The 283,245-nt window shown below is 40.6% G+C and overlaps 3 protein-coding genes and 1 non-coding gene across 13 annotated transcripts; 2 read left to right on the top strand and 2 right to left on the bottom strand.

The window, feature by feature from the left end:
- Positions 1-69,411: 69,411 nt before the first annotated feature.
- On the bottom strand, positions 69,412-82,788 carry LOC131983351 (uncharacterized). Its single transcript, XM_059348074.1, has 13 exons — positions 82,726-82,788; positions 82,544-82,574; positions 82,278-82,381; positions 81,898-82,170; positions 81,666-81,759; positions 81,431-81,498; positions 81,080-81,298; positions 80,924-80,953; positions 80,686-80,820; positions 80,490-80,552; positions 80,155-80,289; positions 79,674-79,741; positions 69,412-69,672 (listed from the first exon to the last, which is right to left on the bottom strand). Exons 1-13 carry the CDS (start codon positions 82,786-82,788, stop codon positions 69,654-69,656), a joined length of 1,302 nt encoding a protein of 433 aa, XP_059204057.1. The 3' UTR covers positions 69,412-69,653.
- Positions 71,205-78,781, bottom strand: LOC131982826 (uncharacterized). Of its 2 annotated transcripts, none has more exons than XM_059347455.1 (2): positions 72,530-78,781; positions 71,205-72,339 (listed from the first exon to the last, which is right to left on the bottom strand). In XM_059347455.1, the coding sequence occupies exon 1, from the start codon at positions 78,740-78,742 to the stop codon at positions 72,728-72,730; it is 6,015 nt and encodes a 2,004-aa protein (XP_059203438.1). In that variant the 5' UTR covers positions 78,743-78,781; the 3' UTR covers positions 71,205-72,339; positions 72,530-72,727. The 2 variants fall into 2 exon arrangements, with proteins under 2 accessions (XP_059203438.1, XP_059203439.1); XM_059347456.1 differs by having other exon boundaries at positions 71,205-78,503; positions 78,558-78,781.
- A 26,905-nt stretch (positions 82,789-109,693) lies between the features above and the next one.
- Positions 109,694-255,636, top strand: cacna1aa (calcium channel, voltage-dependent, P/Q type, alpha 1A subunit, a). 9 transcript variants are annotated; one of them, XM_059347446.1, is made up of 48 exons: positions 109,694-110,025; positions 144,615-144,720; positions 145,004-145,143; positions 157,649-157,740; positions 159,853-160,005; positions 161,992-162,179; positions 167,273-167,376; positions 168,309-168,424; positions 170,693-170,737; positions 170,854-170,937; positions 172,563-172,769; positions 175,788-175,900; positions 179,253-179,365; positions 179,479-179,610; positions 181,809-181,881; positions 182,225-182,342; positions 184,184-184,251; positions 184,470-184,576; positions 189,740-189,790; positions 191,668-191,833; positions 192,028-192,662; positions 193,659-194,005; positions 194,122-194,257; positions 195,759-195,888; positions 196,712-196,771; positions 196,936-197,042; positions 205,735-205,834; positions 206,039-206,199; positions 207,071-207,211; positions 207,303-207,504; positions 207,682-207,846; positions 208,799-208,909; positions 211,693-211,776; positions 215,146-215,262; positions 215,934-215,999; positions 216,265-216,362; positions 216,514-216,664; positions 217,715-217,842; positions 221,696-221,792; positions 226,619-226,733; positions 227,283-227,390; positions 230,194-230,294; positions 235,042-235,157; positions 235,900-236,032; positions 239,159-239,272; positions 245,521-245,734; positions 248,732-249,015; positions 250,691-255,636. In XM_059347446.1, the coding sequence occupies exons 1-48, from the start codon at positions 109,694-109,696 to the stop codon at positions 251,507-251,509; spliced, it is 7,548 nt and encodes a 2,515-aa protein (XP_059203429.1). In that variant the 3' UTR covers positions 251,510-255,636. The 9 variants fall into 9 exon arrangements, with proteins under 9 accessions (XP_059203429.1, XP_059203432.1, XP_059203434.1 ...); XM_059347449.1 differs by lacking the exon at positions 221,696-221,792 and adding an exon at positions 220,663-220,759 and having other exon boundaries at positions 226,619-226,724; XM_059347451.1 differs by lacking the exon at positions 221,696-221,792 and adding an exon at positions 220,663-220,759 and having other exon boundaries at positions 230,197-230,294; positions 235,066-235,157.
- Positions 255,637-267,519: 11,883 nt separating this feature from the next.
- Positions 267,520-267,706, top strand: LOC131984196 (U2 spliceosomal RNA). The gene has a single exon (XR_009395541.1). It is a non-coding gene; the product is annotated as a U2 spliceosomal RNA (small nuclear RNA).
- The last annotated feature ends 15,539 nt before the right edge of the window (positions 267,707-283,245 follow it).

The following is a 283,245-nucleotide window of genomic DNA, read 5'->3' as shown; positions in this document are numbered from 1 at the left end:
TGTTCAGTGAGCGGGGGTCGCGGGCAACATGCATGTTAAATTGGGGGTCGCGACTCAAAAAGGTTGAGAACTACTGGGTTAGGAGGTTATAACAGTTTTTCATTAGTTCTAGTTTTAATTTCGTTGTGATTTTTTGTTTTCAAATTCAGTTAGTTTTAATTTGTTTTAGAGTGATTTGCTAGTTTTTGGAAAATGCTTAGTTTTAGTTTGGTTTTTATTAGTTTTAGTGTTAGTTTTAGTTTTTTTGTAGTGGGGTATTTGTTGGGTGCGAGCTTCAATAAGGTCACAATAAATGTTTCCTTTATTTCCTTTGTCTGACCCATCTCAGCCCCAATACGTTTGTTAAGTCATAAAAACAGATGAATTAAATAGATTTCATAACATTTGAACAAAGGACATTTTCACAATAATTGTAGTTAGTTTTAGTTAGTTTTGTAACCACAAAATACAGTTTCAGTTAGTTATCTTTTTTTAGAAACTCTTGTTTTTATTTTTATTTCAGTTAACGAAAATTTATTTTTTTCAATTCTAGCTTTCTTTATTTTCGTTAACTATAATAACCTTGATTTATACATTATATATATATATATATATATATATATAATATATATATATTTTTAATTAAAACATATTTTTTTATATTGTCACATAAATTATGGTTTGTGAGTCTTAAACATTCATTTATTTTTTACATTGAGAATATATATTTATTTTTTATATTCTGTTATTCTTTTATATAGTACTAGTATAAGTATTTTGCTAGCATGACTTGCATGATTTATTTTTGTATGAAATATCTTGTACACACTTGTTAACTTTGAGAAGAAATAGAAACACTAGACTTACTCATTGTCTTACATTGTTAATATAATGCTAATCCTGTCAAGGTCAGAGAAGCAGACAACAATTTTAGTGATGCTAAATGTTAATTTCCCACAATAACTCTTAGTGATATTATTACCCAACAGCTTGAATCTGTATATAATTTTGCTTTGTAAATAATCTTCATATGTGCGCATGTAATGATCAGTCTAAAAGAAGTTTACTAAATGCAAGCCTTCTTTTTGCTCTCTTGCTCTTCTAGCTTTGGGATGAGATCATAAAGGGAAGAGTGGAGCCACACAGAGCCAGGAGTGACTGCAGATGTTGCAGTTCTTGGCTGTGACCACTGGAGGCCAATGAAGACTCATGAATGTAAATGCACTCAGGTCAGTTGCCCATTCTACCTGTGCCAACATCTGGTGAAACCTTCAAAAGAAATAACTCTAACACCAAGTGTGTGAGTGCTGTTGAGCAAAGGTTTTTAGCTCAAGGCTTTATTGGAATGGGGTATGTTTGATTAGATGCAGTGGGATTTTGCTCAGATTATTTGAATTAACCCATAACAACCCAGGCCCAGTAACCCTTAAAGGAAGATTATGGGGGATATACCACAGACTAAGTGGACCACATAGAACACATTTATGATGTTTAAAAAAAAATCTACCCCTAAATGTCAAAGATCTGTGATGTGACATAAACGTTACATTGGGCGTTTATTGTATTTAGGTTTATGATATTTCTTATTTTAAAATAAAAAACTAGACACATTTTCTGCTTACAGAAACTCAAATTTGTCCTTTTTTTTCATCTCCACAAAATTGTGACATTAATAGTGCTGTTTAACAATACATTATTTTTCAGATTTGTTTTTAAGTAACAAAATAAGAATACATCAATAATAAATAAAAACAAATAACTATTTGCCTTTTTGTTTTCATCTCCATAACATATATCAGAATTGTGACTTGAATTTGTTCAGTTCCCTATTAACGGATTAGAATTGTTAAATGGGTTTAAACTTAGCCTCGTAACAAAAAATAAGGATTTTTTTTAAATTAGCTACTTTTTTAGATTTCTGTTTCCAGTAACAGCAACATTTTAGAGAAGTCACTTCCTGTCACAGTCACATGACCACCACACCAGGGTGTTGAGTATACGTCTCTTAGGGATTTAATGAGTTAAGGTTAAGCATAAAGCTGAATATGGGAGATTCTAGAAGATTTTGTGTTTGTTACAGGGTGTCACCATGGGTTCTTATGGGTTAAAACGATATCTTCACTATGTATATCATACTTGAGTGACTGTACCCATCATAATCAGACAAGAAAGCAATACACAAACAAATAATAGTGGGATTAAATGAGAAAAAAATATTTGGAACATAATATGCAGTCATAATAAAGAAATACAAATTAGAAAACAGAACTAGAAACCAAAATAATAATAATAATAATAATAATAATAATAATAATAATCTTTTTCTTAAAAATCTGTGTCCCTGGGAAATGGGAAAGCCATTTGAAGGTTTGAAAAAGAAAAGAAGTATGTAAAAAGAGAGAGAAGAGAGCAGATAAAGTGGTGACTACATCCTCACAAGAGATTCCCCCAGAAAAAATACTGGCCTATTTACTGCAAAGTACAGGTTACTGCTCTCTCTCTCTCTCTCTCTCTCTCTGTCTGTCTGTCTGTCTGTCTGTCTGTCTGTCTCTGTCTCTGTCTGTCTGTCTGTCTGTCTCTCTCTTTTCTTTCTCTCTGTTTCTCTCTCCCTCTCTGTCTCTCTCTCAGTCTGTCTGTCTGTCTCTCTCTTTTCTTTCTCTCTGTTTCTCTCTCCCTCTCTGTCTCTCTCTCAGTCTGTCTGTCTGTCTCTCTCTCTGTTTCTCTCTCCCTCTCTCTCTATCTCTGTCTCTCTCTCTGTTTCAATTCAATTCAATTTAACTGGCTTTATTGGCATGATGTAACACTGTAAATATTGCCAAAGCAAGTGTCAAAAAAAAGAGATAACAGTAAGGAAAGCAATGTTTACAATAAATGAATTATAATTCTATCATTCATTTTAAAGGAATTAAGGAAAGAAAAACTAATAACAATAAAAGAAAGCAATATTTACAATAATTGAATTACAATCAATCTATCATTCATACAATCTAACCGTCTCCCTCTCTCTCTCTGTCTCTCTCTCAGTCTGTCTGTCTGTCTCTCTCTCCCTCTCTCTCGCTCGCTCTCCCTCTCTGTCTCTGTCTCAGTCTGTCCCTGTCTCTATCTCTCTTCTTCCTCCTCTGCTTCTTTCCAGGTAAACTCTTTGTTAAAATATGGGTAAAACAGAAAAGTGAGACATGTGCTTTCCCCTCACACCCTGATGTTTAAATTCTGTCCCACAGATCAGATCTAAGGACTGTCAGGAAGCCAACAGAAGAAGGAGAAACAGATGGAGAAAGAAGAGTATACTTGTGCAGGACCAGCTGCTTTAACCTACTTATGAGTAGGTTAATAATTCTAGATGTTTAAAAATGCATTAAGCTTATTTCAGCAGGCTGAAAACTTCTTATCCGAGTGTGTTGCACTTTGGTCAGTACTCACACACACATGGAGAAGATTTGGCTTTGGTTTGCTGCTTACATGGAAGCATGAACCTACACATCCAAACCCAGCCACTGCATGTATCCAACGATTATTAGTGCTCCCTGTGTGAGCCTGCTGTTGGTCTCGGTCAGTGAGCATCCACAATAAAACTAGCTCACACACCCCCCTCCTCCAACACACACGCACACATACAACTGATGTGATGCCCATTTCATTGTTGGATGCCATGTTGCTGCCCCCAGCATTACATTCATCCAGCCATGATGAGTGTTTTGGATTCATATTCTCATTCCCAGTTGGTGCGCTCATTTAAAGCTTCTACGAGTCACTGCGTTATCATCGGTCAGCTTGTCCTGGAGGCATCATTATGTCTTCTGTTGAATCATGCAATTAAACTGAAAACCACCAGAAAAAGACTTGGCAGTGGTCAGTGTGGAAGACTGGTGTGTGTGAGACCTGTCTGCTGTTATTGCACAGTGATAAGCATCAAGAGGTCAGAATGTCATGGGATAATCTAAAGGTTTTTATGCATCATAAGATCATGAAAAAATAATGAAGGAGGACTGAGTGGTTGTTATTGTAGCACTTTGGTAGGAATACCTCAACACTGGTGGGGCACAGAGGCAATATTTTTGTTTTTTAACATGAAGAATTCAAATTTGGTAAGGATTGGAGGAAAAGGAAGGAAACTCCACCAATTTTACACATCAAAGTCTGTTTACAGGGGAATTATAGTGCATGTGTGGGGGAAAAAGTTGTATAAAGTCTTTTTGGCTACAGAAATCTGGTAAATTGCCTCAAGTGATGTCACTTATTTTAACTATCAATCATAAGTCCAGCAATGTCATGGGAGTGAAATGCCTAGTCAGTAGATTACTCTTTTTTTTTTTTTTTTACTTGAATTTTATTTCAATTTTTGCAGTTTATACAGACATATATATTCAAATTCACATTTAGTCTGCTGTTTTTCATTTGTGGTCTGCTTAACCCTAGGGAGTCTAAGCCAATTTTTCCTGTTTATTTCTGTCTGTTTTTTTTTTTTTTTGTTAAACGCATGTATTTCTTCAACCCTTTGATGCAGAATAAAGTAATATACTCCATTTTTTCAGGACTTCCAGTGCTACCAGAATAAATGGTGTCCGTGGTCTCATAGGAATCCGTGAAATAGCCACGGATTTGCTTAACTCAAAATCCGTGGAATAGCCACGGAATCACTCAAATTTCCGTGAAACTGACACAGCAACAATGCAAGTTAATGACAGTCACATCCCGTGGCTATTCCAACATACAAAGTGATTATGTACATTCACTGAGTGAATATTTAGAAAATAAAACATATATTTCTTACTAGAAATGTGATCAAAATCCATTTTTATGCAGAAACTAAGTCAAAATATTGATTTTTTCACAAAAAATGAGAGAACTGTCTGCCATGTTTTTTGTTCTGACCGCCGGAACCTTAAAAGTCATGTGACTTGGAACAAACCAATAGGAAAAACTAGAAAATTTCTAAAGAAATTTTGATTGTGTGCTTGCCTCTGGCCCTTGATTCACCCAGAGACAAGAGCTTAACGAGGAAGCATCACGCCGGAAGTGACAGTACCTGTGTTGGAGAAAAGTTTGGAGAGAGTTTGTGTGTTTTGTTGCTCGGTTTTGGACTATTTCTGTGTTATTGGCTACTGATTTTGGATTACGGACATCGGACTATCTGCGGACACCCTTGGCTTGAAAACTGACTGGCTTTAACGACACGGATTTACGGAACACGGACGGAGAGAACTGAGCTAGGCGGCTAGTGGACAAACTAGCTAGCGGGCGGCTAGGGTAACAGCAGACGCTACCTCGCGTTACCTAGCAACATGGGTCCGAAGAAGGCTCTGACAGCCGAAGAGGGAGAGGACATTAAGAAGTCTTTGGACTTCTTGTCTGGGGAGATTTCTATTGTGAAACAGCAACAGAAATCCATCCTGGACCTGGTGGAGGAAGTGAAGACTCTCCGGATCCAGAACGCCGAGAAAGACCGGCGTCTGGTGCACCTGGAGAGCCGAGTGGCGGAGCTGGAGCAGTACACCAGGGTCAACGATGTGATTGTGACCGGGCTCCGTATCAAACCCTGGTCATACGCCCGGGCGGTGACCGCTGACAACGGGGGGGAGCCCGGTGAGCAGGATGCCAGCTCCGTAGAGCAACAAGTGGCTACCTTCCTAAAATCTAAAGGGATTGAAGTGGACTGGAACAGCGTTGAGGCTTGCCACCCTCTGCCCCGGAGAGATGACAGCGACAAACGAGCCGTGATCATGAGGTTTGTAAACAGAAAACACAAAACCGCATTGTTAAAACAAGGAAGGAAACTGAAAGGATCAAACGTATTTATCAATGAGCACCTGACCAAAAGAAACGCCGATATCGCCAGAAAAGCACGCCTCATGAAAAAACAGGGAAAAATTCAACACACATGGACAACAAACTGTAAAATATTCATTAAACTAAACGGGACACCAGAGCAAGCCAAAGTGCTGGTCATCAGGAACATCGAGGAAATGGACAAACACGAATAAATATCACAATCCGGACTAAGAAACGAACTATAATGGCCAATCACAATCCTATTATGGAAACGGATTTTCTGCCTCCATATGAAGGACTAGATGACGATGAATTTAGAGCAGAAGACGAGTTTGAAAACACGGGATTGCAAAGTGTGGATTATAATCATGTGGCAATGAACTATGAAGAGCTGAACCTGAAAACATTCACCTTCTCAGAACACAAACACTATGAACCCGAGAGCAACATTGATCCAGAGAACAACTTCTTCAACAGTACCAACAGCTATTGTGAGTATTTTACAGATGAACAGTTCAAAAGTAATGTAACAATGAATGGTAAGCTTTCCCTGATTCATTTCAATGCCAGAAGCCTGCACAGGAACTTTGAAAAAATCAAGGAGTATTTGAAACAGTTTAACAGGTTCAGTGTCATTGCAATATCTGAATCATGGCTGACGTGTGAGAAGGAGGCCGATGTCGAGCTAGATGACTATGAATTATTCACTACCAATAGAATAAACAAAAATGGTGGCGGGGTTGCGTTGTATGTGAATAATGCTCTAAAATGTAAAAAAGTTGAATCTATGTCAACAAGTCTAGAAAATATTATGGAAATAGTTACAGTAGAAATTAACATTGAGAGAAATAAGAGTATAATTATAAGTTGTGCATATAGAACACCAGGGTCCTGCCTAAACACATTCAATGATAAAATGGGAGATATATATGACAAGAATGTAGAAAAAAAGAAGATATTTGTTTGTGGAGACTTTAACATAGATCTCCTGAATATAAATGAGCACAGAAAGACCAGAGACTTTTTGGATTCTATGTACTGCTTAGGTTTATTTCCTACCATCCTTAAACCTACAAGAATAACCACACACAGTGCCACATTGATAGATAATATCTTTACCAACGACATCGGTAGCAAAGTTGTAAGTGGGATACTTGTGAATGACATCACGGATCATCTTCCTGTTTTTTCAATTGTACAAAATACTAACTGGACTAAAATACAAACTGGAAGCACCAAATGGATTCGAAATAGATCTCCCGAAACCTTGGGGGCCCTCAAAAGGGATTTATCTAATCAAAATTGGAACCTGGTGTATTCACATCATGATCCTAACAAGGCATATGCTGAATTTATCTCGATTTTCTTGCTATTATATGATAAACATTGTCCTCTGCAACGACAGAAAAACTTTAAATATGAAGAGAAGCCGTGGATTACAAAAGGCTTAGACAATGCCTGTAAAAAGAAAAATGTACTGTATAAACAATTTTTAAAAAGTAGAACTAAGGAAGCAGAAATTAAATATAAAAAATACAAAAATAAATTAACGACAATTATGAGATCCAATAAGAAAGATTATTATAATAAACAGCTGGAATTACATAAAAGCAATACGCAAGGGACATGGAAAGTATTAAACAACATAATTAATAAAAGAAAAAATAAGTCTGATTGTCCAAATTACTTTGTTGATAAAAATAATCAACAAAATATAAGTACATCCAAGGACATTGCTAATGGATTCAACGATTATTTCATAAATGTTGGCCATAACTTGGCCAAACATATTGCTGACCCGGTAAATAAAGATGGTGTCAGTGAAAATATTATTGATATCAACCAAAATACCATATTTTTAAACAAAGTGGAAGAAAATGAACTAATTGATATAGTAAATAAATTTAAGAATAAAAAGTCAACTGACTTCAATGATATTGATATGAGTTTGATAAAAAGTACTATTTTATTTATAGCCAAACCACTAACTCATATCTGCAACCAATCACTACAAACAGGCATATTTCCCAATAAAATGAAAACGGCTAAGGTTATTCCCATCTTCAAAACTGGTAATAAGCACGACTTCAGCAATTACCGTCCAATTTCACTGCTTCCTCAGTTCTCCAAAATACTCGAAACACTCTTTTCATGCAGACTGGAAGATTTCATAGAAAAACAACACATTCTGAATGACCAACAATATGGCTTTAGATCTAACCGGTCTACTACAATGGCAGTTATGGAACTTATTGACAAAATTTCCACAAACACTGATAATAAAGAATATACAGTTGGATTATTTATTGATCTAAAGAAAGCTTTTGATACCCTCGATCACACATTATTACTGAACAAGCTTGAAAGATATGGTATTAGAGGGGTAGCAAAAACATGGATTAAAAACTACTTGGACAATCGATATCAATATGTCCAGATTGATAACGAAAGGTCTGAGTTGAGGAGAGTCACCTGCGGGGTCCCTCAAGGCTCCGTACTGGGCCCTAAGCTCTTTATACTGTATATAAATGATATCTGTAATGTTTCTTGTAAATTTAAATGTGTTTTATTTGCGGACGACACTAATTTATTTTGTTCCGGCAAACACTTAGAACATCTTCTGAATACAGTGGAAACTGAACTTAAAAAAATGAAAAGATGGTTTGATGTGAACAAGTTATCTCTGAACATAAGCAAAACTAAATTTATTATTTTTGGAAATCGTTCAATTAATCAAAGAGTGCAAATCACCATTGATAATGTGGAAGTGGAAAGAGTTTATGATAATAAGTTCCTTGGAGTGGTTATTGACCATAAACTGTGCTGGAAGCCACATATCAACCTCTTAAAGAATAAAATATCAAAAACTATGGCAATTCTATATAAATGTAAAAATATCTTAACAACAAACTCATTAAAAATTTTGTATCAATCCCTAATAAAACCATATATAACCTATTGTATAGAAGTGTGGGGACACACATTTAAGTCAATCACCAAACCAATTTTTCTACTTCAAAAAAAAGCAATGAGACTTATAAACAAAGTCAATTATAAGCATCCAACCAATCAATTATTTATTAATTTAAATGAACTCAAATTCAATGAACTGGTGGATTTCAAAACAGCACAGTTTATGTTCAAAATTAACAACAATATGCTGCCCGACTGTATTCAGAAAATGTTCAATCTAAGACAAAGCCATTACAATTTCAGAGGGGAGTGTATATTTAAAAAGTTAAAAACCAGAACCAACACCAAATCACGATGCACCACGGTAACAGCTGTTAATTTATGGAACAAATTGGAGAAAGACTTGAAAACTTGCAATACCATTAACTTATTCAAAAAATTACTTAAAAATAGGATGATTAATTTATATAAGTTAGAGTAATGAGTAATAAGCTTCTTTCTTTTCTCTCTTTTGTGACTGCTTATTTCTTTTGTTGATAAATAACAGATTGTACATTTCTAAATTTTAAATTTACTTGAGTTGTAACAGGGTAGGCGTAATAAGCTATGCTTCAGCCTACGCCTTTTCGGTCCAAATGTCTATTATCAATTTTCTCTCTCTGTTTACATGTTGTTTACTTTGATCAATGTTTTGTTTTTGTTTTTTCTGGTTTGTTTTGATGACATGTATTGACCGAAATAAACAGATACGAAACGAAATTCTCATTGATTAAATCAGCAGTTAAACAGGGACTCTGTCCTGAGTTCACAGACACCTCATACAAGTTTCTAGGACAAACGGTTCATTAGTTAGTAAAAGGGGCGTGGCTAATAAAAAGGGGCGGGGTCATCAACCACCTATTAAACAGGAACTCTATGCCGAGTAATCTGACACCTTATACAAGTTTCTAGGACAAACAGTTTATTAGTTATGAAAGGGGCGTGGCTAAACAAAAAGGGCGGGAATTTATTAAATATTGTTGTGTAGAACTGGTCAGTGATGAACCATCATCATGCATGACAAGTTTGAGGCAGATTGAACAATGTATGGTCAAGTTATAAGGTATCATGCTTTATGAAAAAACGCCATGTCCTTTAAATTAGAATGTCTGTCTTGGAGGAGGGAGGGGGGGTAAGGGGGAGGCTTTGGTAGCTAAGCAACCAGGTGGAGTTGACCAATCACAGCAGAGCAATCAACTGAAATGAACTGCTGATGGAGACAGTTCCGCCACAGTGAGCAGGCAGAGGTGGACTATAGCGTCATATTTGAGTCATTGTTTGATCTTCGCGCACATATTCAGCAACTGAGTGAAGCAGACTCTCCCCCGTGCTCGCTCGGGGTGGGGCTCTGCTCCCGCGGAGCGAGGACTCTTTACACATTGGGGGCGGGGCCAAGGCTGACCCCAGGCCTCTTATGGTGTCCATGGAGGTGGTGTCCAGCAAACAACGTGGGCTTCGTTAATCATTGGCAAACTTTCTGGAGGAGACCTGGTCTTATTAGGAGAGATGGTGTTCATCCCACTTTGGATGGAGCCGCTCTCATATCTAGCAACCTGACCAAGTTTATTAGCGGTCCAAACCCGTGACAAGTCAGAGTTGAGACCAGGAGGCAGAGTCGCAGTGTAAAACACTTCTCTGCCTTTCCCTTTGAGCAGTCATCCACCCAAAATCCCATAGAGACTGTGTCTGTCCCCCGTCCTCCCAAAGTTAAGTTATTTAAACCAGGTTCTAACAGAAGAGGAGTTACCCAAAATAACCTAATAAAAATTGAAACTTCAACTGCAAATAAACAAAAACCCAAAATAATTAAATGTGGACTCTTAAACATTAGATCCTTATCATCTAAAGCTTTATTAGTAAATGAGTTAATATCAGACTGCAATATTGACTTACTTTGTCTAACTGAAACCTGGCTGCGTGATGAAGAATATGTTAGCCTAAATGAATCTACTCCTCCTAGTCATATTAATACTCATATCCCTCGTGGCACAGGCCGAGGAGGAGGAGTTGCAGCGATATATGAGTCAAACCTTCTAATTACCCCAAAACCTAAACTAAACTATAACTCATTTGAAAGCCTTGTTCTCAGTCTTTCACACCCAACCTGGAAAAACCAACAGCCAATCCTATTTGTCATAGTTTACCGGCCTCCCGGTCCATATTCAGAATTTTTATCACAATTCTCTGAGTTTTTATCAAGCCTAGTACTAATTACAGATAAGGTAATTATTGTAGGTGATTTTAATATTCATGTTGATGTTGATAATTATAGCCTTAGTACTGCTTTTATCTCCTTACTAGAATCGATTGGCTTTAATCAGAAAGTTCATGAAGCCACTCACTCTTTTAACCACACCCTCGACCTTGTGTTGACGTATGGGATTGAAATTGAACATTTAATAGTTTTCCCACAAAATCCTGTGTTATCAGACCATTATTTAATAACTTTCGAAGTCCTGCTATTGGACTACTCGCTAATAAGCAAGAGTTTCTACACTAGATGTCTATCTGATAGTGCTGTAGCTAAGTTCAAGGAAGTGATTCCACCTGTCTTTAACTCTTTGTCATGCTCCAACATAATAGAGGACTATGTTAACTTCAGTCCCTCCCTAATTGATAACTTTGTCGACAGTACTGCAGATTCACTGCGAACAACGCTAGATTTTATTGCCCCACTAAAAAAGAAAATAATAAAACAGAAAAAGTTAACTCCATGGTACAATTCTCAAACCCGTGAACTGAAGCAAATTTCACGAAAGCTCGAAAGGAAATGGCGTTCAACTAAGCTGGATGAATTTCTTTTAACCTGGCAGGACAGTCTTAAAACATATAAGAAAATCCTCCGTAAAGCCAGATCAGCCTATTATTCCTCATTAATTGAGAAAAATAAGAACAACCCAAGATTCCTTTTCAGCACTGTAGCCAGGCTGACAGAGAGTCACAGCTCTATTGAACCATGTATTCCTATTGCACTCACTAGTAATGATTTTATGAGCTTTTTCAATGAGAAAATTATAACTATTAGAAATAAAATTCACTACCTCCTGCCATTAACTGGTACTGAGGCATCCTTAAACCCTGGAGCCTTAGAAACGGGTACAAACCCTGACAAATATTTAGATCGCTTCGCTCCCATCACTTTCCAACAACTAACCTCAATGATTTCCTCATCTAAACCGTCAACCTGTCTCCTAGACCCCATACCAACAAGGCTGCTTAAAGAGGTTCTACCTTTAACGGGTACTTCTTTCTTAGATGCAATCAACTTGTCATTATTAACAGGCTACGTGCCACAATCATTTAAAGTAGCTGTAATTAAACCTCTTCTGAAAAAGGTTAATTTAGATCCTGGCGTTTTAGCAAACTATAGACCAATATCTAACCTCCCCTTCATCTCTAAGATCCTGGAGAAAGCAGTCGCAAATCAACTTTGTGATTTTCTTCAACACAATAGTCTATATGAGGACTTCCAGTCAGGATTTAGAACTCATCATAGCACAGAAACAGCATTGGTAAAAATTACAAATGACCTTTTAATTTCTTCTGATAATGGACTTGTCTCAGTCCTTGTCTTACTAGATCTGAGTGCTGCATTTGATACAATTGACCATCGTATCCTATTACAGAGACTGGAACATGTAATTGGCATTAGAGGAACGGCACTGGGCTGGTTTAAATCGTACTTATTAGACCGTTTCCAGTTTGTTCATGTGAACAATGAATCCTCCGTGCGCACTGATGTTAACCACGGTGTTCCACAGGGTTCTGTGCTTGGACCAATTTTATTCACCCTTTATATGCTCCCTCTAGGTAATATAATTAGAAAACATTCAATTAACTTTCATTGTTATGCTGATGACACTCAGTTATATATATCAATCAAGCCAGGTGAAACTGATCAGCTAGCCAAACTAAATGCATGCCTTAAAGACATAAAAACCTGGATGGTCCACAACTTCCTAATGTTAAACTCGGAAAAAACAGAAGTGATTGTACTGGGACCCGAACACCTCCGAAACTCATTATCTAAAGACTTAATTAGCATCGATGGCATTACCCTGGCCTCCAATACCACCATAAGGAATCTCGGAGTTATCTTTGATCAGGATCTGTCATTTAACTCCCATATAAAACAAACTTCAAGGACTGCATTTTTTCACCTACGTAATATTACAAAAATTAGACACATCCTGTCTCAAAAGGATGCAGAAAAATTAGTTCATGCTTTTGTTACTTCAAGGTTAGATTACTGTAATTCCTTACTGTCAGGCTGCTCCAATAAATCCCTTAAAACTCTTCAGTTAGTCCAAAATGCTGCGGCTCGTGTACTAACAAGAACCAAGAAAAGAGATCATATTTCTCCTGTTCTAGCTTCGCTGCACTGGCTCCCTGTAAAATCCAGAATTGAGTTCAAAATCCTTCTTCTTACTTACAAAGCTCTAAATGGTCAGGCACCATCATATCTTAAAGACCTCATAATGCCATATTACCCTTCTAGAGCATTACGCTCCCAAAATTCTATGTTACTTGTGGTTCCTAAAGTCCTTAAAACTAGATTGGGAGCCAGAGCCTTCAGTTATCAAGCTCCTCTCTTGTGGAATCATCTCCCAGTCTCAGTTCGGGAGGCAGACACCCTCTCTTTATTCAAGAGTAAACTTAAAACTTTCCTCTTTGACAAAGCCTATAGTTAGGGCTGGCCGAGGCCTGCCTTGGACCAGCCCCTAGTTATGCCGCTATAGGCCCAATGTGTCGGGGGACACGATACACCGGGGCCCTCTTTCTCTCTGTCCCAATAATACATGACACAAGCTTTTATTTTCCCAGAATACTCGCACTTTTCTCTGCTCTCTCTTCACAGGGTGTGGAGCTGTGGTCCTGCTCCATCACTCCTGCTGGTCTCACTGCTGTGGATCTGGTCCGGCCCCAGATGGGAATGTTCCTCTCCTGGTCCACTCACCATCACTACTGGCCAATGGTGGCGCATCATCACCTGCTGCTGTGCCCCCCCAACCCCCCCCCCCCAAGAACTCCTGCTCCTCTCTCTCTCTCTCTCTCTCTCTCCCTCTCTCTCTATTGCCCCCCCCCCCCAACCTCTATCTACTCTACTCTGTTGACCTGCCCTGTACAACGACATCTATTGCACGTCTGTCCGTCCTGGGAGATGGATCCCTCCTCTGTCGCTCTCCCTGAGGTTTCTTCTTCTTTTTTCCCCTGCTAAAAGGGTTTTTTAAAGGAGTTTTTCCCTGGCCGATGTGAGGGTCTAAGGACAGAGGGTGTCGTACCATGTACAGTCTGTGAAGCCCTTTGAGGCAAATCTGTGATTTGTGATTTTGGGCTATATAAATAAAATTGATTTGATTTGATTTGATTTGATTTATGATTGGTCATTTTCCAGCCCTCCACGTGGGTGCCTTTTCAGTTTACTGCTGACAGCTGGTAGCGGCGGCATCATCTAAAGAACAACAACGGATGTTTCATGACGTTCACGACCACAACTCTACGCTTCATCACTGATAATGAAAAGGTTAAAAAAAATGCTGTTTCTTGTTCCTAAATGATCATACAGTAGTTAAAGCACTGGCGTAGCCAGAAAAAAGACATTGGGTGTGCACCAGCAATACTGGGTGTGCCAAATTTATTACACCTCCACAAACATTCAAAAGAAAGTGTCTCTGGAATACAACATTATTAACACAACAACAACAACATATCCACACATTCTCTTCAGTAATAGTCAACAGTTAGTTCACAGCAGGTCTAAACATTCACTTGTGACGTGCTCTCAAATAAATCGATAATGCTACCTATACACCAGAATACTTTGAAAAGATTTGGAAAAGACTCCTGGAAGACTATCAGCTCACACCTGCTCACATCCAAAGACACGTGTTTAGAGTTTTTAGTCCCAGCCTAGTCTCACACTGAGATTCTACAAAGACTGTCAATCTTTCAGGGTCACTATGTTCAAGACTACAACTAGATTCTTTTAGCATTTTTTACCTACCATGCATTTTTTTCCCTCATCATGCTCTAAGTAAAAAATGACTAAATGGAGGAGAAGCAGCTTTTGGCTCCAGCTGCTCTAGTGTGTGCAGTGGTTTGTGTTGAAAAAAAACAAAAACAATAAAAAGATGAATAGACGCCACCAAATGCCCCTCACAAAGCTGAAAAAGGGTTTCTGTTTTTCTGACATGAAAAGTTGACTATTTTACAGTAAACAAAATAGATATAAGGAAGAATAAAGGAAAGGAAAATGTATAAATGAATTCATGATATACATGTATGCCCTATTTAATTATGTGTTTAATTGAATATTTATATTTATCAGCTCTTTCAACTCTCATTTAGTTAATCATACATTAATTATCGATTATTTATTACTTATTTATGTATAGGCCTACATTTATTTATACATTTTTACATTTTTAAACTCCTAGATTTACTAAAGACTTTCAGTTTTTAGTCCGGGACTGGGGAAATCGTTTGGTGTAAGCCCAACAAAATAATAGAAAAGCACACCGCAAAAACACAACACACACAGACATTGCATGCCCAATGAGATGAACATAGTGAAATATAACATTCATGCATTTACTCATGCACGGAGCCATAACGTATCCACATTACGTGTGATCAAAAACACTATTTAACCATCTGAACACATTGGGCTTAGCAGCAGAGTAAAGGACACAACGGTGCTGCGCTCACCTGTGCGCACTCTGGCACACCCGTGGCTACGCCACTGAGTTAAAGTGTTAGATCCATGGGTTTGCGGTGACACCGAGCAGAGACCTGCAGTCCAGCGGTGCAGGCTGTCTCTCTGAAGCAGAGGATGGCGGTCGTCTTAATTTATGTCAGTCTTCTCAGACAGCCCACAAACATTGGAAGACTTTCTGATCAGAGACTGGAGCAGCGGTGGTCCGGAGAGAGGAGGATGTGGAGCTGGAGCTCGTCTGGGGGGCGGAGCTCGGCAGCACCTGGTGTTGTTGTGTCCTAACGCCTGGATTCCACTGGATGCGTAACGGCTGCAGATCCGTCGTCGGAGCCGTTACGCACCCATTATAATCAATGTGTGAGATTCCACCGACTGCAGATCCGCTGCGTAATGAGTCCGACAACGCAGGGCCATCCGACAGCCCTCGCAACACTTGCGCAGAGCTTCTATTTTTGTCGGACGACGGAGCACTACGCATAAATTCAGCACAGAGCAGATCGTTCGGGACAGGAAGTCTTGCACAGACACAAAATAAAACACCGGTATATTTTCAAAATAAAATACCTCGGGTTCGCTAACGAGGTCGGCCGGCTCGTTAACAAGCCGGCCGACCTCGTTAGCGCTCGTTAAGACGGAGTCGCTGGATTTGTCTCCAGTCATTAACGAGGAGATGTTGATTATCTTCCAGTTATATCAATTGATTAGGCGTGAATTCGCGAGATCTCGTGCGTCCTCGGGACTCTGCTGTCCGCAACAGCTCCGACACAGACGGATCCGGTGGGTGTTGACGGACTGCGTAGATACGCAGCCATTGCGGACAGACCCCTGTCGGAGTCGTTACGCATCCAGTGGAATCCAGGCATGAGTCTGAATCTGCTGTCAGGAGGCTGACCTGGACCATACCATGCGTGGTGAAGCATGTGTAACAAAAGTTCGCACATTTGGAGTACTGTGCCGGGAAGAGGACGTGCTGTCCCTGAAGGATGTTCGAGCTGAAGGATGTCCGAGCTGAAGGATGTCCGAGCGGAGACACCGGAGCGTCCTGTCAACAGCAGGTAACTAGCTCAAGCTAACTAACGTCAGTAATCGCCGGTGGTTTAACGTAAAATATAATAAATAAACGTTAAACGTGAGACAGGAATATGATGGAGAAGATGCGAACAATGTTTCCATTTTCAATAGTTATCAGACGAAAACGTTTTAGTTTATGTCGCTCCATGCTAACGGTAATAGCTAATTACTAGCTAACATTAGCGTTAGCTAACAATGACATCAAATGGCCGGCTAGGTTGAAAGAACACGTTTTCTTGTGGACGAAAGAGTGTGATGCAAAACATGTCTGAGAAGTCTGGGTGACAACATGATTTTTTTTTTAGCTAGCTACTGTCAATACTTCTGTTGAGCAGAAGCTGCTTTTTTTATTTTAAAAATCTGCCACTACACATGGAGACGCATTTGAATTAGTTAGGCCAAGTAAAGGAATAGCGCATGCTAAACTGCACGCAAGATGTGGTGAGGGAGGTCGCGGAATTTAGGATAACCCGACTGACTGACGTGGAGAACGTGGAGTCACGGTAAGAAATAATAAGTAAAAATAATAATTTCTTTAGAGGTTTGCATCAGCTGTGATGAGCTCCTCTGGCCAAGGAATTAAATGATGTTGTAGTTGACTTAGGTAGGACACTGGTTGGGCTGTAGGTAAAGTATATATGGGTGTCTGCCTGGTGTGTCAGCCAAAACACACAGTAGCCCTCCGTTGAGTCAAAAGATTTATTGTTAGAAAGGGTTTACACAGCACAGCTTAGCCAGCCAGAGTACACAGTTTACTTACAGGAGGGTTTGAGTGTGGTCTAAAAAGTAAGAAAACAATGGAACAACATTAGAATAAATTATATAGAAATATTTAAAGAAGGCACATTTATTACAACTACTTAAACATCAAGGCTTATATTACTTTAGCATAAATGATCTACTAGCACGACCTAGTGGTTGAACAAATAACAGCATGGATTATAAAAGACACACGTGGCTGCCGCTAACATAGGAGCCGTTGCGGCCGTCACACCGTGACTAATGTCCCCAAACATATCCAAAAGTAGCGGCAAATGCCATTCACAACCAAAGGAAAAAGGTAACATAACAGGGATAATTTTAAACAAGCTATAATGTACTCGGCGGCAACAGTTACCTCGCCAGAGCAAACACAAACTACCATGGAAATAATCACGGACATTATAAATGCCGCGACTGCACTCTCAATCATGCCATATTACACCACTCAAAACAACAGGGAACATTACCATTAATAAGAACAACTTACGTTTTAACAATGACGCACACATAAAGCTCTGCACTCCTCCGGTCCACTCTGCTCCCGACTGATTACCACGAGGCACACCGTGTGTATTACCGTGGCGCACCGTGCGTATTACGAAGGCGCACCGAGAGGGGACCATGTGAGCGGTGCATGCGCACAGGAGCGGCCTTTTAACAGATGTTGATGTGGAATTATTTGGGTTTTAAGACAGGTGTTTTTTTTTTATATTATTGTGGTTACTTTTTCATTTTTGACAGTCATTTCAGACCAATCCTGAGCTGCAGATATGTTCATGTTTAGGCTCAGAGTGGTGAGGGTATTTATGAGGGCTGCTGTTTGAGGTGAAAGGTGTGTTTAATAAGAGGCTCACAGAGGGACAGAGTCGGACAGCTGCGTTTCAATTATTGTGTTTGTGTATACGGTTTGTTTTGTAGTATGGACATAGTTGATGACTTAATACCTGCTGACTTCACTTGACCTGTCTCACTGCCTGTCTGTCACTGCGGTGGATTGATGCCGCAGTACTGTACTGAGTGTTGTGCTCTCAGTAGAGCTCCGGTTATAACGGCGGTGAAATTAAAAACACTCCAGCGTCTGTAGTTAGCATTTTCTGGAGGAAGATTTCACAGAGCAGAGTCCCTGGATTTGTCTCCAGTCATTAATGAGATGTTGATTCTCTTCCGGTTATATCACTTGATTACGCGTGAATTCGCGAGATTCACTGATACACTGCACTCTGTTGGAAGAGCATTTAATTGTTCTGCCTCTCACTTCACGCTGCTCACTTAGAGATTGGATAATCTTCCACGGCACACCTGATGATTTCTTACGGCACACTTGTGTGCCGCGGAACAGCTGTTGGGAATCACAGGATTGGAGCATAGTTATGGGGCGAATCTGATTGGCTTCTTGTGTTTTTGGCTTCGGATTTACATCAAAGCTGGCGGGACTCGGCCTCTCTGGCTTTTCGTCTGAGGTAAGAAGACATACTACTAGCATACTACCGTTACAATTGTGCCTTATAATGTTAGCATTTTCATATTTGAACTTTTAAACTACTGTCGAAATTTTTGTGAAATGTAGTTGCAAGTTATTTGAGTTTCATTTGGACGATGTTTGTCATTTTATTTTGCTAATTTATTCGCGGCTACTGGTCTTAGGTCTGAGCTAGCGCTCTTTAGCGAGCTAGCTTTAGCATCATGTCGAAGCAATTTATAAATGGTCCGTCGAGGCAGAATATCTTTACAGTTACTCCATGTTACAGTTACCATGATGCTAACAGTAGATGTGTCTGGTGTTAGCAAATACTATTGATTCTAAGAGTGCATTGCATGGTTTGACTGATTTGATGCTACTGACAGACAGCCTATAATGCATTGTGAGTTGATAATCTAGGCCACAACAGTTTATGATTGCTGTGTTTTGTCTTGTGTCTATCTGGGAAGGTGTCATTATGCTAATAATAATATAATAATGCTAAAAAATAGCCAGCTTATGCTATTTTCCTTGATTAATGTTGTCTAAATGCCATTTTTAATGTAGGGTTTGTGTACAATGTTGGCCTGACTAATATTTTTTAAAAACTGTGATATGTAGCTAATTGTATGTGGATTTTGATGGTAGCTTCTTGATAATAGTCCTGTTTTTTGTGAGGATGTTTTGGTATTCTTATGTAATAAGGTGTAATAGTAATACCAATGTCATACTCATCAATGGCTAAATTTGAACATTCAGTGTATTTGGATAATATTAAACTGAAACTCATGTCACTTGGTAATGAGAGGTTAAAAAGAAAAGATAATCATGGGGATATACATTTAACCATGGAGTCAGGGCTGTAGAAATTTACTGTAATGATGAACTGGTAGTTTACTTCACCATTTAAGATTTGCATTGTGTCAATGTCAATGTTACTCACTACTGTTAGCAGACTATTACCCAAACTATTACCATTTCTTTTTTCCAATTTGTCATGTCAACTGGTACCTGAAGTATGTGCTCCTGTGACTAATATTAATGTACTGTGTGTGTATGTGTGTGTGTGTGTGTGTGTGTGTGTGTGTGTGTGTGAGAGAGAGAGAGAGAGAGAGAGAGAGATTGATTGGCAGTTGAAAATGTAGGCTTAAACAGTTTTGGATTAATTCATGTGTGTGTGTGTGTGTGTGTGTGTGTGTGTGTCCTCAAGTGGTGCTGTGAAGCATTTTCATTGTAGGCTTTAATCCTGTTTTCTTCTGATATTAATACTGCAATACTATTTTGATAATAGACGTTATTATGTAATAAGGTGTATTTGTAATACCAGAGTCATAGCCATTAATGGCTTAAATTAGGCCTCATTTCAAGAGAGAAAAAAGTTTTAAAAAACCCTGAATACTTTTTTCAATAGTAATGGAAAAAAATAATTCTTGATGGGAATGCACAGAGTAGGTCATGTCAACTTTTAGTGAAACTTATGTTTTGATATTTGTATATTTGAATAAAATTGACCAATATTAATGAAAAAAATATGAAATTAAATATAAAATTTTTTTGGTCATGAGTTACCTTAAAAGGTGAAAAAAAAGTTGGTAAAAATTTTTTCTACATTTCCTAAAACCAGTCTAATGTCATTAGGTCCTTTTTGACCCCTGAGGACAATGGGTGCTATAAAAATGTATAAAACACGTAAAAATGTATGAAGAAAGTTAAAATTTATATTATCTATAAAGGATGCAGAGGGGCACATATGCTGAAAATTTTGCTGTGTTTCTAGAGGTGCTATGTGTGTATTTAATTCAAATGATTACATTCAGCTTCATACTGATTTTTATGAATAAGTGATGCATTAATTCAGTTATTTAAAACATTAATTACACATTATTATTACATTGCTGCAATGCTCACGGTTGTCATCCTGTTCTAGTGTGATGGCCCTTGGGCTGCTGCTGTTGCTTGCCCTGCCTGTGTTCTCTCTTGCAGATGCTGCTGGCCAGCTCCTACCACCTCGTTTGGGGGATCTACTTCACCTGCTGCTCACCTATATAGGCTTGGTGGATCCAAGATGGCTCTCTCTCTCCCTCTGGGATGGCTGGTGCTCCCAGGGGTGGCTTTGTTTGGTTTTGGGTTATATTTGCTTGGTTCTTTTGGTTCCTTTAGGTTTTTCATCATTGTTGTACATTTAAAAGTTGGTTGTTTTTCCTTAAATAAATGTGTGAATTACTTTACCTGACAGCTGCGTGGTCCTCCCTTTTGTTTGGTTGTGCCCTCTAATGTGCTGGGCATAACAAATGGGGGCTCGTCCTATGTTGCATCTGGGGTTTTTGGTTAGTTGTTTGTGTGAAACTGAGTTTGTGGGAGGCCTATGGTAGCTGGTTGTTTCTGTGTTTGGTTGCTGTGGTCTCTGGTTCTTGGGCCCGGTGAGTTGTGGTAGTGCATGGGGCATGTGGTTACACAGAGTGTGGCTGCAGGGAGGGTTGTTGACAGTCAGTTCTATTCTGGCTGGGGCATCTGCTAGTTCCTCCACATAGGCTGTAGCAGCTTTTCCTGGTTAGAGGGGATTGCTGGGTTTGTTATTTTCCAGGGCTCTTTGTTATTTTTGTGTGTTGTCCGTGTGGTTAGTAGCAATTGTCTCGGGGGCACCATCCGTAGCTTTGGCTGAAGGCTGTTTGTCTTCCCCAAATGCAAGCGGGCTCTAGGTGTATAAATTCCCGCCACCAGTACAACACATGAAGACTAGGGTTCAGTTATTTAGCTTATGGTTAGGCAGTTAGGGAGGAGGCTCATTTTCATGTAAACCCTCTCTGTGGTGGTGCTTTGGGTGACTACTGCACTGTGGTTCGTTTCTCGGGTTGTGCTGTGGGCACGGGGTCTCGACTGGTTGAATTGTTTGGTTGTCTGCATCATGTCAAAGGAGCATAGGAATCCGTTGGTTGCTGAGTTTTTGAAGCGGCCAGGACGCGGTACGTTGTCTCAGTTTGCTAAGATGGATTTAGTTGACTTAGCGGTGCATTTTGGTTGGGAGAAGCCGGAGCATGTGCCTAAAAAAGCTGATCTGAGGGTCATTGTTGAGGAGCTGCTAGTGTCAGGGGGGGGTTTAGAGCTTGAGCAGAGTAAACCTACTCCTGGTGGGAAGCTTCCAGAGGTTCTTGAGAAGCTGTCGTTTGACCAATATATGCAGCTGGAGAAGGAGAAGGCAGAGATGGAAAAGGAAAGGTTGCGGTTTCAGTTGGAGCATGAAAGGCTGCAGGCAGAGTGGACACAGAAGGCAAGGGAGGCAGATGTGCAAGTAGCCTTGGAAAGGGAGAGATTAAAAGTTGAACAAATGAAACTGGAGTTGATAAGAGAGGGGAAGGCTAGTGCGTCTCTCTTAGGGGCTGGTGTGCCAGGCCAAGCTGGTAGTTTTTCTGGTTTTGATGTTGCTGGTAATTTGCGTCTGTTGCCCAAATTCAATGAAAGGGACCCGGACACGTTCTTTTCTTTGTTTGAGCGTGTGGCTGATGCCAGGGAGTGGCCTGACATTGATAGAACTTTGAGGCTGCAGTGTGTGTTCACGGGTAAGGCTCAGGAAGCATATTCTGCCCTTAGTCCTGTGGATGGCAAAATTTACTCAAAAGTGAAGGCTGCGGTGCTAAAAGCTTATGAACTGGTCCCGGAGGCTTATAGGCAGAGATTTCGGGGCTGGAAGAGGGGTGAAAGACAAACTCATGTTGAGTTTGTTCGTGACATTTCAGGCCATTTTGCACGTTGGTGTTCAGCCTCTGATGTGGATAGTTTTGATGGTCTTTGTGATCTCATAGTGTTAGAACAATTGAAAAACTCTGTTCCTCATCACATTGCCGTATACATTAATGAGTGCAGGGTTAAGTCAGCTTCGGAAGCTGCCGTTTTGGCAGATGACTATGTGCTGATACATGCTGGTAGCTCAGAGTGGCGTAGGTTTGGGGCTAATGGCGTGCAGGAAGAAAGTGGGAGGTCGGGTCCGGGCAAGTTTGTGGGGACTCAGCAGGTCTCTCAGGCCAGTGTCAGAAGTGTCCCTGGCACAGATGGGAAATTTGATCCTAATAAGATCTGTCATTTGTGCAGGAACAAGGGTCACTGGAAGGGAGAGTGTCCACTGTCCAAGCCAGAACAAAGGTCAAATGGGTCTGTTGGTTCTGTGTATGCGAAATCTGTTGGTTTTGTTGCCTCAGCGTCATCATTTGGGGATGTGAAGGAAATTTGTTTCCTGCATGGTGGGACAGTTCCCACATGGTGTGAAGTAGGCGGCGACCTACTTGGTATTCAAGACACAAGGCATTGTGGGAACTGACTCTGTGAACTTAACAATTGTAACACCATGACTGAGGGGAACGTGTTGACCATTGGGCTCTGTCCTGATGTGATGTTAAGGGCAGGAAGATAGGGCCACATTGAGGCTTACTAAAGAATCAATGCTGGGAACTGCAACAGTCATAAGTCGAGCAGTGTACGGGACTTTGTTGTATTGTGAAAGAGTCATTCGGGATTTTGCGGTGTATGGAATACGAATGTACTAATAAATTGTGCTGAACAGAGTATTGAGTGCTTTGTTCTTGGCCAGCTCACCCACTAACTTGACATGAACATTGACCAGAATTGCCACGACAGTTTGGGGGCTCGTCCGGGATCACCACTTGGGTCGAACCAGGATTAATCTGCAGGTGAGGAACGGATCCTGGAAACTCATTTACCTCCCCCCGGGGAAAAGCTTTTGGACGCCGAAGGGGGCGAGACGCGTGAGCGCCTGCTGGATGATAGGGGCTACTCAATGCGTGATCGGACCAAAGGGTGAGCCAATACTCTATTCAACTAAAGTAAATTAGCATATGTATAGTTGGGAATTATGCATAGGAGAAACTGTTGTTCCTATCAAGCCACCACAAATGACTCATAGAATATTGTATTGGTACTGACTTAGTGCACGGGAACAACCCCAGGGTGTTTGGTTGTGTGTTTTGTTATTGTTCATCTGGCTTTCATAGGTTATTTATTTATTTTTCATTAATCATGATTAAGTTAACTACTTGTGACTCAACCATTGCCACCTTTACAGTAGAACAAAGTGAAGCTAATTAGAAGAGAGGTGTCAACAGTTCACATTTGTTCTCAATCTTAGGTGTGAAACCTGTTGCTGTGCTCCCTCCATTCCCTTTATTAGTGACTCTTTGTTATTTCCTTTCCTTTAAGTTAACATTTGGTTTTGTTGTTTTTTAGTGAGGTCTTAACTTAATATTTTATAAACATGGGTTGTGCATTGGCAAAAAAGACAACCCCAGCACTTCCCCTCACAGGACCAATAATGATTATGACTTAAAAAAATGGTGTACGGTCCTGTCAACAGCTTCACCTGTGGGAATATTTGGGATTTCCTGCTGAAGGTAGTTTCAGTATCAATCAGTTGGCAATCCTAAAAACCCGACTACAAAAATATGAAATTAAACATAAAAAAGCTAGAATTGACTGGGAGGCTTTTGAGATGTGGGAAAATGAAGCAGAGACAAGGGATAGACAGAAAAAGGTAGGGAGAACATCTAATGTTGTCCAAGCTGTTACAGCTGTTCCAGCGACGACACGCCTGGAGCCGGACCTGGACCGTCTCCCGTGCAGTCATACAGCCGTGACCCCTGACCCAGAACGTCCGCCACCATACAACAACCAGGCTGGCCAGAAGGATGCGACCTCACCAAAATCTGTCCTGCTGCATGACCTTAACACACCTCCACCGACTGCACCAGCCCACAGCACCCGCAGCCACACACAAAAGGATTTTTCTTCGCAACTTCCCCCACATCTACTCTCTGCCGTGAACCACTGCTGCCACAGGCACAAAACACACCCCTTGATGAATACACTTCATGCGAGCAGCCTAATGACGACATGGGAATTGCATTACAAGCACCCATGATACAGGTGCTGAATCATGAAGGCCAACCGGCATATGTGTTCAGACCCTGGAGTCCGGAAGAACGGCATGCAATTATTGCAGACCTGCCTGATCCAACCAGAGAGGGGGGGCAGAAGTTTTCAAAAGCCCTGCTCCAACTGGTTGAACAATACCGACCCAATACCCAAGAATTGGAAACTATAATTCGAGGGAAATTGCACCTGAAATGGGGGATGATCAGGGGTGACTGGAGAGGTAACAGAGTGGAACACAACTGGACTGTTGGTCACCCTTACAGGATTGCCATCACTGAGCTGACAGATCGCATCTCTACCCATTTCCAAAAGAAAATGGATTGGGGAATAATCCACAGTACACGACAGCAACCAGATGAGAGTGTCAATGATTTTTCCATGAGGATGACTGAAATCTTCAGAGACCATAGTGGCCAAGAGGAACCAGATAACCAGAACGACTCTCCATACTGGCAACAGTTAAAAAATGCAATAGTGCAAGGACTAAGACCTGATGTAAAAACCAGAGTAAAAACACTCTGCATTTCTCTGGCCACAAACACTTTACAGGACATGATGACATATGCCAGACATGCTGAGAAATTGGCATGTGAGGACCAAGAGAATGAACGAAATAAAAACAAAAGTTTCAGGAGCGTTTACAGATGGCTCAGCTACAAGCTTATTCAAGGAATAATTTCCATGGGAGGACAACAAACAAGGATAAAAGAAAAGTTTTTCGAAGAGACAGAGGTCAGACTTCTCACAGCAGAGGACATACTATGGACACATGCTTTATCTGTGGACAACAAGGCCACTGGGCGAGAGACTGTCGTGATCCTGTTGGTGGCTGCCACACTTGTGAAACACCTGACCACTGGGCAGTCGACTGCCCAAATGAACTGCAAAATGGACAATGGCAGGCCAGTTCTGGAGTCACTGTCAGGAACCCAAGAGGGAGGGTCGAGGGATCACAACAGCCTAATCGGTTATGACTAGCAGAGGAGACGGGAAGGGCAGCCGGACCAGGTAAGAACACCCATACACCAACACATGCCCATGATGAAATAGCATTGCAGATGTTTCAAAAGACCATAGGCCCAGAACAAATGCCACTTCTAACTCTCCTTGTACAAGGTAAACCAATTGATTTTCTTGTAGACTCAGGGGCCACACATTCAGTTCTGAGAGCAGCTGAATGGGACCCTCCCCCTAAAATGAGTGGGAGGAAGGTCAACACAATTGGGGCAGGAGGGGTTAAAATGACAGAACAATATACTGTCCCCCTAAGAGTTAAAGATAATGAGGGTGAAATAATGAGTCTGAAACACTCATTTATCCTATCTCAAACTTGCCCAGCAAATTTACTTGCACGAGATTTAATGTGCCAACTGGGGATAATTGTAACGTGCTCCCCCAACGGGCTCCAAATTGAAAGAGCCCCCTCCCCACAATTCCAAGGTGTCAAAATGGCCTGCGATCCACCTCTCTATTGCTATTCATGGGATTTAGGTGCTGCTACAAACACCCCTAGACACATTGCAACACACCTTACTGAAATAGCAAAACACAAGTTGTCAGAGGAATGTGATTTCATGCCACAGGATGACCTACACACAGCAATTAAAATTTCACATGAGTCAGATGAACATTTCGAACAAAGCTGGTTCAAACAAAAACCTGAATGTGACATCAGTGGGTCCCAGACAGACTTACTGACAGGAGATTGCCTTTTGTGGAGTGAAAAGCTGGGATATTGTGCATTATCTGTGTCAAGGTCAGACATTGTTAACAAATACCATGATATACAGTATAGTGATCCTCATGTATCATTAGCCAAACCCAAAAACTGTGGTTGGCAATCAGTGGCCCGGTGGGTAAAACAGTGCAATGATGCAACTGACTGGGTACAAAAGGAGGGAGAAGGAGTACAGTACTCACCCTCCTGCCAAACATACACTCAACCTACACAAATTGTATTTGCAGCAAAACGCTCTGTTCATTTAATTCCAAATTGCAGACATGACATTGAACAGACCCTTCAGGGAGCTCAGCTCACAGCTGACTCCCCACAACTGTCCGACATTCCACCAACTCTGTGGGCACAGGGAAAATATGATGTAGGGTTAATGAGGTCAGCTCAACCTGTTGAGGTTGTGCCAAAATCTACCTTCCGGCCATGTAAAGCACAATATCCTCTAAAACAGGAAGCTGTTGACGGAGTCACTCCTGTTTTCAATGCTCTGTTGGAAGCAGGTGTGATTGTCCCATGCCCCAATGCACCGTGCAGAACACCCATTTTCCCAGTTAAAAAAGCATGCAAACAAGGTGAAGTACAACGATGGCGATTTGTGCAGGACCTGAAAGCTGTCAACTCAGCCACTGTAGCACAAGCTTCAGTAGTTCCTGATCCTTATGTGATTCTTTCACAGGTACCCCCAAGTAGCACCTATTTTTCTGTGGTAGATTTAGCTAATGCTTACTTCAGCATACCTGTTCTTAAAGAATCCCAGCCTTGGTTTGCATTTGAATTCAACAGTAAAATGTATACTTGGACGAGAATGGTCCAAGGCTGGCACAACAGTCCTGCTATTTTTTCTGCTGCAATGAAGGATGACCTGGCAAATTTAACTCTACCGGCTGGTAGCACAATTCTGTCTTATGTAGACAACATCCTGTTATGCTCACCCACAAAAGAGGCATGTGAATTGGATACTAAAATTCTTCTAACACATCTTGCACATGGGGGTCACAAAGTCAGTTTATCAAAGCTACAATTTGTACAGAAAGATGTGATATTTTTGGGCCATAACATTTCAGCAACAGGGAAAACCTTATGCAAAGACAGGATTCAAGCAATACTGAAAATACCCAAACCTCAAACAAAAAAACAAATGCTCTCTTTCCTGGGTACCACAGGTTATTGCAGACAGTGGATAGCTGACTATGCAGAGATCGTGCAACCACTACAGAGCATAACACATGACCGAGAACTAACATATAATGACACACTAACATGGACTGACGCAGCACACAACAGCTTTGAAAAGCTAAAGACGGCACTGACGGCTACTCCGACCCTAGGCCTTCCAAATCCCAAACTCCCTTTCACACAGACAGTGTGTGAAAAGGAGGGATTCATGTCCTCAGTCCTCCTCCAACCACACGGAGGCAGACTGCGACCTGTAGCTTACTTTTCTAGCAGATTAGACTCTGTAGCTGCAGGCCTCCCACTGTGCCTGAGAGCAGTAGTGGCCGCTGCTATGGCAGTGATGGCTTCTCGCCCTCTAGTCAGTTTCCAACCGTTGACTCTTTTGGTCCCTTATGCTGTCTCAACCATATTACTTGAATCCAAAACAGCACATTTGACACCAGCTAGGATGATGTCGTAACATAACATTCTGTTGTCTCTCCCAAACTTAACCATTGAAAGATGTACAGTACTCAATCCTGCAACTCTTTTGCCTACAGAGGATGACGGAGAACCACATGATTGTCTAGCTGCCATTGAAGAAGTGTGTAGTCCCAGACCTGATTTAACAACCACACCATTAACTAACGCTGACATGATTGTATTTGTTGATGGTTCCAGTAGCAAGGATCCAGATACTGGTGACAACCAAGTTGGCTACGCGGTTGTAACAGAGCATGCAATCCTGGAACAAGGTAGACTGCCAGGACAGCTGTCTGCACAGGCTGAGCTATTTGCATTAACAAGAGCATGCATCCTGGCACAGGGACAGTCAGTAACCATTTACACTGACAGCAGGTATGCTTTTGGAGTTGTACATGATTTTGGCACGAATTGGAAGAAAAGAGGTTTTCTCACATCCACAGGGAAGCCTATTTCGCATTCCATATTGGTGGCAAACCTCTTAGAAGCAATACTTTTGCCTAAATCTGTAGCAATTTGTAAATGTGAGGCACACACAGGGAGAGAAGACCCTGTGTCAAAAGGCAACGCCCAAGCTGATATGGCAGCAAAAGCAGCATCAAGAGCACCTCACCACACAACCCTTCAAATGGCACACATACACACATCTAACCCTAATCATACAGTCTCTTTCTCAGAACTCATTGAAGCCCAGCAAAGAGCAACGCCACAAGAACGAAAACGCTGGAAACAGGACAACTGTTCATATAAAGGGGGGGATTGGTATGGCCCAAATGGTAATCCATGTCTACCAAAATGTTTGTTCTTTTACTATGCTAAGTTAGCACATGGTAAAGACCATGTGTCTAAAGGAGGGATGGTAAGTATGCTTCACAAACATTGGCACACAACAGGATTTGCAGCTTACTCAAAAACATTTTGTGAGAAGTGCATAGTCTGTGCACAACATAATGTGGGCAGGGGACAGCAGACTCCACAGTCCTGTCATCCCACACCACAAGAACCCTTTGAACACCTCATGATGGACTTCATAGAATTGACCCCCTGTGAAGGTAAAAAATACTGTTTGGTAATAATTGACATGTTTTCAAAATGGATTGAGTGTTTCCCCACGTCCAAGGCAGATGCCTCAGCGGTGGCAAAGGTGCTCATCAAAGAAATAATCCCTCGGCACGGTATTCCAAAACGACTATCAAGTGACAACGGCACACATTTTGTAAATACAGCCATTTTTATTTATTTTTTTTATTAACCTTTATTTAACCAGGTTTTGTCCCATTGAGATCCAAGATCTCTTTTTCAAGGGAGACCTGGCCAAGAACGGCAGCACATAGAACGTTTCAACACATAGTCACAAACATTGGTCAACAATACAAATACATACAAAAACAATTGAATTGAAAAAAATGATTAAAAGAGTTTGCACTCAAATAAAACATCTACACTCCTGAAGTCTGGATGTGATGGAATTTAACATGGATTTGAAAACATTTAGTGATATCAGGCTTTGGAGTTTGAGCTCTTGTTGCAATAAGTTCCAAGTATTCGGAGCTGAAAATCTAAAAGCTTTCTTCCCTAACTCTGTTCTGACATTAGGAACCTTAAGATGATAAAAGTCCTGGGAGCGGAGACTGTAGGCCCTATTGTTCACGGTTAAAAGGGAAGATAAATAAGATGGAGTCATCTGAAGAATAGCCCTATAAATTAACTGGTACCAATGGCTGAGCCGGCGCACATATAGAGATGGCCAATTCACTTTACTGTATAAGACACAGTGATGAGTTTGAGCTCCACAGTTTGTAATAAACCTCAAAGCACCGTGATACACACTATCGAGCATGTGGAGGCATTGTGCAGAGGCATTCATATATAACACATCACCGTAATCAATAATTGGAAGAAAGGTTGACTCCACTAGCCTCTGTTTCACCCTAAAAGAAAAGCAAGACTTATTCCTAAAATAAAATCCAAGTAAAACCTTCAGCTTCTTTATAGTATATTGAATATGTGCCTTAAAAGACAAGTGGTCATCAATCAGGAACCCCAGGTATTTGAAAGTAGTTACAAGTTCAATTTGTTGACCATTGCTGGTGACAATGACAGACTGACTTGGTCTTGCTGATTTAGAATTAGTAAAGAACATAAGTTTTGTTTTATCAGCATTTAGAACAAGTTGCAGTTGGCAGAGTTGTTCTTGCACTTTATTAAATGCATTCTGCAGATATGAAAACACTTCTGCAGGTGTGGGTGCAAAGCAGTATATGACTGTGTCATCAGCATAAAAATGAAAGGCTGCATTTGGGATATTCATTCCAATATTATTTATATACAAAGTAAATAACAAAGGGCCTAACACTGAACCTTGGGGCACCCCCTTGTGGACAAACTCAACCTCAGAAGAGACACCTTCTAATTGGACAGCCTGGCTTCTGTCTTTAAGATAGTTTGCAAACCATCCAACTGCATGCACAGAAAACCCAACTGCTGCAAGACGTTCAATCAAAATGTCATGGTCCACGGTGTCAAAGGCCTTAGAAAAGTCTATAAAAAGAGAAAGACAACACTGTTTATTATCTAAGGCTTCAGTTATGTCATTTATAACCTTCAAGGCTGCAGTGGTAGTACTATGTTTTTTACGAAATCCTGACTGAGAAATCGATAGGATAAAATTAGTGGCCAGGTATTCTTTTACTTGTTCACTAACAAGGAATTCAAGTACCTTAGCCAGAACAGGCAGTTTAGAAATAGGCCTATAATTGTTTAAAATAGTTGGATCTCCTCCTTTCAAAAGGGGGATAACAAATGCAGATTTCCAGACTTTTGGAATTACATTGGTCGATAAACTAAGATTAAAAATATAACACAATGGAACAGCTACAATATCAGATGCCAGTTTTAAAAACAGAGGCTCCAATTTATCTGGTCCCGGTGATTTTTTAGGATCAAGGTCTTTAAGAGCTTTAGCAACCTCTGCTGTAGAGAAAGGTGTGAAATTAAAAGCCTGAATGTTACCAGGGGTCCTATCACCCGGTGGAGGGTCATTGGAGGCCTGTTCACTAGGTGTGGGTTGTTTAGAGGGGTTTTTAGAGTTAAACAAGAACCCGGAGGAAATAAAATGCTTGTTAAAACAACTTAATATGTCTGTTCTGTCAGTTACTCTGCTTCCATCAATCAGCATACTGGAAGGGAGATTAACTAAGTTAGAGGTAGACGATAAAGACTTAATTGCTTTCCAAAATTTCTTTGGATTTTTCAGACTTTCAGTAGTCATGGACAAGTAAAACTCAGCCTTTGTATGTCGGAGAAGAGAGGTAAATTTATTTCTCAATTGTCTAAAATAAAGCCAGTCAGTTTCCAAGCCTGATTTGCGTTTCTGGCTCTGCCATACAACACCTCACGTCATACTTTGGCATAGATTTTAAAAATCACTGTGCTTACAGACCCCAGAGTGGTGGAGCCGTCGAGAGAGCAAATGGCGTGCTGAAAAACAAACTTGCAAAGACATGTGCAGAAACGGGACTAACATGGGTGCAAGCCCTTCCTATAGTGTTGATGCACATGAGAAGCAGGACACATACCACCATAGGCATGGCTCCTTATGAAGTATTAACGGGGCGACCCATGCAAACAGGAATGTCCGCTCCCAAAAAGAACATCACCCTGTCCACAGAGGAGGTAACAGACGAAATGTTAAACTACTGTGTTAACTTGTTCAAAACATTGTCATCTATCCATACCCAGGTGAAAGCAGCGCTTCCAGTTCCACTAGAGGGACCACTACACACGCCGAAACCACGAGACTGGGTCGTGGTGAAGGACTGCAAAAGGAAGAGCTGGAGAACTCCAAGGTGGACGGGGCCGTTCCAAGTCCAACTAACCACCAACTCAGCCGTGAAAGTCGCAGAGAGGTCCACGTGGATTCACGCCCATCACTGCAAGAAGGCACCATCCCTGGGACCAGCAGAGGAACCTTAACAACATCACAGGAGGCAGAGCTGCAAGGTGTCAAGCAAGTCATCTGGAGCCACACACCACATTGCAGCCAGCATGCTGATGAGATCAACAACTACCTGGATTTACCTTCTAATTGTATGTGAAGTGGCAACAGACACCAACAAGGGTGCACAGAAACGCACCAGAAGATATGTTGATGGGCACCTCAACAATTTGTATATCAAAATGAGCCAAGCTGTTGCACGAATGGCTAACCGCACTGACTGTTATGTGTGTGGATTGGTGCCCCATTCCACATCTGATGGGTTGCCATTAATGGCACTGCCACTGACAGAATGCCACACAGCCCGCTTGAGCATGACTACAGCCACAGCGACACAGGCAATAAGGCCCAATAACAATAACTTTGCAACTGATTATGGACCCCTAAAGGTGTCTATTTCACCTGTAAATTTCACTGGGTGCATAATGGGAAAGGGCTCCGGCCCCACAGTAGGAGTTCTGAACAATTGTGGCAACTCAATCATCTCTAGGCACGAAACACCGATGCCAGCCCCGCCTGGCACCTACTGGATCTGTGGCTCAAAAGCATACCACGCCCTTCCTGCAGGGTGGAGTGGCACGTGTGCTCTTGGGTACCTAGTGCCTGCCATGAGGGTTACAAAAACCCTACCATCGGGAGAAAAGGCACGATTGAAACGCAACACTAACCTGTTCCATACACATGAACGAAACTGCAAAACATGTGATTTCTTCAGAGCCCTTATTCCCAATTATGGGGTGATGTCTGCTCTTGACCAAATCGGGGACTTATCCAATTTAATAGAAGAGTTGGCAAATAGCACGGCTGATGGACTGACACTCACAAACTCTGAACTGGCCTCCGTCAGGGTGATGGCATTGCAAAACAGGGCTGCACTTGATTTCCTGCTAGCCAGCTCTGGTGGAACCTGCAAAGTAATCCATCAAGAATGTTGTGTGTGTATACCTGACTATGACAATTACATGATCCCACAAATCATTGAACATATGCGCAACATTTCGAAAGAAGCTCATACACCTAAGGAACAGACTTTTCTTGAGTGGTTGACGGATAAGGTTGGCATGATGGGATCACTCGTGATGCAATACACTGGCTACGTAGCCTTATGCCTGACAGGAGTGATATTAGTAACCTGCTGCATCAAATACCTCATTCGGTGTGTCATTGCCAGACACTGCTCAACACCCATTTCAACCATAATGGTGGCCCAAATTGAGGATGAACCACCCCATCCTCTAGCGCCATATTTCGACCCTCTGGCTCTGTATGAACTTTCCTAATATTAAAAAAAAAACACTGTACACATTATATTCAGTAACCCCATGCCTTATTGGTAACCTGGTGTAATTTCATTGTGTCACTTAGAAGTGTTTCTCTTTGTTCTTCTTTAATGCCTTTTTGAGTTTTTCTAATGCCTTTTTGAGTTTTCTTATTTACACTGTTTTTTGAATTTTGTATTCTATGTTTTTGAACATTCTAATGCCATTTTGAGTTTCTCTTATGTATACTGTTTTTTGAATTTTATATTCTATGTTTTTGAACATTCTAATGCCTTTTTGAGTTTTTCTTATGTATACTGTTTTTTGAATTTTATATTCTATGTTTTTGAAAATGTAACATTGTCGCACAGTTTCCACTCAGTCATGTTGTAACCAAGTTAACAATCAGTGATATAGTTCTCCCTTGGCCTGCAACCAAATTTTTAGTTTTTGAAATTGACTATGTTAGTCAAAAGGAGGGAAGTGTGAAGGAAATTTGTTTCCTGCATGGTGGGACAGTTCCCACATGGTGTGAAGTAGGCGGCGACCTACTTGGTATTCAAGACACAAGGCATTGTGGGAACTGACTCTGTGAACTTAACAATTGTGACACCATGACTGAGGGGAACGTGTTGACCAGTGGGCTCTCTCCTGATGTGATGTTTAGGGCAGGAAGATAGGGCCACATTGAGGCTTACTAAAGAATCAATGCTGGGAACTGCAACAGTCATAAGTCGAGCGGTGTACGGGACTTTGTTGTATTGTGAAAGAGTCATTCGGGATTTTGCGGTGTATGGAATACGAATGTACTAATAAATTGTGCTGAACAGAGTATTGAGTGCTTTGTTCTTGGCCAGCTCACCCACTAACTTAGTGCAATTGACCAGAATTGCCACGACAGGGACCAAAGGAGGCCCTGTAGACAGGCTATGGGGGGGCCCCAGGAAGTTGATGACTCTTATGCTCCTTTTATGAGGGATGGGATGTGTCTATGGGTAAGGGGGAGAGGAAACCAGTTAGGATTTTGCGAGACACAGGAGCGAGCCAGAGCTTTGTCCTGGAGGGGGTGTTGCCGTTTTCATCGGGGTCAGACACCGGTGATACAACTCCGGTGCTTGGTATTAGTTTAGTTCCTGTGTCGGTGCCGTTGCACCGCCTGAACTTATTTTCTGACCTGGTTGAAGGTGAAGTGGTCATGGGGGTGCGTAGCTTTTTACCTATGGATGGGGTGGATGTTATCCTGGGCAACGATTTGGCTGGCGCACGAGTGTGGGGAGATGTTGCACCATCGCTGGTGGTTACAGAATCGCTGGGGTGCTCTGGGTCTCTGGATGAGTGTGCAAGGCAGCACCCCAACATTTTCCCTGCGTGTGTTGTCACTCGGGCAATGAGCAGAGTGAACTCACGAGAGGAGGTTGGGCCTGCTCAGTCTGATTCCTCACAGGGGTGTTCTCAGGGGGATGTTCCTGGAGAGGTTGGGGTTCAGGCTCTGCTTTGCCCTGGGCCTTTATCGTCTATCAGCAAGGAGGAGTTGGGTTCAGAACAGGCAGGAGATCCTACATTTGCACCTTTGTTTGATATGGTTGGTCCTGAGGGTGAGGGGCAGGTATTGGATAATGGTTATTTTTTGCAAGATGGAGTGCTGCTGAGGAAATGGAAGCGTGTGGTAGATGGTGTGCAGTTGGACCAGGTAACACAGGTGGTGGTGCCATCTAAGTTTAGAAACCTTGTGTTACATGTTGCACATGATGGCATTGCTGGTCATTATGGGGTTAAGAAAACTTACAACCGTGTGCTTCGACATTTCTTCTGGCCTTTGTTGAAACGAGATGTGTCGGTGTACTGTAAAACATGTCATACATGCCAGCTGACTGGAAAGCCCAAAGTTAAGCCTGTCCTGAGCGCTCTAACTACATTTATATCCACATTTGGTATTACGAAGGTGATACAGTCAGATCAAGGAAGCAACTTTACCTGGAAAAAGAGAAAAAAAAAAGGCTGTGTTTGTGTGGTCTCCTCAATGTCAGGCTGCTTTTGAGACTGTGAAAAATCTCCTCTGCTCCTCTCCTGTTCTCACTGCTCCAGATTTTGAGAACCCTTTTGCCATCCAGGTAGATGCCAGCGGTGTGGGTGCTAGAGCAGTCCTGTTGCAGGAAGGGGAGGGAGGTATTGACCACCCAATATGCTTCTTCTCACGTAAGTTTAAGCGTTGCTGTTTTTGCAACCCTTCAATTTGCATATTTGTCATATTAAAGGCCGGGACAACATAATGGCCGATGCTCTGTCCCGAGCTTTTGTGTAACTGATTACGTAGACCCTAGTGGGTCTCCGTTTTTTAATGGGGGGGGGGTGTTATGGCCCTTGGGCTGCTGCTGTTGCTTGCCCTGCCTGTGTTCTCTCTTGCAGATGCTGCTGGCCAGCTCCTCCCACCTCGTTTGGGGGATCTACTTCACCTGCTGCTCACCTATATAGGCTTGGTGGATCCAAGATGGCTCTCTCTCTCCCTCTGGGATGGCTGGTGCTCCCAGGGGTGGCTTTGTTTGGTTTTGGGTTATATTTGCTTGGTTCTTTTGGTTCCTTTAGGTTTTTCATCATTGTTGTACATTTAAAAGTTGGTTGTTTTTCCTTAAATAAATGTGTGAATTACTTTACCTGGCAGCTGCGTGGTCCTCCCTTTTGTTTGGTTGTGCCCTATAATGTGCTGGGCATAACACTAGATAAACACTACTTCACCTAAGAGACTTGAGTATCCAGTTCTTCGTTGACCTTCAGCATTCAGTTGTTTGTCTTCACCTTTTCAGGTAAGCAATTAAAAAAAATGCTTTTGTAATGTTGAGAAACACTGAAATTATTATTCATAAAGAACTTTCAACCACTGTTCTGTGATGTCATGTATAGTGATATACAAATATATCTGAAGGAAAGGTGTATTTGGGATAATCAATATTATTAGTATTATTCATGTATTTATTCATTTTTAAATCAGAGAATGGGGGAAAATAGATTATTAGTACAAAAACTAGTAACTAGTAAAAAAAATTGGTAACAATAATGTTCATTCATTAATTGATGCTTGGTCAAACTCTCATCTAATTAAGTGTTGCTGTCTCATTAATGTATTAATGTATTTATTTATTTTGTAGGCTAAAACCTGAGAAGCCATCACCATGTTGTTCTTTCACATCAGAATAAGTATTTCACATGATGCAGATTTTTTAGCATGTGGTCCTCAATATATAGTATAGAAGTCACTGTATTTTCTGACTTTTCCAGGTTTCCTGTGTCCAGCATCTTCAAGACAGACTAAGCTAACTTTTCATATTTTTTGCACATTTATATTTAGGTTAGGTTAGGAGTAGGTTAGGTTTATAGTAGAGTATTTAGTTTGTATAGTTTAGCTTTTTATGCTGGTCTTAAGTTAGCAAATTAATTTAGTTCAGATCACTTACAGTTATATATATACAGTTATATATACATATTATTGTTACAATTGTGTTATTTTCTGAGTTATTGTTGTACAGGCTATTGTATATTGCAGGACCAAGTGAGACGAGGAAGACCACTGCTTCCAAGATGCCGCGCTCAGAAAGTGCGTTGGACAAGTCTCGACCTTGCAGATCCTGCCTCACTTAGCCCAACCACTTCCGACCATGGGGTACCTCAAAGACCTCCGTCAACCAGCCGGCTGTGGATGATGGATAACACACCCACAACTCCTTCTCAAGTCTACAAGGTATAGGTTTGTTTTTTTCCCCATCACAGTGGACACAGACATGGCCTGATTAGGGATGGGTACCGTTCACATTTGAACCGATACGGTACCGATACCCGGTACCTGGGAATCGGTATCGGTACTCAACGGTACCAATTTTCGGTACTTTTGAGTTTGAAAAGATAAACTTTAAAAAATATATCAAAACAATATAAAATCCAGGATGAGCAGTGCTTTATTGTTGAGTGAACGTGCATTTTGTAACATGAAGGTTGCAGTGTTATCAAAGAATGCAGAGGAGCGCTCTCAGGTGCACGGAGGAGAAAGAAAAAAAAAAAGGTTGCAAGTGCACGTGTGATTTGTTGTGATGACGTCGTAGCTGTGCGGCGCAGCACCGGTCAGACAGTATTGTGGGCATAGCATGGTTGGAATAAACAAAGTTGAGTCGGGCTGCTCTGTGAACATATCGAGGATGACGCAGGAGTCTGACGGATTTAATTTCAGCGAGGCAGTTTGGAAAAAAGTGGCAGGTAATATTCCTGAGTTGAAGATCGGAGTTTTAGCGGAGGACCAGAGATGCAGCAGCCAGCTGCTAGCTGTTAATGACAGGTCTACAGAAGAATGGAGAAAGCAAACGGAGTAAGGAAGGTCCAATCTGGAGGCAGACTAAGGCCAAGCCCGGGTAGAGACATTGGAGAGATAGCAGCTGGCGGTGAGCAGGTCTAGAGCCGGGCTGTTCGTCTCTGTGCCGGGTTTGAAGAGGGCAGCAGCTAGTGGCTAGTGGCCGCGGTGAGCAGACAGGACCAGACGAGGAGGTAAATAAAAAAATAGTGCGATCGTCAGCACGCTTGTTAATCAAGACGTCAAATGAAAACAGGTTGAAATCAATGATCAGTTTAAAGGTAACGCCGCTTAGGTACCGAAACATGGTACCGTTTGATTTTACTTGAATCGGTACTCGGTAGTACCGAGGGAATTCGGTCGGTACCTATAAAAGTACTGTATTCGGTACCCATCCCTAGGCCTGATAATACAATCTGCTGTCTTAACTACTTCCTTTGAATAATAAAATATTAATTCACAATTGAGTATTTATAATGTATGAATAAATTTGGTATTGTGTGTCATCAGGTTCTGAAAATACAGACACCCCCACAGTCCAAGAACAGCTGGAGGACCTCTGGACCCACTTGCCCCCATTCACCAGTTGAAAAGATAGGCTTTTAAAAAAATTCTTCAATTGTTAATTCTGCACAAAGTGATACACAAAACATTGTATGTCTTCCATTTCAACAAACACAAACATGTAATGTATATTTAAATACATAACTTAATGCAAATCAATCATACAAAAAACACACGTCTTTTTTTTTAAACCAACCATTGCACGCACTTCGATCCAAGGAGAGGTTACATCTTGATGGTAACTTTTTAGATTAACAAAACTTTTGTGAGATTTGTAATTGTTGTTTCTGGGGAAGGGGCGGAGAGGGTAAGTCTAAACATTGCATGCAAGAGACCAACACCGGTGTCTCAGGCGAAAGCTATCTGTATACACAAGTATCAATTTACTTGGTTGCTTCAAAATTTTACGATAGTTTTGCAATTCCTGACCCAGAGAGAAGCACATCAAACAAACAAAAAAAGCAATGGTAGATTTTCAGGGCCTTTCAATGACATAAACATTATTTTCAATGACATTCGTTATGCAATTAACATTAGTTTTATCTTCTAAAACATAACTATAATGACATTCAAATGTAGATTACCACAAACACAATAATAAACTTCAAGTCTCATTGGATAAAATAAAAAATTATTGACAGTGCTGAAATGATGGGTTAAACATCCTTAAAAAGCCTACATTAATAATATATTAATTTCAGGTGAAATATTTATTTTTTACTTTAAATTCAAATCTCATTTAAAGAAATTGATACATAGTATTTTTCATATGAAATTATGTAAAAACAAAGAGAAAAGAAAAGATAAGTCTAAAACTAAAAAGTGGTCTTCCTCGTCTCGCATGGTCTCAGTAGCAGTCGCAGGTTCGCATGGTCTCAGTAGCAGTTGCAGGTTCGCATGGTCTCAGTGGCAGTTGCCGGTTTGCATGGTCTCAGTGGCAGTCGGCGGTTCGCATGGTCTCAGCAGCAGAGTTACTGGTTCGCATGGTCTCAGAGGCAGAGTTAGTGGTTCACAGGGTCTCAGCGACAAAGTTACTGGTTCACATGGTCTCAGCGGCAGAGTTACTGGTTCACATGGTCTCAGCGACAGAGTCACCGGTTCACATGATCTCTCAGCGACAGAGTCGCCGGTTGGCATGGTCTCGGTGGCAGTCGCCGGTTGGCATGGTCTCAGTAGCAGTCGCAGGTTCGCATGGTTTCAGCGGCAGAGTTACTGGTTCGCATGGTCTCAGAGGCAGAGTTAGTGGTTCACAGGATCTCAGCGACAAAGTTACTGCTTCACATGGTCTCAGCGGCAGAGTTACTGGTTCACATGGTCTCAGCGACAGAGTCACCGGTTCACATGATCTCTCAGCGACAGAGTCGCCGGTTCGCATGGTCTCGGTGGCAGTCGCCGGTTCGCATGGTCTCAGTAGCAGTCGCAGGTTCGCATGGTCTCAGTGGCAGTCGCCTGTTTGCATGGTCTCAGTGGCAGTTGGCGGTTCGCATGGTCTCAGCGACAGAGTTACTGGTTCGCATGGTCTCAGAGGCAGAGTTAGTGGTTCACAGGGTCTCAGCGACAAAGTTATTGGATCACATGGTCTCAGCGGCAGAGTTACTGGTTCACATGGTCTCAGCGACAGAGTCACCGGTTCACATGGTCTCGGTGGAAGTCGCCTGTTCGCATGGTCTCAGTAGCAGTCGCAGGTTAGCATGGTCTCAGTGGCAGTCACCGGTTTGCATGGTCTCAGTGGCAGTCGCAGGTTTGCATGGTCTCAGTGGCAGTCGGCGGTTCGCATGGTCTCAGCAGCAGAGGTACTGGTTCGCATGGTCTCAGAGGCAGAGTTAGTGGTTCACAGGGTCTCAGCAACAAAGTTACTGGTTCACATGGTCTCAGCGGCAGAGTTACTGGTTCACATGGTCTCAGCGACAGAGTCACCGGTTCACATGGTCTCTCAGCGACAGAGTCGCCGGTTCGCATGGCCTCGGTGGCAGTCGCCGGTTCGCATGGTCTCAGTAGCAGTCGCAGGTTCGCATGGTCTCAGTGGCAGTCGCCGGTTTGCATGGTCTCGGTGGCAGTCGCCGGTCTGCATGGTCTCAGTAGCAGTTGCAGGTTCGCATGGTCTCAGCGGCAGAGTTACTGGTTCACATGGTCTCAGTGACAGAGTCACCGGTTCACATGGTCTCTCAGTGAAAGAGTCGCCGGTTGGCATGGTCTCGGTGGCAGTCGCCGGTTGGCATGGTCTCAGTAGCAGTCGCAGGTTCGCATGGTTTCAGCGGCAGAGTTACTGGTTCGCATGGTCTCAGAGGCAGAGTTAGTGGTTCACAGGGTCTCAGCGACAAAGTTACTGGTTCACATGGTCTCAGCGGCAGAGTTACTGGTTCACATGGTCTCAGCGACAGAGTCACCGGTTCGCATGGTCTCTCATCGACAGAGTCGCCGGTTCGCATGGTCTCGGTGGCAGTCGCCGGTTCGCATGGTCTCGGTGGCAGTCGCAGGTTCGCATGGTCTCAGTGGCAGTCGCCGGTTCGCATGGTCTCAGCGGCAGAGTTACTGGTTCGCATGGTCTCAGAGGCAGAGTTAGTGGTTCACAGGGTCTCAGCAACAAAGTTACTGGTTCACATGGTCTCAGCGGCAGAGTTACTGGTTCACATGGTCTCAGCGACAGAGTCACCGGTTCACATGGTCTCTCAGCGACAGAGTCGCCGGTTCGCATGGCCTCGGTGGCAGTCACCGGTTCGCATGGTGTCAGTAGCAGTCGCAGGTTCGCATGGTCTCAGTGGCAGTCGCCGGTTCGCATGGTCTCGGTGGCAGTCGCCGGTTTGCATGGTCTCAGTAGCAGTTGCAGGTTCGCATGGTCTCAGTGGCAGTCGCCGGTTTGCATGGTCTCAGCGGCAGAGTTACTGGTTCACATGGTCTCAGAGGCAGAGTAACTGGTTCACAGGGTCTCAGCGACAAAGTTACTGGTTCACATGGTCCCAGCGACAGAGTCACCGGTTCACATGGTCTCTCAGCGACAGAGTCGCCGGTTCGCATGGTCTCAGTAGCAGTCGCAGGTTCGCATGGTCTCAGAGGCAGAGTTAGTGGTTCACAGGGTCTCAGAGGCAGAGTTAGTGGTTCACAGGGTCTCAGCGACAAAGTTACTGGATCACATGGTCTCAGCGGCAGAGTTACTGGTTCACATGGTCTCAGCAACAGTCACCGGTTCACATGGTCTCTCAGCGACAGAGTCGCCGGTTCGCATGGTCTCGGTGGCAGTCGCCGGTTCGCATGGTCTCAGTAGCAGTCGCAGGTTCGCATTGGTCTCAGTGGCAGTCACCGGTTTGCATGGTCTCAGTGGCAGTCTGCGGTTCGCATGGTCTCAGCGGCAGAGTTACCGGTTCGCATGGTCTCAGAGGCAGAGTTAGTGGTTCACAGGGTCTCAGCGACAGAGTCACCGGTTCACATGGTCTCTCAGCGACAGAGTCGCCGGTTTGCATGGTCTCGGTGGCAGTCGCCGGTTCGCATTGTCTCAGCAGCAGTCGCAGGTTCGCATGGTCTCAGTGGCAGTCTGCGGTTCGCATGGTCTCAGCGGCAGAGTTACTGGTTCGCATGGTCTCAGAGGCAGAGTTACTGGTTCACAGGGTCTCAGCGACAAAGTTACTGGTTCACATGGTCTCAGCGACAGAGTCACCGGTTCACATGGTCTCTCAGCGACAGAGTCGCCGGTTCGCATGGTCTCGGTGGCAGTCGCCGGTTCGCATGGTCTCAGTAGCAGCCGCAGGTTCGCATGGTCTCAGTGGCAGTCGCCGGTTCGCATGGTCTCAGCGGCAGAGTTACTGGTTTGCATGGTCTCAGAGGCAGAGTTAGTCGTTCACAGGGTCTCAGCGACAAAGTTACTGGTTCACATGGTCTCAGCGGCAGAGTTACCGGTTCACATGGTCTCTCAGCGACAGAGTCGCCGGTTCTCATGGTCTCGGTGGCAGTCGCCGGTTCGCATTGTCTCAGCAGCAGTCGCAGGTTCGCATGGTCTCAGTGGCAGTCTGCGGTTCACATGGTCTCAGCGGCAGAGTTACTGGTTCGCATGGTCTCAGAGGCAGAGTTACTGGTTCACAGGGTCTCAGCGACAAAGTTACTGGTTCACATGGTCTCAGTGACAGAGTCGCCGGTTTGCATGGTCTCGGTGGCAGTCGCCGGTTCGCATGGTCTCAGTAGCAGTCGCAGGTTCGCATGAACTCAATGGCAGTCGCCGGTTCGCATGGTCTCAGCGGCAGAGTTACTGGTTCGCATGGTCTCAGAGGCAGAGTTAGTGGTTCACAGGGTCTCAGCAACAAAGTTACTGGTTCACATGGTCTCAGCGGCAGAGTTGCTGGTTCACATGGTCTCAGCGACAGAGTCACCGGTTCACATGGTCTCTCAGCGACAGAGTCGCCGGTTCGCATGGTCTCGGTGGCAGTCGCCGGTTCGCATGGTCTCGGTGGCAGTCGCCGGTTCGCATGGTCTCAGTAGCAGTCGCAGGTTCGCATGGTCTCAGTGGCAGTCGTCGGTTTGCATGGTCTCAGTAGCAGTCGCAGGTTCGCATGGTCTCAGTGGCAGTCTGCGGTTTGCATGGTCACAGCGGCAGAGTTACTGGTTCACATCGTCTCAGCGGCAGAGTTACTGGTTCACATGGTCTCAGCGACAGAGTCACCGGTTCACATGGTCTCTCAGCGACAGAGTCGCCCGTTTGCATGGTCTCAGTGGCAGTCGGCGGTTCGCATGGTCTCAGCGGCAGAGTTACTGGTTCACATGGTCTCAGCGACAGAGTCACCGGTTCACATGGTCTCTCAGCGACAGAGTCGCCGGTTTGCATGGTCTCGGTGGCAGTCGCCGGTTTGCATGGTCTCAGGGGCAGTCGGCGGTTCACATGGTCTCAGCGGCAGAGTTACTGGTTCACAGGGTCTCAGCGACAAAGTTACTGGTTCACATGGTCTCAGCGGCAGAGTTACTGGTTCACATGGTCTCAGCGGCAGTCGGCGGTTCGCATGGTCTCAGCGGCAGAGTTACTGGTTCACAAGGTCTCAGCTCTGTGCTGAATTGATGCGCCGTGCTCCATCGTCCGTGAAAAATAGAAGCTCTGCGCAAGTTTTGCTCAACCGAATGGGTGTAATAGTCCATAAATACAACAGAGTACACATAACCTCTGGAACTCTATGGGAAAGAGCCCATGAAATCCCAGGGCCTTTCTGAAGCTGCAATTTCCCCGCTTTTCTTAATTTGTATTATTAGCAGAGCTGAGCCCAATCAACACCTATATACCAAAGCACTGTATTATAGGTCTTGTATTTTTCGAAGATATCCTGATATTGAATTCTCATTCCAGGAAGGAGTTCTCAGAGACATCCTGGTATGTAGACTTGCTAGATGATTTCATCTGAAGGAGTTCCAAGATCCAGAAACATGGATCACCTCGTTCCACGACACTGGACTGCACTATGAGAGGGCACGAATATCAAGCCTTTGTGGGATCACTATGAACGCCCAAGGCGAAAAGCTGGGACAGATCTTTCCGGCAATATAGCGGGACATTTGCAGGACGGCACTATGAAAGAGGCTTGTAGAACCTGATAATGTAATAAATTCCCGTTAATGTAATAACCCCGTTAATGTAATAAAAATCTGCACTTGAGTCCAGTGAAAATGTAATAAAACCTGATAATGTAATAACTTCCCAATAATGTAATAAAGTGCATTTCCCAATAATGTAATACACTTTTAACCAATAATGTAATAAAGTATTACATTAATGGGAGGTTATTACATTATCAGGTTAGCCTTCATTTCGCAAGTCCTGATAATGTAATAACTTCCCGATAATGTAATAAAGTGCAGCAGACCACCCATTACTTGAGTTCAAGTGGTGATACTGTGTAGGCAACTCTAGCTCAAGAGCTCTAGCGCCACCAACAGGTCAAAGTTGAATGTTTATTAACTTTTGACCCGTTCATCCGTTTTTCACAAATGAGGTATCCAATACACACAAATGCATTCAACAGCTTCTTGAAATCTAAAGGTGCTTGGCTGTGACAACCAATCACACTTAATGGCTAAGTCGCCAAACAGGAAGTTAGCCTATTTATCAGCAACCCTTTGACATATCTTCACCAAACTTGGTATATAGAGTCATGACGTCATCCTGGGAACACCTAAACAATTTGGTGACCTTTGACATCTAGGGGACGGTGCAATATCGTAAATGTGTTTTAACTCCTATATCTTCACATAAGTGGATTGCAAACTTATTTTTCAATGTCTGGTGATATTGCCAGACCTCTCCAAATAGCTCCAAAACTATTTTGCACATCAGAATTTGGCTGCCCTTGTGATCTTTGAGCATCCTGGTGTTAAACTTTAACTCTTATTGACATTAAACAGGCTTAGAACCTAGGAAAAAAACCTGGTCTCAACCAGCCTTGGTGCCATCCACTATATATGCCCCTTCATCATTGCTTGCAGCTTTTATACGTTTTTGGAATGGATTATTTTGTATTTCAAACTATATGTAACTACTTGTGCCTAGTGCTTTCAGGACATTTTCACATAATCAACAGCAATATTAGGCTACAAAGCACTGCTCAAACAGTGCAGTAACACTTGACTTTTTACTAAGTACATAGGTTGGATACATTGTATTAGGGACCCTGTAAAATAAAGTGTTACCAACTGTGTTCTGAGCTCATTAAATATCACTGGCAAATTGCAGTGGACTCCAAATGCAACAATTTTGTATTTGTTTATTTATTTAATTTCAACACACAACAAAAGTAACCTATATCCAGAAAAGCCAGTAATATATAGTGTTACCAACAGTGCTCTGAACTTTTTAATTATCACTGGCAAATGGCAGTGGACTCCAAATGCAACAATTTTGTATTTGTTCAGTTAATTTCAACACACAACAAAAGCAACATATCCAGAAAAGCAACCTCATTTTAGAGCCACCATTTTAGAACTTCTTTGTGGTTGATGTCTTCATCATGGCTATTTTGAACATGGATTTGAACTTTCTTTCGGCATCCATATACTGAACTGGTGTATAATCCATAAACCAATAGCAAATAGACAATGTATTATCATTATTGAATGTGAATATTATATGAAATAACTTCACTAACCAAAGCCTCATTTGCCCTCCATGTTTTAGTAGATAGACTAATTGAAGTAAATATAGAATATAAAATACATTTATAATAATAAAAGGGACTTTATACACTGGACAGCTATCGATGAGCCTTTGGTACCAGCATGTAGTTAGAAAAACTATGTAGGTAATGCAATACTTGTAATGTAATACTATATTTTTGATTATTCGTATTAGTAGTAATAATATATTACTGGAGATGATTAAAGACAATAATAGTAGTAATAATAATAACAACTAGAAACAACTAGAGTGGATGCAATATACTGGCTAAAATGTTGCTATGTTGCTGAGCTCACTGACCTAGCTGCTTAATTTGAAACACGTGCATCAAGGACATATAAGGAGAGACCTTTGACCTTCATCATCAAATCAATTAATCTTTAAGTCCCTACAAACACTCATACCAAATTTGAAGCACTTGCACCAATGCATTCTAGAGATACTGTACTCAAGATTATCATGGCTGTCAGAGAGCCAAATGGTTTTGATTTTGAAAAAGCTGTTTGACACATTTGTTCAACTTGGTCTGAAGATCATATGCCAAGTTTCATGAAGATTGGACAGAATATGTGTCCCCCCAGAGGTCAAAGGTCACCAGATGTTTTGGGTCATATGATGATGTCATGATGTCATATGTACCAAGTTTGGTTAAGATATGCTAAAGGGTTACTGAGAAATGGGCTTACTTCCTGTTTGGCAACCTCACCATCAAGTTTGATTGGCTGTCACAGCCAAGTGCCTTTGAATTTCAGGAACATGTTGAATGCATTTGTGTGTCATGGTCGGAAGATAATCTGGGCCAAGATTAGAGAAGATTAGACAAAATTTGTGATAAGAGAGGCCTTTTAAAGGTTTTTGATCAAATCAAAGATGGCGGAAAATCCAATATGGCCGAAAAACCCCATTGAGGATGCATTGAGCTCGAATTGGACAAGGGTTCCAGTGATACATCCTTTGAGAAAAACGGATGAACGGGTCAAAAGTTAATAAACATTCAACTTTGACCTGTTGGTGGCGCTAGAGCTCTTGAGCTAGAGTTGCCTACACAGTATCACCACTTGAACCCAAGTAATGGGTGGTCTGCTGCACTTTATTACATTACCGGGAAGTTATTACATGATCAGGACTTGCGAAATGAAGGCTAACTTGATAATGTAATAACCTCCCATTAATGTAATACTTTATTACATTATTGGGAAATGCACTTTATTACATTAACGGGAAGTTATTACATTATCAGGTTTTATTACATTTTCACTGGACTCAAGTGCAGATTTTTATTACATTAACAGGGTTATTACATTAACGAGAATTTATTACATTATCAGGTTCTACAAGGCTTCTTTGCCTTCTGTGATATCTGACTTCCAGCGCCGACAAAGTGACCGATATCTGTAAGTAAATACCCCAATCCTCGCGTCTTTGCACTGGCTCCCTGTTCATTTTCGTTTTGATCTTAAGATTTTGTTGTTTGTTTTTAAAGCTTTGAATGGACTGACCCCATAGTACATCAAGGACCTCATCCAAATCTATACTCCAGCGCTCAAATTGAGGTCCGAGGGCCAGCTCCAGCCCGTGGTGCCTTGAGCGAGATTTAAAACCAGGGGGGACAGGGCTTTCTCTGTGGTGGGCCCAAGACTTTGGAATGCCCTCCCCCTCCATGTCCCAACAGCCCCCACGGTGGAGTGCGTTAAGTCTCATCTTAAGACCCATTTTTATTTCCTGGCTTTTTAACTTTGCTTGAGTTTTGTGGTCCTCTGTGTCTTTTATTTCTTTTACTACTTCAAACTACGTCTTTTATTTCTTTTACTATCTGTTTGATTTTATTGTTTTATTTATAGCATAATTTTAGAGTAATACACTTTTTATTTATTGTTGATTGTTATATGGAAATGTTTGTTTTATTGTTGATTCTATGTACAGCACTTTGGAGACGTTTTTGTTGTTTAAATGTGCTATACAAATAAAGTGGATTGGATTGAAGTAAAATCATGTAGAGTGGTTGTATTACTGCAGTAACTTCCTCATAGACACTGTATAGCTTAAGGCTACAAGAAGTGATTTCTTCCTGCAGCCGGCGGATTATCTCAACCATGGGGGACAGAACCCAATGTATATCTTTAAGAGTTTTGAGTGATGCTGTTGTAGCCATTTCATAGTGTCTCTGAGCTTATCTCTAAGGTACTCTGTATTTTGGACTAAAAACTCCTTTGTATTCCGGTATCCATGTTCCTGACTTTCATTAATGTCATGTCTGATTTCCATCAGAGGTTGATTTAACTATGGTATATGTCCCTTTTCAATTTTCATGTCCCACACCATTACTTCTACTTTGTGAACTGAATGTTGCAATTCTTCCAAGGGACAGGAGGTTACAACTGTGCAGTTAGAGAGTCACCATCACATAAATAAATATCAATCAGAGCCATTGTGTTTGAGCGAACCTCTCATTCCCGGGGTCTGAAGAATTCAATATGTTCTTGTGGCTACCACCACGGGGAGCCTGTTGTCCAGGGCAGCTATTCTCAAACTTGGGGTCCCGACCCCAATTGGGGTCGCGAGATGATTTCTGTGGGTCATTTTGGAAGACAGCTCTGTCTCCACTGTGTTAAAGTGTTCATGTGTTTTAGTCTTTTTGGTCATTTTGTGTTTTTTTTTTCATTTTGTGTCTTTTTTTTTGGTAATTTTGTGTCTTTTTTGGTAATTTTGTGTCTTTTTTTGGGTAATTTTGTCTTTTTAAGGTAATTTTGTGTCTTTTCTGGTCATTTTGTAATTTTATGTAATTTTTTGGTAATTTTATGTCTTTTTTTTTATAATTTTGTGTCATTTTGAGGTCAATTTGATTCTTTTTTGGGTAATTTTGTGACAAATTCCAAAGTAGCAAGTTATTACTTTCCAAGGAGTCTCTGGCTTGAAGCTGACTGTTACACACTCAGGAGGTCAGAATGGACCTTTAAACTTATAGCAAAGGACTTAGATTAAAACTAGCAATAAAATATAAAAAAAATATATAAATGCACAGAGAGATGTTTTAGTTGTTCTCTGCTTCATTATTTGTCCAGAATTTGTTGCATCAACTGAGTTTGTATGATCTGAACTGTGAGATACTGTTCAGTGACGGGGGGGTCACAGACAACATGCATGTTAAATTTGGGGTCGCGACTCAAAAAGGTTGAGAACTACTGGTCCAGAGTATGGTTAATTACACAGCTATCTTTTTTTGCTGAGTATTTAAAGAAGAAAGTCAATGAATGCCAGATTCCTATTGGCTTAACAAGGGAGAGTTGACTGGGGTGTGGATTTTGAACATTAAAATACAGACTCAAATAAAGCAGACAATTTTTATGGCAGATTGCCACACAACATGGGCTACTACAACAAGGGGCGTGGCTACTTTTTTGCTTATATGTATCTGTTTTTGTTTTGTTTTGTACAGTATGCAGCACAGATCAGATGGAATCAAATTTTTTTTCAAATCAGAACCGGGTCTCTTTGTGATCCTAAATCGGATATAGATCTGATATTTTCCAATGCGACCTCAGGCTGAACAGTCATGTCGCATTTCACAATGGTCACAATTCAGGACTGTAAGTTCACACGCAGTCTGATATGAACCACATTTATAAAACAATGTGAACACGGCTGTGAACGGCTGGCAGCTCAATCTTAAACAGTACAAGTTAACACTGGCGTGAGACAACAGAAAGTCTGAAGGCCGGTGTTGTGTCCTTACTGGTTTCCACACTAACTGGTTGCCATAGGCAATGATCTGCGCATTTTCTGTTATGCATGAGCTGTCCGTGGTACTGAAACCACTTGCTGTTAATGTGAGAATTCTGTCTGATGCAGGTGTTATGCTGTTATGCTGTGCGTTGACACCTTATCTACCGTTTAATACTGTAAGAAATAAAGCACGAAAATCATAAAAATCAAAGTGCAATCAGCACTTGTAGGAAGGTGGGTGGCACTGCATTTCTGTGTCATGTGCTATAGTTGAGCAGCAAATATAACGACCACCCATGTCCGACTGGTCCCTCCTCCGCCCTACATCATCATAAACAACACAACGCAGAGTTCCAGGGTGTGGAGAGGCTCATCCCACATGGGCTGGGTTACAAATACAATTATACATTTATTTCCTTTCTTACATACATGTTTATATTTTTTTGTAACAAAATATGTTTTATCATACTTGTCTGGGTGGGCCAGTGAGTAAAATGGGCGGGCCCTTTGCTGGCTACGTGTCTGGACTACAGATCTCCAGAAAATGATCTCGTTATCTCGAGAAAACAAATGAAATTAACTCGTTATCATGAGAAAAAAAATGTATGAATGCATGGCTGTTCACCTAATAAGGTAAGATATCTATCTACCCACCCTAGAAGAAGCAGCAAAAACTATGTAAGACAACCTGTTATTGTCGAGGGCAGGGATTCCCAAAGTGTGGTGCATGCACCCCTGGGGGTGCGCGAGATGAAAAATGTAATGGCGGTCTGATAATAACACAATTACATTTTTTCCCCCCACACAATAAAGAAGTGTAAATTAACATTTCCTTTGTAAAATGTAAAATCAAAAACTGTAATATTAATTAATAAATAAATGCAGGCTATTCAAAATGCACTTCATCTTCAAATGAAGCGTAGAAGAAGTTATCTTCTTCCATTTTTCCAACCTGTGTTATGATTGATGATTATGATGATGATACGATTATGACTGGTTGTTCAGCTCCATGCTCATTTAAAGTTGCTGCAATTTTTGTTCAACGCGGCTCAAAATATTATAACATTTTCCCCAACTTATGTGCTTTCTGCCTCTGATCCTGAGCCTGTCATCATCCTCTTTGCTCTTAATATTGAAACTGTGTTCAGGTTAATTAAAATGCGAGACCGCATTGTTGTGATGGTGATTATTTTATTATATATGTTCTCATTTAAGCATGATTAAACATGCCGCCTTTAATACGGCTATAAAAAAGCTTTTTGCATTTATTTTTTTTTTGAAGGTGTGGGGGATTGGGGGTGCGTCAACATGGTTGGGACATAGAAGGGGGTGCGCGGCTAAAAAACAGTTTTTTGGGAACCGCTGAGTTAGAGTAAACTGTTTTCAGTTAAGATGTCTGTGTTGGAGGAGGGGGGGGGGGGGGGCTTTGGTAGTTAAGCAACCAGGTGGCCAGGTGGAGTCAACCAATCAGAGCAGAGCAATCAACTGAAATCAACTGACGGTGGAGACAGTTCAGCCACGCTGAGCAGCCAGAGGTCGACAAAGTGGAAATTCTGGCCTTGAACAGAAAGCCTTTTTGGCAAAACCATAATACCTATCATTGATCCGACTTCACTTTGAGCGTCCTGAGTTCTTCCTCAACGTCTACATATGTTGTTGTTTTTTAAGAAAAATAAAAAAATGGCTTTGTCAGAGCGATCTAAAAAAACTGTTAGATCTCCCTTTTTCAGAAATCTTCATGCGTTTTTAATATGGGAGCGAATGAGGCAGTTTGTGCGTGTTGTTGGTGCATCTGTGCATCCTACGCCTGAACTATAACTCTGACAGCTTTACCAGATTGTGAGTCAGAGGACAAATTTCCCTACGTTTCTATGTATAAATTATTTCTGTAGAGTGAAATCTGCGGCCTGGAGCGCAGTTTTCAAATATATTTTTTGACAATTCGTTCTCTCCCACTCTGCTTGAGGACATCACCACTCTAGACTCTCCATAGGGTTACATTGGGGGGATGTTTTGACGTGTTTTTGCCCATTCATTTGAAAACCGTTTGTCGAAACCCTTAGAAAAGTCATAGCACACTTGTCATGGGCGAGCCGGTCGATTTGATACCTTTTTTGTGTATGTGTGGCAAAAACTCTGGGAGGAGTAGTCGACCGAAAAATGACACGGAAGAAACGGAAGAATAAAAATAGACTAGAAACAAAATTCCAGGGAAATTTTGGAGTGCCACGGGACTACTGCCGGATGATTCTCGTGGCTTAAATCAGCAGTTAAACAGGGACTCTGTCCTGAGTTCACAGACACCTCATACAAGTCTGTAGGACAAACGGTTCACTAGTTAGTAAAAAGGGGCGTGGCTAATAAAAGGGGCGTGGCTACTCAAAAGGGGCGGGGTAATCAACCACCAGTTAAACAGGGACTCTGTCCTGAGTACACAGACACCTCATACAAGTCTGTAGGACAAACGGTTCACTAGTTAGTAAAAAGGGGCGTGGCTACTCAAAGAGGGCGTGGCTTCAATCACCAGTCAAACAGGTACTCTGTCCTGAGTTCACAGACACCTCATACAAGTCTGTAGCACAAACGGTTCACTAGTTAGTAAAAAGGGGCGTGGCTACTCAAAGGGGGCGTGGCTTCAATCACCAGTAAAACAGGGGCTCTGTCCTGAGTTAGCAGACACCTCATACAAGTTTCTAGGACAAACGGTTCTTTAGTTAGTAAAAGGGGCGTGGCTAAAAGTGGCTAATCAAAAGGGGCGGGGTTATCAATCAACAGTTAGACAGGGACGCTATGCTGAGTAATCTGACACCTCATACAAGTTTCTAGGACAAACGGTTCATTAGTTAAGAAAGGGGGCGTGGCTAATCAAAAAGGGCGGGAATTTATGAAATATTGTTATGTACAACTGGTCAGTGATGAGCCATCATCATGCATGACAAGTTTGAAGCAGATTGGACAATGTTTGGTCAAGTTATAAGGTCTCGTGTTTAATGAAAGAACGCCATATCTGTTCAGTGAGAATGTCTGTGTTGGAGGAGGGGGGGGGGGGGGGGGGGAGTAGGAGGTTGGGGGAGGCATTGGTAGCTAAGCAACCACGTGGCCAGGTGGAGTCGACCAATCAGAGCAGAGCAATCAACTGAAATTAACTGAAGGTGGAGACAGTTCTGCCACACTGAGCAGCCAGAGGTGGACAAACTGAAAATTCTGGCCTCGAACAGAAAGCATTTTCGGCAAAACCATAATACCTATCATTGATCCGACTTCACTTTGAGCGTCCTGAGTTCTTCCTGAACATCTACATATGTTTTTTTTTAAGAAATATGAAAAAATAGCTTTGTTAGAGCGATTTTAAAAAACTGTTAAATTTTTTTTTTGAGAAATCTTCCTTCATTTTTAATATGGGAGCCGATGCGGCAGTTGGTGCATTTTGTTTGAGCATCTGTGCGTCCTGCGCCCAAACTATAACTCTGACAGCTTTACCAGAGGATTGTGAGTGAGAGGACAAATTTTCCTACGTTTCTATGTATAAATTATTTCTGTAGAGTGAAATTTGCGGCCTGGAGCGCAGTTTTCAAATTTATTTTTTGACAATTCGTTCTCTCCCTCTACACTCTGTTTGATGACATCACCACTCTAGACTCTCCATAGGGTTACATTGGGGGGATTTTTTGACGTGTTTTTGCCCAATAATTTGAAAACCGTTTGTCGAAAACCTTAGAAAAGTCATAGCACACTTGTCATGGCCGAGCCGGTCGATTTGATACCTTTTTTGTGTATGTGCGGCAAAAACTCTGGGAGGAGTAGTCGACCGAAAAATGACACGGAAGAAACGGAAGAATAACTAGAAAATTCCTAAAGAAATTTTGATTGTGTGCTTGCCTCTGGACCGTGACTCTCGTGGCTTATCAAAAGGGGCAGGGATTAAACAGGGACTTTCTGCTGAGTACACTCACACCTCATACAAGTCTCTAGGACAAACGGTTCACTAGTTAGTAAAATGGGCGTGGCTTATCAAAAGGGGCGGGGTTATCAATCACCAGTTAAACAGGGACTCTATGCTGAGTAATCTGACATCTTATACAAGTTTCTAGGACAAACGGTTCATGAGTTAGTAAAAGGGGGCGTGGTTAATAAAAAGGGCGGGAATTTATGAATTATTGTTATGTAGAACTGAAAAGTGATCAACCATCATCATGCATGACAAGTTTGAGGCAGATTGGACAATGTATGGTCAAGTTATAAGGTCTCGTGTTTTATGAAGAAAGCCATGTCTGTTTACTTAGAGTAAACTGACAGTTATCAGTTAGAATGTCTGTGTTGGAGGAGGGGGGGCTTTGGTAGCTAAGCAACCATGTGGCCAGGTGGAGTCGACCAATCAGAGCAGAGCAATCAACTGAAATTAACTGACGATGGAGACAGTTCCATCAAAGTGAGCAGACAGAGGTCGACAAACTTGAAATTCTGGCCTCGAACAGAAAGCATTTTCGGCAAAACCATAATACCTATCATTGATCCGACTTCACTTTGAGCGTCCTGAGTTCTTCCTGAACATCTACATATGTTTTTTTTTAAGAAATATGAAAAAATAGCTTTGTTAGAGCGATTTTAAAAAACTGTTAAATTTTTTTTTTGAGAAATCTTCCTTCATTTTTAATATGGGAGCCGATGCGGCAGTTGGTGCATTTTGTTTGAGCATCTGTGCGTCCTGCGCCCAAACTATAACTCTGACAGCTTTACCAGAGGATTGTGAGTGAGAGGACAAATTTTCCTACGTTTCTATGTATAAATTATTTCTGTAGAGTGAAATTTGCGGCCTGGAGCGCAGTTTTCAAATTTATTTTTTGACAATTCTTTCTCTCCCTCTACACTCTGTTTGATGACTTCTCCACTCTAGACTCTCCATAGGGTTACATTGGGGGGATTTTTTGACGTGTTTTTGCCCAATAATTTGTAAACCGTTTGTCGAAACCCTTAGAAAAGTCATAGCACACTTGTCATGGGCGAGCCGGTCGGTTTGATACCTTTTTTGTGTATGTGCGACCAAAACTCTGGGAGGAGTAGTCGACCGAAAAATGACACGGAAGAAACGTAAGAATAAGAATAAGCCCACGGAATAACAATTAGTGTGCTTTTGCAAGCAAGCACACAAAACTAGAAAATTTCTAAAGAAATTTTGATTGTGTGCTTGCCTCTGGACCGTGACTCTCATGGCTTATCAAAAGGGGCAGGGATTAAACAGGGACTTTCTGCTGAGTACACTGACACCTCATACAAGTCTCTAGGACAAACGGTTCACTAGTTAGTAAAAGGGGGCGTGGCTAGTAAAAAGGGGCGGGGTTATGAATCACCAGTTAAACAGGGACTCTATGCCGAGTAATCTGACACCTTATACAAGTTTCTAGGACAAACGGTTCATTAGTTAGTAAAAGGGGGCGTGGCTAATCAAAAAGGGCGGGAATTTATGAATAATTTTTATGTAGAACTGATAAGTGATGAACCATTATCATGCATGACAAGTTTGAGGCAGATTGGACAATGTATGGTCAAGTTATAAAGTCTCATGTTTTATGGAAGAAACACCATGTCTGTTCACTTAGAGTAAACTGACAGTTATCAGTTAGAATGTCTGTGTGGGAGGGGTGGCGGGCTTTGGTAGCTAAGCAACCAGGTGGCCAGGTGGAGTCGACCAATCAGAGCAGAGCAATCAACTGAAATTAACTGATAGTTCTGCCACACTGAGCAGCCAGGGGTCGACAAACTGAAAATTCTGGCCTCGAACAGAAAGCATTTTTGGCAAAACCATAATACCTATCATTGATCCGACTTCACTTTGAGCGTCCTGAGTTCTTCCTCAACGTCTACATATATTTTTTTTTAAGAAAAATGAAAAAATAGCTTTGTTAGAGCGATTTAAAAAAACACTTACATCTACTTTTTTATGAAATTTTCCTGCGTTTTTAATATGGGAGCCAATGAGGCAGTTGCTGCGTTTTGTTTGTGCATCTGTGCGTCCTGCGCCAAAACTATAACTCTGACAGCTTTACCAGAGGATTGTGAGTGAGAGGACAAATTTTCCTACGTTTCTATGTATAAATTATTTCTGTAGAGTGAAATTTGCGGCCTGGAGCGCAGTTTTCAAATTTATTTTTTGACAATTCGTTCTCTCCCTCTCCACTCTGTTTGATTACATCACCACTCTAGAGTCTCCATAGGGTTACATTGGGGGGATTTTTTGACGTGTTTTTGCCCAATAATTTGAAAACCGTTTGTCGAAACCCTTATAAAAGTCATAGCACACTTGTCATGGGCGAGCCGGTCGATTTGATACCTTTTTTGTATATGTGTGACCAAAACTCTGGGAGGAGTAGTCGACCGAAAAAACACCACGGAAGAAACGGAAGAATAATAATAACTAGAAAATTTCTAAAGAAATTTTGATTGTGTGCTTGCCTCTGGACCATCATTCTCGTGGCTCAAATCAACAGTCAAACAGTGACTCTGTCCTGAGTTCACAGATACCTCATACAAGTCTGTAGGACAAACGGTTCACAAGTTAGTAAAAGGGGGCGTGGTCACTCAAAGGGGGCGTGGCTTGAATCAGCAGTTAAACAGGGACTCTGTCCTGAGTTCACAGACACCTCATACAAGTCTCTAGGACAAACGGTTCATTAGTTATGAAAGGGGGCGTGGCTAGTCAAAAGGGGCGGAGTTATCAATCACCAGTTAAACAGGGACTTCATGCCGAGTAATCTGACACTTTATACAAGTTTCTAGGACAAACGGTTCATTAGTTATGAAAGGGGGCGTGGCTAATCAAAAAGGGCAGGAATTTATGAAACATTATTATGTATAAGTGGTCAGTGATGAACCATCATCATGCTTGGCAAGTTTGAGGAAGATTGGACAATGTATGGTCAAGTTATAAGGTCTCATGTTTTATGAAGTCTGTTCACTTAGAGTAAACTGACAGTTATCAGTTAGAATGTCTGTGTTGGAGGGGGGGAGGGGGGAGGGGGGAGGCTTTTGTAGCTAAGCAACCAGGTGGCCAGGTGGAGTCGACCAATAAGAGCAGAGCAATCAACTGAAATTAACTGACAGTTCCTTCACAGTGAGCAGACAGAGGTCGACAAACTGAAAATTCTGGCCTCGAACAGAAAGCATTTTTGGCAAAACCATAATAGCTATCATTGATCCGACTTCACTTTGAGTGTCCTGAGTTCTTCCTCAACGTCTACATATATTTTTTTTAAAGAAAGATGAAAAAATAGCTTTGTTAGAGCGATTTTAAAAAACTGTAAAAAAAATTTTGGGGAGAAATCTTCCTGCATTTTTAATATGGGAGCCAATGAGGCAGTTGATGTGTTTTGTTTGTGCATCTGTGCGTCCTGCGCCAAAACTATAACTCTGACAGCTTTACCAGAGGATTGTGAGTGAGAGGACAAATTTTCCTACGTTTCTATGTATAAATTATTTCTGTAGAGTGAAATTTGCGGCCTGGAGCGCAGTTTTCAAATTTATTTTTTGACAATTCGTTCTCTCCCTCTACACTCTGTTTGATTACATCCCCACTCTAGACTCTCCATAGGGTTACATTGGGGGGATTTTTTGACGTGTTTTTTCCCAATAATTTGAAAACCGTTTGTCGAAACCCTTATAAAAGTCATAGCACACTTGTCATGGGCGAGCTGGTCGGTTTGATACCTTTTTTGTGTATGTGCGAGCAAAACTCTGGGAGGAGTAGTCGACCGAAAAAACACCACGGAAGAAACGGAAGAATAATAATAAGACATAAGCCCGGTGAATAGTAGTTAGTGTGCTTTTGCAAGCAAGCACACAAAACTAGAAACAAAATTCCAGGGAAATTTTGGAGTGCCACGGGACTACTGCCGGATGATTCTCGTGGTTTAAATCAGCAGTTAAACAGGGACTCTGTCCTGAGTTAGCAGACACCTCATACAAGGCTGTAGGACAAACGGTTCACTAGTTAGTAAAAAGGGGCGTGGCTACTCAAAGGGGGCGTGGCTTCAATCACCAGTAAAACAGGGGCTCTGTCCTGAGTTAGCAGACACCTCATACAAGTTTCTAGGACAAACGGTTCATTAGTTAGTAAAAGGGGCGTGGCTAATCAAAAGGGGCGGGGTTATCAATCAACAGTTAGACAGGGACGCTATGCTGAGTAATCTGACACCTCATACAAGTTTCTAGGACAAACGGTTCATTAGTTAAGAAAGGGGGCGTGGCTAATCAAAAAGGGCGGGAATTTATGAAATATTGTTATGTACAACTGGTCAGTGATGAGCCATCATCATGCATGACAAGTTTGAAGCAGATTGGACAACGTATGGTCAAGTTATAAGGTCTCGTGTTTAATGAAAGAACGCCATATCTGTTCAGTGAGAATGTCTGTGTTGGAGGAGGGGGGGGGGGGGGGGGGGGGGGGGGAGGGGGAGTAGGAGGTTGGGGGAGGCTTTGGTAGCTAAGCAACCACGTGGCCAGGTGGAGTCGACCAATCAGAGCAGAGCAATCAACTGAAATTAACTGAAGGTGGAGATAGTTCTGCCACACTGAGCAGCCAGAGGTGGACAAACTGAAAATTCTGGCCTCGAACAGAAAGCATTTTCGGCAAAACCATAATACCTATCATTGATCCGACTTCACTTTGAGCGTCCTGAGTTCTTCCTGAACGTCTACATATATTTTTTTTTAAGAAAAATGAAAAAATAGCTTTGTTAGAGCGATCTAAAAAAAACGGTAAAATCTGATTATTTCAAAAATCCTCCTGTGTTTTTAATATGGGACTCAATGGGGCAGTTGTTGCGTTTTGGTGGCACTTCTCTGTGTCCTGCGCCCAAACTAAAACTCTGACAGCTTTACCAGAGGATTGTGAGTGAGACCACAAATTTTCCTACGTTTCTATGTATAAATTATTACTGTAGAGTGAAATTTGCGGCCTGGAGCGCAGTTTTCAAATTTATTTTGTGACAACTCCTTCTCTCCCTCTCCACTCTGCTTGATGACATCACCAGTCTAGAGTCTGAACATTCCGCGCAATACACACACATGGGAAAATCGCCCTCCCCATTAGTTTGGGAAAATGGAAATGTTTTCGCACTTCGTGCGAAAACTATACGTGCAATCTCTCTGAAATTTCACAGGACTAGAGTTAAATTCAGGCCCTACAACTTTCTAAATCGGTTCGGGATTTTACGAGCAACGGTTTGCGAATGGCGAGGCCCCAAAGTTGGCGCAATGCGTTCCGGATGGGCCAAAAAGTGCACGTTTGTGCACGTTGTGCGAAAACGTGCGCGCTGATCGCTAATAAAAGTCATTCCACACGATTCCCGATTAGGGCGCAACTTTTGACGTTTTTACTTTTCGCGATTTCTCAAAGCTGTGAGACTAGTTACGCGCCAAAGTTTTTACGGAAGAATAATCTATAATAATAATAATAACTAGAAACAAAATTCCAGGGAAATTTTGGAGTGCCACGGGACTACTGCCGGATGATTCTCGTGGTTTAAATCAGCAGTTAAACAGGGACTCTGTCCTGAATTCACAGACACCTCATACAAGTCTGTAGGACAAACGGTTCACTAGTTAGTAAAAAGGGGCGTGGCTACTCAAAGGGGGCGTGGCTTCAATGACCAGTCAAACAGGGACTCTGTCCTGAGTTCACAGACACCTCATACAAGTCTGTAGGACAAACGGTTCACTAGTTAGTAAAAGGGGCGTGGCCTATCAAAAGGGGCGGGGTTATCAATCACCAGTTAAACAGGGACGCCATGCTGAGTAATCTGACACCTCATACAAATTTCTAGGACAAACGGTTCATTAGTTAAGAAAGGGGGCGTGGCTAATCAAAAAGGGGGGGAATTTATGAAATATTGTTATGTAGACAATCAGTGATGAGCCATCATCATGTATGACAAGTTTGAGGCAGATTGGACAATGTATGGTCAAGTTAAAAGAGTTAACTGTTTTCAGTTAAAATGTCTGTGTTGGAGGAGGGGAGAGGGAGGGGGAGGGGGCTTTGGTAGCTAAGCAACCACGTGGCCAGATGGAGTCGACCAATCAGAGCAGAGCAATCAACAGAAACTAACTGTCACTGACAATGCTTTGCTAAAGTGAGCAGCCAGAGGTGGACCAACTGAAAATACTGGCCTCGAACAGAAAGCATTTTCGGAAAAACCATAATACCTATCACTGATATGACTTCACTTTGAGCGTCCTGAGTTCTTCCTGAACATCTACATATATTTTTTTTTAAGAAAAATGAAAAAATAGCTTTGTTAGAGCGATCTAAAAAAATGGTAAAATCTGATTATTTCAAAAATCCTCGTGTGTTTTTAATATGGGACTCAATGGGGCTGTTGTTGCGTTTTGGTGGCACTTCTCTGTGTCCTGCGCCCAAACTAAAACACTGACAGCTTTACCAGAGGATTGTGAGTGAGAAGACAAATTTTCCTACGTTTCTATGTATAAATTATTTCTGTAGGGTGGATTTTGCGGCCTGGAGCGCAGTTTTCAAATTTATTTTCTGACAATTCCTTCTCTCCCTCTACACTCTGCGTGATGACATCACCGCTGTAGTTTCTGAACATTCCGCGCAATACACACACATGGGAAAATCGCCGTCCCCATTAGTTTGGAAAAATGGAAATGTTTTCGCACTTCGTGCGAAAACTATACGTGCAATCGCTCTGAAATTTCACAGGACTAGAGTTAAATTCAGGCCCTACAACTTTCTAAATCGGTTCGGAATTTTACGAGCAACGGTTTGCGAATGGTGAGGCCCCAAAGTTTGCGCAATGCGTTCCGGATGGGCCGAAAAGTGCACGTTTGTGCACGTTGTGCGAAAACGTGCGCGCCGATCGCTAATAAAAGTCATTCCACACGATTCCCGATTAGGCCGCAACTTTTGACGTTTTTACTTTTCGCGATTTCTCAAAGCTGCGAGACTAGTTACGCGCCAAAGTTTTTACGGAAGAATAATCTATAATAATAATAACTAGAAACAAAATTCCAGGGAAATTTTGGAGTGCCACGGGACTACTGCCGGATGATTCTCGTGGTTTAAATCAGCAGTTAAACAGGGACTCTGTCCTGAGTTCACAGACACCTCATACAAGTCTGTAGGACAAACGGTTCACTAGTTAGTAAAAAGGGGCGTGGCTACTCAAAGGGGGCGTGGCTTCAATCACCAGTCAAACAAGGACTCTGTCCTGAGTCCACAGACACCTCATACAAGTCTGTAGGACAAACGGTTCACTAGTTAGTAAAAAGGGGCGTGGCTACTCAAAGGGGGCGTGGCTTCAATCACCAGTCAAACAGGGACTCTGTCCTGAGTCCACAGACACCTCATACAAGTCTGTAGGACAAACGGTTCACTAGTTAGTAAAAAGGGGCGTGGCTACTCAAAGGGGGCGTGGCTTCAATCACCAGTCAAACAGGGACTCTGTCCTGAGTTCACAGACACCTCATACAAGTCTGTAGGACAAACGGTTCACTAGTTAGTAAAAGGGGCGTGGCTTATCAAAAGGGGCGGGGTTATCAATCAACAGTTAGACAGGGACGCCATGCTGAGTAATCTGACACCTCACACAAATTTCTAGGACAATCGGTTCATTAGTTAAGAAAGGGGGCGTGGCTAATCAAAAAGGGCGGGAATTTATGAAATATTGTTATGTAGACAATCAGTGATGAGCCATCATCATGTATGACAAGTTTGAGGCAGATTGGACAATGTATGGTCAAGTTAAAAGAGTTAACTGTTTTCAGTTAAAATGTCTGTGTTGGAGGAGGGGCGAGGGAGGGGGGGGGGCTTTGGTAGCTAAGCAACCACGTGGCCAGGTGGAGTCGACCAATCAGAGCAGAGCAATCAACAGAAACTAACTGTCACTGACAATGCTTTGCTAAAGTGAGCAGCCAGAGGTGGCCAAACTGAAAATTCTGGCCTCGAACAGAAAGCATTTTTGGCAAAACCATAACACCTATCACTAATCTGACTTCACTTTGAGCGTCCTGAGTTCTTCCTGAACGTCTACATATATTTTTTTTTAAGAAAAATGAAAAAATAGCTTTCTTAGAGCGATTTAAAAAAACTCTTACATCTGATTTTTTCAAAAATCCTCACGTGTTTTTAATATGGGACTCAATGGGGCAGTTGATGCGTTTTGGTGGCACTTCTCTGTGTCCTGCGCCCAAACTATAACTCTGACAGCTTTACCAGAGGATTGTGAGTGAGAAGACAAATTTTCCTCCGTTTCTATGTATAAATTATTTCTGTAGAGTGGAATTTGCGGCCTGGAGTGCAGTTTTCAAATTTATTTTGTGACAACTCCTTCTCTGCCTCTACACTCTGCTTGATGACATCACCAGTCTAGATTCTGAACATTCCGCGCAATACACACACATGGGAAAATCACCGTCCCCATTAGTTTGGAAAAATGGAAATGTTTTCGCACTTCGTGCGAAAACTATACGTGCAATCGCTCTGAAATTTCACAGGACTAGAGTTAAATTCAGGCCCTACAACTTTCTAAATCGGTTCGGAATTTTACGAGCAACGGTTTGCGAATGGTGAGGCCCCAAAGTTTGCGCAATGCGTTCCGGATGGGCCAAAAAGTGCACGTTTGTGCACGTTGTGCGAAAACGTGCACGCCGATCGCTAATAAAAGTCATTCCACACGATTCCCGATTAGGGCGCAACTTTTGACGTTTTTACTTTTTGCGATTTCTCAAAGCTGTGGGACTAGTTACGCGCCAAAGTTTTTACGGAAGAATAATCTATAATATATAATAATAAACATGAGCAATAATAAGAGATGCCTCGTGCTTCGCACGAGGCACTCATCCTCACTGCTTGCAGTGAAGATGAGTGCCTCGCTGCTCAGCCGTGGCACTAACTAGAAACAAAATTCCAGGGAAATTTTGGAGTGCCACGGGACTACTGCCAGATGATTCTCGTGGATTAAATCAGCAGTTAAACCGGGACTCTGTCCTGAGTTCACAGACACCTCATACAAGTCTGTAGGACAAACGGTTCACTAGTTAGTAAAAAGGGGCGTGGCTACTCAAAGGGGGCGTGCCTTCAATCACCAGTCAAACAGGGACTCTGTCCTGAGTTAGCAGACACCTCATACAAGTTTCTAGGACAAACGGTTCATTAGTTAGTAAAAGGGGCGTGGCTAATCAAAAGGGGCGGGGTTATCAATCAACAGTTAGACAGGGACGCTATGCTGAGTAATCTGACACCTCATACAAGTTTCTAGGACAAACGGTTCATTAGTTAAGAAAGGGGGCGTGGCTAATCAAAAAGGGCGGGAATTTATGAAATATTGTTATGTACAACTGGTCAGTGATGAGCCATCATCATGCATGACAAGTTTGAAGCAGATTGGACAATGTATGGTCAAGTTATAAGGTCTCGTGTTTAATGAAAGAACGCCATATCTGTTCAGTGAGAATGTCTGTGTTGGAGGAGGGGGGGGGGGGAGTAGGAGGTTGGGGGAGGCTTTGGTAGCTAAGCAACCACGTGGCCAGGTGGAGTCGACCAATCAGAGCAGAGCAATCAACTGAAATTAACTGAAGGTGGAGATAGTTCTGCCACACTGAGCAGCCAGAGGTGGACAAACTGAAAATTCTGGCCTCGACCAGAAAGCATTTTCGGCAAAACCATAATACCTATCATTGATCCGACTTCACTTTGAGCGTCCTGAGTTCTTCCTGAACGTCTACATATATTTTTTTTTAAGAAAAATGAAAAAATAGCTTTGTTAGAGCGATCTAAAAAAACGGTAAAATCTGATTATTTCAAAAATCCTCCTGTGTTTTTAATATGGGACTCAATGGGGCAGTTGTTGCGTTTTGGTGGCACTTCTCTGTGTCCTGCGCCCAAACTAAAACTCTGACAGCTTTACCAGAGGATTGTGAGTGAGACCACAAATTTTCCTACGTTTCTATGTATAAATTATTACTGTAGAGTGAAATTTGCGGCCTGGAGCGCAGTTTTCAAATTTATTTTGTGACAACTCCTTCTCTGCCTCTACACTCTGCTTGATGACATCACCAGTCTAGATTCTGAACATTCCGCGCAATACACACACATGGGAAAATCACCGTCCCCATTAGTTTGGAAAAATGGAAATGTTTTCGCACTTCGTGCGAAAACTATACGTGCAATCGCTCTGAAATTTCACAGGACTAGAGTTAAATTCAGGCCCTACAACTTTCTAAATCGGTTCGGAATTTTACGAGAAACGGTTTGCGAATGGTGAGGCCCCAAAGTTGGCGCAATGCGTTCCGGATGGGCCGAAAAGTGCACGTTTGTGCACGTTGTGCGAAAACGTGCGCGCCGATCGCTAATAAAAGTCATTCCACACGATTCCCGATTAGGGCGCAACTTTTGACGTTTTTACTTTTCGCGATTTCTCAAAGCTGCGAGACTAGTTACGCGCCAAAGTTTTTACGGAAGAATAATCTATAATAATAATAATAACTAGAAACAAAATTCCAGGGAAATTTTGGAGTGCCACGGGACTACTGCCGGATGATTCTCGTGGTTTAAATCAGCAGTTAAACAGGGACTCTGTCCTGAGTTCACAGACACCTCATACAAGTCTGTAGGACAAACGGTTCACTAGTTAGTAAAAAGGGGCGTGGCTACTCAAAGGGGGCGTGGCTTCAATCACCAGTCAAACAAGGACTCTGTCCTGAGTCCACAGACACCTCATACAAGTCTGTAGGACAAACGGTTCACTAGTTAGTAAAAAGGGGCGTGGCTACTCAAAGGGGGCGTGGCTTCAATCACCAGTCAAACAGGGACTCTGTCCTGAGTCCACAGACACCTCATACAAGTCTGTAGGACAAACGGTTCACTAGTTAGTAAAAAGGGGCGTGGCTACTCAAAGGGGGCGTGGCTTCAATCACCAGTCAAACAGGGACTCTGTCCTGAGTTCACAGACACCTCATACAAGTCTGTAGGACAAACGGTTCACTAGTTAGTAAAAGGGGCGTGGCTTATCAAAAGGGGCGGGGTTATCAATCAACAGTTAGACAGGGACGCCATGCTGAGTAATCTGACACCTCACACAAATTTCTAGGACAATCGGTTCATTAGTTAAGAAAGGGGGCGTGGCTAATCAAAAAGGGCGGGAATTTATGAAATATTGTTATGTAGACAATCAGTGATGAGCCATCATCATGTATGACAAGTTTGAGGCAGATTGGACAATGTATGGTCAAGTTAAAAGAGTTAACTGTTTTCAGTTAAAATGTCTGTGTTGGAGGAGGGGCGAGGGAGGGGGGGGGGCTTTGGTAGCTAAGCAACCACGTGGCCAGGTGGAGTCGACCAATCAGAGCAGAGCAATCAACAGAAACTAACTGTCACTGACAATGCTTTGCTAAAGTGAGCAGCCAGAGGTGGCCAAACTGAAAATTCTGGCCTCGAACAGAAAGCATTTTTGGCAAAACCATAACACCTATCACTAATCTGACTTCACTTTGAGCGTCCTGAGTTCTTCCTGAACGTCTACATATATTTTTTTTTAAGAAAAATGAAAAAATAGCTTTCTTAGAGCGATTTAAAAAAACTCTTACATCTGATTTTTTCAAAAATCCTCACGTGTTTTTAATATGGGACTCAATGGGGCAGTTGATGCGTTTTGGTGGCACTTCTCTGTGTCCTGCGCCCAAACTATAACTCTGACAGCTTTACCAGAGGATTGTGAGTGAGAAGACAAATTTTCCTCCGTTTCTATGTATAAATTATTTCTGTAGAGTGGAATTTGCGGCCTGGAGTGCAGTTTTCAAATTTATTTTGTGACAACTCCTTCTCTGCCTCTACACTCTGCTTGATGACATCACCAGTCTAGATTCTGAACATTCCGCGCAATACACACACATGGGAAAATCACCGTCCCCATTAGTTTGGAAAAATGGAAATGTTTTCGCACTTCGTGCGAAAACTATACGTGCAATCGCTCTGAAATTTCACAGGACTAGAGTTAAATTCAGGCCCTACAACTTTCTAAATCGGTTCGGAATTTTACGAGCAACGGTTTGCGAATGGTGAGGCCCCAAAGTTTGCGCAATGCGTTCCGGATGGGCCAAAAAGTGCACGTTTGTGCACGTTGTGCGAAAACGTGCACGCCGATCGCTAATAAAAGTCATTCCACACGATTCCCGATTAGGGCGCAACTTTTGACGTTTTTACTTTTTGCGATTTCTCAAAGCTGTGGGACTAGTTACGCGCCAAAGTTTTTACGGAAGAATAATCTATAATATATAATAATAAACATGAGCAATAATAAGAGATGCCTCGTGCTTCGCACGAGGCACTCATCCTCACTGCTTGCAGTGAAGATGAGTGCCTCGCTGCTCAGCCGTGGCACTAACTAGAAACAAAATTCCAGGGAAATTTTGGAGTGCCACGGGACTACTGCCGGATGATTCTCGTGGATTAAATCAGCAGTTAAACCGGGACTCTGTCCTGAGTTCACAGACACCTCATACAAGTCTGTAGGACAAACGGTTCACTAGTTAGTAAAAAGGGGCGTGGCTACTCAAAGGGGGCGTGGCTTCAATCACCAGTCAAACAGGGACTCTGTCCTGAGTCCACAGACACCTCATACAAGTCTGTAGGACAAACGGTTCACTAGTTCGTAAAAAGGGGCGTGGCTACTCAAAGGGGGCGTGGCTTCAATCACCAGTCAAACAGGGACTCTGTCCTGAGTTCACAGACACCTCATACAAGTCTGTAGGACAAACGGTTCACTAGTTCGTAAAAAGGGGCGTGGCTACTCAAAGGGGGCGTGGCTTCAATCACCAGTCAAACAGGGACTCTGTCCTGAGTTCACAGACACCTCATACAAGTCTATAGGACAAACGGTTCACTAGTTAGTAAAAGGGGCGTGGCTTATCAAAGGGGCGGGGTTATCAATCAACAGTTAGACAGGGACGCCATGCTGAGTAATCTGACACCTCATACAAATTTCTAGGACAAACGGTTCATTAGTTAAGAAAGGGGGCGTGGCTAATCAAAAAGGGCGGGAATTTATGAAATATTGTTATGTAGACAATCAGTGATGAGCCATCATCATGTATGACAAGTTTGAGGCAGATTGGACAATGTATGGTCAAGTTAAAAGAGTTAACTGTTTTCAGTTAAAATGTCTGTGTTGGAGGAGGAGAGAGGGAGGGGGGGGTGGCTTTGGTAGCTAAGCAACCACGTGGCCAGGTGGAGTCGACCAATCAGAGCAGAGCAATCAACAGAAACTAACTGTCACTGACAATGCTTTGCTAAAGTGAGCAGCCAGAGGTGGACAAACTGAAAATTCTGGCCTCGAACAGAAAGCATTTTTGGCAAAACCATAACAACTATCACTAATCTGACTTCACTTTGAGCGTCCTGAGTTCTTCCTGAACGTCTACATATATTTTTTTTTAAGAAAAATGAAAAAATAGCTTTGTTAGAGCGATTTGAAAAAACTCTTACATCTGATTTTTTCAAAAATCCTCACGTGTTTTTAATATGGGACTCAATGGGGCAGTTGATGCGTTTTGGTGGCACTTCTCTGTGTCCTGCGCCCAAACTATAACTCTGACAGCTTTACCAGAGGATTGTGAGTGAGAAGACAAATTTTCCTCCGTTTCTATGTATAAATTATTTCTGTAGAGTGGAATTTGCGGCCTGGAGCGCAGTTTTCAAATGTATTTTTTGACAATTCCTTCTCTCCCTCTACACTCTGCTTGATGACATCACCAGTCTAGAGTCTGAACATTCCGCGCAATACACACACATGGGAAAATCGCCCTCCCCATTAGTTTGGAAAAATGGAAATGTTTTCGCACTTCGTGCGAAAACTATACGTGCAATTGCTTTGAAATTTCACAGGACTAGAGTTAAATTCAGGCCCTACAACTTTCTAAATTGGTTCGGAATTTTACGAGCAACGGTTTGCGAATGGTGAGGCCCCAAAGTTTGCGCAATGCGTTCCGGATGGGCCGAAAAGTGCACGTTTGTGCACGTTGTGCGAAAACGTGCACGGCGATCGCTAAAAAAAGTCATTCCACACGATTCCCGATTAGGGCGCAACTTTTGACGTTTTTACTTTTCGCGATTTCTCAAAGCTGCGGGACTAGTTACGCGCCAAAGTTTTTACGGAAGAATAATCTATATATAATAATAATAATAATAAACATGAGCAATAATAAGAGATGCCTCGTGCTTCGCACGAGGCACTCATCCTCACTGCTTGCAGTGAAGATGAGTGCCTCGCTGCTCAGCCGTGGCACTAACTAGAAACAAAATTCCAGGGAAATTTTGGAGTGCCACGGGACTACTGCCAGATGATTCTTGTGGCTTAAATCAGCAGTTAAACAGGGACTCTGTCCTGAGTTCACAGACACCTCATACAAGTCTGTAGGACAAACGGTTCACTAGTTAGTAAAAAGGGGCGTGGCTACTCAAAGGGGGCGTAGCTTCAATCACCAGTCAAACAGGGACTCTGTCCTGAGTCCACAGACACCTCATACAAGTCTGTAGGACAAACGGTTCACTAGTTAGTAAAAAGGGGCGTGGCTACTCAAAGGGGGCGTGGCTTCAATCACCAGTCAAACAAGGACTCTGTCCTGAGTCCACAGACACCTCATACAAGTCTGTAGCACAAACGGTTCACTAGTTAGTAAAAGGGGCGTGGCTACTCAAAGGGGGCGTGGCTTCCATCACCAGTCAAACAGGGACTCTGTCCTGAGCTCACAGACACCTCATACAAGTTTCTAGGACAAACGGTTCATTAGTTATGAAAGGGGGCGTGGCTAATCAAAAAGGGCGGGAATTTATGAAATATTAATATGTAGAAATTGTCAGTGATGAGCCATCATCATGTATGACAAGTTTGAGGCATATTGGACAATGTATGGCCAAGTTATTAGGTCTCGTGTTTAATGAAAGAACGCCATGTCTGTTCAGTGAGAATGTCTGTGTTGGAGGAGTGGGAGGATGGGGGCGGCTTTGGTAGCTAAGCAACTACGTGGCCAGGTGGAGTCGACCAATCAGAGCAGAGCAATCAACAGAAACTAACTGTCACTGACAATGCTTTGCTAATGTGAGCAGCCAGAGTTGGACAAACTGAAAATTCTGGCCTCGAACAGAAAGCATTTTCGGCAAAACCATAATACCTATCACTGATCCGACTTCACTTTGAGCGTCCTGAGTTCTTCCTGAACGTCTACATATATTTTTTTTTAAGAAAAATGAAAAAATAGCTTTGTTAGAGCGATCTAAAAAAATGGTAAAATCTGATTATTTCAAAAATCCTCGTGTGTTTTTAATATGGGACTCAATGGGGCAGTTGTTGCGTTTTGGTGGCTCTTCTCTGTGTCCTGCGCCCAAACTATAACTCTGACAGCTTTACCAGAGGATTGTGAGTGAGACCATAAATTTTCCTACGTTTCTATGTACAAATTATTACTGTAGAGTGAAATTTGCGGCCTGGAGCACAGTTTTCAAATGTATTTTTTGACAATTCCTTCTCTCCCTCTACACTCTGCTTGATGACATCACCAGTCTGGACTCTGAACATTCCGCGCAATACACACACATGGGAAAATCGCCATCCCCATTAGTTTGGAAAAATGGAAATGTTTTCGCACTTCGTGCGAAAACTATACGTGCAATCACTCTGAAATTTCACAGGACTAGAGTTAAATTCAGGCCCTACAACTTTCTAAATCGGTTCGGAATTTTACGAGCAACGGTTTGTGAATGGCGAGGCCCAAAAGTTTGCGCAATGCGTTCCGGATGGGCCAAAAAATGCACGTTTGTGCACGTTGTGCGAAAACGTGCGCGCCGATCGCTAATAAAAGTCATTCCACACGATTCCCGATTAGGGCGCAACTTTTGACGTTTTTACTTTTCGCGATTTCTCAAAGCTGTGAGACTAGTTACGCGCCAAAGTTTTTACGGAAGAATAATCTATATATAATAATAATAATAATAAACATGAGCAATAATAAGAGATGCCTCGTGCTTTGCACGAGGCACTCATCCTCACTGCTTGCAGTGAAGATGAGTGCCTCGCTGCTCAGCCGTGGCACTAATAAACATGAGCAATAATAAGAGATGCCTCGTGCTTCGCACGAGGCACTCATCCTCACTGCTTGCAGTGAAGATGAGTGCCTCGCTGCTCAGCCGTGGCACTAATAAACACTAGAAACAAAATTCCAGGGAAATTTTGGAGTGCCACGGGACTACTGCCGGATGATTGTGATGACATACTTGATAGAGGATTGTGTTTGTTTTCTTGAAGAGTTCATGCACACTGTTAGAGTTCGTTTTTTTTGCAGAACAGATGAGAGGAGAGTAAAATCCTTTTGACTATTTATTTAAGACAATAATGAAAGAGTAAATGATGTACATCGACCATCTCTGTTCAGAAATCACAGGTTAGTTGTAACCACCTCCCAGAAAAGGATGCCTAACTTACTTTTACACAGAGTTTTATAATATGAATGTGCAACTTTCTGATTGGGCAAAAACTGTTGGGGCAGCACCATGGTTTAGACTCAGCCTGCCCATTACGTTGGCACGCAGGCTAGTCCTAGCCTCTTGGTGCTTCAGCTTCCGGTCTCTGCCCTGTGGAAGGAAACTACTGTATCTTGTCTAGTGTTTGTCAGTATCAGTCTCCACCTGGGCCCCTGGCCTTGAATTGGTACATACAAGTCATGTGTGTGTGTGAGAGAGAGAGAGAGAGAGAGAGAGAGAGAGAGAGAGAGAGAGAGAGAGAGAGAGAGAGAGAGAGAGAGAGAGAGAGAGAGAGAGAGACTATGCATGTCCTATACATGTCGAGTAAAAACTGTGGGAGTATGATGTTAATGTATGGAGGAAAGTGGATAAATCTCGAAGGCTTGGAGTTAAAGTGGGTGATGACATGGCTGGGACAGTGGATGACAGGCACAAGGGTTTATCCACACAGTGGTGGACCTGATGCTGTGTCTCTGGGGCCCACTGCGGCTCCGAGATCCCCTGCGGTTTAGCCTGGGACCGTGAGGTACCCAGTTCCCGTGTGTGGCCCCGGGGAGGCACTGCAGGAGTCTTGGTAGTGGAGAGGCTTTGTACTGGCAGGAGGAAGCTAACAAAGTCAGCTTCTTCTTTTCACCCTCCATTCAGAAGGCTAGCCAGCGGCAGAAGCAGTAAGCAGAGAGCAGCACAATGCAGCAACAATGCACTAGCTCTAAGCACTGCACTACTGCACTAGACGCTTCACACATACCCTGTGTTAGCACACAACAGTGTGTACAAACACACACACACACACACACACACACACACACACACTAGTCTCACGGACACACACAATCACAGACAGACACTCTCACACACACTTGCTCACACACACACACTCAGACAGACACAGACTCACTCTCACTCAGACACACAATCACAGACAGAAACAGTCACTCACACACAGACAGACACACAGACAGAAACAGTCACTCACACATACAGACAGACACACACTCTCACACAGACACACAATCACAGACACACACACACACACACTCAGACAGACAGACACAGACTCACTCTCACTCAGACACACAATCACAGACAGAAACAGTCACTCACACACAGACAGACACACAGACAGAAACAGTCACTCACACACACACACACACACACACAGACAGACACACACATTCTCACACAGACACACAATCACAGACACACTCACTCACACACACCCAGACACAGACGCACTCGCTCACACACACACCCTGACAGACGCACACGCTCTCACACACACACACACACACACACACACACACACACACTAGTCTCACAGACACACACACACACACTAGTCTCACAGACACACACAATCACAGACAGACACTCTCACACACACTTGCTCTCACACCTACACACACACACACACTCAGACAGACAGACACAGACTCACTCTCACTCAGACACACAATCACAGACAGAAACAGTCACTCACACACAGACAGACACACAGACAGAAACAGTCACTCACTCACACACACAGACAGACACACATACTCTCACACAGACACACAATCACAGACACACTCACACACACACCCAGACAGACGCACTCACTCTCACACACACACACACACACACACACACACACACACACACACTCAGACAGACAGACAGACAGACACAGACTCACTCTCACTCAGACACACAATCACAGACAGAAACAGTCACTCACACACAGACAGACACACAGACAGAAACAGTCACTCACACACACAGACAGACACACATACTCTCACACAGACACACAATCACAGACACACTCACTCACACACACACCCAGACAGACGCACTCGCTCTCTCACACACACACACACTCAGACAGACAGACAGACACAGACTCACTCTCACTCAGACACACAATCACAGACAGAAACAGTCACTCACACACAGACAGACACACTCTCACACAGACACACAATCAGAGACACACTCACTCACACACACCCAGACAGACGCACTCGCTCTCACACACACACACACACACAGACAAAAACAGATGACAGATATACACACGGACCGATAACAGAGAGTGGGTGCTCGGGAGATGAAAATACTTACCATATACCTACTGTATACCTACCTTTTCATCTGGGCTGGTCACCTTTTCAGAATGCAACAACATACCTACAAGGACTATTTTACACAATAAAGACCACAAGAGGAAACCTTTCTCAACCAAAACCACCATGAGTTGGACCCCAGGCCATATTCACCATTGGCATCCAGATACCAAGGACGACATTCCAATGAAAATACTTACCATATACCTACCGTATACCTTCCTTTTCATCTAGGCTGGTCACCTTTTCCAGAGCAACAACATACCTACCAGGACTCTTTTACACAATAAAGACCACAAGAGTAAAATCTTTCTCAACCAAAACCACCATGAGTTGGACCCCAGGCCATATTCACCATAGGCATCCAGATACCAAGGACGACATTTCAATGAAAATACTTACCATATACCTACCGTATACCTACCTTTTCATCTGGGCTGGTCACCTTTTCCGATTGCAACAACATACCTACAAGGACTCTTTTACACAATAAAGACCACAAGAAGAAACCTTTCTCAAGCAAAACCACCATGAGTTGGACCCCAGGCCATATTCACCATAGGCATCCAGATACCAAGGACGACATTTCAATGAAAATACTTACCATATACCTACCGTATACCTACCTTTTCATCTGGGCTGGTCACCTTTTCAGAATGCAACAACATACCTACCAGGACTCTTACACAATAAAGACCACAAGAGGAAACTTTTCTCAACCAAAACCACAATGAGTTGGACCCCAGGCCATATTCACCATAGGCATCCAGATACCAAGGACGACATTTCAATGAAAATACTTACCATATACCTACCTTTTCATCTGGGCTGGCCACCTTTTACCGAATGCAACAACATACCTACCAGGACTCTTTTACACAATAAAGACCACAAGAGGAAACCTTTCTCAACCAAAACCACCATGAGTTGGACCCTAGGCCATATTCACCATAGGCATCCAGATATCAAGGACGACATTTCAATGAAAATACTTACCATATACCTACCTTTTCATCTGGGCTGGCCACCTTTTCCGAATGCAACAACATACCTACCGCTTAAGGTGAAGTCAAAACGCAGTACACTGGATCATGATAACTGTAATACGATTGCAGCACACCTGATTGAAGGCAACATTCTGGTTGCGATATGTAAATATGATCAATCAGTGTCTGCTTTTCGGTCGTTGCAGTGGAAACAAGCTGGCTATAGCCTCTGGACAGAAACAACTCCTGTATGGCTTTCTTCCCTTTGGAAAGCAAGTCTTCATTAAAGTCTCCACAAACCACTACAGGCTGGCAACCCATCATCTCTAAAGAGTCCAAGAGGCTTTGCATGTTTTGAAGAAACATGTCAAGATGGATATTTGGTGGTCTGTACACAGTGGCTATCAATGCTCTGACAGGGCCCTCAACCTTGACGACGGCGAATTCAAGGTCGGGCACATTTTGAAAGTACCTCCTGGACTCTGCTTGCAGACTGTTCCTGTAATACACCGCAACTCCACCTCCATCTTTCATAGCCATATCCGCTCTGTTTGAATATGAGACATTTCTGTTGCGCGCAAACATCTCATATCCCTCCAGCTGGAAGTCTGGAGAAACAAATGATCCCGACAGATGGGATTCAGTGATGCACAGGACATCGGCAAGTCTGAATTCATGGTGGGTCCTGATGTCATCCATGTGCGACGGAAGTCCCTGACAATTATGATGGACTATTTTTAAAGTTGGACCGGTGTGGTCTGCGGTTTTGACATAGTGCAACAGCGGTCTTGCACTCTCGAACGAGGCGTGACTCATAGTCTCCATTGCTGTGGTGATTTTAGGGTCGGCATAGATCTTCTGTTCTTCATAGTTTATGATCCTTAGTCCTTGAAGTGAGGTCGTCCTGCTCAGGGCGACATAGGCCATTCCGGGTTCAAAAATGCGCTTTAAGGACACCACAGCAGAATCCACAGTCATTCCTTGCACTTTATGAGCTGTACAGCCGAAGGCCAGCTTCATTGGAAACTGCCGTCGAACCACCCCTCTTCTGCTCATGCTTTCCTCGAACCTTTCCACGTACACCAAGTTATCCTCTGCCCCTTGAATCTTCTTGCGGAATTTCTGGCCTGCCTTGTGATTATCCAATTCGAGTCCGATGACCTTGACCACGGTCTGTCCGTGTTCGGTGGTGGTGACAATATTGCCGATTGTTCCAAAAGTGCCGTTTACCATCCCGTCCTCAATATCGAGATTCCTGATCACCATGACTCGTGCTCCTTGTGCTGCTTGCAGGTTGTCAGGTAAATCCCTTTTATTGCCTTTCATGAGACCAGTCGCCAATTCCATTTCTCCGGTTCGCAGATCTTTTGTGTAGTCCTGTGCTGGAATGTTTACAACTTGTAACTTTAAGGCGGTTAAAGTTGCAACGTTGTGCTCGTCGACCTCTTTGTTGGTGGCAAAGATATGAAGGGCGTCGGCCGGACAATCTCCAACTTCCACGACGGCCTGTGCGAGCAGAGCTTCATCATCTGCGCTGAGAGGATCCTTCTTATTCCTGGTTCTAATCCTGTTCAAGAGCTCTGCAAAAGTGCGATCGTCTTTCTGCCGCATTATCTCCGTCAGGTTGACCAACTTGAAATCTTGCCAGAGGTTGAGCACATCATCCTCCAAGACGCATAGTGGTTTGGCTCTACCAAGGGGCGGCAATTGATAGAAGTCTCCAACTGCAAGGACAGACATCCCTCCAAATGGTCTCCTGTTTCCTTTGATTTGCTGGAATCTCCAGTGGACATAAGAAAAGAGCTCCTTAGATACCATGGATATTTCGTCGATGATCAAGATCTCCGCATTGGACAGTGCTGCCCTCACGTCATCCAGTGTGTTTCCGAGTCCTTGATACGGAGGTTTCAGACTTCTCGGCAGCTTCAACAGTGAGTGCAGTGTTTTGCCAGAGATGTTAAAAGCGGCGGTGCCAGTAAACGCTGCCAACAGCACTGAAGGCTGAGACATGTCGCCTTCATTGCGGAACCTGGGAAGTTGGCGCAGAATCTTGGTGGCCTCTTGATACGCACACTTGATCAGATGGGACTTGCCACAACCAGCTCCCCCAGAGATGAAGTAAAAAAATGGTTCAGGATACTTACCCCAGACGCGTTTCCAACACCATTCGCGGATGGCGTAGAAGGCAGACGATTGCGTCTCGTTGAGGCTTCGAAACATGTTCCTCACGAAGTCGGGGCTCAATTCCGGCGCCTGGATTCCTGGCATGGCTCCACTGCTCCCACCTTGGAGTTGAAAATCTGGAAGCTGCTCTTGTTCCTCCTCGTCACGGCTTATGGCTTCTCGCTGGGCGACACACTCCAAACGATCCAATTCAACCTCCGGTGCAAAACTGTTCCACGCGTTGATGACGGGTCCCTCCTTTTGAAGCCGTTCGATGGCTTTGTCGATTTTCTTCCCTTCTCCTTCATAGCGCTTCCTGTTAAAGTCGACGTACCCTTTCACTGGCAATTGCCCCAGACAGCCACTTTTATAATATGCTTCGTAGGTCGGGTGGCGTTCCGTCTTCAGATCGGCATCTTCTCTGTGTGGGCAGTACAGTTTTAGGAGCCGTCTGTAAAACTTTTCGGGATGTTTCTTCTCTGAGAAACGAGTAAATCGGATGATGGCAGGTTTTCCCGATGTCCTCTTCTGGATAAATCCGTGGTCCTTCTGGAGGGGAATGGCATTAGCTGATTCACGTTGCCGGCCGTAGAGGACCCTGTACTCCGACGCAAATTCAGCCAGACACATGTACTCAAACTCGCGTGCATCAGGCCTCATCGCGTATTTCTCCGGCAATCCTGACATCCATACGTCCTCTTCGTCTGCAGCCATGTTCTGCAGCCTGCTCATCGGGTGACTCATTCTCATACCGTCCTCATCAGTCTGTATGAAAATAACCGAACGTGAGCACTTTTTCAGTGGTAGGCTGCATACCCTTGCCACAGACTCCTGAGCGCTGACCTCTCGATGTTTTGCGTACGCCTGCATAATCTGGTTCATCTCATCCTGTTTGTTGACGTCCGATTTCCGTACTTCCTGAACGACAGAGTTAAGGAACTCTGTCATCTCATGCTCCGGCTTGGAGACATATGACATCATGTACATGATGCAACTGAAATCGTCAATTACGTACTGGATGTCCATGTTGGCGTTCCACGCTCGCAGCAGATCGGGGTTGTATCCATTGACCCAGCAGTCCTTGGGGTCACGCTTGTTGACGACCACCATTCCAGTGGTGAGGCATCCAACGTTGTATCTGTATTCTTCATGGAGCATGTTACATTTCTCCAACAATTCCGTCAGGTCCTTAAAAGAGGCATTTGGGTCCATGAGAAGGTCTCTCACCGGTTTCAGCTTTTCCTTGGCGATCCGTTGCTGCTTTGCTATGAATTTCTTCTGTGACTTCTTCTGACTCTTCCTGGAATCCTTGGATTTTTCCCCACATTTTTTCTGTCCATCAACATCGTTTTTTCCACAGTCTTGGTCTTTTTTCTTGGCATCATCTTTCTTCTCATCATCATCATCATCATCATCATCATCAGCCTCCCAGGGTGCACAGGCGATTATCGTTTTTTCCATGGGCAGTTTTGGAAAACCAAATCGGCATGATACATTACCTTTCCTGCATGTTTTGGAGTGGTTGCGGCTGTGAACTTGAACCTCAGACACTATTTTGTGGAGCTCTGGGTCCGATTCCTCATCAGGCATCTGGCAGCATATGTAACGGTCGATGAAGTTGACGACTTCTGGGCAGCACTCAGGATCCTCTATCTCGGGGGCATCTTTTATCCAAACTAGCATATGAATATGTGGACTTCCTCTGGCTTGAAACTCCACCCGATAAAAGTAATCTTCCACTGGACCGATGGGTTGTGCAGGTGACAGGAGCAGATCTGTCATGAGCGCGTCCACTCGCTTCTCAAACAGGCGCATCACAGTTACAGGATTGCTGTGGAGAATCTCGCATTTCTCATTCCAGTCCAGCTCTGAGAAGTCCCCTTCCTCTCCTTGTTGAGCTTTGATTATGTTAATGACTTCAGGCCATCTCATTTCCGCGGCGGAAAAGGTGATGAAAAACGTCGGCTTGCCCAACTGTCTGACCATGGCGTGAAGATCTCGTAGCGTTTTCTCCCAGTACGCTGGAGTGCCTCTGAGGGGTTGCATGAAACGGGTCGCCTCCTTCGTTTGGATTAGTTGTTCCAGCTCGTCTTTGTCCTGAAGCATCTTGTTAGAAATTTTCCTCCCATCTTTGGTGAATTTTTTCCCCTTGCGCGTTTGAATGGACATGCTGTTCCTAGCCATGTGGGTTTCCGTTACAAATTGTGAAAAAAACAGGTAACTCTGGTCCCTTGCAAACCGGATATCCACACAGAGAAGCCTTGTGTTGAAGTAAGCGCTTGGGGACAGAAGGATTCTTCTGCGCTCATCCAAGGTGTTCTCTCCAGTTGGGAACTGAACAGGAAAGGCCATGGCTTCAAGCTTCGGAATGGCAAAGAAACCGACGGGTTTGTTTCCTTGGGCAGGAGCAATGCTAAATATGCCATCCCCATATGACAGAACCTCCTGCGCTATGTCAGGAGGCTGCATGCACGTGTCCAAGGCCAGACCAGGCCTGAGGTCCTCCTTTTCCTTATCCTTGTCCACATCCTTGGGCTGCTTTTCACGAGATGTGCCTGCAACGGGTTCCATGTCTTCTTCTCCTCTTCTGCTCTTCTGCTCCTCGGGCTGTGCAGCATCTGGGGCTTCCTGTGGTTCCTCTTCGTCAACTGGCAGGTCTTCGAGACTTTCAAATTCAGCGCAGTCATCTATCTCAATGTTGGTGTATTCTGAGTGAGTCTCTTTCAGTATCCTTAGCCCTGCTAGCACATTCTTCATGTTGACTGTGAAGAAGTGCTGATAGCCCTTGTATTTGATGTTGCGCTTCAACTTTACTTGTAACAGCTGGGCTTCGGCGCTCGGCCTCGGAAGAGCATTGACTGTGGCTTCCAGCTCTGATGGTACACACACAACTGCTCCGTGTACTGCTCTTTGACGTCCTTTGGGCAAGGCAACTATCTTCGCAAACGGTAAAATCTTTGCAATCAATTGTCTCTCCAGCACATTCAGGTCTTCGAGCTCCGGGGGAATGGGTGCAAGCTCCAGGTTGTTCGCAGCTGCCATGGATGGCATTCTTCCTCTAGACAAGTGGCTGTGACAGGTGTGGCAGATCCATTCACGCATCCTGTCTTGTGGAACGGTGCATGGGGCTGAGCATTCAGTGTCACATACGTGGACATACTTACCTGTCAAGCAAGCAGCCACCACGCAAATGTTTTTGACATATTTGGCTCTGTTGCAATGCCTTACCTGATTGGGGAACAGAGCTCTGTGACACACTGTGCAGACATGTGTGGGCCCATGTCGAATCCTTTCCCGGAATGTAGATATGGCTTCTTCCATCACAGGGTTGACCACAGGGTGTGGAGTTTCCTGGCGCTGGTTTACGATGTCCATGTATTTCCTCTTGATCCTGAGTGCACACTGCAACTTGTAGCGAATACGAAGTGCAGCATTTTTAGCCAGTCTGTCCCTTCTGTTGCGACTGCAGTGTTGTAGGTGATGCAGTCTGAAGTCTGGGTTGTTGCGATATTTTTCTCTCACATACTTTTTCTGTTGACTCTGAAAATCCAGATCAGTGCTGTACCTGTCCTTGACGTAGTCCTTTTGTTTGCATTTGAAATCCAGATCAGCACGGTACCTGTCCTTGATGTAGTCCTTCATGTAGTCCTTTTGTTTGCATTTGAAATCCAGATCAGCACGGTACCTGTCCTTCATGTAGTCCTTTTGTTTGCATTTGAAATTCGAATCGGTGCTGTACCTGTCCCTCAAGTACTTTTGCATTTGAATTTTCCGTTTGCTTTTTAAATCAGGATTGCTGCTGCACCTCTCCTTCAGGTACTGTTTTTGTTTTCTCTGAAAATCAGGATCCATGTTGTATCTTCTTTTGATGTACTGCTTCTTTAGTTTGCGGTGATGACGTTCTTTCGCATACTTATTCTTCATTGCCTGCACTTTTGTCAGCCGAAACTTTAAACTGCTGGCATATTTCTCCTTTTCATGTTGCACTCTTTTAGTGCTGCTTGTGTCGTCTCCTAGTGGTACATTTTGCTTTTTGCCCCCAGTTTCTCTACGCATAGCCTTTCTTCGCCTCTCTTTGGTCAGTCTGGAAAAATCCGTCTCCGTTTTTGTTGTGCACTTTGTTGTGTTGACTCGCTGACTCAAGTCCAGATTTTTTGGCTGTCTGTTATAGGCTTCCTCAAAGATTTTCACTTCTGGTACTGCTGTTGTAGGTTGCCTGATGGTCACATCCTCTGACTGCCCAGGCATCTCACTGACACTGTGGTCACTTACAAAGGAAACTGGCATGAACTCATAGCTGCCATAAGAACCACGGTCTTTAAAAAGCACAAGCAAATGATCAACCATGTCACTCAAATTAGAGAAAGTCAGCATGATCGCCTTTCCATCATGGTGAGGCAAACCTCTTGCAGACCTTGAGTGGGAATCAAACAACCCGTAGTGTCCGAACCTGTCACGAAACACTGCAATGCACTCAGGAGTGACAATGAGAAAAGCACAGCTGACACCTTGAGAGAGGCTCTCCAGTTGTTCAGCAAGGCACATTCCTCTTCTGCTTCGAGGACTTCCATCGACGACATTCAAGAAACCAACTCTCAAGTCCGACATGTCCAAGAGAACATCGTAGGTGTTTGAAACAGTAAAAACCTGTTTTGGCATCTCCTCTATGGTCAAGTGGTTGCTTTGGAACCTTTTGTCCAACAGAAGCTGCTGTTTGATACCTTCATAGAGTGCATTCCCCTGTTGAAGTACTCTATCAAGTGAGACCCTGTCAAAATCAACCCCCTCATGGTGGTAGGCAAGAAAGGTGAGAGCCATGCAAGTACATTGGTGATTGCGAGAAAAGGTTCCATACCTCTTATCCTTCTGGGAATGCGACGCCCTCACCGATTGAGTGCGATGGCTCGGACCGACGGCAGGATCCTGAAATTATTTTAAGGAATGTTGTCATTTTTATCATGATATATCATTTTTCTTTATAAGTGACAGTTCAATCATTATCAATCTCATCATTAATCAATTCGTTTCATTCATCATCATCATTAATCTTATATTCTTTAACATACCTTACATGCCTCCAACATATAGCAGTGTGTGGAGAAAGTATTAACATCCAAGTACCAAGACAACAATGTAAAAATGCTCCATTACAAGTAAAAGTCCTGCATGGCAAATACTGAATAAATAAAAAAGGCACATAAGTATTAGCAGCAAAATATATTTAAGTATTAAAAATAAAACTACTGAGTCCAGTGGTTCACAACCCTGGGTCAGAAAGTGTGTGTGTGAGAGAGTGAGTGCAGACAGAGGTGCAGCAGTTAAATGATGCAAATTACCTGGCTGGGACGTTCCTGGAAGGTGGACTCCTGTGGCTGGGCAGGGCCAGACGCACCAGGCTCCTCAGTCACCACCGCTCTCCTAGGACTGCGAGGCGCTGGCTTGGAGGACTCCTCCACGGGCGGTGCCTCCACCTACAACAAGAAATAAATAACTGTGTGAACTGCATTAACAAAATTATAACATGTATTTTAATACTGTGTAACAATTATTCACTAAATATGACATACATGTAAAAATGTTTTTGTCTACTAGTGTGTCTACTCTAAATACACAACAAACAAATCCAAATAAGTCAAGTATTACTCAAATAATCAGACATAATATGACAAACCTGCTGCTTCTGCGGTGTCCTCTTGGAGGCATCACGTCTCTCCTGGCGCTCCACGGTCGACTTCTGGTGGAACAAAAATCATACAGACTTTCTTCACACCATATTTGTGGCTTAGCTCAAAGACAATATAAACAGGAAGAGGGAAACACTTTTTAAAGACGCCTCAATGAAAAGATGACATTTGCATCAACATTACCTTCCTGCCGTCCGGACGAGCTGCGCACTCCACAGCACTGGGAAGGTGGGCTGGAACGGCCTTCTCCATCACATCCAAGATCGCCGGACTAAACCACACAGGATTTAGCGGGATTGGATGCACCCCCACGTCCACCTGTGAAGACAGCATACAGAAAGAGTCGTTGACCATCAAATCATAGACCTCAATAATCATCTGTTAATTGTTTAACATGAAGCAAATTATAAACAGGACGAACATGCTGTGCAGGCTCCGCTGGCTGGTCCATCTGTAATGAGAAATGCCAGTTTTTTTTTTTAATTGATACTATTTAACAGAAACAAATGCAAAATGTTTACAGAACATCCCTTTTGACAATGTTTCAACCATACAGGTACAGGGTGCAATCTATTACCTTCTTGGTCTGCCCAACACATGTCCACTCAAAAGGGCTGGATGGACGTGGCGCGGTGACCACGCCCTTCACAACCACTTTTGGTGAGACACGTCTGGCAGGAGGCGGCGTCCTGGGAGGTGTCTGGGCCCTCGGGACTGTGGACTCCAGCAGCTGCTGGTAAGGGGCCCACCGCAGCAACTCCGCAAGCCTCACCATCCCGTCGTCACTGAGGTGGACCTGACAAACATGATCAAAAGTGATTTAGCAGACAATTTCACAGTAAACCTGTACCTGAACTTTTCCTATCATCTACCAAAAATATGCACATCACATTTTTTCACATCTTAGAGTGTAACATATTGTACTTACACCGTCAGGACACCACAGGTCAAGTTGTGTCAGCGGAAAGCGGTCGGTGGCAGAGACGTACCTGACACCTAAAGTAAAATACAAAAAAAAACAACATCATGACTTATTGAATTATTGACTCATTGATACATACATATTTTGAGCCAAATCAATTAGGAGTGAAATTTGGCACTGCCACTTTTATATCAACAAACACTGTTATACATGTTACTGTCCCTTTTTTTTGTTTACATACCCATACGTGCAGCCACACGGTGGTACTCCTGGCGCAGAAGGTCCTGCAGGGCCAGCTCCACGGTCAGACGGGGAGGGAAGTCCAGAACACAGACCTATAGAGAGAGAAACATGTTATTTCTCAGAAATTACATTGTCTCTTTCAAAATGTCAAAGAAATTAAAGTTACACTCACAAAACCAAGTATATATTCAAACATATTATCAAGATAATAACAATATAAAAATACTCACGTTGGGCCAGATAGCACAGGCAGTCAGCAGGAGCTTACCAAACGCGACCCCTGCCTCAGTGATGGTCCTGCTGGCAGTCAAGTCGTTACTGGGTGCTAAAATGCAGACTGCCTCGGGTGAGCGAGGCAGCACAGCATTCAGTACCTCAGTACGCAACTCAACTGCCGACGCCCCAGGGACGGACAGGACGCCAAAGGACAGCAGTTGGTCTGGCATCCTCACAAACCCGTCGGCGATGGCCCGAAGGTGGGAGTCACCAACAAGCAGGACGAACTGCATAAGAAGACATTTTTTTTTTTTTTTTTTTTAAATCAACTTGCAAAGATCTCCCATTACTACAACAATCAGATTTTACTCAATGGAATCCAAGAGTATTATACCTTCTTGTCGGGTGACTCTGCTGGGATGACCAACTTCCGGAATCGGCCAGTAAATGTGGACTTCTCCCACAGCAGCATGCGATGGCGACGACCCGTACCGCGGCCTAGGTGCAAGCACAGACACAAAAACTGTCAAAGCTGCTTAAAACAAAGTCAACACCTTTACATTATAAAACCTGTAAAAAGCTCAGGGATAACCTGTTTACAATTAAACAACAAGAATATACAATTTACATGTAATGAAAAACAAACAGTGGGCTACATACCTGGGCGGAAGTCAGAGGGGGGCAGACGCACCTGGTGGTGGGACAGAGACAAAGTATTACATCACTACTCACACTTGTGGTACACTGAGAACTTGTGTAGTTGTGGAGCACTGTACTGCAAATACCCTGTGTGTGTGTGTGTGTGTGTGTGTGTGTGTTAGTTGTAAGAGAAATAAAAATACCTGTCCAGGCTGGTAAGGGGAGCAGGAGGGTGAGGTCGGCAGAGGGATGTGGAGCTTGGCCATCTGACACACAGAAATCAAGTTACTAAAACTGAACACTTTGAATTACACAGTGTATTTCAATACTAATTGATAATAAGCATGGAGTGAGCACTATACCTTCTGAGCAGGAGACTGGGAGGGGCTGGGTCCATCCTTCTGGGTCCAGAAAGGCTGGGCTGGCGGCGGCGTCTCCAGCTGGGTCACCTCAAAACACAAAACCAATCAAATGCAGTCAATAAGTGACACATTGCAGTCACTTGACAGAAGAAGCACTAATTTTCCTCACGTCTACTTTAATGGTTTGCAGTCTGTTGTAACATATAGCCCTAAAGCTATCTATTATGTAGTTTGCTTGTTGGGTGACAGTGGATGGGCTGAGCTGCAGTGTCTACCTGGTCCGGCTTGCTCCATCGCTGCTTCTGGGCCCTGCAACGCTTCCCCTTCCGCGGCATCTCGTCCTACACCAAGCTGTAAACACTCAAGAAGAAATACTCCAAAACACGGTTATCTCACAGACGTACACAATGCAGTGTAAAAGTGTGAAATTTGAACAAACACAATATCAACAATCACTGGAACAATAAACAATGCAAAGAGTGTGTGTGTGTGTGTGTGTGTGTCTGTGAGAATTAATTTATGGTCAGTATAGGTCTATGTATTTTATGTTGTGTGCTGTGTTTGTGTTCTATGTGATTCTCAGTATGTGATTCTCAATTTAAGATCAAGAATGAATGAAGTGTGGTGTGTGTGGGGTCTTGCTCTCAGAAGCCTCTGAGTGGGAAGCTGCAAAAAAGAAAACAATAGTTTTAGACTGTGGTTTATATGAAATTACAGAAAAGAGAAAAGAATACAGACTGGGAAGAGTGATGTCATTCTTGACAGACACACACAGAAACACACACACATAACACACTGACAAACATACAGACAAAAGCACAGAAACATACATATGACAGAAATGGAGGCAGACAGAAACACAGAGAGACAGACAGAAACAGAGACAGCCAAACACATACAGGGATGCAATAGGTATGGTGAAAAAAGAGAGAGCCTCCGAAGCACCAATAAACAATAAGCAGAATCATCTGCTCTGAGGTGTGCTGGAGATACTGAACTCTGTCCAGCTGCCTGCAGAACTCCCTTATAAAAAATACACTATTCACAACAACCCTTGTTTAGAGGAGTTTAGGATAAACATGGATGATATTGAAAAAACACTCATTTAGCCACTTCAATGTAATTTGGCACACATTTTGTAGATAAAATTGGACTCATTTCAGTAACAATGTAAAATGTTAAACAATGTTAAATGACCAGTTACCAGGTGATCCGTCACAATCATCGTTGTGTAAATTAGAAGGTTTTTTTTCAATGGAGGTCAGTATTAACGTTACTCACTTGAAACAAAATTCACATCAAACTATCAAACTAGTCAGTGCTGATCAAATCACAGCGGGGGCTACAGGCGCACAGACAGGTTGAGACAGGTAGCCCATCCCCCCCACATGTCGCCCTTGCCAGCCTGTGCCGTGCGGATGTGCAGTCACAAAACAGAGCACACATCTAAAAAGGCATAAATACTGCAGCGACATTATTGATTATACACAGATATCCATGTCACTTTAACATTATAAACTGACCGGATATAAGAAGTTTTGAGAGGCGAAAATAAAGATTAATTCTGGTTCCCCAAAGTCCCCAAAAGTTTCTAAAACAAACTCCCGTTGCTCATAAACGTCCCCCCCAAAAAATAAAACTCATCGGATCTACACAATTTGCACAAGTCACCCAAACACCCGTGAAAAAAGCGAGAATCGCCGAAAAGCGACTTGTTTGCATCCCTGCACATACAGACAGTAAGAGAGACAGACAGCAAAAACACATACAGACAGAAACACACAGAGACAGACAGAAACACAGAATCACACACACACAGTACAGTAGCCACGGCGGGCGATGATGTCACAATAAACAGCTTAATCAGTCAACTGAAAACCATATTCACATATCTGATAACAGTGAGCTATAAGTGATCAATACACACTGCAACACTCTAACATAAGCCAACATGCAGACAGCCACGGCGGGCCATGAGGTCACATGACAAACATAGACAGACACACACAGAAACACAAACATGATAGACAGGCAGACTCTTCTACACACTCACTATCAGACAGACACACAGAAACACAAATGACAGACAAACAGACACACACTCCCACACACACAGTAGCCACAGCGGGCGGTGATGTCACAATAAACAGCTTTTTCAGTTAACTGAAAACCATATTCACACATCTGATAATAGCTGATCAATAGTGGCATATACAAAGTGCATTACACCAACATCAGCTTTAACATCCATAGAGGATATATATCCAGTAACACACAATAGCATACATGTAATTCAAGTTATTTTTTGTACCAACAAATAACAAATGTTATTTATGATTAAATAATAATAAAATAATGATGAAATTAAATGGTCAATAAATGATTAAATAAATAATTGTATAAAAATAATAATATAAAATGCTTTTGTGCGTCCTCAGTAAATTCATATGCATCTATAATCATATATGTACACAATGGTCGTACATTCAGCAGTTTTCTCTGTCTGTCTCTATGTACTGCATGTATTTAGGCACTCACAGACAAGTGTGTCAGTTTCTGCCCAGCGACAGATGACATCACTACCTGTGGCGCGAAACTTGACAATGGGGTTGAATTGAGGCGTCTCAACCTAGCTTCTGTCTCCTCTCATGCTCAACATGTCATGTTTAGCTATTTATCTGCCTCCTTCACTAATAATGGTACATTTAATAAATGTAGTTTATTTGTTGTGAATGGAGGCAGGCTAAATTACTAGCACAGCTCCAAAGCTATTTTTAGCACAGCCGGACTTTAGCCTACAGCTAATACAGCTATGATGTTACACCCCCACACACCAGTGTACACAAACACAATGCTCTGATTAAAATTATCTTTCTTAATTCATTAAAATATAATTTAATGTTCAGCATTATTACCGAATGTTTGCCTAGGTAGCTAGGCCTTTTGCCTGGTTGAGACACTGCACAAGGGCCTTATTGTTTGCCTAGCTAGCTAATGTTGCTACTTGAGTTCCGGCCCTGCTAACCAGCTATTCCCCGCCCACCAGTGTAGACACACAATGCTGTTATTAAAATTATCTTTCTTAATTCATTAAAATATAATTTATAGGTCAGCATTATTACTGAGTGTTAGGCTAGGTAGCTTATGTTGCTAGGTTGAGACACTGCACACAAGACATACTGTTTAATTTTTTTCTTGATGAAACACAGCGCAGAGAGCATAAAAAGCATGAAATTTAATATATCTTACCTTTGAAAACAAGTCCACGTAGATCCGTCAAGCAGGTAGTCCAACAGGTAATCCAAAAGTAATCCAAATGGTTGTCCAAAAGCAGGTTAAAGCCAAGCAAAAGTCCGTATTTCTCTCACTCACTGTGCGTCCGCTCAGTGTGGGTGTGTCTGAAACACGGGAAGGAGGAAAGCCCGCGAAAGAACTTTATAGTGCCAAGTCAAGTGATGTCTGGTCCAATAGAATTGCGTGATCAATCTGCCTGTCTGCCTGTCACTCAAACACACGTGGGGCTGTTTCTGATTTTGTGTGTGTGTGTGTGTGTGCGTGTGCGTGTGTGTGTGTGAGAAAGTGAATTTAATTTTTAAAGTGTCTTTTTGAGTTACAAGGTGCAATGCAGTAAAATCATTGAATGAGGAATAAAAGTTAAAAATAAAACAGATAAAATATAAAATAACTTGTATAAGGGTTATTTAAATACATACATATCCCATTGATTCATTATATTAATTTCATTATTCATTATTATAATATTCATGATTAAATGCTTAAATAATTATACAATCAAATGTTCATATGAATGGTTAAATAAATACATAATGCAATGCGATTTGGCTAAACCAAAGGGGGGGGGGGGGGGGGTGTAATCTGACACCTTATACAAATTTCTAGGTCAAACGGTTCATTAGTTAAGAAATGGGGCGTGGCTAATCAAAAAGGGCGGGAATTTACTAAGTATTGTTATTTAGAACTGGTCAGCCAATACAGCCAGAGGTGGAGAGACTGGAATTTCTGGCCTCGAACAGAAAGCATTTTCGGCAAAACCATAATACCTATCACTGATTTGACTTCACTTTGAGCGTCCTGAGTTCTTCCTGAACGTCTACATATATTTTTTTTTAAGAAAAATGAAAAAATAGCTTTGTTAGAGCGATCTAAAAAAACGGTAAAATCTGATTATTTCAAAAATCCTCCTGTGTTTTTAATATGGGACTCAATGGGGCAGTTGTTGCGTTTTGGTGGCACTTCTCTGTGTCCTGCGCCCAAACTAAAACTCTGACAGCTTTACCAGAGGATTGTGAGTGAGACTACAAATTTTCCTACGTTTCTATGTATAAATTATTACTGTAGAGTGAAATTTGCGGCCTGGAGCGCAGTTTTCAAATTTATTTTGTGACAACTCCTTCTCTGCCTCTACACTCTGCTTGATGACATCACCAGTCTAGATTCTGAACATTCCGCGCAATACACACACATGGGAAAATCACCGTCCCCATTAGTTTGGAAAAATGGAAATGTTTTCGCACTTCGTGCGAAAACTATACGTGCAATCGCTCTGAAATTTCACAGGACTAGAGTTAAATTCAGGCCCTACAACTTTCTAAATCGGTTCGGAATTTTACGAGCAACGGTTTGCGAATGGTGAGGCCCCAAAGTTTGCGCAATGCGTTCCGGATGGGCCAAAAAGTGCACGTTTGTGCACGTTGTGCGAAAACGTGCACGCCGATCGCTAATAAAAGTCATTCCACACGATTCCCGATTAGGGCGCAACTTTTGACGTTTTTACTTTTTGCGATTTCTCAAAGCTGTGGGACTAGTTACGCGCCAAAGTTTTTACGGAAGAATAATCTATAATATATAATAATAAACATGAGCAATAATAAGAGATGCCTCGTGCTTCGCACGAGGCACTCATCCTCACTGCTTGCAGTGAAGATGAGTGCCTCGCTGCTCAGCCGTGGCACTAACTAGAAACAAAATTCCAGGGAAATTTTGGAGTGCCACGGGACTACTGCCGGATGATTCTCGTGGCTTAAATCAGCAGTTAAACAGGGACTCTGTCCTGAGTTCACAGACACCTCATACAAGTCTGTAGGACAAACGGTTCACAAGTTAGTAAAAGGGGGCGTGGCTACTCAATGGGGGCGTGGCTTCAATCAGCAATTAAACAGGGACTCTGTCCTGAGTTCACAGACACCTCATACAGGTCTGTAGGACAAACGGTTCATTAGTTAGTAAAAGGGGGCGTGGCTAATCAAAAGGGGCGTGAATTTATGAAATATTGTTATTTAGACAATCAGTGATGAGCTATCATCATGTATGACAAGTTTGAGGCAGATTGGACAATGTATGGTCAAGTTAAAAGAGTTAACTGTTTTCAGTTAAAATGTCTGTGTTGGAGGAGGGGAGGGGGGGGGGGGGGCTTTGGTAGCTTAGCAACCACGTGGCCAGGTGGAGTCGACCAATCAGAGCAGAGCAAGCAACAGAAACTAACTGTCACTGACAATGCTTTGCTAAAGTGAGCAGCCAGAGTTGGACAAACTGAAAATTCTGGCCTCGAACAGAAAGCATTTTTGGCAAAACCATAATACCTATCACTTATCCGACTTCACTTTGAGCGTCCTGAGTTCTTCCTGAACATCTACATATATTTTTTTTTAAGAAAAATGAAAAAATAGCTTTGTTAGAGCGATCTAAAAAAACTGTTAAATCAGATTTTTTTTAAATTCCTCGTGTGTTTTTAATATGGGACTCAATGGGGCAGTTGATGCGTTTTGGTGGCGCTTCTCTGTGTCCTGCGCCCAAACTATAACTCTGACAGCTTTACCAGAGGATTGTGAGTGAGACCACAAATTTTCCTCCGTTTCTATGTATAAATTATTTCTATAGAGTGAAATTTGCGGCTTGGAGCGCAGTTTTCAAATTTATTTTTTGACAACTCCTTCTCTCCCTCTCCACTCTGCTTGATGACATCACCAGTCTAGAGTCTGAACATTCCGCGCAATACACACACATGGGAAAATCGCCCTCCCCATTAGTTTGGAAAAATGGAAATGTTTTCGTACTTCGTGCGAAAACTATACGTGCAATCGCTTTGAAATTTCACAGGACTAGAGTTAAATTCAGGCCCTACAACTTTCTAAATCGGTTCGGAATTTTATGAGCAACGGTTTGCGAATGGTGAGGCCCCAAAGTTGGCGCAATGCGTTCCGGATGGGCCAAAAAGTGCACGTTTGTGCACGTTGTGCGAAGACGTGCACGCCGATCGCTAAAAAAAGTCATTCCACACGATTCCCAAATAAGGCGCAACTTTTGGCGTTTTTACTTTTTGCGATTTCTCAAAGCTGCGGGACTAGTTACGCGCCAAAGTTTTTACGGAAGAATAATCTATAATAAATAAATAATAATAAACATGAGCAATAATAAGAGATGCCTCGTGCTTCGCACGAGGCACTCATCCTCACTGCTTGCAGTGAAGATGAGTGCCTCGCTGCTCAGCCGTGGCACTAACTAGAAACAAAATTCCAGGGAAATTTTGGAGTGCCACGGGACTACTGCCGGATGATTCTCGTGGTTTAAATCAGCAGTTAAACAGGGACTCTGTCCTGAGTTCACAGACACCTCATACAAGTTTGTAGGACAAACGGTTCAGTAGTTAGTAAAAAGGGGCGTGGCTACTCAAAGGGGGCGTGGCTTTAATCACCATTCACACAGGGACTCTGTCCTGAGTTAACAGACACCTCATACAAGTCTGTACGACAAACGGTTCACAAGTTAGTAAAAAGGGGCGTGGCTACTCAAGGGGGCGTGCCTTCAATCACCAGTAAAACAGGGGCTCCGTCCTGAGTTCACAGACACCTCATACAAGTCTGTAGCACAAACGGTTCACTAGTTAGTAAAAAGGGGCGTGGCTACTCAAAGGGGGCGTGGCTTCAATCACCAGTTAAACAGGGACTCTGTCCTGAGTTCACAGACACCTCATACAAGTCTGTAGGACAAACGGTTCATTAGTTAAGAAAGGGGGCGTGGCTAATCAAAAAGGGCGGGAATTTATGAAATATTGTTATGTAGACAATCAGTGATGAGCCATCATCATGTATGACAAGTTTGAGGCAGACTGGACAATGTATGGTCAAGTTAAAAGAGTTAACTGTTTTCAGTTAAAATGTCTGTGTTGGAGGAGGGGAGAGGGAGGGGGGGGGGAGCTTTGGTAGCTAAGCAACCACGTGGCCAGGTGGAGTCGACCAATCAGAGCAGAGCAATCAACAGAAACTAACTGTCACTGACAATGCTTTGCTAATGTGAGCAGCCAGAGTTGGACAAACTGAAAATTCTGGCCTCGAACAGAAAGCATTTTCGGCAAAACCATAATACCTATCACTGATCCGACTTCACTTTGAGCGTCCTGAGTTCTTCCTGAACGTCTACATATATTTTTTTTTAAGAAAAATGAAAAAATAGCTTTGTTAGAGCGATCTAAAAAAATGGTAAAATCTGATTATTTCAAAAATCCTCGTGTGTTTTTAATATGGGACTCAATGGGGCAGTTGTTGCGTTTTGGTGGCTCTTCTCTGTGTCCTGCGCCCAAACTAAAACTCTGACAGCTTTACCAGAGGATTGTGAGTGAGACCATAAATTTTCCTACGTTTCTATGTACAAATTATTACTGTAGAGTGAAATTTGCGGCCTGGAGCACAGTTTTCAAATGTATTTTTTGACAATTCCTTCTCTCCCTCTACACTCTGCTTGATGACATCACCAGTCTGGACTCTGAACATTCCGCGCAATACACACACATGGGAAAATCGCCATCCCCATTAGTTTGGAAAAATGGAAATGTTTTCGCACTTCGTGCGAAAACTATACGTGCAATCACTCTGAAATTTCACAGGACTAGAGTTAAATTCAGGCCCTACAACTTTCTAAATCGCTTCGGAATTTTACGGGCAACGGTTTGCGAATGGTGAGGCCCCAAAGTTTGAGCAATGCGTTCCGGATGGGCCAAAAAGTGCACGTTTGTGCACGTTGTGCGAAAACGTGCGCGCCGATCGCTAATGAAAGTCATTCCACACGATTCCCGATTAGAGCGCAACTTTTGACGTTTTTACTTTTCGCGATTTCTCAAATCTGTGGGACTAGTTACGCGCCAAAGTTTTTACGGAAGAATAATCTATAATAATAATAAACATGAGCAATAATAAGAGATGCCTCGTGCTTCGCACGAGGCACTCATCCTCACTGCTTGCAGTGAAGATGAGTGCCTCGCTGCTCAGCCGTGGCACTAACTAGAAACAAAATTCCAGGGAAATTTTGGAGTGCCACGGGACTACTGCCGGATGATTCTCGTGGTTTAAATTAGCAGTTAAACAGGGACTCTGTCCTGAGTTCACAGACACCTCATACAAGTCTCTAGGACAAACGGTTCACTAGTTAGTAAAACGGGGCGTGGCTACTCAAAGGGGGCGTGGTTTCAATCACCAGTCAAACAGGGACTCTGTCCTGAGTCCACAGACACCTCATACAAGTCTGTAGGACAACCGGTTCACTAGTTAGTAAAAAGGGGCGTGGCTACTCAAAGGGGGCGTGGCTCCAATCACCAGTCAAACAGGGAGTTCTGTCCTGAGTTCACAGACACCTCATACAAGTCTGTGGCACAAACGGTTCACTAGTTAGTAAAAAGGGGCGTGGCTACTCAAAGGGGGCGTGGCTTCAATCACCAGTCAAACAGGGACTCTGTCCTGAGTTCACAGACACCTCATACAAGTCTGTAGGACAAACGGTTCACTAGTTAGTAAAAGGGGCGTGGCTTATCAAAAGGGGCGGGGTTACCAATCAACAGTTAGACAGGGACGCCATGCTGAGTAATCTGACACCTCATACAAGTTTCTAGGACAAACGGTTCATTAGTTAAGAAAGGGGGCGTGGCTAATCCAAAAGGGCGGGAATTTATGAAATGTTGTTATGTACAACTGGTCAGTGATGAGCCATCATCATGCATGACAAGTTTGAAGCAGATTGGACAATGTATGGTCAAATTATAAGGTCTCGTGTTTAATGAAAGAACGCCATGTCTGTTCAGTGAGAATGTCTGTGTTGGGGGGGGGGGGGGGGGAGTAGGAGGTTGGGGGAGGCTTTGGTAGCTAAGCAACCACGTGGCCAGGTGGAGTCGACCAATCAGAGCAGAGCAATCAACTGAAATTAACTGAAGGTGGAGAAAGTTCTGCCACACTGAGCAGCCAGAGGTGGACCAACTGAAAATTCTGGCCTCGAACAGAAAGCGTTTTCGGCAAAACCATAATACCTATCACTGATCCGACTTCACTTTGAGCGTCCTGAGTTCTTCCTGAACGTCTACATATATTTTTTTTTAAGAAAAATGAAAAAATGGCTTTGTTAGAGCGATCTAAAAAAATGGTAAAATCTGATTATTTCAAAAATCCTTGTGTGTTTTTAATATGGGCCTCAATGGGGCAGTTGTTGCGTTTTGGTGGCACTTCTCTGTGTCCTGCGCCCAAACTAAAACTCTGACAGCTTTACCAGAGGATTGTGAGTGAGAAGACAAATTTTCCTACGTTTCTATGTATAAATTATTTCTGTAGGGTGGATTTTGCGGCCTGGAGCGCAGTTTTCAAATTTATTTTCTGACAATTCCTTCTCTCCCTCTACACTCTGCGTGATGACATCACCGCTCTAGTTTCTGAACATTCCGCGCAATACACACACATGGGAAAATCGCCGTCCCCATTAGTTTGGAAAAATGGAAATGTTTTCGCACTTCGTGCGAAAACTAAACGTGCAATCGCTCTGAAATTTCACAGGACTAGAGTTAAATTCAGGCCCTACAACTTTCTAAATCGGTTCGGGATTTTACGAGCAACGGTTTGCGAATGGTGAGGCCCCAAAGTTGGCGCAATGCGTTCCGGATGGGCCGAAAAGTGCACGTTTGTGCACGTTGTGCGAAAACGTGCGCGCCGATCGCTAAAAAAAGTCATTCCACACGATTCCCGATTAGGGCGCAACTTTTGGCGTTTTTACTTTTCGCGATTTCTCAAAGCTGCGAGACTAGTTACGCGCCAAAGTTTTTACGGAAGAATAATCTATAATAATAATAATAATAATAATAATAAACATGAGCAATAATAAGAGATGCCTCGTGCTTCGCACGAGGCACTCATCCTCACTGCTTGCAGTGAAGATGAGTGCCTCGCTGCTCAGCCGTGGCACTAACTAGAAACAAAATTCCAGGGAAATTTTGGAGTGCCACGGGACTACTGACGGATGATTCTCGTGGTTTAAATCAGCAGTTAAACAGGGACTCTGTCCTGAGTTCACAGACACCTCATATAAGTCTGTAGGACAAATGGTTCACTAGTTAGTAAAAAGGGGCGTGGCTACTCAAAGGGGGCGTGGCTTCAATCACCAGTCAAACAGGGACTCTGTCCTGAGTCCACAGACACCTCATACAAGTCTGTAGGACAAACGGTTCACTAGTTCGTAAAAAGGGGCGTGGCTACTCAAAGGGGGCGTGGCTTCAATCACCAGTCAAACAGGGACTCTGTCCTGAGTCCACAGACACCTCATACAAGTCTGTAGGACAAACGGTTCACTAGTTAGTAAAAAGGGGCGTGGCTACTCAAAGGGGGCGTGGCTTCAATCACCAGTCAAACAGGGACTCTGTCCTGAGTCCACAGACACCTCATACAAGTCTGTAGGACAAACGGTTCACTAGTTAGTAAAAGGGGCGTGGCTTATCAAAAGGGGCGGGGTTATCAATCAACAGTTAGACAGGGACGCCATGCTGAGTAATCTGACACCTCATACAAATTTCTAGGACAAACGGTTCATTAGTTAAGAAAGGGGGCGTGGCTAATCAAAAAGGGCGGGAATTTATGAAATATTGTTATGTAGACAATCAGTGATGAGCCATCATCATGTATGACAAGTTTGAGGCAGATTGGACAATGTATGGTCAAGTTAAAAGAGTTAACTGTTTTCAGTTAAAATGTCTGTGTTGGAGGAGGGGAGGGGGGGGGGGGGAGCTTTGGTAGCTAAGCAACCACGTGGCCAGGTGGAGTCGACCAATCAGAGCAGAGCAATCAACAGAAACTAACTGTCACTGACAATGCTTTGCTAAAGTGAGCAGCCAGAGGTGGACAAACTGAAAATTCTGGCCTCGAACAGAAAGCATTTTTGGCAAAACCATAACACCTATCACTAATCTGACTTCACTTTGAGCGTCCTGAGTTCTTCCTGAACGTCTACATGTATTTTTTTTTAAGAAAAATGAAAAAATAGCTTTGTTAGAGCGATTTAAAAAAACTCTTACATCTGATTTTTTCAAAAATCCTCACGTGTTTTTAATATGGGACTCAATGGGGCAGTTGATGCGTTTTGGTGGCACTTCTCTGTGTCCTGCGCCCAAACTATAACTCTGACAGCTTTACCAGAGGATTGTGAGTGAGAAGACAAATTTTCCTCCGTTTCTATGTATAAATTATTTCTGTAGAGTGGAATTTGCGGCCTGGAGCGCAGTTTTCAAATTTATTTTTTGACAATTCCTTCTCTCCCTCTCCACTCTGCTTGATGACATCACCGCTCTAGAGTCTGAACATTCCGCGCAATACACACACATGGGAAAATCGCCCTCCCCATTAGTTTGGAAAAATGGAAATGTTTTCGCACTTCGTGCGAAAACTATACGTGCAATCGCTTTGAAATTTCACAGGACTAGAGTTAAATTCAGGCCCTACAACTTTCTAAATCGGTTCGGAATTTTACGAGCAACGGTTTGCGAATGGTGAGGCCCCAAAGTTGGCGCAATGCGTTCCGGATGGGCCGAAAAGTGCACGTTTGTGCACGTTGTGCGAAAACGTGCGCGCCGATCGCTAATAAAAGTCATTCCACACGATTCCCGATTAGGGCGCAACTTTTGACGTTTTTACTTTTCGCGATTTCTCAAAGCTGCGAGACTAGTTACGCGCCAAAGTTTTTACGGAAGAATAATCTATATATAATAATAATAATAAACATGAGCAATAATAAGAGATGCCTCGTGCTTCGCACGAGGCACTCATCCTCACTGCTTGCAGTGAAGATGAGTGCCTCGCTGCTCAGCCGTGGCACTAATAAACATGAGCAATAATAAGAGATGCCTCGTGCTTCGCACGGTTGGTTCACTTAGAGTAAACTGACAGTTATCAGTTAGAATGTCTGTGTTGGAGGAGGAGGGGGGGGGGGGGCTTTGGTAGCTAAGCAACCAGGTGCCCGGTGGAGTCGACCAATAAGAGCAGAGCAATCAACTGAAATTAACTGCTGTTGGAGAAAGTTCCGCAGACAGAGGTGGACAAACTGAAATTTCTGGCATCGAACAGAAAGCATTTTTGGCAAAACCATAATACTTATCATTGATCCGACTTCACTTTGAGCGTCCTGAGTTCTTCCTGAACATCTACATATGTTTTTTTTTTAAGAAAGATGAAAAAATAGCTTTGTTAGAGCGATTTAAAAAAACGGTTAAATTTTTTTTGGGGAGAAATCTTCCTGCATTTTTAATATTGGAGCCAATGAGGCAGTTGGTGCGTTTTGTTTGTGCATCTGTGCATCCTGCGCCAAAACTATAACTCTGACAGCTTTACCAGAGGATTGTGAGTGAGAGGACAAATTTTCCTACGTTTCTATGTATAAATTATTTCTGTAGAGTGAAATTTGGGGGGGGGGGGAGTAGGAGGTTGGGGGAAGCTTTGGTAGCTAAGCAACCACGTGGCCAGGTGGAGTCGACCAATCAGAGAAGAGCAATCAACTGAAATTAACTGAAGGTGGAGACAGTTCTGCCACACTGAGCAGCCAGAGGTGGACAAACTGAAAATTCTGGCCTCGAACAGAAAGCATTTTCGGCAAAACCATAATACCTATCACTGATCCGACTTCACTTTGAGCGTCCTGAGTTCTTCCTGAACGTCTACATATATTTTTTTTTAAGAAAAATGAAAAAATTGCTTTGTTAGAGCGATCTAAAAAAACGGTAAAATCTGATTATTTCAAAAATCCTATTGTGTTTTTAATATGGGACTCAATGGGGCAGTTGTTGCGTTTTGGTGGCGCTTCTCTGTGTCCTGCACCCAAACTATAACTCTGACAGCTTTACCAGAGGATTGTGAGTGAGAAGACAAATTTTCCTCCGTTTCTATATATAAATTATTACTGTAGAGTGAAATTTGCAGCCTGGAGCGCAGTTTTCAAATTTATTTTTTGACAATTCCTTCTCTCCCTCTCCACTCTGCTTGATGACATCACCACTCTAGAGTCTGAACATTCCGTGCAATACACACACATGGGAAAATCGCCCTCCCCATTAGTTTAGAAAAATGGAAATGTTTTCGCACTTAAAGTTAGTTAAATTCAGGCCCTACAACTTTCTAAATCGGTTCGGAATTTTACGAGTGCTTGAGGATGAGTGCCTCGTGCTTTGCACGAGGCACTCATCCTCACTGCTTGCAGTGAAGATGAGTGCCTCGCTGCTCAGCCGTGGTACTAATAAACATGAGCAATAATAAGAGATGCCTCGAGCAAAGCTCGAGGCACTCTCCTTCACTGCTTGCAGTGAAGGAGAGTGCCTCGCTGCTAAGCCGTGGCACTAAATAGTCCCGGTGAATAGTAGTTAGTGTGCTTTTGCAAGCAAGCACACAAAATAAGAAATAGACCCGGTGAATAGTAGTTAGTGTGCTTTTGCAAGGAAGCACACAAAAATATCTATGGAATAGCCACGGGATATGACTGTCATTAACTTGCATTGTAGAGAAATCTGTGTCAGTTTCATGGAAATTTGAGTTATTCCGTGACTATTCCACGGATTTTGAGTTAAGCGAATCTGTGGCTATTTCACGGATTCCTGTGAGACCAGGTTCGTTCTGTCATATGTCACATGAATGTGCAAAAAGTTATATAACCCTGAAGACAAACGAACAAATAAAGCGGAAATTTAGTTTTACAGAAATATAGTAAAACCACACACAAAAACATAAATGCAGTGGTCTTTTTCAACTGAATGTTATATTTTTAGGTCTTGGGGATCAGGGGGAAAAACAAATAAACATTCTACATTGTACAAAATTACACATATTGCGGCTCGTCTGCGATTTGTTAGACTCATGACAGTTAATACAGCATTAAATTACATACATCAGGTCAAATATGTATAAATTATATGGTTAAACAAAAATAACACAAACAAACAATGAGTCATTAAATAATAAACTGTGTAAATGGAAATAAATCAAATTAAATTAAGTGAAATAAAGGAAAATAAAATAAAGATAACATGAGATTATTGCATTATTATGGTCATGGCAGGTCTCCATATGTTAACAAATATATCTTTTTGAAGCCTCAAGGAGTCAGTTATTTGATCCAAGTGATAGAGTTACCAGACCTCCTCAATCCACATATTGTATGTTGGAGGGTTTTAACCATTTAACAGTAATACATGTAGAAGCTGAAATCAGTAATATTTGTAAGAGATATTTTTTCCCCTTTCAGTTATGTAATTTGGTATTAGTCCAAACATTACCATCTTGGGATCTTTATTAAAACTTTTCTGGAATACTTTTCCAAGTGCATCAAAAACCTCATCCCAGATTTTTTTCAGTTTAGGGCATGTCCAAAATATATGAATATGGTTACCAATGCATGTCCCACAACTTCTCCAGCATTTATCTGAGTGTGTGAGCCCTATTTTAAATAGGATTGCTGGTGTCCTAAAGAATCTGATTACCTTCCACCTGAATTCCTTCCATGTGTTGGAGTTAGTTACTTTGTGTGCTTCTGTATATTTCCTCCCATCCATCTTGCTGTATACCTATGTTCACTTCATTTTCCCATTTTTCTTTAATCTGAAGAGTCCAGCCTCTGCAGACTGGAGGAGTGGCCTGACCTGTGGCCCCTCCTACAAAGGAAGACAAATACAACATGCCACAACACACAGAGGGGGAGGGGGTCATCACATACCCCCACATAAGAAAGGAGACCGAACTGGTACTCCGTAAAATATTTCCACAACACACATTAAATACTTCAACACTGTAGTTTCCCACTCCCCAATATACATCTTACCCGGGTACTTAAGTCAGACTGAAAAAAACAGTTAGGCTACCTTTAATTTTGTTTACATTACCAGTTTACAGCACTCTTCCTACCCCCTCCCCTAGCAGCATTTTAAGACAGAGCAGAGAGAACATGATCGAAAGGAAATCACAAAGGTAACATTAAGTTAGGCAAGTTCCACAACCAGCCCCATGCCCAGCCACACCATGGGAGGCCTTCATGACAGACTCTCCAAATTTCTCAGGCACCACAATCTGCACTATTGGTTTTCCCACACAATCACCCTATGCAGAACATTTACGCACCAGCGCACCATTTTGTAAGTACCCCTGAGCTGCAGTTTCCATATCTACCACTGGAGACACCAGATCACACAAAGCACTCACTGAAGGATCAATTTCTTGTTCTCTAACAAGGTCAATACAAGAGATGGACTTCAGAGGCTCAGGTATGACCCCAACTTTTGCCTCAGCCTTCGACTGTTGAGCAGGTTCGTCTCTTACCTGACTCATTGCTCGAGTTACTGCATAATCTTGACACAGCTCAGCCTCAGGGTCCACCTCTACCTTCACAGCCTGTGAGACAGCAGGCAGAGGTTCAGGAACCTGGGTGACCTCACTAAGGGGTGGAGCCTCAGCCCAAACTCTGCCTCCTGCCAGGTCATTCCCAAGAATTATGTCAACCCCTTCCACAGGTAATGCAGAAAACGGAGGCACTAAATGCACACTAGTGGCAACCTCAAACAAAGGTGGACCAGGAAACACTTCAGCCCCACATACTGAGCCACCAGGTGCACTTAAGCTCAACCGGCGCTCCTCTAGTTCCAGCCTGCATCCAGTGGCGGTTCTAGACCAGTTTTACTGTGGGGGCCAAGGAGGGGCCAGTGTTTAATCAGAGGGCACATTAAAAAACAGCAAATATGATTTTTAAGCATTCAAAACATTTATTTTAGCTTATTTAAGAATCTCATTTAAGTATATTTTGAAGATACAAATACATTGATTGAAACAATGACACTCACCAACAATAACCATTATTTTTGTACGACAATGACATTTCTCATTTTTGTGCACAATTACTTCTTTTATTTTGAAAGTGCAGTACAGTGAGAATGATTTTTTTATATGTACACACAAGCTTTTATTGCACAATTAAACTATTATACAATATACACATTCTGTGTTCCTTTTGTGTACAATTAGATATTGTTTGATCAAAAAAATAGGTAAGAATTATTCCGTCGTTTATCATTATAAATTGAAAATGTTATTATTAATTTGACACAGGGGCCACAGCAGGGGCCAAGGGCTTCTTAACAGGGGCAGTGGCCCCTGTAGGCCCCTGTGTAGAACCGTCACTTCCTGCGTCTTTCCAACTTAAACCTTTCAGTATCCAGTTGCAATAACAATAACTCTCTGCTGTTCAAACGTTAGACCCAAATTACTTCTAGCACTCAGAAACTCCATGGCTACCAAAACAAACAAATCAGCCTGACAAAATCACTCCAGCTAACCCACAGGTCAATGTATTTCTAAGACTACACCCAAACAAGTCCTATGATTCTACAAGTTAATAAGTTACACCTGACCCACAGCGCGCCAACCGTCCATAATACACATCCAACCTACCACCAAAGTTCATCCCACTAACTACCTAACCAGAATCTAAACTAAGCTCCTCCCTAGTCTTCAGGAGGCTAATTGCGGCAGGTAATTATGCACTAAAGCCCCATTTGTTGCAGCCTGGTAGCCCGATGCAGCCACCAGCAATGGCAGCTTCCTGCAACGCCGGATGTGCTCCCGAGACAACTGCTGAATACCGCTTTCACCCCCACACAAAAAACTCCCCAAACGAATTCCAAGGGAACCCGCTCTGATCCTGACAGGGACAAACAATGGCAGTTAACAAAGAACCTGCATGTGAACACTTGTACACCGTAAGTCAGTGTCCAAGCACCAAACTAAAACAAAACAAAAGCTCTCTCCCCTAAAACAATACACATGTGTCTTTCACAAACAATGTAATCTAACAACCAAAATGGTGGAACAAACTTTCCCAAAGGTTACTTACCAAGAATGTCCACAATCAAATTCCACCACTGCAAACTAGTCCAAACAAAAACATTAAATTAGTCCTAAATAGATGAGCAGACGAGCCTCCATTTTGTCAAACAGTCAAACAAATCTAAACATTTTGTAAAACCAATGGACGAGCCCCCATTTTGTCATGAACCGTCTCATAGAAAACAACTGAGACCACACGTGTATTCACGTTATAAGAAAATAATGTTTATTTAATTAACTGAAAGCAACACAAAGAAAGTTAATTATGTGAGTCAGTATATCAGTGGTGAAGTGTGTGCATGCATGCAATGTGGTGAAATGCAGGTGTATAAGCTGAAAGTATCCAACAAACTAAACAAAACCAACTAAACAAAACCAACTAAACCAGACCAACTACAACAAACCAAGGTGGTGGCTGTGGAGGAGAGAGAGAGAGAGAGAGAGCTGAGGCCTCAGCTCCTCTACATAGCCTCAGTGATTGAGACTGGATTCAGGTGTGCTTATCCAGCCTCCTCCAGCCTCTGCAGATTGAAGGAGTGGCCTGACCTGTGGCCCCTCCTACAAAGGAAGACAAATACAAAATGCCACAACCTTATCATGTTTTTTTGTTAAATTTTGACCTGAAAAGTAACTAATGCTGTTGGCTAAATTTAGTGGACTAAATTAGTAAAATAGAAGAATAAGTCTACATAAAATGTATGTACTCAGTAGTACTTGAGTAAATGTACTTAGTTATATTCCACCACTGAACATGAGCAGTTATTTTTAGCCAACTTGGTAGAGTTGCAGGTTTACCAGATTTCAGGCAGCTCTTAAACCAAGGCTGACACAGACTTTGTTGCCCTTGATTTACCCCATCTGACTTCCTCTTTAAAGGGCAGCTGTGCACATCCAAGCTCACCATTATGTGGGTTAAATGTAAGTTATGGTGCATTACTTTTTGAAGTCATAAGTAGGATCAAAAGACAAGACAAAAAAACAAAAAAATAGAAAAATTAACCCATAAGAACCCATGGTGACACCCTGTAACAAACACTGTAAATCTTTGAGAATCTCCCATATTCAGCTTTATGCTTCTCCTTAACTCATTAAATCCCTAAGAGACGTATACTCAACATCCTGGTGTGGTGGTCATGTGACTGTGATGAGAAGTGACTCCTCCAAAATGTGGCTGTTACTGGAAACAGAAATTTGAAAAAGTGGCTAATTTCAAAAAGCTTATTTTTTGTGACGAGGCTAAGTTTAAACCCATTTAACAATTCTAATCTGTTAATAGGGAACTGAACTTATTAAAGTCACAATTTTGATATATGTTATGGAGATGCAAACAAAAAGGCAATTTGTTTGTTTTTATTTGTTTTTTATTTATTCCTATTTTGTTACTTAAAAACAAATCTGTAAAACAAGACGCCATATTTTGGCGCCATGCCACGCCCACATAGTGTGACTGTCGGTAAAGATTTGAATAACTTTTGATCCCAAAGGCCTTGTGATGGTACTGACCAAGTTTGAAGTAAATCGGGTGAAATGGGTTAGGGCTAGGGTTAGGGCTAGGGTTAGGGTTAGGGTTAGGGCTTGGGTTCGGGTTAGGGCAGACCTGGGCATTGGGCGGCCCGCGGGCCACATCCGGCGCGTTGGCGGTCCTTGTCCGGCCCGCGTGAGGTTACCCAGAAATTAGAAATCAATGCAACCACAGTGCTTTTATTTTGAAGGCGATTTACGTATAACTGAGTTACCGAGGTACCTTGTCAAAAACACCTATTGCTTTTTGCATAAAGTTAATAAATTAACAATTAACAAGTTAATAAATTCATTGGTCACCTTGTGAATCCACCATAAGAGCTACGAGGTGGGAAAACAATAACAATCATTAGCATTAGCACTTGAGCAAACAAGCACTTTTACTATAGTTAAGACAACAAATATAGCCACTAATATATATGACAGAAGAAAATAAACTTTAACAAACCTTGTGTCCTGTCAGCCGCCACTATAGAAGCCTTTTACATACTTTATATCAACTTTATATGAATTACGACACACTCGTTATTATTTACCGTTCATTTTTCATTTTACCGTTCCACCTGTTATTTCCTTTTCAAAATAAAAGCATCACAACATTGTAAAACACCTAGAAAATGTACAAACATGAAAAACAAGCTATATAATAGAAAAACGGCAATAGAAACCTTGCTAAATGTCATTTACATTATGTTTAAAATAAACGGAAAAGTGATATAGTGATTGGAGTATTTACTACTTTTTACTGCTATATTAACATTTTCTTATCATAACATGTATTGTTATCAGTAGCAGCTCAAAACCAGATAATTTAGGCCTACTGTATTTCATAAAGCGGTTAAATTAATACTGAGCAGATTTTGGTCCGGCCCCCGTAACCTTTGTGGTATTAGTCATGTGGCCCCTTGGGAAAATTAATTGCCCACTCCTGGGTTAGGGTTAGGGTTAGAGTTAGGGTTAACCCTAACCCAAACCCATTTCACCCGATTTACTTCAAAGTTGGTCAGTACCATCACAAGGCCTTTGGGATCAAAAGTTATCAAAAGCTTTACTGACCGTCACACTATGTGGGCGTGGCATGGCGGCAAATTATGGCGTCTCGCCATGAACACGAGATCGTTATAACTTTTCCATTCTTTGTCCCATCTGCTCCAAACTTCTCATGCTTCATCAGAGTACAGCCCTTAACATTTCTGCATAACAATTTTTCATAAAGCCCCGCCCCTTATGCTTTATCCACGCCCCCTTTCATAAAATGACCACATTGCATACTTGGCGGCAAATTATGGCGTCTCGCCATCTAACACCAGACTGGATAACTTAACCATACATTGTCCAATCTGTCCCAAATTTCACACACGTGATTAGGGTCCAACCTGGAACACACCCACATGTCAATATTGACACACAGTCATAGCGCCCCCTGCTGGCTACAGCAAGTAACATGTTTTACCCCTACCCCGAGCACAGTGGTAGGAGACACGCCATTTGGGACGCCTATGGACTGAGCCTACAGCGCTGCGCCCGACGTGGCCTCCCCCGATGTGGCCTCCCCCGACGGCTCCACTCTGCTCGGTCCCGTTCAGTCCTGTTTACAGGCCTAGTTATTTTTAATTTTCTCGTGACAAATGATCGCATTTTTCACTGCCTGAACATACCCCAAAACTCATGAAACTTTAAATATAAGTCACACCTGGCGAAAAATTGTATAATCTATTGTCATCCTGAATTTCCACCACTAGGTGGCGCTATAATAAAGGAAAGTGCGTTTTGGCTAATAACTCCCACATACTTTATCACACATTCAAAAAACTTATATCCACGTGTTCACTGAGTTGTGCTGAATTTCGTGATATAGGCCACGCCCATTTTCGCCTACCGTTTTTTTTCGCAAATTCGCGAAATGTTGCAAACCTACTTTTTCAAACTCCTCCTAGGCAATTTCATTGTTTTGCACCAAACTTTGCACACAGCATCTATGGACCCTCATGACAAAAATGTATTAAAAGAATTTTGATAACCCAAAGAATACTCAAGTTATTAAATAACAACTTCCTGCAGGTGGCGCTATTATCAACACAAAACACAAAGTGTTGCATATCTCCACATTGGTGTGTCTGAATGACATGAAACTCAGGTTACTACTTCCCCATGAGCCCCTGAGGCTCGCTGCAAAATTTTGGCCGATGACTACTAGGTGGCGCGCTTTAAATTGAAGTATTTTATATCTCCAAATCGGTTGGTTGGAATAACACCAAACTTGATATGCTTATTGTCAATGCCCTCCTGAGGATAACCCTTGAAGATTTTATTGATCGGCCACTAGGTGGCGATCTTGCGGCAGTTTAATTTAATAAGTGCCACTGTGCCCAGACCATAAGACTTAAGGCAATAAAATTCATAGAGGTGGTATAGACTGGCCCCTGTAACGCACACACCCCGACGGCAGCATGCCCCGACATGCCTGTATTGTGAGGGCCCGTTCAGTACTGCTTGTTTTAGTTAGTTTTGTAACCACAAAATACAGTTTCAGTTAGTTATCATTTTTTTAAAAGCTCCGTTTTTTTTTTTAAATTTCAGTTAACAAAAATGTTTTTCAATTCAAGTTTTCGTTATTTTGTTAGTTTTTGTTAACTATAATAACCTTGATATACACAAAACAGCTATGCCTTTGATCAGCCAATATCGGCTGATATATCTGTCAACAGATATATCTGTCGGGATGAAAATGCAATTAATGGCAACTTCTGGCAGACAACCACAACACTAACCCTGCAAAACGAAACACACTGTTATATTTTAAGTTATGGATTTCTCTTTGTTTTTTTAAATATTTTGGAAACATTTTGGATAATGCAAGTGCACTAAATATATAGCAGATTTCGCCATTTTTTTAGCCATTTTAGTGCAGAAAAGTTACATATTATAACTTTATACTGACCATCTGACCCATTTTTCTACTGGACACTTGAATCTTCACCAGCCTTACTTTTCATTCTGGTTATGTAAAGATTCACGTCAGGACAATGGTAAAATGGCATTTTGACACATATATCATTAACCGATGCATTGCTGTTTACCACAATTTGTTGTGTGTGACGTGAAGCCAGTCTTGCAGAGGTTTACGTGTAAGTCTGCATTGGGTCTGTGGAGAAGCGGGTTCAGCAGGGGCGGAGTGCTCTACATGCATCCAGCCATTGAATTATTCAGCCTTATGAATCATTGAGTCACGACACTCCTTTTTAGGCCCTCGCCTCAGAGCTCCAGCCTCACAGCTACCCAACATTTGAACATCTGACAGAGAAAGAAAAACAACAGAGAAGAGTAGCACAAGTTTAATTACTTTCTCCATCTGATTGTGCTGAATCATTACCTTTATTTTAAAAGATGCTGTTGTTATTGCTACCACTTCCTGACATATTGCTGCATCCAAACAGGAAGTAAAACAATGTCTGTTAATCATATATGTTAAATATTGTAATCGTCTACATACTGTCAACTCTGTAACTGTTAAAAAACTAGAGCATTGTCATATATATATTTTTTTATTTTAACAAATAAAGAGGATTTGTACGCTGCAAAAAGGGGTGTCTTAAACCAAGATAAAAACACTTAATCTGAGGGACAGCAAGATTTCTTAAATTAAAATGATTAAATCTAGAAATAAGCATGTTGAACACTTAAAATAAGAAATTAACTCTTAAAACAAGATAAATTAAAGCTGCAAGCAGCGATGAACTGGCCCGAGCAGAGTGCACTGTAAATGATTTGTTTCTTACCAAGATAAAAAAAAAAATTTAGATTTAGAAGTGTTAGATAATTGATCTTGTTTTAAGAGTTAATTTCTTATTTTAAGCGTACAACATGCTTATTTCTAGAACAAGTAGTTTACACATAATACCACATTTTGGCCTATACCCCCGCCTGAAAGAAAATGTGTGGTTTCAGTCCTTGTCAAAAAACAATTAACCCTCGCTCACAAAGACACTGCAGCAGAACAGCGATAGCCTATCATGTTGCATTATTTTTCTCAGCCACACATGCTATAAATACATAGAGATTATCGTGTATCTCTGTCTCTTCTTTAGAGACAGTGTATGTGTTCTTGTGAGGTAACGATGTTTTATGCATGGGTGACCTGGGAGCTGTTGCTCCTCACTGCTTCTTGTGCTGGCTGTGTGGAATAACAGGTTCGGACAGAAGGCTGCTGCTCCTCAAAGGCTCCAGCTCTGAAGGGCAATAGATAATTTCACAGATCATCACACCCAAGTGTAAACACACACATTTGTGAACACACACATATACACATGATGTAGCAAGATTGGAAGAGATTTTTTTAAAAGCCAAAAATGAAACACATTTCTTCAAGAGTAGTTTGTAGTTTAGATTTTGCAGATTTTTTTTGACAAAAGAGAACAGACTGTGTGTAACAAACTACAGTTTAAGCATTGCAACACACTCATTGCTTGCAACATATGCAATACACAAACAACACCTTGTTCATGTCTTTGCAAGCCACATTTCTCTTATTTACTGTCTAGATTTTTTATGATCTTAACACAAGACACCACAGGCAACAACTCAATTTAGAGATTTTGGCCTATTTTACCTCCATAATATGTATTCTTTCAAACAAGTAGGGAGAAAACACCCAAAGTCCAGATTTACCAAACACTGTTTCTTTCCATAATGGTCTTAATGTAAGTAATCAGTATACCTTGATTGTTTCCCTTTTCCTGTAAGTCGCTTTGGATAAAAGCGTCTAGTAAATGACTAAATGTAAATGTAATCAACTGAGAAGGTTGGTTCAGGACCATGGACAGCACCACAAGATCAGCACTAATGTGTTCCAGAACCATGGAGAGCTCTTCAGCTAGCATTTATATTCTGTCTGTTTACCCATCCATCCATCCATCTATCTATCTATCTATCTATCTATCTATCTATCTATCTATCTATCTATCTATCTATCTATCTATCTATCTATCTATCTATCTATCTATCTATCTATCTATCTATCTGTCTGTCTGTCTGTCTGTCTGTCTGTGTAGCTGTCTATCCTTCCATCCATCCATCCATCCACCATCTATCTATCTATCTATCTATCTATCTATCTATCTATCTATCTATCTATCTATCTATCTATCTATCTATCTATCTATCTATCTATCTATCTATCTATCTATCTATCTATCTATCTATCAGGATCTAGGACTAGTCATGTCCTTGTGCTGGGGTCAGTCTCCTCTCAGGGCCGGAAGTCTCTCTTAAGTGGACCCAAAGTAAACCGGATCCCTTTCTGACATATCGGATAGACGTTTAAGGTCGCGCTGCAATCGATTGGCGTTCGCACGTGCAATATTCCCCTCCTTATTCAATCTTTCGGCGAGGTGAATGATACTTCTCCCGGTCACCCTTAAATCTCTACACGTATGAACGTTTCCCATTCACAGAGGCGGCTATTTCTGGAGCCAATCAATTAGGTCACATAATAGATTAAAAGAATGTTGTTGTGTGATGTTGTGGGCTGCAGCCTCCCTCTCCTCTCCTCTTCTCCGAGCCCTACCGTAACGTGGCACCACTTACTTTGCTCACAGTGTAGTTGTGAGTGACTCATGACGTTTATTGAATATGAGACCACTAAATATAAAAAGAATAATCCTGCCTGTACCATCAAAGATAGAAATACATTTTGTATTCAGACTGAAACTGCGTCCGTCGAGATTTAAGTTTGAAACTTAAGATGTTATACCTTTGAAATTACTCATTTCCGTATGGATTTAGTATATTGTATAGACATGTTATCACAAGAAATTTAAGATGTTATACCTTTAAAATGACTCATTTCCGTATGGATTTGGTATATTGTATGTTATCACAAGAAACTTAAGATGTTATACCTTTAAAATGACTCATTTCCGTATGGATTTAGTATATTGTATAGACACGTTATCACGAGAAAGACTGTAGGTTTTATTATGTGTTTATTATGTGTTGGCATTGTCCATCCACCTTGTTTCCTCACTGTTGGGTCGTTAGAAATCTTTGTTGTGCTGGGGGAGGAGAGGAGAGGAGAGGAGAGGAGAGGAGAGGAGAGGAGAGGAGAGGAAACGAAACCAGGGAAGAAGATCCTCGACTCGGTTTCAGGGAGGGAGGGAGGGAGAGAGCTCTCTTCGTCCATTAATTTCCAAATGTCTGTAGCTAAGAATAGCCTCCCCCTCCACCTTCCCTAACAAACACACGCAGACTCGCGCGCGCACACTTTCTGTCGCGCATGTTCTCTCTTACGCACGCGCCCGTGTGCGCGCAGTCATTGTCAGCTTGGGTTGCAGCTGTATCTCTGTAAGAAGCTGCATGATGCCAACACCCCTCCTCTCCGTCACACACACACATACACATCCACGCGCACACACATGTACGCGCGCGCATCTGGCTATAATGACTATTAGGTCCTTATAAAAAACACACTTATAGGAAATTAGTTGTCACCTCTTCATCTACGCCAACAGGCTCTTTTTACGCATTATTTGAGATTGATTTGGAGTTGTGAGGCTCCAGGGCTCAGTCTAACTGGGCAGGGCTGGAGCTTCGAGCACCTTAAAATAAACAGGCGATGGTCGATGCCTCAGTCCGTGACATACGTCTGGGAAGTTGAACGAGCTGCGTGCGTCATGTGCTGCGGCTGCAGAGCCGATCAGCCTCTCATTATAGTTCACACTAACTGGGAGACAGCGCGCGGTGCCAGTTATTTATTTTACAGGCAGACTCCGGCCTGAATTACAAAAGAAACAGCCGATCCCCTCCCTTTTCATTTCTGTCTCCATCCATTCACCGATCCATCTATCCATCTATCCGTCCGTCCGTCCGTCTGCCCCCCCCTCCTCCTCCCCTCGGGGCCGCTGGACGAAGAGAGAGGAGGCCGTGAGGAGCTCTACTCCAATGAGAGAGAGAGAAAGGACGCGCTGCCAGGACATTTGGGCTCATCAGTGCGGACGGAGGTAGAGTTTTCGGGGCGGGGATGGTGAGGGACTTTCACGGCACTGCTGCACCTCGAACAGCCAAAGCAAGATCATGAGAGGGTGTAAGACGGCGGAGAAGAGGCCGTCATACCCTTGTCTTTGACGACGCCGTCCGTGTGTCCCTTTCTCAGCTCCTGGATGGCCGCGCAGGTGACGGGAGAGAAGATGATGGTCGAGACGAGGGATGTTATTGAATTCCTTTGAGAAAAATTATTTCATCTTCAGCGCTCGACAACAATGACACCGACAAATCAAAGGAAAACGGTATTTTTTCTTTCTCCTTTCTACTCGACACTCTGAAATAAGACGCATTAATAACAAATGTCACATTTTTCCTGGTCAGAGCGCACTGGTAAAACAACTGTAAGGTGGCGGGAGCCACATTATTGCCACTCACTGTGCCAAAACATTGCGGATGTTTCAAAATAAATAAATAATAGTATCTTTCTTTCCCTTTTTGAATGCCTTTTAAGTCTTCGGAAACGCGACCGATTCCAAAAAAATGCCAAGTTGAACGCCACAGACGGCCGCTATAGGGTGTTAATTATTATCACCTTTATTTTCTGATTTATTGAGGCCTGTGTGATATTAGATTGTCATTACATGATGTCATGAGAGTAAAGAAATAAATGGTCCAGAAAGGTGTAGGAGGCTGTGGCGCGCTCTGATATAGACATGAACCATGGAGGACATGAAACATTCATGTTAACTCGCTACAGTCTCCCCATGATTTCATGTTGGGGGCTTCTCCGGCTTTATACGGACACAAGAACCGACTAAGACTGAGACACCCCACAGCACTACCCTACAGTGCAACCAGTCAGCCAACCGACCACACGTTTCATTTCCTCACACCCACAATTGGCCGTTGGCAGAGACGCGCAGAGAAGGAGACAGTACATGGGCGTCCTCGTCTGCTAAAAGCAGCATAGAAGTGCTCGCCGGGTGCAGGTGTTCAGCATCAGCTTACAAGACAACCCGTTGTGCATATGAGACGTTCCGATCCAGATGGGATGTAATGTTGTGTGGCTGCACAGCTGAGCATTGGTCTCCTTCTCCGCTGCTGCTTCGTGAAGATTGGCTTTCGGTGTCCAGAGAATGGCGCGGTTCGGAGATGAGGTACCGGCCAGGTACGGCGGAGGGCCCGGCGGAGGGGGCCCGGGCGGCCGCGGTGGTAGCAGGCAAGGAGGACCCCACGGACACGGTCACGGACACGGACACGGGCACGGACACGGCCATGGCCACGGTCCACCTGGAGGGCCCGGGACCCAGAGAGTGTACAAGCAGTCTATGGCGCAGAGAGCCCGGACTATGGCCCTCTATAACCCCATACCCGTGCGCCAGAACTGTTTCACTGTCAACCGCTCGCTGTTCATCTTCAGTGAGGATAACTTCGTCAGAAAATACGCCAAAAAGATCACCGAATGGCCATATCCTTTACCTGTCAGTGTACAGTGACATAAGCTGCTACTGTAGGCCCTGCCAGCACCAGGTAATACACACACATGTCTGATTGGATGGTTCTCAGTCCAGGAGCTAAAGAGTCATAACAGATGCTTCAGTGCAAGCCCATGTGAGCCAGAGGTGACAGAGGAAATGCTGGACATGTAATTTATAGTTATTTAAGGAGGAGGGTGGGGGGCTTTATGAGGCTGTGATCACCATTACTCACATTTGTTAGTAATTTCATGTCACAGTGGCGAGGAACCTGCTTGATATACGTTTCCTGTGTGTGAGTGTGGTGTGTGTTTGTGGTGGTAGTGGTTGGGCGGGTGGTGAGGGGTGGTGGGGGGTCTAGGGGGCGCTGCTGGTTGCTGATGTCAGCATGTGCAGTAGAGGCCCAGCGCCTCGCGCGGCTGTAGAGGAACAGGAGAGGGGGGGGGGGGGGAGACCCAGGGAGAGATGGAAATAAGCTGCTACAATTGTGTGTGTGTGTGTGTGTGTGTGTGTGTGTCTGTAGGTATGGTGTGTTTGTGTGTGTGTGTGTGTGTGTGTGTGTTTCCTTGCAGTGATGCACACATGAGCTCCCATATCAGCATGATGCAGGTGTCTCTGTAGATATGGTTTGTGTGTGTGTGTGTGTGTGTGTGTTTGAGAGAGAGAGAGAGAGAGAGAGAGAGAGAGAGAGAGAGAGAGAGAGAGAGAGAGCAAGTATGTAAGTGTGAGCATAGTAGGCTATTAACTTGTCCCCCCCCCCCACATTTTTTTGCCTCCTCTTAATCACACAAGCTGCAGGTGTCACTGAATGAATGTGCCACCATTTCAAGCTGTGTGTGTATGTGTGTGTGTGCACTACAAGCACGAACTGTGGCAGTGTTAAATTTCCAGCAATTCCCTGCATTTTCATCTTTCATGAAACCAGCACGTATTGCACCATTCGGGGGGTAGAAGTGATTTCAGCTTTTTTTCATTTAGGGGATTTGTGTACTTCTTGCGTGAATGCATGCAGATGTGGAAGTAACTTGTGTGAGTGTTAATGACAAGAGGGGAAATTGGAGTAATGATTGTATTGATCCATGCTGATGCTTGAGCCGTGACATAACTACACACACTAATTGGGCTGCTCTGGTGAAATGCAGGAGCTACTTATAGTGCCTCTGAATCATGTCTATTCACTGTCTAAATGACAGACGTGTGTGCTAGGGAGGGAGAGCCAGTGTGTGCAGGAAATCTGAAGTTGTATATTCATAGTTTTCCTTTTTCAGAATACTTTACAGCCATTTACTGACTTTAAAACTCCCATGCAGTCTTAAAGAAGTATTTATTCTGAATGAAAGAAGTAATTTGTGCAAATGATTGGTTTCTTACTTTTGAAGAAAACATTTTAGAATTAAGCTCATTTTGGTTATTAGTCAGGATGTTTTCCAGCAAAACTAATAGTGTTTCCATTTTAATAGAAAGACCGACAGCTTGTGTTTACATACTGTACTGAAAGAAATGCAAAACCAACTGATGTCCCAAGAAAACAACTGATTTCAACATAGATTCACCAATAAGAAAATGGAGAAAATATTACAATTCTCGAAAGAAAAAGGGTCTCCTGTTGATTTGATGTAAGGCATGAAAGGCAGCAGGGAATGCTCATAGTCTTTCTTTGTACTGACTATTGAATTAAATACTTTTAACAAGCTGGACCTCATTAGCTCAAAGTTCAAATTCATGTTTCCTGTGCAAATGTTTAAATAATACATCTAGCTGCATCAATGATGGCTGAATTCCATCTATCTGCATCACTTTCAGGGTCTTGGTAATGTCTATGCTGGCTCGCGGTCCAGCCTGGTCTCCTAAAAATGAGTCACCATACAGTGAAACAAAAACATTTCTAATTATAGTCTGCATACGTTAGGTAGGATGATCTTTTACTAAACCTAACTCAATAGTTTTGTTGTCTAAAGCTAACCAAGTTATGCAACACAATCAAGTGTTTATTTCAACCCAAACTATCATCTTTCAATGAACCAAGTAGTTTCGATCCCTAACCATTACATACATTCCACCTTGGAAGTATGGGGCAAGATACTGGACTGCAAATTGAATCCAATGCTGCATTCATTGCTGTGAGTGGCTTAAGGCCTCGGCCACCAGTGTATGAATGTGTGTGTGAAGGGGTGCTTTGAGTCACAAAGACTAGAAAAGCGATATACAAGTGCAGTCAATTTACCATTAACCACATGTTTAAGCGTAGTTTAAACTTACGACTTAGGCTCCGTTTACATGATGACGGTCTGAACAGAATTGGCGTCACGTCTTCACTTTTTATTCCGCGTTTAGACGAACGTTTTCAGGAGGAAATCTACGTGCATACGGAGACGCAAAAGTGTGTGAATTGGATTGGGTATACATGCCAGGCGACATCACTTAAAGCGATAAGAGCATCTTTGGGCATGTGGAAGTTTTCACACCACGCATTTTCATCAGCTACTCCTTCCACAAAGTTATCCTCCATCCACTAGATCTCCCAGGTCTCGTCCAAAGCCGCCTGGCTCGCCTCCCACCAATTGGTGCATCCAAAATGTGATAGAGGTAATTACAGATCCTTCTCTGTTCACTAATACTATCTGTACATATCCTGTACATTTGGTGGAAAGACTCCTGTAAGTTTATTCGAGCTGCCAGAGCAGCTTGAAGGTCCGACGCATGGAAATAATCCCACATGTTTCTTTATATCCCTGTACTGGAGCATGGATGTGACGTAAACGCGTACGTGACGTGAGCAGATCTGAGCAGAGTTTTGTGTCTTGGCAGTGTAGACGGACACGCTACGGCGGAGCGGATTACAGTTTTACACTCTGGAGGGTGGCTTCAGATTTTTTCGTTTTTAAGCCCCAAAAACGCCGTCACCGTCTAAACGAAAGGTACTTCCCATAAAATATTTTGTTGTTTTTACCCTTATAAAGCGTCCTCGTGTAAAATGGGGACTCAATGGTAGTAGGTAGTTTTGTTTCAAATTACAACGTATGAGGATGTAACTTTTAGGAGACAAGCTTGCAGAGTCAGCATTGGACTTTCCTCAATCTGACTACCTGATCAGTTTTGTTAAAAATTAAAAAATGTTAACCATATGACTGCGACCTTAATCTGGGAGAAAAAATATTTCTTTGTATGGGAATGTTTGTTAGCAGACCACTTCGAACTGTCACACTGTCATGGCTCACTGTTTTTCCTACTATGACAAGTGGGCTGCTGTGAGAAAGGCCTATGTCATATAGTTGATTCAAGATAGCCCTACATATCTTTAAAGTATGCATTTTTTTTTTATGTTTTTCTACATTACACTGTAAAAATATTTGTAGAAATTACAGTAAAACTGTCAAATTGTATTAGAAATAGGGTGTAAAATAAAAAATTGCATATCACCGTAGTAGACACTTTTAATTATCGTAAATCAAGGAATAGTGCAAAACTTTTGAAAAACTTTTGAAAACACACAATTTTACTGTAAAAATATAAAAATGTTCATTTAAAATTAAAGGAGAAATACCCTATTGTCACAAGGACACAATTACCCTAAAATAAAGGGACTCAGTCTAAATTACAGTTTTTGCTGATATTTACATTTAAATTTACAGTAGAAAACCCACTCACTGTAATTTTTACGGTTAAATTCTGGCAACAACAGCTGCCGGTATTTTAGCGTAAATTAAACAGATTGTTTTTTACACCGTAGACGTAAAAATTTAAAATTGAATAACACCGTAGTGTGAGATGCTTTTAATTACCGTAAATCAAGGAATATTACAAAACTTTTGAACTGTAGAAAACACACAGTTTCTTTCATGTAAAATTAAAGGAGAAATACCATATTTTCACTAGGACACAATTACCTTAAAAACAAAGGGAATATTAAGTCAAACTTACAGTTTTTGATAATATTTACATTTAAATTTACAGTAGAAAACCCACACACTGTAATTTTTATGGTTAAATTCTGGCAACCACAGCTGCCGGTATTTTAGCGTAAATTAAACAGATTTTTTTTTTTACAGTGTAGACGTAAAATTACAAATTGAATATCAGCGTAGTAGACGCTTTCAATAACCGTAAAACAAGGAATAGTACAAAACTTTTAAACTGTAGAAAACACATGTAAAATTAAAGAAGAAATACCATATTTTCACTAGGACACAATCACCCTAAAACAAAGGGACTATTGAGTCAAAATATATATATATTTTTATGTAAATTTACAGTAGAAAACCCACACACAAATTCTGGCAACCACAGCTGCCGGTAAATTTAACAGATTTTTTTTTACAGTGTAGTATGGGAAATGTCCATATCCTTATAATGATGAGTCTGGTGAAGGTAGTAAAGTCCAAAGAAAAGAGCATAACATAAAAGGAAATCTTTGGGTGAAGAGTAAACAGAAACAAAAAGTAGTATGCTGTGAAAAGAATGGGATAAAGTTAATCTAATATTACTATCTTAACTTGAAGCAGCACAAAACAGATGAGTTTGCTAATTTAAAAAAAAAAAAATCCATCTCTGTCCTGCCTACAGAGAGTCCGGTCAGATTCTGATGGTGTAGAAAGCAGCTGTTGTTGATGATTTCATATTATCCTGCATCTTTCGTCAGGATTTGCAGTAATGTATCTATTTGTGATATTTCAGGTCTTTCAGGTATATATTTTCAACACCAGTGAAGAGGTGTTTGTCACTTGTAAAAGCTAATGTAATCCAACAGAGTAGCTCTGCAATAACTCCTACCTGTGTGAAGCTTCAATATTTGCTGAGACTGTTTCAGGGTGTTTATTCAATTTTTTCAGTAATTTCTGAAGATGTGCTTTGTGTTGTTGTTGTTTATTGGATTGTAATAAATTGTGAGGTGTAGCTAGTATAGCATTCCATCCCCCTCCCCAGGGAACACCTTCACGTTATTCTGTCCATCCTCTTTACAAGTCGCTCTATCGTGAGCAATCTAGAGTAAGTTTGAGATACAGATTATGTTTTTGTGTGGCCTAATGTGGGGAAACTAACCAAGCTAAGGCTAGGAGGAACAAAATGGGTTTTTATAATGAAATGTTGAGATTTTCATTACCTTCTTCAATCAATATTTCAGAGAAAAAAACCCACAGAGGCTTTTGAAACTCTTTCCAGTCAAGATCCCATTAATAATCAGGTATTAAAAGTCTTTTTTTGTTAAGGATTTAGTTATACCTGCCTGATTCATGTTTAATTGTGCTTTGAATGGATTAGCTCCTGCTGAATTACCTAATGTGCTAGAGCTGCAGACACTTGAGGTGGTCTCACTCTGTAGACAGTGTTGAGGTGACAATGTCCATATCAGTCATGAAGTCATCTCAGGTAAGTCCAGACCCACTGCACCATTATGGACACTGTGCTGCCAAGGTGACATCATGCAATAAGTTCTTTTTTTTTATAGATTTAATTGATTTTTATCAAAACAAAGACATAAACAACATATAAGTGCTCTCTATATTCACAAAGATATCGCAACAGATAGGAAAATAAACCACCATCCAAACCAAAATGACTTCAAGTAGCTCACGACTAACCTCACTCAAATAAATAAATAAATAAATAAATACATAAATAAATAAATACATAAATAAATAAATAAATAAATAAATAAATAAATAAAGGCAACAATAAAAGAAAGGGGACAAGAAGAGAAAAAAGAAAAAGGGCTCTCAGTCACAGTCCCCCCAGCTGTCGTATGGAGGTAAAATTAGTTAATTAATAAGAATGAATTATGAATTGATTAAATGAAAATTTCATATACCTAAATAGATTAAATGAAACCATCTATACACACACACACATACACATATACATACATGTGTTAGAGATATGGTGTTTAATACATTTAACAGCTGGAAAAGGTTGTTTGTTTTTTAAAAATACAATAATTACAGTGATGCTTGTATATATATTACAGTATATTTTTATTACACACACAGTGCCAGTGTATTTTACAGTAGAGTAATGTATTTTTCAAAAACAAACCGTGAAAAATAGTGTTTTGGCTGATATATACATTTACGGTGTTTCATTGTTACTGAAACTGAATGAACCCATTTATAATTTTACGTCTTTTACTGTCATGGTTTAGCAGTTTTTCACCGTAAAATCTACAGACATTTTTACAGTGTTGGGCACATTATTGATTTCTTCTATTTTTTGTTCTCTTAACAAAAAAATAAGAGAAATTTAAGAGAATGTTGCTGCATTAGGCCCAATGCATCATATAGCTGTCCTTACTGTCCCCTTGCACTGTGTTTAAACCCATTTCTAACACACAGTACTACACTGCCAGCGAATAATCCTCAAAGTATTACCCAGCGATTTCAGTCAATCTTATCACAACCGGTCCCCACTAGCAACCCCCCACCAGATGCTTTACCACCATAAATAAAAGGAGTGCCTCATATGCTGTATATAGTAGAGAAAACTAAATATTAATGGACCCAAAAAAGATGAGGGGGGAATAAAAGTAATTTAAATATCCAGAATTTAATGAGATTTTGTTCAGATTTGTCCTTCATTGACAATAAAGAAAAGGGCTTAGAAATATTTTTATATACTGTAGTTCATTAAAATAAAGAGGAGGACTGTGATTCATTCATTAGAACCTGCAGCCGACAAAAGTGTAACAAAAGCATGTTGAGTCACCTGCCTGATGTTTCACTGAACAGAAATTGAAACAGCCTTTTGATTTACCAGATGTATGAGTCCCAGTGGATTCACTATTCAGCAGAATTATGACCTGCAGCTTTATTTAGTTGTGAACTGACTCTGGACCCATGGGAGTACCATATAAATAACTATTCTCTCACATCCACATTTAGATTCAGTAGACGGATATTTAGTTGTTTAATTAGAATTAGCATTACAGAGTTCAGGTCTGTTACTGTGCCATTTTCTCGTTTGAAACAAGTGGTAGGCAAATGGTGTCTTCTTACAATTATTATAAGCATTTGTCTTTCCCTTCGCACTGAGTTTGCACATAATTTATCTATACACGTACATACACATGCCCACATATGCATATATACACAAACACACGCACACATACATACAAAAGGAAAAGAAACAAAGGTAACACTTTACAGGAACCATCATTTATAAATGGTAAACAGATTTATTAATGTTTTATCATCATTTATAAACTGTATATAGGCCATTTAGAATTATAAATACATCATTTATTAATGTTTAACTAACTAAATCATTTATAAATGGCAAATAGATGGTATATTAATGTAAGTTTATACTTACTTTACCATTAACAAACAATTCAATTTAAATTAATAGTTCATTAATTTACATTTTTAACACCATATTAAGTATGTTAATTATTTTTGAAATGATTCATTTACCTTTAAGAAATTGGTTGAAAACATTTAAAGATTAAATATGTAAAGCACTTTGTAAATGGTTGATAATTGGTTTATAAATCATCTATAAACATTACTTAGTTGGTTATTGTAAAGTGTTACCAAAACAAAATGATAACCAGTATAAAAAAGATTAAAATAATTAAACACACTATCCTCATAACACTTGGTGCTACCAAACATCTCCCTCATCCGAGTACCTCTGGAAAATAGTGTCTCTGTTGTTGTCTTTAGTTCTTTTAAAAAAATTAGATTTTATTGATTTTTATCGAAACATATAAGCTCTCTATATTCACAAAGATATCGCAACAGATAGGGAAATAAACCACCATCCAAATCAAAATGACTTCAAGTACCTCACGACTGACCTCACTCTAAAAAATAAATAAATAAATAAATAAATAAATAAATAAATAAATAAATAAATAAATAAATAAGAAAAGCAGCAATAAAAGAAAGGGAAGAAGAAGAGAAAAAAGAAAAATGGGTCTCAGTCACAGTCACCCCCAGCTGTCGCATCAAAGTAAAATTAGAAATTATACAAATACACAAGACAATAACAGGGTAGATGACGTTAATAATAATTAATTCGGGTTTTTTTGGGTGACACTCTCAAAGCGTATATGCATTATTTGCACACGGCGGCACATCACCTGCCCTTATATAGTATTTAGGGGGTGATACATATGCTAATAAGAAATCATGATCAGGTTTGAGTGATCACCCAGCACACATGAGTAAGAGCAGACTTGGATGGTTAACCCTTTAACCCCTTTTTGTATCCATCTAGAAATTGTAAAACATTTTTTTGGAAATTACAGGCCACATTCTCTTACAATGGTAAAATTGACAGCATTTGTCATTTTGTAAAACAATTGAATTAGTTGTGATAGCCATGATTTCCACATATTTATTCTATATAATTACCATATTTACTTGGAAATCATCTCGGAAAGTGACAAAAACTACATTCTCATCCCTGTGCCTCTGGAAAATAGTGTCTTTGTACCACATTTTAAACTGTTTCATGTTTGGACATTACCTTCATTTGTCATAGCACCGTTCATGCATAAAATCCAGCTCAAAGTACTTTACAGTATTGTATTAAAAAGAAAACACACTAAAAATTAAATAAACAAATAAAGCACATGATAAAAACATTAATAAACTAAACAAAAAGTAAAAGGTACAATTGAACGGCAGAAAAATAACAGCAGTAAAAGCTTAATTATATTATTAAAAACAAACAAACTAAGACTTAAATTCATTCACAAGTAAAATGTATGTAATGTTGTCTACCTTCTAATGTGCTCAGAAAGAACATATCATATGATATGCTGGGGGGAAACTAAACTCAAAGGGTCATCCTATAGGACCTTAGAGATTAAATCCCCATCGGCGGTTCCACTGACCTTTGACCCCAAATGCCCATTTGACCTTGTTGAATCCATATGAGGAGTTAATGTAAACCATGCAACTCTGCACATGGATTTTCATGTATTCAGTTGTTTGTTACTGTGTAGATATGTATTAAGTGTCAGCTAGGTTCATAATGTGCACATCTGCAGGACACTAATTTTAGCACCCACAAGCATGAAGCCACAACACACACACAGTTTCAGTTATATCAGCCAAAACAGTATTTATTACATTTAAATATATATATATATATATATATATATATATATATATATATATATATATAATATTTATATACATTACTCCACTATAACATACTGTGTTTGTAACAAAAATATACTGTAATATATATACAATCACTGTAATGTTTGCATTTATCTTTTGTAAAAATACTTTTTCTCACTGTTAAATGTACTAGACACCATATCTCTAACAAAAATATACTGTAATATTTAATGGTAAATCTAATGGTAAATTTATGCAGCATTTATAAAGTATTTTCTTGTCAATTATATGGCAAAACAGCATTTCTTTTGATGGAAAAACGTTTTATTTTTGTCCAGTATAATCAGTAAAATATGGACTAAAATGGCAATCTTAAGCGTGAAATCAACAATGCTAATATCTTTTTACCGTAATATTACAAAAAGTTGTACCGTATTTATGACGGTAAAGTTCTGGCAACAGCTGCTGTTTTTTTTACCATAAAAACAACAGTTTTTTTTTTACAGTGCACACACACACACACACACACACAAACACAGAGTATGGTGTAGCTTGCGTCATCAGCCTACACTTAAGTGTGTTTCCTGTGCTGTTGAAAATGGAGAGGAAGTCAATATATGTTGTAGCGATCTATAGTAACAAGCTCAATATGAAATATGATACGAGTAATGTGCTTTATTAATTAACCACCCTTTCATAATCACAAGATGTTAAGTTAGAAAATCTGTTTGGACTGCTCTGTGACTGTTAAATTGTGCTTACTCTGCCATGAGTTTTGTGTTTATATGTTTGTGAGCTTGCGAGTGAGTGTGTATGTGATTTAATAGTTCAGTTCCACATCTGATCCTATATGACTCAGAATCAATGACAGATCAAATGACCCTTCAAGACTAGGTTTAATGTCTTGGCTCAGCTTTTTCACTGAGGAGTCAACCTCCCCCTTTCTGTGCCTAAAGTATCTTCTTACTTTGTGGTTAAAAAAATAAAAATCTCATAAAACATATTTATTTGATGTAAAGATAATGAATTTGATTCCATATGTTACAGTAAGTTGTGTTTTTACAAGTCAACCATTGTGTTAACCACATAAGCGTGCCGTCTTCCAACCAAAGGATGGTAGCTCTACTCTTGTACTAGGGCTGAGCGATATGGACCAAAAGTCATATCCCCATATATTTAGGCTGAATATTGATATAAGATATATATCCTCATATATTTATCGCAAAGTGAGAGCAAATGTTCAGTCAATGTCAAAGCCAAATATGACATGTCACAAGTAGTTTTATTGAAATGTTTTATTTAAGTGAAAATAAATACTGTAAACAACAGAAGAACTTTAAAAAAAAAAAATCTAGCTCCATAAAGTGCACATTTAAATAAAAAAATATCTTAAATAAAAATAGCCTATGAAATAAAATAGCCAATTTTTTTCTAAAATAAATATATTTATATGAGAAAAGAATAACGAACATTACAAAAGAACTAAATATGACAAACCCTAGTAAGGGCAGCATTTATATATAAAATAAAAACATTTAAGACTATATCGATATATGCGATATGGTCTAATTCCATATCACATTTAAAAATATATCGATGTATCTTTTATATCGATATATCGCCCAGCCCTATCTTGCACCACTAAGGACTGCTAGATTATGGCAAAACTCATCATCATGAATCTTTGGTCAAGATTGACATCACCATTATTATTGAACACAATTGCTCATTGTCTTTGAAAAATCGTGCATTTATCTAATTTTTTTGGCAGCAACCTTTATGGGCAAAAGAGCCACTGTTGGCAGAAAAAAGGGGAAAAAATGCCGGAACGGAGCCACAAACGTTATTTCAAGCCTTTATCAATGTGATTTTGTCAGAAAGAAGTGAGATTAAAATTGCAAATGAAAGGCTTGGCACTTGACCAATATCTCAGGAGATTTGGAATCAAAAGGTCATCTGGCTCAGGAAACTAAACATCAAATTGGCAAAATTATGAGGTTAAGGTGCCGTAGACTTTTGTAAGCTATGATGCACATTTAAGTTGACCAAAAAGTAAAAAGAAAAAAAGTTAAGAATGCAAATTGCTGTATGTCTACACCATTGTTTCATGAAAATTAAAATGTAAACGTAATATGATTTGATGTGTAGTGTAGTGCAGTGATTCCCAACAGAGGGGGCCTGACCCCCCAAGGGGGGCAACAAAGATCCATGGGGGGTCGCGAAGCCCTCTTGATTTAAGGAATGTAATAAATCTAATGTGTTAAATATAGATGAGTCAGCATTTAATTCATTCGTGGGACAAAAACAACTAAATAAGGGCTACATTAAACATTTATTCACTTATTTAAATAGAAAAATCACTATAGAAAAGTTTAAAAATTAAGGCTATATCGCGAGAATAAGGACATGTAACATCCCTCCTGCAGTATACACAGGTAACCTCACCTAGCGGTAACCTCACCTAGCGGTAACCTCACATATCGGTAACCTCACCTAGCGGTAACCTCACCTAGGGGTAACCTCACCTAGCAGTAACCTCACCTAGCGGTAACCTCACCTAGCAACAGAAACGCAGAGCTAATGGGAAAATGGCGAAGCGTCAGGGAGACGAAAATGCTGAATATCTCAAAAAGAAAAAGAGAGGGTACCATGAAAGTCACATTGAGTTCGGCTTCATAGAAGCAATGGACAATGGGGGGGTTTCCAAAGTTTACAGTGTTAAAAATGTGGGTCCCTCAGGAAAAAGGTTGGGAACCACTGGTGTCGTGGCTATTTGTAAGATAGTTATTCCACTTGCACAAAGGGCCACTAATGCACCAGTTGGATTAGGATGTACTCAGGCAAAAATAAGTCAATTGTCCAGGCAAGATTCATGTTTTGGTTCCTTTAATTTCCAGTCTACCTCCAAGATCAACTGGTTAAATACCAAGAGTAGGCTTATTTTTATGTATCAGGTGAATGTTCTTCAGGGATTGTTACATTGAGTCCTATTAACGAATCCTAAACAAATATTTTTTTAAGATTTTATTTGGTATAAATGTTTTGGTCACAGCTACAGGGAGCCACTGTAGATGGTCTGAAGAGCCTCATCAGGCTCTGGAGCCGCAGGTTGCCTACCCCTGATCTAAACCTATATCGATCTGTACATACATTTAACCCTTTATTGGGTGAAGAACTATATTTGGTAACTTCAGTGGATATCAAACTGGGTCCCCATGTCTCTCTGTTTGGTTGTAGAATCACATGGATTTCTTCCAGCTAATCAGCAAAGATCAGGCTACGTCACAGACAGTGACACCATGACATCTGACCAATCAGTATGATAATAATATAATGATATTAACTTTATTCACCTTGACCTTCAATTTAAAAATGAAAAATTTAGGAAAAAAATCAGTAAGACACAGTCGTACAAACTTTATTCTTCTGTGACTTGTACCAGGAGAACTTGACTATGACGGCATATTAGGGCATATTAAGTATGAAATTTTAAAAGACAAACCGGGGGGAAGTAATATTTCGAGAAGAAAGTTGCAAATTCACTAGATTAAAGTGGCAAATCTACAAGAAAAAAAGTCGCAGATTTAAGAGATTTAAAGTGGCGAAAGTGGGAAAAAAAGCAACTTTTTTCTCGCAGATTCACCACTTTAAATCTCATACATCTGCACATTTTTTCTTGTAGATTTGCCACTTTAATCTCGTAAACTTTTTTCTCAAAATATGACCCCCCTCCCCCAGGTCCGTATGTTTTTTTTACACATTCTGGCTGTATGTAATATCCTCCAATATTCTCTAGGGTTGAAATTTGGAATTTGCAAGTATTTCAATAAGTGCCCTATTAAGGGTTAAATAAATAATATAAAAATAATAAATAAAAATGAATGAGATACAAATAAGTCATATCAATTATGTTGTAACAAGGGCTGTAATAATAACCTAAACACCGTAACAGCGCGGTGATGAGGTCAACTGCACAAATAATTTTTTTATCTGGATTATCATGATATTATAATAACTGAAAGATAACATACAACAACAACCACAATCACTATTTCTTAAGCTACTGTTAATCTTTTTTTTTTTTTCAGAAATTTTATTGAGTAGGATAAACCCCTTGAGAGGAATCCTCTTATTTTCGAGGGGGTCCTAAAGTGCATTACAAAACAAAACACTCAACAACAGACATACAACAACAAAGACAACAGGCATCAACACAAACATAGAAGAAATGAGTACAAGAATGAACACAACCTCTCAATGGCCACAGGTTGGCCATAACAGTAGCCGAGTAAAACTGAAAGGAGTAACATAATGTTATTGCAAATTGAAATTGCAATGTTACAGGAAAAAAAAAAATGACATAACATTGTCAGAAACACGTGCAGTTTAACTCAAAATAAGAAGACAGGGAATATTTAAAACTATGAAAAGATGTCAATGATCGTATGTTTGAAGGAAGATTATTCCCGTCCGATGGCGCTTTGAACATAAATGCTTTTTTACCAATTGTTTTATTCACTGTAGGAATGAAAAAGAAGTACTGAGATGAGTGTCGTAATTGATATGTTGAGGAATATGGAATCAAAAATTGTTGTAAATAAACAGGATAATCTGTTAACCATAAGGTTTTTTTTTAGTATTTTAGTGTTTGTAAATTTTGATTGACTGACCTTCCTTCAGTTGCTGACTAATACATTTTGGTTTAATGCCTGTTGTATGTGTTACTGATTGTGTCAGCAAATTACCCAGTAGCACATGAATCATTTTCAGGTCTGTAAGTGTTTCTGCTTCTGTCCCTTACATATGTAGCAAAAGTCAGATCTCTCACTTCCTTTGAAATAATGTAAGTGTGGTGAACCTGGTCTCACAGGAATCCGTGAAATAGACACGGATTTGCTTAACTCAAAATCCGTGGAATAGCCACAGAATCACTCAAATTTCCGTGAAACTGACACTGATTTCGCTACAATGCAAGTTAATGACAGTCATATCCCGTGGCTATTCCATGGATATTTTTTCCTATTGGTTTGTGTTCCGGCGGTCAGAACAAAAAACATGGCGGACACTTCTCTCATTTTTAATGAAAAAAAAAAAAAAAAATTTGACAAATGGATTTTTATCACATTTCTAGCGAGAAATATATGTTTTATTTTCTAAATATTCCCTCAGTGAATGTACATAATCACTTTGTATGTTGGAATAGCCACGGGATATGACTGTCATTAACTTGCATTGTAGCGAAATCCGTGTCAGTTTCACGGAAATTTGAGTGATTCCGTGGCTATTCCACGGATTTTGAGTAAAGCGAATCCGTGGCTATTTTACGGATTCCTGTGAGACCATGTTGACTGTGGTCCACAGACACACCTAACCATGGTATATGTGTCATTAAGAGGTACAGACAGTGCCAAAGTGAGACACACCCAGGAACAGAGAGACGCGAGAGAGGGACCTTGGTGTTTTTGGTGAATGTGGAGAGTCAGTGATCTACGTTCACTGCAGAATCTAAATTATTTATTGGCCTTTCTCCAACTGTCAGCTGATGACTACAGACTTAACATCATCTTATTATAATTTTGTTATTGCTTTTAGGATGTGTGTTTGAATGCATATGTGCTTATTCATTTGTTTACACATCTACCACAGTCTGTGAGTCACTCATTGTTATGCTGCCTTTTTTTGCTCGTGCCTTTCATTTAGAAAACATACAAAAACGCACACGTATGCACTATTACAGTACTCTCTCTCTCTCTCTCTCTCTCTCTCTCTCTCTCTCTCTCGCTCGCTCACTCTCTTTCATCGATGTAGTCACATCCATGAGTCTTTATCTTTCACATCAGGGCCAGACTAAAAATACCAGGAGCTGCTTGAAAAGAGCACTATTCAGTCGCGAATCACTGCCCCCCTTCTTTCAGCCCTCTTAGCTTCTCCAGTTGACGTAGACACCTGAAGTTTGTTGCATCATGTAGCAGATGTGGTTGCGTGTCTTTGTGTTTCTGTGTTGACATATTGTACGGTGGCCCTGAAGTGCAAATCACAACGGCAAATCAGAAAACACAACTGTAGAACCTGATGATGTAATAAATTCCTGATAATGTCATAACCCCGATAATGTAATAAAAATCTGCACTTGAGTCTATTGAAAATGTAATAAAACCTAATGTCATAACTTCCCGATAATGTAATGAAGTGCATTTCCCAATAATGTAATACACTTTTTTTTTTTTTACCAATAATGTAATAAAGTATAACATTAATGGGAGGTTATTACATTATCTGGTTAGCCTCCATTTCACAAGTCCTGATAATCATCTGGACCTGATGATCATCTGGGCCAAGTTTAGAGAAGATTAGACAAAATTTGTGATAAGAGAGGCCTTTTAAAGGTTTTTGATCAAATCAAAGATGGCGGAAAATCCAATATGGCCGAAATTGATGCCATTGAGGATGCATTGAGCTCAGATTGGCCCAGGGGTTCCAGTGATACATACTTTGTGAAAAACAGATGAATGGGTCAAAAGTTAATAAACATTCAACTTTGACCTGTTGGTGGCGCTAGAGCTCTTGAGCTAGAGTTGCCTACACAGTATCACCACTTGAACCCAAGTAATGGGTGGTCTGCTGTTAAATTATTACAATATTGGGGAATTATTGCATTATCAGGACTGGTGAAATGAAGGCTAACTTGATAATGTAATAAACTCCCATTAATGTTATACTTTATTACATTATTGGTTTTTAAAAAAGTGTATTACATTATTGGGAAATGCACTTTATTACATTATCGGGAAGTTATTACATTATCAGATTTTATTACATTTTCAATGGACTCAAGTGCTGATTTTTATTACATTATCTGGGTTATTACATTATCGGGAATTTATTACATTATCAGGTTCTATACACAACAACAAATCAAAAAACATGCCATTGTGATTTGCACTTCAGGGCCACTGTAATATTGTTAACATAAGGTAAAAAGAAATTGAGAGAAAAATGTGGGGTTTTCACATATTTGTGTAAGATTGCAGTAAGTGACGGATGGTTCTCTGTGGGATAAAATTAGCTATTCTAAAGTGGAGGAGAAAAAGGAATGAGAAGAATTAAAGATGAGGTAAAAAGCTGTTCCTGCTCCGCTTCTAATATGCAGTTGGAGAAGAGAGACGGAAGCGAGAGATGGATGGAGTGACAGAAATATAGAAAAGTAGGGGAAGTCAGTAAGACAGACCGAGACATTATAGAGAGGGGTCGACTAATGAGAAACAATGGAGAGAAAGAAAGAGAGAGATAGAGAATCAAACTGCCTGTCTGCATATAAATCATTTAACACAAAGCAGTGGAGAGTCAAACACTCAGGGCTGGCCATACTGCAGCCGGAGAACACACACAAACTTGTTTTTGTCACTTAGAGAGACAGTGCATTGACTTACATTTATTCCCTGAGAGACTTACCCAGCCATAAGTGCTATATGCCCAACCTCAAACCTCATAACCCTAATCTTGACCAAAAACTAAAGTCTGCACCATAAGATTTCATGGTTTACCGAGTGGGAACCGAGTTTTAAGTCTCTAAATGGGAGGGCGGGTTCCCATAATGTGACTGAAAAGATTTTTAACCACTACAACGACAAATACACAGTGTGAGTTAGGGCTACACGATTATGGCCAAAATGATAATCCCGATTATTTTGATCAATATTGTAATCACGATTATTAATCACGATTATTCATCATATTAGGGAAAACATCTGTATCTGCTTAGCCTGCTGCCCCCGCGACCCGGCCTCGGATAAGCGGACGAGAATGGATGGATCTGTATTTTTATTGCACTTCTTTTAAATAAACAATAGTAACAGTTTTTAGTGTGTGCACAGAGTGTCCTGTGCTTGTTGTAAACAAACAGAGATTGTACTGTACTGCTACAGAGCTAACTGTATTAGCAATTTGCAGACTGGACACTAAGGAGTTAACATCCCCTCTGGCTCTGCAGCTGGGAGAGACTGCTACAGGAGGACTGGGCCGCTTCAACTTGTTCTTACTCTTCTTAACGAGCCACCGGCCCCAGTCGCTTTTTTGCAAAAATGAAATTTGCTAAATTTAATAAAAGTCGCTGTGTTAGCAACACTGCGCCGGCTTTTACAAATGGCGCATGTTGTTGTGGCATCCAGTACTACGTCACATCCCACTTAGCGTTCTATCCAATCAGCAACCAGGCTTTTTTCAGGGGAGAAAAACGGCCCTGCCCCCTGGTGGTTGGTGGACTACTGGTGTAGAAAGTGATTGATTAGATATGCAGGAGAGCCACATTTTAAAATGGAAATATCAAAGACGATTAGGTTAATTTAATCGTGATTAAATCGTGATTCTGATTAAAATGCGATTCAATGGGTAGCCCTAGTGTGAGTATTACAAGTGAGTTTCTGCTCACCCCCAAAAATCCAAACACACTTTTTCCCATCCCTCCCTTTTCCTCTCCTCCCTCTCTGTTTCCTCTCCCTCTTTGACTGATAGGAAGTGAAGTTTTGTCGTCTCCTCTCACGTTTCACTACCTGTACTTTTTGTCTTTCGCTCAAAGCCGATCCATCATTCTTTCTTTTTTCTCTCTCCTCTCTGCCACTGCTGCTCCACTTGCTCTCCTCCGCTGCATCTTGTCCTCCCTCTAATTGGCCTCTTCCGCCTTTCGCGGTGCTAATTTAAAGCATTTGTTTGAAGTTTCGGGGATACTTTGCAGAACGTCCTGACAGCTGCAAGTCTTGTTTTGTTTAGTTTGCTCATAAGTGAGAAGTGAGTCTGTGTGCATATGTGTATGATTACTGTGTGTGTGTGTGTGTGTGTGTGTGTCCTCTGGGCTCAATCTGCCTACCTCATACCTTTGACTGTCTGGTAATAAATGTGTGAATTGATCTGTATCCTGAGTCCCTACGGGCAGACTCAGCTCTGCACTGGGGTTTCATGAGCATGCGCACACACACAGGCACACACACACATTCACAGGCACATGCACAAGTTCACACTCGCAGAACTAGAAACAAAATTGAGCTTATAAACAAGCCTAATCTATTTAGATTGTTTTTCTTCATTTTCTGAACACTTGAACAATACATTTTACTTTTCTCATTATGCACTGTATGCATTTTTTGTCTTCTGAAACAAAAGCAAAAACATTTTTAGAATTTAGAGGGTCTGGTCATTTAAATAATAACTTTGGAAATGGAAAGTGGATATTTTTAGTTATTTTCCATAAAAGAAACAGCAACATCTTTACTAAATATATCTTCATCGTGTGATATTGCTCATCGGCAGAGCATTGTTTTACTTACTGTGTGTGTGTGGTGTGTGTGTGTGTGTGTGTGTGTGTGTTTGTGTTTGTTTACAGTAAAAAAAACGGCAGCTGTGGTTGCCAGAACTTTACCGTAATAAACACGGTGCAACTTTTTCTAATATTACGCTAAAATGATATTAGCACTGTTGATTTCACGTTTAAGATTGCCATTTTATTCCATTGTTTACCGTATGAATAAAAAGTTTTTCTATCAAAAGAAACACTGTTTTGCCATATAATTGACAAGAAAATACTTTATAATTGACGCATGAATTAAGGATTTTACCGTTAAATATTACAGTATATTTTTGTTAGAGATATGGTGTTTAGTACATTTAACAGTGAGAAAAAGTATTTTTACAAAAAATAAATGCAAAAATTACAGTGGTGACTTGTGTATATATTACAGTATATTTTTGTTACAAACACGGTGCCAGTGTATTTTACAATGGAGTCATGTATTTAAATATTATATAATTTTAAAAAAACTGTAAAAAAAAATAGTCTTTTGGCTGATATATACATTTACGGTGTTTCATTGTTACTGAAACTGAATTAACCCATTTATCATTTTACGTCTTTTACTGTCATGGTTTAGCAGTTTTTCACCGTAAAATCTACAGACATTTTTTACAGTGTGTGTGTGTGTGTGTGTGTGTTTGTGTTACTGAAATGTCTGTCTGTCCTCCCACAGCGTTCCTACATAGAAGTGGAGGAACACTGAGGTCATTCAAGATAGTCAGGAATTTACATTTCCCTCCATCTCTTTTCTTTTTGTTTCTCTGTCTCTTTCTTCCTGTGGACGAGTGAATAGATATATTATTCACAAGCTGCACAGAAAGTATTATGACCACTGACGAGCAGGAGTTCTCCAAGACAACCTTAGATCTACAAAGCACTTATATTGCATCACCTTCTATGGCTAACATGTTACCAAATTAATAAAAGTGAATGTATAGTGAGTGAAAGTGCAGTGAAGTGCTGCGGAGGAAGCGTTCACAAGCAGCAGCAGCTGAAAACGACAAGCTACACTGTTTTCAGATTGTAAATTGATCCTGGAAAATCTGATGAATGCATTGTGCTAGCTGTTTTTTGATATACTGCAGATGGGTGCCCTTGTAACATATATGGCAATTGAGAAACGGAAGCAAAATCAATATGGAAACATGCTGCTGTGTAGCCACTAGGGCATAAATCACATTAGAAATATTGGTATCAATAGCTGTTGGCTACTTTTAACACAGAATAGCTGACATTTGTGTTATAGTCCTAAGAATTTATTGTATTGGTCTTTAATGGTCAAAGGTTATTTAAGTCCTTTTTGAAAATCTGATAAAAGTAGATAAGCATATTGTATTTATTTATAGGCCTGATGGCAGTAGATATTGTGTGCATTTGCTGAATTCTGTTTATGTATGGATATTGAAGAGCAATCAGGCTCTTTTTCTTTTACTGAATGAGGTTTAAAGAATTTAAACCTGCCTAAATAGCCCTGAACAGAATCCTAAATTTAACCCATAAGAATTCAGACCCAGTTATCCTTAAAGGATGTGTTCTATAAGTGGACTACATAGAACACATTTCTGATGTTTGTTTTTTTAAATACTACCCCTAAATGTCAAAGATCTGTGATGTGACATATATACGTTACATTGGGCGTTTATGTTATTTATGTTTATGATATTTCTAATTTTAAAATAGAAATAAAACTAGACACATTTTCTGCTTACAGAAACACAAATTTGACTTTTTCTTTTGCATCTCCACAACATATATCAAAATTGTGACTTTAATTAGTTCAATAAATCTGGTCAGAACAAGTTAATTGCAATACAGGACACCCTGTTAACGGATTAGAATTGTTAAATGGGTTTAAACTTGGCCTAGTAACAAAAAATAAGCTTTTTGAACATTTTCACATTTCTGTTTCCAGTCACAGCCACATTTTGAAGAAGTCACTATATGGGAGATTCTAGAAGATTTGAAGTGTTTGTTACACGGGTGTCACCATGGGTTCTTATGGGTTTAATAAGTGTTTCATCTCTTTATTGATGGTGGCTTTCCACAATACTATTTAAAATAGGTCATCGGCCTTAGGCCAACTACAGCAGAACCAAGAACCCCCACACACTGCCTGTACAATTGCAATTAAAGGAGATTTATTGGAACCAACATTTTGTTCATCAGGTTATTATGTAACATTTATAACAGGCTGATCACTGTACAGAAACACTATTTCTAATAAATCTCCCTTTACTGCAAGGGTACAGACCAGAGGTGTCAAACTAATCTATGAAATGATCGTGTGTGGCTGCAGGTTTCCTTTCCAACCAAGCAGGAACACACCTGACCTGTTCTATTTGTCAAGCTGCAGGCAGCGCATTGATTGGTTGAGCCCCTCCTCGCCTCTCGCTCTCTCTCTCTCTCTCTCTCTCTGTTTATTGGACCATAGATGAGACAAGAATTAGCTACCTAGTGAACCCCGTCATCCCTCTGCCTCCCTACCTGCCACTAGGAGACTACGCTGGAAGGAGAGCGGGTGGGAAGCCAGTCTAAGTTATGTCTGTGAAGATTATAAGGACAATACTTTATTAACTTTAATATATTTCACTTTTATATGAATGAACAATATAGACATGATGAGGCACAATTCATTGTTTTGTGTTAAAATAATATTTTCTATATTTTTAAACATATTTGTGATTCACAAATTCATTACCGTAATTTGTTTAAAAATGTATATTTTAACAGAATATAATCAAACATAATGGTTTTTAACAATGTATAAAGAACAAAATCTGAATGAAAATTGATGAGAAAAAATGATGATAATAATGATAGAATTGTTTGAATTAAAATATGTGTATATTTTAATCAAATAAATTTTGGTGATACCAGCTACCCTTGAGCATATTTAAGTGCTTGCCAAGAAAAAAAAGTTTTTGTTTTTTTATTTAAAATGTGTTACGTTAATGAATTTTGCTCACAGCGTGTCTAAAAATGTCAGAAAATACCTTAAAATGTTAAAATAGATTATAAATCCATATTAAACAGTGACGTTAGATTGTATATGTTATAAAGGGTCAAAGAAAATATGTATTCAATGCTCTTGGTTTTTTGCTATGAGCTGTACCATGTTCATTTTGATTTGAGAATCACCCGGGTGGGAACTCATGGGATGGACCTTCAGTTAGCTGCTGTAGCAACTCACATACAGCCTGCGCAAACCCCGTAGCCTGGGGTCACAGCTGGCTGGGGGCTAGCCGCAGTGCTAGGTCTAACCAGTAAAAGAAAGCTGATCTGAATGGTTTGGGGCGGTCCGGGATCAGAGTCCTGGTGCTGGGGTCTGCACTGGCTGAGTTGATACAGCAGTCTAATGTCTCTGGAGCAAGTAATCTCTGGAGCTGTCACCCACAGTTCTCCCAACCAAGTCTTGTTGTGGCGGGGTACGTTCTGTACAAATACTAATAATAACTGTAATCTTTATCTGCAACTGTGCAGAAATACCAGGTTTAAACTGAATAAATATAGAAAAAAGGCTATGCAGCATTAAAATGTTGATTTAGAATTCAAACGTCAGTGTCGTAAATGAAGCTTTAAAGCTTCATACTATTTGGTACAGCCCTAAATCATAAAGTCAGACCTAGATCATATTTTTTTCTTTTTCATTTTTCTTTGTGTCTCTCTCTCCTTTCCCTCTGCATTTTTCTCATTCCCTTTTTCTCTTAGCTGTGCATTCTGGCTCTGTTGAATAATTCAGTTTCAGTTGCTGGCTAGTTTGGACGTGTGTGTGTGTGTGTGTGTGTGTGTGTGTGAGGGGTGCAGTGACGTGGGGCAGGGCTATTTTTGGGATAGGGATACGTGGAGAGAGAGAAATATAGAGAGAGGGGAGAGAGTCTGTGATGGATTGATTTTTTTTATGCCCGTGTTCGTTAGTCACGTGCTGCGGCTGTTACTAGACAAACCCTGCTGGAACCTGCACTCTACCTGCAGGACGTGCTGGCACACACTCACACACACACACACGCATTGATATGTACACACACTCCTTGGCAGTGAAAAGCAGGCAAAGGGCACACAGTTACACCAGCAAGTACCGTCTGGTACACGTTCATACTAACACACCTGCGCCTGAACATACAGCTCATGTAAAAAAATGAGCTGCACAGCCCACAGCAACACACACACACACACACAGACACACACATACCAGCGTCAGCATCTTGTACAAAGTGACAACTCGGCTATATGTGGGTGGTGAGGGAGAGGCAGTGGCAGGGGTGAGATAGAGACACAACATATGCCGTATGGAATAAACAGGCAGCAGAAGTGGGCGACTGTAAAGACTATACACACTGATTGATGCTAAATCAGACTGAGAGAGGCCAAGCAGGGCTAAACTGGTCTTCGGGCACTCCCATTTGTTTGGCAATGCAGACAAATATGGTGCCAAGGTGGGATAAATGTAGAATCATTACATTTTTGTAGCACTGAAGCATGGACATGTGTTTGGTTTGAGTTACATGTCAGCAGTGTGTTTTGATTCTGAACATAATGATGAATGCAAGAGCAAAAATCACAGGTTTTGGTTTTGGAAGAATATTTTCCCATGTGACGATGTTTCCCAGTAGAAGCCATTTTCTAGTGTACAGTAGGGCAACACAAGCAAAGAGATTTACTGGATGTCCTCATTAAGATAGTAGTAGGTACTTACTGTGGACTTCATATTAACCCTCTGAGTCTCCAAAAGAACCAAATCATGACTTCTTGATGACATCCAGACTAGAAAACAAAGCAGCGTGGAGCCCTATTGTAAATTTACCTCTAAAGTTCTGGCTGTAAACGCCATGAGGCCAGTTTCAGTTTGATGATGATATACCAAGTAAAACTGGAGACAAGCTCAAATATATTTTGTAAAAAATGATAGAACTGGATGGAACCCTCTTATATGTTATATTTGCAACCTTTGTTCACATTTGCAACATTTAAAATTCTTTATTGAGCAGGATAGTGTTTTTTATGTTGGACTAAAGGACTACAAAAGACTCAAAATGACCAAAAAAGACACAAACTGACCAAAAAAATACACGAAAAGACACAATGACCTAAAAAATGACACAAAATAACTAAAAAAGACACAGCAAAAGACACAAAATGACCAAAAAAGACACAAAAAGACACACAATGACCAAAAAAAGACACAAAATAACTAAAAAAGACACAACAAAAGACACAAAATGACCAAAAAAAAGACACAAAATGACTAAAAAAAAGACACAACAAAAGACACAAAATGACCAAAAAAAAGACACAAAATGACTAAAAAAAGACACAACAAAAGACACAAAATGACTTACAAAGACACAAAATTACAAAATTGTTCCACTAAACACACAAGACACAAATAAAATAGAGTCCCACCAGAATAAAAACCAGAGTTGATGACAGGATCACACACAATCACAAGATCACATTTATGTTGGTTTTTCTTTGTTTCTTTTTGGTTGAAAATGTTGATCCAGTAAGTCAGAATAAAAAATCAATTATTATTAGGTCATATAGGTGAGGTTGTGCTGAAAAAGATATACCAACATGGCATTTAAACATTTTAAGCGGTGTATACAGGCAGGATGAAAAGGATTAAAAAATGGACTAAATAGCCCAAAACTCCATAGAGTTAAGTACTGTGGATTAAGAGAAAGATTCCTTGCAAAAGCTTGGAAAGGCAATAACTTATTCATATTTCATATGAACATGTTTCTAAATGTGAAAATGCGTGGCAATGTTCGAGATATAGAGAGAAACGTTAACTGGCATTCATAGTATTCTATTTAAAATGTGTGATGCAGGAATGAAAATGAGCTGCTTCAACCACGTCTCATCTTTTATGGCCGCTGATTATCAAAATAATTAGATAGGTCTCAACCACAGTGCTTAATCCCATTCATTTTATCGAATCAGTGCTTCTGAGGGAAAAGTGACAAGAAAATGAAGTAATCATTTGAGCTGTTCTGCCAGTGCTCTGCTGCATAATGTAACAGGACAGAGAGAGAGGAAGGGAGGAGGGATTTAAAGAAACTGACAGAGAAAAGGAAAGGCTTCTGAGTTCAACTTCGTCCTATTTTCTTCTTCTTTTTTGTCTTCTTATGATAATTAAATAATATAATAATTAATGCCGTTTTGAGATGATCGGTATTTGCCAATGCCTGCCATCACAGGGCCGATTATTTATTTATTTATTTATTACAGTATTTCACTGAGCAAGCACCAGGGAAGGTCAAGGTGTCCAGATCTACTTCAGCAAATCAATTATTATTTTTATTAGATTAAAAGAAAAAAAAACATGATATCAACATTAGATATTGGCAATAAGCCTTTCTGCTCGTAAAATACCGTTATTGGCCATAAAAACCTGTATTGGTCGAAGACTACGTAAAACATTTACATGAAACACAAGATAGGTATATTCAAAAATTAACATTTTGTGACAAGATTTTTCAATGTGCTATACCTAAAACTTCCTAGTTTATGTACCTTACATTTTTTTTTTTTTATTGTGCAATAATACAATACAGTGACATAGACAGACAGGGAGTGAATATTAAACAACGACAATAATGGTACCCTTGTGTGTGTGTGTGTGTGTGTGTGTGTGTGTGTGTGTGTGTGTGTGTGTGTGTCTGTGCGTGCATGCATGTGTGCGTGCGTGCGTGTTTCAGTTATAGATCTAGTAGTTAAGTATAAATATATGATAATAAATATTATGTATCATTATTAGGCAGAGAAAGCGATACTACTCAAATGTAAATAGAATAAATAAATAAATAAAATATATATACATATACAATAAAACATAAATATATATATATATATATATTATCACTATATATATAATATTATATATATGTATATATATATGTATATATATAAAGATTATGTACTTCATAACACACACAAATAGAGACAGATATAGAAAGATAGAAATAGATTTAGAAGTGTTAGATAATTGATCTTGTTTTAAGAGTTAATTTCTTATTTTAAGTGTTCAACATGCTTATTTCTAGATTTAATAATCTTAATTTAAGAAATCTTGTCAAGTGAAATTATCTGTCCATGCAGCAAGATCATTTCCCTCAGATTTAGTGCTTTTATCTTGTTTTAGACACACCATTTTTGCAGTGTATACGCAAGGTGAGTGTTTTTGTGGCTTTATTATTGACTCTTGTCACTGTGAAATAACTTTACAGAATATCGATTCATCATAATGGCATTTACACTTTTACTGAGACATTTTATTTCTCGACATACCTTTCAAGTGTGTTACAGTAAACAAATAACAAGTGTGGTTTATCAGAAATAAAGTGAGGAGATGGCGAGTGTCGGAGTGAGAAAGGCCCATACTATCACGCTTGGTTTTATTAATAGAGAGGCTGGCACCTTCCCAAAGGGTAGCAGCTGGTCTGGACTCTATTGGCAGACAAGTGGAGTGTAAGGAAGTGAAGTCTAATGTTGGTGTATGTGTGTACAATGCATGAAGGAAAATGCGTGCTTGAATGCCAATATGGCACATGCATGGATGGGGTGGAGACACACAGGGCTGTGGAGGCTTCTGAGGAGTGGACATTTTCACAAGAGTCCTCTTCTGGGGTGCGTGTGTGTGTGTGTGTGTGTGTGTGTGTGTGTGTGTGTGTGTGTGTGTGTGTGTGTGCGTGTGTATGTGTGTGTGTGTGTGTGTGTGTGTGATAGGGCTGCTCTATTATAGCAAAAATCATTCGTCCAGATAAAAATGTCATGGTTTCCCCACACTTATTTACAATAAATATTTAATAAACTTTATAAAAAATAAATATACATTTGTTTAAAAATGTATAATTTAACAGAATATAATCAAATATAATGTTTTTTAACAATGCATAAAGAACAAAATCTGAATGCAAATTGTTGAGAAAAAATGGTAAAATGTTACAGTAATGATTGAATCGTTTGCATCAAAATATGTATATATTTTTATAAAATTAATAAAACATTTGGGTGATACAAGCTACTCTTGAGCAAGAAAAAAAAACACAAAAAAAACCTTTTGTTGTTTTTTTATTGCTATTTAAAAATTTGGTACGGTAATAAATTTTGCTCACAGTGTCTCTAAAAATGTCAAAAAATACATTTCATTTTTTAAAAATAGATTATAAATTCATATTAAACAGTGACTTTAGATTGTATATGTTATAAAGGGTCAAACAAAATATGTATTCAATGCTCTTGGATTTGCTATGAGCTGTAACATGTTAATGGGAATCACCCATTGTGATAATTCTGGTCAGTATTGATATCATAATGATTTAACATGATTGCTAGTCGACTTTGGAAATGTGATGCATTATTTTCTTTTCTTTTAATAATGAATTTTCTTGAACTTTCGTTTTGAAAAAGAAAATATATATAGATATATACATTTACATAAATAATGTAAGATTAAACATTTTTTAATTACATTTAAAAACAAGGTCAAACATTTAGATAAAACATTTTTTGGTAACACTTAACAATAACCATAATTTATAAATGGTAAACAGATGGGTTTTTTTTAATGTTTGATCATCATTTATAAACCGTATATAGGCCATTTGGAATGGTAAATACATAATTTATTAATGTTTAACTAGCTACATCATTTATAAATGACAAATAGATGGTATATTAATGTAAGTTTATAGTTACTTTACCATTAATAAACAATTAAATTATAATTAATAGTTTAGTTGCACTCATTTTAACATTTTTAACACCATATTAAGAATGTTAATGATTTTGAAATGATTCATAAACATTTAAGAAATTGGTTAACACATTTTAAGATTAAATATGTATAGCACTTTGTAAATGGTTAATAATTGGTCTATAAACCATCTATAAACATCACTTAGTTGGTTATTGTAAAGTGTTACCCATTTTTTAAACATATTCCAGTAGGTAACTCAGTGAACATGGGCGAAAGCGCATCGCTGTAAAAGAAGGGGTGCGCTGGATTTATAACACAAGAGAATCCTCTTGAATGCTTGGGGCATGATAATCATTCTATCTTCACTATCTCGTCTTTATAATTGCTTATATAGAATTGCAGAGCCCTAGAATGTGTGTGTATGTGAGTGTATGTTTTCATCCGAGCCCGACCGACATGGGTTACGTACTTAGAAGGTCAATCTTGGTGTCAAAATATTCATTTTCTGGGTCAAAAAATCATTTAAAGCTATTGAGAATATCACTAGATGATTATTTGATCAAATAGATATGTTCATTTTTGCTCAGACTGGGAGGCAACTTCTTTCAAGTGCTGCAGCAGGGAATCCTGAGCTGAAATTGTTGGAAATCTGTGTTCACGGGAGAGTAAAGATTAGCTTCAATGTACACTGCCCAAACAAATCAAGGTAAAGCTTTCATCTCATGTCAGATCTTGTATATACATTTTTCCTAACAGAAAATGTATATTTTGACACCAAGATTGACCTTTTATGTGGCTCGGAAGATTTACTGGTTCTCATAGACTTCATATGGCTGCCATCTCCGATCCACAATCTTGATGAAAGGGCTCCTACCAAAAAATTGAAACCTATAGTGATAGAGAGCATGTGGAAAAAATGTGGTGCTTTTGTCCGGCGTGTCCCCATTCTTCTTAAATCTGGTCCTAAGCCGCCTGACTAGTATCAGAGGTTAATATCGGTCAATAATATCTATCAACCGATATATCTGTCGGGCTCTGGTCTTCATACGTGTGTACTTCCTGGCATCCTGCGTCAGATTTAAGGAAGTCCAATTGAGAGATGTGTGAGATATAAAAAAATGCACATATGCTCATGTAGTGGTGTGGAAAGGTGTGAAGTGTGTCACTGTATGGAAGCATGGGAGGGCTGCCATGATTTTATACAGAGCCGCCATGTGTCAGTGGCACACATACATACTGTATGTGACAGTATGATGTATAGTCTCCCACCCACTCTTTCCTTTCATTCCCCCTCCCTCTATATGTGTGTGTGTGTGTGTGTGTGTGTGTGTGTGTGTGTGTGTGTGTGTGTGTGTGTGTGTGTGTGTGCGTGTGTGTGTGTGTGTGTGTGTGTGTGTGTGTGTGTGTGTGTGTGTTCTGCCACTAACCTACTTTCAACAAAGCATGCACACTGCTCAGAAGAAGAAAATACCGCAATACTCTCACACCCCTCTGTCATGCTCTCACTTTATCCCTCATTCAGCACTCCTATGCTCTTCGTCTCTGCCCTTCCCTCTTCCTCACTGTTGTTTTCCTCCCTCTGCTTGCTGCGTCCTCCCTCTTTCTCTTGCTTTTATTCCTCACCACTCGCTCTTTTCAATCACGTCTGTGCCCACAGGACAGTTTATTTCTATCTCTATTTCTCTCTATCCTACTCTCCTCTCTCTTTCATTTAGCCCTCCATATATTTCCCTCCTATCCAACCTTTTTTTTTTTATTATTATTTCTTCATCCCCTCTCATACTGTGTCTCTTGCTGTCAGTGTCCTCGTGTGTTTGCTGATGCAGCATCTCATTGGATATTGAATGGAGATGGCATGATAGAGATAGGCGTGATTGATGGGCAGGCTCAATGAGAGACAGGTGGACTGAGGAGAGATGGGAAGGAGAGAGTGGCAGAGGCAGAAACAGAAGAGCAGAGAATGTAAGAGGAGATGGGGATATAAAGGCAGAGAGGTACTGTATGGGAGAAAGAGATGAGGCTTAACATGGCAGGTAGAGAGAAAAATGCATCAGTGAGGAACAGACAGGGGCTTTACTGAGGAGCAGAGGAGGTAGAAGACTGCATGGAGCAGTGACGGACAAGGTGAAGAAAAGGCCAGCACAAGGGTACGTATATTAGGGCTGCACAATTAAACACATTTTAATCGTGATCATGATTTTGGCTGCCACAATTAAATTAACGTGAGCATCGGCGATATTTCCATTTTAAATTGCGGCTCTCCTGCATATCTAATTAATTACTTTCTACACCAGTAGTCCACCAACCACCAGGGGGCGGGGCTGTTTTTCTCCCCTGAAAAAAGCCTGGTTACTGATTAGATAGAACGCTAAGCAGGATGTGACGTAGTACTGGACGCCACAACAACACGCGCCATTTGTAAAAGCCAACTTAGCAACTTTGTTGCTATGTTTAGCGACTTTTCAGACCCCCTTAGTGACTATTTTTCAAAAAAGCGACTGGAGACAAATCCACCGACTTTTCCTGGTGTTATTGGAGACTTTTGGAGACTCGTTCTTACTCACCGGCCCCCGTGTTAAGAAGAGTAAGAATGAGTCGAAGCAGCACAGTCCTCCTGCAGCAGTCTCTCCCAGCTGCAGAGCCGGAAGGGATGTTAACCCCTTAGCGTCCAGTCTGCAAATTGCTAATACACTGTAAGACCCAATGTTTATTATAACTAATTTTTCCTTTTCAATACAACAAAGATTTGTGCAAATAGTCACTTTAACTTAAAATATTGAGTCAAATAGCGAGATTCATTTGAGTTAACTCTGTTGTCTTTGTTGTCTTGACATAAAATTATTTTGCAGCATGGACACTCAAATATTTAAGTTGAAACAACAAGTTGAGTTTTACAGTGTAGGCTAACAGTTAGCTCTGTAGCAGTACAGTGTGTATGTGCTGCTGCTGCAGGAGGTGTTCACTTAGCGATCTCTGTTTGTTTACAACAAGCACCAGACACTCTGTGCACACACTAAAAACTGTTCCTATTTTTCATTCACCTTTATTTAACCAGGCAGGTCATTAAGAACAAATTCTTATTTACAATGGCGGCCTTGTTTGTTTAAAAGTAATGCAGTAAAAATACAGATGCGTTCTCTAAAATGATGAATAATCGTGATTAATAATTGTGATTATAATATCGATCAAAATAATCATGATTATCATTTTGGCCATAATCGTGCAGCCCTAACGTATAAGCGCAAGCGTCATTTGGCTCCAGTGGTGTACTTTAAGGGCCTCACTTCCCTTTTAGTTGGCGAGACATCTCCGTCTACGACCTACTACTGTCCCCATTACAGTGTACACTCACACAGACGCACACCTAGACAGATAATAAAAAGCAAGCATATGCAGAAAAACGGGCAGAGCGAGAAACACAGGGGAGGCAACGGGGAGAAAGAGAGCGAGGACAAAGAAAACATTACACTGTAAAAAATGTCTGTAGATTTTACGGTGAAAAAATGCTAAACCATGACAGTAAAAGACCGTAAAATGATAAATGTGTTAATTCAGTTTCAGTAACAATGAAACACCGTAATATATATCAGCCAAAATAGTGTTTTTTTTACATTTTTTTTTAATACATTACTCCACTGTAAAATACTCTGGCACTGTGTTTGTAACAAAAATATACTGTAATATAAATAAAGCTCTGGCAAACAGCAGCCATTTTTTTACCGTAAAAACAACAGTTTGTTTTTTACAGTGTAGAAAGATGAAGGGTGGGAGAGCAACATATTCTCTTCTCTGTCTTTATCTCTTTCTCTCTCACCGCTGATTCTTCCCTTGCTTTTAATTCTGTCATGTTGCTATATATAGCCATTGTGGAAGAAGGAAGAGGAGATTCATTATTGAATGGTTTATGGCAGAGTGTTCATTTTCTTAATTTTGTGTGCGTGTGTGTGCAGAGGTGTGTGAATATTTCACACACACATATAGAGCGCTGCAGTGATGACATATTTTTTATAGGCCAACCCCAAAGTTAGTATCACCCTTGTTCCCTCAACAAAAAATTAATTTCCATTAGATTTTTGGTTCATGCAGGAAATAAGCTGTGTGGCAAATAAAAGATTATGATTTCTGGAAGATAACCAATAATTTGTTCAAAAAACCCATCGACTTTGAATTGAGGGGACCGGGAGAGCAAAAATGCTAACTCATTTCCACGTTTTAGGACTCATTCCTGCAGCACTCTATAGACACACAGGCACACACACACACACACACACACGCTGCCATAAATATACAGGGAGCAAATCATGTGGCACCTTGGAACGTAATGCAGGGACAAAATGTGATGAAAACGATCATTATACACACACACACACACACACACACACACTCACACACATTGAACAGTAATCCCTCGTGAGGGGAAATTGTAATACACAACATACACACACATTTGTCCCTTTGTCCCTGTGTTTCTATATCAGTCTCTCTCCTTCTTTCTCCCCGTCTCTTTGCTCCTCTCTTTTGCTCCTCTCTTTTGCTCTCTCCTTCTCTCTCTCTCTCTCTCTCTCTCTCTCTCTCTCCCTTTTTCAGTCAACTACACCCTCCCCTCTGACAACCCGACACATACACGTGCATATACATATATACATGTACACACAGTCACATTTATACACACATATTGCTGAGGGGCAGGGAGGCTAATTGAGTGGTGCCCTGGGTGTTCGAGTAATGTGTGCATGTGAGTAAAGAGCGGTCAAACAGACAGTTACACACACACACACACACACACATATATATTGTGGGTTTGGAACAGGCTAGAGACGTTTTTCAGTTCCCCTTGATCATGACGGGAGGAAACAGACATACACATGCACACACACATACACACACACATACACACACACACACACACACACACACACACACACACACACACAAGACATGTTTCACACATGCACACATATGATGTATGTTTCCATAAATAGTCTCTGCTTCCTTTCTGCCTCTTTGCCGTTCAATTTTTCCCCTCCTCCCCACTATCATGGGAATGGCTGCTCCCAAAGGAAGCATGCAAGTAGGAAAAAGGTGAAGAAGAGGAGAAAGAATAGAATAGAATAGAATAGAATAGAATAGAATAGAATGAAATACAATAGGATAATAAGAAAAAGTCCAGTCATAATGTATATTCCCACTTTATATGCTGTAGATGTCTATGATACGGCACCAAATAATAATGTTAAATATGCAAGTCAAACTCCTCTTTTTTTGTTTCCATGTTCTTGTATTTCTTTCCTTTCCTCCACTTTTCTTCCTCTGTACTTTCCTTCCTCTCCCTCTCTCTCTTGCTTACTCATTTATCTCCTTCACACATTTGCTTTCACTTTCTCTCTCTTGGTCACTCTCTCTCCACTCGTTCTCCTTTAAATGTAACTATTCATCTTGTGACCTTAACGAGACAAGGGGATTGATTTAAGAAGACAACACTGTGTGTGTGTGTGTGTGTGTGTGTGTGTGTGTGTGTGTGTGTGTGTGTGTTAGAGAGAGAGACAGAGATTGTGACAAACACAATTAGATGTACAATAACACACTCCCTCTTTCATTTGACTTGCCTCTCTCTCCTTCTCTGAACTCGCCCTCAGACGTTATGTACATAGAGCCAAACGGTGATGTCACAATAAATCTCACTCAGTGTCCAGGCATGCTGTTACACACCAACACTTTAATATAGCCTGTGTCTGCTTGTGTGTTAGTGTTTGTTTGTTTTGTTTGTCTGTGTGGGTGGTGTGTTACCAGAACATACACTTAGCATATTTAACTGACTCATAATGATGGCTGGTGTGTGTGTCTGTGTAAACAGGCTGCAGTAGCAGTGAGAGGCCACATATTGTTCCATTTGAGCAATAGGCCGGCTGTCTTTGTGACTCGCTCATGCATTAAAATTGCATAATTTCACGTGAAATTTTACCTTTAACCTGAGAGTGGTGATTTTATGTTAATTATAAGATACTTTTGTCACTTAACACTCTGGAGTCCATGAAACCACCCGCATATTACTTCTTCATGACGTGAAGACATAAAAATGAAGCAACATTGAGCCTTGACATCAGCTTCCCTCTAAAGTTCTGGCTTGAAACTCCATGCCAGATTTTTTTTAATGATATTCAGCTGATATTATGTCAAATATATTTAGTATAAGAATGTAGAACTAGATATTATCCTCATTGACCTGTTATATGTAATATTTGTAACCTGTGTTCAGATTTGCAACATTTAAAATTATGTGTGTGAAACATATTTTTCAAGATCAGATTTTATGTTTTCCTTTGTTTCTTTTGGGTTCAAAATTTGTATCAAGTAAGTCAAAGTTAAAAACTAATTATCAGGACATATAGGTGAGGTAACGCTGAAAAAACTGATACCAACATGGCATGGTGAAGATTTTTTAACAGATTTTTAACTGACATAATAGCCCAAGATTTCAGAGGGCTAATGTAGAGTGTTAGAGCCTTACTTGTCTTATATATTAGTAAATGAAAGTCAAGAACAGTCCTCAGTGTGGGGGTTGTTTTTTTAAATTAGATATTAATGTGGATATATTTTCAACAATTTGGGGCTTTTTGTGTCCTGCCACCATGGCAGATTTAAGTTGCATCTACTTCCTGTTTTCCATGGCCACATTTTTGTAAATGCAGCAACTAAAGAATAGATGATAGAAACTCTCCATGGAGTAAATATGCTGATTAGATTTTTGTGGTACTTTGCTGCACACATTTGCATATCAATTAGGTAATTGTTTCTTTTTTTTTGCACTATACCTTGATTGTTTGCTTTATTCTTCCTGTAAGTTGCTTTGGATAAAAGCGTCTGCTAAATTACTAAATGTAAATGTAAATGTTTTTTTAAACTAAAGAAAGTCCTTGTAAGGTTTACAAAACTGCTATTGAAGCAGACCAAGTGTTTATTTTTTACAGTACAAGACAAAAAAAAATAGTTGTGTATGCAACTTAAAGTTTTGGGCCATCTGGCTAATTTGCACGCTCACAGAAGTACAGACATACTAATTTAAGAGACAATAATCAAACAAGCCGTTATCTCTCAAAAGATCATAATCCATTTATTTATGCTACATAGTAGTAAATAATCTATATAGCAGCTCTTCCTTTTCAAGCATAGATAGATGCCTTTTGAAATGTACTGAATGTGAGATTGTTGACAATAGTGACTCATGGGCATGATAAATTAAAGCCCTGATTGCCAGCAGGCAGTTTTCAAGCAAGCAATATTAATGCAAATGCAAACACATGTTTGAAGACAGGTACAGTGACCTAATAATATTTACTTATGACTAATATATTGTAAAGCAGATGCACATTATGCCATAACTATGCTCAAAACTGTATTTTTTAAATGGGATAGAAACTTTTTGGATGTATGTCTCAGTGTGTCTGAAGTGTTTGTTCCTTGACTGACCTTCCTTACTCCATTTGAGTGGATGATTCTCGCCACCATCATTGCCAACTGCATCGTCTTGGCTCTGGAACAACATTTGCCTGATGGGGACAAGACGCCACTCTCTGAGCGCCTGGTAAGTCAAACAAGCATGATACAGTATGTCAGCCATGATTAAATCCAGGTAACACAGGTTTGTGTTGGTTTTATTTTAGTGGAGATGCATGCAGCTACTGAGTAAAAAGGAAATAGTCAAATGTTATGTTCAATTCAAAACATTTATGAAGTTAGAAAAGACTAATTCTTCTACATAACTACACTGAAGTTGACATATTTATGAAAATGCTTCTTCTGAACACAAACTCATCCAGCGCTTTCTGTTTTTTCCATCCCTCTTGCTTTCCTGTGTCTCTCCTCAGGATGATACAGAGCCGTACTTCATAGGGATCTTCTGTTTTGAGTCTGGAATAAAGATTCTGGCGCTTGGTTTCGCCTTCCACAAGAACTCCTACCTGAGAAATGGATGGAACGTCATGGACTTTGTGGTGGTGCTCACAGGGTGAGTGGCAAGCAAATAGACACGAGCCGAGCACAAACACACACAACTTTTCAGACCCCCTTAGCGACTTTTTTCAAGAAAGCGACTGGAGACAAATCCAGCAGCTCGTTAGCGGCTCGTTAAGAAGGGTAAGAAGGAGTGGGCTTGTTAAGAAGAGCCGCCGTTAGCGGCAGTTAGCGATGGTTAGCTACAGTTAGCTCTGTAGCAATACAGTTTGTATGTGCTGCTGCTACAGGAGGTGTTCACTTAGCGATCTCTGTTTGTTTACAACAAGCACCAGACACTCTGTGCACAGTTAGCCATGTCGTTAATTCACAATCACTTTGTTTATGATCAGGGAGACTCTGTGCATAATTAGCCATGCTGCTTTCAGCTGCTGACGTTGTGCACAGTTAGACATGGTGAAAACCATATGTCACCTCCAGAGTCTCTAAATTCCTTTGGGGGCTAACTTGTAGTGGAGACACGCAGAGTGAGCGGACTTTTCAGAGGGTGTGGCCTGAGACTTTCCCGGTGGACACTTTCCCCCCCTAGTGGAAACACGGATTATGCCAGAGCTTATATTAGAAGAACTGTAAGGCCAAATAATATGTATGAGGCTTCATTAGAAAGGCAACATCTTTTGGTTTCTGCAGTTGTGCTTGTTTTGCATGGAGCTTAATAGGAACGGAAACATCAGTTAAAATAAACAAGGTCCAACCCTACCGGTGGTGGAATGTAACTAAGTACTTTTACTCAAGTACTGTGCTTAGGTAAAAATTTGAGTTGTATATAACTTCATACTTCTTCTCCACTGCATTTTAGCGGCAAATGGTGTACTTTTTACTCCACTACATTAAACAGCCAGCTGTAGTTACTTTTCAGGTCAAGATTTAAAATGAAAAAATATGCTAAATTTAAAATGATGGCACATGTTTATAGATTAAACCGCATGCAATTATATTAAGTAGTTAATATGAGCCCTACCTTGACAACATTAAAATGCTGCTTACATAAATTAATCAAAAATAATAATACAATAATATATTTGGAATACATACGTAACAATCTGAGTGGGTCCATTCTGCATAACGAGTACTTTTACTTGTGATATTTTAAGTACATTTTGATGCTGATACTTTTGTACTTTTACTTCAGTAAGTTTTGAATTCAGGACTTTTACTGTAGTGGAGTCATGCTGCAGTGTGGTATTAGTACTTTTACTGAAGTAAGGGGTCTGATTACGTTTTCCATCACTGAACCCTTACTCTACCTGCTGGCGGGCAGGTGGGTTTTAAGAGATTTTCATTACAACCAAATGTCACAACTTTTTTGGAATCAGGGTTGTACATGCTGAGTATGTACCTGCGTGAACACTCAAGACACACACACACACACACACACACACACACACACACACACACACACACACACAAGGTCATAATAGCTTTTCTAATTTCTTATTCAACTAAGACTGAAAATGAAGCAGTTTGTCATGTGTCTTCAGTGTGTGTTTGTACATGTACTTGTATGTGTGTGTCTTCTCCTTGCTCCTTTGCCCTAATGAATGGCCCCATTCTGGGCAAAGCAGCAGTCAGATCACAGAGCAGAGCTGCAGGCAGCCAGCAGCCTGGGTAGTGAACAAATGTCACCACAATATACACAGAGACAGAGGGGGTAGGGCGGCACAGAGGGAAGCGGTGCTGAATAGAAGGTTTGAAGAGAGGATGTAGAAAAACCTCACAGGTGCAGGAGCTAAATAAAGACAGAGAAGCAATGGGAATGAATGGAAAGAGACAAATTAAGAGTGCAGGAAGTGAAGGGCATCAAGCAAGGGAGGCAACAGACCACCTCACCTCACCTCCAAAAAAAAGCAAGGGTTTGCAGTGCAATAACACCAACATCAAATAGGACTCCAATCGAAAGTTAAACACCTTTAACAGCAAAACTGGGACCATGCAATAAACACTGAAATGTGTTTAGCTTCCTTTGTAAAGAGAGGAAAGGGCTAAACAGTTTTTCAGTGAGTAAAGTTATATATAGGACCACCATAATATTTAATACGAACACTCAATGACAAGGTGAAAGCAAGGGTAATGGGAAGAAACGGGATGCAGCCAGAGTAATATGATAGAAAGGTGGCAATGAGGGTGAGTTAAGACAAATGATAGGATAAGAATGATGGAGTTGCAAATTAGGGCTGCACAATTAATCGAATTTTAATAAAAATTTTAAATTTTAATCGATTTTGGCCACCCCGATTAAAATAACCTGATCGTCGGCCATATTTCCATTTTAAAATGTGGCTCTCCTGCATATCTAATCAAACACTTTCTACACCAGTAGTCCACCAACCACCAGGGGGCGAACGCATAGTTAAGGTTTCATGTAGTTGCCTAAATAAATAACGAGCCAGTGCTAAGCAGGATGTGACGTAGTACTGGATGCCACAACAACACGCGTCATTTGTAAAAGCCGGCAAAGCAGTGTTTCCAACTTAGCAACTTTGTTGCTATATTAAGTGACTTTTCAGACCCCTTTAGCGACTGTTTTTCAAGAAAGCGACTGCCAACAAATCCAGCGACTTTTTCTGGTGTTATTGGAGACTTTTGGAGGCTCGTTAAGAAGAGTAAGAACAAGACGAAGCAGCACAGTCCTCCTGCAGCAGTCTCTCCCAGCTGCAGAGCCGGAAGGGATGTTAACCCCTTATCGTCCAGTCGGCAAATTGCTAATAGGCTAACAGTTCCTATTGTTTGTTTAAAAGTAGTGCAATAAAAATACAGATGTTTTCCCTAACATGATGAATAATCGTGATTAATAGTGATTATCATTTTGGCCATAATCGTGCAGCCCTAATGCAAATGCTTATTAGATCAGAAAAGGACAGGAGTAAACAGATAATCAGTAGGATTGACAGAAATGTTGCAATGATGTCTCAGCCAGATACTTCTATTTTCCCAATTAACCCATCCATCCATCCATCCATCCATCCATATGACACATAACATCCCTTCTTTTAACATACTATCTTCCTTATGTAAGTATTGCAGGCTGTGTGACGATATGCTTAAAACTGTCACATGCTGGTGCATGGGTGCAGTTTTTGTTAAATGATTAATGCAATTTACATGGCTGCGGTTGCATAAGTGATCAGTCAGTGAAAAGAGGAAGATCTGTATTAAATGCCTATGAATATATTATTGTTAGTGTAAGAATGCTTTCAGTTAACAAAACCACAAAAGGAATGGGTTAAGAATTGTTTTTTGATGCCAGTTTCTGATTTTAACTGCATGGTTTTCTTTTCTTTCTTTTTTTTTTTTTTTTTTTTTTACAATTAATGTAGTTAAACAGTGTTACTACAGGCTAGTGCTATGTCTAATGAAATGGTTGTGTGGGAGTGTTGGCACACATTATAATGTTGAGGTCATTGCATGTTTGTGTGCATGCATGTGGTAATTTGGAGAGCTTAATGGGTTATGTAAACCTTGTGCATTTTGCTGACAAAGCACCAGGATAACTGGTGATTACCCCCCTCTACTCTCTCTCTCTCTCTCTCTCTCTCTCTCTCTCTCTCTCTCTCTCTCTCTCTCTCTCACACACACACACACACACACACACACTCACGGACTCACAGACACACAAACACACACACACACACACACACACACACACACAGTGAGTGAGTGAGCATTCAGTCTGGCAGTATGTCCTTATGCTTTAATAAGAGCAATCAGGAAGCCAAGCTCATCTCAGCGTGGCACAACAGAGTGACTGTAAAAGAGAAGAGGAGTGAGAAGATGAGTGTCAGAGAGACAGCAGGAAGTAGCAAGATGTAGAGAGGAGGAAGGAGAACAGAAGGAAGGAAGACAGCCCCCCCAAACCCCACCCCTCCGTGTTTTATAATAAAAAATCTTATATTTTGACAGTGAAAGTCACAGGCATGACACAGCAGTTAAGTAATCAGAGTTTGAAGAGTTAATTTCTATTTTAAGCATTCAACATGCTTATTTCTAGATTTAACAATCTTAATTTAAGAAATCTTGTCAAGTGAAATTCTCTGTCTATGCAGCAGTGTTTTTATCTTGTTTTTAGACACACCTTTTTTGCAGTTAATGTCCAGATGAGAGGAAAGTCTATATCTGCAATAATAACCCATCATCTCAGAATTATAACTTCCTGATTTAGGTTTTCAGACGTGGGCATCGTTGTGTGGGTTGAAAGTATTTGGACTCTTTCTTGAGGCTGCATGCCAATATTTTCACAGTGTCCTTGCTATACACTACAATCAGCATCAGCATCAATAGATCTGTTGGATCTGCTGGCCTCAGGGTGATCACGGCTCCACCAGACTGATTCCTGCATTCAACATAAAATGGATAGTGTTATCAATATGATTGCACCAAAAATGGTTTGTCAGAATGTCTGGTGCAAGGAATGTGGCTAAAATGTGATGTATTGTGGATGTATGGTACAAGAAGCGACAATTCAGTCTGGGCACACCATGAAAAGTCAATGGGAGTAGGAATGACACTATGGCCTAGTCCAAAAGTACACAGTTTTTTTTCCCCCTCCTTTGTTTTAAAAAAAATCCACTCAAGTGCTGTCAAATGTATGCCAAACCAACAGGCGACGATAAAACCCTAAACCTAAAGCTATGTTTTCAAAAGAAGATGATGACCCATTAAAAGCCTGAAAAAAAAAGCTATTGCAGGAAGGCTAACTGCATGGCTACAATGGCGTATTTATCACTCCATAGAGAATTCTGATGCCTCTGTGCCTTAATATAGTAATCAACTATACATTTGTTTGTAAAAAATAAATCATGTTAGCAAGATTAGAACCAACACTAGTTTTGCCATGTCTGCAATTGCACGAAAGGAGACAACAGTGAAACAGTGCCCAGTGAAAATTAAGTTACTGAACATCTTCACCCTAAAATTAGTTTTTACAAGAGCTCCGTTTTCAGCGTTGATGAAAAGCCAAAACCTATAGAAAGAGGTACATGTTAAAAATACCTGCAAACATGTGGACTAGTGGCCAATGTCTGAATTGGTTAACGTATAGCCTGGCTAACACCAGACTAATCACAAATGAGAAATAGTCTGGAGACCAAATGTCTGTACAATACCGCAATGACCCGGGTCTCGCTTAACCCCATTAGCTTAGCCACTAACGGGGCTAGTTGGTAGATTAGGCTTTTGCCAAATCCTGTTTCTCAGCAAGGCTAAAACATCCTTTTTGGTGGTGATAAAGGAGTGTAAAGCCAAACGTTGTTCTTCTTTAAAAAAAAACTTTGGCCCTAAACTATCTAGAACAATGTCTACAGCTAGATCCAAAGAGAGCTTGGCGTCCGCCGCAGCCATGTTGGATCTGTAAGAAAACTACAAGTTAATTTTTTTTTACAATTTAAGAAGTTCACATTGACAGCTGTGTTGTTACTATATTTCAATAAAGCAGGAAGCTGCAGCAAGATGTACAGACAGACAGAGAATATGTACTGTACATTCTCATAATATTATGTACACTGACTGAAGTCAGTACATTTTACACTCACACATCACACTCATTCTTTGTTTTGCTCTCTATGAATGGGGGTTGTGTTTTTTTTAGCAGTGCGGCTCTTTGAAGATGAAAGGCTACTTGGCCTTTCTACCCACCCCTGGATAAAACCTTTGATAGCACAGTGACCAATGCACACACACACACACACACACACACACACACACACACACACACACACACACACACATTTCCACTTCAAACATTCCTTTCCATTTCCTACTCAATCCTTGTGCAGTTGCTTCCGCGACACATACAGAGACAAACACAAATGGCACTTAACATGTCTGAATAAATTAGCTATCCACTCCAGACCCTTGCTGGATATCAGCAGATTTGTGTGCACCCTTGTTTCTGTGCCTGTGTGTGTGTGTGTGTGTGTGTGTGTGTGTGTGTGTTGACCTATGTCTTGTAGTAAATTGCCTGAGTGATTTGGCTCTGGGAATAAGCTAGTTGTTTTTATGCCCATTATTGATTATTAGTCCAATTACCCTTAGTTTACAGCCAGTCTTGCCTTGCATCCTCCACTCCGTTCCTCCTTCTTGCACCCTCGTTTAGCTTTTGATTAGATACGACTGGTACAGGGAAGTGAGGGAAGGAAGCAAGGAAGGTCTTATTAGTGACCTTGTCAGCTGAAGTTGAAAGTTGCTAAATCTATGTTCATATGGGAAGAATAACATTTAGAATAATGGCTGATCTTTAGCTTAAAAAATAGCCTCTGTAAATCTCCTTTGTTATTTTTGAAGGATTATGAAATCATGTTCTCTGAGAGTCTCCCAGTTTTGAGGTTATTGTGAAAAATGATTGCAACTCAGAGCAACTGTCATTTAGATAAATACTGTAAAGGACAGAAGGCACTGCCATCAGTTCTGCCATTGTTTAGAGTTGTACTGACATTTTATTCACCTTCCAGTTTCTTTGATGCTACACAATGATAAATGTAACATCATCAGAAGAAAAAATAGCATATTAACACCTTTTCTTGCAGATATAGGGTGTAACGTTGTTATGAGAAAGCATTTCTAGTTATGCAGATATATGAAATAGATGAATCATGGTAATACAGGAAATGAGGGAGACAAGAGAAGTGAGTTTGGAGAAGAGATGAAGGGATTTGGTCAGTGATGTGGACAGAGATAATTAGCCACATTTAGCTGAAGTCAGCAGGAAAGCAAGAGAGAGCGGGCTAAAAAGATTGTGTTTGTATAATGTGTTGGTGTCCCATGAGAACGGGCCGGTGGAGAGATTGTGTAATAGCAATATTGCTTAATGTGATTCTCCTGAATCATTTGTGTTCCTCTGCATACAGTGCAGGTGTGTTTACCTGTGTGTGTATTATTGTGTAAGATGTACTGTAGGCAGCATCTCTGTCCCTGCCAAGGAAAAAAATACTTCTCCTTTGGTTATTCCAAATGACCTACTTTCTAGTGTGCATATGTGAATAAAATTATTCTCACTCAGTATGTTTGATCTCCAACCAGTGCCTTTTTGTTGTGCAGATGTGTGTCTGTGTGCACTTTTTTGTCATACATGTGTCTATTTCTGTATGTGTGTGCACATGTGTGTTTGTCTGTGTGAGTTGTGATACATTTACATTATAGAGAGAAGAGAAAGAGGGAAAAAACAATCAATCAGGCTCCTCCCATGGCCCTGTTACCAAGGTGATACAGAGATTATATCAATGAGCCAAGGTCCCTGTTGCCATGGAAACACTTATGAATGAGAAAGGGCCCAGTAACCGTGGAGACGGTGTGAATGAGGAACTGCCTCATCGGCTTGACACTGTTTGTGACGGCGGATGCTGTTTAGAAACTGAATTCTTCAGTGTTGCCATCAGCATCATCGTCAATGTTATCATCATCATTATCATCATTATCATCATCATCATCATCATCATCATCATCATCATCATCATCATCATCATCATCGTTATCAGCATTTTTACTGTAATCATGGCTGCATCACAGAGATACATCACATTACATATTGTATATAATTCTTTTTTCAATGGTGCAAACATACTCACGACAGACTTTTCCCATGTACCTGTAAATGACAATGTGTGTGTGTGTGTGTGTGTGTGTGTGTGTGTGTGTGTGTGTGTGTGTGTGTGTGTGTGTGTGTGTGTGTTTGTTCAAGTCTGCTGTATTTGCAGTAAGATATGCAGGTTATTCCTTTCAGAAAACTCCAACTATCAGCAGCATCAAAGTGTTCCACCAAAATTGCTTTCTCATACATGCACCTCCATTTAAAGTGTATGCTTTAAGCTTAGACTTGAAGTGCAGAACTGTCTCCCACTGGTTTTTGGACTCCAGTTTTAATGCCTCATATTGTTTTTTTTGCAACCAGGGCGTGTGCTGGAATGATGCTACATCAGCTAACATTTCTGCTAGCTAGCTAGTGGCTAGCTAGCACAGACTCCTTATCAAGATTATTATAGTTAACGAAAACTAATGAAATAACGAAAACTAGAATTGAAAAAACATTTTCGCTAACTGAAACTAAATGTTTTAAAAAACGATAACTAACTGAAACTGTATTGTGTGGTTACAAAATTAACCAAAACGAACTAAAATTATGGTGAAAATGTCCTTCGTTTTCGTCTTTGTCAACTTTATTCATACGTAAACCTTTTTGGTTGATATGAAATCTATTTAATTTATCTGGATTTATGACTTGATAAACTTATTGGGGCTGAGATGGATCAGACAAAGGAAATAAAGGCAACATTTATTGTGACTTTTTTTAATCTGATACCCAAAAAATACCCCATTACAAAAAACTAAAACTAACACTAAAACTAATAAAAACTAATCTAAAACTAAGCATTTTCCAAGAAATAAAAAATAATTAAAACTAGCAAACTCACTCTAAAAATGAAGTAAAACTAACTGAAATTGAAAACAAAAAATCACAACGAAATTAAAACTAAAACTAATGAAAAATCCAAAACTATTATGACCTTGCTCCTTATATTGTCTTTTAGTCCAAACAAACACTAAACAACACTTCACATTTTAAGCGACAGTGTTACAGTTAAGATTGATGAACTAAAAGCACACAAGGAAAGAATAAAAGTTCTTACAAAAACACACAGTGCATGTGCCAAGGTAGATGGTAGAGCGGGCGACAACTGATCGGAAGGCAGGTGGCTAGATCCCTGACCATGGCAGTCTACATGTCGAAGTGTCCTTGGGCAAGATACTGATCCCCAAATTGCTCCCGATGCTGTGTTCATCGGTGCTCTAATGAATTCCTGATGGTGGCAGGTGGCACCATGTAGAGTAGCCTTGGCCGCCAGTGTGTGAATGTGTGTGTGTGAATGGATGAATGAGCACCGTCTGTCGTGTTAAAGTGCTTTGAGTGGTCACTAGAAAAGTGCAGTCCATTTAGTAGAGGTGGGGGGAAAAATCGATAAAGCATTGTATCGTGATATTTTGCGTGGCAATATTATATCGAATTATGGCGGGAAAGTATCGATATTTAGCGATTAGGCTGTCAGGCTGTCAGTATTTTCACCGTATTTTTTCATTTTACAGTTTCATTCTAAAAAAGTGAAGCTTAAAGTTGAGGAAAGTTTGATAAAATGCTGCAGTTGTTGTCATCCATACATGTTTAATAGCAGTTACCGGTAAGTTCATTTTGACTGAATACTTTGTTGTTTGCGGAGAAATAAAAAGACTGAAGTGAAATGAATACACTGAGAATTTTCTCTTCTTTGAAAATATGATATATGGTATTGCAATACTCACCATATCGCAAAATGCTTAAAATCGCAATGATATCGTATCGTGACTCAAGTATCGGGATAAAATTGTATCATGGGGCCTCTGCTGATTCACACCTCTACCATTCAGTAGGTCATAAGGTAGCCCCACCCTAAATATACCCTGCTTTATAGCATTAGCCTCTAGCGGGGACCCCCCTGTTGCAATTTATTTTTAAAATAATGTGTACATTATGATATATCTAAAAATCAAACATACAGCTTCTTAATATATTTTCCTTATTTTGTATTAATAATTAATAATATTTTTTTCTCTCCTGTTACCAACAATCCTCATTATTTCTGTCATAAAACATATTTTTCTCTTTTGTTGGGCCTGTTTATTCATTATATTCAATGGCTTCAGTTTTTAAAGACATATATATTAAAAGACATATTAAAAACATATATCAACATTTCCACGACCCCCGTGGCACCCCCTGGGGGACTTTAATTTACATAATGAACATCATGCTGTATTGGATAACTTGAAACTAGCAATTGAGACCATAAACTCATGAAAAATTGTACTGAGGTAAGAAATCGAGTTAGATGCAGGGTGATTTTCTTTGGCAAGTTTAGCACTTCTGCATTGGCTTCACATTTCGAGCCCAGAGAATGCTGCTCGGTCATAATAAGCTGCGCCTCCTGGCTCACAATTATGTAGGTTATATATGAAAGAGTGCATGAGTAAGAAAAGTGAACAACAATGGCCCAAGTTTAGCTTTTATTTAAATATTACTTCCAGTTCTCTATCTGAGTGCCTTGTATGTCTTAGGACCATAGACTGTATATAAATAATAGACGTAGTCACCGTGACGTCACCCATTGGTTTGTGGCCCGTTGGAAGTATCGAATTCAGCGTTACACTCATCACCATCTTGCGTCTCCATCTTGTTTCCGATACGGGGAGCAGACCATATTTGGACTGTGGAGGAGTGAGAGGGATCTGATCACTGACTACAGCCTCTCTACCCCTCAACCTGACTGAGAGAAGTCACTGCTAATTCATGTTAGCATTAACTGGAGCATTAACTGGGATGTTAGTTTTGGCTAGCAAAAAAACAAAAACAAAATGTATGTTACTGACCTCAGAAAACTGACCAGTGACTCCTTGGAGTGTCTGTTACTCCAACCAAACGCTGAACAATACATTTTCACTGAACAAAACATTAAGTGAAAATACAGTGAAAGGGTCAAAGTTATGAGACCAAACCGCTAAACGTCCTTTTTTATATCCGTATAAAGTTATATATAACTTTATTGACACGTTGCCTTGGATACACATTGCTCTGCTTCTCTCCTGATGATGGCTCGCCTTGTTAGTGACCTGTCAATCAAAGGTAGCCACACCCCAAATCATACGATTCTTTATCTTCTATTTTCTTTTAAATGGGGCCATTATTAGAACTATTAACATCAAATTGTCTTGAAGAAGATGTTTTACTAGTGATTGAGACCATAGTCCATCCATCCATCCATTTTCTTCCGCTTATCCGGGGCCGGGTCGCGGGGGCAGCAGGCTAAGCAGGGCATTCCAGACGTCCCTCTCCCCAGCCACAACGTCCAGCTCCTCCTGGGTGACCCCGAGGCGTTCCCAGGCCAGGAGAGAGATATAATCCCTCCACCGTGATCTGGGTCTTCCCCGGGGCCTCCTACCAGTTGGACGCGCCCGGAACACCTCTAACGGGAGGCGCCCGGGAGGCATCCTTACCAGATGCCCAAACCACCTCAGCTGACTCCTTTCGACGCGAAGGAGCAGCGACTCTACTCCGAGCTCCCTCCGGATGTCTGAGCTCCTCACCCTATCTCTAAGGCTGAGCCCAGCCACCCTACGGAGGAAGTTCATTTCAGCCGCTTGTATCCGCGATCTTGCTCTTTCGGTCACTACCCAAAGTTTGTGACCATAGGTGAGGGTTGGAACGTAGATGGAGTCTGAGACCATAGTGTTGTCCTAAAAACATTTTCTGAGGTAATCAATCAAGTGAAAAGTTTTCTCATTTTGCACTGAAATGAATGGACAGAAATGTTTTTGCAGCCAAACTTAGCGCCCCCTCCATGCTCAGATCCGGAGGTTGCCGCATACTTAGGACATGTCAGAGTGTTGGGTTCAGTGAATCGCTAAAGGGCACATGTGCCAAAATGTTTTAGCTCCACGCACAGCTGAAGTACAGTAGCGCCTCCTGACCCAACCAGGAACCTCTCAGTTACAAGTCAGCCTCTGATGAGGCCTTTGATATCACACAACGCCATTGCAAGGCCTACTGTAGTGATGTAGCAAATACCACCGGGGGTGGGGGCTTCCTGATAATTCAATCCAGCATTCATCCATAGATCCTGGGTCGGTGTTACTTTTCCCATCTTGCCAGTTTTATAGGTTTCCAAGCAAAGCAGGCTGACTTCAAACCTGTGATTAAGGCTCTGCTGTGTCACTGGGCCTCTTAGTGGAACAGAGGAAAGTGGAAATGTGTCAGAGAGACGGAAAGAGAGGGAGAGAGAGAGAGAAGTGAGAAGAAGGATGATTCACAGTGTGCGTCAGACGAGGGGACTGACTGGAAGTCTGGCGGCACTAGGGAACATCTGAAGCACACACATACACACACATGCTGTTTACCAGTCTTTATTCAGATGAGAAGTGGTGATACAGGTGCCGTCACACACAACACAACGCGTTTACTCTGCAGTCTCGCGGCCGAGGAGCAACATTTTACACGTACCATGAATAAAAATAGGTAGAAATAAGCAAGTCAGCATCTCTGATTCTCACCATCTGTCAGTGCTTCCTCTCTCTCTCTCTGTCTCTCCATGCCTCTGACGTTCACTCCTGTCTCTCCTCCCTCTTTGTCCTCCCATCTTCCCCCTCCTCCTCATCACTCCATCCCTCCTTTTTTATTTTATAGTCCCTCTGTCATCCTGTTACAAAACACCGTCCCTTCAGCCCATCCCTTTCTCGCCCTGATACACTCCTCTGTCCTACTTCACTTGTCAGCTCTATTGATCAGCTCAGCTCTTACAGGATTTACATACTGTACGATGCTCGCCCACTTGCTTGTAATGACCTGGCATGGGGGCTGAATTAAAGTGTGTGTTTGTAAAAGTGTGTGAAGGAGTGAGGCTGACTGACAGTGACAAGCCTAAATAGCTTAAATATTGATTGCCTTTGCACATTGCCTTTTGTGTAATTGTCTCTGTTCCTTTTAGGATCCTGTCCACTGTGGGTTCAGATTTCGACTTGCGGACCCTCAGGGCTGTGCGAGTATTGAGACCCCTCAAACTGGTGTCCGGAATTCCCAGTAAGTCTTCAATTGTTTGTCAGTTTTTTGTAACCATCCTGCCTTCTGTGTGTTATTCTATTTGAGAAAATTACATTTCTTTAAGTGCAGACCGGTTTCAGATTTTATTAAAGGATCAAAATAGCACAGTGAAGCATTTTGTGTCAAGGTTTTATGCAGCTTCTGTGTTGTTCTGCATAATGCACCCAAAGTGTTTCAACAAAAGTGGTTCTTCTATGCACTCTATGCTCCTTTTTTAAATGTTAGCGGCAGTAGTGTTCCAGCACCACTGCAGTGTTATTAATAGCAAGGACTTCACTACAGGGCTGAACTGGCAAACCAAGGCTTACTCATCATAAAAGTCACCAAGCTTCCTGTGAAAACCAAATTAGAGTTCCATTCCAATATGTCTTATACATTTGGCAAATATATTTGATTTTCACAAGACACCCTTTTCCATGAAATAAAATTTGCTGCAAACTGTAGCACCTTTTGTTTGTGAGAAATCATATTTCACGGTATGGTTTATTTTACCTCAACTGAATAAGTTGTATATATTGACTGTATTGTGTGATCCTGAGGTGTCTTAATATTAGTCACAGGCAAAGGACCGGTATATTAATGCCTGTTTTCTTAACTTCAGAAGAGCTTTGTCCTGGTTAGTAAGGCCACACAAAGCTGTTTTTCTGAATCGTCTTCCAGCTTCTATAGGTGGTTAAATATTGGGTCTTTTTCAATGAATGTTTGCAAATACTGAGTAAGAAATATTAGAGTACAGTAAAATGTCCCCTGAGCTGCATAGTGTCATAAGTCATGTTTCCATGAACAAATTTCTATGCTAATTTTGAAGAGAAAAGCTTAATAGAAAAACCAAAATTTGATAAAACTTTCAGAAATGGCCCTAAAAGTTTTTATGCTTACTTGAGGTGTTTTTTTTGTCTTTTTCGAAAATTAGTAAATGTGCTAAACAAGAGATAGAAATGCTTTTTCCAAATATGACGTAATGAGCATTTAACTCGCATGACTGATCTAGGGTGGCCATTTCCTTCACATCAGAAAGGAGGACACTTTGCATACATGGGACAAGCAAGCAGATATTAGCTTAGGTATGATCCGGTTTTAAGCTGAGTTGTACTCCGATTAGCCAGATGCTTGTCAGTGCTAGCATGTCTCTCGATAGCTACATCGCTTTGCCATAATGTACAAAAAAAATGAAACTCATCCCTCTTACTTTTTGTAACAAACCCGTGTTCTCTTGTCCTTTCCGGGTTGAAGGAGGTCTTTCGCTTTGGCATTTTCAGACTTTCAGCTGCTGAGAGCTTGGCTAATTTGAATATTTAAATTCGCCACGTGTTGATAGGTCACAACAAGAAAATAACCAATGAAATTACTTATTTTGACACAGCTTTTTTGACACATTTTTAACCAATAAGTATTAAACTAACAAGGTAACAACAGGCGGACCTTTTTTGTTATTTTCCTAAAAGGAGGACAAATGAGTGTCCGGCTTAAGGCTGTGCCTGCAGCCGGACAGAGCATTTAAAAGCAGGACTGTCTGGCCTACTAATCAGATGTTTCTCTTCTGCTGGCTAAAACGAGCTGACATGAAAGAACAACTATAAGTTGCCCAATTGAATCCATTACCTGGAGACCTCTTTTTTGTTGTTTTTTTCTCTCTCTCGCAATCTCTACTTCTATTGTTTACTGACCGATTAGCCCACAGCAATACATTACACTGCCATCTTCTGACCAAAGTATGTTAATGCAGCTTTGTTTAATTGCTCTTAACCAGCTGATAGAAATGTCCCTATTTGCATTTTCTTTAATGCAAAATGTAAAAATTTCACTTCAAATTTCAATTGGACTTTAATGGAAACACGGCTATAGTCTTTCTTGTATGATGTGTAGTGCTGTCCATGGTGCTGATCATGTGTCACCACTTAGTTTTTTCATGTTTTGCACAACACTTACATTAAACAGAAGCAGCTGCTAGTGGAGAACATGAAGGGATTCTTTTCAGACAATTGAACCGCTAAATATTTAGAGGGAGGGGGAGCAGAGTGCACCTCTCTGTGTTTGATGATGGACAGTAATTAATGTTAAAGTTTTAATACTGTGTACTGTGTCATCCAGGCTTACAGGTGGTGCTCAAATCCATCATGAAGGCCATGATTCCTCTGCTGCAAATTGGCCTGCTTCTTTTCTTTGCCATCCTCATGTTCGCCATCATCGGCCTCGAGTTCTACATGGGCAAATTCCACACAACCTGCTTTGACAATCACACAGGTAAAGGAGTGTGTGTGTGTGTGTGTGTGTGTGTGTGTGTGTGTTATGTGTGTTATGTGTTTTAAAGAAGTGCTCAGGTTAATTTGCTAATTGTTTGCTCCAATGAAGATCTGTTCCGGTTTAGGTAGACCTAAAATAGTAGCAATGCTAAAATTAGAAATGCAATTCAGCTCAAAAAAAAAAAAAAAAATCTTTGTAGTCTCATTGCTAATATCTGCATAATTTCAAGTCATATTTCGAGCCATTATTTTGGATTGCTATTCTTAAAAACACATGAATATATTTGGTAACACTTTACAATAACCATCTAAGTGATGTTTATAGATGGTTTATAAACCAATTATTAACCATTTACAAAGTGCTATACATATCTAATCTTTAACTGTTTTAAACCAAATTCATAAAGGTATATGAATCATATCAAAATCATTAATGGTAGCACTTTACAATAACCATCATTTATGAACGGTAAACAGATTATTTAAGTTTATTAATGTTTAATCATCATGTATAAACTGTATATAGGAATGATAAATACATAATTTATTAATGTTTAACTAACTAAATCATTTATATATGGCTAATAGATGGTATATTAATGTAAGTTTATAGTTAATTTACCATCAACAAACAATTAAATTATGATTAATAGTTTATTAATAGTTTTAGTTACACTCATTATACCATTTTAACACCATATTCAGTATGTTAATGATTTTGAAATGATTCATATTCACCTTTAAGAAATTGGTTGAAAACATTTACTGATTAAATATGTATAGCAATTTGTAAATGGTTAATAATTGGTCTATAAACTATCTATAAACATTACTTAGTTGGTTATTGTGAAGTGTTACCTCAATAATATACTTAATATGGTGTTAAAAATGTTATAATGAGTGCAACTAAAACCATTAATAAACCAGGGCACAGTAATGTGCTGCCCACTGCTCCTTGCATGGTGTGTTCACTTGTTTGTAAAAAAGGATGGGTTAAATGCAGAGGTTGAATTTCCCCATTGTGGGATTAATAAAGTAATTAATCTTAATCTTAATCTATTAATTATAATTTATGGGTTTGTTAATGGTAAAGTAACGATAAACTTTAAACATTAATATACCATATATTTGCCATTTACAAATGATTTAGTTAGTTAAACATTAATAAAAATATGTATTATCTAAACGGCCTATATTTGGTTTATAAAAGATGAACATTAATAAACTATGTGTGTTATAGCCCTTGGCATCAATGAGACAGTGTAGAGTTCAACTGGTACAAAATTTTATTCCATCGCCGAGCACCGTGAAACTAAAACACATAACAAAATATCAAAATTTGCACATATTAAAAGTTCACACATTTTACTTCATTACATAGTTTATGTTTTCTTTAAAACCCACACTCTACCCACAGTCAACCATAAAACTCCAATATCACACATAATATATTAAACCAAACAAATATATGACAATATATGAATATAACATAACATATGAACCCAAACAAATATATGACAATATATGAATATAACATAACATATGAAACCAAACAAAACACATGCCACTATTATTTCAATGCCACATACCTCGCTTCGCCTACCAAAGGAAGGTGCAAACTTTCCTCCAAAAAAAATGGCTACAGGAACACCAACCAAACTGCATTCAGCTTCTCTGCTCTACCTGACCTGCTCTTTGTGTGGCAGCCCAGGTGAAAGTGGCAATCACAGGTGTGTGGCAATTAACCCTACTTATCCACACTCCAGGGTATGTGGTGAGACCAAGAACATGAATAAAACATAACAAAGAAAAGAAAGAGACCAAAAAACAAAAACCCTGGAGCATGAATGGTGCATAAACAACCAGCTCAGCTGGTCACTAACAATGTGTTTACCATTTATAAATGATGGTTATTGTAAAGTGTTACCATATGTTTTGAAACTTTTGTTTTGAAACGTCTCCCCCACTTCCCACTTTCCATGTTCAGGTGACATCCGAGAAGAGTTTCCATGTGGGACAGAGCTTCCGTCTCGGCTGTGTCCAGAAGGCACCATGTGTAGACAGTACTGGCTGGGACCAAACTACGGCATCACCCAGTTTGACAACATCCTGTTTGCTATCCTCACCGTCTTCCAGTGTATCACCATGGAGGGCTGGACTGACCTGCTCTACTATGTATGTACCACACTCACACACACACACACACACACACTCAGTCACCACCTTATTATCCTCCTCAGGACAACAGAGCGTGTGTATAGATAGTAAGGATCAGAGATCAGCAACAATAACATCATATTCTGTATGAAAAGGTGAAAAATAGCCCTCTTTATATTTCTGATTGCTTTTCAATTTACATATATTTATGTTTCACATTAAGAATGTTTTTATAGGGCTATACTGCAAAATCATCTCACTGAATAGGCAGTACACTGCAAAAAAGGTGTGTCTAAAAACAAGATAAAAACACTAAATCTGAGGGAAATGATCTTGCTGCATGGACAGATAATTTCACTTGACAAGATTTCTTAAATTAAGATTGTTAAATATAGATATAAGCATGTTGAACGCTTAAAATAAGAAATTAACTCTTAAAACAAGATAAATTATGTAACACTTCTAAATCTAAAGTTGTTTTTTTTTATCTTGGTAAGGAAAAAATAATTGTCAGTGCATTCTGCTCCGGCCAGTTCATCGCTGCTTGCAGCTTTAATTTATCTTGTTTTAAGAGTTAATTTATTATTTTAAGCGTACAACATGCTTATTTCTAGATTTAATAATCTTAATTTAAGAAATCTTGTCAAGGTAAATTATCTGTCCATGCAGCAAGATCATTTCCCTCAGATTTAGTGTTTTATCTTGTTTTTAGACACACCTTTTTTGCAGTGTAGTTTAGCAGGCTAACAAAAATGTATAGTAATATAGGGCTTGTAGACAGTTATGCATTTGTTGTAAAGCAGGAATGAAAGGCAGGTTGTAGGTCTCTGTGCCAGTAGGTTTAGGTGAACAGAGAGGAGCGTTGAAGTGAAGAGGATGATTACCCAGAATGCAAAACCCATCAGTCTTTGTCATGGATGGGATGCTCCAGCAGACAAACACCTTAGCCAATGAATTAGATTCACAGTGGGAATTATACAGTGTCAGTTTGGTTTCCATGCAGACACTGTTTTTAGGGACAGGCCTTGGTTTGGCATTTGTATATCCATTATTGCTGTATTCAGTGGCCATTTTGTGTGAATAAAACTACCACAAGGAAAATATTTAAAAATCTTGTCAAATACAGCTGAGCGTTGTTCTTTATTTTTGTCCAACATTTCTGTCAATCGTCTCAGTTAGAGCATGACCGATTTGGGATTATTGAGAACAATGCTGACATTGATTTTAGAGTAGGGAAATGTATCAATTACTGATACGTTTTTTTAAAAAAAAAATTTTTAATTTTATTATTATTATTATTATTTTTAATTAATTTAAACAAAAGACAACATAAATCACCAATGGACAAACACAGTAAAAAAGAAAGAAAAGAAAAAAAAAGAAAAGGAAACAACAACAACAAAATCACAAAACCAACCTGAATAAATAAATAAAACAACAATAATAAATAAGAATTTTAACACATTAAATAACATTAAAACTAAACTAGACACAAACAAACATCAAACAGAATTACCACATAAAACATACAGTATATCAGTAAACTTAATAACCTAAGAGAAAATAATAAAGGGTTAAGTTAAATGCCAGCCTTCCACTTCAATAAACCTTTCCCACCTTTTCAAATACCGTCCAACATCACCGTTCCTATTAACAATATAACCTTCCAAAACAAAATAACGTTTAATAAGCATCATAAATTGATTAATGTTCAAAGAATCATAACTGATATGTTGGCTGATATGGTAATTTTTTGAGCTGGAATGAAAATAGACCTTTTTATGTGGTTTGTTCACTGATTTTTCACCACTTTTCAAAGGCACACAGAGAGCAACTTTCTCAAACATGAAACTGTATTAAATGATATTTCACATTGTTATACATTATACAAACAGTGCATTGCATTGTCAGCCAATTCTATAAATGAGAGAATAAAGAATAAATAGGAATAAAAAATAAAAAAGTTAGATAAACATCAGTCAATTGCTGACTATTAAAAAAAAAAAAAAAACTAACAATATTTCTAAATCACGGCAAGCAACGTTTTCTGCATTATATATTCTGTAAACAGTGGCAGTTCTACACAGGGGCCACTGCCCTTTGGCCCCTGCTGTGGCCCCTGTGTCAAATTAATAATAAAATGATCAATTTATGACAATGAACAATGGAAAAATTCTAACATTTTGTTTTGTTCAAACAATATTTCATTGTACACAAAAGGAACCCAGAATGTGTCCATTGTATAATAGTTTAATTGTGCACTAAAATACTGTGTGTGTGTGTATATATATATATATATATATATATATATATACTGTACTGCACTTTCAAAATAAAAAAAAGTGATTGTGCACAAAAATGAGTAATGCCATTGTCATACAGTTATTGTTGGCGAGTCTCATTATTTAAATCAATGTATTTGTATCTTCCAAATATACTTAAATGAGATGTTTAAATAAGCTAAAATAAAGATTTTGAATGCTTAAATATAATCTTTGCCATTTTTAATGTGCTAATGTGCCCCTCTGATTAAACACTGGCCCCTCCTTGGCCCCCACAGTAAAATTGGTCTAGAACCGCCACTGTCTGTAAAAGAAAGTTTTCATAACGGCACAAATCGGACTTCATATACACCGATACCAATATGTCTTTGATAGTCTCTGTGGTATTTTCATGCTGCACAAACACCATCCAAGATTATTTTCTCTCATAAAATACTCAAATGAAAACGTCCACTGATTTTCACCTGTGCACGCTGTGAGCCTGCCCATAAAACAGGTACCAGGTCTCGAACAGTGTCATCACTCATAGTTCCCTGCTGTCATTGGCACTGGTTGCTAGGAGACCAGAGGTAGATGAGGGTCTTTGAGTGTAACTGTAGTCGTCTCTCTCCTCATCTCCTCTCCCTCTCAGTCAGCCTTACCCTCCCATTGCTCCTTTCCTTTCATTATCCCTTCTTTTTTTCTCTCCCCTTCCTTCTAATCTTTCTCTCTTCCCTCCATGCCCTTCCTCCCTCTCTTTCCCTCTCACTCTATGTCTCTCTCCCTGTGTCCCTCCTTCCCGGTGCTGCTCTATATTTAAAAGGGCCTGTTCAGCCCAAGTTATTCTTGCAGCTGCTGGGGAGGGGAGTGATAAAAGTTTAATGGTAGAAAAAAGGGTCTGCGGTACATTGGGTACACAGCAGCAATAGCAGCTTACACGCAGGAAGAAGGAAAGATGGAGGAAGGAGGAGATGGGGATGTTAGACAGGGAGGCTGTGAGAAAAAGGGCACAAAGTGGGGGAGAGAAGTAGAGGTCTGGAGGTGGGGAATGGTAAAATGAAGGATCTGTGTAAAGGTTGGAAAGATTGCACAGAAAAAGAATGAAGGGAAGATTAAAATATCTCAATGAATGAAATAAGGAGGGGGAAGCAGGAGAAACGGGTCCCAAAGAAGGATGCAAAAGGAGAAAACAATGAGTGAATAAATGAAATGGAAGGAGAGTGTGGACAGCAGGATGGTAGAGACAGAGAGGGAGAGACCAAAGCATTTGTTATACATTATTTACTCTGCACTGAGCAGCTAAATAGAGTGGCAGATATGCATTTACTTATTGAGATGACTTAAAGCAAAATCATGTCAGCCCTGCTGTTGTTTATATTTCCAACAGCGGTGGACAGCATTTTTGAGTGCAGTGGCCTCCATTTCTTTTAAATGGACACATTGTCTGGACACATAATGATGTCTTCAAGGCAAATTTTCCAACACGATGTTCACTCTAGCTGGGGTTTTTTAAAATTAGAATTATATGAAAAGCTTTTGGGAGTAAAACCCATGTGTACCTGAATGCTAATCTCTATAAGGAGATGTGTGTGGGCTTTGGTTGAATGCAAGTAAACAGTTGATGTGGAAAGGAATTGAGGCTGGATTCATTGCCCAAAATACAATCTTGGAACCTGTTGGCTATTGTCTGACAAAGGTTTTGCTTTTCATGCTTTTTATTTATTTATTTATTTATTTATTTATCTCCTTTAATATGCAAATGTCAGTTTACATAGATTACCTAAAATGTCATCTGGACCTGCACCTGCACTGTAAAAAATGTCTGTAGATTTTACGGTGAAAATCTGCTAAACCATGACAGTAAAAGACCGTAAAATGATAAATGGGTTAATTCAGTTTCAGTAACAATGAAACAAATGTAAAAATAAATGTATATATTGGCCAAAACAGTATTTTTTACAGTTATTTTTTGAAAAATAAATTACTCTACTGTAAAATACACTGGCAACGTGTTTGTAACAAAAATATACTGTATCATATATAGGGCTGCAACTAACGTTTATTTTCATTATCCATTAATCTGTTGAATATTTAAATGATTAATAGATTAGTTGTTTGGTCAATAAAATGTTGAAAAATATCAATAAGTCAATATCAAACCACAAGATGACGTCCTCAAATCTCTTGTTTTGTCCACAAACCAAAGAGATATTCAGTTTATTGTCATAAAGGAACAAAGAAACCAGAAATATTCACATTGAAGAAGCTGAAATCAGAGAATTTGGAAAAAAAAACAATTATTCGATTATCAAAATAGCTGACAATTAATTTAATAATCGATTATTGTTCGATTAGTTGTATAATTGTTGCAGCTCTAGTCATACAATCTTAAACGTGAAATCAACAGTGCTAATATCATTTTAGCGTAATATTACAAAAAGTTGCACCGTATTTATTACGGTAAAGTTCTGACAATCACAGCTGCCGTTTTTTTTTACCGTAAAAACAACAATTTCTTTTTTACAGTGTACAGTACAGATGAATGAACCTTAATTTGACAAGCAGGTCTTATAAATTGCACTGGTATTATCTTTGGGACAGACCTTAACAAGCCCTTAACTTTCACACCTGAACGTGTCAGTGCAGTTGATTGATGCAGCTGCACCCATTGGCCCTCTGCCTCTCTTACTGATTTCTTTGACGTGTTCCGCGCTCGCAAGAATGTCTAATGTCTCAGTCGATCAAATCTTTGGTCATTATGAGTTGTGGCAAATTTCCCAGAGCAAAACATTGATTGCTCTGTTTGATGTCTGTGTGTGTGTGTGTGTGTGTGTGTGTGTGTGTTTCCAGAGCAACGATGCCTCAGGGAGTGCATGGAACTGGATGTACTTCATCCCCCTCATCATCATCGGCTCCTTCTTTATGCTCAACCTGGTGCTGGGTGTGTTATCAGGGTAAGTGTGTGTGTGTGTGTGTGTGTGTGTGTGTGTGTGTGTGTTTGTAAGAGACAAAGATAGTGTAAAGGTTGTTTATTTATATTTTTTATCCTATAAATAATAATGCCCTACAAAGTCTAACTGCAGTAACTACATTTTTGGTCAAAATTGAGTTATACATAAAAATTAACTCCTAGATGTTTTCTTTTTATCTCGTGACAAAGTTTTAGATTTCAATTTTGCTTTATTTCAGAGAAATAATCATATAAAAAACACAAAATCCAACTCAAAACCAAGCAGTAATTGCATTTACCATGGTCTGCTTTGGATATATATATACTAATTTTAATATAAAAATAATATAAATCATAAGTTTATTTGAAAGGGAAATTAATATCTACATAGTGATTAAGTGAGAAAAAGTGAGATAAAATAATATTGAGACTAAAATATAACATTACTTTACAATATTAAGTCTAAAATACACAAATCTTTGAATAGAGTTGTTAAACACTTTTAAATACACTTTAACAAAATCATTTTGAAAATGTTTATTCACTGAAAACAAAATATTAAAGCTGAAAGAAGACAACAACATTGTAGTTAATGCACTCTGTTTGTGCATTAATATTAGAACCTTTTACAGCAAAACCAGAGTGCAGTAACTACGTTTTTGGGGTCAAAGGTCAAATAAATTGTCATGACTTTTGAGCAGAAAAATCACATCATACATGTAGAAATAAGTGTCATATCACTGACCTACATATAACCCATTTGGCTGGCCAGTTAAAAAAAACGTTAAAGCAGTTTTTCCTCAGTTTTATCTTTTGTGTAGTTACTGCAGTTAGACTTTGTAGGGCAGAATACATTAATACATTTTGAAAATGCAAGGTATGTACATTAGCGATGTCTAAATTTGTGTGGTGTCTGGTGCATGTGTGTCCTTGCAGGGAGTTTGCCAAAGAGAGAGAGCGTGTGGAGAACAGGAGTGAGTTCCTGAAGCTCAGAAGACAGCAGCAGATTGAAAGAGAACTCAATGGTTATCTGGAGTGGATCTGCAAAGCTGGTATGTACACAAACTACATACTGCCTTTGTCATACACAGAGACCCTGTGAGCATAAAAATACAGTGCAAAAATCAAGCCATGGCCGTAGAAGCTTTGTAATACAGTATTGAAGCAATATTTCTGCTGGTGCTTCACAGTTAACGCTGATTAACCCTTAGCAGCATTAAATAACATGGGGAATGAATGTGGGTCATTTTTGGCCCATGTTGTGCATCAGTGTGTTTCTTTGCTCTATTTATTGAAATCAGTTTATTTTATGATTGAATAGTCCAAGTATTCTTTGAATGTCTTTTTTTATAATTCCTTTTTTTAGTCCTTTCATACTTTATATTGAAAAATAGTTTTTTATTACATCAAGTTTACACACATGGGTCCAAAATGACTCATTCATCCAAATTTAAAATGAAATGACCTAATACTATAATAATAATAATAATAATAATAATAATAATAATAATAATAATAACAATAATAATAGTAATTTGTTTCAAATAGTTACTCTAGCAGTAAGAGGGGGCAAACACTCATATATTTATTATATTTAACATGTTTATGTATCATTTTGTCACACATACAGTGTATCTGGAAGGTATTCACAAGTGTTTTTATTCATAAAGTAAGAAATGAAAACCAAAAATTAGGATGTTTGATGATCAAAAACAAGTTAATTGAGGAAAACCTGAAATAACGAATGATGAAATTAATTTATTCGAAAGATATAGAACATAAAAACTCGGGTTACTTTAGAAGATCATGTGCATCAAAGGGTTAACAAAGAGAATTTTGGATTTTATCAGAAAGTAAGGCTGCATGATTATTATTATTATTATTATTGAGATCACAATTATTTAAGAGGATTACTAATGAACTTAAGAAACATCATGCATTAAGTGATACTTAAAAAAATAAAATAAAATGTGGAGTTTCTTAAAATTGTATCTCGATTATTATGTTTTCATAATCGATGGATACCTGAAATAATAACAATAAAATATATTTTTAAAATGATAATTAATTTTAATAATACAATTTAAAAACAGCTAAATATAAAATCATTATTTTTTTAAAATAATTTTTTTTTGCAAGAAAAAAATTGAGCTTTGTAGTAAAGTACAATATCTTGAAGCACAATTACAGCTTAACTTTTATGATTTCAATCTAAACAATCCAATCAGGAAGGTGAAATGATCAGGCAAGTTTCTGGGCTGGTATAATGTGAGTATAGCATACAAACAAACTTAAACTCCAGAACAATCACGTGTACAGTTAAATGTGAACAGACGTGGTCTCCACCATGGTGGCATGGATTAATGACACTTGTTTGATGGTGGGATAGAGAAGAGCCACTGTCTGTCCTTAGTTCTCTTTATCTCTCTCGTCTTTCTACTCTGAGCCGTCGGCTGAGGGCAGGAAAGATGTAGAGAAGATAAGAGGAGCGGAGGGTTGGACGTTGGAAGGAGTGGATGAAGGGCCGGATAGAAAGGACAGACCTTTGATCTTCTTGAAAAGACAATCTACATAAAAACAAGGAAGCTAAAAAACAAAGGAGGAAGGGATGAGTAGCAAGCACAGGTGCAGGCCAGAGACTTTATTTCCAGTTTTAATTAAAACCAGAAATGGCAATTTATGATTACAAAAGACTGATACATACACTGTAGACAGTAAAATGATAAATGAGTTTATTCAGTTTCAGTAACAATGAAACACTGTAAATGTATATATCAGCCAAAACAGTATTTTTTGCATTTATTAAAAAAAAAAAAAACATTACTCCACTGTAAAATACACTGGCACTGTGTTTGTAACAAAAATATACTGTAATATATATATAAGCCATCTTTGTAATTTTTGCACTTATTTTTTGTAAAAATACTTTTTCCTCACTGTTAAATGTATTAAACACCATATCTTTAACAAAAATATACTGTAATATTTAATGGCAAAATCTTTAATTTATGTTTCATTCATAAAGTATTTTCTTTTCAATTATATGGCAGAACAGCGTTTCTTTTGATGGGAAAACGTTTTATTTTCTACGGTAAAAAATGAAATAAAATCTTAAGCGTGAAATCAACAGTGCTAATATAATTTTACCGTAATATTAAAAAAATTGCACCATATTTATTATGGTAAAGTTCTGGCAACCACAGCTGACGTTTTTTTACCGTAAAAACAACAGGTTTTTTTTTTTTTACAGTGTATTGTGGAAGTCTTTAAACAAATATAATGTGTTAATATTAACATTTCTGTTCATGTGTGTTTTACAGAAGAGGTCATCTTGGCAGATGATGACAATGAAAATGATTATGATGGTAATACTTGTTTTGTACAGTGATTGTGCATGCATGACTGTGATTAAAAACAATGATACTACCGTTATAAATTAAACTTATCAATATATATTTAAGACATGTTTTTTCTGTTACAGGCTCCCGTAGAAGAGCCACAAAGAACCATAAGAGCAAAGCTGAGCTGCTAAACCCAGAGGAAGGGGAGGGCGACCTGGCAGTAGGTAGGATAGAAACTCTACCTCTCTCTCACACACACACACACACACACACACACACACACATACACACACACACACACACTCAAAGGCAAACCACAGGTACATACAGATGCTATCTTATCTTGCATATCTGCATTACCTGACCCTCCTCTCCTTCCCTCTCCTCTCCTCTGCTGTCCTCCTCTCTCTCCTCGGGTTACTTTTTTCCTTCAACCTCCCTCATCTTTCCACCTTTCTTTTCTCCTTCCTACCTCTCCTCCCAACCCCTCTTTCTACGGGCGATTCATGCCACTCACTTCTCCCTGTTTTATCACAAGAAGACCTGTTATTTTTTATCTTCTATGTATTAGTTGTGTAATGGACATCCTGTCATTGGTAACAGACAGCATGATCTAGATCAGTGGTTCTCAACCTTTTTTCAGCCAAGTACCCCCTAACCAGGGCAAAGCATTTTTGGTTGAAAAAAAAAAAAGACTTAAAAACTGTGCCATCAGTGTCTGATTTATTAAAGTTTGGAATTGATAAACACAAAAAATCTATTTCAAACATTTTAAATAATCCATGACTAAATGTATTGCAAATATTTCTCATCACCAAAATGTAGTGATTCAAACTAATGTAGTAAAAACAGTGAGCATATAACCATTTAAAACTATAACTGCTACGCTTCAACCACGACTCCATCTTTGAGTTTTCAAGTGATTGACAGGTGATGCCAGGTGGCATATGACAGGTTGGGTCAAACCATCCTGGTATGGGGGACACTCTGGGTTTTTAGGGTCATCAAATTGAATAGCCTACTGAATAATTAATTTTATGAACTTATACTTCACGAAGCCATCTTGATTTTGAGGGATGTAATAAATCTAATGTGTTAAATATAGATGAGTCAGCATTTAATTCATTAGTTGGACAAAACAACTAAATAAGGGCTACATTAAACATTTATTCATTTATTTAAATAGAAAAATCACTATAGAAAAGTTTAAAAATAAAGGCTATATTGCGAGAATAAGGACATGTGTAACATCCCTCCAGCAGTATACACAGGTAACCTCACCTAGCTGTAACCTCACCTAGCGGTAACCTCACCTAGCGGTAACCTCACCAAGCTGTAACCTTACCTAGCGGTAACCTCACCTAGCGGTAACTTCACCTAGCGGTAACCTCACCTAGCTGTAACCTCACCTAGCGGTAACCTCACCTAGCAGTAACCTCATCTAACGACAGAAAAACAGAGCTAATGGGAAAATGGCGTCAGGGAGACGAAAATGCTGAATATCTCCAAAAGAAAAAGAGAGGGTACCATGAAAGTCACATTGAGTTCGGCTCATAGAAGCAATGGACAATGGGGGGGTCGCCAAAGTTTACAATGGTAAAAATGTGGGTCCCTCAAGAAAAAGGTTGGGAACCACTGATCTAGATCGCTGGTTGTCAAAGTGAGGTCTGGGGACCCCTGGTGGTCCATGGTACTCTGCCAGGGGGTCTGTGAAAAGTTTTCAGATGAATTAATTTCAATTTCCAGATCAGAGATGACATTCTACATTCAAGATACCAGCTGTACACAGTCATGCCAATAAACTGGTGTTAATCCAACACTGGATGATTTCCTTTGCCTATTAATTCAGGGTCACCATTTGCCCGGGCCAGCCTGAAGAGCTCCAAGCTTGAAGGATCAGATTTCAAGCGGCGGGAGCGGCGGTTACGCTTCCTCATCCGGCACGTTGTGAAGTCCCAGGCCTTCTACTGGACTGTGCTGTGTTTGGTGGGCCTCAACACTATGTGTGTGGCTGTGGTGCACTATGACCAACCAGACCCACTGTCAGATTTTCTATGTGAGTAGGAGAGAGGGGGATACATGTGTACTTTGTGCAAGCATGCACGGATTACCTCCACAAATGCATAAATACTCTCATCACAGATTACTGGAAGGGAGTGGGTGAGCAAATTCTTAAGTAAATGTGACTAAATCCATGAAAGAGCTGACCCAGCCAGTTAACACAAGCACATCCACACACACAATGTCGTCCTCTGCACAGATCCTCACTGCTTTTTGAAAATACATTTGTTACATACAAGTTTGCATAAATGGGATATTTATAAAGAGATCAAATTATATAAACTAAAAGATCAATTTAGGGTCAATATCATTATAAAGTGCCTTTGGTGTCCTCACCAGAATTGCCCAGTCATCATGAAAATGGAACAAAATAATGAAACTCTGAGGTCTTATTATAAATGGCCAAACATTTACACACATATCAGTACAATGAAAAGTCTCCTAAAATGTGTTTCCTTCATTTTATACTGTTGTTTTCATTGGGTGTACGTGATTTTGGCAGCATGTCCCACTGTAATCAGTGGTTAAATGATACTAATTCAGAAAAACAATTACAAGGTTATATTGTCCACAACAAGTTGTTTGATAAAATGAGTAATTTTGATCATAAATATGTTATTTTCATAATCATTTCAAACATGTTTCATGTGTCCCTGAAATTGCAGTCCACCCTGTCATTATGGGGTAACTGCCCCTTTAAGAAACCCTCTGACGCTCTCAGTGACACTTTTCCCGTCAATTTGTCTTTCTTTAATGGAGAATGAATGGAGTGAATGGAGTGGCTAGTTGCAAGATAAGTATTTACGCTTATATTTAGTAATTTTCATCAAACTATGTGTGTAGCTGAATGTTGTCAAGCTTAACATGTCCACCCTGTCATAGTGAAATATCAAGTAATATAAAAACCTTTCTGAAATCTGAAATATATTTTCTAAACAGTTAACAGTCAACTTGCTAACTGAGTCATGTGGTCATGTTACTAACTGAAGGTCCATCCATGTTAAATTAAATGCTAAAATTAGCCCAATATGAATTTTGCTGTTTGCATGTACATTGTCTGCCTATAGTTACATTTTTAAAAAAAGTGTGGGGGCTTGACCAACATGCATTTCTAACAGCATAACCTCTACTTAATACAATAAATATGAAATTAAATGGAAAATCTGAACTTTTTTTGGACATGGGGAAGTCTCAAAGGCACCTTATGTTGATATTGACTCTTTAAATAAAAAGGATATTTTTATGAAAGCATTATATCTATGGTTTTTACATTTAGCTACGAAACAAAACAGTGAGAGATTGAGCTTGGAGGTAAAGTGAAAAAGTATGTTGTCTCTAAATCACAATACCAAAAGAAGTGAAGAATTTTTTTTTTTTGTCACTTCAGTTTTTATTGACAAATTTTTGCAACTATTAAAACAAATACAAGCAAAGCAAACACAAAGCTGCCTGGGGAGTGCACACTATTCTTACATTCTTTTAGAATGGTATATCTTTAATTATTATTCCAGTTCAGTATCAGCGTTTAGAGTCCTGTATAGGGCCCATTTTTCCCATTTTTCTGTCAAGTCGTGCCTCCTGCAGCCTCAATATATGTGTCAATTTTTCCATTAAAAAGATTTCTTCCACAATTGTTATCCATTGATCCTTCGTTGGTGGTGTTTCCTTCCCCCAGTTCCTAGTGATGGCTTTCTTGCCTGCCACCAGCAGCACTTTGATCAGATATTCATCATGTGTGATATCAATCTCTTCTGTGAATTCACATAATTAAAGCACTAAACAAGTCTTAGGCACTCCATACCCTAATATGTGCTGTAACACTCGACATACCATTTCCCAGAATACAGTTACTCTTTGACATTTCCAAAAGATGTGACAGTGTTCTACATTGAAAGATCCACATCTCGCCAACATTTCTGCTGGCTGTGCAGTTGCTTTCTCTTCATTTTAGGTGTAATAAAAAAAACGGATCAGATTCTTCCATGCAAACTCCCTCCAAATTCATTAATTAGTGGATGAGTGATGTATCTTCCACATTTTATGCCACTCGTCCTCTGTAATTTCTACATTAAGCTCTTTCTCCCATTTCACCTTGATATATTTAGTTGAAAGTTTACTGTTTGTACTTAATCCTTGATATCGTGATGAGATTATCCTTATGCTACTGTCCTGGTATGCTTTAACTATGATTCTGATGATATCATTCACTCCCCCGGAAGAATCAAACTTGATCTCCTTTTTATAGTAGTCCCTTAGTTGAAAATATCTAAAGATTTCATGAGAGTCTAATTCATATCTTCTTCTGAGATTTTCAAAACTCACCAGCTCCCTTTTGGTTTCTAATACACACCAAGCAGTTATTCCTTTTTCTGCCCATCGTGTAAATCTTTGGTCACATTTCTCCTGATAGAAATTGCCAGTGGCGGTTCTAGACCAATTTTACTGTGGGGGCCAAGGAGGGGCCAGTGTTTAATCAGAGGGGCACATTAAAAATAGTCAAAAATTATATTTAAGCATTCAAAACCTTTATTTTAGCTAAAAGTCTCATATTTGGAAGAACTACATTGATTGAAGCAATGAGACTTACCAACATTAACAGTTATTTTTGTACGACAATGACATTTTTCATTTTTGTGCACAATTATTATTTTTTTAATTTTTAAAGTGCAGTACAGTGAGAATGATCTTTATATTTAGCTTTTATTGCACAATTAAACTATTATACAATGTACACATTATAGGTTCCTTTTGTGTACAATGAGATATTGTTTGAAGAAATAGGTAAGAATTCTTCTGTCGTTCATCGTTATAAATTGATCATTTTATTATTAATTTGACACAGGGGCCACAGCAGGGGCCAAGGGCTTCTTAACAGTGGCAGTGGCCCCTGGAGGCCCCTGTGTAGAACCGCCACTGGAAATTGCTTTTTAACGTCTTTCCATACAGATTACAGGTTTTGTTACAGAACTCTGCCATTCCTTCTCTTCCTCTTCTCTCCCTTCCCTCTGTGCAGATTTTGCTGAATTCATCTTCCTGGGGATATTCTTGACGGAGATGATGGTGAAGATGTATGGCCTGGGCAAGCAGGCCTACCTCAACTCCTCCTTCAACTGCTTCGACTGCATTGTGAGTCCCACAGCACCCCACACAAAGACACAAATAAACACACAAACACAGACTTATAAACACTCACTTTACCCTTTCTAATTTTTTTATTTAACCTTTATTTAACTATCCCATTTAATATCCCATTGAGATTAAGAACCTCTTTTTCAAGGGGGCCCTGGCCAAGAGGCAGCAAACACTAAATACAGTTACATATTTACATAAGACACAGACCTTAAATTTGTTATGAGAAACACGTGCATGTTGTGGAATTGGCCTCAATAACTCTTAGTTTGGATTTAAAAGTGCTCAAAGAAACTAAGTCAGTTAGTTTCCAGTCTTTCTGTAGCATATCCCAGCATAAGGTTCAGAATAAACAAATGCCCTTTTACCCAACTCCGTACGAGCAGAAGGGACAGAAAGCAACAATTGATCTTGTGAAAGAAGAGAATAAGATCCAGCATTTCTCACAGTAATTAAGCTGCAAATGTATAAAGGCAGCAGTGCCAATATTGCCTTATAAAGTAAAGTATAGCAATGACTAGCCCTTGGAGTGGCCAGAGCAGGCCATCCTACCCCAGAGTATAATTCATAATCTTACAGTTAGTAATGAAGCTCAAAGAAGCTGATAAGCCCTACCAATCATTCTAAGACATTGAGCAGCAGCATTCATGTACAAAAGATCTCCGTCATCCAACACAGATAAAAATGTTGCAGTGACAAGACTCTTTTTTACGTTAAAAGAAAAACACAACTTATTTTGAAAATAAAGACCCAATTTTAGCCTCAGCTTCTTTACAAGATTTTCTATGTGTGGCTTGAAGGTGAGTGAGTCATCAATTAAGACTCCTAAGTAATTCTCAGACATTAAGACCTCATACAGTGCTGATATAAAAGAGGTGTTGGTTGCTACTCACCAAACTTGAGACTCCTGTCAACTTGTATGATGGATCTGAATGATTATTAGTGGCAGTACACCTCCACAGTTTGTCCAGTTAGAACATGAATATGATGCTGGTGATCTGTCCACTGCAATGACTCTCACACTCCTTATGAGAATGAGATATTATATGCATCTATAGATATTTGTGTGGTAACTGAAAAGATAAAAAACAAATATGGAAACAAATATGAAAGTTTAGACATCTGAAACAGTAATAAATAAACAATATGATATGATATAAACAAGTTTGAAATAACATATATGATGACGCAACTGAACAACAATGAATAATTCTGAGGAAAAGCATAAACCAAATAAATAAACAGTCCCTAACTGACGCCTCAGTGCTCACAGTGCAATTTAACGGGAGGGAAAAGTCTGACATAAACTACACATATATTCATTATAAACAGTGGCGGTTCTTGACCAATTTTACTGTGAGGGCCAAGGAGGGGCCAGTGTTAAATCAGAGGGGCACATAAGCACATAAAAAAATGGCAAAGATGATATTTAAGCATTCAAAATCATTATTTTAGCTTATTTAAACATCTCATTTAAGTATATTTGGAAGATACAAATACATTGACTTAAATAATGAGACTCGCCAACAATAACAGGTTTTTTTTGTATGACAATGGCATTACTCATTTTTGTGCACAATCACTTTTTATTATTTTGAAAGTGCAGTACAGTCAGAATGATCTATATATATATATATATATATATATATATATATATATATGAACAAAAAAAAGGTTAGAATCGTTCCATTGTTCATCGTTATAAATTGATAATTTTATTATTAATTTGACACAGGGGCCACAGCAGGGGCCAAAGGCTTCTTCACAGGGGCAGTGGCCCCTGTAGGCCCCTATGTAGAACCGCCACTGATTATAAACATGAAATAAACTGAGCAATATAAACATGATACAGGAATAAGAATAAGAATTAAAACAGGGCGACAAAACACACAGAAATAAACCAAATACTGCACTCACCTCTTAAGGATGCGCACAGATATGAAAAGGAAAAAAGAAAACACAGTCCAAACATGAAATGGTGTATAATCCAGAAGATGAACTGTGAAACGACAAAGAAAGATTAGATATGACAGAAGTGTCCCCTGGAATGACAGCAACTGAACTGGGGAGAGCCTGCAACTGTCTCTTCAATTAGGACACTCAATTGCAGAAATCCTCTTGGTCCCTGATCAGTATGGTGTAATGTAATGTCATGGGGACCGCATGCACAGCTGATATGCTGATGTGTGCACATTATTGGGGTGATTGTCATGAAGCCAGTCTTATGTTATGTCTGTGAAGATTATAAGGATATACTTTATTAAACTGAATATATTTCACTTTTATATGAATGAACAATATAGCCATAATGAGGCACAATTCATTGTTTTGTGGTAAAAATAACATTTTCTACATTTTTGAACATGTTTTCGATTTACAAATTCATTACCGTAATGCGTCCAGATAAAAATGTCATGGTTTCCCCACACTTGTATACAATAAATGTTTAATAAACTTTATAAAAATAAATATACATTTGTTTAAAAATGTATAATTTAACAGAATATTATCAAATATAATGGTTTTCAACAATGTGTAAAGAACAAAATCTGAATGAAATTGATGAGAAAAAAATGGTTAGATGTTACGGTAATGATAGAATTGTTTGAATTAAAATATGTGTATATTTTATTAAAATACACTTTGGTGATACCAGCTACCCTTGAGCATATGTAAGTGCTTGCCAAAGAAAAAAACCCAAAACAAAACTGATTGACCTCATTGTTTTTTATTTCCATTTAAAAATGTGTTACGGTAATGAATTTTTCTCGTGCTTGTGTCAAATCAGTCAAATCAAATCAAATAGTCTTTATTGTCATTATATAGTTCACTATACAACGTAATTGAAAGTGCCACTGCATAAGGTATGACAATCATAACACAAAACAATAAAAACATTTAAAAAATACAGAGCTAAAAAAGGACAAAAACAAGAACAAGGACATGTAATGATGTAATAAATAAGTATAAAAATAAATAAATGGCTACTGAAAATGCTATGATTTATAGATGAGGTAGATAGTAGGCCTATGTTTTGCACATATCAATTGTATTGCACATGTCCGTTTTATTGCACCTTTTAATTAATTTATCCTGTGTGGGTGTTGAGAGTTCTGAGTGTTGAGAGTTCTGACAGCCCAGTGTCTCTAAAAATTTCAGAAAATACCTTAACATTTTTCAAATAGATAATAAATTCATATTAAACAGTAACTTTAGACTGTATATGTTATAAAGGGTCAAAGAAAATATGTATTCAATGCTCTAGGAGCTGTACCATGTTCATGAGAATCACCCTATTTACTCTTTATAATGAATAACCACATGCCTCATATGCTTGTGTTTGTATTAGGTGATATGTGGTAGTATATTTGAAGTGCTGTGGTCCATCATCCAGCCGGGCACATCGTTTGGCATCAGTGTGCTGCGAGCTCTCAGGTTATTGAGGATTTTCAAAGTCACCAAGTGAGTCTCCTGCATTATTATTATTATTAGAGTTTTTATTGTATTTCTTATATTCATGTAATGGACATAACATTGCAGTCAGTTAAACGCACACTTTCTGTCTGCTTTCACAGGTACTGGGCATCTTTGCGTAACCTCGTCGTCTCTCTGCTAAACTCCATGAAGTCCATCATCAGCTTGCTCTTCCTGCTCTTCCTTTTCATCGTTGTGTTTGCCCTGCTGGGCATGCAGCTCTTCGGGGGACAGTCAGTGTCTTTTACCTTGTCTTCTTCTTTCTGTGTCTCTCTCTCTACTTCTCTCCCTTCTCTTTAATAGTTTATTTTTTCTTGTAATTATCTTTTCATTAGGACATTTCACAACAATTGACAAGTACAAATGGATTTACAGTTGTTAGTATCAAAATTGGGTAGCACTTTACAATAGCCAACTAAGTAATGGTCACAGATGGTTTATAGACCAATTATTAACCATTTACAAAGTGCTATACATATTTAATCGTTTAATGTTTTCAACCAATTTCTTAAAGGTATATGAATAATTTCAAAATCATTAACATACTTAATATGGTGTTAAAAATGTTATTATGAGTGCAACTAAAACTATTAATTATAATTGAATTGTTTGTTAATGGTAAAGTAGCTATAAACTTATATTAATGTACCACCTATTTGTCATTTATAAATGATATAGTTAGTTAAACATTAATAAATTATGTATTTAACATTCTAAATGGCCTATATACGGTTTATAAATGATGATTAAACATTAATAAACTATCTGTTTACCATTTATAAATGATGGTTATTGTAAAGTGTTACCCAAAATTGTACAGAGCCAAGGGTTTTGTATCAATAGCTTCTTGTTCCAAATGTTCATTGTCCATTCCCTTTTAATAATAGAATATGTAAAGGAAAGCAAAAAACAAAAACATACAATTTAACTATTTACATACTGTAGTTAGGTACTATAGTCCCTATAGGGACCACAATGGAAATAAGCCTTAGGGCTTTATTGTGTCATCCCTGACTATTTTTATTTATTTATATAACGTATAGCACAGGTTGCTGTTTCATATTTTTATATCAAGAATGGTTAAATAAAGTCAGTCAATCAATCAATTCATCCAGAGGGGTATGGAGGCAAAAAGTAAATACATAACATGAATAAATAAATTAGGGCCGGGACTCAATTTAAAAAAAAAATCTAATTAATTAGAGGCTTTGTAATTAATTAATCGAACTTAATCGCATTTTAATCGCATATAAATATTTGACCTGAGAACAATGAGAAGTAATTTTTTTCACATGGATTTTTAGTATACCATTGAATAATGACCGAATACATAAGCTTAAGCAACACAAATATTGTTTATTTTTGTTCAAGTCCAACAGACCAGTGCAATTTTTGCCATTAAGTGTAGCAATAGCATATTTAGAAATATAGTACATTTCAGAAATTCAGGTAGCCTAAAGGTAGGTAGACCTTCTGTAAACTATAATACTTTGGTTTTTGAAGTAAAACACAATCCACGCAAGCTACCACACTAGCCGCTAGCTGCTATATGTTTAGCATTGAGATGATACTTGAGGCTGGATGTGCTGCGGTGATATGTGAATTCCTTTGTTGCATAGCAACACAACCATGCTCTTATCGATGCTTCCATCCAGTCGTTTTTTTTTAATTGTTTTTTGTAGTAAAATGTCCCATCATCCACAGGGCCAACCAAAGCGTCTCATCAGCTTCTTCCTTCATGTTCACTGTGGTTTGTTGTTGTCTGAACTCATGAATGCTAGTTGGTGTTCCAGTATAATCGGTCCGCCCGAAACTTGTCCAGTGAGAAAAGTCCCGTGGTGCAAAAATAAGTTAGATCAAAATACGTCAATTTTTTTAACGCGTTAATGTATGTGTAATTAATTCATCTTAATTTACACGTTAAAGTCCCGGCCTGTCTGTAGCAGTTGGGCATCATTCAGTTGTATTTACATCACTGAGATACAGTGGAAATCAATAAAAAGTGGACGTTTCTTCAGCTTGTTACCTTGACAAAATGCAGTCTTAAAGGTCTGATGAACTGCACCCATCTTTCCCAATGTTTCATTAATATGTCTAACTTTAGGTTTGAGAGAAAAAGTTACCTTTTCCATGGTATAAATATCTATTGTCACATCTATCCAATTATTAATTGTAGGTCCAGTCTGCAACATCCATCTTTTAGTTAGGGCCTTTTTTCCAGCTGCCAGTAATGCACCCATCAAATATTTGTCAACAATAGTTTCATATCTGATGTTTTACCAAGACATTAGTTTCTGTAAATTGTTCGATTTGTTTTATTCATTTTTTTAATTGAAATAACCTGAAAACATTACATGTACTTGTGAGATGTTTCTGTGTTTTTGCCCTCTCTTTTCCATCCCTCTCACCCATTCGATTTTTCCCCTGCTAGGTTTAATTTTGAAAATGGCACTCCTCCGACCAACTTCGATACCTTTCCCGCAGCAATAATGACAGTGTTCCAGGTGAGCAGAGGAGACGATGTAAAGGGAGGAGGGAGGGAGGGAGGGAGGGAGGGAGAGAAGGAGAATGGGAGGAGAAGATGAGGGTTGGATCAGGATAAAACAATTAAAGACTAAAGAGGATTTGCACATGAGGAAGTAATGTAGAATGCTACTTTTAATTATTAAATGTCATGCGTTAACTGTGCTAAAGCTTGTCTTTATGTATGAGGATGACTGTGTTTTGACGACAAAGTTTTAGATGAATACATATTATGTGTTTGTGTTTATATCAAAGCATACCAGCTACATGTACTCAGAGAGAATATGGCCTCGTCTGACTCTGTGTGTCTGTGTGCGTTGCCAGATCCTGACTGGTGAGGACTGGAACATGGTGATGTACGATGGCATCAAGTCTCAGGGCGGAGTCAACAAGGGCATGGCCTTCTCTGTCTTCTTCATCGTGCTCACACTTTTTGGCAACTGTATCCCTTGACAGTGAAGCACACAGAACATTCACACTTACTGTATATGAAGACATTTGCAGTTGTGCTTTCAATTTAAGTTTACTTCCTGAACAGTCCGAATTCACAGCAAAGGCTTCAGATCCAATTGCAAAGTATATATTTTTTTACTCCACCGCAGGCATAATACATGGCAAGAAACTTTTTAGATTTTTTTTTCCATTTTTGACTTAACTAAGAGCAAGGTTATTATAGTTAAGGAAAACGATATAATGAAAACTAGAATTGAAAAAACATTTTTGGTAACCGATATAAAAATAAAAAACAGAGTTTAAAAAAAAAAAGGACAACTAACTGAAACTGTATTGTTTGGCTACAAAACTAAAACTCACTAAATTATAGTGAAAATGTCCTTCGTTTTCATCATTGTCAACTTTTTTCATAAATAATCCAGTGTTTCTATTTCTCCACCGCTGAGTGTGGGTATTCCTGCTTTGTGGGCTTCTGCGAGAATCGTGAGTGAAATTACCGTAATGACATCATATTGACACATTGGAATTTTCCCGATAGCGCAAAACGTTTAGTTATAATGGTAAAAGTGTCGCCGGAGCAACACTCTGTAAACTTTGGATGTTGTGCTTTCACTGTGTGCAAGTGAAAGTCCTCAATTCAACCATCACATTACAGATCACATTTCTTTTTGCGGCGGCAGAATACATATTGGGGAAACAATGCATAATCCTTTTTGGTTGATATGAAATGTATTTATTTAGCTCCAACTAAATAGCTGCTGGTTAGTGAACATGCAGGAACACATGGTGAATATGTTTACTGAGACTGGGATGTCTACACTCCAATCACAATTCAAAACACCCAGAACTGTAAGACTTAATAACTTTATTGGGGCTAAGATGGATAAACCAAAGGGCATAAAGGCAAAATTTATTATGACCTCTTTGAATGTGGCACCCAACATTACAAAAAAACTAAAACTAATAAAAACTAAACTAAAACTAAGCATTTTCAGAAAAAAAACTAAACTAAAAATAAGCATTTTCAGAAGAAAAAATAAATTAACTAAAACTAAGCATTTTAAGAAAAAAAAACTAAACTAAAACTAAGCATTTTCAGAAAAAAAAACCTAAACTAAAACTAGCAAACTCAGTCTAAAAACTAATTAAAACTAACTGAATTTAAAAACAAAAATAAAACTAATGAAAAATCCAAAACTATTATAACCTTGACACAGAGGTTATTTTTCCTGGAAATATATGACTTAAATCTTGAAATTTTCAACCCCTCCCCCAGCTCTGTTATTTATTTGTCTACCTACAGTAGCCCTAATACAACAAGGATGTTATTATAACATGGATATATTAGATATTACCAGAACTAACAATTCTGCTTTTTTTTAGTCAATTATTATATGTGCATGCTGTATACATCCTACAAACAAACCCCTTCATGTTGGGTTTCCTTTTTTTTTTTCAAGGGTACAATACTTGAGTTTAATATTAATTGAGAATTGAGTTTATTATTAATTAATTAATTAATATATTATTATTATAAATAATTGTTGCTTACAATACAGACAACTGTAAAGAAAGAAAGTAGTATAATGATTGCCGAGTCACAAACTTGGATTGTTCACAGTGATCTGATGTCTGAGCAGTGCCATTTTTTAAACTTTAATGCTGCATTTCTACCATGTTAGTGCATTTAACATGTATGAATATCTGGATCTAATTTAGATTTTAAATACTTTCACTTCTGTTACACTTAAATATACAGTCATGGAAAAAATTATTAAACCACTCTTGTTTTCTTCAGTTATGTTGGCTTTCCTTTAACTGGATGTTCAGACACTCTGCTGAATGTGTTCTTGGCTATCGCTGTGGACAATTTAGCCAACGCACAGGAACTGACTAAGGTACACGGCAGTCCAATTTTATTTAAAATCCCAGAACCGATTCTTCTCTGAACTCTATAAATCACAAGTTTGGCTCCTCTACTAAACAAATTCTCTTTTTCACAATTTCCACCTCATTTATCTCTCAATTTTGATTTCCTTCCTGATTTCCTTGCCCTCTCTCTCTCTCTCTCTCTCTCTCTCTCTCTCTCTCTGTCTCTCTCGCTCTCTCTCTGCAGGATGAGCAGGAGGAAGAGGAGGCTGCCAGTCAGAAGATCGCCCTGCAGAAAGCCAAGGAGGTGGCTGAAGTCAGCCCACTGTCTGCTGCCAACCTCTCCATTGCAGCGTGAGTTTCTGTCTCTATTATTGTTGCACTCCCATTTTATATATATCAATTTCAAAACATTTTCACACCGAGCAGGGATTTTGGGGCGGAACATTTTCACATATCTTAAAAGAAATGTATTCAGCAACCACAAGTCAGGCACTTATGCACCATTCACGCACATTGCAGATAGCACACTATACTGCACCAACCTGGTCTCACAGGAATCCATGAAATAGCCACGGATTTGCTTACCTCAAAATCCGTGGAATAGCCACGGAATCACTCAAATTTTCGTGAAACTGACACGGATTTCGCTACAATGCAAGTTGCAAGTTGTCAAATTACTCTATTTATTTTAATGAATTGCTATAACTCCTTTATTTTAGTTTCATTCTACTCAGAAAAGTCCATGCAAATTGTTACCTCAATTTTATTGAGAAGACAGATTGTAATACAATATTAAGTTTCATTACCTTAATACTTTTCCTTGTTAAGTGAAGGCAGAAATGCTTATCCAAAATCAATATACTTCTGAGTTATGACATCTTTCTTCATTTTTAATTTTGATCAACTTCTAGAAATAAGTTATCAACTTAATAAAAATAATGAACATGCAACAAATTGTATTTTTTATGCTGAAAAAGCTCATGTTTTTAATTCATACTAACTAACCTCCTGAATCTTTTCTTCGAACACACATGCACACTACTTTCTCCCTCCTTCTGTCAGCCTTCTGCCTCTCTTTTCTTCTTTTTATTTCTCTTTCTCTTTGTCACGCTCTTTTGTGCATACTAAATGTTTTAGGTTTATTTTATTTGCACAGTTAGAATAACATAAAATGACAAAGAAAACATAAAGTGTAAAGTGCAGCAAGAGGCAGAAAACCCAGATGGGCTTATTTAAAGCCTCCACCTAAAATTTCATAATTATAAGAAAGTAATAAACTGATAATAGAAAAAAACATATGTATAACATCAACAAGTTATAATGATATAACAAAAACAATAGTTATAACAAAAACAATAAAAAGCAAAAATTTAACATGTTATAAAAGTATGTTTGTGTGTGAACTAGAATGTTAAAACAGCAGTTAAATGGGCTTTTAGACATCTTTTGAAACATTTTATAGAGATGGAGTTCTTTGCCAGATGGGAAAAAGGTATTTATTCCATCATTTAGTCCCTAAATTGAACAATAAATTGACCTCTGCATGTAAGAAATCTTGGAGGATGAAGATCTAAAGACTGTCGCGTTGGATAAGAGTCAACCTGAGAATTACATTTAAAATAAGTCTGAAAGTCCTTTGGAAAGTTTTCATGATCTGAATATACCTTATAAATAAAAACACATATTAGAGAGATATTGATGTGATGAACAGTAAGTATCTGAAGGTCCAGATGAGGCATGTGACTCAGATCTGGTTCCATCCAACAAAACGTTTCTGACGAACCAAAACTCTGTGGAGTGAAGTAGAAAAGGTGCTTGCCCAAACTATATTACAATATAAAAGATATGACTAAATTAAACTTTAATAAAGTGTACGAAAAAAAGATGCACACACACACACACACTCACAAACACACACACACACACACACACACACAGAAGCCAGTGTTGGATTGATCTGGGCCAGGCCTCCTCTGGTCAGGAGAGTCAGAGTCTTTGATCCCTTTTCTCTGTATACACAGGGGTCTTTCCTTTCACTCCTGGTAAAGTTCACACACCTTCACTCATAGAGACACACACACACACACACACACATACCGCTCTGTGGTCTGTCCATAAAAAAGCACAACAGGGAGGCCCACGTCTGCTTAGAAATACCACACACACGACACGTACACAGTTCTGACCTTTACATCAGCCTCTGCCCACTCTATATCACACACTATTTTCACACGCAAACATACACATGCTCATAATGTGTTCATCATTTTGTTTCTTGTTACTGTATGTACTGTACTTCACTGTGCTGTGAGTATTTGTGTGTTTTGTGTTAGTACACTTCACCTGGGAGTAGGGCTGGGCGATATAAAAGATATATCGATATATTTTCAAATGCGATATGGAATAAGACCATATTGCATGCGTCGATATAGATTAAAAAAAATATTTCTTCATATATAAATGCTGCCCTTACTAGGGTTTGTCATATTTAGCAATTTTTTTAATGTTCGTTGTTCTTTTCCCATATAAATATATTTATTTCAGAAAAAGATTGGCCTATTTTATTTCATAGGCTTTTTTTATTTAAGATATTTTTTATTTAAATGTGCACTTTATGGAGCTTTGATTTTTTTTTCTTTTTAAAGGTACTCCTGTTGTTATACAGTATTTATGTTCACTTAAATAAAAAGTTGAAATAAAACTACTTGTGATATGTCATATTTGACTTTGACTGAACATTTGCTCTCACTTTGAGATATAAATATCAGGATATATATCCTATATTGATATTCAGCCTAAATATATCGGGATATGACTTTTGGTCCATATCGCCCAGCCCTACCTGGGAGTCTTAAAGAGTTAAAATATGTATATGTCAATACAGTGAACATGTATCTGTGTGTGTGTTTATGTGTGTGTGACAGATTGAGAGAGAGAGAGAGAGAGAGAGAGAGAGAGAGAGAGAGGGATTAGTTTGAGAAGCTACACTTGCATACTGAAGGTTGTTTGCCTAAATACCTACCCTGCACATACTATATGTAGAACAATCCTTTAAACTAAGAGGCTAGGGAAGATTGTATAGCAGACTCTTAAATAGACATTAGTTAACTGTTAACTGTCTTTAAAAAAACCCAATGTATTGCAGGAATGTAGAGCTGCAGTGTGCGTTCCATTCCTCTGTATCAGTGTAAATCCAAATCCCTCATTTCTGTAGTATTAAATAAAAGGAAGGACATTGAAATTCCAATGGAGAAAGTCCTTGTTTTTCCAAGCAGGGATTTTAAACTTGGGGACATGTGGAGCATGAAGAATCTCTTAAGAAGATATTCTATGGTAGATTCAAGAAGGAGGCCGCCATGAAAGCTACATAAAACCCATGGAAAACAGTTGTAAGGCTGCATAACTCCAACCAGGACTCTCAAACTGACAACACAGTGCACCCTTAAGAGACTGTTGGAGCGCAGAAACAATTTAGTGGATCCATTTTTTTAATCACTTAACTGTTGTTTGTCTAAAAGGCTGGAGAGAGTTTAACAACTGTTTTCAGTAGTTAATGCACTACAGCTTGTGATGTCAGTCTTGATATTGTGCTAAACTGCTCTAAAGCATAATAGGTTCTCATTTTTTAATCTCATAACTTTGCGTAAACCCTTTGTACCACATACCACATAGTTTGTTTGTTCCTACCCTCCATTAAAACCCACGGGAGGGTTTCCTAGTTAGGGCTCCAACTAACCATAGTTGCAGTTTAAACATGTGATCAATTTCATGAATTGTCACAGTTTGGTTTGGTTTAGGCAACAAAACTACGTGGTTAGGTTTAGGAAAAGACGTGCATTCCATAACTTCTGTACATGAGTACATAAGTATATGTGACATTCTAATTTAATTGAGGTACTTGCATAGTAATTACATTTGTGGTGTTTACATAGTTATTTTTGCTTAAAATAAGTCCATGTTGATCTTTGTTGCACACAGGACACTAACTGGGGATTGGGGCGCAGAACGGCAGCGTAGCGAGCCAGCCGTATACACGCGAGATAATGAGAACACATGATAATCCTGAACGTACGGGAGACCGCAAGATCCCGAGATAAACTGTGTGTATAAAGTAAACAACAACAACAAACAGCTTACTTTGCTTCTCTGACGTGGAAGATCTGTTGATCTGACCATCTATCCATATAAAAAGAAACAATCAGACTCTCGTCGTCCATGTAACCGATCCTCTGAGACCCTTTGATTGATTGATTGCTGATCCGGTCATAACATAATGTTGATGTGAAGTAGTTTCAGGCTGCATGAACTGCATATTCTGTTTTATTTTGAAAGAAAGCGGAAGTGTATTACGTTGATTCTGTCTGGTGCGATCTGCTCTGTTGAGCTTGACGCGATTTAGCAACAGCTCGCGGAGAAAAAAAATGTGATACGGAATGCTCGAGCAGCGAAGCAGAGAGCCGCGGCTGGGACGCTGCTGAGACGTTACGGGGCACTCCCGGTTGAAATGTTCTCATTATTTAGAGTGGCAGCGATCAGCAACGGCGACCGTGGCGCAGTCGTAGTCGCTAAGTCACCTGACTTCCTCCCTTGTTCTTGTCATAATTACTACAGCCACTAGAGGTTGCTGCCTAACAATAATAGTAAATATATGTTGTAATAATCTGCTTGTACTAATGATCTATTGGGTTGTTTTTTGGGTGGGAACAGTCTGAGTACATTACATTTTTAGTGCAATATCTTTGCAAACGCATGTTCTCATCTATGTTACTCACATAATCTGTTCTGGAAATGAGGGAAATACTTTTTTGTGGAATATTAAATATAAAAAGGAGAATTTTGAATGTGATATCAAATTGGGAAAAAGGCAAACGGCTATCTATAGAAGATGATATTAACACTGGAGGAAAAGGACGAAAAGAAATAAGGAAGAGTCGAACAAGTGTGGCATTAACTGGGAGAAAAACATGAAACATTGAAAACATGAACATTGAAATTTAGAACGTTAAAGATACAGTGGAACATATAGGAACATCATAGATAATGCCAGGAGTTTCGAAAGATAAGGTAAAAGAAGAAAAGAATGATGAGGACAGAACAGCAGTAGTCATGCAGGATAAGTGAGTGATGCAAGAGAGATGCAATTTGTGAGATTGCAAAAAGGAGGACAGTGAAAAATAAATAGGATTGTTTTAGATTCACAAATGGAACAAACTGCAGAGGTGAGTGTGTGTGAGTGTGTGAGCGCGTGTGTTTTGTGTGTGTGTATGTTTGTGTGTGAAGGGTTGCATTCCAAAATGCTCAATCTTTTTGGCAAACAATTCTTACATTTTTGCCTTTCTGGAATCTATTTGACTTATCTTAGTAGTAATTCAGTTTTTACAGCACAGTTTTAAAAAGTGACATTTGTCGGGGCAGGCTGGCTGTTTTAAGTGTTGGGTGGATAGCCCATTTTGGAATGAAATCCTCCTTCTGTTCTTTCGTGCCATCTCACTCACCAGCTGTTTCCCTCCTCAGCAACAAAGTACACAGTGAGTGTCACAACGCTACCGACCCCTTTCTGGACTGGTATTTATTTATTTGTTTATTCATTTCTGAATCCTTTCTGTTTATTGACTTTACAACCATTCCCTGCTTTCTTTTGTGTTTTAGAAAACCTTCCTTTCCTTGTCCCTTTTGTTCTTTACTTCTTTATGAAGTACATTCCTGGCTTTCTTTAGCTGTTATTTGTGTTGGCTTTTTTTTATGAGTATATTTTCTGTTGCCTGCACCTCGCAGTACGGTTTGTTGCTTTACTGTGGTTGACTATTGGCCCTGAGAGAAAAGGGAGTAAAAGTTGATTACTGGTTGCAGTTTTGGAGGGTAAGAAAGGTGGTCACTGACAGTTTTTGGGTTTTTCTCTGTCACATAGATATAAACATGACTCAGTCATTGCAACCCAAAAAGGCTCTTGTGATTATTGCGACTTCCATTCAATTAACCCTCTGAATTCCAAGCCGTTTTATTCCATATTTTACTGTAAAAATAAAAAGTTTTTCCATTGAAAGAAACGCTGTTTTGCCATATAATTGACAAAAAAATACTTTATAAATGCTACATAAATTAAAGATTTTACCATTAAATATTACAGTATATATTTGTTAGAGATATGATGTTTAGTACATTTTACAGTGAGAAAAAGTAAATGCAAAAATTACAGTGATGTATATTTCAGTATATTTTATTACAAACACGGACAAGACATTTATTACAGTGTACGGTGGTATACTATTTTAAATTTTACACCCTATTCCTGATTAAATTTGACAGGGATTTACTGTAATTTCTACAAACATTTTACAGTGTTTTATGCAGTGTAAAATAGATATAATGCAACTAATCATAAAAAAGAAACAAAAGTTGAATTTCTTTGATTATGTATTTGATAAAAAATACAAAATATTGGAATCTATATATAAAATATTTTTCCACATAGCCACAAGTATTGCAAATATTAGGAAAACAATGTAACCTAAGGGGAAATCAGAGGACGGCTGTTACGCTTCTGCCATAATGCCGTCAGGAAGGATTTATCAGTGATAACTGCATATGAGAGCAGACACACACACACATGCAGCCAGACCGGCTACCGCAACAATTTGTTGTTGTTTGTTGTCAACGAAGAACAGTGAAACTCAGATTAAAACACACACAAGAGGGAGTGTGAATTCTATTTTAAGCTTAGTTTTAATTTTTCCATATTCAAGGACTGTGGGAAACACATGGACATTTTGTTCATTTAAAAACATAAATTATAGAGGTGGGAATCACCAGAGGCCCCACGATACGATTTTATCACGATACTTGAGTCACGATACGATAGTATTGCGATATGGTGAGTATTGCCAGCCTGAGGTCCCTGTCTCCCCTTTCTATCTGCCACTTTCAATGAAGCATGAAAAATGCCCAAAAAATAATCCTTAAAAAACAAAACAAAACAACATGAATAAATAAATAATCAAACCCACTGGTTGGTTGCAGGGTTCAGAGGGTTAAGCCTAGTGGAGATTTAAGAGTGCATAAGGCCTGTTAATTAAATTGTGTATTCTTTAGTTTGGATAGGTTTATTTCAGATAATTACACCAAATTCTGACCTTGCCTCAGTGTGATCCTCCTTGTGTCCTCACACGGTTTACCAAAGTAGGGCTGTCCTGCCCGGTGCTTTGGTAAGCTGTGTAGACAACAAGATATTTGTTTTGCCTCGTTCTATAGGTCCAGCCAAATTACCCTTTAAATGTCTGTGGCCCCTAGTGTGTCTTTATGTCCTGGCTATTTTTATGTACTTATATTTTTGGTGTTGGTTTTCACATCATTCTGACGTCTGTGTCTATATTTTAACATCAGTCCTTAAACAGGTCTTTAATGCTGTCAATCCCCCTCCTCCCTCTCCATCCTTCATTTTGCAGTAAGGAGCAACAGAAGAACCACAAGGGGATCAACAAGTCAGTGTGGGAACAGCGCACCAAGGAGCTGAGGAGGCAGACTCTGGTGTCCAGCCGCGAGGCCCTCTATAACGAGCTGGACCCTGACGAACGCTGGAAGGCAAGGACAGGGAGGGAGGAGCACAACAATGTAAAGGACAAGGCAAACAAAGCCCCTAGACTTGTGCTATCAGTGTACACAAGTGACGGCAATGATGACCATTACTTATGTTGCTTACCTGGTGTCATTTTTTGAGTTAGAACTTTATATTGCCTCCTCCTCGTTTCCATGTCTTCAATCTCTGTGTCTATGCTGCCCCTCTCTCCTCCTCCCTCTCCTCGCAGGTGAACTTCTCACGTCACATCCGTCCGGACATGAAAACCCACCTGGATCGACCGTTAGTGGTTGACCCCCATGAGAACCGCAACAACAACACCAACAAGACCACTGCCAACAGTTCCGACCGCTGCTTTAGCCAGCACCATCCTGCCGACGAGCTCCACAGACAAACACGCCTCCACGAACACGGCGGCCAAGTAGGAGGGGGTGGCGGTGGAGGAGGCTCGGGTCCAGTCAGGCCTCCCATGGAGCGGGGCGAGTCCACAGAGAGCAGGCGGAGTCGTAAAGGCGAGCACCACCACCACACTTCTCACGTCCGACTGGATGCGACGGTTATTCCCGGACCAGGCTCAGAGGAGAGGCCGTCTAGGCGCCATCACCACACCCGGAGCGGCAGTCGAGGCGGAGGGCAGTCGGAGCACAGGAAGCCCAGGTCACATCGAAAAAGCGCGGAGGATGGTGAGGACGGCGGGGGAGGAGCTGGAAAAACAGGGAGACATAAGAGCAAAGGGGTTGACGGAGGTGGAGAGGGAGGAGAGCAGGAGGGGGCTGGGGAAGGCGCTGAGAGGAGGCCAAGAAGAAATCGCCATGGCAACCAAATGGACAGCGAGGGAAAGAGGATGTGCCAGCACAGAAGGAAGTATGTCCAAAAATATAATGATATGCAACAATGACTGAGACATTTGTCTAAATCAGGGGTCGGCAACCTTCACCAATTGGCCAAAAACAGACAAAAAATTTTGGAATGGAGCCGCAAACCTAATTTGGAGCCTTACAATGAAGATGAAACAGCCTACTAAGTCTTAATTAGACAATCAGTATTTCCAATAGGTCATAATGGGCATTTATAAATATGATTTTGTCAGAATGTAGTGAGAACCCAAGTGCAAATTTGGAAATCGAAAGCTAGCCTAGTTATGGAAAACTCAAAACTAGCCTTGAAGTTGACAAAAATTAGAGCTTAAGGTGCCAGGGTGTACACTTTTGTAAGCTATGATGCACATTTAAGTTGACTAAAATGTGAAAAAATGATAATGCTATATGTAAGCTATACATTTTTAAAAGTGAAGAATACAAATAGCTTTGGGCCAACACCATAATGAAAATTTTACTGTAAAGCAATTCCATTTTATTTCGTATAATTTTTTTCTCACAGCTACAGGGAGCCAATGCAGATGGCCTGAAGAGCCACGTGTGGCTCTGGAGCCTCAGGTTGCCTACCCCTGGTCTATATCAACACGCAATATAGTTGGATATTTTTGCTAAATTAGATTGACTGAATGTTCAAATGAGTAAAAAAAGTCTTACATTTCAAAAGTCAATGTTAAAATAGTTATGGTTTTCTTTGACTAAGAAGAAAAAAATGCCCGGACCTTGATCTGACTAAAACTTGAAACAGGATGACTGAGAATATTTGACACAGGAGTAAGACAAAGATCAGATAAAAAAATAGCAGACAAAATGAACACCACATCACACTGTTTTCTGATCCAAAAAGTTTCTCCTCATTATTTCTTTCCTCTTCACTGTATACCTGTCATACCTTTCTCTGGATATCATCTCTGCTTTTTCTCTCCTCTCTATCTCAACTCTCTTTTTCTAACCCCAATTGTTTCCCCTTCCTCGTTCTTGCCAGGGATTGTAGTGTCCCTAACCTCTCCACTACACGGCCCATTCAGAAGAGCCTCTCCAGGCAGGACAGCCAGTACAGTGAGGATATGGACAACCTCATGAATACCAAACTGGTCTCTGGCTCTACCCCACCCAGCGATGGTCACCCCCCAGTTCCCAAGCACGCGGTGGCCCCTGCCTTTGGATCTGCCCTCCATCTTGCTAACAGTGGCACTCATGGGAGTTTAGTCACATTGGATAGCTACGGGAGCATCGCCCATCACCGTACCAACAGTGTCATCAGGCTGCCTCACCCTGACTACACAGCTGTAGACATGCCAATTTTTCCTTCCACCAATGCCATACTGCAGGGTAAGGGCACATCAAGTGTCTGTTGTGTTTTTCAAATAGCTTGTCTCTTCTTTAACTGTTTTATTAAATAACAAATTTGCATATTTTCACGCCATCTTCTGCCTTTTTTGATCCAGTCAATAAGAATGCCAACACGGAGCCCCTGCCAGCCAAGGAGGATAAGGATGATGATGATGATGAGAAGGGAGGGGAAGGAGGACCCCGGCCTATGCCTCCCTTCAGCTCCATGTTCATCCTGTCCACCACCAATCCGTAAGTGGCAAATAAATCCACCGACACTCCACTACACTGTATGAAATACTACATAGACTGATGCACAGGAATGCATTCTTGAGGTATCTACCAAACATATATTTTTTACTATTTACTGTAATAACTTGTATGACCACACACACTAAAAACCCTTTTCGACCAAGGCAGTTCCGGTGCTGCTGTCTAATCTCAAACCAATTCTTTGAGTTTGACAGCCAAAGGTCTCAGCCAGGAAAACTGGTTTCAGAGCGGCAACAACTCTTTGCTGGTCTCAACCTATGAATTGCTTACGTCAGGGGCTGGGCACGGGATTATCGTGACCGACAAGACTTACTGAAACGTGTATCATCCACTTTACTTTATTTGTGTAACTGAAATGTGATCGCTATGGGCTATTGTTAGCAGACTAATGTTAGGGTGCAAGCATTACCTCATAATAAAAAGCTAACTCTAGGGCTGTTTCCACTACCGGGCAATACCCGGACATTAGCTGGAATGAGGCGGGTCACACTCGCCGAAACGCCCCTGATTTGATTACGAGCAGTTGAAATCCTGGTTGATGATTGGATAGATCGCCAAGTGCGATATGACGTAGTACTCAACACACGCCATTTGTAAAAGCCGGCGAAGCAGTGTTCCCAACTTAGCGACTTTGTTGCTAAATTTAGCGACTATTCAGACCCCCTTATGGACTATTTTTCAAGAAAGCAACTGGAGACAAATCCAGCGACTCTGGCTCGTTAGCGGCTCGTTGAGAAGAGTAAGAAGGAGTCGGCTTGTTAAGAAGAGCCACCTTTAGCAGCAGTTAACTTCAGTTAGCCCTGTAGAAGTACAGTGTGTATGTGCTGCTGCTACAGGAGTTGTTCACTTAGCGATCTCTGTTTGTTTACAACAAGCAACAGACACTCTGTGCACAGTTAGCGATGCCGTTAATTCACAATCACAATGTTTATAAAAAGCGGGCACTCTGTGCATAATTAGCCATGCTGCTTTCAGCTGCTGACGTTGTGCACAGTTAGCGACGGTGAAAACCATACATCACCTCCAGAGTCTCTAAATCCCTCTGGGGGCTAACTTAGACTTAGTCGAAACACGCAGAGTGAGCGGACTTTTGAGATGGTGTGGCCTGAGTCGAAACACAGCTATTAACATCTTACGTTCAGTGTTATTAAAAATGTAATCTCCATCCTTAGCGATCAAGACGAGCAGCACCAATGTGTTGTACCAGTGGTGTTTGGATGCCAGTGTAGGCTCGCAGAGCCAGGAGCAACATTTGTAAAGAGACAATGTAGTCCGCCATTGTTGTTATTATACATGTACGGAGATGTATACAGACGTGATGACGTGGCTCTCAAGCTTGTGGAAAAGCAAACAGGTTCTGAGAAGGTTTGCAACCAACTACGAACCAGCACCAGCCCAGCAAACATTAAACAACCAAAATTAGTGGTATGCATAGCACAAATGCAAGAAAAATAAATGCGTCTGCTGTGTCTATTCCTAGGTTTCGGCGGGCGTGTCACTACATCTGCACCCTGCGTTATTTTGAGATGTGCATCCTGCTGGTCATTGCCATGAGCAGTATTGCCCTGGCTGCTGAAGACCCCGTCTGGCCCGAATCCCCTCGCAACAATGTAAGAAAGTCGACGCACATTTATTTACCAATGCCTGTGTTGCATGAAATGTTATGTGTTGTCTATACATGTTTTACAGTATAGAGTTTTGTTTAATATTCTTTTTTTTCTTCGTAGTGTCACTCCGGCCCTCTTTATGTGTGGAGCTGGACTAATGAATAAATTAAAAAATCACATGAAGTATCTCATCAGATGTTTATTGTATTAAGATATAAAAAACAAACAAAAAAACCCATTATTTAACCCTCTGGAGTCTGAGGCTATTTTGGCCATTTTTGAATCCTTTTCATTCTGCCTGTATATAATTCTTAAAATAATGTTTACCACGTCATGTCGGTACCTTTTTTTATCAGCACAACCTCACCTTTATGACCTGATCATTATTTTTTCACTTTGACTTACTGTATCAACATTTTGAACCCAAAGAAACACAACAAAATGTTGCAAATGTGGATACAAGTTGCATAAAAAAAGGTAAAATGAGGACAAAATCTAGTTCTATATTTTTATACTAAATATATTTGACCTTATCTCTGGTTTTACTTGACCTGTCATCATCAAACAAAAACTGGCATGGAGTTTTAAGCCAGCATTTTACAGGGAAGTTGATGTCAGGGAAACACACTGCTTCTTTTTTATGCTATGACATCATGAAGAAATCATATGATTTGATAATGTTGACATGATTGGTGACTCCAGAGGGTTAACCAATGTAAAGATTATTACTATTATTTGAAAATCATCTTACTGGGCATATCCCCTTGGCACTATGTTCCACTATCTGGATCCAGCAGCGAATCATTCCCTGTTTCTCTTTGTGCAGGTTCTACGCTATTTCGACTACGTCTTCACAGGGGTATTCACATTTGAGATGCTGATAAAGGTAAGACACTGTCCCAAATCAAGAATCAACAGCTTCCTCCAGAAGTATTGAGAACCCCAGCCCAAATGAGGACTAAACACTTTTAATTCAACACCAAGGCCAATTTGCACATTCATATCCAGGGGTTTGCTTCTTTTAATCTAGCTCTGTTTTTTCTCCATTAGATGGTGGATCTGGGCCTGGTCTTGCACCAGGGCTCTTATTTCCGGGACTTGTGGAACATCCTTGACTTTATAGTGGTTAGTGGTGCTCTGGTGGCCTTCGCCTTCACGTAAGTCTTCCTCCTGCTTCCCGCTGTCTTCCTCTCTCCCCTCCTTGCTGCTCCTCTCCTGCTTATTTACTGCCTCACTGGCACCTTGGAGTACAGCCTCCCCGGTCCTTCTTTATTCATCCATGGCTTAAACCTGACACTCTCTGCCTTCTCTTCTTTCTTTCATACTTTCTCTCTCTCTGTCTCTCTCTATATTCTTACAAATGTCCAATACTCTACAGTTGGCCATTTCTTCTGCCTCTCATTCGACTTTGCTCCTACAGTCCTCCCATTTCTAAGCCCCTCCACCAACCCCCTACACTGCAACATTAAAAAAAAAAACAATATCCCAGCATCCCCTTCCTATCCAACTCTTCTTACCCCCTGTGAGAGGTGAGGACCACCCTTTGCACCTGTAACCCTTTAGTGCCCAGGGCGTTCTAGAGTAAAAGGCCCCACGCAAAGTCTGGCCAGGTCATGCTGAGCTGGCTCTCAAAAATCTACACACCCTTCTCCACGGCAAAGCAGGTACCCTACTCATGCATGACTGTGAGGATAAAACATAGCTAAATTTGCACAACTGGGTTATGTTAGGGCGTAGATTATGAGCACTATGCTGTTTAAAGCATGACTTGTTTGTTTTAGGATTTGCTCCCATGCTTTTGCATCGATGGGGGAATATAAATTGAAGCAGACCTTCAGGACTGCATTGCCTAGGTTTGAAGATCTACAGTACAATAAGTTTACAATGATAATGCTGTGACTTGTGACACCAATACTCACAAGTCATCTGCAGAGATAGAAGGTTGTGCTTGATCCTATTTCATGACTTTAGAAATACACTCTGTATTTTCAGGAGAAAATAGTGTCTTTGCATACATGCCCCACACATGTTGATCTGTCTGGGTCTTGTGTGTGGGTTACACCTGAGTGGGGAAGTGTGTGCATGGTGGTTAAAAGAGGAAATGATATCTGAAAAGAGAAAATGAGAAACTGATTGACTAGTTTTGTTGATCCTGCCACATGTTCACGGTACAAGTAAGTGGCCAATTTCAATTCTCTCAAATGTATGCATTGGTGATGCAGGGCTGAAATGTGAATGCAATGGCTTAAGTTAATTATAATGGCTGTAAGTCGAGTGTTTTGGGAGCATTAACCCTGTGTGCTTGCTCCTTCACCATTCATATCGCATGGCATCAAACCGTTTTCTTGTGTTGGGTAATTAAGGTTGGCGGGCTAGGATGGAGAGTTGAAGAAAGTCTCCTTGAGTAAAAGATCTGGCTTGAAAGACTGAACAGAATAGTTAACACTGGGATGATAAAGCACCAAACATTTTGAAAAATGTAGGACACTTGAGGCCATTTTAAAATGGAAATGGCTTAAATAATTGAATGCATGTAACATAATGCATATGATGGACTGTACTTGGTACCACCTTAACTCTTGATGCCTTTTAGACATAAGCTGCTAGGATGTTTACCAAGTCAAAACCAAAGAAAACCCTCCACTTTGCATTTTCCCAGCATCCCAGCATACCCTCTAACATTAACCTTCGTCTGGAGTTTGCTCCTGATCACTCAGCTCTCAAATCACCTTAAATCTATGGAAGCTGAACTTCCGTGAAGCCTTAAGTTGTTCAGTTAAATAAGTCTTGAGCAAAATAATTACTCATAATTCTCTCCCCTTCCTCCTCTGCTCTTTGTTCACCTCTTTCACCGTTCATAGCAACACCCGACATCTCTTTTACTTCTTTCTTCTCATCCTGCTGGCCGAAAAAATGTCCACACAAATGAGTTCTTTCAGGTCAACTAGGAATAAGAGAAAGAAAAGATCCCGCAAACATATGACATTGGGAAAATGCATACTTTAACCTTATTACCCATGCTCATTACAGAGTTAGTATGGATTCTTAAAATTCATGGGTACATGTCCCCACTGGGTATTTAGGGAAACAAGCAATGGTGCTTCTACACTGTAGTTTGTGGCAAGCATCCATTAACGGGAAGGGATAAGCCACCATTGCATAATTATAAATTTACACTTATAATTATTTTCAATCAATGCATTTACTATTTTTTTAGGATGCCTTATATGTAATATACTATTTCATGGTTGGATTTATTTTTATTTATTTCATGTCTTATGGCTGCATTGCACAATGATATATTAAGATCATTGCCAATTAATGAGCAAGTATGTCTGACCTTCTCTGGGGGATTTGTCTATTGATGTTAAGTAGCATCAATGAAAATATCAGCGTTCTTATTCTTAGAGACCTATTCTGAGTATCAACATGGTCTCACAATAGGCTTTTTCGTTTTTTCATAGTTCTGAGAACAATAGTTCTGAGAATAGCCCCCTTTTTTTTATTGTGCCCGCAATGCAAAAACTAGGAACGATCATTTTTGAGTGACTTTGTTTAGCTCCTATTTCAGAGTACTCTCCCAGCACAAGTGGAACCTTGAGTGACGTAAGTGTGCGTTGATTGGTCAAATAATGCAGCACAGGTTACCGCCATTTGGAAAAATCTTGTGAATCGTGAACGAAAAGCATTACAAGAAGTGGGAAAAACATGGACAAATGGACAAAACAGTGAAGTCCAGGCTTTATTGAGCATATATGCGGTTGGGGAAATACAAAAAAAAAGGGCGTTCCTGTACTAACTGCTGGCCAGCTTACGTCACTTCAGCGTGCCTATTGGCAGTGTGAATGCAAAGATTTAAAAAAGCCCTTGAAGGTACAGTTCTCTGGGGAGCTGCCCTGTGGGCATTTCCTCTCAGGGAGTGCCACCTTAAGGAATGTCTACACACTCTTCTGCCCTACAAAGGTTAAGTGCAGTAACTACGCAAAAGGTAAAACTGAGAAAAAACTGCTTTAAAGTTTTTTAGCGTGTTTTTACTTTGCCAGCCTAATTGGTTATAGGTAGATAAGTGATATAGCACTTATTTCTACATGTACTGATAATGTAATTTTTATGCTAAAAAAAATCATTATTTGACCTTTGACCCCAAAAACATAGTTACTGCATTGCTGTAAAAAGGTTCTAATGGTAATCCAAAACAGAGAGTAACTACAATGTTGTTGTCTTCTTTCAGCTTTTCCAGTTCTTTTCTGAAACTTTAAAACAAACATCAAGGAGTTCATTTTTAGTTATAACTCAATTTTAACCAAAATGTAGTTACTGTTCTTAGGCTTTGTAGGGTAGTATAAATGACAATCTGAATGTGTCTAACTGCAGCTAAATGTCAGGTATAAACAGTACTATGTTCTTGAGGAGGAAAAAAAACGATTTGCAAAATACAAAGGAGGCGTCAACAAATTAAACGACTACTGCTAATTCATGCAGCGGAATGATGCTAGTGATTGCAGGCCAGCATGGAGATGTGAAATGAAGTGTCCTATAAAGATCATATCAACTTGGCAGGTGCTCCAGGGTTCTAGTGGTGGTGCCCCATCTCTAAGACTGGCACTCGCTCCAGTCTTTCTCTCTGAATCATTTTTGTTTGTTCACTAACTCTCTCTCCCCTAATTTCTAGTTGTGTGGCACACATAAACCTGTCTGTGTTTCTGTTTGTGTGTTTATACCTATGTGCTTCTGTCTTCTAACTTCTTTATATGTGGGCCTTTATTACACTGTAATAAATAGTCATTTCATTTTACTTAATATATTTGATAAAATGTATTAATAAGTACAGTAATATAAATGTGTCCTTGATTTTGAGGCAGTTGTTTAAGTAACTTTAATATAAACATGTTTGAGATAGAATCTACTTATTCTGATCACATTAAATATAATCTTTATGTGTATGTAATTCTAAATCAAGAGAATTTTGAATGAATCAAACACAATAGAATTAGTCCATTTTTAATTGACAGGCACTTCCTGTTAATCTGTTATTAACTCAACTTGTAACGTAGTTAGATTTAATTAATAATATTGTGTGCAATCTGTTGTCTCAATTTTATTGAGTAGCTATTGTTTATCTTTTTTTACAGTGTACCTCTGTCTATACATCCCAGGGAAATGTTAACTATTGACTAATAAATAGAGGGCTGGTACATGCTGTATGTTAACATAAAGACAACTCTCATAACAATCAATTAAGCCAGTTGAACCAATAAAGTCCGATTTAACTACGATAGGGGTTAACGACACTAATGGCTGATAGGGAGATCCGAACCAGTCAGAACAGACTCATACACATCCAGATAGTGCCTTAATTCAATTGGTGGAAATCAAACAGCACTCCAGAAAGGCTCAGCAGTCTCAATGGAGATGTTTATCGCTCCTTTAATCCAATTAGTCTGGTCTGAGGGCTGCTGGTGTCTTGGACCGCTTGTGCTGCTGTCCTGCATATTTCTGCAGCCAAACCTAGATTTATGTCCAAACAGGCTGCTGACGCAGAGACCATGGTAACTGAGCGAGTTGACTTAGTTTACAGAGATACCTTGATATATGTGTGTTGTAGGAGGCAGTTTGTGCCTAAAATTAGTGTTTAGGTGAGCACATTTCTAGCAGTCTTCATTAATATTGATTTAAAGGGATAGTTCCAATTTATTGAAGTGGGGTTGTATGAGGTACTTATCCAGAGAATTTACATATTTTAAAAGGTGGTTCTTGACCAAATTGAAATGAATTACATTTGGGACATTGAAGTGGAATTACAGTACAATGTAATTAAATTATTAATGCAATCAATAACAACTAAGTCAGGGATTTTTCCCAGCTGAATAACAATAGCGTCTGGCCTGTAAAGCCATCAGTAATGAAATGTCATGTCAAGTAGTTTGTGTTCTCGTCACACTTTTTGTCTAAACATTGAGTGTTTATGTGCATGTGCGTTAGATTTGACAACAGTAGTTTATAGCTGGGAGGGCGGATCTGATAAATAGTAGGCCTTGTGTTCTTTTTTCTCTCTCTGTCTCTCATATGGATGTTTTCCCTCGAAATCCTTCTTTTCTCTGTGTCCCATTCTGTTTCTTTCTCCTGCCCTTTGTCTTTTTTGTCTCTCTTTGTCTCGCTGTCTCTCACCCCTCTCTCATCTCTCCGTTTGGACCAGCAGCAGCGGCGGCGGGTAAAGTTCTCTGTCTTTTTCCTCCTCATTTTCCTCCTTCTGCACTCTCAGCGCCTGTTCTTCTGATCACACATCTCTTTCCTTTTCATCCGTCCACAGTTGACTTCTGTACTTGTCTGTCCCTTTTTTTCATTGTTCACCATGGAACAGCTCTGACTCAAACACAACTAAACCTGTAGTTGCTGCATCAGGTCCTCAACTGAATAGCACAGATTTGAAAAATACAGTTAGTCCAGTAAAAGCAAAAGGAAACTTCTGGGAAAGGTGAAAAACATAGAGAGACACAAGCATTCATACACGTGTGCTCACTTCCACACACAAGGTCTAGACACACACACACACACACAGACACACACACCAGCAGTCTACCATCTGTTATAACAGCTGTATGATACAGTCAGCTGTACAAACAGCTGGCTTCTCCCCTTAGGACCACTGTCAGTGACTTTGGACCTTAATGTCTTCAACCTCATTTTCAGTCCAGATATGTGAGAAATTTGGGAAAATCCTGGCAGGGAGTTAAAACTACCATTAGGTTTTCCATGATATTCCAAGTTATTTAAGTAAAGAGGTTTTATTTTTTCTGTTATTTTTAGAATCGGTTATGTCTTGTTTTGTTCCTTTGGAATCTAATTAGATATTTACTGGAGTTTGGTATTAAAGTGCATAGTGAGTAAGTCACCTGGCAGGCTCACTTACAGTACTTGAATTTTTGAGTTTTTAGCTTAACCAAGAGTGTTCAGCGCGACTCTTTTTCCTTTTTCCTCACACATTTACAGAGAAAGCCAAAGTGACGTCGTGCTTAAGTGAAAGAGCTTTGGCTCAGCATTTCTTGATTGAAATGCTCGCTAAAATATCTTTGTCTTTGCCAAAATGGCCCACAAGACAAGATTCCATGCTGTTTGAACAATGCTGTGAAACCTGCTTATCCTAGTTTTAGAGTTGATAGAAATAGTTTAGTCATCGAGAGTAAGAGAGAGAGTTTGGCTGTTCATTCAAGTTTTTATCGCTTTTTTTATACAAATCGCGACACTTCCAAATTGATACTTATGTTTAAAGGTCAAAGAGTTGGTTTTATCTTACTTAACTATACAATGGGAAATAATTAAGGTGTAATTCTACAATATAAGTTTTAGCAGACGCTTTTATCCAAAGCGACGTATGTTAATTATGTTAACAAGAGCGTATTTCACTGTAGATTACCACTCTAAGGCTATGCTCACACCAAACGCAAAGTGAATTTTGGCCTGCAGGTTCGACAGTGGCGGGCGGTGCATTTCACACTTAGGCCTTCAGTGATGTCCAACTTAGTCAATAAATACCTTTCATTTTGCCAGCATTTATAACACCAGGACTGGAGAGTAGTTAGAAACACACTTAAGCACTACTAGGCATTGCATCACCTCAGTTGTTTACAAAATGGGCTATTATCCGGCGCATTTTAAAAATCAACAATACCGCATCAGCAATTAAAACATATCTGATATGCTACTGTCAAAACTTAAAAATAAAAGGGTCTTTAAAATTATCTTTCCAAAAAGTTTTATTAAATGAGTCCACAAAGAATATGCAAGCTTTAACAAGATTGTACAATACATTGCAAAATCGCAGTTTAATATCAGAAAGACACTAACAAGACATACTTTGGCGACAGCAACACAATAAACAAGTCTCTTTGTAAATAAACTTTTTCATGTCAAAACGTGACGTATCATGACTTTCTGTGACCTGTTGCTTTGAGTACAACCACACAGCTGCGCCAATGCGCCAGATTATTTACATACCGTTAACAGTCCCGGCCGGGTGTGACTCTGTTGATCTGCATAGCACTGCCGTGGCTCAAACTAGTAAGTATCCATATCCAATCACAGGACGCGTAAATGTCACGTTCAACGTGAGGCCAGCTAGAGGGCCTTACTGACACAACTCGTGATCTGATTGGCTATCGCAACTATCTATCAACTGTATTTGCCCGTTCACTTACAGTGCACAGACGCCCGCATTGTTGATTCTGAAGGCCCGGGCAGATTTCATACAGCCTGGGAACATAAGATAGCTGAATTCTGATTGGATAAAAACTCTAACCTAAAAACAACAGCACTGGAAGGAGCATAATATGACATGAAGAGAATATGAATACTTTTAGATATTTAGGGAAAGAAAATAAAAAATTAAATTAACCTTTATCATAATTATGATCATGGTTTCTGGTTATGTTAGGCCAGCAGAGAAGGCCTTGCTGGCCCTGACGGCCCACCACTGAGGTTCGACTGCCGGATCCTTTGTGTCTACTTGCATTACTACTCTGACAAGAAAGACGTACTACACAAAAACTGTTGAATCAAAATTGCTAACAGTGGTTGAATGTAACGAAGTACATTTAAAAAAGAACAAAAAAGTACAATTTGGAGGTACTTGTACTTTACTTGAGTATTTACATTTGTGTAACTTTATACTTCTACTTCACTACATTTTAGAGGCAGTTATTGTACTTTTTACCCCACTACATTTAGCCGTCAGCTTTGCTTTTCAGGTCGAGATTTGCCGTGAAAAAATATGATCGATTTAAAATGATTATTATGATTATACATTTTTATGAATTAACAATCAACAATATATTAACATTTAAATGCTACTTACACAATTGCATCTGAATTCTTCTTCCACCACTGATTGCTAGTATAAGCCAGATAAGGATGTCGGAAGAACCAGTGGTTTTGCACGAATGCTAGTGCTTCATCGTGAATTACAACCAAAAGGTGGAATCTAGTAACAGACACATATTTTCAGAACTTACCAGATCGTTCAGCTTCCTTGCTAAGTTTCTTCAAGCTTTTTTGTCCGATCTGTGTACCGATGAGGTACTGTCGTAGCGCTCTGGATGCCCACAGGCAGTGACAAACATTTTTTTCTTCCGTTTCTTATTGAACACTTCATTTGCGCTGCATATAATCGCACCATGCAAAAAATTTGCTTTGCGTTGGGTGTGAAGACAACATAACAAGGCCTCCATTGGTCAGCTGCTAACATGGCTCTCAAACTCTCTCTGTAAATGTCTCTGTGTAGAATAGAGTTCTCCATCACTCAACCTGCTGCTAAAAGGAGGAAATATTGCAGCATGGGAAGCAAGGTTTCAATGCAGCATGAATATATTTCACCATTAGCTGGGCATGTGCAAGGCGAGGCTTTAGCCGTCTTTGTAAAGCATTGAAATACATTGCGAAGTATTAAACAAGTGTAGTTTCTAGTTAGCATTCAGACAGCAATGACACCAGTTGTTCCCATAGCATGTACTGTAGTTAAATACCACCTAACTCTAGCATGTAGCAACAATGCTAACCTCACACTTAGAAATAAGCGTAACATAATAGCAATGCTGCATGTGTTGCTATGGATTTAACCCCGACGCAGTTACTCTTTTTGAGTTAACTCGGACACAAATACCATCAAGGAATGGCTGCCCACTGCCATTTTGGAAACGAGAGGAACCAAGCCTGTCTTATCCACCCGAACCTGCTGACTCTTTTTATATGTGTGTGTATGTGTGTGTGTGTGTGTGTGTGTGTGTGTGTACGTACTCTTGTGTGGATGTACATATGTGTTTCTGTGTGTTGGTTTGCGTGTGCTAACACATATAGGGGGAGCAGTAAGGGAAAAGACATCAGCACTATCAAGTCTCTGAGGGTACTGAGAGTGTTGCGACCTCTGAAGACTATTAAACGTCTTCCCAAACTCAAGGTACGTTTACACAATTAATATGCTACCAGGCAGCTGTACACATTAGGCATAATGTGCCATCTATACATTTTTAGCTCTTAACTTTTTAATGGCATCTGATGCCACAAGTCAAGACCAAAACACACAAATAATTGCAATTCAATGTATTTCTTTGATACAAAAACCAACATGTCTCCATCTGCTGTTCTCTTTCACGATCCTCAGGCTGTGTTTGACTGCGTTGTGAACTCCCTGAAGAATGTGCTCAACATCCTGATTGTCTACTTACTCTTCATGTTCATCTTTGCTGTGGTGGCTGTGCAGCTTTTCAAGGGACGCTTCTTTTACTGCACTGATGAATCCAAAGAGTTTGAGCGCGACTGCAGGTCAGGAAACACACAACTATAGGGCTGTTTCCACTACCCGGTAATAGCCGGACAATATCCGGAATGAGGCGGGTCGCACTTGCCAAAACGCCCCTAATTTGAATACGAGCAGTCCGGAGCCGGCTTTTGTCAGAACTTTTTTAGTCCCTGTTGAAGAGCAGGGTCTTTTTTCTCCCCTGACAAAAGCCTGGTTACTGATTGGATATATCGCTAAGCGGGATGTGAACACACGCCATTTGTAAAAGCCTGCAAAGCAGTGTTCCCAACTTAGCGACTTTGTTGCTAAATTTAGCTACTTTTCAGACCCCCTTAGCGACTATTTTTCAAGAAAGCGACTGGCGACAAATCCAGCTAACTGCTGCTTGTTAAGAAGAGGTGCCGTTAGCGGCAGTTAGCTACAGTTAGCTACAGTTAGCTCTGTAGCAATACAGTGTGTATGTGCTGCTGCTGCTGCAGGAGGTGTTTACTTAGTGATCTCTGTTTGTTTACAACAAGCACCGGACACTCCGTGCACAGTTAGCCATGCCGTTAATTCACAATCACTATGTTTATGATCAGCGGAGACTCTGTGCATAATTAGCCATGCTGCTTTCAGCTGCTGACGTTGTGCACAGTTAGCCATGGTGAAAACCATACGTCACCTCCAGAGTCTCTGGCCTGAGACTTTCCCGGTGGCCACTTTCCCCCCCTAGTTGAAATATGGCTTATATCGAGACAGAGTTGTGATAATATTCTGGTTACCTTGTTAATATTGAGTTGAGGCCCTTTTGTGCAAAATGCTTTCCTCAGGAACACAAAAGAATATATAAATGACAAAGCAAACTCTTTCTTCTTTAAACATTGTGCTGACGATGTAATGTGTGTATTTCAGGGGCGAGTATCTGGTATATGAACGTGATAACGAAGTGAAGGCGCAGAAGCGGGAGTGGAAGAAGTACGATTTCCACTACGACAACGTGGCTTGGGCCCTCCTCACCCTCTTCACCGTGTCTACCGGAGAGGGGTGGCCGCAGTGAGTGTTCTTTAACATATGCAGTCACATGCAGCACACATGATTTCCGACAGCCAAAAACCCTCCATTGTTCCCTTCTCTTCCTCTTCAGGGTGCTGAAGCATTCAGTGGATGCGACTTATGAGAACCAGGGCCCGAGCCCGGGGTACCGGATGGAAATGTCCATCTTTTACGTGGTGTACTTCGTGGTCTTCCCCTTCTTCTTCGTCAACATCTTCGTGGCTCTCATCATCATCACTTTCCAGGAGCAAGGAGACAAGATGATGGAGGATTACAGTTTAGAAAAGAACGAGGTGAGAGAGGTTTAGGGAGTAAAGTAAGAGATTTAAAGAGTATTAGGAGGGTGACCCGAAGGCAGCAAGAGGGAGGATTGCAACTAGAGAAGAAGGGATGGAAAGAGGGAAAAGAAGAATACAGGAGAAGATTATAGCGGGATGAGAACAAACCTTTTCTTGTTTGTTTTTTTGCAGAGAGCTTGCATAGACTTCGCCATCAACGCCAGGCCTCTGACACGCCACATGCCTCAGAACAAGCTGAGCTTTCAGTACAAAATGTGGGAGTTTGTGGTGTCGCCGCCATTTGAGTATACTATAATGGCGATGATCGCGCTCAACACAGTCGTACTGATGATGAAGGTAAATGTCTTCATGCTGCAATCATAGGAACAATAATGCACACAGTAACCCTCTGAACCCCGAGATCTCAAACATGTCTTTTGTGTAGTATGACAAAGTTATAATGCCATATATAATTAAAAAAAGATTAAACACAAGACATAAAGATGTTATACATATTGAACTTTTCTTTCTTTTCCTTTTTAAACGTCTACTTATAACCTGTCTTGTCCTCTCCTCTCTACTCTATGTAAACAGCCTGAAGTTCAGTTAAATTTTTGTCTGTTGGTGTCAGCTAAGTCATTCATGGCTTCCCAGTTGTGCTGATGAGTGCAGAATTTCATGTTTTTCACAGGATCTTATTAGTGCAAACAGTTTATTTTTGGCTAAATTTTAAATGAGACGTGTAGAATGAAGGGATTTTGATGAATTGTCACTATTTTTGTTTTAGATTTGGTTATTTTTATCTTGACAGAAGTGTTGAACCACACACTATTCATTCAAGGGCCATTGGAAATGTGAAAATCCAGTGATAATTTGTGTTTCTACAGTTTCTGGATATGGTTTAATTTAGGTGATCTTTAAGAAAAAGAAAACATGCCTTTTAAACAGCTGGGAGAGTTTTAGGTTCAGAGGGTTAACGTAGACACACTAGCAAATTATCATTGAATTTTCTGAAGTTAACATCTCAGCTCTTTGTATCTCTTGCCTGACTTTAACACTCATTTGACACCTCTGTGTACACTATTTCCTGTGTTCAAAACATTTTAATGAATATGTCTGACTCTCCATTGTATGAGCTGAACTGTGTGTCTTTTTATATGTCTTTATACTCGCCCTCCTTTCTGCCCCTGGCGGTGTTTGTGTCTGTATGTGCGTCTGTGTGTATGGAAATCCATCCATTGTATTTGTACACTGGTTTGTTGTTATGAATGTGTGTGCTGCCTGTGTGTACGTGTGTGTTTGTTTATAGTATGACGGAGCTTCTGATACCTATGAAGCTGTGTTAGCCAACCTGAACATAGTGTTTACCTCCCTCTTCTCCATGGAGTGTGTACTCAAGATCATCGCCTTTGGAGTACTGGTGAGTGTGTGTGTGTGTGTGTGTGTGTGTGTGTGTGTGTGTGTTTGTTTGTGTGTGTGGACGTACTGCTCTACTGTATCTTTGTAGAAAGTGCTGAAAGCTCCCTAATGTCAAATGTTGTCACTGTATCCAAATTATTTATTTTAGGGCAAACAAATGAGCGCTTCAAAAATTCACTGTACTCTGCCTAAAATCCACTCTTGTCTATTAGCTCAGGAAAATGTTTTACGTTACGTTTCAGAGTAATGATAATAGTCTTACAAGAGTGTACTTAAACACACAAGGTGTCATTTCTGCCATTAGGGGTTTTTCAATCAAAACAGTAGGGGGAAAAAAAGACTTTGATGATGTCATGAAGTAGTGTGTGCCAAAAATACTGTTTACGGACAAGTAAATGTCTTGAAGTTTTATTCACGTAATGTTTATTCACATTTATGTCATTTAATTTTGATGAAACAGCCACAAGTAAAGTTAGCTAAAGTAAGGTTAGCTAAAGTAAGGTTAGCTAAAATAGCATTAGCTAACCTTCCTAACTTAACCGTTTAACAAGTTAAACTATACAGCTACCATAGCTAACGGTCAAAACAATCATGCTAAAAATAACTTTATAAGAATGTTTTACATTGTTGTAACATTACAACATTATTACATGTACCGTACACATTAGCTTGGTGGCTAGCTTGAGCGGGAGTGTGTCTATGTTCCCCAGGTCCTATGTTCCCCTCTTTGTATGAGACTGGGGAACATAGGACCATTTTTCCCCGCTTTTTCCCAAAAAGGGTCCCATGTTCCCCGGTCTGTTACTTTTTCCACCATTACTGCCTAATTCCATGGCAAATAGGCCTATGTAGGCCTACGGGCTGTTTGACGCGCACATGCAAATAGGCCTAGACGAGGAAAGATTAGGTCAGGGGTGGCAAACCTGCTGGTCTCGAGCTAACCCTAACCCTAACCATAACCCTAACCCTTAGCTTAAGACCCTTTTTCAGAAAAAGGGACCAATGCTCCCCGGTATGTATTGCTACAGGGGAACATAGGACCCTTTTTGGGAAAAACAGGGAACATAGGACCCTTTTTTCTAAAAAAAAAAAAGAAAAAAAAGGGGGCCGAGGAACATAGGGATGACTCCGCTTGAGCCACTTGTCATAGTTGCATATCATAGCTGGATCCATGGTGAGATATCATATCTGTACTAGATAACTGGGTTGAAAACTGGCAGCAATTCATGAAAAATTATGCTTTGTGGCAGAACAAATGCCATATTACTGTTACTGACTATAGTTCTATGACATTGTATGTTTTACAATAACATTTGGGATAATGTAAGTACACAGCTCAACAAAATATATAACATAGGTCTTGTCATTTTTACAGACATTTTAATGCAGAAATGTTCCATATTATACTTTTAAAAGCTACTTCAAGTAATTTTTGTCTCAATATACGTGCTTGCCTGATAACCAAAACAATGGGCTAAAAAAGAGAGATGTAGAAAACAATTGATGCAGCAAATAAAATGTCGCTCTGTTTCATGTCGTGGAGGCCGCCCCCATCTATTATTTTGTTACATTGGGACACGATGACTGTTATGCATTATTGCTTTCATATTTAAGGAGAAACTGGGGAAATAATGAGCTAGAAACAAGTAAGAAAAGATGCAATGAAATAGGAAACTACCAAAAGTCTGCATAAAGTGTGCAGTCATCAGAGAGGGAAAGGGAGGGAGGCAGATGAGGAAAAAACTGGATAGAAGAGATGGTTCAGGGATGAATATTGGGAGGAGAAACAGGTCAGGGGGAACAGTAATACAGTAATTAGAGGAGTGAGAGTGAATGACAGATAGGCGTAAAATGAGGAGCAAAGATTACAGAGAGGGTGGAGATTAAGCTGGATAGGATTTGAATTTGGGAGAGTGCACAGTCATACACACAAATAACAGCAGGTCTCAGAGACATCTGTGTGTGTGTGTGTGTGTGTGTGTGTGTGTGTGTGTGTGTGTGTCAAGGTGGTTTATTTTAATAGCCGCCTCCTTTGCTCTCTACATGTCTCTCCACTTGTCTAATGCAAAGTTTGGCTGCAGGCAATATGTAGGAGAGCAAAAGAAGCAGACCTCGCTCATCAGTGTTTTTTCCTATTCGTCCCTATTTCTCATTGAGTCACTCTACTTCTACAGAGGAAATGTAAAAATCTATAATTCTGTATAAATGCATTTCTATGAATTACATATGGAAAAGGGCCTATTTTATGAAGGTTTTTGGAACTAGAAGGAATTCGGTACGCCTTGGTTTTTGATGTACAGGGATATTACAGTATGTGATGTTTGATGGCTGGCGTAGTGTTCTGATGCAGTACAAGTTGTCCCCAGCTTGTCTGCTGGCATCCATCCAACGTGCCGTCACTGATGGTCCATTTGTCTTATCTGATTTCTTTCCTGTTCCTGTCGGACACTGACATGCCTTTTTTCCCCCCACTTTTCTTGTTCTCTTTTTCTTTCTGTCTGACTTTTATTCTCCCTCTGTCTCACTCTTTACATTCTCTTTGCATCTTTTTTTTTAATTTTAATATCACTTCAACTCTCTCATATCCTTTTCCTTGTTATTTCAATGTGGTCCGTCTGTGCTCCATCTCCTTGAATCGCCAAATTATCTCAATATTTTTTTTACTCATCCATGTTCTCCTACATTTTCCTGTCCATGTCACCTCATCTACCTCTCACTCTCCCTATCTCACCTCACCCTCCCTCTTTCTTCTCTTCTTTCTTCTCTCTCTTATCCTGACAACAGAATTATTTCAAAGATGCCTGGAATATTTTTGACTGTGTGACAGTTCTGGGCAGCATTACTGACATCCTAGTTACTGAGCTTGGGGTAAGTAGCAGGATCCGATTCCTTTTTTTTGGTGTAGATGTTTGAGATATCTTGATGTGTTAAAACTGTAAAGAGACAGACATGATGTTGTATAAGCACTGTTTGCTGAGCTCGTATGACTATTTGTTAGGTGAGCTTTAGCATGTGTCTGTGGGCTTACACATCTGTCACATTGTCTGAAACACATACAGCGGACAAGACAAGGAGTTAGGGGAGAGCATGAGTTAGAGGCCGCTGTTGAGCATTAGTCAGTCATGCATGAACATCTCTTGAAAGTCTTATATAATTGTCCCAGTTGGTGGGACAAGAAGAGACCAGACTCCAGCTAGCCAGCACTGAGCCACTGACAGAAGGCAGGAAGCATACTGATGCTCTGTAGCAAGCCAGTGCACAGCTCCTGCAAGCCACCTAATAGCCAATCAGATGATCAGATTGCATCTCAGGCTGACCACCAGAGGGTTTGCAGAAGTCTTGAAGGTCCATTGGACATCTGACAATTAAATAAATCAGACTAGAAAAAAAATCCTAACATCATAGCTAATAATGAGTTTTCTGATGAAGTAGATTAGTGCTACATTAATGTTGCACTAAATTGCTCAGAGCTAGCAATGGTAAGAAGACCAGGTAGTTTGGTCAACAACATGATATCTACACTGTAAAAAAACGTTGTTTTACGGTAAAAAAAACAACGGCAGCTGTGGTTGCCAGAACTTAACCTTAATAAATACAACTTTTTTTAATATTATGGTAAAAAGATATTGGCACTGTTGATTTCACATTTAAGATTGCCATTTTATTAAATTTTTTACTGTATAAATAATAAGTTTTTCCATCAAAAGAAATGCTGTTTTGCCATATAATTGACAAGAAAATACTTTAAAAATGCTGCATGAATTAAAGATTTTACCATTAAATAGTACAGTATATTTCTGTTAGAGATATGGTGTTTAGTACATTTAACAGGTAGAAAAAGTATTTTTACAAAAAATAAATGCAAAAATTACAGTTATGCTTGTATATATATTACAGTATATTTTTGCTTCAAACACAGTGCCAGTGTATTTTACAGTAGAGTAATGTATTTAAAAAAAAAAAAAAAGAATGTAAAAAATACAGTTTTGGCTGATATATACATTTACAGTGTTTCATTGTTACTGAAACTGAATTAACCCATTTATCATTTTACAGTCTTTTACTGTCATGGTTTAGCAGTTGTTCACCGTAAAATCTACAGACATTTTTTTACAGTGTACACACATTATCTGGCATGTAATAACGTCACACCCATAATCACTTGAAACAATAATGTATTTAGACTTTTAAGTGACTATTCGGGTGTTCTTTTGTACTGTTAGACCTATTATATGGCTGCCTGAGGTTGCTTTATCTATTATTACCTGAAAGTCGTGTATAAACTGGACTGGTTGGTCTTAATATTAGTATACAGTCATGTTTATTTATTATGAATCCATACCTTTGTCCAGCAATCTGCTGCTGTCTTGATCTTTGGTATCCCTGCTATATAAATGTACAAAATCTGCAGACCGACACCTGCTTCTTTGTTAACTTGTCTCTGTAATGACTGTTGATTTCTTTCTTGTTTTTATCTTTTTACATGCTTTCTTTAAATCGTCCACAAACTTAACGACGATCTACTGTAATCTACTTCGCCCCAACCCCCTTCTCTCCCCAACACCTACTACTTCCTGCGATTCCATCCAATCAAAATGCACTATGAATCCTCTGTGTCCACCCATGACAACCGGCTTGGTCAATCTCTCTGGTTGTTCTTCGAACCAACCAAAAATCCAAAAATTTGCTGCTATAAACCATATGTCTGCAACATCCACATGTAGATGGTTTGTAATTTTTTGGAGATCTTACTTTACTGCATCTGTTTTAACTGCATCCCAGCCAATGTTATAGCTGTGTAATGTGCATGTTTTGCTTGACCCCCACCACACAAAACCCTCTACTCTTAATGAGCTCTAAATTTGTCAAAAAAAAATCATTTCTAACCTCTCTTCCAGTCACTGTATCAATTCATATCATTTATTCAGGACGTACTGCAGACTATTGTCACTTTGTAAAGTATCGGATTGTATAAACTGGAATAGATTCAATCTATTGAGATTAGCCATTCATCGTATGCGCATATACAGATACATAGACATCCGCACATATGACAGTGACTGGGAGAGTGTTTCCAGTGATGACAGAGTGAATTCAAAGCTTTGCCCGTGGCAGAGAGAACAAGTGATGCATGCTGCCCCTTGCATGTCTCTGGCAGAGACCCTTTATTTCCGCAGCACACCCAGTCACACACACAACTCAGAGAAACGTAGCACATGCTGTATTGTAGATGGAACCTGCATGTGCCTGCTGCCAGCCCCCTTTTTGAGCACTTCAAGTCTCAGTTCAACTCACCTCAATTATTTTGTTTTGTACTGTGATACATGGTTGAAGAACTCTGTATTACAGATTTCACACAAATTGATTATAATAATTTGTCATTTTTCAAAACAAAAACAATTTGAATAAGCTTTCTGTTCAAACCAAAATCAAGTTTAACTGCTATACACACAGCTAAGGCACATGCTGTTGAGGATAAAAAGATATGAGCTTAAAAGAATTCACTGAAGATATTATGACCCTAGTTGGTCCTTCAACCACCCTCTTGCTCTTATTGTCTGTGGCATCACTACAGAATGTCACAGACAGCCAATCCTATGGGATTGCCTTGTGTTAGTGCACATCTGCATGCTCTGCTTGCTTCATTTTTGAAATATTGCATTTTTTGCCTTGAGAGAATTAGTGCATTTGGTTGTCTTTCCAAGGAAACGTCCTGACGTCCCTGCACTTTTAACTACTCACCATTCCTACCCACAATTACTACTACGTAACCCAATTGGATGAAACTAGCTAGATTTGGATGATGTCCTTCCCCTGTGTTGTTTGGTTTGTTTGGTTTTGTCTAACTTAATGGATATGAAAAGCTTGTTGGAGCCTTGCTGATTTGAGTTTGGTTTGCTTTGACTTGTTTGGCTCCTGGTTCTTTTATTTTTATTGCGTTTGAATCTCCCTCAGTTTGGATTTGACTGTTTTTCCTCTTGATTTTGTTATGTTTTGGTTGTCTGAGGAAAATCATTTGCACTTTTTGCACTACAACTAACTTCTGTTTCCCTTTATTCCAACCCCAAATCCTTCTTTCCTCCTCTCTTCCCCTCATACACCTTTCTCTATTGTTTCTTTTCCCCTTTTCTATACTTCCATACCTTCAACATTCAATCCTAATCCTCTCTACGCCCCTCCTCTCTCTGTCTCTGTCTCTATCTCTTTCTCTATGGTTATGTTGTGGCTGTAATGTAGAATAATTTCATCAACCTAAGTTTCCTGAGGCTCTTCAGGGCAGCTCGTCTCATCAAGCTGCTGAGGCAGGGAGAAACCATCCGCATCTTGCTCTGGACCTTCGTTCAGTCCTTCAAGGTTTACACCCACTTATACAGTATAACATACACACAAATCAAATGCAACATGGTCTCACAGAAATCCGTGGAATAGCCACGGAATCACTCAAATTTCCATGAAACTGACACGGATTTTGCTGCAATGCAAGTTAATGACATATCCCGTGGCTATTCCAACATACAAAGTGATTATGTACATTCACTGAGTAAAGATATAGAAAATAAAACATATATTTCTCGCTAGATATGTAATCAAAATCCATTTTTATACACAAACTAAGTCAAAATATAAATTTTTTCACTAAAAATGAGAGAACTGTGCGCCATGTTTTTTGTTCTGACCGCCGGAACCTTGAAAGTCACGTGACTTGGACACAAACCAATCTGAAAAAATATCCATGGAATAGCCACGGGATATGACTGTAATTAACTTGCATTGTAGCGAAATCCGTGTCAGTTTCACGGAAATTTGAGTGATTCCGTGGCTATTCCACGGATTTTGAGTTAAGCAAATCCGTGGCTATTTCACGGATTCCTGTGAGACCAGGTTAATCAAATGCATTCACATTTGTAGATTTTAAAGAAAAGCACATATCCAATGGAAACAGACAATGTTCAGGTGCAGCCTCACATACAGTGCACTCAAGTGTATCAAAGTTAATACTAAAGGATTAATGTGTCTCTCCTCAGGCACTGCCTTATGTCTGCCTGCTCATTGCCATGCTGTTCTTCATCTACGCCATCATTGGGATGCAGGTGGGTGAGGGCCTCAAGCTAAAATTGCTGTAGTGCTTTTGGGATACATGAAATATATATTTATAGGATAATGATGATGAGGAGGATGTACAGAAGGAGAATGATGATAATGGTCATAAGAATTTGGTGCATGAAAGGAGGAGGAGGAGGAGGATTATTATGGAAGTGTGTTGTGCCTGATTTTAGTGGCAAAAAAGCCAGAGAGGTCATTGATGAACAGCTACAGTCTGGTTGTCAGTGTTAACAGTATGATTGCATTCAACAGCTGTTTGGGAATATCGCCATTGAAGTGGACGGAGAGAGTGCCATCAACCAACACAACAACTTCCAGACCTTCGTACAGGCTCTAATGCTGCTCTTCAGGTGTGAAAATCTGCATATATCTACAGTATTTGTTTGCAAATTATTCTGATCTTCTGAAAGAATTATAAGATTTTCGGATGACCATCCGAAACCTGGCAGACTTTTTCCTCCAAATCCTTCGTAGATCAAGAAAAGCTTTTTTGTGTTTTAGGAGTGCAACAGGAGAGGCGTGGCACGAGATCATGCTGGCGTGTCTGGGGAACAAGGAGTGTGACCCCATGTCAGGGAACACAGAGCCCGAGTGTGGAAGCCAGGTTGCTTACCTCTACTTTGTCTCCTTCATCTTCTTCTGTTCATTCTTGGTGAGTACATACTATATAATCATGCGTTCCAACCGGGAAGTTAGCATCGCCATGCAGTCTAGTGAGAATTTACCTGGGATTTTTTGTATTTTGGATCACTGCAGGAAATAAACTTTGTGGCCAACACACATCTCTGATGCTTACATGTTTTGTTCAGCAGGATAATCTTCACAAATGAATACCACTTTTATGATGTTAAAAAGCTTACGTTATGCTATAGCCAATTAATTTTTTTTTCTTTATTGACAATTAAGGAACATTACAATTATGACGTCAGACAAAAAGGGATTTCGAGAAACAAATGTCATGAAACGAGGAACTAATCAGGAGAAATAGTAGTAAAAAATAATTTGAAAAAAAGAATAATAAAAAAAAGACAAAGAGGTACATACATTGGTCACGCAGAGAATACGAAGTACATAAAGTCTGTGCATTCACTAATAATGAGAAAAAATAGTTATTAGAAATTAAGGTTATACATTCATCAGGCTGTCATAATATTTTTTGTCTTTTACAATTCTGACAGACTTAAGAAGAAAGTTGAATTCAAGTAGAAACACCTTAAACTTTGGCTTATAGCCAATCTTCTTAACGTTATACTTCTGGCGGTCTCTGACATGTTAACCAGCATTTTTGACAACAAGATATTATCTAACACTTCTAAATCTAAAGTTTTTTTATCTTGGTAAGAACCAAATAATTTGCAGTGCACTCTGCTCGGGTCAGTTCATCGCTGCTTGATGCTTTAATTGATCGTGTTTTAAGAGTTAATTTCTTATTTTAAGTGTTCAACATGCTTATTTCCAGATTTAATAATCTTAATTTTAAGAAATCTTGTCAAGTGAAATTATCTGTCCATGCAGCAAGATCATTTCCCTCAGATTTAGTGTTTTTATCTTGTTTTTAGACACACCTTTTTGCAGTGTTGTTCTATTCCAAAAAAAATACATTATTCATTATTAAACTTATTGAAATCATTTTGTGAAATCAGGTTTGCGTGACTCTTTTTGTCAGATGCGATGTTTAACTTGTGTGTGTGTTTGTGTGTAGATGCTGAATCTGTTTGTAGCCGTCATCATGGACAACTTTGAGTACCTGACTAGAGATTCATCCATCCTGGGACCTCACCACCTGGATGAGTATGTCAGGATATGGGCCGAGTATGATCCTGCAGCCTGGTGAGTGGTCATTTGCATGCACTCATGGTGCACATACACACACATACATACACTCACAACAGTAATTTGGCAGGCCATGACTTTTATTATTGAACAAAGTGAAAACAAAAGTTATATCAATGAATGTATCATGTTTATGGTTCTGTTTGCAGTGAAAGTCCCCATAAAACCACAAGGACATTACTTAAGACCTGTCTATTTCTTGTTTTAATATGCTTTTTCACACTGAGAAAGGCCCTCACAATGAAAAGGGTTTTTTTTTCTTCAATTTTGCACAATAGCAACTAGCGTTGTCACAATACTAAAATTTTCAACTCGATACCGATACTCAGGAAAATATTAGATACTCAATACCATTTTCGATACCACCAGGATAAAAACAAAGACCCCAGAATTTAACAGAAATATTTTTATTAACAAGAAAAATGCAGCATGTAAAAATGAACAGAACCACAGGTTAAATATTTATAATAAAAAACAGTTGTGCAAAAAGAAACTGCAATTATGATAACAAGCTTCAGGTCTGAGGTAGTGCAAAAAATAAATAAATAAAATACACAATAACGATTAGAACAATATCTTGAGGCTGTATGCTGTGCACAATATTAGGAAAGTCATAGCTTGTCATAGCTTCTGGGGACTTGGCATCATATTTTGGCGGTATTGATACTTTTGAAAATGAGTATTGTATCCGGATACAACGTTTTAGTATTGATACTTTTTTGAGTATCGATACTTTTGACAACCCTAATAGCAACACTAAAACAAGTGTCAACTGCTTAATAGAACAGACTTTTCTAGTTAAAGAGCTGCAAGAGGGCTGTAATGGATCTGAGCATATAATCCTCATCAGGAATCTGGTTATCTCTCTCACACCGTACAACCCCTCCCTCCTCCTCCCCTCCTTCTATTTTCTGTAAAGTGTCCTGAATTACCTACCACCCCTTCACAAACCTTTTCCTCCCTCTGGAATCTGCATACTGCTAAAAAAAAAAAAGGGAGAACTTAATGTGGCAACGTCTACACTGCAAACAAAGCTCCCTTGTCCAACTCTGTAGTCTAAATGTCTGCTGTAGACATGCTACGTTTCATGGTATCTGTATTCCAGTGCCTGTGTGTTGCCCTCATGCTGTCCTGTAGACTGCACATAGACTGTTTTAACCAGGGAAAGTGTGAAAGAAAAGGAAGGAAGAAGAAATAAGACAATGTAAGGGGAAAAAAACAACATAAATTGATTTGAAATATATTGATGTGCACATTACAAAAATCGCCCCTGGTGTGCAAAGGCCTTTAGAAATCAATAGACATTTTGATGAATAAAATGTTATCTGTGTTTTCTTAACATGCAACAAAGGTAACTGCTTACCTTTGTTGCATTCCTTGAAACTTACATGATAACATGAGCACCACTGCACAGGAATCAGAAGGCAGGCAACAAAGGCATGAACACATATTTAAGAGGGAGGGAATCTGTGCACCACAAGCAGCTATTAAGCATTTAGCTGTTTACCAAGGACATGTGTTTGCAATTCCTTAATTACATTGTGTCCACATTCAGTTAGGGGTTAGACTGGAAAGGGGAAGGAAAGTGCTGTTAAACTAAGGACCAGGAGTAAGAGAAAGAAACAAGTGAAGAAAGGAGGAAGATTTTGCTGAGGACCACATTTTTTAAGGTGTGTAGTAGGGCTGCACGATTATGGCCAAATGATAATCACGATTATTTTGATCAATATTGTAATCACGATTATTCATCATGATTATTCATCGTGTTAGGAAAAACATCTGTATTTTTATTGCACAATAGGAACAGTTTTTAGTGTGTGCATTCGTGCTTTCGTTAGTCCCCAGAGGGATTTAGAGACTCCGGAGGTGACGTATGGTTTTCACTGTCGTTAACTGTGCACAACGTCAGCAGCTGAAAGCAGCATGGCTAATTATGCACAGAGTCTCCGCTGATCATTAACATAGTGATCGTGAATTAACAACATCGCTAACTGTGCCTGGTGCTTGTTGTAAACAAACAGAGATCGCTAAGTGAACACCTCCTGCAGCAGCAGCACATACACACTGTACTGCTACAGAGCTAACTGTTAGCCTATTAGCAATTTGCAGACTGGACGCTAAGGGGTTAACATCCCCTCCAGCTCTGCAGCTGGGAGAGACTGCTGCAGGAGGACTTTGCTGCTTCGACGAAGAGTAAGATCGAGTCTCCAAAAGTCTCCAATAACACCAGAAAAAGTCGCTTGATTTGTCGCCAGTTGCTTTTTGGAAAAATAGTCGCTAAGGGGGTCTGAAAAGTCGCTAAATATAGCAACAAAGTTGCTAAGTTGGCAACACTGTTTCGCCAGCTTTTACAAATGGCGCGTGTTGTTGTTGGCGTCAAGTACTACGTCACATCCTACTTAGCGTTCTATCCAATCAGCAACCAGGAGAAAAACGGCCCCACCCCCTGGTGGTTGGTGGACTACTGGTGTAGAAAGTGCTTGATTAGATATGCAGGAGAGCTGCATTTTAAAATGGAAATATCACCGACGATCAGGTTAATTTAATGGTGGCGGCCAAAATCGCGATCACGATTAAAATTCTATTAATTGTGCAGCCCTAGTGTGTAGAGCTAGCATAGGTGTATACATGTGCAGATGTCTCTACAGAGTCTGTTATTAAGAGTTAACATGTTGTAAAGTATTTTAAGATACTGTGTACTTGTCAATCTTGTGCTCTTCCTCCCAATGTTCTCTCTTCTCTCTGGATGTGTGTGTGTGTGTGTGTGTGTGTTTTCTTGTGCGTGTGTTTCTTAACTCCCCTGTATTCTTCTTGCAGCGGGCGCATTCATTATAAGGACATGTACAGTTTATTACGGGTTATCGATCCGCCTCTCGGCTTAGGCAAGAAATGCCCCCATAGGGTGGCCTGCAAGGTTTGACTTCCATTCAAACAAAATCTCTCAACCACACTTGCTAGCCACAGCATCCAGGAATGGAGTGAATGCCGCTTTATATATATATTTTCTTTCTTTTTCATTTCAATTTTACAACTTCTTTTCCACCATTATCGACTTGCATTCTGAACTGCTTAGAGAATGTGCGGGACAATGCAGACACCCAGAGAAGCATGTGAAATGCACTAAGTGAAAAAAAAAAATCCACATTTAGAAGTTTTACCACATTGTAAAAATCTTTTTTTATATATGTATACATATATATATATATATATATTCTTTTTTGGATATTCTTTTCTTTTGCTTGGAGCCATGGCTATAATGTAGGAAGCTACGGTTGCTCACTGTAGTGTTGCATTGTTCTTGGTTTTTGGGGGTTGGGGGAAAGACAGAAACTGCATTGACACCCCTTCCTCCTCCTCCACCTCCCTCTCTCCTTGTCCGAGCAGCAGCAGCTTGGTGCCCTGCTGTCAACCTCTGTCCTGCTCTTCTGTGCGAACACACAATCACATATATGCCTTTGTCCTGCAACACATAATTCTCTTCTGATAGCACAAGAGAACAAAATCAAATCCTCCTGTTGTCTCCCTTCCCTCTGTCATTTACTCCCTCTCTTTTTTGACAAACTGTAGCACATAGAGAAGCCACATGGCCGCAGTCTCACCAAATCAGCCCAATAACCTTGTCTCTCTGTTTTTTGTTCTTTTACTTTGTTTTGGTCCTTTTCTCTCTGTCTCCCCCTTTCTCTTTCAATCTCTTCTGCTGTAATCTCTGTTTTCAACTCTAATCAACCGCTCCTCAATCTCCCTCTCACTGCATCTTTTTTCTCCCTCCTTCTTCTCTCTCTCAATATCTCCATCTCTCCCTCTTTTGTGCTTTTGTTAACGGGGGTGATGGCACTGGCTGATGATGCAGTGGCAGGATCAGTTGCAGGGAAATGTATGACATGCTGAGGCACATGTGTCCTCCACTAGGCCTGGGGAAGAGGTGTCCAGCACGGGTGGCCTACAAGGTCAGAAAGGACCCCATCTTCACCCGAGTCTCCTATGGGTGTGGGGATTTTTATGGGATGGGGGGGTCCAAGAGGGAGGGGGCAAGGGATTTCAGCGCTCAACGTGGTGTAAACTTTAGTGTCGTCCTTTCCTTAGTTCTGTTTCTGTTTCTTTTTCGTGGAAAGTGGGGGTGGGCTGGTCGGTGTTGTGGCGTTGTGTGGTGGTGTGGGATTCCTGGGTGGAGGTAGCAAAACAATAATGGCGAGGGGTTAGCCGGGTGGGGGGTGTATCCACAGGAGGGGACGAAAGAGGGACCTTCTCAGCTCGTTTGCACCGTGTATGACAGACACACAAGCTCACTTGCACCAACATGCACATTATAATCAATAGTGTCGTATTCTTAAGTGCATGCATGAATGCAAACATGTAAGATATTTATTCATAATTAGACAAACATTGCATACATGCAGACACACACGTTCCAGGTCAGAAACATGCGTGTGCAGCAGGGCTTGGAAGGTCCGCTAGACTTCTGTCCTCTGACTCGTTCCGTCCTGTGGATGGGGCAGACACACACATGCACACAAACACAGAATTAAGCCATATCAACCCTTCACATAGATATTATGTGTTATTTCTAATGGTAGAGAGAGCAGAAGGGCTTGTCTCAGTGACGTGTTTTCCTCAGAGAGCCTTTGGTTGCCATACAGAAGCAGTTCTTTTTCTGTCACCCTTCATGTAGCAGCTCCAAGCCCCCGAGCAGCCTTTTCTATCTGCAAGTCCAATTCTCTCTTTGTCCTTTGGTTCTGTTGTCAATGCAGTTCTATTCTGTTTCCAGCCCCCCTTCATCTCTGCATATTGCTCCCCTCCCCACACATAGACACTCCCTCACCTGCCTTTTGCATGGCCGATACCCACCAACCCCATGCACAGAGCCCTGTCTGTCCTAGAAGAAGCACAGATGCAGTTAGTCTTGCACAAATTGTTATCAGAATAGAAATACATCCAGAATGATAACAACGAAATTTACCTTTGTGTTACCACATGTTTCTGTAACACCTCTTGTATTCAACGTGACAGTCTCATTAAACTTCATTGGCAGATCACTGTGAGCCTCAGGGGGCAGCCGGCAAAACAGCCTGTAGGCACAGGAGATCACTCCATCGCTAACATCGCTTCATCCACCTCCCTTCTTCTACCTCCCTTCTTCTCTAGCAGACCTGGGCCAAATACTCACATTTTATACTCTTTACACTTCCATATGGTTTGAGCTTATATAGATAGATAGATTGATAGATTGATAGATAGATAGATAGATAGATAGATAGATAGATAGATAGATAGATAGATAGATTCGGTTTGAAATTCGGTTGTCACAGCAGTCCGGTATTTAAGTACAATAAAATACAATAGAATCAAAATACTGAGGTAGAATAAATAAAAACAACAAAAGAAAAAAACACAGAATAGAACAAGGACACTTAAGAAGTTAAAAAGGAGATCAGCTGTATTAAAAAATAATAGTACAGTTTATAATATAAAATAATATGATGAAATAAAATAATATGGAATAATAACAATAATAATAATAATAATAATAATAATAGTAATAATAAGGCCAGTATAATAATATATGTCATGTATATCTGTAATGTAATGTATATCACAGTACATAGTAATAATAGTAATGGTAGCAACAGTACTATATATAATAGTAGTAGTAATAATAATAACAACATAGCAATGTGTCATATATTTAGCCTGTGCTATGTTATTATTATTGTTGTTATTATTATTATTATTATTATTATTATTATTATATATTTAATAATATATATTATTATTAAATACGAGTACAACTTATTATATGTCAAAGGGGTATTTACACTTGAGTGGTGTGTACACACCAAGTGCTAAAGCAAATTTTCATGGTGCAATTTACATGCAAAGTCAATGTAAAGACGTGAATCACACAATGCAAACTATGTGAATATATGAAATTTGCATCACTCACATATTTGCACAAACTTAAGCTTTGATCAATCCAAGTCCATTTTAAAAACAAGCATTTTAAAGTTGTTTGCTTGATGTTTTACGGCAATTGTGACTTAGTATGAGTTCAGACTTTTTTCAAATCTGCATCACGATCTAGTTATTTTGGCAGCCTTTTGATACATTTATTGCAATTAAATCATAGAATAAATGTCTTCATTTTGGGTTCAGTCATCCAGACGCAGATTCTGGAGAAGGCGGAGTTGTATGTCTCTATAGATGATGTTATAAACTTACACAGAATGGAATTTGTTTTTTCCGACCTTCGAAGCCGACGTAGTGCTTTTATTGGCCATTGTTGATGAAGGAAAGAAATGTCAGATAGAAATGTAGGCATTAACACTGTCACATCTCGCCTGAACAAATACACAAAGATACATGGCCTAAATTGTATTATTTGACCCAGGTTTTTGCTCCTCTAGCTCTGTTTCTTTTCTCATGTTTTTATTTCAAATCCCAATCCTGTACTAGAGGCTCTCTTTCTCTCCTTATCCTTTTGGTTTCACCCTCTTACTTTTTTTTCCTTAAAGCCTCCTCCCTGAACTAAAAGGAAGACCCTCAATCCTCCCCGCCCATAAACCTAACATGCTTTACATGCATGGTTTTGGCTTCCCTAACATCTTAATCTTTCCCTTGATAATAACTACTGGAACAGTTTTCCAGAAGGCCACCATCTCTGTGTTTATGCCTTACCTCCTGTACCACTTTCCCAATTGCCAATGAGAGAAATCCAAACCTTACCTTTGACTTTCCAACCAGTCCACAGAACAATGCCCTATGATCTAGCTCCACTGTTTTAACCTCCGTTCTTCTCTGTCCTGAAGAGAGACAGCAGAGCCTTCAGGCAGGACCGCTTTCTTACAGACACAGCCAACTAAGTGTGGTGATGTTTCTTTCTTTTTTCTTTGCATAGAGTTTTTTTTTTGTCCGTCTATTTTTGGTCACTTTTTCTCTCTTTACACGCTCCAGCTCACAACCTATTAACCTATTGATTTTTATTTCTCTATCATCCCTTTCCCTTAAGCTTTCCCTTTCAACTCGTATTATATCTATTTTCTGGCAGAATAAACATTTCTTTTCACTTCATATTTCTTACATATACCTGGATTATGTTTGTCTGAACAATCATTTTACATCTTGGCACCAAAACACTTCCACGGTGGCCGTTTTTTTTCTCTTTCTTTCTTTTTCTCTTTCTTTTTCCACAGAATGCTGCTCTCTCTCACCTATTAACCCTCCAAGTCTGTGCCCATTTTTCAAACATTAGACATCAGATAATTAGCGATAGAGCTAGTTGCTCTATTATTTCAGCCTAGCTCCATTGTCTACAAAATTGTCCTATTCCCTTCAATAACAGCCACGTTTAAACAACTCACAAACTCATTTTAATGTCGCCAACAGAGGATGCTTTCTGTGTACGGCTGCGCAGCTGCTTGTCCTGAGAGGCATATTGCGTGTGCATCGCATGCTGCATGAGAGTGGGATTTGGGGGAATAGAGTTTTTTTTTTTAAGTTTTGATGTATGGATTAAAGAGAGGCACTTAATGGGGATGTAGAGGGAGGCATGATTTGCTGCATGTTTGGGTTGTCGCCGTCTTCTGTCACCAAACACACACGAATGTCATCTGTGAGTTGGTGTGTCTTTGTAATGTCTTTGAAATATAAATCAACAAGACGAGGATCAAACCAATAAACGAAAACCAAAGTGTTTCCCCCTGCCTCAGATCGGTGCCTTGGTTGTTTTTAGTTTATTGGTTTATCATCCGGTCTGTTATTGTTCTTACCGTGAACCTCCAATCCTCTAGGGCAGTGATTCCCAACAGGGAGGGCGCCGAAGATCCACGGGGGGTCGCGAAGCCCTCTTGATTTTAAGGGATGTAATAAATTGAATGTGTTAAATATAGATGAGTCAGCATTTAATTCATTAGTGGGACAAAAATAACTAAATAAGGGCTACATTAAACGTTTATTCATTTATTTAAATAGAAAAATCACTATAGAAATGTGTAACATCCCTCCTGCAGTATACACAGGTAACCTCACCTAGCGGTAACCTCACCTAGCGGTAACCCCACCTAGCGGTAACCTCACCTAGTGGTTACCTCACCTAGCGGTAACCCCACCTAGCGGTAACCTCACCTAACAACAGAAACACAGAGCTAATGGAAAAAGCGTCAGGGAGAAAAACAAAAAACAAAAGAACACTGAGTTCGCAGTGGTCAATTGGGGGGGGCAAAGTTTACAATGGTAAAAATGTGGGTCCCTCAAGAAAAAGGTTGGGAACCACTGCTCTAGGGGGAGCTGTGGATAGTAGTAGCTGCTGCTCAGCCTGGCCTCCTGTCTTGTTAATGAAGGCTCAAGATTGCAGTTTAACCAACCTGTGAGGTCTTTTGGATGTCAACAAACATAGATTATAATTTGATTGTTTGATAAATTAATGTATAAAGTCGAGGGACGAATCTGAAAAAAAGTCTTAATTTATTACCTTTGCACTCACAGGTTGCCTCATATGATAATTCAAATGTGTGAATTCCTACATGTCAATTTATTGTCACAGCACACTGAAAATCAAACATGGCTCATTTGACCCTGTGGCTGAGTCTGAGCTGTTTGTTACAGGCTATGCACAGCTCCTCCAGCCTCCTGTACCCAACCCCCCCTCCTTCTTCCTCCCCTCCCCCCTTCCTGACACCGACTCAACACCCCTCCCCTTCTCACCTGGAGGTTCCGCATACATGCCGCCCTGCTGACTTCCCCATTTTCTCACCGCTCACCCTGATTGGCTTTCCCACAGAGACTGCTCCGCATGGACCTCCCTGTGGCCGACGACAACACGGTCCACTTCAACTCCACTCTCATGGCCTTGATCCGAACCGCCCTGGACATCAAGATCGCCAAGGGTACGGAAGGTTTGGAATCCCTCTTACCTCCTTTGCTCCAATTTTCACATGCTTTCTTCTCCTTTTTTCTTATTTCCCCCCATAGTGCAGTGCTGTCTGCTATTTCTGTGCTGAACCAAGAAACCTTCAGCTCTTCCTGATGCTTCTCCTACTGTAGCTTAAGTACAGCGTGACTTCTTTGGTGGTAGATCCTGTGTGTAGCATGTTGTGTGTGAGGCTGAAGGTTGAGATCCTGTGGAATAGAGTTTCTGTCACTTTCCACTTAAAAATCTGAGTCACCTGTGTACATTTATTAAGTGTAGTAATGATTTGATCACAGCAATTATCATGACTTTGCTAATGAAAATCTTCTGTTTGTCTTTGTTTTCATGTTTGTATGTCCTCTCTTACACCCTCTTTTATCAATCTGAATGGGAATGAATGCTTTGTGTGTGTATGAGTACATTTTTATAAATCTTTTCTGTGTCCATGTAATGGGTCTGAATTTGTGCATGCATGCACTTGGTCATGAATGACTCTGGATAAATGTGCATGTGCATGTTTGATGAATGTGCTCAGGTGGTATTGACAAGCACCAGATGGACGCAGAGCTGAGGAAAGAGATGATGGCGATCTGGCCCAACCTCTCTCAGAAGACTCTGGATTTGCTGGTTACACCACACAAGTGTAAGTTGCAGAGTGTTGTGCGGGCGCAGCAACGTGGCTTGAATGCAGCCACCCTGTGCCGTGCAGTGCTCCAACGTTATTTCTCTTCACGCCACCTGAGGACCGCTTCTCTCAGCCAGTCTCTGTCACTGCTGCACCCTCTGATACAGAAGGCACATCACCCCTACACATCCACGCCCATACACCTCCCATCTATGAAGACATGATCCACCCTTTGTTAAGTCCCGCCCCACTTGATTATTTTTGCAAGCTTTTCAGTGAGAGATATTCCAAAGGAAATATCTGGAAGCTAACACATTTAACCGTTAAATGTTTTCAACCAATTTCTTAAAGGTATATGAATCATTTAAAAATCATTAACATACTTAATATGGTGTTAAAAATGTTATAATCAGTGCAACTAAAACTATTTATAAACTATTAATTCAAATTTAATTGTTTGTTAATGGAAAAGTAACTATAAACTTACATTAATATACCATCTATTTGTCAGTTATAAATTATTTGGTTGATTAAACTTTAATAAATTATGTATTTACCATTCTAAATGGCCTATATACAGTTTATAAATGATGATTAAACATTGATAAACTATATGTTTACCATTTATAAATGAGGGTTATTGTAAAGTGTTACCATCTGGAATATTTGTTCTGAAGTATTCTAGTGAAATAGGCAGAAGGACTCCAATATGCAATTGAGAGCACAATAGAATTGTGGGCTAGTATTGTGAATGAAGACAACATTAAAATTGAGGGAAAATCTCAGCAGTCCCAATGCAAGCATCTCCCATGTCTTAACAATTAACGTAGGACAAACATAGATAGAAACTGTAATGTCACAACACAGCAGGGTAAGTGGAAATATTGTTTATTTAAGCTAATGTTAAGTTATGGCTCCCTGTAGCACAGGAAAGGTTTAGCAATACGCTGTTAGCAAAACAGCTTTTGGGAGAAGTTAGCCTTCTGGGCTTTCTGTCACAAACACCTTATGGTTAGTACCATATGTACTGTGGTTAGCACAACAAGCTAGCAAGCTAGCGTGCAAATCAGTCACACTGGTGATCACAAATGAAACAGTGGAGCTAGAAGGCTCATCTGGGTGATTCTCATGAACACGTTACAGCTCATAGCAAAAATCCAAGAGCATTGAATACATATTTTCTTTGACCCTTTATAACATATACAATCTAAAGTCACTGTTTAATATGGATTTATAATCTATTTTTAAAAATATAAGGTATTTTCTGACATTTTTAGAGACACTGTGAGCAAAATTCATTACTGTAACACATTTTTAAATAAAAAAAACAACAAAAGTTTTTTTTTTTTTTCTTTGGCAAGCACTAAAATATGCTCAAGGGTAGCTGGTATCACCAAAATGTATTTTATTATAATATACACATATTTTAATGCAAACAATTCTATCAATACCGTAACATCTAATCTAATTTTCTTCTTTGTACATTGTTAAAAACCATTATATTTGATTATATTCTGTTAAATTATACATTTTTAAACAGATGTATATTTATTTTTATAAAGTTTATTAAATATTTATTGTATATAAGTGTGGGGAAATCATGACATTTTTATCTGGACGCATTACAGTAATTAATTTGTGAATCAAAAATATGTTTAAAAATATAGAAAATATTCTTTTAACACAAAACAATGAATTGTGCCTCATTATGGCTATATTGTTCATTCATATAAAAGTGAAATATATTTAGTGTAATAAAGTATGTCTTATTTATAATCTTCACAGACATAACTTAGACTGGCTTCAGGAGAATCACCCATCTGCGTTTTTTTCTGGTCAGCAACCATATAAAAGCAGAGATTGTTGTGTATAAGACAAGAATGTTGTGTCCATTGTACTCATGCACTTGGACTCGCAAGGCCACTGTTTTCACTTGCAAACCCTGGGTTAATGTTACCAACTAACAAAAGCAGTAGTAAACACTGGAATGCTTGTAGGAATGGACAGGGGGCATTCTAGCAGAAGGGTCTGTTATGTGAACATAAAGAAAAGCAAACAGAAGATCTGATAAAGCACAAGCTGCATGACAGACACAGAACAACTGCACATGCACACAACACCCAAATCCTGCCCTTTCAGATAAACCAGACCTTTATCAGTCTCCCCCCCCCCCCCCCCCCCCCCCCCACCACCTCTCTGTGCCTGAGATCAGAGGGTGCCTCACTATAGATCAACTCTCTATAGACGTCTTTTCACTTCAGGGGCGCTCAGCTGTGTGCACTAGATGGCTGGCTGTGCTTGATAAAACATACGTATAGGTGCCATGACACTAAGAACAAATGCACATGTGCTAATGCACTAGTTGCATGATACAGCAGTTGCTTTAGTTTGTGAAATGCATGTGATATGCTATCAAAATGTATTGTGCATTTAGCATTACATTTGCAACCAAGTCCAAAGAGCCAAGATATCACAGATTTTATTTTAACCCATTTTATTATTTTAGTGACTTGGTTAAATTTGTGTTGATTCTTGCAATCACATGATTGCAGATTTCCGGAGTGACTGAATTTTGTTTCATATATATGACAATGGGATGCATTGATTACTAGATTTTACCTGTGAGAAATATAAATGCTATATGGAGTTAAACTAAAGATAAGATAAAAAAAAATCTATCTGTCTGTGAAAAGACTATTTGCTCAATGTTGTGTGTGTTTTTCTCTGTTTGTGTGCATGCTTCACCCCCTTTCTACCATTCCTTGCGCTCAGGGTCCATACCATAGGTCTAATCTTGCAGGGTAACTTGTCATTCTCTCAGCAGCCACAGACCTGACAGTGGGGAAAATCTATGCTGCCATGATGATCATGGAGTACTACCGGCAGAGCAAGATCAAGCGCTCGCAGGCTCTTCGTGATGAGGTACTGCAAGGAGAATAGCACTCTACTCCACCTGCATCCGACCCTTTAAAGTCAAAGGCAGACTGACGCACTGAAACCAAGGCTGCAGGGCTGTAGTCCTATTCATAAAAGCCTGGGCTGTGACAACCTCTGTCCACATCCAACAAGGAGTCCTTATTCAGTCACCTAAAAAGGGCACACGGGCTGAACACAACTACTCAGCAATCTAATGCAATCATCCAGCTCCTATATGCAACACTCATTCTTTTACAGCTGAAACAGTGCTGCCATCTGCTGGCCATGGTCTGTTTCTTCTTGCTTATACAATAATATCAGCATTAAAAATACAAGCATAATTATAGATAGTATACGAGTATACAGTGCCTTGCAAAAGTATTCATCCCCCTTGGATGTTTCACCCTTTTGTTGCTTTTACACATGAAATCATGGTCAATATAATTTGGCCTTTTTAAAAGAATTAGCAAAAAAAAATGCCAAACACTGCACATCACCACAAACACACCATCTCCAGTGTGAAGCATGGTGGTGGCAGGATCATGCTCTGGGGATGCTCCTCAGCAGCAGGTCCTGGAAGGCTGCAGGTAGGGGTGTGCCATATCGTATCGTTCACGATTATACCGGTATATTTTTTCTATGAGTAAAAAAAATGCATATCACGATATCTGCAACATTCCTACTTCTTGACGCCGTGCCTACCTGTCTGTATCAGTCTCGTGCCGTTCGTTAGCCGCAAGCTAACATTAGCTAACAATTAAAGTTGTGTTAATCACAAAAAACTACTATTACTTCCTGTCGCTTAACACATGCAGCTTTCAACATACGAGCACAGAATTTACATGAAGATGGTTATTTCTTATTATTTGCTAATACTCAAGAGTCAAGAGTAATTTTTGTTGTATTTGGCCACTGTTGAGATTTGCGCTTTATACTACATTTTAGATTTTTGATTGATTTATGATTTGTTTAACATTTTTTATTTATTTATACAGACTAAAAAAATCATATTTTTAATATATTTTAGTATTTTGTAATATCGTCAAGAATATCGTTATCGCAAAAATACCCTGAAATATCGTGATAATCCTTTAGGGCCATATCGCCTACCCCTAGCTGCAGGACCAGTCTTTTTCTTGTCTGGTCACTGTTAGAAAAATTGCATGAGGAAACCTTGAAAATTGATAATCTGTCACCGACAGAAAAAATCTGTCACCAACAGAAAAAACCTCACCATTTTTCTGCGCATTCTTTGATGGGGAAATGAAGAGCTGGAGACGTCCAAGTTTCTCAGTTTAACAAAAGTTTTATTACAATACGTCAAAAAATGTGCACTTTACAGAGATCTCTGGGTTCAAAATTAACTCATGTCCCTGAATACAAACAGACGTGTTTCAGTTCGTGAAGTCTGAACCACGACTCCCTCCCTGGAACCCATTAAAATACTAACATTTGTTTACAAAACATGCTGGTCGATTTCTTCCAGGAAGTCCCGCCTTCTTGATCCGCTCATTCGCCAGTCTTCTTTCATACCGTCACACATCAGGCCACCTGGGCAATACAATCACTGCTTCCCATAACAAAGCCTTGTGGCCTGCTAACAAACTTGTTAGCACAAACATTTTTCCTTGTTATGACTTACAGAGATTCTCACACGGGATTTTCATTCGGCCTTCTGTGGTCTCCCCTCTCCAGACACACATACACACACACACACACACACACTCTCACTCACAAACGCACATACACACACAGCAAAAACTGTGCACCAATATATCTGGATGTCATTCTTTGTGATTTATAGAATCTTAATCAGTTTAAGCAAATGGAATATATGTAATTAAAGTAATCATAGTTTTCTACATCAATATTAACACACAAACACAATCAATGTATCAAATCATATTGTCTGACTTAATATAAATGCATAGAGATATTTATTACAGTCAAGGTTTGACCTTTGATAGTGACCTGCGTCACTCACAGAGAACAGAGACAGAGAAGCAGAAATAAAGCACAAAATAATTTACCAATATAGAAAATAATCAATTATTTTAACATCACTCAGATTGTGAGGACGTCCAGCTCTAGGCAGATTTAAACAAGGTCCATACTGCTTCCATTTCTTGATGATGGTTTAACTGAACTCTGTGGGATGTCCAGTCAGCTGGACATTTCTTTGATGCCATCTCCTGGCTTATACTTTTCAATGATCTTTTCTCTGAGTTACTAGAAGTGTTCTTTTGTCTTCATGTTGCAATTGTAGCAGGAATAGTGATGAACCAGAGACTGGACCTCCCAGAAACAGATGTTTTTATACTATAATCACTTTAAAGGGTATAAATACTTATGCAATCATTTATTTTACCTTATATATTTTTAATTAATTGATAATTTTTTATTTGTTTTCACTTTGATAATAAACAGGGGCTTTTGCTAATTCTTTTTAAAAGGCCAAATTATATCGACCATGATTTCATGTGTAAAAACAACAAAAAGGTGAAACATCCAAGGGGGATGAATACTTTTGCAAGCCACTGTAGATATACTTTTCACCAAATTGTATGTGCTAATTTAGTAAATGTTTTTGTTAAGTTGTTGTAAATGTTTAAAAGTGTATCTGCTCGAGACTGCTGGGTTGTTTGTATTGTCACAGCCCCAAGGGTGCCCATGCCTGAACACCACGGGAGTGCTCGTAACGGCTCCTATTGCTGATTCTTTCCTATGTCGACTGCTTGTAAAGATATCCTATCTTCTCAGTTCCCAGCACCCACGCTTGTACCTTTGGATTGTTAGATTTGCATCTTGATATTGCTGCACCTTTCACTTCAGGTCAACTACAAGGGTGCACACCCTCCACATTCATTTAATTTGAGAACAGAAGACGATGTCTTATCAGAACTGAAATGTAATGGTCCTCAACATGTTTATGCAGCCAACTTACGCCATAAACTTTTGAGGAGCTGCATGATTCTGAGGACAACCTGATTTTATTGCACGTGTAAAGATACTTCAGAAGTCTCTCAAACATCAGAAAATCTCCTTCACTTTTCTTGCCGTTCTTATGCACCTTTTCCCGTCCTCTGGCAACACACAGTACTCCACACTCCAAAAGCCATTATTTTACTTCTTTCAGAAGTAACACTCCACTTCTTTCAGCCCTTCTCTCCCCATACATACACATACTGTACACCATGTCCTCTCCCTTGTCCAACTGCTGCATTGTAGACTGCTGCCTGTTTAGTCCAGAGCAGCAGGAGCAGCAGACACCCAGTGAGAGATCTCTACAGGGTTTTATGATCCAAAAATGTCAGTAGTGCAGATCACAGAACCGTTTAAGTGTTGAATGTGTTTACATGTTGTACATTATATTGTATTTAGTGCTTGCACTCAAAGCCCAAGGTTTGGCATGGGTTGGATTTAAAAAAAGATCGAGAGAACAAAGAAAAAATACATTTTTAAAATCATCAGAAATAGGACATTTTGAAGGACAACATTTGACATGAACTGGAGTTTTTTTTTTAAACTTGCATGTGTAACAGGTTAAAGCTGGGGTAGGTAGTTTTTTTGGCATAATTGGGCATTGTTTCGACAGGCAAAGAACCAGGTCTCGGCCACAAAAACTGGTTCCACTCTTTGCTGGTCTCGAACCACAAACCACTTACATCAGGGGCTGGGGGGGCATAATCGGGACGAACAAGACCAACTAAAACGTGTAGCATTCATTTAATTGACTTGGCAAGGGTTAGCTTACAACAACGGCTAACACCAACATCTTACGTTCAGTGTTAATAAGAAAGTAATAGAGAAGGTTTGCAAGTTGAACCAACTGCTAACCAGCACCAGCCCAGCAGAAGAACTAGGTTTGTGTTGTTTGAAAAGGGGTAAGAGAGAGGTTCAGTTCTATAGGCTGTTCTATAAATGCAGATACACATGTACGTCGAGATGAATAGAGGAAAATCTGCAAAACAATTGCTATTCCACTGTTTGCAACAACTGCCTACACTGCAAAGCAACCCCTCATCATAAAGAGAGTCAAAAGTCAGTAATGGCGTTTCAAAAAGAAAATGTTGCGTTCCAGAAAACTGCCCACCCGAGCTTTAAAGACCACTTTTTGTTAAAGGTGGTTGAAAACGTCTTAAGTAGAGGACGAATAAGTGAATGACAATCAATGTTGCATTATCCATCATGCATTTCACCTGCTGTATGTTCCCCTCCACAGGAATGTTGCAGTGTTTATCTGCCATGATGTCCTCCATCCCTTCTTTGAACCAGGCCCCTTTTTTAGTTCTCCCCCTTTTGATCGGTTCCAATCACTTCCCATTCTGATTTTCTATCAACATTAGAGTATTTAGATCGATCATCAGATGACAGCTGATCATCAGATGAAACACAGAATGATTGCTGAACATTTGATCCTACTCTGACTGACTGAGTGAATTTCACTCCCTTACTGACCTTATAAAGCACTCTAATGGTTAGAGTCCTGAACCTGGAGGCCTCAAAGGGTTTCCAGGTCCCAGAATGCACTTTGTGTCCGCCCATCTCTTTCTCCTGCTAGCTGCTGGGCATCAGTTGCTCAATACTACCTCCCTCCCATTTCTTCCTCTTCCATTACCTGTTTTGCCTGGCCTGGCTTCAACCAACAGCCCCCTCTGTACATGCCCTCTGTTCCTGCTCTGCCGCTTCTCCCTCCATTTCCCTGTCAGTCTGCCTGATAGCTGGCGACGGCCATGTTGTATATCTCACACAGAATCGAACGCCATTACTGTTTCAGCGCGTGGAGCCACCTTCCCCCGCCCAGGACGGGGGTCCAGGACTGAACAACGCCCTCCCTCCACCTACGACAACAGAGACTGTCAACAGCCTGTGAGTTGGACGTGGTTCTCATGTTTTTCTTTACAGGAGGTGGTTTGCTGGAAGCAGAACCTGATAATGTAATAAATTCCCGATAATGTAATAACCCCAATAATGTAATAAAAATCTGCACTTGAGTCCATTGAAAATGTCATAAAACCTGATAATGTAATAACTTCCCGATAATGTAATAAAGTGCATTTCCCAATAATGTAATACACTTTTTACCAATAATGTAATAAAGTATAACATTAATGGAAGGTTATTACATTATCAGATTAGCCTTCATGATAATGTAATAATTCCTCAATATTGTAATAATTTAACAGCAGACCACCCATTACTTGAGTTCAAGTGGTGATGCTGTGTAGGCAACACTAGCTCAAGAGCTCTAGCGCCACCAACAGGTCAAAGTTGAATGTTCATTAACTTTTGACCCGTTCATCCGTTTTTCACAAACGAGGTATCCATGACACACGAATGCATTCAACAGCTTCTTGAAATCTAAAGGTGCTTGGTGTTATACTTTATTACATTATTGGTAAAAAGTGTATTACATTATTGGGAAATGCACTTTATTACATTATCGGGAAGTTATTACATTATCAGCTTTTATTACATTTTCAATGGACTCAAGTGCAGATTTTTGTTACATTATCGGGGTTATTACATTATCGGGAATTTATTGCATTATCAGGTTCTACAACACCGGTTAGGGAGAATGTGTCTGTGATGGTGTGTGTGTGTGTCATAGGCCGGTGGAGGGGGGGGTCCCGGCGAGTCAATCATGGGTGACGGTTCGTGCTCAGGAGATGTCCGAGAAGGTCGGCAGTTGGAGCCCTGAGGGACACCCTGAGGATAGCCCGGGAAGCATGACCAACTCTCAGGTAGAAAGTTCAGACACGCACACACCCAGGACCACACACTAAACAACACACACACACACACACACACACACATATATTATACAAATAAAATACATCTTTGTCACACATCAACTTTGTGTGGATAAGAACTCAAACACTCGGCCCATTCAACATTTGTTTTTATATTCATGTCATTGCTACCAAAGAACCATTGAGGACATTTAAATGGTCAAATAAACTACGATCGTCATACAGTTACAGATTGCAATTTCATCACCATTGAAACCAATGTCCCCTTTATTCATAATCCCTTACATGATTTAGATGATAAAATATCAGTTGTGTGCTCCCTTTATTATAACTGAGGTTAAGGCCTTATTCACACCAAATAAGGCAGAGCAGTAAAAACGCCAGTCCTTCTGCAGAGAAAAGGTTAAAACAGCCTGACTTTACGCGCAGTAACCAGCAAGTTGATGGTGTAATGGATGCTCGTTGGTGCAATTTAACAAGTTTCAGCACAAGGCACTGTCCCTTTTCTTGTCTTGCTGGTGTGAAGTTAATGAAGCTGTGACAGGTAACAATGATTTTGAAACAAAGTCTGCTTGTGCTACATTCGGATGTTGAAGTTCACATCATGACGTCACGCAAGTGGGCCATTTCAGGCTCCGTTAACATGGTGACAGTCTGAACAGAAGATGCAAAAGTGGCATCACGTCTTCACTTTTTATTCCACATTTAAGCAAAGCGTTTTCAGTAGGAAATCTGCGTGCATGCGGTGACGCAAAAGTGTGTGGAATTGGATTGTATGCAGCCAGGCGACATCACTTAAAGCGATAAGAGCATCTTTGGGCATGTAGAAGTTTTCACACCACGCATTTTCATCAGCTACTCCTTCCACAAAGTTCTCCAACATCACTAGATCTCCCAGGTCTCGTCCAAAGCCGTCTGGCTCGCCTCCGACCAATTGGTGCATCCAAAATTTCTGTTCATATCCTGTACATTTGGTGGAAAGACTCCTGTAAGTTTATTCGAGCTGCCAGAGCAGCTTGAAGGTCCGACGCATGTTTCTTTATTTCCCTGTACTGGAGCATGGATGTGACGTAAACGCGTACGTGAGTTTAGCGTCTTGGCAGTGTAGACGGACACGCTACGGTGGAGCGTATTCAAGTTTTCCACTCTGGAGGGTGGTTTCAGATTTTTGCGCCGTCACCATCTAAACGAAAAGCACTTCCGATAAAATATTTTGTCGTTTTTACCCACCGGTGTCCTCGTGTAAACGAGGCCTAAGTGACATCGCCGCACAACTCTGCAGCTAATCTCCGCATCACCTGATTTGGTGTGAATGCAGCAAAACATAAAAACACAGCAATCAGGACATTGACTTGCTCCTTGTTTTAGTGCTAGCAATACTGACTCATGCTTATGTTTGAGCCTGCTCTTGTCAGTAAAATAAACTACATTCTTCCTAAATACTTCAGTACTGTTTAATCTGAAGCCACGTTGGCACAAAAACCTCATAGCGTCCCATCTTTACTGCCTTGTTGCCTTTATTGTTTCTACTCAGTAGGTCATTTTCATCTCCTGTGACCTCTCAGTTAGCATTGACATGGCGTTTAACCTTTCTTTGACAAGCTCCATCTCTCAAACCTGTCTCTCCACACAATGTTTTATCTGACTGAAATTTTCTTTCACTGTATGTTTCCACATTTCATTCAGAGTGTAGCTTGCCTCTGTCTTCAGAGTGGTTCATGTCTCTGTCATCACACTGTTAAACCTCTCTGCTTGTAGACCTCCTGGATGGCCTGACAGGTCTCTGGATCAGTCAGCCCTATAACATAGCCACTTCTCCCCATCAATCAACAGAGGTCTGGAGAAGTTTAAACTCAGAAGTTGGATAGAAGAGAGTGGCTGTCGGCTTCATTCAAACTAGTTTGAATGATAACCCGCAGTTAGATAAGGCAATCAAATCATACAGCACATACAACAACAGGAGATATTAGACGACAAATACTAAAATCAATAAGCACATGCTTCAAGTGGTTTAAGATTATCCTTGCTTTACACAATTTAGTTTATTTAGAATTATTCTAATAAGTGTTTTGCTGGTCTTTTAAATAAAATAAAAAAAACAGCTGGCACTCCTTTGGGAAACAAAAGTGCTTTAACTCTATGGAGTCTTGGACTATTTTGTCCATTTTTTAATAATTTTAATGTCTTTTTGTGTCTTTTGTGTGTCTTTTTTAGTTATTTTGTGTCTTTTTTTGTCATTTTGTCTTTTTTGGTCATTTTGTGTCTTTTTTGGTCATTTTGTGTCTTTTTTGTCATTTTGTCTCTTTTTTTTGTCATTTTGTGTCTTCTGTGTCTTGTTTGGTCATTTTGTGTCTTTTTTCTAGTCATTTTGTGTCTTTTTTTGAAGTCGTGCTCCGGCGCTTTCGTGGACTCCAGAGGGTTAAAAGTTAGGCAAGATAAGGCCAAGCCAACAACCCCAGCTACCAGGTTCAGCTCCGACTGGCAAAGTATACTCCAAATAAAATACAATCTAACAGATTTTTTATATAAAAAGTAGCATAGTAGCAACCCAAACAACATGCCAGATCAATATTTGATCCAGCCAGCCGAAGTTGTTATAACTTTTACACAAACGTGTTTAGCGTCTACAACGTAACACTACCTGCACCTGGCCAACACTATCATGTGATCATATGTCTTGTGATGTGTTTCTCACATGTCCTTTGGGCTGCATTTGGGTTTCCCCTCAAACTCATTTCTACTGTGACTCACAAGCTCCATTACACAAAGAATCTTTGCACTTGTTTGACGCTCCATTTGTGACAGCAGCCTTTGCAAACACAAAGTTACTTTATTTGGAGTATGCTCAAAGACCCAAACATTAAATTCCTATTAATTGTTTTATTCATTGCACAATTTAAAACTTAAACAACCAGCAAAGATAAAAAATAAAAATAAAAATAAAAAAAGTCCTTCCTCATACTCACTCACAAATTCTCCCACTGACTATTTTAACCTCTCTGAGACCCTCAATTCTTTGCTTTCTTTGGATAACAAACTCTCCCACCTATCCCCCTGCTCCCTGTCAGTTGTCATGGCAGCGTCACACCATCTCCTGCTCTCCTGCTCTGTTTTCAGACGGTAGAGATGAGAGAGATGGGGCAGGATGGTTACTCGGATACTGAGCACTTTCCACCAATGGAAGGCCATGGCAGGGCCGCTTCCATGCCCCGCCTCCCAGGCGACAACCAAGTGAGCAGCATTCTCACCTTTCCACTCTCTTTCTATTTCCCCCATTATCTCTGTTCCTCATCGCCTTTGGTTTGAAATATCATATTCTCAAGGGTCTGACTCGTTGCTTTAAGGGATGGTTCAGATTTTTTGAAGTGGGATTGTATGAGTTATTAATCCATCGTCACTGTATAACCTACAGTAGATGGTGGTTGGGATGGTCCCAGTTTGAAAAAAACAGGCAGGAGTACTAGCATTGATGTTAAGCAATGTGCTGCTGAGTACAGGGCCAGCAGCAAACTTATTTAGCCACCTAAAAAATCAATACAAGTTTAGAGTCTGTGCTATATTTAGAATATAGCATAGACACACACATACACTGCTTTACATTGCTATCAGACAGCCCTTTGCTAACAGTTTTCTATGCTCTCTTCAAAGCCTCCAGACCAAAGTTATAATCGTTTTGGATTTTTCATTAGTTTTAGTTTTAATTTTGTTGTGATTTTTTTGTTTTCAAATTCAGTTAGTATTAATTAGTTTTAGAGTGGGTGTGCTCGTTTTAATTAGTTTTTATTTTTCGGAAAATGCTTGATTTTAGTTTAGTTTTTGTTAGTTTTAGTGTTAGTTTTAGTTTTTTTGTAATGGGGTATTTGTTGGGTGCCAGATTCAAAAAAGTCACAATAAATGTTTCCTTTATTTCCTTTGTCTGACCCATCTCAACCCCAAAGTTTATTATGTCATAAAACCAGATAGATGAAATAGATTTCATATCAACCAAAAAGGTTTACGTATGAAAAAAGTTGACAAAGATAAAAGGATATTTTCACTATAATTTTAGTTAGTTTTGTAACCCCAAAATACAGTTTCAGTTAGTTATCGTTTTTTAAACACTTGTTTTTACTTTTATTTCAGTTAACGAAAATGTTTTTTTCAATTCTAGTTTTCGCTATTTTGTTAGTTTTCGTTAACTATAATAACAGTGCTCCAGACTCCACTGACAAAAACAGTCATTTTACAAAGCAGAAAGCAGAAGTTGTTGGTCCACCGCTGCCATGATCAGTTATTTTTTTTGTGTTACTGTGTGACTTTGGTGATTCTGAATTAACTTTAGGACTCACAAACTAACCTATCAAGGCAGCTTTAGAACAGCAACTCCTGTGTACTGCAAGGTATAATTACTGGGGGGTTTTTTGTTTGTTTTTTTAAGGAGTTTGGTGGCTTTGAAGAGAGCATAGATAACAGCTTCCATTCCCCGTCAGAAAGGGCCGTCTAACGGCAAGGTGAAGCAGTAAAAATCTTCCCACACTGCAAAAAGTCAGCTCTTAAAAACAAGGGAAAAAAGTACAACGATTAGGTGTATTTTGCTTAAAAATAGCAAAATTATCTGTGGCTTGTCAAGACTTTCCAAACCAAGTAAAACTAATCTAATCTCAATTAACCCAAAAATATGTTATTATATTATATATTATTTTTTCTTCATTTTTTGTGTGTATAAATGGTAAAAAAATTTTTAGACAAGTGCATTTCCATAGACACCTGTGTCTCTGATTTATACACACAAAAACAGCAGAAAAATAAAACATAATAAAACTACTGAACAGTCTATTTGCATGTAAATTAAAAAACAGTAATAGTTTTCATTGTAGAAATAAAATTCACATTTTAAAAACGGTCTAGAAATATAAATGTCACACTGTGAAAGCTCCTATGATTGCACTTTAACTGGCTTTCTCCACTTGTCTACATATCATCTATAAATAAAGTTATTACTGGAAATAAACAATGTGTATTTTCAATAAATAGATGGACTTCAGAGGTTTGAACTGATGTTTTTAGTTGGCTAAAATGCATTTAGCTGCTGCCCTTTCCACAGCAGGACATTGCTTAGCGTTAGTGTCAGTACTCCTGCCTGCTTCTACAAACTGACTATGAATGAATCCTGCTTACAACCCCTCCTAAAAAAATGGAATATCCCCTTAAAATGTATTGCTGTGGTTACTGGAATCCAAGTGTGGTACAGGGTCAAAATAGATTTATATAGAATAAAAGCCTTATTAGCAAATGCCTATTACCACTGTTGTGGTACAGGGCAAAGTTCACACTTACCTTGGTAGATTTTTTACCCAAAGAACCACCAGTAATGTGACTACCAGCAATGACTATTTCTGGCTAAAACAAAAAAAAATAGCTTGAATGTTGGCCTCCAAACTGGAATTCAAAAGGACCACAGCAAGGCAAAGTGGGACCTTCTGCTCCTTTTCTTTTCTCCTCCTGTTGTTGTCTTCTCTTCCTCTCATCCTGCCACCTGCATGAAGGTTTAGAACTGTGGGTGTCCCGTTTCCATATTATACACTCATTCATTTTATATTGTTTCATTCCCTGGTGAGTGCTCTGGTTGTCACATGCGCACAACATACTTATAAATACAAACTTGCACTCACATACATACATACAGTTTACACACCTTTCTGCCCACCATTATTTCTTCTTCTTTTGATTCTTTGTACTAAACTGTCTCTTCCTTCCTATCAAAGGTTTTGCCTGTGCTGAACTCTTTACATTTGGGGGCTTGATTTTATTTATTTTTTCAAACCAGGACTGGAACCAGCATGACATTGTGTGTTACAGATGTGTGTGTTTCGTGTGTGTGTGTGTGTGTGTGTGTTCTGTGTGTCCTGTGTGTCCTGTGTGTCCTGTGTTTATGTGCAGATTTTTCACTGTTCTCACTGTTTCCTGTGCCCTGAAACTCTCACTGTATCTGTCACTCTGTTGTCTGCTGTTGAGTCGACTGTAACTGTGTGTGTTAGTGTGTGTATGCATATCCATTTGTGTGTGTATTTAGCTGATTGTCGTCATTGCTGTTGTGACCGTGGTGCTGTTGATTGAGCATTTTCATGGTCAATATAACCCTGTTTTGGCTCCAACCACCCCAGTGTCTGTGGTAAGTGTTTCTCTTCCACCTTCACTGCTGCTTCGGTGTCTAATCAGACTCTCTTTCTCTGTCCCTCCTTCTCTTTCTCTCTTTCTTGCACCCCATCTCTTTTTGGGTTAAACCTTCACCTAACTCTTTTGTTTTCACCTGTATCCCTTCTCTCTTTCATTTTGCATCACTCCATCCCTGTCTCCCTCACTTCTCTTCTTCCCTTCTTGGTTCTGTGTGTATGCTCCATGTGTGACCACACCTTTGGTGTATTTGTGGCTGTGTGTGTGTGTGTGGCTGTGTGTGTGTGTGTGTGTGTGTGTGTGTGTGTGTGTGTGTGTGTGTGTGTGTGTGTGTGTGTGTGTGTGTGTGTGTGTGTGTGTGTGTGTGTGTGTGTGTGTGTGTGTGTGTGTGTGTGTGTGTGTGTCTTCTCTGTGCTCATACAGCAGCGGAGGAAAGGGAGACAACGTGGCAGTAACCTCAGTGTATGTACCCTGTCTTCCCTGTCTCGTCTCTTTCTCTTTTTCTCTCCCTTTCACTCTCACACACTTTTGGAACTTTCTTTTTTTTTCTTCATTGGTCAGGTCTCCATGTTGTCTCTTTATCATGACAGGGGTTTTCTTTTTAAATTTATAAGGATAACCTCTTTTTTTTGGCATGAACAAATCTGATCCCAGCACCCTTAGCTACTTCTCTCATGCACCTAACACAGTTGGTTTGGAATCGGGGCTGAACTCTGCACGTCCCCTGTCATTATCAACAGCCATGCCACACTGTCTCGTGGCCCCTGTCTCTCTCTCTGTCTCTCAGCTGCTGCTGCTAATGCTTTGTTGCTCTGTGTCCTCATGCCTGTGTGCTCGTCTATAATGATGTTGTTGATGTTTTTCCGTCTGTGTCCGAGTCTCCATTCACACCTGCATGCAAGAAACTTGTTGAAATGTGTTTAACTGGGAGTGTATTTATGTGTGAGTGTGTGTGAGAGAGGAATTATTTGGGTATATGTGTGTGTGAATGGATATGATTTTTGGGATTCTCAGTGCTACTCCTATGATGTCAGAAAAACTGGTGCTTTATATACAAAACTGCCAACCTTTCACCTATCAGTTGATTTGTTTAATACTCAGTAACTATAGGTTACTAGCTGCCACAAGGATCTAGCACTGAAGTAGCCTGATATGGTTTACATGCCCAGGTCAGCAACTTGTGGCACCATAGGCTCTGTCCTGCTGTCCCGCCTCAGAGCTGTAGAAGGAAGTTTTCATGTGGGTAGAGGACTCAGGACAACCCCTATGTATCTGCATGGCTGAAGGAAAGCACGTACCAAAGCAGAAATAGAAGAGTTCTGTGCAGAATGGAGTGTGCCATTTATGAGTGGTCAGGATTAGGGCTGCACAATATATCGTTTTTTATTGTCATTGCGATGTCAACTCGTTCACTAGAAAGCTACACTTGAACATACCGTTGGCTCCAAGGGTGCGTGTTAATGCGAGTGGCCTATCACCAAAAGATTCAGATTCACATACACGGCCCAACTCACAAACCATTTGCCGTAGACTCTAGTGGGAGGCATCATTGCATTCAGCAGAGTTCCTTTTTTATTTATGTATTGTAGCCCCACCCCCTATACATAAACCACGCCCCCTTCGATGAACTGTTTAGGGCTGTTTCCACTACCAGGTAGTAGCCGAACAATACCCAGAATGAGGCGGGTCTCACTCGCCGAAACGCCCCTAATTTGAATACGAGCAGTCCGGAGACAGTATTTGTCAGGACTTTTTTCATCCCTGTAGAAGAGCAGGGTCTTTTTTCTCCCCTGAAAACAGCCTGGTAACTGATTGGATAGAACGCTAAGCTAAGGATGTGACGTAGTACTCTACACGACAACAACACACACCATTTGTAAAAGCCGACAAAGCAGTGCTCCCAACTTAGCCTCTTTGTTGCTAAATTTAGCGACTTTTCAGACCCCCTTAGCGACTATTTTTCAAGAAAGCGACTGGAGACAAATCCAGCAACTCCGTCTTATGAGCAGCTAAGGGGCTGGAGGCCGGCTTGTTAAGAAGAGCCTCCGTTAGCGGCAGTTAGCTACAGTTAGGGGCAAACTTGTAGTCGAAACATGCAGAGTGAGCAGACTTTCGAGAGGGTGTGGTCTGAGACTTTCCCAGTGGCCACTTTCCCAATAGTCGAAACACAGCCTTTGTCATAGAGCTTTACAGGAGGCATCATTGGACCTAGAAGAAAAACATTTTCTCCTATATTTTTGGTGTGTGTGTGTGAGATTGTGTGTGTAAATGCATGAACGCGTGGTTGCGGTTATTCCAAATTTAATCATCATTTCCTTCACAAGAATGAAAAAAAAAAATCATCAAATTGCTGATGAAGATTGTGTGTGACAGGGAAGCACCCATAGAGGCTGTTTTGCTAATATGTAGTCTACAAAAATGGGCTTTTCCTTGTGGTTATTTCATACATACTGTATGACCTATTTTGGGAAAGAAGATTTTGGCCATATCGCCCAGCCCTAGATGGAAATTGTTTCATTGTTCAATCAGCAATTTGTTGCAGAAAGGCAAAACTGAGGCGACTTGAATACTTGTTATGTATCCAAAATAATTTGTTGTCATGATATTCAACAATGTTATGGCATATTACATATTTTGCTCATATCGTGCAGCCCTAGTGAGGATGGAGTGGTGCAAGTCTTACTGACATTTCTATCTCCTTCTTTCTTTAACAAAGCAAGTTACAGAAGCATGGAAGGCATGGCCGTTAGCCATCATCTCTTTTTCTTTATTTCTTGTTGTTCTCTTTTCTTGAAGTCTTTATTAATCTTCTGTATCAGGGGGTCGGCAAGTACTGTGGCTTTAGTTATTGGTTTGCATAGGTGCACATGCCTGTGGTGTGAATTCTTAAAAAAATGTCATCTGAAACCATACATGATTCATAACACCATCATATAAAGTTTAAATTAATAGCCATGCAGAATGAAAGATAATTTTGCATATGGGGGCCAAAATTTTGTGATAAAGGGCCAAATTTGGCCCATGGCCTGCTGTTTGCCGACCCCTGCCCTATAGTCTGTATATTTTTGAAGTAGCATGATTGAAACATTATCACTAATGTGGGAGTGTGTGATTTGAGACGGGATGTGGGAGGAAGGCGGGTGGGCTTTTATAGAGTTCAAGAAACAAGGCATTAACACACATGCATACATACACACACACATGTACACAGTGTCTCTATACCCATAGCGCACACACAACACCTACCTGACAATCACGGGAACACCTCTTCCTGCATCTCTCCCTCTCTTTCCCCTTCCACGATGCTCTCTCGCTTTCTCTCTTAGACCATCAATGACAGCAGTCCAATGAAGCGCTCGGCCTCGTCGCTGGGCCACAGCAGGTCTGGGCGGGGCCACAGGGACAAGGGAGGGGCAGACGACTACAACATGGAGCGTGTGCCTGAGGAGGGGAGAACTTCCAGACATGGACACCGGCGAAAAGATCGGAGTCATCGGGCGTCTGAGAGGTCCCTCTGTCGCTACACGGAGGTTGACACAGGTGGGAAAAACGTACACACACACACACACACACACACATACTGTATTTCCTCAAATAGTAGCTGGGGCTTCTATTAATAAAACATCAGTTTGGGACCCAGCTAATAATAGGGGCAGGCTATTATTTGAAGGAGGCTTTTATTAAAAAAAAAAAATCAGAGCAGCTCTGACCAGCACTTTTTTGAGTGTTTTACACAGTGCATTGTAGCCAGTTTCCCTGATGTCAGCCATATTGGAAGTACTCGGATGTAAACAAACAATGAACAGCATGCTCAATGTTCATCTTAAGCAGGATTTAAAATGTCTAAACTACTAAAAAGCCCAGAAGAATGTGCGTAAACGGCTCGACTTTACAGATAATGACTAGGATAGCGGGAGAAACAACCATATTTACCTACAGTACTAACTCGTGTGGCGAAACAGACTTTGACATAACAGCGGTAAGACACCCGGCTTATAAGAGAGGCCGGCTTTTATTTACTAAAAATTGCTTTTACACCCGGTTACTAAATGAGGCCCGGCTTTAAATTGAGGAAATACGGTATATAGAAAACAATAACAGCTGTTTGACAGACGAGACACTACGGGCAAAAAATCTATTTTTCATCCACTGGACAATTTTGAGGTTTTGAGCTATTTTTCTCCAGTATCAATCAACCAATCAAACTTTATTCATATAGTGCTTTTCATACATATAAATGCAACACAAAGTGCTTTACAAAAAATAAGAATAAAAACAGACAATAAAAATGACAAAACCCACCCCTCCCATCCCCACATACACATCTGTTCGTACACATTTACATACATGCACACACACGCAGATAGACATGCACGCACACAAACACACACTCAGACTCAGTAACATGTCTTCTTTCAGAATAGTGGAAAAAACATCCAAAACAAACATTTAGGTGTATATTTTACTATATTTACCTGTAGATTTCTCCTAAATTCACTAAAAGTTGTCATTCTAGTGTAGTGTAGAGTGTAGTACGGTGAACGTAGTCTAAATCTCGTCATCACAGGCATCGTTAGAAAGCTACCACTCTCCTGCACATATTTTGTCTTCAAATGATGAAATCTTTAAAGGCCCTTTTTCTCAAAATGATTTTTTTCTCATGCCCTGAGCCATAAATCTCAACTTCAACTACACTTATACTATTCCTATACTAACTATATTCTGAAGGTTTTTACAGAGGGGTTTGTCTATTTATCATTCATACCCTAATTTACATAACATTTTGTTCCTAAAAACAAACTTTTGACAGTATTTTCTGCTTTATGAAATGATAAAAGGAGATATCCCAATTCCCTTTCCAGAAAACTGTATAATGTCTGTCTAATGCAAAAAAAAATATTGTCTTAATATAAAAAACAAAGTAGGCAATATCTATAAGGTAAAAAAATCACCCTATTTACCTGCAGTGTCTACAGCTTCATTATAACCAAAAATGTTTTAATGTATTTAATAAAAAGACAAAATGTTTTTTGTATCCATTACCGTTAAATGTTGCTCAAGTGTGTTGTTATCTAAAGTCATAGTGTTTTCACCACACACCAATTATAACGTCATTAAACTCCACCATCAGGCCTGGGCTCAGACCTGAGCACCACCACCCAGTAGTGCTGCAGTTAAAACCTTGGTGCTGTTTACCGGGACTTCGTGTGGCTGACCAGTCATCACTTTCCCGGCGGTTACAAAGCGACGGACCGAAGCACAAACGAAAATACAAAACCAGACGAACATCCTCACCTGAAAAAAGTTGTTATCCAACTAACCTGTTAGTTCAGATATCAAAATTCCCTTTCCAGAAAACTGTATAATGTCAGTCTAATGTAAAAAACAAAGTAGGCAAGTTTCATGCTAATATCTATAAAGGTAAAAAAAAATCACCCTATTTACCATTAGTGTCTACAGCTTCCTTATAACCAAAACATTTTTTTAATGTATTTAATAAAAACACAAAAGGTTTTTTTGTATCCATTACCGTTACATGTTGCTCAAGTGTGTTGTTATCTAATGTCATAGGCCTTCATTTATCAAATGAGCGTGGAAACCAGCGCAGGTCCACGTGTGATTTATCAAACGATCGTATCTCTCCGATCACATAGTGAGAATGATCGGCTGTTGATAAATGTGGTGGCTCAAAACAAGGGTCATTTAAATGTCACGCCCTAATATATATAATATACAGTATATATATAATATATACCTGATTCAGATGGCTCGCCTCGAGAGTTTACGACACCGAAGGACACAATATGGCAGAAAGGAGGATTTTTTCCCCCCTCAAGTCACCTTTATTAGCAAAGTACAGGTTTGAGTAATTAAATACATTGTGATATAAAGCCTAATATTCTATATAATATCCAAATATTGTTATTATTATGATGGAGAGATAATATTCACCTCTTTACAGTTACTAATAATTCTGTCCCAGTCAGAGGAGTGTGTGGCAGCGCTGATTGGAAATGTTTCTATTCGGGCAGCACCGCTGGTGAAGGAGATGCTGACGCTCCGGTGTCCAGCAGGAGAATAATAATAATAATAATAATAATAATAACGGTAAATAACAGAAGACAACAACATTTAATATCCTCGGCTAGTATTCTGTTTAAAGAATTTCACGGTGGCAGGGTGTATTTATTTTTAATCATGTTTTAATGATAAATGATGGAGCCTAAACATGTTTTGCTTTGTCACCATTAGAAAACAAAACACCACAGAGTTTTATCAGCTCCAGGCATCGATACAATAGTCTAAGATCAATTCTCATACTCAGACGTGTGGACTTCACGCTGACTACAATTTGCGTACACGAGCTGAGAGCAGACTGAGATCTGATTCTGATCACATTGATAAATGCCGAGGCTTGCGTAGAAATGATCGTACGGCCACTTTACACTCACTTTCTGTTGTACGCTCATTTGATAAATGAGGGCCATAGTGTTTTCACCACACACTAATTCTAACGTCATTAAACTTCACCATCAGGCCTGGGCACAGACCTGAGCACCACCACCCAGTCAGGCGACCTCACCTCCAAAGACAAAGACCGCGACAGAGATCGCGGGCGGTCCAAAGACCGTAAGCACCATCACCATCATCACCACCACCACGGCTCTGTGGACAAGGAGCGCTATGTAGCAGAGCGAGGGGGAGAGTACGGACATAGGCACTCCCGCGACAGAGAGCATGACCGGGAGAGAGAGAGAGAACGGGACCGCCGCTGGTCTCGATCGCCCAGTGAGGGTCGTGAGTGCATGACACACAGACAGGTGGGCTTCTGGGTACTTGTGTGCATGTGGTGTGGCCACATTTATCAGTGCTATGCCGAAAGATATAAAACAAGGGCCTCTAGCTTGTTGAGTCTGTCAGTTTTGACATGACCAGAAAGTATTTGATATGATAATAATTATAGTGAGAGAGAAAGTTATTTTAGGATTACTCAGCTATTTGTTGTTGCCCTAGAATTAGAGGCTGATGTTTTTGACAACACACAGTTATGTTCATAATAAAGATGGTTTTGGCTCTTTATGTACATTTGTATATGCGTATATATGTTTGACTACATGCACACAAACATATTCATTACTGTGGGTATAATCATGCAAATACAAGTACATGTTTGTTAAATGAAGTCACTGTTATCAAATCACTGTTCCAGCAACCAATCAAATATGCATAAAAATGTATATTTGAGTTCCTGACTGCTGTCCCTATCTGCCCTGCCTAAATGTTTTAGACTGCCACTGTTCCCTCACCTTCCCCCCACTCCCTTTACTTTGATGGCATCCTTTACCAAACACATAACACACTACATTTACTATCAAAAGAGGAAACAAAAGATATCTATGATCTACTTTTTCTGCAAACCATTCAGCCTCATGTATTTAATTTTTATATAGAACTTGTCTTGTAAAGGCAGACTAACTGGAGAAGAATTGTTTCCTCCCATTTTAACATTTGTATGGAAGCCCTGAGAGGCCAGCAAGAAAAAAAATCTTGTGATACTGATTTATGACTTAAGAACAGGGGAAAAAAGGTTTTGCTTGGAAAATCTTTTCAATATCCGTGAATGATCTGTGAAACAGGTGGGAAAACATTTCTGGCCTTTTCGCCCCATTTTTCAAATATTTTTTTCTTCTAGAAAAGTTTTCTCCTAGAAATTTATGTAACATTACTGTCTTTCTTTTGGCAAGGAAGGTATTTTTATCAGCACTAATCTGCTGTTACCTGGGGTAAAACATGAAGGCTTTTAGTCCTTATAAGAACATGGTGTAGTGGTGCAATTCAGCCTCTTGTGGCCGATGCAAGTATTGCAACAACACTAAAATAATAATCCTGACAAAAATAATTTAACAAATTGGATCACCAGAGTTGTTATTTTCTCACTTGCCTCTCAGGCTTCCATACTTTCCTATTATTGGAAATTTCTTATTATTAAAAAAACATGTGGCATACACATCACACAGCTCACTTAATAATTTAAAACATATTTTATGTATGTTTAATCACCATATTTACCCTGTACCACATTTGTTGCTCTGGAAATCAACCCTTTACCCTTCTTTTCTCCTGTCGTCTTTTGTTTTCTTTCCTCTGCGTGACATGTTGCTTCTCTATGTATGCTGCTGTTTGGAATCACTTCTTTTTTTGTCTGCATCCTCTGCTCTGTTGCTTTTTGATGCCTTTCATTTCTGCCTTCCTCTCCTCCACTCCACGCACATTATGACTGGTGCTTTTATTCTTATTGTTGCTGTGGTTCTTCTTGTCTTTTCTTGCTTTTCTACCTGGGATTTCTTGCTTTCTATCTGCCTCTCTATCTTGCATTCCTTCTTGCTCTCTCTATTTGTTTTATACTCAATCTTTCCCATCCTCTCTATTCTACATGTTCTGTCGTTGAATTTGTGGTTCGTTCTTTTTATTTGCTTTATTTCACTTTTTGTGTAGGGCAGTAGTTCGGTCAGCGGAAGTCCCGTCCCCTCAACCTCGGGGACCAGTACGCCACGTCGAGGCCGTCGACAGTTGCCTCAGACCCCCGCCACACCCCGACCTCATGTTACCTACTCCCCCGTGGTCCGTAAGGCCATGCCCACACCGCCTGGGGGGCCACAGGGCCGACCCCCAGCCCCTGCCCCGCGTCGCTTTTCTCCTGAGCCTCCCCAAGGCCAGGGCCCTCCCCCTGCTGGCCTCCCATTGGCCCACCATGGCACATCCCGCCAGAGTCATCATCCCCCACCTCGCTGGGGAGACACAGGTGGAGGAGGCGGCTCCATGGAAGGGGATGGCTGCTTCTACAACCAGGACTACCAGGACTATGAGCCCCACCATGAACCACCTGCCTATGAGCAGACCCCCATGCAGGGTGGCAACCCCCACCCTCACCCCCACGCCAACCACCCACTGCCGCCTCCCCCACAACAACAGTCACATAACCCCCATCCCCTCCCTCCACCCCAGCCGCACCCTGTAAACAACCCCCACCCTCACCCACCGCCCCACCCACAGCCCACTCGCACCTCACCTAGGACTGCCGGCCACGCGCCCCCTCCCACCACCGCCCTGACCGGGCCTGTACAGGGTCAGATACAGGCCGCCGCCCAGCGCCGCCTACCCAACGGCTACCGCTCTTCATCACCTTCCACACATCTCCATGGACCCCCACATACTGGGCCCCACAAGGTCCCCCCTCCAGCCGGGCATCCTAGAGGTCCCCGTAAGGGCCTGCATGAACCCTACAGCGAGACGGAGGACGACGACTGGTGCTAGCCTCTGGGGATGGGGGAGGGGCGTAAGGAGGATCGATAGATGGAGCGAAAGACCAAGACGGGAAGCTCACAGCCAGAGCTCTGACTGCCAAGGGAAACCATGATTCTTTCTTTCTTGCCTGTTCAATTTTTTCCTCTCCTCCACTGCTTGGCATGTCCCAGTGATGGTGGGCTAGAAGAAGGGAAAGGTGTCAGGATGAAGGGGTGGAACAAGAATGCTGAGGCAGGATCTGGAGAAACAAGTGGTGTAAGAGGAAACAACCTCCATGTTCTGCTTGCATTGTTGTTGCATTCATATCTTGATGCCAAATAAGACCAACCTCAAACTGCCGTCTTTAAAGGATGCAAGCAGGAGGGGTGATGGACACTAGTCTTTGTGTGTCTTAAATTATGCCTCTGGCAACGAGCTACAGCCACTTACAAGATGTCAAGAGTTGCGACTCGACAAAAGACACTTTACAGTCAGAGACAAAAGAACGACCACTGTTTTTTTTGTTTGTTTGTTTTTTCTTAAAGCTAACTTCAGTTAAGTTAGCTGCAAAAAGAATCAAATCTAACCCTCCCAGCCACCAGTTGAATATTGATGAGTTTTATCATCTGTGTTTTTAAATAAGAACCAAACTGACAAAGAGCCCTCCACCTGTATGAGGTGCGGAGGCTAAGTGGGTGGGAGAGTTGGGGGCGTTGCACCAGGTTGATGAGTCCCTTTGGTCTAAATCTCGAGGACAGGATGGGTGTGTTGGGGACGTTTCCCGCCGTCCCTGGAGAACACCATCCTCCCAGAAACAATGTAACCAACCTCCACCCGCAACCTATGAGAGAAGAAGAACAAAAACTTGGAGATGGGTTTCAAAAAAACAAAAAAAACAAACAAACCAATAACTGTTTTCTGCAGTATTTCTTCTTCTATTCCTGCTTCTTCTTCCTCCTTCTCTTCTACTTCTTCAAAACATTGAAGCTTGAATCTTCTGTTGCACCCCACACAGCTTCGTTTTTTAGACTTGCGGAGTTGTACACCCTGTGGAATCCTGCATGAATGATACAAAAAATAATAATAATAGCAACAATGAGAATCTACTGTATGTGGGGGGAAATTTTACTTGGTACTTTCTGTTGTGCTCTGCAGGGTTTCTCTCTTTTTTTGTTTATTTTTGTAAAAATGCCTTTCTGTTTCCTCTCTCTCCTCTGTATGACATTCCTCTCTCTGTACCTTCATTTACACTCAAATCAAGTGATAGAAGGCTATAGGGAGATTGGGTAGTTACTGTTTGTATATTTAGAAGGAACAAAATGATTACTTTTTGCTTGCTTGTCTGTATGTTCTGTACCAGATGCCTGCCACTGATACATCTGGAGTTGCACATATTTTTTGTGGAAGTGAATTTTTGTAACTAAGGTGATAAAACGGGGAGCAGGGTAAAGTGGATAAAAGATATCCATATTGGGGAACAAGTGATACGAATCAGTAACATCTCAAAGTCTTCCAGGGTTTGGGGTTAAAACAGAGAGAAAGAGACCAATAGAAAGGCGGAGAAAGGAGAGAAACTCTTCATCTTTGTTTTCTTTGTTATTGACCGTAATGATGGATAAACAGATAATATAATAACTAATAATGATCATGATGATCGTGATAATGAGACAGATTCTCCATATTTGGTCTGTATATTCTGTTCTGTATGTTTTAATTTAAGCTCAGCTAATCATTTTTCCAACCCTGAGGTGGAGCTCTTACCCCACAGTTGCATTATGGGAGAATGAGTCTGCAGGAGGGCAAACATGAGTCAGAGATTAATACCCAAAGCAGTCAGTTACAATCGGCATTCATTCCTGGGACAAATAACTCTCTGTCCTTTTCTGCATTACTGAGTTCACGTTTCGCTCTGATGATGAGCTATAATCATGTTACATGGCGCAAAAATCAGTACTTTTTACTGTTGAATCATCTTCTCTGACTGGATTAGTGTCTGTTCGTGAGACGTCATAATTAATCTTTAAAATGAGGAGACGTTACCGCTCTGTTAAATGTAATGAAATGTTAACAGAGGACTTTATTTTCCTTGTCGTCAGATATTTATCCTCAGTTCTTCTGATAAATTTGACATGTAAAAGCAGAAATCTGATTCAATGAAACACATTATGAAAACGGCGTGGACGTGCTGAACGACTGTGCTTCAGGATGTCAAACGGCAATTTATTTAACTTCACAGAAGAGCTGTTATGATGCAGGAGTATCATCTGTGTAACAGGAACACAGATCTGTTCAATTGTAAATTTGTAACGTTGAATGAGACACACCAGAAAATAAGAAAAATGTCAAGTGGCTGTGAGAGGGGAGTGGGTCGCCTGTCTGTAGCAGAGTTTAAAAAACTGTTCAAAAAACTGTTTAAAAAAACTGCTTAAATGCATTTGTTTTGGTTGAAAAAAGGTAGTGGAGAGTCTTTTCTTGTCACTCTATTTCAAAGACTGCATAGAATTAGGATTTTAATTGTGAGCCCCCTTTAAAAACTGGTCAAACAAACAGTTTTCTGCATTTAAAATGAGTCTCCTCTCCTGCAGATGCTACAGCAGAGTTCCACCACCGCTTGTGACCTTCTGGTGGCGCTGTGTGACAAACAGTGTCCCTCTAGCTTTTGTACCTCTCCTTTTACTTCACTTCTGATTCAGAGTTTCACTCTTAGACCGCCTGCTCTGTGTTCACCATGAGTAAACACAGGCGGCTGAAGGGCACAGCTCAGATGGGTTGGAGAAAAGATGTCTGGGCCTGGTCCTGGTCCTAGAAAACATCTCTATGTTCTGTGTATCACTCCTGTATTTCTTTTTATTTCCTTCTGTGTGTTTTTCTGTGTGCCTCAAACTAACACTTGTCACTAACGCACACCACTGTCAGCCCCAACGTTATTATTTTATCTATCTGACCTACGTTTTTTACCTGGAGGCCTATCACATGTTGACCAGAGAATGCACAGAAAAAATAGACAAGAAAAAAACTGCCTATTAGTGTCTTTCCAACCTCAGTGGAATGTCACAGACAAGTATTTTTTCACATCACTACACGTAAAATCAGAAAGCACACTAAGTATGTAGCTCCTGGTTGTGGTGTGTGTGTGTAAGTGGGGTTTGTGTGTGTGTATGTGTGTGTGTGTGTGTACATGGGCGAGTGTGTTTCAGATCAATTTTTGGTGTTTTGTTTTCGGGCTTGCTTTGCTTTTTATTCTTTGTCCTTAGAATCCTTTTGAGATCTTAAAAATGTTTTAGTCTAATCATTGTAACGATCTTTGACTCTGTGTCTGTGTGTGTGTGTGTGTGTGTGTGTGTGTGAGAGTGATGTCAGCAACCCCCCGAATGAAACATGCAAAGCCCCGAACATTCACCGTCCATCTTTGTGTCTATGCTGCAGTGAAATCCACTAACACGCTGATTAACCACACAAAGTCTTCAAAAAGCAATGTAAAGCCGCTACTGAGAAAAAAAAAGTTTTTTAAGTACAAAAGATTAAAAAAAGGAAAAAATATCTAGTTCCAGAAATGCATGTGCTATGTGCATGCCACACCGTGGGTTAACAGTCATCTTCAGGACATAAAAGAAAAAGCAGATAAATGAATTCAGAGGAATAAAAAAAAAAGATATATAAATAGATAGATGTTTTTAAAAAGCAACGTTTCCTTTTTTCCTTCTATTTTTGAGAACAAAAAAGGTTAAAAATTACTTTTAAAAAAATGTCTAAAGAATAAAAAACACAAAAGAGACTTTGGTGAGAGTTTGTTTTCTTCTGTTACATGGGGTTGAGGCGCAACACAACCATGTTCAGGAACACCACAAAAAAGAACTGTTTTTAAAAAAATATATACAAAGAAAAGAAAGTACAGTTCAGACGATGGTGTATTCTCCCTTCTACTTTCTGTGGGGGTCAGGGGGTGCAGGAGCGAGCCAAATCTGATGATGTACTCATTCAAACTGGCTGTGGAACCTTTGATCTCTCACTCACTCCCTCTTTTTTCTCTCTCTCTAACTCTGTCTCTCTCACACTCTTATCTGTCGCACTCTCAAACTGTCTCACCGCTATTTCTACCAGTGCATTTTGTAATTCCAAACAGAACTCTTCCTAAAGAATAAAATCCAGAGAGAATGCACACCGCTTTGCCTCCTTTCTTGTCCACATTATTGCTTTCTTATTTCAACTGTGAGGATGTGTGCTGTGGGTGTGTATGACTCATATTATGGCCTTGAAGATGCCCTGTGGAGTTATTGTAAACAAAAACATATGTTGACATTAAGTGTGACTCACCCAAACGCAATGTGGGAATCCTTGAAGTCTAACAAGCATGTTACATGTGCTTATTTCCCTATAAAACATTTGCAAAGTACATTTTTAAATAACTAACATGCATTGTTAGTGGCAACCCCCACCCATGCACTAAAAATGAACTCCTTGATGTCTGTTTTATCTTGTGACAAAGTTTAAGATTTAAATTTTGCTTTATTTCAGAGAAATAATGATCTAAAAATAGCAGTAACCACAAAATCCAACTCTAAACTGCTTTGGATATATATATACATATTTAAACCATATACTGTATAAAAGATTTAAACATGAAACCAAAGCAGACGGTCTGATACAGTGTAGCCTTGTATTTCTTTATTGTGTTGAATAGTGAAAACAAGAATATTAGAAATTACTGTTTATTTGATAGGGAAATTATTATCTAGAAAAAAGTAAAAAAAAAGTGAGATAAAATTATATTAAGACTAAAATAAAACATTACTTTACAATATTAAGTCTAAAATACACACATCTTTGAATAGAGTTGTTAAACACTTTTTAATAGAATGATAACAAAATAAATTTGAAAATGCTTATTCACTGAAAACTAAATTTAAAAGCTGAAAGAAGACAACAACATTGTTGTAACTGCACTCTGGTCTAACACCAATGCAAAACCAGAGTGCAGTAACTACATTTTTGGGGTCAAAGGTCAAATAAATCATCATGATTTTTGAGCATTAAAATTACATCATCAATACATTTAGAAATGCGTGTCATATCACTTATCGACAAATAACCCATTTGGCTGGCCAGTTAAAAACATTAAAAAACTTTAAAGCAGTTTATCTCAGTTTTACCCTCTGCATAGTTACTGCAGTTAGACTCTGTAGGGCAGTATACTGTGATGTAGTGACGTGGCCTTCTAGCCTGTGAAAAAGCAAACTGGTTCTGAACTGCAAACCAGCTCCAGCCCAGCACAAGAGCTAGGTTTGAAGTTGAAAAAGGGGCATTAGTGATTACTGCCTACTGTAGATCAGTGGAAAAAAAGTTGCACACCAATTATGTCTTATGTTGTGCGTCTGCATGGCAGACATGCAGGCCGGAAACATGGAGGACATAACTCTCCATACAAGAGGCTGGTCTTGGTCCGTATTCGTCATTCAAAAAGGGAAACAGGAAGACCTAGGAACATGGATATACAAACTGTTGTTAGGATACACACATGAAACAAAGCAGTGTTTGCCTTCATTTTCACACTGATTAGTTGTTTTTCAGTTTCTTTATTCCAGATGGTCATGGTGTGCTGAAATATTTGTTAACTTGAAAGATGGGATGACGATGAAAAAGTTTGCCCTCTTGACTCTAGCCATTTACTTGCTTTTTTCACTTCCGTTTCTCTTCTTGTGCACTGATTGGCTTGAGCTGAACAGCCAGTAAGTGGGATTTCTCTCACCAATGGATTGTGCTCAACTGGCCGATTACAAGGACCTGCACTTATATAGCGCTTTTCTAGTCTCTTTGCGACCACTCAAAGTGCTTTACACTACAGACTGACTCATTCACCCGTTCACACACACATTCATACTGGTGGCAGAGGCTACCCCAAACGGTGCCACCTGCCACCATTGGGAATTCATTCACACACCGATGAACGCAGCATCAGGAGCAATTTGGGGTTCAAGGATACTTCGACATGTATGCTGCCATTGTGGTGGAAAATCTTAGGAGACAGCAAAAGTTTCTAGAAAGACAGCCCTGTGAGGGATTTATTGAGAAGTATCACAAAACAGTTACAATATTCAGGATACACAAAAACAGGTCCTTGGTTCGACTGGTCCTTGGCTGCGACTGTCAGTTTTCCTAATTTCTGGTGCTATTATACCTAATGTTCGTGTGTCAGGTCTCTTGCTTTTCTGTTATTGTTCTAAAATGATGCAGTGGGATTTCCTAAGATCCCTCCCTAATTGCATCTTCAAATTAATACACAACACCATGGTCAGGGATCGAACCACCAACCCGGAGCCACAGCCGCCGACAAGGGTTCCATTAGTGCCAACAGTGTGGAACATGCTGCAAAAACTAAGGCCACAGATAGCCTGACTGTTGTGTCAGGGCCTTTAAACCGTTAAACCGTAAGGAATATGTACTCACAGATAACTCCACAGGCTTCCTTTAGACCTGCATTGATTTGTAGCAACTTGAGTAACAGTAAACAAACTGAATACCACATTGACATATTACTATGTTTTAGAGTTGTGGTGAAAATACAATATTATCTCTCATTTAGCTCTGTTTTGGTCTTTCACCAGCTCTCGACTGAAAAACTGCCTTCGGTAACTGCTACAACATCAATGCTCCACCATGTTCACCAGCTAGTTGATAACTTGGTGCTGGGCAGGTAGCGTGCTTTCAATGATTTCTATCTATTTTATTTAGGGCCGGGACTTTAATGCGTTAATTAAGATTAATTAATTACACAAAAATTAACGTGTTAAAAAAAATTACGCATTTTAATCGCACTTATTTTTGCACCGCGGAACGTTTCTCACTGGATGAGTTTCAGGCAGACCGATTATACTGGAGCACCAACTAGCGTTCATGAGTTCAGACAACAACAAACCACAGTGAACATGAAGGAAGAAGCTGATGAGACCGCTTTGGTTGGCCCCGTGGATGATGGGACATTTTGTTACAAAAAACCAACGGATGGAAGCGTCGATAAGAGCATGGTTGTGTTGCTATGCAACAAGGAATTCACATATCACCGCAGCACATCCAGCCTCAAGTATCACCTCAATGCAAAACATACAGCAGCTAGCGGCTAGTGTGGTAGCTAGCGTGGATTGTGTTTTACTTAAAAAAACAAAGTATTATAGTTTACAGAAGGTCTCCCTACCTAGTTATGAAATGTACTATATTTCAAAATATGCTATTGCTACACTTAATGGCAAAAATTGCACTGGTCTGTTGGACTTGAACAAAAATAAACAATATTTTTGTTGCTTAAGCTTATGTATTCAGTCATTATTCAATGGTATACTAAAACTCCATGTGAAAAAAATTACTTCTCACTGTTCTCAGGTCAAATATTTATATGCGAATAAAATGCGATTAATTTCGAGTACAAGCAATTTTTAATACGGAACATAAAAAGGCAACAGAGCAAAGGCGATATGAGCAAGCAGTAAACCAGTTAAGAAATATTCATGTGTGCATTGTTGATTAGATTTTAGCCACTGTTTGAGTCCTTTGTTAAAAGCTTTACTATTGGTCTCCTTTGTAAAAAGCTTTACAATTTGTCTCTAATTTTAACTCAGTGGATAGAGAGTTCCAAAGTTTGGCCCTTTACAGAGAGAGCAGACTGGCAGAAAGAAGTGTTGCATTGTGGGATGAGACAATCACCGCCAGTGGATGCTGGTGTGATTGCTTTGTGGTCGCTCTGACGCCTGATGGCCACTTCAGAAAACAATGTTGACACATGATTATTTAAACATTTAAAAAAGAATCTTAGAATACTACATGATGTGATGCATTATGATAAATGAGAAAGAATCATGCATGTATAGGTGTGCAGCTTGGTGTGACAGCTTCCTTCTGATAAAAGGAAAACAGTTAACCCTCTGGAGTCTCCAAAAGCGCCAAAGCATGGCTTCTTCATCACATCCAGACGTAAAAACAAAGCAGACCAAAAAAATATGCAAAAAGACACAAAATGACAAAAAAAGACAAATTGAAAAGACAGAAAAACAAAAAAAAACCCACAGAAGACACAAAATGACAAAAAAAAACACAAAATAACTAAAAAAGACACAACAGGCACAAAATGACCAAAAAAGACACAAATGACCAAAAAAAGACACAAAATGACCAAAAAAGACACAAAATGAAAGAAGACACAAAATAACTAAGAAAAGACACAATAGTGGAGCGGCTAAGTGCTCATTTTTGTCAGAATCGTTCAGTTTATGATACAAGCGTGAAAATTGGCATGAACACTCTCCATGGGTCACTTAACCAGAAAATTTTCCGAGACATTTGAAATTTTAACTGCTCACCTAAGTGAGCACCTAAGTTCAGTGATATAATGGTTTATTTGGTGATACAAGCATACAAATTGGCATGAGCAGTCTCTGTTGGTCACTTGACAATAACCCACCCACAGTTACTTGAATTTCCAAGATGGCGGCCATTTTTCAAGATTTTCAAAACATTTTTTTAAGAAAAATGAAAAAATAGCTTTGTTACAGTGATCTAAAAAAAACCTGTTAAATTTCCCTTTTTCAGGAATCTTCCTGCGTTTTTAATATGGGAGCCAATGAGGCAGTTGGTGCATGTTGGTGGCGCATCTGTGCATCCTACGCCCAAATTATAACTCTGACAGCTTTACCAGAGGATTGTGAGTGAGAAAACAAATTTTCCTACGTTTCTATGTATAAATTATTTCTGTAGAGTGGAATTTGCAGCCTGGAGCGCAGTTTTCAAATTTATTTTTTGACAATGTTTTCTCTCCCTCTACACTCTGAGCGATGACATCACACACTGTGACATGAACATTCCGTGCAATACACACCCATTATAATCTGAGAATTTCTCCAAAAATGATCATGGTCATTGAACAGGGATTGATAAAAAACTATATGGCCTATCGAAATGTGGAGTAATACACCAATACACAAGACTTGTGTCTACTGTTTAAAGTTTAAATGGAGTCTCTAGCTGAAATTATGCCGGAGAAGTAGACATTTAAAAATCTCCAATTATTGTTCTTTTTTGCTCATTTTTTGTCGGCCGTCCCATTCATTTCAATGCAAAATTTTGGGCAGAATTTTTCACGACGTAAGTCGCGCAAAATTCGTATTCTGTGGAGAAAAGTTATAGCACACCGATCCCGATCAAACCGCACATTTTGATATATAATTTGCATCATAATCCATCATAATCCTGCAACTCTTCAAATTGTAGGACTAGTAGCGGGACAAAATTGCGTCCGGAAGAGGAAGAAGAAAAAATCCACAGCATAACAGTAGTGCTCGGTGCGATTGCCCCGAGGCCCTAACTATAAGTTTATTTGAAAGGCAAATTATTATCTAGATAGTGATGAAGTAAAAAACTGAGATAAAATGATATTAAGACTAAAATATAACATTAATCTATAATAATAGGTCTATAATACGTAAATCTTTAAATATAGTTGTTAAACACTTTTTAATACACTTATAACAACACCAAACTAGAAAATTTCCTTTGGGGAAATTCTGAAAGGGCCACGGGGGCTACTGCTGGTGTGTGTACACTATGATGAGATTCTTCAGAGATTTCAACCTCAAACCTCAAAATATGTGTGTGTGTGTGTGTGTGTGTGTGTGTGTGTGTGTGTGCGTGTGTGTGTAATTATATCAGGGGTATTTTATGCCAGCACACTATACTTAAACGCCTAAAACGCGTCGCCTGTGGCAGCATAAAGTCTGATTAATAGGCGTGCTTACAGACACGCGTATTGCGAGTACACCATGATAACATGGGTGACGGGTGAAAAGTGCCACGAGCGAACGTAGCGGACGCCTGTGTGTGTGTGTGTGTGTGTGTAACGCGTGTACGCCTATAACAGTTCAGCTGTTACACAGAGTCTCAGTTTCATACGGGATTATGAAAGCAGAACTTATAGATGAACTCCAAGCCCCAACAGAGCTGTCAGGATATTTCTATCATTTTCAGGCCCGTTTTTATTTTCTTGATGATATTTAATGATAGCAAGGGTGAAAGGGATAATTAAAATAATTTCAGCTACTTAAAAATAGTAATAGTAAAGTGCGACGCTCACAGCCAGTTCCCAGTTCGCTCTTGGAAATACAGTTCATTATGCATCAGCTGTAATGTACAAATTGAATATTAAGTAGCCATGCGGACCTGTCCAATGAATAAGAATGCTTCTTGAGTAATTTTATGCGCTTGGACATACAGTTCATTAAGCATCAGCCGAGGCGTGTACTTAAATTGCATTTAGGTAGACTGAAACAGCCTAAACTGTGTAATAGGTCTCTCTTGGTAAAACATTGATTGCTTTAATTGTGAAGTGAAGCAGCTGTTAAACTCAAAATTCGCCATCATAGTTTGATAAAAACATATTTTGTTACAAAAAATATAAACAAGTATGTAAGAAAGGAAATAAATGTATAATTAGGGCCTCGGGGCAATCGCACCGAGCACTGGTCCCATACAGCAATAGGGACCGAGCACTACTGTTATACTGTGGATTTTTTCTTATTTTGTGTGCTTGCTTGCAAAAGCACACTAACTACTATTCACCGGGCTTATTCTTCTTCTTTTTATTATTCTTCCGTTTCTTCCGTGTCATTTTTCGGTCGACTACTCCTCCCAGAGTTTTGGCCGCAAATACACAAAAAAGGTATCAAATCGACCGGCTCACCCATGACAAGTGTGCTATGGCTTTTCTAACGGTTTGCAAATTATTGGGCAAAAACACGCCAAAAAATTCCCCCAATGTAACCCTATGGCAGCTATTCTCAACCTTTTTGAGTCGCGACCCCCAATTTAACATGCATGTTGTCAGCGACCCCCGCTGACTGAACACAATCTCACACGCACAGTTCAGATCACCCAAAAAAGAAACAAAATTACCACAAAAAGACACAAAATGACCAAAAAAAGAAAACAAAATGACCAAAAAAGACACATATTGACCAAAAAGACACAAAATGACCAAAAAAAGACACAAAATGACCAAAAAAGACACAAATTGACCAAAAAAAGACAAAAAATAACCAAAGACACAAATTGACCAAAAAAAGAAAAAATGACTAAACAAGACACAAAATGACCAAAAAAGACACATATTGACCAAAAAGACACAAAATGACTAAAAAAGGAAACAAAATGACCAAAAAGACACAAAATGACAAAAAAAGACACAAAATGACCAAAAAAATAAACAAAATGACCAAAAAAGACACAAAATGACCAAAAAAAGACACAAATTGACCACCAAATGATAAAAAAAGACACAAAATGACCACAAAAGGAAACAAAATGACCAAAAAACAGACACAAAATGACCAAAAAACAGACACAAAATGACCAAAAAAAGAAACAAAATGACCAAAAGACACAAAATGACCAAAAAAAGAAAACAAAATGACCAAAAAAGACACAAATTGACCAAAAAAAGACACAAAATGACTAAACAAGACACAAAATGACCAAAAAAGACACATATTGACCAAAAAGACACAAAATGACCAAAAAAGACACAAAATGACCAAAAGAAGAAAACAAAATGACCATAAAGACACAAAATGACCAAAAAGACACAAAATGACAAAAAAAGACACAAAATGACCAAAAAAATAAACAAAATGACCAAAAAAGACACAAAATGACCAAAAAAAGGAAACAAAATGACCAAAAAAAGACACAAATTGACCACCAAATGATAAAAAAAAGACACATATTGACCAAAAACACACAAAATGACCAAAAAAGACACAAAATGACCAAAAGAAGAAAACAAAATGACCATAAAGACACAAAATGACCAAAAAGACACAAAATGACAAAAAAAGACACAAAATGACCAAAAAAATAAACAAAATGACCAAAAAAGACACAAAATGACCAAAAAAAGGAAACAAAATGACCAAAAAAAGACACAAATTGACCACCAAATGATAAAAAAAAGACACAAAATGACCACAAAAGGAAACAAAATGACCAAAAAACAGACAGAAAATGACCAAAAAAAGAAACAAAATGACCAAAAGACACAAAATGACCAAAAAAAGAAAACAAAATGACCAAAAAAGACACAAATTGACCAAAAAAAGACACAAAATGACTAAACAAGACACAAAATGACCAAAAAAGACACATATTGACCAAAAAGACACAAAATGACCAAAAAAGACACAAAATGACCAAAAAAAAGAAAACAAAATGACCATAAAGACACAAAATGACCAAAAAAAGACACAAAATGACCAAAAAAAGAAAACAAAATGACCAAAAAAGACACAAATTGACCAAAAAAAGACACAAAATGACTAAACAAGACACAAAATGACCAAAAAAAACACATATTGACCAAAAAGACACAAAATGACCAAAAAAGACACAAAATGACCAAAAAAGACACAAAATGACCAAAAAAAGAAAACAAAATGACCATAAAGACACAAAATGACCAAAAAAAGACACAAAATGACCAAAAAAAGAAACAAAATGACCAAAAAGGACACAAAATGACCAAAAAAAGGAAACAAAATGACCAAAAAAAGGAAACAAAATGACCAAAAAAAAGACACAAATTGACCACCAAATGATAAAAAAAAGACACAAAATGACCAAAAAAGGAAACAAAATGACTAAAAAAGGAAACAAAATGACCAAAAAGACACAAAATGACTAAAAAAGGAAACAAAATGACCAAAAAGACACAAAATGACCAAAAAAAGAAACAAAATGACCAAAAAAGACACAAAATGACCAAAAAAAGGAAACAAAATGACCAAAAAAGGCACAAATTGACCACCAAATGATCAAAAAAGACACAAAATGACCAAAAAAAGGAAACAAAATGACCAAAAAAGGCATAAATTGACCACCAAATGATAAAAAAAGACACAAAATCACCAAAAAAAGAAACAAAATCACCAAAAAGACACAAAATGACCAAAAAGGACACACAATTACCAAAAAAAGACACAAAATGACCAAAAAAGGAAACAAAATGACTAAACAAGACACAAAATGACCGAAAAAAGAAAACAAAATGACCAAAAAAAGACACAAAATGACTAAACAAGACACAAAATGACCAAAAAAAGACACATATTGACCAAAAAGACACAAAATGACCAAAAAAGACACAAAATGACCAAAAAAAGGAAACAAAATGACCAAAAAAAGACACAAATTGACCACCAAATGATCAAAAAAGACACAAAATCACCCAAAAAAGACACACAATTACCAAAAAAGACACAAATTGACCAAAAAGACTAAAACACATTAACACTTTAACACAGTGGAGACAGAGCTGACTTCCAAAATGATTTCTCGACCCCCAGAAACCATCTCACGACCCCAATTGTTCTCTCTCAACCCCAAGGTTGAGAACAGCTGCCCGATGGAGAGTCAAGAGTGGTGATGTCATCAAGCAGAGTGTAGAGGGAGAGGAAGATTTGTCAAAAAATAAATTTGAAAACTGCGCTCCAGGCCGCAAATTTCACTCTACAGAAATAATTTATACATAGGAACGTCGGAAAATTTGTCCTCTCACTCACAATCCTCTAGTAAAGCTGTCAGAGTTATAGTTTGGGCATAGGACACACAAAAGCGCCACCAACACGCACCAACTGCCTTATTGGCTTCCATATTAAAAACGCAGTAAGATTTCTAAAAAAGGAGATCTAACAGTTTTTTTTAGATCGCTCTAACAAAGCTATTTTTTCATCTTTCATAAAAAAAAAAAACATATGTAGATGTTCAGGAAGAACTCCGGACGCTCAAAGTGAAGTCGGATCAATGATAGGTATTATGGTTTTGCCAAAAATGCTTTCTGTTCGAGGCCAGAATTTCCAGTTTGTCGACCTCTGGCTGCTCAGTGTGGCGGAACTGTCTCCACCGTCAGTTAATTTCAGTTGATTGCTCTGCTCTGATTGGTCGACTCCACCTGGCCACCTGGTTGCTTAACTACCAAAGCCCCCCCCCCCCCCCAACACAGACATCTTTACTCTAACTCAGCGGTTCCCAAACATTTTTAGCTGCGCACCTCCTTCTATGTCCCAACCGTGTTGACGCACCCCCAATCCCCCACACCTTCAAAAAAAAAAAATGCAATAAGCTTTTTCATAGCCATATTAAAGGCGGCATGTTTAATCATGCTTAAATGAGAACACATATAATAAAATAATCACCATCACAACAATGCGGTCTCGCATTTGAATTAACCTGAACACAGTTTCAATATAATGCAACAAAGTTATGCGCAAGTTTACACTTTTAAGAGCAAAGAGGATGATGACAGGCTCAGGATCAGAGGCAGAAAGCACATAAGTTGGGGAAAATGTTATAATATTTTGAGCCTCGTTGAACAAAAATTGCAGCAAGTTTAAATGAGCGTGGAGCTGAACAACCCGTCATAATCGTATCTTCATCATAATCATCTATCATAACACAGGTTGGAAAAATGGAAGAAGATAACTTCTTCTACATACTTCATTTGAAGATGAAGTGCATTTAGAATAGCCTGCATTTATTTATTAATTAATATTACAGTTTTTGATTTTACATTTTACAAAGGAAATGTTAATTTTCACTTCTTTATTGTGTGGGGGGAAAAAATTTAATTGTGTTATTATCAGACCGCCATTACATTTTTCATCTCGCACACCCCCTAGCGGCAGCTCGCGCACCCCCAGGGGTGCATGCACCACACTTTGGGAATCCCTGCCCTCGACAATAACAGGTTGTCTTACATAGTTTTTGCTGCTTCTTCTAGGGTGGGTAGATAGATATCTTATCTTATTAGGTGAACGGCCATGCATTCATATATTTTTTTCTCATGACAACGAGTTAATTTCATTTGTTTTCTCGAGATAATGAGATAATTTTCTGGAGATCTGTAGGCCAGACACGTAGCCAGCAAAGGGCCCGCCCATTTTAATCACTGGCCCACCCTGCCAAGTATGATAAAAACATATTTTGTTACAAAAAAATATGAACATGTATGTAAGAAAGGAAATAAATGTATTTGTAACCCAGCCCATGTGGGATGAGCCTCTCCACACCCTGGAACTCTGCGTTGTGTTGTTTATGATGATGTAGGGCGGAGGAGGGACCAGTCGGACATGGGTGGTCGTTATATTTGCGGCTCAACTATAGCACATGACACAGAAATGCAGTGCCACCCACCTTCCTACAAGTGCTGATTGCACTTAGATTTTTATGATTTTCATGCTTTATTTCTTACAGTATTAAACGGTAGATAAGTTGTCAACGTACAGCATAACATAGGCCTGCATCAGACAGAATTCTCACATTAACAGCAAGTGGGTTCAGTACCACGGACAGCTCATGCGTAACAGAAAATGCGCAGATCATTGCCTACGGCAACCAGTTAGTGTGGAAACCAGTAAGGACACAACACCGCCCTTTAGACTTTCTGTTGTCTCACGCCAGTGTTAACTTGTACTGTTTAAGATTGAGCTGCCAGCCGTTCACAGCCGTGTTCACATTGTTTTATAAATGTGGTTCATATCAGACTGCGTGTGAACTTACAGTCCTGAATTGTGACCACTGTGAAATGCGACATGACTGTTCAGCCTGAGGTCGCATTGGAAAACATCAGAAATATATCCGATTTAGGATCACAAAGAGACCCGGTTCTGATTTGAAAAAAAATTTGACTCCATGTGATCTGTGCTGCATACTGTACAAAACAAAACAAAAACAGATACATATAAGCAAAAAAACAAACAAACAGATTTGGGCCACTTTTGCTTGCAGTAGCCGATGTGTGGCAATCTGCCATAAAAATTGTCTGCTTTATTTGAGTCTATGGTTGTGTCCCAATGTCAAGGATCCTTCCTTGGTAGGATCCTTCCTTCAGAGTCGGGTCCTCCGAAGGCAAGGCAAGAGTCCTTCCTTTGACTGGTGTAATGCACAAATGGGACAGCCTTCGGAGTGTGCAGCTGTGCGTCATTGCGTAATTGGACGTCCTGCTTAACTTCAGCGCCGCTCTCGGCCCTTTGGCTAAGATCAAGTGTAGTATCTGTTCTTATCAGTTTAATAAAAAATAAATAAATAAATTCAGCGCCGCAATTTCAAAATCAGTTCACGACATGAATGTGTCTCCGGCATCAGCACTCTGACACATATTTGTGAAAATGGAAGAAGGTGCTTTAAGGTTGAATCTCCACGATTTATCAAGTAAAAACCATAAAGTGGATTAAACCTGAATATTTAAGTGATCCTGGCTGAATTCGGCCGCTACTTAGTGCCATGAATGCAGCAGCGCATAATTCATCATGGAAATATGTTCTGTGATTTTTTATTTTTTATTTTACAGTACAGTACAATAACAGTTATTTATAAATAAAAATAACGGATAATGGCGGACTTTCGGTCCCTGTAAACATAATAAAGAAATGGATAACTTTCTGAATGGCACAGTTGCACATAGTACATCATCATCGGACACATATAAATTAATAAACAATAACTTTAGCGACTGAGACGGCATTAATTAACTTACCCGGCAATGTATCAAGATGACGTTTATTATCTTTAAGCTTAATATTCTGGCATATGCTTATTCATATGTTTTTGCTTGACTTTGAACACACGTTTTGTAAGTTATGTGATAACATTCAGTGTAAACTGAAAATATCTACATATTTAAATGCATATTGCGCCGCCGGCGTCGCTGTTTCTACGCTCGCCATTTTTAAATCTCCCGGTAGACCGGTGTGCGCAATGCTTTATGGGTAGTCGGAGCGCACGGAGGATACACACATGCATCCTCGGAATTTGGGCAAAAGAAGGACTCTGTCCTCCGGAGCATCCTCGACATTGGGACAGTCCTTCGGCGGATGTCGATGACGTAGTGTCCTTCAAATCCAGCCGTTTGAGCATCCTTCCTAGACTTTGGGACACAGCCTATATTTTAATGTTCAAAATCCACACCCCAGTCAACTCTCCCTTGTTAAGCCAATAGGAATCTGGCATTCATTGACTTTCTTCTTTAAATACTCTGCAAAAAAAGATAGCTGTGTAATTTACCATACCCTGGACCAGTAGTTCTCAACCTTTTTGAGTCGCGACCCCCAAATTTAACATGCATGTTGTCTGTGACCCCCCCTCACTGAACAGAATCTCACAGTTCAGATCATACAAACTCAGTTGATGCGACAAATTTTGGACAAATAATGAAGCAGAGAACAACTAAAACATCTCTCTGTCTGTGCATTTATATATTTTTTTTATATTTTATTGTTAGTTTTAATCTAAGTCCTTTGCTATCAGTTTAAAGGTCCATTCTGACCTCCTGAGTGTGCAACAGTCAGCTTCAAGCCAGAGACTCCTTGGAAAGTAATAACTTGCTACTTTGGGATTTGTCACAAAATTACCCAAAAAAGAATCAAATTGACCTCAAAATGACACAAAATGATAAAAAAAAAGACATAAAAAAGACATAAAATGACCAAAAAATTACATTAAATTAAGCAAAAAGGGACTCAAATTGACTACAAAATGACAAAAAATGACCACAAATAGACACAAAATGACAAAAAAAAAATTACAAAATTACCAAAAAGACTAAAACACATGAACACTTTAACACAGTGGAGACAGAGCTGACTTCCAAAATGATTTGGCAACCCCCAGAAATCATCTCGCGACCCCAATTGGGGTCGGAACCCCAAGTTTGAGAATAGCTGCCCTGGACAACAGGCTCCCTGTGGTGGTAGCCACAAGAACATATTGAATTCTTCAGACCCCGGGAATGAAAGGTTCGCTCAAACACAATGGCTCTAATTGATATTTATTTATGTGATGGTGACTCTCTAACTTCTCAGTTGTAACCTCCTGTCCCTTGGAAGAATTGCAGTAGAAGTAATGGTGTGGGACATGAAAATTGAAAAGGAACAGATATATAAATCAACCTCTGATGGAAATCACACATGAAATCAGACATCACACATTAATGACAGTCAGGAACATGGATACCGGAATACAAAGGAGTTTTTAGTCCAAAATACAGAGTACCTTAGAGATCAGCTTAGAGACACTATGAAATGGCTACAACAGCATCACTCAAAACTCTTAAAGATATACATTAGGTTCTGTCCCCCATGGCTGAGATAATCCACCGGCTACAGGAAGAAATAACTTCTTGTAGCCTTAAGCTACACAGTGTCTATGAGGAGGTTACTGCAGTAATACAACCACTCTACATGATTTTACTTCAATCCAATCCACTTTATTTGTATAGCACATTTAAACAACAAAAACATCTCCAAAGCGCTGTACATAGAATCAACAATAAAACAAACATTTCCATATAACAATCAGCAATAAATAATAAGTGTATTACTCTAAAATGATGCTATAAATAAAACAATAAAATCAAACAGATAGTAAAATAAATAAAAGACATAGTTTGAAGTAGTCAAAGAAATAAAAGACACAGAGGACCACAAAATTCATGCAAAGTTAAAAAGCCAGGGAATAAAAATGGGTCTTAAGACGAGACTTAAAGCACTCCACCGTGGGGACTGTTGGGACATGGAGGGGGAGGGCATTCCAAAGCCTGGGGCCCATCACAGAGAAAGCCCGGTCCCCCCTGGTTTTAAATCTCGCTCTAGGCACCACGGGCTGGAGCTGGCCCTCGGACCTCAATTTGAGCGATGGAGTATAGATTTGGATGAGGTCCTTGATGTACTATGGGGTCAGTCCATTCAAAGCTTTAAAAAACAAGAAAATCTTAAGATCAATACGAAAATTAACAGGGAGTCAGTGCAAAGACATGAGGATTGGGGTATTGACTTACAGATATCGGTCACTTTGTCGGCGCTGGAAGTCAGATATCACAGAAGGCAAAGAAGCCTCTTTCATAGTGCCGTCCTGCAAATGTCCCGCTATATTGCCGGAAAGATCTGTCCCAGCTTTTCGCCTTAGGGCGTTCATAGTGATCCCACAAAGGCTTGATATTCGTGCCCTCTCATAGTGCAGTCCAGCGTCGTGGAACGAGGTGATCCATGTTTTGAAGCTGCCATCCACTGTGCCATCTTGGAACTCCTTCAGATGAAACATTCTAGCAAGTCTACATACCAGGATGTCTCTGAGAACTCCTTCCTGGAATGTTTAATGAGAATTCAATATCAGGATATCTTCGAAAAATACAAGACCTATAAAACAGTGCTTTGGTATATAGGTGTTGATTGGGCTCAGCTCTGCTAATAATACAAATTAAGAAAAGCAGGGAAATTGCAGCTTCAGAAAGACCCCGGATTTCATGGGCTCTTTCCCATAGACTTGCAGAGGTAATGTGTACTCTGTTGTATTTATGGAGTATTACACCCATTCGGTTGAACTTTACAGAAGAGAGGGTGTCCAAGTCACTCACCAACAAAATTATGTATCCTGTTACCCCTAAATTCCACTGCATGCATAATGGCTGCAGATCCGTCGGCGGAGCCAATATGCATTAATTATAATCACTGTGTGAGGTTCCACCGACTCCAGATCCGCCGCGTAGTGAGTCCGTCGTCGCGCCGCCATCCATCAGCCCTGGCAAAACTTGCGCAGAGCTTCTATTTTTGACGGACGATGGAGCACGGCGCATCAATTCAGCACAGAGCTGAGACCATGTGAACCAGTAACTCTGCCGCTGATACCATGTGAAACAGTAACTCCATGCGAACCAGCGACTGCTACTGAGACCATGCGAACCGGCGACTGCCACCGAGAACGGGCGAACCGGCGACTGCCACCGAGACCATGCGAACCGGCAACTGTGTCGCTGAGAGACCATGTGAACCGGTGACTCTGTCGCTGAGACCATGTGGACCAGTAACTCTGCCGCTGAGACCATGTGAAGCAGTAACTTTGTCGCTGAGACCATGTGAACTAGTAACTCTGCCTGTGAGGCCATGCAAATCAGTAACTCTCCCGCTAAGACCATGCGAACCGGTGACTGCCACTGAGACCATGCGAACCTGCGACTGCTACTGAGACCATGCGAACCGGTGACTGCCACCGAGACCATGCGAACCGGTGACTTAGTCGCTGAGAGACCATGTGAACCGGTGACTCTGTCGCTGAGACCATGTGAACCAGTAACTCTGCCGCTGAGACCATGTGAAGCAGTAACTTTGTCGCTGAGACCATGTGAACCAGTAACTCTGCCTGTGAGACCATGCAAATCAGTAACTCTCCCGCTAAGACTATGCCAACCGGCGACTGCCACTGAGACCATGCGAACCGGCGACTGCTACTGAGACCATGTGAACCGGCGACTGCCACCGAGACCATGCGAACCGGCGACTGTGTCGCTGAGAGACCATGTGAACCGGTGACTCTGTCGCTGAGACCATGTGGACCAGTAACTCTGCCGCTGAGACCATGTGAAGCAGTAACTTTGTCGCTGAGACCATGTGAACTAGTAACTCTGCCTGTGAGGCCATGCAAATCAGTAACTCTCCCGCTAAGACCATGCGAACCGGCGACTGCCACTGAGACCATGCGAACCTGCGACTGCTACTGAGACCATGCGAACCGGCGATTGCCACCGAGACCATGCGAACCGGCGACTGTGTCGCTGAGAGACCATGTGAACCGGTGACTCTGTCGCTGAGACCATGTGAACCAGTAACTCTGCCGCTGAGACCATGTGAACCAGTAACTTTGTCGCTGAGACCATGTGAAGCAGTAACTGCCTCTGAGACATGCGAACCAGTAACTCTGCCACTGAGACCATGCGAACCTGCGACTGCTATTGAGACCATGTGAACCGGCGACTGCCACCGAGACCATGCGAACCGGCGACTGTGTCACTGAGAGACCATGTGAACCGGTGACTCTGTCGCTGAGACCATGTGAACCAGTAACTCTGCCGCTGAGACCATGTGAACCAGTAACATTGTCGCTGAGACCATGTGAACCACTAACTATGCCTCTGAGACCATGCAAATCAGTAACTCTCCCGCTAAGACCATGCGAATCGGTGACTGTCACTGAGACCATGCAAACAGGCGACTGCTACTGAGACCATGTGAACCGGCGACTGCCACCGAGACCATGTGAACCGGCGACTGTGTCGCTGAGAGACCATGTGAACCGGTGACTCTGTCGCTGAGACCATGTGAACCAGTAACTCTGCCGCTGAGACCATGTGAAGCAGTAACTTTGTCGCTGAGACCATGTGAACCAGTAACTCTGCCTGTGAGACCATGCAAATCAGTAACTCTCCCGCTAAGACTATGCCAACCGGCGACTGCCACTGAGACCATGCGAACCGGCGACTGCTACTGAGACCATGTGAACCGGCGACTGCCACCGAGACCATGCGAACCGGCGACTGTGTCGCTGAGAGACCATGTGAACCGGTGACTCTGTCGCTGAGACCATGTGGACCAGTAACTCTGCCGCTGAGACCATGTGAAGCAGTAACTTTGTCGCTGAGACCATGTGAACTAGTAACTCTGCCTGTGAGGCCATGCAAATCAGTAACTCTCCCGCTAAGACCATGCGAACCGGCGACTGCCACTGAGACCATGCGAACCTGCGACTGCTACTGAGACCATGCGAACCGGCGACTGCCACCGAGACCATGCGAACCGGCGACTGTGTCGCTGAGAGACCATGTGAACCGGTGACTCTGTCGCTGAGACCATGTGAACCAGTAACTCTGCCGCTGAGACCATGTGAACCAGTAACTTTGTCGCTGAGACCATGTGAACCACTAACTATGCCTCTGAGACCATGCAAACCAGTAACTCTCCCGCTAAGACCATGCGAATCGGCGACTGTCACTGAGACCATGCGAACAGGCGACTGCTACTGAGACCATGTGAACCGGCGACTGCCACCGAGACCATGCGAACCGGCGACTGTGTCGCTGAGAGACCATGTGAACCGGTGACTCTGTCGCTGAGACCATGTGAACCAGTAACTCTGCCGCTGAGACCATGTGAAGCAGTAACTCTGCCTGTGAGACCATGCAAATCAGTAACTCTCCCGCTAAGACTATGCCAACCGGCGACTGCCACTGAGACCATGCGAACCGGCGACTGCTACTGAGACCATGTGAACCGGCGACTGCCACCGAGACCATGCGAACCGGCGACTGTGTCGCTGAGAGACCATGTGAACCGGTGACTCTGTCGCTGAGACCATGTGGACCAGTAACTCTGCCTCTGAGACCATGCGAACCAGTAACTCTGCCACTGAGACCATGCGAACCTGCGACTGCTACTGAGACCATGTGAACCGGCGACTGCCACCGAGACCATGCGAACCGGCGACTGTGTCGCTGAGAGACCATGTGAACCGGTGACTCTGTCGCTGAGACCATGTGAACTAGTAACTCTGCCTGTGAGGCCATGCAAATCAGTAACTCTCCCGTTAAGACCATGCGAACCGGCGACTGCCACTGAGACCATGCGAACCTGCGACTGCTACTGAGACCATGCGAACCGGCGACTGCCACCGAGACCATGCGAACCGGCGACTGTGTCGCTGAGAGACCATGTGAACCGGTGACTCTGTCGCTGAGACCATGTGAACCAGTAACTCTGCCGCTGAGACCATGTGAACCAGTAACTTTGTCGCTGAGACCATGTGAACCAGTAACTGCCTCTGAGACCATGCGAACCAGTAACTCTGCCACTGAGACCATGCGAACCTGCGACTGCTACTGAGACCATGTGAACCGGCGACTGCCACCGAGACCATGCGAACCGGCGACTGTGTCGCTGAGAGACCATGTGAACCGGTGACTCTGTCGCTGAGACCATGTGAACCAGTAACTCTGCCGCTGAGACCATGTGAACCAGTAACTTTGTCGCTGAGACCATGTGAACCACTAACTCTGCCTCTGAGACCATGCAAACCACTAACTCTCCCGCTAAGACCATGCAAACCGGTGACTGTCACTGACACCATGCGAACCGGCGACTGCTACTGAGACCATGTGAACCGGCCACTGCCACCGAGACCATGCGAACCGGCGACTGTGTCGCTGAGAGACCATGTGAACCGGTGACTCTGTCGCTGAGACCATGTGAACCAGTAACTCTGCCGCTGAGACCATGTGAACCAGTAACTTTGTCGCTGAGACCATGTGAACCACTAACTATGCCTCTGAGACCATGCAAACCAGTAACTCTCCCGCTAAGACCATGCGAATCGGCGACTGTCACTGAGACCATGCGAACAGGCGACTGCTACTGAGACCATGTGAACCGGCGACTGCCACCGAGACCATGCGAACCGGCGACTGTGTCGCTGAGAGACCATGTGAACCGGTGACTCTGTCGCTGAGACCATGTGAACCAGTAACTCTGCCGCTGAGACCATGTGAAGCAGTAACTTTGTCGCTGAGACCATGTGAACCAGTAACTCTGCCTGTGAGACCATGCAAATCAGTAACTCTCCCGCTAAGACTATGCCAACCGGCGACTGCCACTGAGACCATGCGAACCGGCGACTGCTACTGAGACCATGTGAACCGGCGACTGCCACCGAGACCATGCGAACCGGCGACTGTGTCGCTGAGAGACCATGTGAACCGGTGACTCTGTCGCTGAGACCATGTGGACCAGTAACTCTGCCGCTGAGACCATGTGAAGCAGTAACTTTGTCGCTGAGACCATGTGAACTAGTAACTCTGCCTGTGAGGCCATGCAAATCAGTAACTCTCCCGCTAAGACCATGCGAACCGGAGACTGCCACTGAGACCATGCGAACCTGCGACTGCTACTGAGACCATGCGAACCGGCGACTGCCACCGAGACCATGCGAACCGGCGACTGTGTCGCTGAGAGACCATGTGAACCGGTGACTCTGTCGCTGAGACCATGTGAACCAGTAACTCTGCCGCTGAGACCATGTGAACCAGTAACTTTATCGCTGAGACCATGTGAACCAGTAACTGCCTCTGAGACCATGCGAACCAGTAACTCTGCCACTGAGACCATGCGAACCTGCGACTGCTACTGAGACCATGTGAACCGGCGACTGCCACCGAGACCATGCGAACCGGCGACTGTGTCGCTGAGAGACCATGTGAACCGGTGACTCTGTCGCTGAGACCATGTGAACCAGTAACTCTGCCGCTGAGACCATGTGAACCAGTAACTTTGTCGCTGAGACCATGTGAACCACGAACTCTGCCTCTGAGACCATGCAAACCACTAACTCTCCCGCTAAGACCATGCAAACCGGTGACTGTCACTGACACCATGCGAACCGGCGACTGCTACTGAGACCATGTGAACCGGCCACTGCCACCGAGACCATGCGAACCGGCGACTGTGTCGCTGAGAGACCATGTGAACCGGTGACTCTGTCGCTGAGACCATGTGAACCAGTAACTCTGCCGCTGAGACCATGTGAACCAGTAACTTTGTCGCTGAGACCATGTGAACCAGTAACTGCCTCTGAGACCATGCGAACCAGTAACTCTGCCACTGAGACCATGCGAACCTGCGACTGCTACTGAGACCATGTGAACCGGCGACTGCCACCGAGACCATGTGAACCGGCGACTGTGTCGCTGAGAGACCATGTGAACCGGTGACTCTGTCGCTGAGACCATGTGAACCAGTAACTCTGCCGCTGAGACCATGTGAACCAGTAACATTGTCGCTGAGACCATGTGAACCACTAACTATGCCTCTGAGACCATGCAAATCAGTAACTCTCCCGCTAAGACCATGCGAATCGGCGACTGTCACTGAGACCATGCGAACAGGCGACTGCTACTGAGACCATGTGAACCGGCGACTGCCACCGAGACCATGCGAACCGGCGACTGTGTCGCTGAGAGACCATGTGAACCGGTGACTCTGTCGCTGAGACCATGTGAACCAGTAACTCTGCCGCTGAGACCATGTGAAGCAGTAACTTTGTCGCTGAGACCATTTGAACCAGTAACTCTGCCTGTGAGACCATGCAAATCAGTAACTCTCCCGCTAAGACTATGCCAACCGGCGACTGCCACTGAGACCATGCGAACCGGCGACTGCTACTGAGACCATGTGAACCGGCGACTGCCACCGAGACCATGCGAACCGGCGACTGTGTCGCTGAGAGACCATGTGAACCGGTGACTCTGTCGCTGAGACCATGTGGACCAGTAACTCTGCCGCTGAGACCATGTGAAGCAGTAACTTTGTCGCTGAGACCATGTGAACTAGTAACTCTGCCTGTGAGGCCATGCAAATCAGTAACTCTCCCGCTAAGACCATGCGAACCGGCGACTGCCACTGAGACCATGCGAACCTGCGACTGCTACTGAGACCATGCGAACCGGCGACTGCCACCGAGACCATGCGAACCGGCGACTGTGTCGCTGAGAGACCATGTGAACCGGTGACTCTGTCGCTGAGACCATGTGAACCAGTAACTCTGCCGCTGAGACCATGTGAACCAGTAACTTTGTCGCTGAGACCATGTGAACCAGTAACTGCCTCTGAGACCATGCGAACCAGTAACTCTGCCACTGAGACCATGCGAACCTGCGACTGCTACTGAGACCATGTGAACCGGCGACTGCCACCGAGACCATGCGAACCGGCGACTGTGTCGCTGAGAGACCATGTGAACCGGTGACTCTGTCGCTGAGACCATGTGAACCAGTAACTCTGCCGCTGAGACCATGTGAACCAGTAACTTTGTCGCTGAGACCATGTGAACCACTAACTCTGCCTCTGAGACCATGCAAACCACTAACTCTCCCGCTAAGACCATGCAAACCGGTGACTGTCACTGACACCATGCGAACCGGCGACTGCTACTGAGACCATGTGAACCGGCCACTGCCACCGAGACCATGCGAACCGGCGACTGTGTCGCTGAGAGACCATGTGAACCGGTGACTCTGTCGCTGAGACCATGTGAACCAGTAACTCTGCCGCTGAGACCATGTGAACCAGTAACTTTGTCGCTGAGACCATGTGAACCACTAACTATGCCTCTGAGACCATGCAAACCAGTAACTCTCCCGCTAAGACCATGCGAATCGGCGACTGTCACTGAGACCATGCGAACAGGCGACTGCTACTGAGACCATGTGAACCGGCGACTGCCACCGAGACCATGCGAACCGGCGACTGTGTCGCTGAGAGACCATGTGAACCGGTGACTCTGTCGCTGAGACCATGTGAACCAGTAACTCTGCCGCTGAGACCATGTGAAGCAGTAACTTTGTCGCTGAGACCATGTGAACCAGTAACTCTGCCTGTGAGACCATGCAAATCAGTAACTCTCCCGCTAAGACTATGCCAACCGGCGACTGCCACTGAGACCATGCGAACCGGCGACTGCTACTGAGACCATGTGAACCGGCGACTGCCACCGAGACCATGCGAACCGGCGACTGTGTCGCTGAGAGACCATGTGAACCGGTGACTCTGTCGCTGAGACCATGTGGACCAGTAACTCTGCCGCTGAGACCATGTGAAGCAGTAACTTTGTCGCTGAGACCATGTGAACTAGTAACTCTGCCTGTGAGGCCATGCAAATCAGTAACTCTCCCGCTAAGACCATGCGAACCGGCGACTGCCACTGAGACCATGCGAACCTGCGACTGCTACTGAGACCATGCGAACCGGCGACTGCCACCGAGACCATGCGAACCGGCGACTGTGTCGCTGAGAGACCATGTGAACCGGTGACTCTGTCGCTGAGACCATGTGAACCAGTAACTCTGCCGCTGAGACCATGTGAACCAGTAACTTTGTCGCTGAGACCATGTGAACCAGTAACTGCCTCTGAGACCATGCGAACCAGTAACTCTGCCACTGAGACCATGCGAACCTGCGACTGCTACTGAGACCATGTGAACCGGCGACTGCCACCGAGACCATGCGAACCGGCGACTGTGTCGCTGAGAGACCATGTGAACCGGTGACTCTGTCGCTGAGACCATGTGAACCAGTAACTCTGCCGCTGAGACCATGTGAACCAGTAACTTTGTCGCTGAGACCATGTGAACCACTAACTCTGCCTCTGAGACCATGCAAACCACTAACTCTCCCGCTAAGACCATGCAAACCGGTGACTGTCACTGACACCATGCGAACCGGCGACTGCTACTGAGACCATGTGAACCGGCCACTGCCACCGAGACCATGCGAACCGGCGACTGTGTCGCTGAGAGACCATGTGAACCGGTGACTCTGTCGCTGAGACCATGTGAACCAGTATCTCTGCCGCTGAGACCATGTGAACCAGTAACTTTGTCGCTGAGACCATGTGAACCACTAACTATGCCTCTGACACCATGCAAACCAGTAACTCTCCCGCTAAGACCATGCGAATCGGCGACTGTCACTGAGACCATGCGAACCGGCGACTGCCACCGAGACCATGCGAACCGGCGACTGTGTCGCTGAGAGACCATGTGAACCGGTGACTCTGTCGCTGAGACCATGTGAACCAGTAACTCTGCCGCTGAGACCATGTGAAGCAGTAACTTTGTCGCTGAGACCATGTGAACCAGTAACTCTGCCTGTGAGACCATGCAAATCAGTAACTCTCCCGCTAAGACTATGCCAACCGGCGACTGCCACTGAGACCATGCGAACCGGCGACTGCTACTGAGACCATGTGAACCGGCGACTGCCACCGAGACCATGCGAACCGGCGACTGTGTCGCTGAGAGACCATGTGAACCGGTGACTCTGTCGCTGAGACCATGTGGACCAGTAACTCTGCCGCTGAGACCATGTGAAGCAGTAACTTTGTCGCTGAGACCATGTGAACTAGTAACTCTGCCTGTGAGGCCATGCAAATCAGTAACTCTCCCGCTAAGACCATGCGAACTGGCGACTGCCACTGAGACCATGCGAACCTGCGACTGCTACTGAGACCATGCGAACCGGCGACTGCCACCGAGACCATGCGAACCGGCGACTGTGTCGCTGAGAGACCATGTGAACCGGTGACTCTGTCGCTGAGACCATGTGAACCAGTAACTCTGCCGCTGAGACCATGTGAACCAGTAACTTTGTCGCTGAGACCATGTGAACCAGTAACTGCCTCTGAGACCATGTGAACCAGTAACTCTGCCACTGAGACCATGCGAACCTGCGACTGCTACTGAGACCATGTGAACCGGCGACTGCCACCGAGACCATGCGAACCGGCGACTGTGTCGCTGAGAGACCATGTGAACCGGTGACTCTGTCGCTGAGACCATGTGAACCAGTAACTCTGCCGCTGAGACCATGTGAACCAGTAACTTTGTCGCTGAGACCATGTGAACCACTAACTCTGCCTCTGAGACCATGCAAACCACTAACTCTCCCGCTAAGACCATGCAAACCGGTGACTGTCACTGACACCATGCGAACCGGCGACTGCTACTGAGACCATGTGAACCGGCCACTGCCACCGAGACCATGCGAACCGGCGACTGTGTCGCTGAGAGACCATGTGAACCGGTGACTCTGTCGCTGAGACCATGTGAACCAGTAACTCTGCCGCTGAGACCATGTGAACCAGTAACTTTGTCGCTGAGACCATGTGAACCACTAACTATGCCTCTGAGACCATGCAAACCAGTAACTCTCCCGCTAAGACCATGCGAATCGGCGACTGTCACTGAGACCATGCGAACAGGCGACTGCTACTGAGACCATGTGAACCGGCGACTGCCACCGAGACCATGCGAACCGGCGACTGTGTCGCTGAGAGACCATGTGAACCGGTGACTCTGTCGCTGAGACCATGTGGACCAGTAACTCTGCCGCTGAGACCATGTGAAGCAGTAACTTTGTCGCTGAGACCATGTGAACCAGTAACTCTGCCTGTGAGACCATGCAAATCAGTAACTCTCCCGCTAAGACTATGCGAACCGGCGACTGCCACTGAGACCATGCGAACCGGCGACTGCTACTGAGACCATGTGAACCGGCGACTGCCACCGAGACCATGCGAACCGGCAACTGTGTCGCTGAGAGACCATGTGAACCGGTGACTCTGTCGCTGAGACCATGTGGACCAGTAACTCTGCCGCTGAGACCATGTGAAGCAGTAACTTTGTCGCTGAGACCATGTGAACTAGTAACTCTGCCTGTGAGGCCATGCAAATCAGTAACTCTCCCGCTAAGACCATGCGAACCGGCGACTGCCACTGAGACCATGCGAACCGGCGACTGCTACTGAGACCATGTGAACCGGCGACTGCCATCGAGACCATGCGAACCGGCGACTGTGTCGCTGAGAGACCATGTGAACCGGTGACTCTGTCGCTGAGACCATGTGGACCAGTAACTCTGCCGCTGAGACCATGTGAAGCAGTAACTTTGTCGCTGAGACCATGTGAACTAGTAACTCTGCCTGTGAGGCCATGCAAATCAGTAACTCTCCCGCTAAGACCATGCGAACCGGCGACTGCCACTGAGACCATGCGAACCTGCGACTGCTACTGAGACCATGCGAACCGGCGACTGCCATCGAGACCATGCGAACCGGCGACTGTGTCGCTGAGAGACCATGTGAACCGGTGACTCTGTCGCTGAGACCATGTGGACCAGTAACTCTGCCGCTGAGACCATGTGAAGCAGTAACTTTGTCGCTGAGACCATGTGAACTAGTAACTCTGCCTGTGAGGCCATGCAAATCAGTAACTCTCCCGCTAAGACCATGCGAACCGGCGACTGCCACTGAGACCATGCGAACCTGCGACTGCTACTGAGACCATGCGAACCGGCGACTGCCACCGAGACCATGCGAACCGGCGACTGTGTCGCTGAGAGACCATGTGAACCGGTGACTCTGTCGTTGAGACCATGTGAACCAGTAACTCTGCCGCTGAGACCATGTGAACCAGTAACTCTGCCGCTGAGACCATGTGAACCAGTAACTTTGTCGCTGAGACCATGTGAACCAGTAACTGTCTCTGAGACGATTCAAACCAGTAACTCTGCCACTAAGACCATGCGAACCGGCGACTGCCACTGTGACCATGCAAACCGGCGACTGCCACTGAGACCATGCGAACCTGCGACTGCTACTGAGACCATGTGAACCAGTAACTCTGCCGCTGAGACCATGTGAACCGATGACTCTGTCGTTGAGTGACCATGTGAACCAGTAACTCTGCCTCTGAGACCATGTGAACCAGTAGCTCCGCCGCTGAGACCATGCAAACCTGCGACTGCCACTGAGACCATGCAAACCGGCGACTGCCACTGAGACCATGAGAACCGGCGACTGCCACTGAGACCATGAGAACCGGCGACTGCCACTGAGACCATGTGAGACGAGGAAGATCACTTTTTAGATTTAGACTTTTCTTTTCTCTTTTTTTTTACATAATTTCATATGAAAAATACTATATAGTATCAATTTCTTTAAATGATATTAGAATTTAAAGTAAAAAAAATAATATTTCACCTGAAATTAATATATTATTAATGCGGGCTTATTAAGGAAGTTTAACCCATCATTTCAGAAATGTCAATAATTTTTCATTTTATCCAATGAGACTTGTTTATTATTGTGTTTATGGTAATCTACATTTGAATGTCATTATAGTTATGTTTTAGAAGATAAAACTAACGTTAATTGCTCAATGAATGTCATTGAAAATAATGTTAATGTCATTGAAAGGCCTTGAAAATCTACCATTGCTTTTTTTGTTTGTTTGATGTGCTTCTCTCTGGGTCAGGATTTGCAAAACTATCGTAAAATTTTGAAGCAACCAAGTAGATTGATAGTTATGTACACAGATAGCTTTCCCCTGAGACGCCGGTGTTGGTCTCTTGCATGCAATGTTTAGACTTACCCTTTCCGCCCCCTCCCCAGCAACAACAATTACAAATATCACAAAAGTTTTGTTAATCTAAAAAGTTACCATCAAGATGTAACCTCTCCTTGGATGGAAGTGTGTGCAATGGTTGGTTTAAAAAAAAAAAAAGATGATGTTTAGTATGATTGGCTTGCATTAAGTCATGTATTTAAATATACATTTCATGTTTGTGTTTGTTGAAATGGAATACAGACAATGTTTTGTGTATCACTTTGTGCAGAATTAACAATTGAAGAATTTTTTAAAAAGCTTATCTTTTCAACTGGTGAACGGGGGCAAGTGGGTCCAGAGGTCATCCAGCTGTTCTTGGACTGTGGGGGTGTCTGTATTTTCAGAACCTGATGACTCACAATACCAAATGTATTCATACATTATAAATACTCAATTGTGAATTAATATTTCATGATTCAAAGGAAGTAGTTAAGACAGCAGATTGTATTATCAGGCCATGTCTGTGTCCACTGTGATGGGGAAAAAAACAAACCCATACCTTGTAGACTGGAGAAGGAGTTGTGGGTCCGTTATCCATCATCCACAGCCGGCTGGTTGACGGAGGTCTTTGAGGTCCCCTATGGTCGGAAGTGGTTGGGCTAAGTGGGGCAGGATCTGCAAGGTCGAGACTTGTCCAACACACTTTCTGAGCGGCATCTTGGAAGCAGTGGTCTTCCTCGTCTCACTTGGTCCTGCAATATACAATAGCCTGTACAACAATAACTCACAAAATAACACAATTGTAACAATAATATGCAATTGTAAGTGATCTGAACTAAATTAATTTGCTAACTTAACTGTCCCTAGACCAGCATAAAAAGCTAAACTATACAAACTAAATACTCTACTATAAACCTAAGCTATTCCTAACCTAACCTAAACATAAATGTGCAAAACATATGAAAAGTTAGCTTAGTCTGTC

Source organism: Centropristis striata, chromosome 13 (assembly GCF_030273125.1).
Source record: "Centropristis striata isolate RG_2023a ecotype Rhode Island chromosome 13, C.striata_1.0, whole genome shotgun sequence".
Taxonomy (NCBI): domain Eukaryota; kingdom Metazoa; phylum Chordata; class Actinopteri; order Perciformes; family Serranidae; genus Centropristis; species Centropristis striata.
The sequence above is the reverse complement of the archived record's forward strand: the minus strand, read 5'-3'. Positions and strand labels throughout refer to the sequence as shown.

Coding starts and splice junctions, on each gene's coding strand:
- cacna1aa (XM_059347446.1), top strand. CDS start 109,694: ATGGCGCGGTTCGGAGATGAGGTACCGGCCAGGTACGGCGGAGGGCCC. Junction 207,505..207,681: donor ACAGTTTAGAAAAGAACGAG/GTGAGAGAGGTT, acceptor GTTTTTTTGCAG/AGAGCTTGCATAGACTTCGC. Junction 236,033..239,158: donor GAAGCATGACCAACTCTCAG/GTAGAAAGTTCA, acceptor CTCTGTTTTCAG/ACGGTAGAGATGAGAGAGAT.
- LOC131982826 (XM_059347455.1), bottom strand. CDS start 78,742: ATGAAGAATAAGTATGCGAAAGAACGTCATCACCGCAAACTAAAGAAG.
- LOC131983351 (XM_059348074.1), bottom strand. CDS start 82,788: ATGGCCAAGCTCCACATCCCTCTGCCGACCTCACCCTCCTGCTCCCCT. Junction 82,575..82,725: donor CCCCTTACCAGCCTGGACAG/GTATTTTTATTT, acceptor TCCCACCACCAG/GTGCGTCTGCCCCCCTCTGA. Junction 80,821..80,923: donor CAGCGGAGCCTGCACAGCAT/GTTCGTCCTGTT, acceptor CTGTCTTCACAG/GTGGACGTGGGGGTGCATCC.